At 42.3% G+C, this 279,597-nt stretch overlaps 2 protein-coding genes across 7 annotated transcripts; both read right to left on the minus strand.

Annotated features, from left to right (window-relative positions):
• Positions 1–8,723: 8,723 nt before the first annotated feature.
• Positions 8,724–135,871, minus strand: LOC137335241 (uridine-cytidine kinase-like 1). 4 transcript variants are annotated; one of them, XM_068000497.1, is made up of 15 exons: positions 135,797–135,871; positions 73,608–73,801; positions 70,468–70,574; positions 68,724–68,894; positions 65,787–65,858; positions 60,958–61,147; positions 55,532–55,593; positions 35,227–35,246; positions 29,920–30,018; positions 26,557–26,650; positions 22,960–23,022; positions 17,067–17,189; positions 16,784–16,891; positions 14,955–15,111; positions 8,724–11,539 (listed from the first exon to the last, which is right to left on the minus strand). In XM_068000497.1, the coding sequence occupies exons 1-15, from the start codon at positions 135,868–135,870 to the stop codon at positions 11,463–11,465; spliced, it is 1,611 nt and encodes a 536-aa protein (XP_067856598.1). In that variant the 5' UTR covers position 135,871; the 3' UTR covers positions 8,724–11,462. The 4 variants fall into 4 exon arrangements, with proteins under 4 accessions (XP_067856598.1, XP_067856599.1, XP_067856600.1 ...); XM_068000498.1 differs by lacking the exon at positions 35,227–35,246 and adding an exon at positions 36,157–36,173; XM_068000499.1 differs by lacking the exon at positions 135,797–135,871 and adding an exon at positions 87,414–87,717.
• Positions 135,872–148,096: 12,225 nt separating this feature from the next.
• znf512b (zinc finger protein 512B) lies at positions 148,097–234,964 on the minus strand. Of its 3 annotated transcripts, XM_068000503.1 has the most exons (18): positions 234,496–234,583; positions 229,452–229,577; positions 191,435–191,514; positions 187,339–187,467; positions 184,189–184,361; positions 183,273–183,487; positions 177,450–177,521; positions 176,538–176,666; positions 173,567–173,691; positions 171,773–171,865; positions 171,408–171,506; positions 169,946–170,113; positions 168,101–168,295; positions 166,633–166,734; positions 163,764–163,826; positions 157,458–157,556; positions 155,987–156,291; positions 148,097–150,295 (listed from the first exon to the last, which is right to left on the minus strand). In XM_068000503.1, exons 1-17 carry the CDS (start codon positions 234,509–234,511, stop codon positions 156,001–156,003), a joined length of 2,175 nt encoding a protein of 724 aa, XP_067856604.1. In that variant the 5' UTR covers positions 234,512–234,583; the 3' UTR covers positions 148,097–150,295; positions 155,987–156,000. The 3 variants fall into 3 exon arrangements, with proteins under 3 accessions (XP_067856604.1, XP_067856605.1, XP_067856603.1); XM_068000504.1 differs by lacking the exons at positions 148,097–150,295; positions 234,496–234,583 and adding an exon at positions 234,814–234,964 and having other exon boundaries at positions 155,603–156,291; XM_068000502.1 differs by lacking the exon at positions 148,097–150,295 and having other exon boundaries at positions 155,603–156,291.
• Between the last annotated feature and the right edge of the window lie 44,633 nt (positions 234,965–279,597).

The raw sequence follows: 279,597 nt of genomic DNA on the forward strand, positions 1-279,597 counted from the left end.
GGCAGTAGAGCCAAGTGACAGCTAATCTCCCTGAAATGCATTCTTTCATATTGTACTACTTCAAGTATTAAATACTGTGATTAGGCTGCTTTAAAAACACCCATCAATAATTTTACATCAAATTACCAATCAGCAGAGGACTCATGGTTTGCAGTTAGCTGCCCTGTCACTGCTCGAGCTGGAGTAAAAATTTATTTTTTAAGAGCCCCTTTTCGGATCCCTTCCTTGTTAACAATCTTCCTGTTCTGCCAGATTTTTGGAAAGTAATTGAAGTATTTGCAATGACTTTGAAAAGAAAATTTGGTTGCTTTTATAGTAAGATAAATATTTTCTTACTTGTCTTTTCATAAAAAAGACACAAAGGGGGTTAACAATTAAAAAATTGCAAACTTGACTCCAGCCCACCTCCAATACACCAACTTCCAGTTTTATCAGAAATGGGTTGGGTGGTGGGCAACTGATGTGCTCTCTGGACACAGGTCCGTCCTTAAAATATTTTAATGAGGCTACTTGCCTCAAATTTAAACTCTGTTTCACATTTAACTGCTGGGGGCCGAGTTTTCCAGGCCTCGGGAAACCAGGTACCTAAAGGTTTAAGCCCCCAAAAAACCCTCAAAAAATCTCTGCTCTTTTAAGAGCTTCTTTAGTTTGCTTTCTACCCACGTCATGTGAGCAGCCAAGAGTACTACCCGATCCCATCATGAGAGATGGTATTGTGTGCAATTTAAATAAAATTGAATATATTAATGAAGCTCTCTCATTTTAAGAATGGAAAATAGTGTTTTGCATTAGTCTAAGAGTCCAAATTTGCACCATTTCTTGGCCTCCACCATGCCTGAAACATGTCACTGGGAACAATCTAAACTTGCATCTCCCAAGTGAGGAGTAACAATGTTAGCAATTAATGAGGAGGATAGTTGATATCTAGAAAAAAATGAAACTTACTCATTTTGACCCAAAAAAATGAAATTTACAAATTACCTGCCAGTCTCGTAACTTTGTTCAAGGTAAGTTGGATGATGCACTGTTTTATAACAACTGGAGTGTTACATGCAATGCACAATGTATTATTCTACTGCTGAGATGCAGTTGTGTTTAACTAGATCTGTTCCATTAAGGCCACAATGTCTAATTGCTATAAACGGAGTATCCTAAGATACATTACAGGTTAATTGCTGTTGTTGTAAATTTCCAGCAAATGGAAAATGGTAGAATCCATTGTTAAGGAAGTAGTAGCAGGATATTTGGAGACTCATAACACAATCAAGGAGAGTCAACATGGTTTTATGAAGAGGAAATCATGTATGACAAATTTATTAGAGTTCTTTGAGGAAGTAACGGGCAGGGTGGATAAAGGGGAACCAATGGATGCAGTATATTTGGATTTCCAAAAGGCATTCAATAAGATGCCACATAAAAGATTACTGCACAAGATAAGAGCTCATGGTGTTGGGGGTAATATACTGGCATGGATAGAGGATTGACTGAGTAACAGAAAGCAAAGAGTCAGAATAAAAGGGTCATTTTTAAATGGCAATCTGTAACTAGTGGGGTGCCGCAGGGATCAGTGCTGGGGCCTCAACTATTTACAATATATATCAATGACTTGGATGAAGGAACTTGGATGAGTGTCTTGTGGCCAAATTTGCTGATGATACAAGGATAGGTGGAAAAGCAAGTTGCGATGAGGACACAAAGGGCTCGATTTTCGCACCCAAGTGGGTGCATTCGTGGCGGGGGGGATCCGAAAATCGGGGATTCCTGGGGCGGGTCCGGAGCCCGGCTCCAACCTGCCCACTTCTGGGTTCCCCAGTAACGTGCTTAGATGCACGCGCAGCCCCCACATGTGGGACTCTCGCCAGCAATTAAAGCCGGCGGGATGCCACTTAAAGTAATTCAGTAGTTACTTCAGGTCATTTACAGACCTGATTGACCTGATATTTTAGGAGGGGTGGGATTTTCAAGTCAACTGGGACCGTTTCCCGTACTGGGGGAAACACTCCCAGTTGAAATGGACGTGTTGCAGCCATCAGCCTGTGGCAGCTGCAAAGGTCCATTTGACAGGTGGGGAGGGGGGAGACCCTCACTCATTGCAGAAGGCCACTCTGTTACTTTGGACAAAGTTTGGCCTCCACCACCCTCCTCCTAACAATAAAATTCACCAACTTGTACACTTACCCCAGTGTCCAGACACATTTACCTACCTTGCGGACCCCCTCAAACGTACATCTTCCGGATGGGGGCCGCCGTAGCTGCAGTCATGACCTCCTTGGAGGACGAACAGCATCACCAGCCTCGCAGGCCACGCCATCCACCTCTGACACGTGGAGCTCCACAACGCAGTGCTGTGACACATCCACCTGCACAGCAGGAGGGAGGGCAACCGCAGAGAGAGATGCGTCGCAGAAGGCACTACCCTTGCCACAGGGTCTACAGGCCGAGGCTCAGCTTCCTGGACCGCTCTGAGCAGCAGTGCACATGGAGGCTCAGAGTCACTCGACATGTAGTCGTGGACATCTGCAGCCTCCTTCATGCCGAGCTGCTCCCGGCTGGCCTGAGCACCATCTTCTTACCTGTCGCTGTCAAAGTCATACTGCCCTCAACAACTTCTCCTCCGCATCCTTCCAGGGTGCCACCGGGGACATCGCCGACGTCTCTCAGTCGTCTGCACAAAAGTGCCCTGTAAATACACCTACACCCACTCTGCAGTGACACAATGGGTGGCATCAATTGTGGGTCTTCATAGTGATCCTCAGGAAAGGGCATTATTGCACACACTAGACAAGATTCGCAAAGATGTGGCAGTATTAGTGCCAATATAATATGTAATGTGAGTTGATCAGAAATCAAATATAAGTACAAACCCTCAAACACCCTTGTGCATCCCCTTCATGCTCACGACATGTTTGCCTTACGCATCCTACTGCACATATGTGATGCATGCCCTGTGGCTGCAGCACAGGTAGTGGCAGGTTGAATGAGGCTGACCGTGAAAGAGATGCATGAGAGGCTGAGTATGAGATCGAGCCATGAGATTGTATGAGGATTGGGTTGAGTTGTAGTGGCGGGATGAGTACTGGCGAGGTGAGTAAGTGAAGGTAAGATGAGGATGAGGTTTGAGTGGGTGTGAAGAGTGATGTGATAGAGTAGTATTGGCAGTGCAGAAGGAGATGTGGGGTGGGGGCGGTGATGTGGCAGATGGAGTGAAGGGGAATGAGTAAGTGTACTCACTTCGGCTGACCTACTTAAGTCATTGTAGCACCTCCTGCACTGTATACAGGTGCGCGATATGTTGGTGGTGCTGGTGACCTCCTCTGCCACCTCGAGCCAAGCCTTCTTGGTGGCAGAGGCAGGCCACTTCCTCCCGCCCGCCAGGGAGAAGATCTCTGTCCTCCCCCTCCTCCTCACCCCATCCAATGATACCTGGAGTGAGGCATCATTAAACCTGGGAGCAGCCTTCCCCTTGGGCTGCTCCATGCTGTAATTTTTCCTATTTTCTGCAGCATCAGTCAGTGGAGGACTGCCCCTTTAAATAGGGCTCCTCCAGCTAACAGCCTATGCTGCGCATGCGCTGTCCGCCCGCTGCGCAGCTTTCCAGCACGAAACCCGGAAGCACAGGTAAGTACCTTCAATTAAGCTGCGATTGCGTGCGGAGCACCCTGATTTCACTGGGCACGTTACCCATGCACCCAGTTGACCCCCTGCTGCCAACCCGCCGCCCTCCTAATATCGGGCCCAAATTGTCTGCAAAGGGATATTGACAGGTTAAGCGAATGGGCAAAAATTTGACAGATGGAATATAATGTGGGAAAATGTGAAGTCATCCACTTTGGAAGGAAAAATAAAAAAGCAAAATATTATTTGAATGGAGAAGTACTACAAAATGCTGCAGTACAGAGGGATCTGGGTGTCCTCATACATGAAACACAAAAAGTCAACAGACAGGTGCAGCAGGTAATCCGGAAGGCAAATGGAATATTGGCCTCTATTTCTAGGGGGATGGAGTATAAAAGCAGGGAAGTCATGCTACAACTGTACAGGGTGCTGGTGAGACCACACCTGGAGTACTGTTCTGGTGCCCTTATTTAAGGAAGGACATACTTGCATTGGAGGCAGTTCAGAGAAGCTTCACTAGGTTCATTCCGGGTATGGAAGGGTTGTCTTATGAGGAAAGATTGAACAGGTTGGGTCTATACTCATTGGAGTTTAGAAGAATGAGAGGAGATCTTATTGAAACATATAAGATTCTGAGGGAACTCGATAGGGTAGATGCTGAGAGGATGTTATCCCTCATGGGGGAATCTAAAACTCGGGGGGATAGTCTCAGAATAAGGGGTCACCCGTTTAAGACGGAAATGAGGAGGAATTTCTTCTGCCAGAGGGTCGTGAATCTTTGGAATTCTTTACCCCAAAAAGCTGTGGAGGCTGAGTCATTGAATACATTCAAGGCTGAGTTAGACAAATTTTTGATCAGCAAGGGAGTCAAAGGATATGGGGAAAGGGCGGGAAAGTGGATTTGAGGTAAAAATCAGATCAGCCATGATCTCATTAAATGGCGGAGCAGGCTCGAGGGGCTGAATGGCCTACTCCTGCTCCTATCACTTATGGTCTTATAATGCAGCAATTTAGGGATGAACTGTTTCTAAAGGGCAGGAACATTATACCATCTAAAACATAGGGTGTGAATTTCCTGGGAATTCTTCAGCTTATCCACTATAACAATAGCAGTAGAGCAATGGAAATCCTGGAAAAATGGCGTAAATGTATAAATTCACCCCAATATTGTATCATTCATCTGATCAAAGGTGAGTACAGCTCTGCATTCTCTATTTCTCCCAGTAACAATTGCCAGCAGTCCTTCCCAACCCCTCCCCCTACACACTGATCTGTTTCCTCACCTCCATCACTTCCCTCACCACCCAGCACAAGGGTACACTGTATCACCTTTCATTCTCATTCCAAATACACACTCAGTTCTTCCTTGCTCCCTTCACAAAAAACACTAGCAGCATTCTTTTCTCACTTGGTAAACTTTGCAGAATAAGCAATTTCTCTCAGAACTCCTGCCTCACTTCACATTCCAGACACATGCTTGCCATTTAACACCTCAACATCCTGCTTGCAACTTGCTTCTTCTCCCTCTGGGTATCTGCATTGCAAGCAGAAGCCCCATACATCTCACACTCACTTACTCTCACCCTCTATCTCTGCAGGATAAGACAGCACACACCACCAGGGAGAGGAGCAAGACCAGGGGAGGAACAGCCAAACTCATGGTGTTGTCAAAGCTGGAGCAACAAACTCTAGAATGTAGTGGTCCAACTACAGTTGTGCGCATCAGCCATTTCAAGCCTGGAGGCTTCTCTGAAGAGGGACTCTGACTATGACAAGTACCCCTTCATGACAGACAATCGCACAATGAGTCAGTTTGACTACATCAATTTGTATTACAATGCACTTCTTTTGCAACTGTGCAGTCTCTCAGTTCCATTCTAACTATTGTCCCTTTTCTCTGTCCTCTAGGTCCTTCTCAACAGTTGGAGCTTTCCCAAGAAGAAACTACCTCGGAGGTGGACAATCCTCAAGACCAGGCATTGAACCGGAGACAATACTTGGTCTATATGTCTCAGTACCACAGTACACAGTGTCAACTGAGCCACTGAGCTTGTCCAACTCATCAGCTTTGCATTACAACTTTTAATTGTTTGAACACTTGTGATTTGAGTTTAGTGTCAATCAAAAATATTCTAAAATTCTCAAATTGTATTTTATAATATTCAGCAGTTGTCATTAATACCGTATGACAAAAATGTTCATATTTTGAAAGTTTCAAAACACATTTAGTGGTCACAAGGGTTAAATAGGTCAGTCAGTATGACAGTATGACAGTGAGCATACACCTGGTTTTTAGTTTCGATCTCAATAATCTTATATGAAATACACACACACACAACTACAGCAAAAACACTTACTGAAAACTTAGCTTCATTATAAATGATTCATCTTGAAGTTAAATTTTGTAAATACATTTTCACTCATGTAGACTAAAATGAATGAAGAACAATGTTTTAATAACTCTATTCTGTCTTTATATTATATTGTTGGGCTGAAATGTTAACACCACTGGCTAAGAAATAATCATATATCAGAAAACAGTTTTCATTTTTCAATAACTGGATGCTTTTCAGTGAGTGATATCAGCAGGCAACTCAACAGGGAGTGCTGTCCATTGGTGTCAAAAGCTTCATGAGCCTTTCACTGAGTTGAAGGTGTGTGGGGGGGGGGGGGGGGGGGTCTACACAGCCAGCCTAAAGTCATATGCTTAGAACAATGCAAGCCAGAGAAAGTGCTTCAATAACTATAGGTGCAGAAAACAACTGTAAGTCCTTTGTTTATATGGATAAACATAAAGAAGAACCAATCCTATCCTGATTACCTGCAACTGTTGTCGATGAATTACAACTCAAACGCATAATTTAATTCCATCTCTGAAGTTAAGATCAATAACTTTGAGATATGATGTCCAATAAATGAAGATTTAAATTAATGAGTTGCAAATAATTGTACATTTAAAAGATGGACTGTGGTTGATAATTTTCTCGGAACTGTGATTGTTTAAAAAAAAGATATCCAAAAGATTGTTGGAAAACTCAATTTATTTAATTTTTCTTAAATAAATTGAACTTCAGAGGTATAAATGGTTCCTATTTTAAGGTTATAAAGGAAGCTATTGTCCATTGAGTTACAAAAGTGACCTTGCCTTGGTTGTTACAGCACTCAGGGACCATTTTATTAAAGTCAATGCGTGTGGAAGGAGTTCTTTTTAAGTGTATTGGCCATTATACAGAGTAAATTGGTTTAGCAGCTTATTCCTGTATTCAGTGCTGTAAGGGCACTGACTTATTACATCTATTTTTCCTCAACTTTTTTCCTGTGTTTTTCCACCAAAGAAACAGAGGAAGACTTAGATATAAAATAAAATGTACAGAAGCCTTTTCATCCACGATAGAGGACAGAAATAAGGAAAAATAACAACTTAGCACATCATTCCATCCAGCATACCCTCTTTTTATTGGATATATGGGAAATAATTGATAGCCGGGGGGGGTGGGGGTATTATTAAACAGTGATTGCATTGTGTAATTTCTGACAGGATAAACTGTCTGAGAAATGCCTTGGTATTCTATAAGATTGCTGCTTGATGTCATTTCCACAAGCCTCTTTTTAGAACTAATGGGTGCAGTTTTATTTCATTTTATATTTTCTTTTTGTCAGTGGTGGGTGTCATGATAACATTGTTCCATTCGGTCAGGTCAGTCCATGCAGTTGATGCCTTAATGACTTCAAAACAATTGAGTGCAACATAATCCACTGCAGAATTATCAAATCATAGGAAATAACAGCCAATATATGACAGAATGGGGTGCAGGTCATAACAATATTATATATCCTAATGTCAACACTGCTTTAAAGATTTAATAGATTATGGTGTATATTAAATTAATTTGTCTTGCACACAGAGCTATTTCAACAGAGTTTGTATACGCTGATGGACAGAAACTGCTGTTTGAAAGCAATAATAATCTAAACAAAACAACCATATGGTAATAGGCAATGTTCGAAATGCACCAATTAAAAGTACTAAAAGGAGAATTATTTTTGGTTTCCAGCTTGCTATTAACTCTTGAACATTTCTAGAGATAAAATTGTAACTATGTTGTACCAATCAGGATTTAACTTACATAACAGATTAAGAAGTTAACTAACAAACTAATCTTTCAAGCAGTTTGTTTTTCACCAATTATTTGTGATGGGGAATTGCATTTATAAAAAAACAGTTGTGTTGTTGAGAAACAGCAGTCAACTAGCAATTTCTTCTGATCACTGTCTCGAAGGTAACAGCCCTTACAGAAATGACTTATTTATAGCAAAACATAACAACAAACAGCCTACACAGCCATTAACTTACTGACAAGGGAGTAGTACTTCAACATATGTAAGATTTTCTATATTCTTTGCTTTTCTCATTAAAATCTTTTCTATGTCAATCACATATCTGAAGCTGTAAAACCAGTGGCAGACATACATACCCACCATCACCTTTTGAATTCCCAATCAGCTGGAGTTTAACATAGGAATTTGTGCTTTGGAAAACAGAAATTCCTGACTGATGTCTCAGACTATTCCAAAGCACAAATTTTACAGCCATCATATGTGGAATCCAAATTAAAGATAAACGTTAGTGAGTCAGATTATAGAAACAGTTCAAGCTCACATGTCAATAGATATTAAAATATATTCTATGAGAGCAATGCAATTAGATCCTGGTTTATACATAATAGATTGCAATCAGGTTCTGAATTTACTGATATATGGTATATAACCAACAATACAATCTCATAACTTACAAAAATACCTACATTCAATTACTGTTATTTATCAGTTAAACACTCATTAAACATTCTAGAAGTTAAACTGCAGACACAATGCTAATGGTGTTTCTGCATATAAAAATATCGATGAACTTCCACTACTGAACTGGATAGTTCTTTTGTAGTATAGTAGCCTGAGACTATGATTAAAACACACAATATATTTTAAACTTATCTTTGCTATTTGAGGTATGTCTAATAAGGAAATTGCTGTGCTAAATATATGCTTATACTCCAGAGATTTATTAGGGTATCTATTACCCGAAAAAAGTAGGATTCTTCTGTACGGAATGACAATCTATATCCTTTAATAACTGTTTACCATTAGATACAATGTGCTGCACTCAGTAATTATACAATAATTTAACACAATTTATTTTCGATTACAATATGCTTTTTCAGTGCAAACATTGTTTCACTATAAGCTGCAGAAGAATAGCAGATTGTAGCATATAATAATTTAACTACATTAGTTTGACAACTAATTGAGGTAGTTTAAAGCTTTGCTAAATAAATAAAAGATTGATCTAAAGCAGGGACTGAACATAGACTAATGGATAGATATTGCTAAATTAGGATGAAATTACAGCCAGTTATTTGACTAAGTTGTTGGCTTTAAAATGTGAGTTGGTGACATGCAAAACACTCAACCAGTCTCGACACCAGATCCAACTAATGTCTCAAACAGTCCTCCTCAATAACATCTGAAGCAGAGTGAACAGAAAATAGCCATCATCTTGCAGAAGAGTAAGTATGTGTCACTCATGGGGATGAAATTGGTCTTTGGCTGTTACTGTAATGTAAAACGGGCAATAGCGAATCGGTAGCCTGTTTTACAACCCGCACAATTTTCTTTTCCAGTGAAGTTAATTTCACCCCCATGGTCTTTTTTCATGGACTGTTACAGTGGGAGTGTTCAAGATGATTATCAGCTAATAATTTTAACCTTTTAAAAAATATTAGGTTAGTGTTTGACACCACAGTAGTAGTTGCATCGTATGCTTCCTAAGACCATATGCTCATTTTTGCAGTTACGATGAATGTACACATAGTCCCGAGATATGCCCAGATCATGACTGACAAAAGCTGTACATAGTGCGTTCTATATGTGACAGGAATGGCTATATCACTATAGACTTAATTCAGGAGCAAACTGAGAATCGATTACATCAAAATGTTGTTTTAGAAGAATTGTGCAAAAGTGGTTTTGATTTGAGGACATCAAATAAACCATAAAATGAGTGATGCTGTACCCCCTGATGATACTGTACTGTAGCTGTGCTCTCCAGCCGCACATTATATACAGCCCTGAATGCGTGAATCAGATAATCCAGCCTGGCACCCAAATGCCTGTGGTGTTTTATCACTTTTTAAGTCAATCCATCTAGGAAACAAGTAATGGCTGTCAAAGTGACCCTCCCACTGGCTGATAAACTGAGCAAGTGTTGACAGAGCAGGGGAACAGCTTATAGTTCCGCTCTATCTGTTCGTCTGAGGTGTACAGCAGCAGAGAAGACACAGCAATTTAATTTAAGGAGCACTTCTTCTTTTACAATCTCCCCTGTCTCAATTTCAAAAATAATTTGTTCTACACTGAGCTGCTTTTACACACACTTTTCTCCATTCCAGTGGTTGACGTACACCCAATTCCTAGTTTTTAAGCAGGCAGTTGCGATTTATGGGAGTGTTTAGCCCTTCAATTTCCATTCCTCACTGTGGAAAAGTGACTTACTGGCCTGGATTTTTGACTTCAATGCCAATAGAGCACGGCAGGAAGGCAAATTGGGGAACTGCCGTGATTTTCCAACCAGTAATTTTAATGCTTAGAAGATTAAGATGTGCAATTTGCTAATTGTGTGCACCCAACATGCGCCAGAAGTACTGAAGTGGAAAATTTTGGCCAGTCTCCCCAATAGCCGCACTCTGATCAGAGATTCAGGATGTGAGGAATTAATCATTTTGTCTTTTTTTTAAAAATGATTTTGATGTAAAGAGATCAAAATATAAAGCTTTTTATTTTAAAATACATCAGATTTTCATATCTTAATGGCAGGATTCCTTGACTTCAGATTACAAGTATTATAACTAACATCTAGCAATGCTAAAATGTTCAGTGATCTCCCATTGCATTCTGAGGTTATTCACAGTGTTCCTATCACCCAAAAAAGGCTAGGATCATGGTGGAGATATTCCTTTATAGTGAATATTTTCTCAGGTACTAATTGTTTTACAATGCGTTTAAACTTACACTAATTTGCTTTATAGGAATGATAAATTGCACAATTTAACTTCTTCTAAAGTGCTCATGAACAATCTCCAAGTTTAATGCAATAATCATGGTATTGTTAATATTACAAAAAAAAACCCACAGGACGCATTAAAAGCACTCGGTAGTGATGTCACAACATAAAACTGAGTGCAACAAGGATACCTAACTCTCAGAGGCATTTCCTATGTTGTGATACTGGGTAAAGTTTTTAAACAATTATAAAGTACTGCAGAGAGTGCTTAAATATTTGTACACAACCTTACATTCATTTATCTTAAATTAAAAATCTTTAACATTGTCAAAAAAGTAACAATAAAAATATGAATTTTCCACAGTTTTGAAAAAATGTTATAACTGTTTCTAATATTGGAAGAAAATGTAATCTTTTCCCTTAAAAAACGATTCTGTTATTTTGTATATAAATTATTAGTTTGTTGCAGGATGCTGTTAGCTACACAGTAGGTACTACACCCATCAATATGTTGTACTTTTGATGGGACATAAGCCAGTGGGTTCCTCTAAAGAAAGGAGATGTCGGGGTGAATTTTAGAGTTAGCGCTTCCAGTGTAAAGCAGAGGTTAGTGTGTCCAATGGGCGACCTATATGATTTTCTGTTCGTTAAGATTAAAGGATGCAGGCCGCATATTGGACAAGCTGACCACTGTATCTGAATTCCTGACACATTTGGTGAAGCTCATGAGATTTAACCAGTGATCTATGAAGGACTGTAATGCCTGGTAGTGCTGAAATAAAAATATGTATCACAAAGCTGCACAGTCATCATCTTCATTCCAGTTGGCGGGGGCATCAGTTCCAAAGTAACGATCTCCAAAGTTGCCTAAAATTAGAAAGATACTACATTACATCATCTCAAATTGAGACACCTTGTATTACACTGAATATCAACTGAAAGGTACACGAAATAGCATATCAAAGAAGGAGTCTCACCACCATGATAACCTACAGACTCTCAATGCTAAAATAGCTGTCACCATTGTTAACATTTTTTTTTGAGCATTCTCTCTTGAATGGTGACTGGTGATATCATCAGGACAAGGAATGGATACTCCACTATAGGAAGGATATAAAATCAATGGAAAAGGTGCAGCATAGATTCACTAGGATGTTACTAGGAAAGACTTCAGAAATTGGGGCTATTTTCACTGGAGCTGGTAAGGCTAAGGGGGTATCCTGACAGAGGTATTCAAGATCATGAAGGGTTATGATGAGGTAAATATAGTGATAATTTTTTTCCACTGGTTGGTGAGTTGGTAATGAGAGGGTTCATATTTAAGATAATCACAAAAAGGATCAAAGGGGACATTAGAAAATTGTCTGTCTCACACAAAGTAGGAATTTTCTCCAATTTTAAAGCAACCCGTTCTTTATTTTGTTTCTCAAAATTAGTTGAAATACAGTCTTGGCAGGCAAAGTTCACCTTTACATTGGCATCAAATTGTGCAGCCACAAGGATAAAGTTTTCAACTGTGTCCTCCCAGCATGGAGACTTGCCTCCAGCAATACACATTAGGAAAGCTGGAATACATCTTTTCCAGCTAATTAATATTATTTTAACCCAGAATAAAGTATAGCTCGAGTTACATGAACATGTTAGGGGAATTTAATAAACGCAACTGGAACAGAAAAAGAATGCAAAGGTAAAGAAACCATCAGGAAACAAAGAGGAATACCTGACAACAAAGTGTTACATGCATTTGTAAAAAAGGAGCAGTTGGGTAATACAGACTCCTTGCACACCAGCATCAGTGGGGCCTGAGGTGGTACAGCTTGAGTTGAAAGTGTAGAGAATTTGATTATGGGGGAGAAGGAGGCTGGAAATTTCATGCTAACCCATTCTTTGGGCTCAATTTTAGGAGGGCGGCGGGTTGGCAGCGGGGGGTCGACTGGGCGCGTGGGTAACGCGCCCAGTGAATTCGGGGTGCTCCGCACGCGATCGCAGCCTAATTGAAGGCATTTACCTTTGCTTCCGGGTTTTGCGCTGGAAAGCTGCGCAGTGGGCGGACTGCGCAGCCGCATCATAGGCTGTCAGCTGGAGGAGCCCTATTAAAGGGGCAGTCCTCCACTGACTGATGCTGCAGAAAGGAGCCAAAATTACAGCATTAAGGAGCCCAGGGGAATGGCTGCTCCCAGGTTTAATGATGCCTCACTCCAGGTCTTAATAGATGGGGTGAGGAGGAGGGGAAGGACAGAGATCTTCCCCCGGCGGGCGGGAGGAAGTGGCCTGCCTCTGCCACCAAGGAGACCTGGCTCGAGGTGGCAGAGGAGGTCACCTGCACCACCAACGTATCGCGCACCTGTATACAGTGAAGGAGGCGCTTTAATGACTTAAGTAGGTCAGCCGAAGTGAGTACACTTACTCATTCCCCTACACTCCGTCTGCCACATCACCACCCCCACCGCACATCTCCTTCTGTACTGCCAACACTACTCTATCACGTCACTCTTCACACCCACTCCAAGCTCATCCTCATCTTACCTGCACTTACTCACCTCGCCAGTACTCATCCCACCACTACCACTCAACCCAATCCTCATACAATCTCATGGCTCAATCTCATACTCACCCTCTCATGTATCTCTTTCACGGTCAGCCTCACCCAACCTGCCGCTACCTGTGCTGCAGCCACAGGGCATGCATCACATATGTGCAGTAGGAAGCGTAAGGCAAACGTGTCGTGAGCATGAAAGGGATGCACAAGGGTGTTTGAGGGTTTGTCATGGTTTTTACTTATATTTGATTTCTGATCAACTCACATTACATATTATATTGGCACCACTACTGCCACGTCTTTGCAAATCTTGTCTGGTTTGTGCAATAATGCCCTTTCCCGAGGATCACTATGAAGACCCACAACTGATGCCACCCATTGTGTCACTGCAGAGTGGGCTTAGGTGTATTTGCAGGGCTCTTTTGTGCAGACGACTGAGAGACATCGGCAATGTCCCCGGCGGCACCCTGGAAGGATGCGAAGGAGAAGTTGTTGAGGGCAGTGTGACTTTGACAGCGACAGGTAAGTTGATGGTGCTCGGGCCAGCCGGGAGCAGCTCGGCATGAAGGAGGCTGCAGATGTCCACGACTACATGTCGAATGACTCTGAGCCTCTGCATGCACTGCTGCTCAGAGAGGTCCTGGAAGCTGAGCCTCGGTCTCTGGACCCTGTGGCGAGGGTAGTGCCCTCTGCGACGCATCTCTCTCTGTGGTTGGCCTCCCTCCTGCTGTGCAGGTGGATGTGTCACTGCATTTTGTTGTGGAGCTCCATGTGTCAGAGGTGGACGGCGTGGCCAGCGAGGCTGGTGATGCTGTTCGTCCTCCAAGGAGGTCATGACTGCAGCTATGGCGGCCCCCATCCAGAAGATGTATGTTTGAGGGGGTCCGCAAGGTAGGTAAATGTGTCTGCACACCGGGGTTGAGGTTGCAAGTTGGTAAATTTGATTGTTAGGAGGAGGGTGGTGGAGGCCAAACTTTGTCCAAAGTGACAGAGTGGCCTCCTACAATGAGTGAGGGTCTCTCCCCCCACCACCTGTCAAATGGACCTTTGCAGCTGCCACAGGCTGATGGCTGCAACACGTCCATTTCAACTGGGAGTGTTTCCCCCAGTACGGGAAACAGTCTGAGTTGAGTTGAAAATCCCACCCCTCCTAAAATATCATGTCAATCAGGTCTGCAAACGACCTGAACTATCTAATTAATTGGTTTAAGTGGGATCCCGCTGGCTTTAATTGCCAGCGGGAGTCCCGCATGTGGGGGCTGCGCGAGCATCTAAGTGCATCACTAGGGAACCCGGAAGTGGGTGGGTTGGAGCCGGGCTCCGGACCCACCCCGGGAATCCCCGATTTTCGGAGCCCCCCCGCCACGAACCCACCATCTCGGATGTCCAAAAATCGAGCTCTTTGTCTTTCCCACCTGCTACATTTAATGCGTCACAGGCATTTTAATGCATGAAACTGGACAATCTAGTTTAGCTTCATAGAAGATTCAGCACAAAAGGAGGCCATTTTACCTGCGGGGTACATTTTCTGATTGGCGAAGTTCAGGTATGAATGCTTAGTGCGCTCACACATTAATGCTCTGTGTACTATTTTTTTAGCAGATGTTAACCTATTTATTGTAAATAGGTTTCCCGATCAGAAAATATATCCCACTATGCCTGGAATTACTGATTGGAAACCCATCTCCCTGTTTCTTTTAATATTTATAGAATCATAGAAATAGTTTTTGTTTCAATACTTGCCTATGCCAGGGATGATGTGGAACAAATCATTAACTTTTTTGTCTACGGCTGTGGTGATAATTTTCACTTGTGGGAAGGCGTATGCCACTGAGTGCACCCCCATCTCAGCCATCAGCAGGGAGACCAGGAAGATTTTATCCTCTTGTACATCGTGATCCTGCAGATGAGCGACAAGAATCAGGTGCACATCAATTAGACAATGTAAATCTATTCCATAGAATTCTTCTTCCTCATTTTAAAACTACAATCCTCAAAATTGTTTAAAACATATAGATAAAGTTTTTAAAAATTCAGACTATTAAAACATTTCTTCCAAGCCCCATCCATTAAAAATATATTTGTGTTTTTGCAGTGCAGGTCAATTTCAAAATCTCAGGTACTTAGAGCTTCAGCTCTGTCCAATCACAAACCTGCAACCCAGAGCAAAGGTGAGCAGTGTAACTACACAAACCATGAATTCCCCAAGTTCAAATCATGCACATCTTCAATCGATGGTACAAAGGAGTAAATATTTCAACCATTACTTTATACCAAAACACATAACAATTCCAAGTAGCAATTGGTCAGCTTGTACCTAGAGCAGAACAGAAAGGGATAGCTGTCATAAAAAGAAAAAAAACTGCAAATGCCAAAAATCTAAAATCAAACAGAAAGTGCTGGAAATATTCAGCAGGTCCATCAGCATCCGTAAAGAGAAAAAAGACAGGATAATGTTTCAGATAAAGGCCCTTTGTCACAACCGAGTCCTGGTCAAGGGGCTCTACTCAAAACATTAACTTGTCTTTTATGTGTTCAGATGTTGGCACACCTGCATTTTATATTTTTATTTCAGAAGAATAGCTGTGTTCAATTCAGTCACAGTTTTGATTTTCGATTGGAAGTGAATGTATAAGTTTGACGTTGTTTGGATGACTGGGGTCAATTAATTTAATCCACTAGATAGTCTGCGTGTGGAGACACCTTAGTCCCCAATTTAAATAAATGTCACATTAAAGTACCATGGGTAAAGAAGTGAATCACACTGTTCCAAGGTTAGGTTACCTAAACAAAATGGCTTTAACTCATAAGGAACTAAGAGAATTTCTAATCCAAAAAATCGAGACAACACGATTAAAAGTGTTTGTCATCTCTTTCATAATTTTCATCATTAACATTCCAAACAGTCACCTGTTGATACGTTTCAGTGACCAGCACCGCCAACCTGTTTCATAGTACAAAGGAAGTTACTGACATCTCTGAGTGTGTTAAAGCTAGTCATTGTTGAGTTAGTGGCTATCAAAAACTAATTACTTTTCAGTCTTTGAAAACTTTCTGCAAGATAAAACAGAGCTAAGTTTGAGTGCACAAACATCTCCTCATCACCATGTTTCCCACAATAGTACATGAATCAGATTGTATCAAAGAGATGAAACTGTTACTCTCTCTCATTTTTATCTATAAAAATTACAAAACAGATCATATGAGGAGATTTTAGGAGTAATTTTCTGGGATGTGCCAATGAGCAAGGTTCCCCTGCTGCTAGCGCTTACCTGGAAAACTGTCCCCTTAATCATATTTTTTCCATAATTGAAGGGCCTTTTAAGTCAGATTCCATGAGCCGACTCCTAGCGTTCACGGTGCTAAATTAGTTTCTGTAAACTGGCAACAGACTTGTTAGATCCAGGTAAAACCAGGAATACAGGTCTGCTCTTGAACTATGGAATCAAATTTAGCAGCATATCGGTAGGAGCCAGCTCACAGACACCGAGCTAGTAGAATCTGAATTAAAAGACGAATATTAAAGTGACTTACAAAAAGGGATCTAACACAATTTTGAAGCTGAATCTTACCAGTAACACTCTGATTGCCATCAAAGCTGCAGCTCCTGTGGACACTGTACAGTCCATTAAAATGACATGATCCTCACCGATGTCCTTCGGCAGTCTCAGGTAATGAAGCTGTAAATTGGGAGCAAACAGTTTTATGAGGGCCTAGAAAAACAGCTTACAGTAAATCAAAACACAGAGAAGTTTAGTAGCATAAATTTATTCAATTCTATGGTAATTTTGCTATGGTAATCTAAATTCCATATAGTCAAAGCACAAATAAGCAGTAGAAGTGCTGCTTTTTCACCTCAGGTTCTCCTGTAATGTGGTTAGTCTGGATTAGGATTTTACCAACTCTCACATCTTTACACACTGCTCGTAAGGCCGGCTCCATGGTCTCCCCCGCTCTTAGAATGGATACTCCTGTTATCTTCAAGGATAATAAAAAATGCAATTACAACATATAGAAAGAAGCTGCTCATAACTCTCACCATTTTTTTTTTACAAATTAACAGAGAGCAATCTTGTAGGATTATATGCTCCATGAACAGCTTTCTATACAACATAAGGAAATTCTGCGGCGTTGCTTGTGAGTAGTCCAGGACCTGGGGGATGGTTCCTGATGTTCATGGTCTTGCCTCAGTCTAAATGTGACACTGGCTCACATATTGGTGTAATACAGCAAATGTACTGAAGCTATACATCATATAATTAACATCAGGTAAAAATATTATACACCTTACAGATACTGAGAAGATGCAAGGCTCATGTTGGTAAAACTATTTACCTACCATTGTACTTCTTAAAATCCAAATATTTTTGTTCATTCATCTCTCCGAAAACCTCTCATTTCCAGTTATTTACATTATAAAATATATTTTTTGCTTTAGCTCGAACGGTGGATTTGCAGTATTTACTTAAGATGCAAGGACTTTATCTATTTATCTACGTGCATCTCCAGCAATGGTGCCTTTTCCCATCCTCACACAGTCACCTCAAGATCCCATCCTCAACCCTTCCTTTTTCTGATTTAAATGCTGCACCTTGATAACATCATTCATAGGCATGGGATCCAGCTGTACTTCTCTACCATTTCCCTCAACTCTACAACTACCTCTATGCTGTAAGACTGCCGTTTGGACATCAATTCACGGGTAAGGCTCAATTTTCTCCAATTAAACAATTACATGACCGAAACAATCATATTGAACCCCACCAAAAATTCCATACTCTTACCCCCAACACCATTTCTCCCCTAATTGCTTTATGGGAATGGAGAATCTAAACAAAAGTTTTCTTTCTATTCATGTGAAAAAGATGATAATTATAGTGGTCACTAAGAAAAAAATCAATACTGCCTTGGAAACATACTAACTACAGTACACTTGTTAGGCTACACTTCTGGAAGTCATGTTGCATTCTATCGTGATAAAATCTCCCTGAAATATGTGTGGTGCTCCTTCAATATAATGTTATTCTTAGCGACATGGTAAAATAGCATTTTGAGCAGAGCACTGTATGTGGCATGGGTCATTCTCCATATGACACCAATGGAGACTCAAGTCTCCAGCTGTATTTGTACTCAGAACACTGTACATGGAGGGAGAAACGGATGATTCCAGTTTCTCTTGGAAATAGCTTGAATGAACCACTCAATAAACTGAGCAAAAACAGTACTGTATCCACAAGTGTGTTGTAAATAGGGACAACTGTATATTGTTCCTACAAAAGAATTCAGAATTAAAAACAAAATGCTGGAAATACTCAGCAGCTCCCTCAGCATCTGAAAAATGAAAAGGAAGTTTAATGTTTCCAATGTGAACCCTTTGTCAGACCCTAAATGGACTAATAAGATTCTACAAAGAGAAACAAGTAAGAAAAACAAATAATCCAGAGCCTGTGGAGAGAAAGAGGAGGTAATCAACTAGGAAAAACCTCCAAAAAATATAAAACAGTCAGAGGGGGAAAGAAGGAGGAGTGTGAAATATTGAATGGGATAAACATAGTGAGAGAGGAAGTATTAAGGGGATTAGCATCTTTGAAAGTAGATAAATCGCCGGGCCCGCATGAAATGTATCCCAGGCTGTTAAGAGAAGCAAGGGAGGAAATAGCGGAGGCCGAGTTTGCCCCTGCACAGGTGTGGGTGGAGCAGTCTTTGGGGCCCTCACGGGCTTCAAAACCCACAGGGTATTGGCCGAAAGCATCTCAGCAGTCATGGCATGAACATGAGCAACTTGCCACTACCTCTGCTGCAGCCACAGGGGAAGCACCACGTAGAAGTAGTAGGAAGAGAAAGGCTAAGGTTTTGTGATCACAAAGGGTATGCACAAGGGTGACTGACAGACTGTCATGTTTTTCATTTATATTTGTTTTTTGTTAAAATCACATTAAATGTTATCATTCTCACCACTACTGCCATGTCTTGCCCATTCTTGACTGCCTTTTGTGATAGCACCCTTTCATGTGCTTCATCATTGCTAACAGCACTGTGGGAGAACCTTCACCAGACAGACTGCAGCAGTTCAAGAAGGCAGCTCACCACCACCTTCTCAAGGGCAATTAGGGATGGGCAATAAATGCTGGCCTCGCCAGCGATGCCCACATCCCATGAACGAATAAAAAATAAATAAATCATGAATGGCGAGACTTGATGCCACCCAGTGGGTAAATTTACAGTGGATGTATGTGTAGTTGCAGGACTGTTTTGTGCAGGGGGAAGAGGGGGGGTTGGTGTTGGCACTGCTCTTTCCAGGTGCTCTGAGGACTGGACTATTCTCACTTTGTGATCTCCTTATGAGAAGCGTTCAAATATTAGTGTCTCCCTGGCCTCACAAGCAGCCAGGTGAGCCGCTGCTCCGCCGATGGGTTCCTCCTCCTCAATATTCATGGCAGATGTGGGTGTTGGATGAGGGCATGGGGCCTCATCAATCTGTACCCCTCTCCATTGTGCTGTGTTGTGAAGGACACGATACACTACTATAATTTGACCCACTCTCAATGGTGCGTATTGAAGCGCTCCCCCAGACCGATCCAGGCACTGAAATTACATCTTCAGCAGTCCTATCGCATGTTCAATTATAGACCTGATAGCGATGTGGCTGTCGTTTTATCGACGCTGTTCCTCGCTGATGGGGTTCCTCAGAGGTGTCATAAGCCACGTGTGCAGGGGGTATCCCTTTCTTCGAGGAGCCAGCCCTTAAGGCTGTTTGGTGCGTGGAAGAGGGCCGGGATGTTGGATTCCGTCAGAATGAATGAATCATGGCAGCTGCCAGGGAATCTCGCAGACACGTGAAGAAATCTTTTGCGGTGGTCACAAACGAGCTGCGTATTGATGAAGTAATATCCCTTTCTGTCGATGAACAGTCCTGGCTCATGTGGAGGTGCTCGGATTGCTATATGCATGCAATCAATTGCAACCTGTACCCACGGGAAGCCAGCCACAGAGTGGAAACCCACTGCCCTCTCCGTCTGACTGAGGTCGTCCATGGGGAAGTTCACGTATTGCAACACCCTGCGAAACAAACCGTCGGTGAACTGTCTTATGCACTTGTGGGCAGACGACTGAGAGACTCTGGCGATGTCACCGGTGGCACCCAGGAATGATCCGGAGGTGAAGAAGTTGAGGGCATTGGTCACTTTAACTGCGATGGGCAATGAGATGCCGCCAGGTCCACCCGGGTGCAGCTCGACATGAAGGAGGCTGCAGATGTCTGCGACCACCAGGCGACTCACTCTCAGCCTCCGTAGGCACTGCTCCTCAGAGAGGTCCAGGAAGGTCACGAGGGTAGTGCCTCCTGCAACGTCACTCCCTCTGTTGTTTCCCTCTCTGCTCTTGTGTAGGTGCCTGTGGTGTACCACTATGTTCTGGAGCTACAAGTGGCGGAAGTGCATGCCGTGCCTGGCGATGATGGTGATGTTCCTCCTCCTCGGATGTACTCGTGAATGCAGCCATTCCGCCCCCCATCCTGATGATGTCAGTTTGAGGGGGCCCGAAAAGTTGGTAAATATGTGTAAACAGAACAATTCTGAATGTGAACCAAGAATTTTCAGTCTAAACGCAAAGATCTCCCAGCCAAAAGTTTGTCTGAGAGAACTGAGTGCCCTGCTGCAATAACTCACCTTTTATCCCCATCTGTTAAACAGGGATTTAAATGTCCAAATGGCTGCCAGCTGAAACCCAACTACTTTCCCATGGCGTGCTTCACACAACATGGGAATCACATTGAGGCAGCGTGAAATCTCTTGCCATCATTCTTAATTGCATTTATGTACATTTCAAGCACTCAGATAACTCTGGGTCGTGCGCGTTTTTCGGCGGGTTGGAGCCGGGATTCCTTCCCGCTCCAGAAAATCCTGATTTTCTTTGCCCCCCCCGCCCCTGCACTTTCCTTTTAAAATCGTGCCCATTGTGTCCAATTCTGGGTACCACACTTCAGGAAGGATGTCAAGATCTTAGAAAGGGTGCAGTGGAGATTTACTAGAATGGCACCAGGGATGAAAGACTTCAGTTACGTGGAGAGATTAGAGAAACTGGGGATGTTATTCTTAGGGCAGAAAAAGTTAAGAGGAGATTTGATTGAGGTGTTCAAAATCATGAAGGGTTTTGATAGAGTCAATAAGGAGAAACTGTTTCCAGTGGCAGAAGGGTTGGTAACCAGAGGACACAGATTTAAGTTAAAACGTTAATTGGCAAAAGAACCAGAGGCAACATGAGGAAACATTTTTTTACGTCCTGAGTTGTTACCATCTGGAAAGCACTGCCTGAAAGGGCAGAGGAAGCAAATTCAATAATAACTTTCAAAAGGCTATTGGATAAATACTTGACGTGGAAAAATTTGCAGGGCTATGGAAAAAGAGCAGGGGAGTGGGACTGATTGGGCAAATCTTTCAAAGAGCCGGCACAGGCACGATGGGCTGAATGGCCTCCTTCTGTGCTGTATCATTCTTTGAGTCTATGATTCTAAATGGTCTGCCAAGGTAAGATGGTGGAAGCAAAACACTCTGGAATCATTCAAGAGGCAGCTGGATGATGCAATTGGGGGGAATTGTGAGTTTTTATGGAAGGATGAGCTGGATGGGCTGAATGGCATTCCTCATCTTTATCTATCTTTGTGCCACCAAGTGTAGTTTCCATATGTAAAAAATGTATTAAAAAAAGGGAAAGCTGCAAATGTTGGAACTCTGAAATCAAAACTGAAACTCCACAGCAGGTCAGTCAGTATCTGTTAATACAGAAGACGGTCATGACATTTCAGATGTGTGCTTGTCATCAGATGCCTGATGAAGTCTGATCAAGGGCACACACCAGAAATGTCACAATCTGATCAATGTCACAATTTTCTCTTTACAGATGCTGACTGACCTGCTGTGGATTTCCAGCATTTTCTGTTTTATTTTAAAAATATATTCGACTTGGAGGGATTGCTGCCAACATGTATACTTGTCATCTTCTGCAGTCAAATAATTCCCCATGAGTAAACTCATCCATAACAAATAGTTAAATTCACTATTAAAATCAACTTTTCTGTTGCGGTTACTTAGATCTTAGCAGGGATTAAAAATGATAACCTCTTGGTGATATGCCAACTAACTCACATGAATGGATCATTAAACTCCAATCACTGAGCACACAATTAATAAGCGGGAGATATTCATATTTACACAACTGTTACTGAAAGACAAGGTAATTAGCATCTTCCACTCATAGTCAATTTGCCAGAATGACTTTCAGTCTCTGATAAACCCTTTAGCCTCCCAGAACTGTCTGCTGCTGTAATAACTTTCTTCTCTTCTATTTATCCAATTAAAAATAGAACAGCTATTCATTTCCTATTTAATTTGAAAACTACATTTCCATCGATTTGCTGATAGGCTCATGCACAGATATAGTTACAGTGCACACAAACTGCATCAAAGTGATGCCACCAGAATGTCATTTATTGAACAGAAGATTTCACACCAGTCAATGATCAACCATTCTCACACATCTGTCTACTCTAACACTTTATCTTTTACAAGGTGATATTATTAGGATAATTAAGGCACAGACAATGTTTACCCTGAATTCCACACAGTAAAATTTCAATTATTAAGACTTCATTGGAACTGTTTCCAGTTGGTTGCTAACATCATGCCAATGTTAAAATTGTACTGTGTGCCAAATGTTATTTCACAACAATAGCCTGTTATATCATACTTACTCTCTTGCCATCAAATCTTCTCCCTTCATAGTCCTCCTCCTGTAGTGTCTGGACTGTACATATCTGCCACAAAACACCAGGCAACAGTATTTTCATTAGGCAGGACATGTACACGGATTATATCAGCCTGCTTTCATAACACTAACACACAATTATTCAAAAGTAATGAAAACTATACACACCTCTTGAAATTTTTAACTCCCCCTTCCCAAAAGAAATCAATGTTTCTGGGAAGGCAGAGGGGGTGAGGGGGGGGGGGGAACAAGGCAGTTGATCAGAGTTGAACAATGACAGTGGTTGCATATTCCAAAGTTTTGCTTGATTACTTTTGGGGATAAGGAAGTATTTATACTAATCTTTCACTTAGGTGATTATGTAGGTGGAGCAGGATCAGTATCATGGTTGGAATTCTGTGGCCATTTTTTCCATGAATAGGACCCATACAAGCTGTTTTAATATGTGCTTTGGGCAGGAGCTTTTTCTTTTATTCGTTCATGGGATGTGGGCGTCGCTGGCAAGGCCAGCATTTATTGCCCATCCCTAATTGCCCTTGAGAAGGTGGTGGTGAGCTGCCTTCTTGAACTGCTGTAGTCCATGTGGTGAAGGTTCTCCCACAGTGCTGTTAGGGAGTTCCAGGATTTTGACCCAGTGATGATGAAGGAACAGCGATATATTTCCAAGCTGGGATGGTGTGTGACTTGGAGGGGAACGTGTAGGTGGTGTTGTTCCCATGTGCCTGCTGCCCTTGTCCTTCTAGGTGGGAGAGGTCACGGGTTTGGGAGGTGCTGTCGAAGAAGCCTTGGCGAGTTGCTGCAGTGCATCCTGTAGATGGTACCCACTGCAGTCACGGTGCGCTGGTGGTGAAGGGAGTGAATGTTTAGGGTAGTAGATTGGGTGTAAATCAAGCGGGCTGCTTTGTTCTGGATGGTGTCGAGCTTCTTGAGTGTTATTGGAGCAGCACTCATCCAGGCAAGTGGAGAGTATTCCATCACACTCCTACCTGAATGGCAGTAGTCTCCCCAGATAGCCCCATGCTGGGTTGGCTATGCATCGGCAGAAGAAAAGGTGCATCAAGTACACCTTGTTGTTTTGCACAGATCCCAAACAATATTCCATTCATTAGCAATGTCTGGTCATTCAGGAGACATCTAGTGCTTTGGTGTTTACAAATTTTTTTGATCTCTGCCAGTCTTTGAAGGGAGGTCTTTTAAGAATCAACACAGAAACCAGATGGCTGATTTTAACTGTAGAAACCTGACGTAAACAGGTGGCCTGAAAATGGCATTGGGCTACTTGCTGCCCTGTTTACGCTGGTGCTGGGGCTGCCATCACCTTGGTAGGGGCCTTTTTTTATAATTGGTCTGACCTAGCATTGACATTGTGTTAATTCTTGTATAACATTTGGAGCTGAGATGAGCTGAAGAACTTTCAATCAGTCTATTTACCCATGTGCATATAATGCTTCATGGGTGACTAAATTTGTAAGTAGTTTTTCAGTGTGTGTTGCTGGGTAAGACATCCTGCTTTCCTGTGAAACTCAATGCCAATTCTCCAATATGCTGCACCATCATGCCACCCCTTACATTTGGACCTTAATGTTTATTTAAAATATTTTTTTTTTAAATCAACAATTACCAAGCTATTGCACACTGATCTGTATAAAAACATGGTTAATGATCTCACAAGGATTGATAAAACTACATTTATTTCATAATAAAAGATGCAACATACAAAAATAAATGAGTCATCTCATCAAGTTGTGACTGCATTGTAAGTTAATCTTATCATGTTTGTGCTGTGCTGTCTCCACATTCCTTAAACTGGTAACTGAAGAAATGATTAAGAACATTCAAAGATTTTTTTTAAAAATCAGCCCTCATTTCATAAATGGCGATGGTAATTCTAATCAGGGCAATTAGGGATGGGCAATAAATGCCAGCCTCGCCAGTGACGCCGACATCCCATGAACGAATTTTAAAAAAGCATTAGTTATAGAAAGTGCAAAATATTTAAAGTCAGCAGAAAGGGGAACAAGAACTCAATGTTGTAACTTGCAGGTGCCTATGGAGCACAGAACACTGAAGCTTTTGGGCTTTGGTCTCGTAGTTCCCAGCCATTTCAATATGCTAAATGAGTTAACTTCAACGTTTTCATCCCCATTTTGAAACTCATTCGTAGCCTCACACCACCCTGTCTTAGTGATTTCCTACTGTCTTATGTTGCCACAAGCACCCTCCACTCCTCAAACACCAGGGCTCAATTTTAACATTGAAAAATGGGAGAGTTGGGGCAGAGGGGTATTGAAAATTGCCAACATTTCAGACCCTCCCCCCAACCCGCCCATTTCCAGTTTTCACTGGGGCAGGAAGAGGGGCGGGTAACCAACCCACTCCCAGGAGGTGGGTCGGGCCTTAAAACCTTTCAAGGAGGCTTCAGTCCTCCATTTTTCTGGACTTCCTGATTTCAACCCCTGGGGGCGCCGGGATTCCCGGGCCTGCTGTTTTACACCTCGTGAAAGGAGGTGGGAAGGCCCGAGACTAACAGTTGGGTGCCTAGAAAGGCACAGCTTGTGGGCCCGGAGGAGCAGCAGTGCTTGCCCCAGGCCCAACAACCCTACCTGCATCGACTCCCCAGTGATCGTAGACTCCTGACTCCCGATCGTGGACATCCCCTCCACCGATCGCGGACCCCTGAACCCTGATCGCGGACCCCCTGCCGATTGCGGACCCCCAGACCCCTGATCGCAGACCCTCCCCTCGATCCCAGACCCCCGACCTCAATCCTCCCCCCACTCCGGTCCTCTGACTCCCGACCTTCCCTCTCAACGATCGTGGACCCCCGAGATGACCCCCAATCCCGACACCGCCCCCCCACCCCCGTGACTGACCCCCGATTCCATTCCACATGACTCACGACACCTGTATCAACGTATGTCCACCCATGCCAACCTATGCCCACCCGTGTCAACTTATGCCCATTCATGCCCTTGTACCTACCCATGCACCCCCTCCCCATCCATACAAACAAAGACTTACCTGCAGACCTACCTGAAGAAGTCCTCTCTCTGGCTGGTCTCCCATCCGTCTGAGACCAGCCTGTCAATCAAAAAAAATAAAAGATATCCTTACGTCAAAATCGTAAGGACGTCCGGGAAACCTGTACTAATGGGTTTCCCGACCTCAATTTGACCACCCCGACCCCTTCCTGGCTCGGTTTTAAAATTGAGTCCCAGGTTTCTCTTTGTCCCCTGTACCCCGCTATGAATCTTTGGCCACTACACTCCTGCCCTTTGGAATTTTCTGCCAGTTTCCCCCCTCCATGTTTTTCAAAACCTGTTCCATGTTTTGTTTCCCCTTAATGTAGTGCACTTGGACACATCATGTGAAGAGTGCCATTGAAATTCATGTTGTTATTATTGAAAACATAATCATCTTAAATGCATAGGCAATTAGATGCTTGAAAAAGAAGGTTATGGGGAGCAAGCGTGGGATTAGACTAGGCTCATGTGGAGGAAAAAATCTGACACTGGAAAAAAAACGGCCTGTTTCTGTGCAGTAACATTCTATGAAAAGCGCACGAGGTTATTTCCATACATACCCGGAAAGGCAACAATGAAAGTGCATGCTCTATCAACAGTCTCATCAACCTCTTTGAATAGAATATAAATTCATCTCGACTTGTGTCTTTATTTCTGAAAAGGAAAAGACATAGTCACTCTCTGGTACTGCATTTGAAAACGCACACAGCTGTTCCAAAAATAAGTTGCTTCTCATTAATAAAGTTAAGTATAAAAGGAGACAATTTCACATAACACTGGCAGACCTGGGCATTTTAACAGTGATTTACTGTTAAAAAGTCATCAAAATTCCATAACAACTGGCTGGTGAGAGATAGAAACCAGGGAATTATAGACCAGGCATCCTAACATCTGTTGTCGGGAAATTATTAGAACCTATAATTAAGGAGGGAGACGGGAAGAAACAACAGATACATCAATCATAAAGAGGAAGTTGATAGGTTGAATGACATGCAAATTGTTTAATAGAAAAGCAGGAAACGGTTAGATGATATAAGAGATCATCTCACTGAGGCAATGGAAAGATCTTAAAAGAGAAGAAGAACATGCAAGTAGTTAATACGGTGAAAAGGCATGGGAAAGGCCAATACCAGCTATAAAGCAAGAAAATAGGGGAATTGGAAAAAAAAACCTGGTTTGCATTGAGAACAGTAAATGCTGGAAACACACTATAGGCCCACTAGTCCTGAAAAGAAAAAAAACTACACATGCAAAATGTTAACCTGTCTTTTTACAGATCCTGACAGACCTTCTATACATTTCCAGCATTTTCTGTTTTTGCTTTAGATTTCCCACATTTGCAATTTTGAAAAAAATTGGACTTGTAATTTTATCATATTAAAGGATGCAGGCGTTACTGAGATATGTTAAACAACACCCCCTCACTCACAGCAGCAGGATTATACTGGCTTGTAGCCGATGGTATTCTGGTTTCTTTCAGAGATCAGAACACCACTCTACAACCACAGGTGCGTGGGTACTCATGATGCGTTGCTTTGTGCATTTGTATCTGTTCATTGCAGTGGTGCTCTGAGTTTCAGAGGACACTGAATCACCAAGTGCATACTGTTTGTTGCATCAATTGCATACAATTAAATCCAATCCTTGTCATAAGTGTGCTGAGTTGAGGTATCAAACACCAGGCAACAGACTGGTTTCACAGTGCATGTCGTGACATGATTTATGTTGGTTTCTGTAGCTCTGAACCAGTTGCTATTGTTTTGCTAAAAGCTCACGACTATCTACTTGAGGTGGTCTTACTGGAGACAGAGTAGCAAATCAGATTGTGACTCAACTGCTCTATAGCAGACTTTTCACTCCAAATTCACATCATTATCAACATAAATCCCAGCATGCTTGGGAAAAAAATTGGGAGGCACTGACAATCATTACAAAGGAATCAATGGAAACTGGAATGGTATCAGTAGATTGGAAACAGGCGAATGAGGTTTCCATATTCAAAAAGGGTGACAAAACAGGCACATGCAACTATTAGCCTTACTTCAATAATGCATAAAATAATGAAATCAATTATCAAGACTAAAGGATTATCTGTAATACAACAACTTAATAATCAGTAAACAACATAGCTTTCAAAGGGAAAGATTCTGCCTGTCCAACGTCCTTGATTTCTTTGAGAAAATGGATTGTGATAAATTCCATTGTGTACTTAGACTTTCAAAAGGCATTTGATAAAGTTCTGCATGACATGCTATTAGTTAAGCTCAAAGGAGACAGCCCAGAAATTACAGAATGAGTTAAACAAAATACGTGAGTAAGTGAAACAATGGCAGATAAAATTTCATGCAGACAGATGTAAAGTACTGAAATATAGGAAAGAAAAATGGATAACATACTTCCTCCATGAAATGTGTTGAAATAGCTACAGATTAAGTTGAGAGATAAAGGGGATGATCAACATATCCAACCAATGCAGTGCAATAACCAACAAGGCCAACTGAATGTTGAACTACATAGCTAAAACAGTAGAATACAAGTCATAATCAAACTGTATAGTGCTCTGGTCAGACAGCACATTGAGTCCTGTGTCCAGTTCTGGTCACCAAGAAACAAAGGAGGCATTTAGCTGCTGGAGGGAGTACAGAGAAGAGCCACAAGGCTGATCCCTAGAGTTTAGAGGAGAGACTGGAGAGACTTGGGCTTTTCTGTCTGGAAAGGAGGCATCAATAGTAAACGGTATGGAAAAGATTAATGTGAAATATTACTTTAAATTAAACTGTGGGAGAAGGGACACAGTTTCAAACTAGTAATAGGTAATTTTAGGTCTGATATCAGGAAGTTCACTTTAAATGGGCTTTCAGCCAGAGTGGTAGTGATGAAAACCCTGGAATCATTTAAGAAACAATTAGATGTAGCAATGAGGGGAAGGTATAGAGTCATTGTGGATGGACGAATTACGATGGGTCAAATGGCCTTTCTGATTCGTAAGTAAGTATCTTGTAATTTGTAATAGCGCATGTACTTTGTATCAAACCATTTTCAACTGTTAAAATAATGTATTTCTTTAGAAAGATACAGACAAAACAATTAAGTAATTCTGAAGATGTTTTAACAGAAAATGTCCAGCATAATTAAAGTATACCACAGTCCAGCTAAAGGCACAATGAAAAATATTTTGTTTGCAATTTTTCAGCATCAGTAACTATCCCTTTATTCAAGTTTTCAAGGTCAGCAATAGCACCTTATTCAAGTTTTCAGCATCAGTAGCTCACTCCTTATTTGAGGTGAACATTAAGCCAAGTTGATAGTTAATTTGTACAGTTTAGGTGGTTTAAAAGGTATGTCAATGAGTGGATGTGTTTACAAAGTAATACATTGAGGTATAGATTAATCTCTAAAACCAATTCTTTTCCAGATCAGTGGATTGTCCTCATTGACCTTGTACAATACAGAGCTCTAGCTTTATTTTTCCATCTCATTTAAAATTCAGAAAACTTTATAAAATAAGGGACTTTATTTTCTTGTAATATTACATCATAGCTCTTAAAAGGGGAGTGAAAAAATAAAAAAAAGGTTACAGGGAAAGAGCAAGGTAATGGAAATAACAGGGTAGCTCTTTCAGCGAGCCAGCACAGGTATGATGAACTGAATGGCCTCCTATGTATGGAAAATATTATACTACTACAACTACAACTGGAATTTGCATTTGTATAACAACTTTAGCATAGAAATACTTCCCAAAGTATTGACAGAGGAACAGCAGAATGGGTGCTGACCCTTTGTGATGGAATTAAGAGAGGTGACCAAAGGCTTGAGTGATAATATGGGTTTTCAGGAGATTCTAAAGTTGGAGAGAGAAGTAGAGAGACAGGAGTTTAGGGAATTCTAGAGAATGCACCATGATGGCTGAATGGATACAGTACCTAATGAACGTGTGCAACCCTTGTACCTGCGGAGTACTCTTCAGCACACTCAGGGTCTCTGGCAATGGTTGTGCTTGGTGGGCGGATGCCAAGGTTGCCCTGAAGTAATACAGCAGAGAAAAATATGTTATGAACGTCATCTCTAGACAAACACCAAAGCTGTCAGATATTATACAATTAAGTTTGCTTTTCAGAATATGCGAATAGCCAGAAAGCAGCAGGAATATTTTCTTAGATTTATTTGTTACTTTGAGTGAAAGAAACGTTACAGCTTTATTTAAAGAAAATACAATTGGTCCAAATTTGAATAAAGAACATCCAAAGATATTTGCATAATAACTAAAAAGTAAACAGAATTGCCCAATCAGATATTGTATACTTTAGCTCAATCACTAAAAGCTTAGCAGCAACATTTAAACGTGATGGTGGGGAGGGAGGGGGGATAATTTTAACTTTTGGCGATAAGTGTAAAACCAACAATGTCAGATCGGTCGCCTGTTTTACACCTCTCCCGATTTCATTGCGGAAACGAATATTGGGAGAGGTGTATAACAAGCGACCAATCTGATATCGCCCATTTTATGCCATTGCCCAAAATTAAAATTTCCCCCCATGCCTTTAACAGCTTTTTTGCCATTTACTAAGGAGATTTAGGCAGTATCACTCCTCAGACAAGTTTTAAAGGCACAAAAAGTTAATGGGTGAGAAGGAGGGATTAAAAATGTGTGTTTTAGTCATCTTCTGTGAGAGTAGAAGCTAAGTGCCCCAATGTTACTGGTCCTCTTGGCTTCAAGTAAAACTAATAGTAAATGATCGAAAGTGATGACTGTCATCGTCATCAAGTAAACCTCTGCAAAATACCTCAGCAGGAGTCCTTAATGTGTTGGTCTAGTCATTTAGGTGCCAATGTTACTGGCAAACATTAAGACCCCAGGGCCTTTGAGGAACAGTATTCTGAGAAACTGGCCTTTGAGTGTTTTTTTTCCTGCCTTTGAGGAAGTAACAAATGCAGCAGTTTGCACAGTCTAATATCACAATGTGTGATAACTGCTTCCTTTATTTTAGCCTTTTTAGCGGTGATTGGGTGGGGGTGGGGGGGTAGGCATTTTATATTTCCTTTCCTTTCTTTATGTCTCTGTCCACCATATACCAACCCCAGTAAAAAGTACTGCCTGATCCTATAGCATTGCACTACCAGCCTCAGAGATGCACGAGAATGGGCCAGCATAATTCACTATTCTATTTTTCTATCATCATTGTGGTCGAATCTCAAGCCTCTTCTTCTTCGCTTGCACTAGTGGCACTTTTAAATATTATTTATCTTTTTATTTTGTGTGGAATCAAAGTAATAACAGTCAGGGGAAAAAAACTAAATTGAGGAAACATTTATGTAAGAGCAGAGTTGTGCTTTTCATGTTTTTTAACAGCTCCATTGGCAGTAATTGACACCGAAAAAATCTTTGGCTCAGAGTTATATTAAATAGCTGCAGCTGCCTTAACGTCTAAAAATAACAGATGATAAGTTTATCACAAAAGTTTGCAGACTCACAGCTAAGGTTAAAAGCTCAAATTCTTAATACCTAGATTGCAGTCTTAGGGATACTTTACTGTAAGTGGCTTCTTTATGTGCTTAGTATGATAAAATGACAGATGCATAACTCAAAATATTATAGCCTGGAAATTATTGTAAATTATGTTGTAATATGAACTCTAATTACATCAAATTCTTCTTCACCACTATTTTAGTGGAGTATTTGAACCCATTTATTTTAAATGGGTTAGCACCTTTTTTAAAATAATGGAGAGAGGAATTTGATACAAGCATTTTACATGTTTGTAATTTCTCACGATCATTTTCAGGCTATTATTCATTACTTTCAGGAGATCTGCATATCTATTTTTACACTAGAAGAAATTAAACATTTAAACAATACTTTTTTTGCCACCAATTTGTAAATATGGGCACAATTAAAACATTAGAAATGCTAGCTGACTACTTGTAGCCTCAAAATCACTCTAAACTGATAGAAAATGGTCAAAGTAACCAAACTGCAGATTATATTAAACCTGAGCATGTCTTAATTGAATTGTGGAATCCCTGACAGGAATATCAGCCTTAATTCAGTTAGATATTGGCAGTTGCTGGGCAACAGTTTCAGAGTTCAGCAATGACGTATGTATTTTCAGTAGGTGAAACCCAGTGCAACTAAGCTGCAGTCACTTGTTCACTCAGAGTGTACATCAATTATGCTTTGTCAGTGGATTTCCATTAAACCATTATAGAAAATTATATTCACATAATAAGAAATCGCACAAACATTTTAGTGTGCTTCTCAAATGAAAATCTCAGGGATACTTTCATATCCTGTTTATGCTTAAATGCCTTGACTCCGATCACATTGTGCAGGTGGGATGTAATGTACCTCACTAGGGACATCTGATATAGCTCCCCTTTACCCTAGGCTTTACACTGAGTCCTGTTCTATATCATGATCCAAATTTCAATTTGTTCTCAATTGGCATGAAACAGAAGTTATTGAGCAACCATTACGAAGAGACCAAGGGCAGGGATGTAGGTAATTAGGACTGAACTAGCCCACAATGGATGTGAGTAAATGCACCATAGTATCCTATTGAGCCCCGGTCTGTGCTGAATTAGTTGATCTAAGCTGGGGTGGTAGAGTATAGCTGTAGTTGGCTTCAGCATACCCATGCTAGGGAGGTAGGGGGAAAATAAATCGGAAAGAGTTCTCGCTCTTAATAGTTATCTTTCTCCCCACCACCACCAGAAAGTATACCGTTAGATAATAGGCGTAAACATGGTTAGCCTCAGCTATGAAAGCCTCGTCACATTTTTTTTATGGTCGAGTAGTCATGGCTCACATATAAACTATGGCCAACTAGAGCAGCTACCAGAGATCAGCCATAACGTAAAGTAAATCAAATTCCAACATAAGTGAACACCTTCCGGAAAGATGAAATAGGGAAAAAAAATTGGGGTTAAAAACCAACACCATGGGGCTGATAATGTAGTGCTGGTGCAGCGCTCTTTTTTACCCGCAACCAGATGATCTGGCCTCACCCATGATGCAAAGTTGGCTCATTAACATCATTTGATGGTGTATAATGAATAAGGTGCAGGGAGTGCATCAAGGTCAGGGCAGGATTTCTGTATCAGCAGCATGTACACGGCTGCTGGAACCTATAATTTAGAAGGACCTTTTGAGGTAGTTGGGAAAGGAAGGAGGAGGCTGGTGTCCAAAATTGTCCTTTTTAGGTACAATGATAAAGATAGGCTAGGTGGCTATAGTGCAAGGTCAGGGTTACCGAGGGGCACTTTTAAAAAAAAACATTGGAATGCCCTTTTAAATTCTTAGCCTTGATTGACTGCATCGCTGCTTAGTTGCTTCAGTTGCATTATGGGATTAGGACCTCATTAAGTACTTTGCAGGCCCTTAATGAGACTTGTGCACAGTTTGCTTGTTACTTATGTTAATCGAAACCTGACAAGTTGAAATTTAAGCGGTTCACAATGACAATCTCTTTTTGAAAACTCAAGGGCAAGTTAAGACGAAGCTTTTTTTTAGGATGGTATGTTTTGCCCTTGTGGCTACGTTCTAGCCCGCCTACACAGAATGAATGCATTTTAAAATCTACAGAGACTCTGCTTTTACACTTGTTAAAGTGGGGGGAAGGGGAAGGGAGAGTGATGCATAATTTTAAAACAGTAGGAACAAAACAATAGTTGTATTATAATTTTGATTTTGATTAGTTTTATTGAGAACTAGTTTTGTTATCTTTGCTAGCTCTGAGGTGGATTTTGCTAAGGAAAGTCTGCAAATAATAATATGCAGCTACAGCCTCCAGCAGAATTGCTTTTTACCTAGGTCAACAGTCTGAACATTAAGAGAAATATTACTGCATTAGAGCAGCTCACTCTAGTCTAAACTCTAAAATTAGGGATCTCTCATTTTCAAATATGGGATTAATTAAACAAAAATTAAAGTGGAGGAAAGGCCACTCACTATGACAGGCAGCTTCTGTAAGCATTCTGTTTCCACCAACAAAATCTACATTAAATCCATCATTCATATTTAGAATATACACAGCTAGCTATGCTGTGGTGATATATTTTCAGTTAGTCACGTTAACACGTGCAGGGCAGATGGCCTTGACATTTCACTTGCAAGACAAGGCTGAAATATGCTAATGTAAATACTGGAGCAGAAAAGGTGAAGGCTTCAGAAGGTAAGCAGTGAAAGATTGTGCCGTTTGATGAATTGCTAACAAGGGGCATTGCTTGAGGGTTATCACAGGAAGAAGAAAGGGGGAAGTTAGAAGAAATGTTTTCATTTAGTTATTAGGGAATGGAATGCTTCCCACATGTGGAATTGAGGCAGAGACTAGAACATCATTTAAAATGGAACTGGATAAGTATTTGAAAAGGGAGAATATAAAATATAAAAGTGATACACGGAAGGGGCAGGAAAGTTGGATTAGAGTAGACCACTCCAATTGAGAAGCTAGCATGATGGGCTGAATGGCCTTCTTCTGTGCTGTTTTTTCTGTGATTTATAAAAAAAGCTTCTCAATATATTTGGCCTTTATTCTCTTCTCACTGGGATGATAAATGGAAATGTCACATTGGAATAGAAGATGCTCCTCTGGGATTGATGATAAGGCATGGGTTTTCCCAGTTGCTGGCCTCAGTAAACCCCCCAAAAAGTTTGCTTTTGGGTCCATGTCATAAGCATAGATCTTACTGTAATATAAAAGCAGTTTTAGTGTAGTCGCTTCAGTTACTTTTTGAACGTGCAGCAGAAATAAACAGACAGAGCCACTATTAAAACTCAGATTTAGTTGTGCATTTAGTCATGATACGGGCTGATAAATGCATGACACAGGAATGTTCCACACGTGGTCAAATCTCAAGCCAAGTCCAAGTCAGTTATTAGTTGCAGCTGTTAGAACCAGTTCATGTCAAGCAAAGAGCAGTTCAAGCAGTAAACAATTGCCAAAACAATTAACCCTTTCTCTATAAATGAGCTCTGATAGCCACAAAATTCCCAATAAAAGAAAGGAAATTATTGAAATTTTCAGAAAGTAAGGATTAAGTTAAATTAATTAAATTAAGCTTCACTTCAAAACATTCTAATTGTTGGGTGACTGCATTAACAGCAAATCATAGAAAACCATTTGTAAGCAGTTGTAAGCAATTGTTAGTTTTTGCTTTCTAAAATAGCCATGCACAGGCTTGAAATGCAAAAACATCTAGGAAAATGAATGAAGTATGCAAATTCTCCTCACATATCCCAGCGCAGTTTCCTCTGTTCAGTTGGGGATTATATTCGGAACAGGACAATGAAGGAAATACAGATGGGTAGGAAAGAAGAGATTTCAATTTATTAATGCCTAGCAACAGAAACAAATCACAACTGTCTACAGAGTGTGGCAGCAGGACATTATTATACCATGTAGTGCATGACAACAACGTTTAAAATTTTTTGATGCAAATTAATTTTGTTGACTCATTCTAAAGTTAAGACCCCGAAAATAAGTGGAGTTTATACTTCACAGCAAGCCAAAAATAGCTGCTTTTTTCAAATTTTCTTCTATTTTTTACTGACAGAAACCATACAGTGTAAACATTTTCTAAAGAATTGCACAGCTAGCATGGTAGATGTCACACACTGTAGCTATCAAACATAACATTAAATTCTGAACCCTCTAAGCTTCCTGTGACTAAGGTAGATAGTTAACTTCCTGTTGCATTTCCATTGTGGCTGACCATTGATGGAAAATTGATTTGAATAAGAACATTGTTGAATAATCTATAATCTTGGAAACTACCTTATCTGATCAAGAGTGCCAGCATAAATTTTCTCCGATTTTTAACTTTGCTGATTCAAACAGACCAGGAAGGTTAGAGAGTTATATATGGGCAACAGTTGCCAATAGTGGTGATCGTCATGGAGACACTTTGAGTACTCGCCTTGCTCCGTCACTTAAATATTTTTTTTAAAATTGGATGTGTACTGGTTGAAAAAAATAATTAAAATCCAACAAAAATTAATAGGTGTTAATACGTATCTTCATGAAACAACTTAATTCAGAAACGTGGGGACAGGATGCTAAAAGTTTTATGCAGGACTCCTTGTGACGAAGCATGGATCAGTATTCACAGTGCCTCTCACCATTCACAATATATGGTGCACTCCTACCGTTGTTTGTCCATACCTCACACTGAGTTCACGCTGAGGTGATAACAGTAACAATTCGTTCAAGCATTTTTAATACCACATACAAGAGAAAAAAAACGTTAAATAAAAAATGCATTCGCATTTTGCAGTATTTTCCAACACTCAGCCGTAGGTACCTTTTCTCAAAGCTTTGCTCTGTGGAAACTTCACCCTTCATTACTTGGGCAACGGATGGGGGTTTTATTTGAGGGGAGAAAATATTTATCTGACAAAAATCTGAAAGCCTTCTCCTTCCCAGAAATAGGATGAAAGGTAACGTGAGAATATGGTTAGTGGGCTGAAAGCAGAACCCTTCTCTTTATGGCAAATATACAGATTTCGAAATAATGCAGAACAATGCCTTAACCCTTCGCATACTGAAAATGCTTCAACATTCTTGTTTTCGATAATACAATATCTATTGAGAATATTTTCTAAAGTTCAAATACAGAAATTACAGAACTGCATGAAACACAGGCCATTTAACCCTTATAACTGTTGGCAGCTCCAGAAAAGTTCCGATTACCCTGGGCTTTCCATTTACCCCTCCCAAGTTTTCAGTTCACAGACTGGGAAGCTGTCTTCCATATTAGAGTAAAAAAAAACTCAATAGGTTAAGCCCACACAGCTAAAATAAGCAATTAAATACAAAGTTAAATACAATAGACATGTTTAAATGGTTTACTTATTTTTCTTCTCCCATTCTCTCTTCTACTTTTTATTTTTTTGACTTTTACATAATTTTTTTAAACGGTTTTTCTCCGCCAATGTTCTGCTGTCCTCTGGTCTCCTGGAGGCACTGACTATTTACTGGAGTTCCATCCCTTGGATACTGGTGACCTTCTGATAACTTGCCCAAGTTATACAAAACAATGAACATTGCAGGCTATTTTTCTAGGATTGAACCTGATGACAGCTACTCACTGGATCAACTTGCTGAGTGAACCAACCTTTACATAATTTCTAATTAGAAATATAGAAATACCTACTTTATTCTATATCTTGCCGTTTTTTTAAAAATTGAAAATCTTTTACTTTCCTGGTTTTCTTTGAACCCTATGCCTCACTATCCATTTTGGAGGTGGAACCCACTATGACAATTTTTGAGGCTTCTGCATTATATTTTGATGAGTTTCATATACAGGGTGATTGTGTTTTAGAAATATCTAGAGATAAGATGAAAGCAGTTTTTCTGTACTAAACTTCACAAGGGAGCCAAATTGTCTGCAAGACTTCTGTGTCTAATTCTACTTAAAATTAAACTAGTAATTTTAGCCTTAATGCAACAGTCTAAAAGTGTAGTATTTATCACCTTCAGAATAGGCAGGTGTGGTGGACATCCCAAGTATGACATACCGTCGTGAAGGGGTAACTTTGTAGACCTGTAACATACTATCCCTTTCACAGCTCACATAAAAGGTGCAGGTTTCAGTCTATAGGAGAGTTGGGCCCTGAAATATTTCTTCATCATCAGCAATTTGCATTGATATAGCACCTTTAAAGGTTGAAAAACTTCCGAAAGCTCTTCAGAGCTGCAATCAAAATATAGATGCCGAGCCATAGAAGGAGGTATTAGGAGGGGTGACCAAAACGTTGGTCAAAGAAATGGGTTTTAAGGAAGGGCTTAAAGAAGGAGGGAAATAGAGTAACAGAGGGAGTTAGGGAGGAAATCCCAGAACATGGTTTCTAGGCAGCTGAAGGCATGGCGAAGGGAGGGGGATGCACAAGAGGCCAGAGTCAGAGGAATAAGGAGTTCATGAAGTGGGGGGGGGGGAAGGGGGTATCATGGGGCTAGAGGAGATTACATAGATAGGGCCAGCCAGGCCATGAAGGGATTCTCCTGCTCTCCTGCTGTAATTTTAACAAGATCACAAGATAATAATAGATGAAGAAGGCCATTTGGCCCATCTCTGTCCATCCAGAGAGATCCTAACATTCCCCCACTGTAGCATCCATTTGTTTTTTAAATGATTCCAGGGCTCTTGCATCCAGTACTCTATTTGAAAGTTTATTCCACACTCTTTGTGTGAAGAAGCATTTCCTGATATCAGTCCTAGAATTACCTTTTACTAATTTGAGCCTGTGTCCCTTAATTCTACTCACAGTTTAAAGTAATATTCCAGGTTAACTTTTTCTATACTCTTAACAATCTTATATACCTCTACAAGATCACCCCTCAGATGTCTTCTTCTGAAAAGCCCGGTCTGCCCAATTTTTCCTCATAACTCAGACCCCTTACACTGGGGATCAACCTGCTCTTCTCTGCACTGTCTCCAGTGCTAGAATGTCTCTCTTGTTGACCAGAGTTGGACACAGTATTCAAGGTGTTGTCTGACCAGAGCATTGCACAGTTTGATCATTACCTGCTGTGACTTATATTCTACTGTTTTGGCCCAGTAATTCAACATCCTATCAGCTTTGTTGCTTGTGGCTCTGCATTGATTGGACATATTTAATGTTGAGTGTACTAAGACTCCCAGGTCTCTTTCAACCTCATTCTAAGCTATTTCAACATCATTTATGAAGTACGTGCATTGTCTATTTTTCCTTCCTACGTGTAGCACTTCACACTTGTCTGCATTAAATTTAAACTGCCATTGTTCTGCCCACCTGCATGTTTGTGCAACTCATTTTTTTATTTCTGATTTTTATTTTTGCCACTGCCGATTCCATAGCCCTTCCTAATTTGGTATTATCTGCAAATATGATCATTTTGCATTGAGTTTCTTAATCTAGGTCATTTATATATCTCAGCACGAGCCCTGAGGTACCCCACTCAGTTCTTCATTCCAACATAACTCCTCTAACGAGTACTTGTTGTTTCCTACCCTTCATCCAGTTTCTTATCCATTCCCAGGGTTTAACCTGAACACTCACAGCTTTAAGTTTAATTAATAGACTTTTGTATGAAACTTTATCAAAGGCTTTTGGAAGCAAAGGTACAGCATGTCATAAAGCTTCCCACAGTCCACTTGCATTGTCAATCCTCAAAGAGGTCTTTGGTGGAAGATTGGCAGAAACCCTGGAGAAATGGCTGCTTGTAGCTGTTTACACCATTGCTCCGGGGGTATCGCCATTATCCTGCAAGAGAACCCCTGTGGAAACTCCAGGCATTGGCCTACTTATGGAAACTGTCTCTGCTATGAACACAAGGTAGAAGTGCTGGGAGAAAGCCTGAATTATAACACCCACATTGGATAAGTTGATCTGCAATTGGATGAAAATTAACAAAAAAGGTTCTGTGTTCTGTGTGTTGTGTGGCAGAACCCTAAATATTGACATGAAATGACGTGGTTAACTTTTGATGCATTTTTACAGATCAAACTGGTCAAGGCTGGTGGAGTATAAGTCACTTAGTCCACAATGTCAGCAACATGATTGCACCTCAATTCATCTGCGGCACAGTAATGACTGAAATTTCGGAGTATTCAGAGAAAAACGATCATTTGGAATGATGTTTGGCATTTTTATTTTGATTCAAAAATACTGCTACAGTCCTCAAATGGTTAAAGTGTCTGCCTTCTAGAATATTCTGGCAGGAATTTGATTGGGTGTTTTTCCTACAAACACATTAGTAGCAGGAGGTTTGATCCCCTGCTATTCAGTATACTGCTCTGCTCTTTCTCTCAATGTCTATCTCCCCTCCTCTTGTTGATGTTGTTAACCAGAAAACTGTAGGTTTGTGAGAAATGTGTTTTACAAATAAGCAGAGTTTAGCTACTCTCTGACAAAATACTTTGGCACAGATGTGCTTGGCTGCAATATCACTTCTTATTTCAGTCCAAACATTAACTCTGCACAGATACCAGTCACACATTACTGTTGATGGAATCTGACCCTTGAAATGAGCATTTGTCTACTTCTCCTAAATGAGTTGAACGCCTAACATTTCTGCACCTTAAATATTTTAAGATTGATAATACAAGAAACTAATGTACGCATTTATTTTGTAGACTTAATCTTAACGGAAACTCCTTTGTTAACATCATTCTTCAGGCCACATACTCATTTTTCAGTGAGGTAAACTTTTTAATCTCTTGTTAATTTTAAAACTACTTCTGTGCGAAGAGTCTGTTTAATTACATCTACATAATCTATAACTCTAAGCATTTTAAACACCAAGTTTAAAGGCCTCCTCAACCCTCTTTTTTCTTATGAAAATAAGGTCATCTATGCAAGTCTCTCATAATATGGAATCTCAAATCCTGGAATCATCCTTATTGCTCTTTTCTGAACCCTCTCTAATACATCAATATCCTCTTGAAGCTAGGGTGTTCAAAAATGTACATTAAATATTCCAAATGTCCAATCCTTACTATTGATCTGTACAAGGTTAGAATAACTTTCATCAACTTACAATCAAATGCTCTTGAGCTGGATATTGTTGTCAGCTCAGCTCAGTTGGTAGCACTTTGAGTTAGAAGGTTGTGGATTCAAGTCCCATTCCTGAACTTGAGTGCAAAATCCAAGCTGACACTTCAGTGCAGTACTGAGGGAGTGCTGCAATTATTCGAGATGCTGTCTTCTGGATGAGATGTTAAACCAAGACATCATCTGTCATTTAGACGGATGTAAAAGATTCCATGACACTATCCAAAGAAGCACAGGGAGCTCTCATCTGGTGCCCTGGCCAACATTTCTCCCTCAACCACCACCACCGAAAAAAGATTAACTGGTCAGTCATTTCATTTGCCGTTTATGGGACCTTGCTGTTTGCAAATTAGGTACCATGTTTGTCTATATTTCAAGAATAATTCATTGGGTATGAAGTACTTTGGAATGTCTTGAGGATGCAAAAGGTGCTATATAAATCCAAGGTTGTTCTCTAGTATTTGATTGGATTTATTGATAACAGTTTCACATACACTGGAAATTTTCAGTGACTGATCAATTATCATACCAAAATAAGAATGTAAGAACATAAGAAGTAGGAGCAGGAGTAGGCCATAGGGCCCTTTGAGCCTGCTCCGCCATTCAATAAGATCACGGCTGATCTTTGACCTCAACTAGAACTAGCTGCGCCTCTAGCCAAGCTGTTCCAGTACAGCTACAACACTGGCATCTACCCGACAATGTGGAAAATTGCCCAGGTATGTCCTGTCCACAAAAAGCAGGACAAATCCAATCCGGCCAATTACCGCCCCATCAGTCGACTCTCAATCATCAGCAAAGTGATGGAAGGTGTCGTCGACAGTGCTATCAAGCGGCACTTACTCACCAATAACCTGCTCACCGATGCTCAGTTTGGGTTCCGCCAGAACCACTCGGCTCCAGACCTCATTACAGCCTTGGTCCAAACATGGACATAAGAGCTGAATTCCAGAGGTGAGGTGAGAGTGACTGCCCTTGACATCAAGGCAGCATTTGACCAAGTGTGGCACCAAGGAGCCCTAGTAAAATTGAAGTCAATGGGAATCAGGGGGAAAACTCTCCAGTGGCTGGAGTCATACTTAGCACAAAGGAAGATGGTAGTGGTTGTTGGAGGCCAATCATCTCAGCCCCAGGACATTGCTGCAGGAGTTCCTCAGGGCAGTGTCCTAGGCCCAACCATCTTCAGCTGCTTCATCAATGACCTTCCCTCCATCATAAGGTCAGAAATGGGGATGTTCGCTGATGACTGCACAGTGTTCAGTTCCATTCGCAACCCCTCAAATAATGAAGCAGTCCGAGCCCGCATGCAGCAAGACCTGGACAACATCCAGGCTTGGGCCCATAAGTGGCAAGTAACATTCGCGCCAGATAAGTGCCAGGCAATGACCATCTCCAACAAGAGAGAGTCTAACCACCTCCCCTTGACATTCAACGGCATTACCATCGCCGAATCCCCCACCATCAACATCCTGGGAGTCACCATTGACCAGAAACTTAACTGGACCAGCCATATAAATACTGTGGCTACGAGAGAAGGTCAGAGGCTGGGTATTCTGCGGCGAGTGACTCACCTCCTGACTCCCCAAAGCCTTTCCACCATCTACAAGGCACAAGTCAGGAGTGAGATGGAATACTCTCCACTTGCTTGGATGAGTGCAGCTCCAACAACACTCAAGAAGCTTGACACCATCTAAGATAAAGCAGCCCGCTTGATTGGCACCCCATCCACCACCCTAAACATTCACTCCCTTCACCACCGGCGCACTGTGGCTGCAGTGTGTACCATCCACAGGATGCACTGCAGCAACTCGCCAAGGCTTCTTCGACAGCACCTCCCAAACCCGCGACCTCTACCATCTAGAAGGACAAGAGCAGCAGGCACATGGGAACAACACCACCTGCATGTTCCCCTCCAAGTCACACACCATCCCGACTTGGAAATATATTGCCGTTCCTTCATTGTCGCTGGGTCAAAATCCTGGAACTCCCTTCCTAACAGCACTGTGGGAGGACCGTCACCACACAGACTGCAGCGGTTCAAGAAGGCGGCTCACCACCACCTTCTCAAGGGCAATTAGGGATGGGCAATAAATGCTGGCCTCGCCAGCGACGCCCACATCCCGTGAACGAATAAAAAAAAACTCCACTTTCCCACCCGATCCTCATATCCCTTCATTCCCTTAGAGTCCAAAAATCTATCAATATCAGTCCTGAATATACTCAACGATTGAGCATCCACAGCCCTTTGGGGTAGAGAATTCCAAAGATTCACAACCCTCTGAGTGAAGAAATTTCTCCTCATCTCAGTCTTAAATGGCCGACCCCTTATTCTGAGACTACATCCCCCAGTTGTACACTCTCCAGCCAGGGGAAATAGCCTCTCAGCATCTACCCTGTCAAGCTCTCTCAGAATCTTGTATGTTTCAATAAGGTCACTTCTCATTCTTCTAAACTCCAGGGAGTATAGGCCCATTCTACTCAATCTCTCCTCATAGGTCAACCCTCTCATCCCAGGATCAATCTAGAGAACCTTAGTTGCACTGCCTCTAAGGCAAGAATATCCTTCTGTAGGTAAGGAGACCAAAACTGTACACAGTACTCCAGGTGTGGTCTCACCAAAGCCCTGTACAATTGCAGCAAGACTTCCTTACTCTTGTACTCCAAACCCCCTTGCAATAAAGGCCAAAATACCATTTGCCTTCCTAATTGCTTGCTGTACCTGCATGCTAACTTTCTGTGTTTTGTGTACAGGGGCACCCAAATCTCTCTGAACACCAACATTTAATAGTTTCTCACCATTTAAAAAATATTCTGTTTTTCTATTCTTCCTACCAGTGTGAATAACCACATATTTCCCCACATTATACTCCATCTGCCACCCTCTTGGCCACTCACTTAACCTGTCTATGTCCCTTTGCAGACTCTTTAGGCAGGATTTAAACTGGGAAAAACGGGTGGGTTGGGGGCGGGGGGCCATTGAAAATTGCAACAATTTCAGACCCACCTCCAACCCGCCCATTTCCGGTTTTCACCGGGGCGGGACGAGGGGTGGGCAACCAACCTGCTCTCAGGAGGGGGAATGGTCACCAAAACCGTTCAAGGAGGCTGTCGGCCTCCATTTTGAAAAGTTTTGCGATTTCAACCCAAGGGTTGGGATTCCCGAGCATTCTCCTTCATGCTACGTGGGCCCAAAGGAGCAGGAGTGCTTGTGGGCCCAAAGGAGCAGGAGTGCTTGTGGGCCCAAAGGAGCAGAAGTGCTTCCCCCAGGCCCAACAAGCTTACCTTCAGCGATCCCCCCTCCAACGATCGCAGACGACCCCACTCCCCCCAACCATCGCGGACCCCCGCAATGACCCCTGATCCTGACCCCCCCCCTCACTCACTGACAACTGATGGTCCCCCCCCATGACCTCTGATATTCTACCCCCCCCATGACTGACCCCCCGGTGACTGACCTTCGATGACTGATCCTCCCACCCCCCCAATGACTGACTCCCCACCCGTTGACCCCCATGCCCCGCAGTGCCCCTGTGCCCACTGATGCCACTGTGCTGCCTGTGCTGCCAGCCTGTCAATCAGGCCGGACTGTCAGACAGGAAACTGACAATCCGTACTTCCGGGTTTCCCATCCGTGATTTGACCCCCCTGCCCCCTTTCCGGCTCCGGGTCAAAATCCTGGCCTTTGTGTCTACCTCACAGCTTACTTTCCCACCTAGCTTTGTATCGTCAGCAAACTTGGATACATTACATTCGGTCCCTTCATCTAAGTCATTAATATAGATTGTAAATAGCTGAGGCCCAAGCACTGATCCTTGCGGCACCCCATTAGCTACAGCCTGCCAACCTGAAAATGACCCGTTTATTCCTACTCTCTGTTTTCTGTCCGTTAATCAATTCTTTATCCATGCTAATATATTACCCGCAACCCCATGAGCCCTTATCTTGTGCAACAATCTTTTGTGTGGCACCTTATCGAATGCCCTTTGAAAATCCAAATAAACTGCATCCACTGGTTCCCCTTTATCTATCCTGCTAGTTACATTCTCAAAAAACTCTAATAGATTTGTCAAACACTATTTCCCTTTCATAAAACCATGATGACTCTGCCTAATCATATTATGATTTTCCAAGTGCCCTGTTACCACGTCTTTAATAATGGATTCCAACATTTTCCCGACGACTGATGTCAGGCTAAATGGCCTGTAGTTCCCTGTTTTCTCTCTCCCTCTTTTCTTGAATAGCAATGTTATATTTGCTACCTTCCAATCCACTAGGACCATTCTAGAATCTACAGAATTTTGGAAGATCACAACCAATGCATCCACAGTCTCTGCAGCCACCTCTTTTAGAACCCTCGGATGTAGGCCGTCAGGTCCAGGGGATTTTCTCGGCTTTTAGTCCCATTAATTTCTCCAGTACTTTTTCTTTACTAATATTAATTATTTTAAGTTCTTCACCCTCATTAGACCCTTGATTCCCCACTATTTCTGGTATGTTTTTTGTGTCTTCTGCTGTGAAGACAGATACAAAATATTTGTTTAACATCACTGCCATTTCCTTATTCCCCATTATAATTTCTCCTGTCTCAGCCTCTTAGGGACCCCCGTTTACTTTCGCTTATCTCTTCCTTTTTATATACTTGTAAGAGCTCTTACAACCTGTTTTATATTGCTTGCTAGTTTAATCTTATATTCTATTTTCTCCCTCTTTATCAATTTTTTGGTCATCCTTTGCTGGTTTCTAAAACTCTCCCAATCCTCAGGCTTACTATTCTTTGTGGCAACATTATAAGCCTCTTTTAATCTAAATCTATCCTTAACTTCTTTAGTTAGCCTCTTTTCCTGTGGAGTTTTTATTTCTCAATGGAATGTATATTCGTATATTTGTTGAGAATTATGAAATATTTCTTTAAATGTTCACCATTGCTTATCTGCCATCATAACTTTTAATCCAATTTCCCACCTACCTTAGCCAACTCGCCCCTCATACCTATGTAATTGGCTTTGTTTAAGTTTAAGACTCTAGTTTCAGACTTAAATACATCACTCTCGAACTCAATGTTAAATTCTATCATATTATGATCACTCTTCCCCAGATGATCCCTTACTATCAGATTACTAATTAACCCTGTCTCATTACATAAGACAAGATCTAAAATAGCCTGTTCCCTGGTTGGTTCTATGATGTGTTGCTCTAGGAAACTGTCTCGAATCTTTTTTCTTTTTCACCTTTACTAATTATTTGAACATTTGCTGTTTCTTGTTCCAGTGTGCATTAGCTTACATTTATCTATATCAAGATCTGTAGCCCAGGGGTGTCCGAACTTTTTGACTTTTGGGCTGCTTATGTATGTACCACCAGGGGCCAATACAGAGCTAGATTTCACACCGGCTCTGTGCCAAATTTTTGGCAGTTAAGCGGCAAAACCAGAAAATTGCTTGGGGACATGCTCCGCTGCACCCTACCTCCTTCTGCACCTCCATTTCCCACTCCCAGCCCAGCAGAAGATTAACCTGACTAATTAAATGCAAATCAGAGAAATATAGTCTCCAATGTTTTTACCACAATCTGCCAATATTTTCCTGGTGGAAATGGGATCCCATTATAAGATCTCAGCTATAAAGTTTAAATTCATGTTCCCATTAACTTGCATGTATCTCAATGTGTTGATACTAACAGATAATGGTATTCCAATTTAGGATTTATCCAACAGTAAGGCAACAGTGTCAAAAATAGTCCTGCTCTAACCCGAAGCTTAAAAAATCCAAAAGGGGACAAACCAGCAAAAAATAAATAAGCACAAATAGAACTGTTTTTCCTGGCTTTGATGGTCAGATTGCCAGGGCTCAGGTGCCACATGTAGCCAACAGCGTACGGTTTGAACACACCTAGGTTAATCCGGCTGCTTAATAGGTAAAGATCTCTTTGAATGTTATAATGTCACCTGTCTATATTGCTTGATATTGTCAGCACATGTTATATAACATTATATACAAACTCTGTTCCAAGTTACATGGGAATACATAACAATGAACCCAGAATTTCATTAATCAGTTCCCTCTCCCCTCAATAGCAAACTTTTTTCACCATATATCATCAACTTTTGCTTCTTATTGCCAGTCTAGTTATAAATCTAGCTAATTAGCTAGTAAGTCCATGAGCTTGAACCTTCTTTGACAATGTTACATGTGGAACCTTATCAAATACCTTATGATCATCTAAGAAAATGATTTTTTCATCATAACCCTTAACCACTAATTTAGTTACATCCTCAAAAAATTCCTGTAGGTTGGTGAGGCATGACATATTGCTTCTAAATCCACATTGAATACATCTTCTGACCTCTGCACTGCTAGAATCGTGGATAATGCTGTCAAGCATTTTCCTCACTACAGATGCTAGGTCAATAATTTCCAGATTCAGCAAGGAGGTAATGTACAAATTTAACATCACAAGACCATAGCTAGGCTGCAGTTTGAGTACTGTGTGCTGTTTTGGATGGGAAGGATATAAAAGCAATGGAAAAGGTGCAGCTTAGATTCACTGTGATGTTATAAAAGGATGAGGGATTACAGTTATGAAGAGAGATTTGAGAAGCTTTATTCACTAGTGCTGTGAGGATTAAAGGGTGACCCAACAGAGGTCTTCGGGATTATGAAGGGTTATAATAAGTTAAATGGTGATAGATTGTTTGTACTCGTCAGTGAGATGGAAACGAAGGGGCATAAAATCAGGAGTCACAAAAAGAATTTAAGGGGAGGGGTAGAAAAAAATATTTTCACAGCAAGTGTAAACAACAGCTTATGGCAGAGAGTTCCAGAATGTGACTTCTTTACTATAAACTGTTGTTGAAGCAGAATCTATAAATTCTTCTAAAAGCTAGTTAGATAGTTGCTTGAAAAGAGAAATACTGAAGGGCTTGGAAAGCGAGCAGAAGAGTGTGATTAGAATATGTGGCTCAAATTAAGAAAAACAACGGTGCAGACTTAATGGGCTGACTGGCCCATTTTTCTTCTGCAACACTCTGTGATTCTATAACTTTATAACCCAATTCTTTTTAGAATATGAGGATAACATATACTATCCTCCGGTCCTCAGGTACCGTTCTAAGTAATACTCACTTGTGAGTTCCCCATCTCATTTTAAATGACATTGCTTCCTCCCTTTCACACTATTTATCTCATTGAGCGATGCTATAAGTTCAACAGGTAATGTGAAGAGCACAACAGAGTCACCAGGGTCGATTTTAACTGGGGGCGTTTCTGGGGCAGGCAAGGGTGCGAGGGAAAAGTGAAACCCCCACAGCGAACTCAGCGTGAGGCTCGGGCTGTTTCAATACCCCATTTTAAGGCCCCATTTAAGTATTCCAGCATAGCCTCCCCCCGAAAACTGCGGAAGTAACGTCAGGACGGGCGGGCGCAAAAATCGGGTTATGAACCCAAGGGAACGGTCCCCAGCATAAAGTTAGCGCTGGGCAGGAACTTTGACAACCGATGCTGGTGCAGGGAGGGAGAGGCAAGGCCAGTGCTGGGGAGGTCTAAGAACTCTCTGTGGGGCCCAGGGAGAACTCCTGTTCCTCCTGACCCACAAGGATTCCATAGAGAAATAGTATTTTAAAATTTACCATGGCCATTCCGCGACGCCCATCACGATTTGACTGTCTGGGTTGGCCCCCCCGTATCTGGAAGTTAATATGCCATCGCGATGTCAATGACATCATTGGGCCGTGACTTTTCAATGTACAGTGGGTCATCGCCTGCTGGGGGTGGTTGGCCCTTCCATGCCTGAATTAAGGTAAGTAAAGATGGTAGGAAGCGGGAACACAGCACGTGCCCCCAGCCATCTTAACCTCCCACGCCCCCTCTCAACGCCACCATACTTTTGACCCATGCTACAGCATCTAACATCACTTCCTCCTTCCTGTCCTGATGATGCCAGCTTGTGTGAGAATGCATAATGGTAACAAAAGTAGATAATAACCACAGGAAATAAGCTAAGTGAAAGGAGTGAAGCACAGGAAAATCCTGCTGTTCATGCCTGACGCTAGATGGTGCTGCACTGTAAAGAACCCAAAGTCATATTCAATATATGAACCCATTCATAGTTCTCCGACCCACAAAACAAGCTTTCTTGCTGTTATGATTTTTAATTAGGAAACAAACTTTAAAGTCAATAATTAATGCAAAATAATTACATTTACAAACACGTACAATTATTTTCATCCTAGTTATGACAATAGACAATTAAAAGTTCAATACATGGGAGTTTCTGAAACCAATTAAAGCAGTCTCGTTATGGCTGCTTAATGTGAAACTCAGACAGGTTCAGTTAAGTCTCTCACTTGGGGATATAGGACTTGAAGATTAAGCTACTTCATGACATGAAACAAGATTTTAGCACCACTTCCTTTGTTAGGCAACAATTAAAAATACTAAAACTTTAGAAGAGGAAGAAGTGAATTGAATCATTACAGATCAGTAAAAGTAAAAGCGATAGTCAATTAAACTAATCTGGTCAAAAAGATGTTATGGTATTTAATAATTTACCGCTTAAAACAAGCAATACTGGGAACTGCACTTTTCAAATCATGGTGATAAAAGCAGAAGTATTAATTTAGCTATTCCTCCTTTTAATTGATTACGTAGTGATAGACACGAGGCTGCATCTGTGTCAGCTTTCATTAATGTTTCAAATGATCATTTTTATGGGCCATGAAAATCCGCAGGGGAACGCATCATGGCCTAAGTGCCAAAGTGTGCCTGCCACAGATCCTTCCAAAGTTCACAAGGTCAAGGGAAGTGCCTTCATTTCCAGAACACGGGCTGGTGCCTGTGTCACTTGGGATGAATCTGGGGCACCTACCATTCCCGCATGGCCATAAAGTCTGGTGGAAGTATGCCAGGCCAAGGCTAGGGAGGGGATGCTTGGGATCCCCTGCAGAATTATGATTTTGCTGCCCCTTGCTTGGGAGGGGGGTTGCATTAAAAATATTTTTGAAAAAAGAAAATTTGATTCTTCTTTGGAGGTCAAGTCCCCAATCCTACCCCCATAAGGCAATGATTATTTGGCGCTAGATTGGGAACCTACATATCCAGGTCCTGACCTAATTTTTGTCTGTTCTGATCTACTCCATCTGATGTTATGTCGGGAGTATGCTGGAATGACTGTGAATTTTTGGTCCAAGTTCTTTTGCCTTTTCAAGGTTTTTGGAAAACTCTTGTTTAGTTGAACGAGTACCATATTTTTCTGTAAATCAGCACATTTACACTATGCATGGTATATGGACTTGAATTAAGCTGATAGTTAGAAAAGGCCAATACTGAAAGCAGGTCTATGTGGTACAGCAAATAATGTAGTAGTAACACAGTAAAAGTGGCAGCAAAATGTTTATTCCACATTGTCTGAACATAGTAAAACATTGCCAGAATATGCGCTCATGAAGTACTTACCTACAAAGGAATGTGGGAAATTTTAGGAACAGGAAGAGGTCTTTTATCCAACAAGCCTGTCCTTTTTTTGATTCATTCCAACCCCACCCACAACCATCTCATTATGTCCGTCTATACCCCTTTCTTTAAAAACACATCCAGCTGTCTATTGAACCCATTCATATTTTCTTTGATGGCCTTCCCAAGTAATTTATCCACACATCTATTATCCTTTGTGTGAAATAGTTGCAGCTAAATTCCCTGCTTATTCATATTTTAAAATAATACCCCTTAGTTTTTGAACCCCCTGTCAACGTGAACAATTGGTCTGTATCAAACTTATCAATTACCTTCATCATTTTGAGAATTTCCATTAGGTCAATGTCTCCTCTCTTCCAGTGAGAACAACCACAACTTCCTTAACCTATCTTCATAATTTGGTTTATTAAAAGCAGATTATCATCTTGGCTGCAGCCTCTTAAGGTCACTATACCTTTTGCATGTTAACACACTGATAGTTAAATCTCAACAAGTAAAATAATAAATTATGTACCAAGAAAGCAGTGATAACCAAAGTAAAACCTGTTGCTAAGCCAGCAATATCATAACAGGTAGCTCCTTGTTGTTAAGCTAATTTTGTAGCAAATGCAATTCTGTTTACTGTGATGTACGGGTAGTATAATAGTGTTAAATATAAATTATTTAAAAACTCTACATTTTATTTTAAGTATTCCCATTTAAAAAATTCTTAATTTAAAAAAGTTTCATCTATCTTTTACTCACCAAATTTTATATATAGTCTTGGTAAACTTCTGATCTCTGGTAATCTCTGGTTTTCATTATGCATATAGGGCAGGTAGATAAGTGCATTTTATGAGAGAAATTTTATTCACCAAAAAGGTAAGTACAGATGAAGGAGGTCATATAATCCATCTGGCTCCTCCTTGCATTGAAACCTACATTCCACGTGCCCCCATTATAGCAACAACTGCCTCTTAAATGAGTGTTTAGCTTCACCCCTACCAGATTCTTAACCCTAATGATTCTTTGTTTGAATCAGTCCTGGACTTGCCTTTTACCAGTTTGTACCCTTTGTCCTGCAGTCCTAGAAGGACAAGGGCAGCAGGCACATGGGAACACCACCACCTGCACGTTCCCCTCCAAGCCACACACCATCCAGACTTGGAAATATATTGCCGTTCCTTCATCATCGCTGGGTCAAAATCCTGGAACTCCCTACGTAACAGCACTGTGGGAGAACCTTTACCACATGGACTGCAGCGGTTCAAGAAGGCGGCTCACCATCACCTTCTCAAGGGCAATTAGGGATGGGCAATAAATGCTGGCCTTGCCAGCGACGCCCACATCCCATGAACAAATTTTTAAAAAGTTGCGTCTTAGCTTTAAATAGTATTCAGAATCAACCTTTTCTATTTCACTTAGTACCTTATATACCTCAACAACAACTTGCATTTATATAGCACCTTTAATGTAGTAAAATGTCCCAAGGCGCTTCACAGGAGCATTATCAAATAAAATTTGACACCGAGCCACCTAAGGTGATATTAGGTCAGGTGGCCAAAAGCTTGGCCAAAGAGGTAGGTTTTAAGGAGCATCTTAAAGGAGGAGAGAGAAGTAGAGAGACGGAGAGGTTTAGGCACCTCTAATTTGCCTTCTTTTAAGAATGAAGCGTCCAAGTTTGCTGAACATTTCCTCATAACTCAGTCCTCTGATACCGAAAATGTAATTTCACAAAATTAAATGAAAGAAGTAATGCAAATGAAATCAAAAATGACATGCTCTCTCAATATTTGCATTGGTGTAATTTGGGGGAATATTTAAATGGTGCATTTTTTCAACTTTGCAATTTATGGCAATGCTCTGCATTAATACGGAACAGGTAGGATTTTAGTCAATTATTGATTCACAAAGGTGCTGTGCATTCTGCGGTTTATCAATAACTGTTTAGAATTCAACAAAACTATGGACTGTAGCTGGTGAAGTGAACATGTGGTGAAAAAGAAATTTCTACACTGTAAGCTGTAATGGAAATTCAGTAGTCGAAAGGTCAAACAAGGCATCGCTACAATGCAATGGAAACTTAATGCAAGACCTGCAATTTCTGAAATATGTTCGACATACAACGAGTTTGTACTAACATCATCGGCACAACCTAAACCAGCTCAAAGATTTTGTTAATTTCTTTCATCCACCTGTATTTTTGTTCAAAAGATGAAATGAACATTGGGAGCTTTGATGTGTTTTGGAAAATAAAATGAAAAAAAAGTGAATGAAGGTGACAATGTTGCCACACAGCAAAGCTGTTGCTTTAAGGTACGTGCACAGATATGCACAAAGGTCAGTATATATTGAATGAAAGGTTACTACTACAAACCACATTTTATTCCACTTACCCACCAACTGTTAATTTAGGCAACATGCAGATACCAGAGTCAGGCTATGCTTAGAATAACACACATTCTACTTTTGAAGTCAATTACTTTACAGGTCAAATATTATTTAAAAGGATGAATCAGACCGGGATGTTAATTTATAGAGATACGTATCACTGAGATAAGTAATGGAGATACATGCAGTTCCAAATTAGTTTGGGTTTGGGACAAGTGGTCAAAATATGAACTCCAGCATCAAAAAGAGATCCCAGTTACTCTCTGTTCATTCCAACTGGTGTTAGATCATATAAAAGCAGGACTTTGCTATTTTTTAAAACTCGTATACATATATTTGTTTTAAAAAATAAATCACAGTAGGATGAGTTAACACTACAAGTATAGTGCATAGAATAACAAAAGCATGAAACCAGAAATCTAGCATCACAGTGGCTCAAATATATCAGTGCAGTCAAATTACAAGAAAATAATCTATACATTTTGATGTATGAATGTGCAGGTTACAAGGGTGTCATTTTCAGAAGACAGAGGGCAATAAAATATTAACTTGTGAATTTTCTAAGGGTACCTGCAGTTCCCCCAGATGGCCTATGTGTATGAGCAGTACAACCAAGATCCAAAACTCAACGTCTAATTGCAGACCTGAGTCATTCATTCTGAAGCTGCTTCAGTTGTATACAACAACATGCTTCCCTACACTATGTCACAACAAATGAATCAATGACTGTAATTAAGAACATCTAATTAAAATCAATGGATGGATAACATCATAGGAGACAATTAACAGTTTTATTCAAGTGTATGAAATTAGCAAGAATTTCCCCTCCCCAGAATTACTCAGGTGTATGCTGTATATATTGTAAAGTGACAAGTAAGAAATTAATTTTTGAAGAAAGATCTTGACACAAACGTGGGTTATATGGAATCCCTTCCCTGTACACTGACAGCACTGACAATACTGAAATTCATGATATGGGAGGGAGCTTAACTCACAGCAACTAGAGGTGTTGAACTTCTAGGCATTTTAACAGTAAATGAGCTGTCATCTGAACTGAACCAGAAGATGTAAACGTGATATGGCTCCCCATAGGGAAACCACACGGTCCAGTTTCTAGAAGTCAAGTGCTCTTTAGCAACTGGATGATGCACGATCCTACCAGGGATGCGACCCACAGTTGATAACAGCCTCGTATGCTTTGGCTTCACAAATAACCTTTACAGAATACGTCAGCTTCTCATTTTTTGTTCCTTTCAGTTGGGCTTTCTTTCTTTTTGTAGAATGCTACTTAGTTACTAAATGTTCAGTAAAGTCTCTTTATTGTAGCATCTTTTATCAGAAAAGGTTCAAAGACTCTGTCACACCTTGTGGGCCCTTTCACAATATGCTGTTGGAGAGAGATCAACTTGCTAACAGATAGGTTGTTGCTTAGTTATCTTGGACTGGTGTGTGAATCTTTAAATAGTATGATGCAATGACACAAGGAGAATTACTTTTTGAAAGGGCACTGTTTGCACAAAGAATTTTTTGGACAGCTTTTTTTAGCTTGTTTGTAACTCATACAAGTAAATTGTGTCAAAATGCAACATTATGTCTCCAACATCTGACATTAATGGGTCAAAGCTGATGTGCAAGGCTTCTGGCTCTTCTCCATCCCCAAACAAAACAGGACTCGTCAAACAGTTTCCATGAAGACAGTGTCCCTTTAATGAGATGTCAGTCTTCGTAAATTATCTAACACAATGTCAGTAGCTGGTAGTTATTGCAAAATAGAAATAGGGACAAAAATCTGTGGGTCGCAATCCAAGTGGTTATGTTGGGATCACGCTCGCTGATGCCCTCCAGCACTGAGCCCACTGGAGTTTTCGGGGCAGCAGAAGGGCATCAGAAAGGTATATGCAAATGCCACTATGGGTACATCTCTGGTATCAACTTGCACATGGCAGCTGGAAACTTCAGCGCCTGCATTCAGGTCTTTACTGTTTTCTGTTCTGGGGGTGTTCTGCAAGTCTCCCACCAGAGCTACAATAGAAGGCCAGCAGAACCCCAAAGGAATTTCAGCCCACAAGGTCTAGTGATGGTGGAATGCATTCATCTCAAGTACTGCAATCAGAGGTCATGTATTTGATGTCTTGAGTCTGTTTGTCTTGTTTTTGAAGTTCTCTGCACCAGTCAAGAACAGCCTGTTATTTCTTCACAAGAATATCCACGAGCAACAAATGTCCAGTGGAAGGGATATAATTAAAGTCTGGGTTTTTGGGGAATTGTCTAGTAATGCCAATTGTAGCCTCAGGAGTTGGCAGTATAATTATTGCCTGCTGCAGGCCAAAGTTAGATGTTTAGATGTTTAGATTTCTAGCTTCATGTATTGTATACAAGGAATAAAAGTTATCTTGGAAATAAATGACATTTTAAGATCAGTCAACAGACTGTGATAATGCAGACTAATTATAAAAATCAATTAAAAAATCAATCACAAAATGAAGCTATAAATGGGACAGTACAGTGAATAATTAAAATTAGTCATAAAACACTTCCACCACACAAGTTAGGCAATGCTGTTACCTCATTAAACAGAGCCAGCATATATGCTAGACCTAGGTCCTTTTTACAGGAGAACACTACTCAAAACATTCATCTAAACAAAATGTTTTGTAGATGGTGTAAAGTATACCTCAGGTTGTAGCTGCTCCAGCTTAAATTTACATGAGGAAAAGGAAATCGATGTGTCAAGATGTGAATAAGGGCAGTCAGCACAGAAATACATTCAATAAAAGCAGAAATCCCTTCTTTTGCTCAAACAGAGCATGACAGCGAAGGTTTGAGGATTTAGGTACACTCAAAGGAAATGCTTCAGTAAGCAAATTCTCTGCTTCACACTGTTATTTTAGTTGCTGATTACATTGTCAAAGTTCCTCTTGCTACAACCCTTAAGAAAAATCAGAAATCTTATTCATATGTGAAAAGATTCCGTGCAATGATTTCCAGTAAAAAAAGGACCTAAGGTCGCACTGTGGCCAGTTGTATTATCTATAAACAGATTTTACAGCTGTCACCACATCTACAGTAAACCTGCTAAACAATTTCATGTACAGTTTTAAGAGATAACGTGTAGTGTGTTTCCTCTGACCTTTAGGAGTGATCACATTAAAGAGCTTTGCTTACCTCCTCCAGCTGACTATGGACATGTTGGACTATTAGATCAATGGCAACCATATTCCCTCCTCCTTAAAACAAAGACAATAGACAATAAAACATTGAATGCAATGGCATGGACAGCAAAGATTACCCTTTGCAACTTACCCCAGTTTGTCTTTCAATAGAAATTACATCCTTCTGTGCAGCAACAGTTTGGGGTGTTCAAAGCCACAAATTGGCATCTAGTTAACCAGCAAGCAGCATGTATTTACTTTAGGTGTTGGCACATCTGGTAAAATATTCATATGAAAGATAAAGTGGTGCTAAAGTGAATCTAACGGTGTAAATCACACTGCGATATTAGTGAACCAACCCTCAATGTGTTTGTATGAAATTACTCTGCTCACCATTTTAACAGAGGTGTTAACATGTTTAAAATAATGCCTTAAAATATCGAAGGAGTTTCACAGAAATGTCTTTAAAGTTTGTATGCTAACAGTACACAATGTGACTTCATCCCACATGTGAGCTAAATACTGACTAACACAATTTTAAATGTATTATTGCTATATTATATTAATGTATTATTTTTATTATACTTAGAAATAAAATGTATTTTTATGACTCAATTTCATAACAGCAGCCCCAACAACATGTATTATGTGGGTGTTGATGGAGAGAAGGTGAACAATAGGAATTTAAAATGGTCATTTTTTGGTATCAGGTGGGATAGGGAAGGTTATAGCTGTAATCCCAGGCTACTAGCCTGCTTAATTTACATTGAATAATGTGTTGACATACAGCATTTAATGGTAATTAGTTTCCTAATCATTTCAATGAAAATATTTTTAGACAATTTTTAACAATGCTTTTAGAAGTTTATGCAACAAATAAGACAATATAAAGTATTTAAATGCATGTAAAAGAATAAAATTAGTTTACAAAGAGTCCTACCTGATGGGACATATTTCCAACTTAAGGTTAATTATCTAATTTCTTGGAGACCAGTCATTTTGGGCCTCTAGACAAGGGGCTGGGATCAGCTGCAAGACCTGTCAGCAAAGAGCTTCACAGGCAGCAATGTAGGCCAGGTTCGTTTCTGATTTTGGATGCCAATCAGTTGCATCCTAACATGGAACTTCATTACTGTTGATTCTGAAGTCTTCCAGATTGGATTCTGGCTTCCAGCACTGGAATGGGTAGCAATCTGTACTCTCCCCTGCAAAAATGCTCACTAATAAAACCCATAACTTGCATCAGCTGAGTGCTTGCTGCAGTATTTGGAGACACAAAATGATCGATTTCCGTGAAGCCAGAGAAACAATTGAAAATCTGCCAGGTGTAAACCTTTATTATTGATTTTTTAAACCCTTATCCAGATGGATGGAATAATTTATATTTATACTTATACAACCCCCTCCTCCTCCCCAGCACTTACTTTCCCATTTGATGATAATACAGCTATCAATTTTTGTTCGTATAAGGAAAAAAGGCTCCATAATATTACAAAAATAGAAAATGGTGCTGGAGAAAGCCTGAACTGTAACATATACCTAAGTTAAGTACACAGTAGCCTCTGTAATATATTTAAGGGTCAAAGGCACAAATCAAAACACATAAAAGATTAAATTCAGCAATCCTGCACTTCCAGTGTACAGCCTCACTCAACAGGAGTTGAACATAGGCCTTTAACATTGTAATGTTGAATCTCCAGCCAGCAATTCCATTGAGCAATGCTCCCCATTGGCAGCCCAGGCTTGCTGAATTTAATTATATTGTGGAAACATGTCTCAAGACAGTAGAACACTAATAATTAGCAACATTGTTAACAGTCACATTAAAACAATGCAACACATTCTCAATTTCAATCTGTCTAACCTTTTTTGAGACTGCACTGTTTGGAAAATGTCTGCATTTACATTCTGTTATATAGAACTATGCAAATAAATATATAGAATTTAGTTCAGGTTGAAATGAAGACCAATCTTATTAACTTATCTGCTCACGTTCCAAACTGATACCTCACTATCTTTAATCTTTTTCATTGCTTCTACTTCTATAGAAGGTCAAGAGTTCTGCTCCACTTTGTCCCTTTAGATCTCAGGCTAGCAAACTCTTCCAATGGAAAGTTCAACAACTACAAAACCAACTTATACAACTGTCCATTGAAGTGTGCTATACAATGAAGGAATTAAGAGATACTCATCCGAACTTAAGCCTCATTACACGCTCCAACATAACACTTACTCTAAATATGTAAATACTGAAAAGGCAATCCCAACAGTGGCAAATGGCTGGGGCTCACATAGTATTGGTATTATCTATTAGGTATAACTCAAATTGTATTGAACAAAACAGATGCAGAATACTTGTAAGAATATTGGGAATAGGGACAAATTGACATAATTTTCTTAATGCTATTAACCAGAATGCTCTGCAAGATGTGCTGCCTATTTTGTTGAGTGAGCTGCTTATTTTGCTGAATTGTAAAATACTGACCATTGATGTCTGAACCTTGTCACCCACCTTGTGAGGCAATACAGCTATGTGATTAAAAGAGGAACAATGACCCAAAAAAGCAGAACAATAATCCAAAGATAGCAATAAGAACGGGACAATGGTGAGTCAGTTAGATGAGTAAGGTTAAACAAACTGGACATCTTGAGTTCTGTGAAAAACAACCCTGTAAATCTATAAGGGTCTTGTGAATAACAACTCCATATATGGTGTGACGTTCCGGCCAGGGGGCCATAAAAACCCAGAGGATCCAGAGAAATCCACCTAGCTGCCAGAAGAACACCTAGCTGCCAGAAGTTGACCCAGTTGTCAGAAGATACTTAGCTGTCAGAACACTATCCAGCTGTCAGAAAACTCAAAACAACTATGCCAACACAGCAGAGATCAAACAGGGTAATATTGTTTTGATCTCTGTATTATTACTGTCTTTTAATATTGGGTACTTTTACATGTTTGATTTGATTATTAATAAATGAGACATTAATTATGATTTGGCGTCACGTCCGAATCTGTTACACTTGCCAAAACAATACTGACTAAATACCATTGTTGGAGGCCAAAGATACATCAATTATATCAATGGCTTTATTTATTCTGACCAATTTCCCCAGGTTTTACCAAATTCAATCAATTTAATAGTTGTGTGAGCTAATGTGAATTCAATCTGAGTATTTCACATTCTCTGTGTCTTCACTGTCCTGTATTTAAAGTAGAAACAATAACACAGCAGTAGTGAGAGCAATAATTGAAGTTCTTTACTTGATATAACAAGATCTCAGATCTATAATGAATCTTTTGCTCTAAAATATCAGATGAAATACCCCCTCTAACACATTCTTGACTAGAAAATTCTGATGGCACAGGTTGTTGACAGCTTTCCTATTAATCAAAATTACATATAAAGTGGATGAAACTTAAAGACAGTGTTATACAGTACATACTGAAAATAAACTGAAATTTGGTGGTTTCCATAATAAAAAAGGTATATTATGGTAAATTCAACAATTCAGGGATACTCAGGACATGACAGGAAAGCAGGTCGGAGGATTGTCTCTACAACATTTAGCCCTATATCCGACCTGCGCTCCCATGTAGCAAGACTCCCCACTGGGAGCACAGGATTGCTGAAGTTGCCCTATAATCCAGCTGGTGTGGCATTCAAAAAAACAATTAAAAATAACTACACCAAATGCCGAAAGAGTCAATTTGAGATCAGCTGAAGTTAGGTTCAGCATTTACAATTTGACACTGAACTGGTTACTTTTGATTTTGAGGGGCTTTCAGACAAAGGAGTAAGAGTATTCCTCAAATATAGCTTTTCTCAGGTTATTTCCAAGTTTGGGACTCACATGCTCTCAAGTTAAGTTGGTTTAAGAAGAGAGTACACTCTTCTTTTTGGGTCTAGCCCAAAAGATTTAAATTCAAAAGTCCAGAATAAATAAAACTATTCTACATAGTTTTAATTTGTTAAGATTTTAAGAAAATATTTCCTATTTTTTTAAAACTTTGTTTCCAAGGTATTCACCCTTTACCAGAAGGACATTTATTTAAATGAAGAGTTAGTAATGACAACAAAGGGGATTAAACATTACTGTTGATACTTGCAATGCACAATTGCTGAATAGTTATGGGGACTTGCTTATGCAGTATTATTTGCTCACTATAGTAATATTCCTGTCCCCGTAAATGTTCCATTAAGATCTACTGGTTTGTTACATTCTAGATAGTTAACTTTAATGTTCTTGTCTTCACCTTCAAATCCCTCTATGGTCTCATCTCTTTCCACACCCTTGATCTCTTCCATCCTTATGCCCCTGTGTGCACCCTCAGCTCCTCCAACACCAGCCTCTTCTTCTTCCCCACTCCCTCTGCTCCACCATCAGTGGCCACTTCTTCAGCTATTATGCTCCTCCCTCAGCATCTCTGCCTTGTCACCCCCTCCCTGCCTTCAAAGCTTCCTAAATACCCTGATTTTGGCCCCTTCTAGCCTCTTTTTCCTTCCTGCTCAGTGTCCACCACCATGTAAAGCGCTTTGAGACATCTCTCTGTGTATGGCAGCATTATAGAAATGTAACTTGTTGTTCCTTGTGTCTCTTGGATAGACAACAATGATAAATTCCAACAGTGCGCTGGGGTGGGAGTGTTATCAAAATGTTATATTATTCCAAGAATTTCTTTGATATTGAAGTTGAACCTGTCTTGGCATCAGCAATCAGGAGGGCTGTTCACGGCCCCTAACCCCAGTGAACGGTCAGTGACCTCATTTTCATGAAATGGACAATTGCTCTCAACAGAAAAGAGACTAATTGTTTTTCTTCATAACTTATGAGCTGGTGTCAATACATATGGTATCAATAAATCATGGAAATTAAACTAATTGTTAGGTTCTGTTTGTGGCAGGCAACGGGTAAACATGGTTTCTGCTGCATTTCTGGCAAGGTGGGAGCAGCTCCATGGAAATTCCCAGCCATAATGTTTTCTGGCTTTGCACAGACAACAGATAACTCAGGAATCCCAAATTGAAATTCTGAGATCCTTCCACCAGTGGTGACATCTCTTTGGACTGTGGGGTAGACTTCCCACCCACTACCTATCAAGCCTAGATTTTCCAATCACAGTTATTTTAACACCAGCATTAACCCATTTATTTTAAGTCAGTTAACACTGGTGTAATATAATGCTGATAGTAAAATCTAGGCCTGAATGGGCTAGAGAGCATCAAACATTTCACTTTTAATGGCGGAGCTTAATATGGTCAATAAACAAGTCAGCATTGTTAACTTCATTCAAATAAGGCCGATGGAACTTTTCAATGTTTTTAACCAAAAAATATTTAATTAATTTATATCTTTTGAAAAACATTATCATGGCAGTTTTCATTAACATAATAGAACTTCATTTAATAAATTAAAAATTGTTTATCAGTTCAGTTTTACCTCGTGGAACCACTATATCAGCCAGGCGCATGGTTGGCTCAATGTACTGCTCAAAGGATGGCTTGACAAATTTGTTGTACTGCTTGATGACTCCTTCAATGTCACGCCCCCGCTCTGCAATGTCTCTACGTAGGCGTCGTACTAAACAAATATCAGAATCTGTGTCTACAAAAATCTTCATGTCCAATAGCTGCAAACACAAGGTGACATTTTGAGCAAACTGCCATTCCTCATTTTGTAAGCACAAAAGTGATACTTAGTTTTAAAAAAAAGCTTCTCCTTGAATGCAAAATGAAATGTGACCTTTCAAGACATACAAGCCTGAGGAGTGCGGATAAAACAAATGGAGGTATTCATTTTTTGGAGTTTAAACAGATAAAATTATTATTTCTGTGTGGTTATTTTCCTATCAGCATGAATGATGTCGTCATTTTGTTTATTTAATTGCCATTAGCAGCATCCCATCTGTAACCGCAAGTTGTTTTTTGGTTAGTTCTAGATTCCAGCGAGATTGCAAAACATTTCCAAACACCTTATATGCTTTCAACAGAAAAGTGGGGTGGAACAAGTATGAAGGTATTCAGTTATATCAGCACCTTACACAGCACAAAACCTGAATACTCAATTTAATAAATAATGTTTTCCCATGAATACCAATTGGATCACAGTTGCATTCGTAGTAAACAACAGTTTTGGAAATGTATGAATAGAACACAGATTCTAAAGTCAGCGGAAACTCTCATCACATGATGTTTGAACTTGGATCAGTTACAGTTCTTGGTTCTAGCAAAGTTTTCTTCCTTTAAATATGACACATTTCAGGTTTCATATCACCTTCTTAATAAAGGGTTTGCAGCAAGTGAACTGGTGGGTTGTGTCAGGAGCCATAGTCTCGGTTTGGTGCTGCAAATGCACTTTTGTGATTGAGTATCAGTGTAAAATCATCCCATCAGATGTATTTTATATGAAATAAGGCAGGTTACAGCAGTTCTACTTTAACATTTATGACTTTACAGCAATTTTCTTTTGCTTTGCCCATTACATGTATCTTTTTTTATAAAACTATTGAATTCACAAAAAAGTACATACATCGATAGCAATTTTCAGTCATTATGTAATTTTTTCAAAGAATGATCATCTTTTCCTTGCTGCCTTTGGAGGGCTCGATGAATGGTGGGTTATCACACTGGCTTTTCACCTCCAGGCCACAGGCTCCAATCTAGCCCAAACTAGCTGGTATGAAAGTCTCCTCCCTCTATTGGCTGTAATGATTCGACATGAAATGAGTTTGGGCTGTGCGAACCCAGCGCATAAGGGGCATCAGCTTAAAGCATAAAATTGCCCACAGAAAACTGTCGACAGCATGGTAGTGAATTTGCAATTTCATTCACTGAGGCTTTAAAATGGCTGATGTTGAAAGTGGAGAAAAAACCACTGTGGTTTTCTTCAAATGTTGGGCAAAATAAAAAGTGAGCTGTGTTATATTCAACTGGGAATGCATTTGTGGCACCAACCTTAACCCATGGCTCCTGATGCAGCCATTTGATGCTGACAATGGGCAGTCAGAATTTTAAAAAGTCCTCCATTCCCTCACATTGTCATCCTTTGATTTGAAGGGTATGAAAAAAATCATCAATAAAAAAACTGACCTAAGAAAGATATCCAAATTGTTAACTAGAATGGCCTGGTCGCCAAAAACAAAATGCTCATTTGTCTGGTCCTCTTGCACTTATCAACTAGTTTATCAACTAAACTAAATGTGTTAATAAATATTAACTAATCTGGAGTTAATGCCTAAATCAAGTTATCATTATTGTTTACAACTATGTGGACTAAAGATACAATTTTAGCAACTAGTTATCAAATGTACACACCTGTGCCATCACATTGCAAGATCAGGCCATTTGGACATTAAAACAGTCAAACTTCTAAGTGTGCATAATGAATATTCTGCTCTAGCCTTAGCTAGCATGCATGGACAACAAGCTAAATAAAATTAAGTTAGAATTCACAGATTCCCAAGAGCATGAAGGTAAAAATACTTTTTCTTCTGGACTGTACTAACCATTTAGTGGGTTACATTCAAATATTAGCAGAGTTGCAATTTTAGCTACGGATATCCCAGTAGAACATGTCAAATTATCCGGATTAAGGACATGCATAATCAGAGTTTTCCCCTCCAGACCAAGGTATTGAGATCAATTACAGCACCCAGCACTGTGATCAGCTTATTTGGCACAGACCACATATTGAATCTGGGTCTCGCCGATCTGTGAGCATCAGAATCACAAATGCAGGCCATTTACCCATGAACTATTAGTAACTGATAAGATTTTGAATGAGAAAACTAAATTCAGATGGAAAGATGTTAAATTACAACTTTTAAGAGGTTATCAGCTAAAGTTCCAAGTTGTTGGGTAATTCATTATTCAGGCAATCAAATAAGAAAATGTGTATCGAATCAAATATTTTAAATTATTATGTTAGATGCAAAGAAACTGGTTCCTGATTTAGAATGTACGTTTATGGTGTTTCAAACCAAGTGTTCTCTCTACATTTATTCAATAGCGCACAACATCCTGCCACCTCCAAAGCAACAATGCTTTAAAAAGCTCCCCGAGGCATTCTAAGTTCTATGCTATGATGCCACAACCTTAAACTGTTGCATGCAAGAGAGCAACACTTTGTTTTTTCAAGAAGTCCAGCACCAGTATAATAAACACCATACTCACTAAGGTATTTCTCACTTCAGAAGAGGTTAGGACATGGAATACTTTACCATAAATGGCTACTGAGGCAGAGACTATAACATCATTTGAAAGGGAACTGGTTAAGTATTTGAAAAGGGTACAGGGCAAGGACAGAGAAATAAGATTACAGTAGATAGCTTCAGTTGAAGAGCTAGAACCAATACAGATGTGAAAGGCCAAATGGTTTGCTTCCGTGCTGTAATTTCTATGATCCTATTATCTGTTTGATTCACACTGGAGTTAGGAGCAGAAGGCAGAGATCTTAGCACAACAGGCATAATACTATTTAAATATTATGACCACGCACCATTTTATATATAAAACCTCTATTATATATTAAGCCGGTAGATGGGTCAACACATTCAATCTCGAAAACCCTAATGTCAACTGATCCTTGTGGGATTTCCCATTTTAACAGTGTTCACATTTATTTGCCATACCTATTATGCCTGTAAGGTGGTGCTGTGATTGGCATTTACAATGTTAGAAATCAAAACATTTGATCCCAAAATAGCACCTGTTGTTGAATACTGACTGACCTTGTGATTTAGCATATATTTCCACACAGAGGCCACTGGGTGGCTCTGTTGCACACAATTCGTAATTCATTTGTAATATGCATTAATGTTGCATTCTGAAGTAAGTCATTGCTGACTCTGAAATCCCCTCACCTCCCAACCGCTGAGAATCTTTGGCTCAACTAGTTGCAAAGGTAATTGAGGGCAGTACTGGTAATTGGTAAATACAAGTAGACAATGGAAGGTGGACGTTGGCATTCTTTGCCCCTCACTACATTTATGTCCCATCCATTCCCTTGCTGAAGTAGTTTCCCTGCCTTTGCTCCCCTATTTCTGTTCTGCTCACCCCTCTCCCCGATCCTCCTCCTCACCCCGTTCTCCCCCATGCTCCATCTTCACCCTATCTCTCTCCTCTTCCTCCTCTCCCCTCCCCGTCCCTCTTTCCATCCCCATTCTTCCCATGCTCCTTCCCCCCATCTCCCTCCTCTTCCCCCTCTCCCCTTCCCATCCCTCTCTCCATCCCCATTCTTCTTCTCCCCATCTCCATCCTCTTCCCCCTCTCCCATCCAGTACCATACATACAGAAATGGAACGTCGTAATGCCCATTTTTGGGCATTAAATCACCGTTGAGAGGAGAAAAGTCCAATTGCCAGATCTCCCCTGGAAGTACGCAGCTGCCAAATTGGAAACCACCAACTTCCATGTGTGCAGGGTGCCTGAAGCAAGTTGTAGGACCCTGACCGAAACTGATCATCAAATGGGCAGAGCTAGCTCCCTGCAGATCCACCCAGTTGTTAAGGGTCTTCAGTGGCCTAACCAGCGGTCTTTAAAGGGACAGCTGGAGGCCGCTCCAAAAAGGTAAGGAACATTTTTAAAACAAAATTTGACACCAAGCCACATAAAGAAATATTAGGACAGGTGGCCAAAAGCTTGGTCAAAGTGATAGGTTTTAAGGAATAACTTAAAGGAGGAGAGGTGGAGATGTGGAGAGGTTTAGGGAGGGAATTCCAGAGCTTAGGGCCTAGGCAGTTGAAGGCATGGCTGCCAATGGTGAAGCAATGAAAATCGGTGATGCGCAAGAGGCCAGAATTGGAGGAGCGCAGACATCTCGGAAGGTTGTAGGGCTGGAGGAGGTTACAGAGATAGGGAGAGGCTAGGCCATGGAGGGATTTGAACACAAGGATAAGAATTTTAAATTAAAATTTCTGTGACGTACTCCTCCTGGCTCCACAAAAATACCGCGAGTCAGTTGGCCCATGCCCGCCTCCTCCCCTCTCCACTTCACCTCCCCCTCCCTCCCACAACGTATCTGCAGGTTGGCTCGGCATCGGAATTGGCTCGAAATTCCTAAGGCTCCAATTAGCAAGCTGTATTGGGACGCCAGATTGACATCCGCAGCTCTCTATCTTCATGCAAACGAAGCCAAAGGCCCGATTTCGCATGGGCCTCAGGCCAATGTCTTCGGGCGAGTGTTGGGATCACACTGCCCATTTCACACCGGAAACTAGGATGAGTTGCATTTCCCCCCAAAAACTCAAAGTCTCATATAGTGACACTTACCTTCAACAATTCTTTATCAGCAAAAGCCAAGATGCCTTCAAAAATGATCACACTGGCTCCATATAATGTTTTCTGAGGCACAAAATGCAGATTATGAATCAGTTTGTAGCAACAAAGAAATCAGTCATTTTTTAATAAAGTTAATTGCATAGTAGATGTTGGAGATACAGCACCTGCTCAGTATCACTTAAAGATCGGCCCTAAATGGTCTGCTTTAGTTAGAACAATTAAATCTTTCACCCTGACCTAATAAAGTTATCTATAAACATAAAATTCCACTTGAATATTACTCTCTCCTCTTTCCTCAGGCCTGTCCTCCATGCCCAGATTATACATCATTCTCTGGATACCAGGGTAACTGCCAATGATTCTGTCTACCCACTGATGAGAGGCTGAGCACTTGATTCACCCTACCTCACCGTGGGAAAAACAACTACCACTATTCAGGTTACCCTTCATCAATTCCACAATTGAGAAATTGAGCTTCTGAGTGGGTGTCACAAAACTACGGTTCTTGGAATTGCACTGGGGATGCTAATGTGTGAATGCATAACGTTTTTGTCTGAAATTACTCTCTGTTATTTTAGCAGCGGTTTTACCCCTTTTAATTTAAATGGGATAACAATTCCACTAAAATAGTAGAGACAGGAATTTTAGATAAACGCATTAAGCATGCCTACGCTAGCATCTCATTGCAGAATTTCAGAGCCGATATCCTTCACCAAGTTGGTATGTCAGAGCCATCCACTGGATATTATTTTAGCTAGTCACATTGGCCTGGATTTTTACTCTGAGCCGTGGAGAGCGGTGGGGGGGGGGGGTTGGCGGGGGGACGAGCATTTCGTAAGGGAAGTCCGGAAGCATGGGTTTCCCGGACGTCCTGATGATTTTGGCCTTGGAACGTCTTTTAAATTTTTCCAGCTGGTTTCCTGCCTGACAAGCAGCCAGCCAGGACGGAAAGCAGCCGGGATGCGTATGCCAGGTAAGTCTGATATCGGGGGACTTGGGGCCAGTCATCGGCGGGGGGGGGGGGGGGGGGGAGGAGCGGTTAACGGAGGGGGGGAGGGCAGAGACATCAGGGGGTCGGACATCAGTGGGGGGAGGTCGGAGACATGGGGGGGGGTCCAGAGATATTGGGAGGAGTGGAACATCGGGGGGAGGGAGTCGGAGACGTCGAGGGTGGGGGCGGCCATGGATAGATCAGGGGGGTCGGACAAGGGGGGTGTCGGTTGATCGGATGTGTCAGATCAGGGCAGGTAAGCTTGTTGGGCCTGGAGGAAACATTCCTGCTCCTCCTGGACCACAAACAGTGCAATAAGGGCACTTACCTGTTGCTCCAGCCCTTCTCGCCTCCGCTTATGTGGCGTGAGTCAGAATGCCCTGGAATCCCGGCCCCCAGGAGTTAAAAATAAAGCAGATATTAAAATTGAGGCACGCAGCCTCCTTAAAATATTTTACTGAACGACCCGCCTCCGTTAAAACCGGAAGTGGGCATGTTGGAGGTTGGGGTCAGGTTTTACATTTTTACAACTTTTACCTTCCCAACCGCCCCCAACCCACCCGTTCTTGGGGGTTAAAATTACCCCCATTGTAATATTCTGATCTTAAGTCACATTTTGAAGCTAATTTTCAAAATGTTTCTTCATAAAGAATACTGCAGAATGTGTTGATTCTTCATGTACACTATTCATTATTTTTACAGTATAGTGCAGAGGAAAGCAAACAAATTCACTTAGACCATAAAAGCATAAGAGATAGGAGCAGGAGTAGGCCATTCGGCCCCTCGAGCCTGCTCCGCCATTTAATGAGATCATGGCTGATCTGATTTTTACCTCAATTCCACTTTCCCGCCCTTTCCTCCCACTTTGTACACTTGTGTAAAGGAGGACAATAATGAAGGGTCAAAAACTAAGAAAATGGCTTCTGCAATGTTATACAAAACAGAACCAGCCATCTGGGAAAGTTAATGATAATGAAGCATATCCCAGGAATTCAAATTGCAAAATATAACCAAGAAAATTATTTTTTGCTTTTTTTTTTCACAAGGTAATATTATTGTGCATTCTAAATAGATTACATTAAACATAGATTAAAATCAGAAAACAAAACCATAGAATCATAGAAATTACAGTACAGAAGGAGGCCATTCATCCCATCATGCCTGTGCTGGAGCTAGCTCTTCAACTGGAGCTATCTAGTCTAATCCATTTCCCCTTTATTCTTTTATATTCTCTTTTCAAATATTTATCCAACTGCCTTTTAATTGTCTTTGCCTCAATAGCCACTTATGGCAAAGAATTCAATGTTCTAACAATCCTCTATGTAAAAAAAAAATCTAATTTCCTCCATCATTCTTCCATTGATAATCCTGAGCCTATGAGCCTTAGTGCTGATTAGCCAATAGATGGAAAAATAATTTCACTATTTATCTTCTCAAAACCCTTCATAATTTTGAAAACTTCTATTAGACTCCTCCTTTAACCATTTTTGTTGCAGTGAAAAAAGTCTGTATTTTTGCACAAATCAATCACATTTTATCTACATATAGAAGAAAGAGTATATAGTGTGAAGAATAAAAGAAGTGCTCAGAGCTCTGACATTTCTTAAAGTCCAAGAAAATTAAAAGTATCCTGTTTGTGTAACTATAGGGTCTCATTCCTGGTTACATTCTAGTGAATCTTTGCTATATCCTTTCCATGGCTCTGCTATTTTCCTTTAATAGGACGCCGAGAACAGCATGAAAACTTCAACTATGGCTTAGCTAATGTCTTGTATAAATTTAATACCATTTTCTTCCCATTGTATTCAAATATATATGTGTCTAAATGTAAATACTTCTTAATTAATATGAGAAAAGCTTTGCTTTCAATTAATTCTTAATTTTCCTTATCCATTACTTTATAGCAACCCCCCTCTTTCATTGTGCATTGAGCTTACCCATTCCTTTTTCCTGCAGTGTGATGTAAAATCATACACAGGGATTTTTACACTTTTTCCTTGTTTTAGTTTCCTGAGAGTGGACACAATGAGATCAAAGTCAAACGCATCCGGATGGTCAAAATTATAGTCATTGCTGGCAGCTAGCTCTTGCTGCTCTTTAGTGAGTACCTACGGGCAAAAAAAGATGTTGAACATTACACACCTGACAGCAATAGTTGTAGGAATAGATATGATGATGTAGCATACACAGTGCGCAGCCAGGAGTGCCATTTGGAATATTGTCGAGAAGGTAAGCAGCCAGCTTCACAGTCTACTTAGAATTACATAGAATTAACAGCACAGAAACAGGCCATTCGGCCCAACTGGTCTATGCCGGTGTTTATGCTCCACACGAGCCTCCTCCCACTCTACTTCATCTAATCCCATTTTACCCCAATTTTCTACATAAGCCGTGCTGTTTACCTGCACAGTTAACGGTTTGATATCCTGGAAGCACACAAGCGAGACACTTCTGGGACCTCCCTCTCCCACCAACCCTACCCTGTTCGGTCAGTCTTATGCAGGAATTTTTTTGATTTAACCTTCTCGCATGATATTGGCCCAGAATTTGCTGTAATCGGTCAATGAACGACGCTTGCCGTTAGTTAAACTTGCCCTTGCCCGTTTAATCTCCATGATATTTTGCGCCACAAGTTGCTAGAAGTGGGAGATGGAAACTGGGCGCCCCCTACAGGGCATCTGGGATTGGAGTGAACAGAGCAAGCAACTGTGTATCTCCTTAACCAATCAGATTGAAGGATTGTGAAATTAACAATGCAAGTACTGAGAAGTAAGTGTAAGTTAGTGTGGGTGAATTCAATGTCAAATCAGGTACAGAAAGAGAAATAAAGAGAGGGAAAGAAAGATTGGGTTAAGAGAGAGAGAAAAAGAGACAGAAAGAAAAAGTAAAAAAAAACTATTTTAATTTTAATTTTTAAAAAAATCTCCAACAACAATTAAAACCTGAAGGAATGAGACTCCACACTAGTAATAGTTAATTTTCAGTGCCAGAGAGGTTGACCGGCAGTAATTAACACTTATCTTATCATTAAAAGGGTACTTAGACTTGAAATGACTTGACTTAACTTTCTGTGGCAAGTTTACTTCGTATCTGCCACGCAAATACAGCAACTTCATGGCATTCGATGCATTTCAATGGTGAGGCAGATGGTGAGATGCCGTTTTCGCGAAGCTAACGGTGGAGCGGCGCATCTCCGACAGCAACTTTTTGATTTCCACATTTAACCGCGCATCTGCCCTCTCCTGAAGTTGTTTACACATAAATAACAGAGAGCGCCATTAGCCTCGCCGTTATTTCGACAGCAAATTTTGGGCCATTATGATTTGGGCTCCTGGTGCATGAAGCTCAGTACTGGGTGCACGACATAGTGCAATCTGCCCTTCAGTGATCATTACTGCACTGTTAATTGGTTCACTGTGATTTACAGTAGAACAGAATACAGCATAGAAGGCATTTGCAGAAAAAAACTACTTTGCAATATTTAATTCATATATAAATAATAAGGATTTTGAAGAGGACTGCATTACTGGATCTGGGAAGGTTTCTCTCTTCTCAGAGTTCTATTACAATCCTACGGATTCCCCAATCAAAGGGTTCCTTCCCTGCACGTGTTTTTTTTGTTTGTATCTGCAACAGCAACAGATTAAATAACTAGAATTTATATGTCAAAAACAAACGCACCTTGTAGAAGGAGTCCACAGCTAGAAGCACGACCCAGGGAACATCCAAAGCTTCTATTATCTTCCTGGCCACTGTAGTTTTCCCTGAAGCACTACCACCACACAACCCTAAAAAGTAACACAATATGTAGCTGCCAATTTTCTGAAACAGGAAAGAAAGACTTATTCCCTTGTAAAAATGTTTGCATTTCTAACCTTCCCTTCTCCTGCAAGAGATTTGTATGCTGTAAATAGCTTCTAATGCTGAGGGAAGAACTGGTGACTTACTCCCAGGTCTCTGCAAATCCCATGCTAAATCCCTTGGTAAGAGGTTAGTGAAAGTATCACTGCCATTGGGTTCTTCCCTTGTCCATTTCAGGGTATGCATGGCTTCCATTTGCCACCTTTTCTAACACCATCGCTGAGGTCGGGATTTGCCATCTAGAAAAATGCAATTTTAAGCCCACTTCTACCACTCTATGGGACAGCACATAGCATGACCAATGTCAGATGGGGCTTTTTCCATATATTTGATTTATGCGACATGACTGAAAGGCTTGAATTGCCAACAGTAAAATAGAAATATTTGTTTCATTTTAATTTGGAAGAGCAAAGTAATTAAGGTGAAGCATTTACTACTAGCTATATAGAATAACAATACAACTATATACTGCAGAGCATATGTAAAGTGTATTGCACTAATGTCAGCTTGGCTTCGCTGGTAACATTCTTACCTCATAGTCAGAACTTTGTGAGTTCAAACCTCATCACAGAATTGAGCACATACTTTAGATTGACACTCTAGTGTAGTGCTAAGGGGGTGCTGCACTGTCAGAGGTGCTGTCCTTCCACATATTATACCGAGATCAAGTCTACTTGTATACTCTGGCTAAAGATCCCATGGCAATACCCAAAGAAGTGCAGGGAGTTCTCCTGGTGTCCTGGCAAACATTCCTCTCTCAATCAACACCACTAAAAACATTCCTCTCAATCAAAGCCACCAGTTTGTGGGATTTTGCCAAGCACAAAATGGCTTCCACGTTCACTTACATAACAACAATGACTGCATTTCAAAGTCATTCAATGCTGATGAAGGACTTCGGGATGTTTTTAAGAGCCATGATAAGGCACTATATAAATGCAATATTTCTTTTCTTTCTCATGTTTTTCCCCAAAATAGCTGCAGGGGAGTGAAATTTCTCCTGAAAATGGGAGAATGCTCATTTGTCTTCTCAGATGTCATGCATATCAAAAGCACGGATTCCCACAATTTTGTTTATAGAAAAATAGGCTTACTCCTGCTTTTCATCAAAAGAAAAAAATCACCCTAGATATGTTGTTAGTGGCCACCTCCACTAACTGAATCGCTAACAAATGACATGTGCATGTTTGTCACCTTGATCATTTCCAGCTACGATAGACAGAAAACGAAGACTGAAGTCTAAATGTAGCAATTAAGAAAGCTGTCTATAATTTTTTTTCTAGTTGAACAAATAAGGGAAGAGGAGATTTATTTTAAAATTCTTGAAGTGCAATTCACTACCTTCATTCAGTGAATTAGTTTAAATGATGTTTGAAATCTTCGAATACATATACCCAAGACATCTCTGCAAATACGCTACGGTGTTCAACAATTCTTTTTCGAAGAATCTATCACTTGGCTCTGTCCAACAAAAAGGAAGGTCTGAGGGATTAGGCCTAATGTTGTAAACAAGTTTGACTATCTTCCACCATTTTTTAGAACCAGTCTGTAAATCACATAGTTTGAAACTCAACCTTGAATGCCAACTCTGGGAAACTTTTACTACTGGGACTTGGCTTGGAGTTCGCCTTACCCATTCTTTTGATTGCCAGATCTTCCCTAACTACAAAAGCATTTTTGCTTTTTGGCTAGTGCGGCAGCAGATATTTAATTAAGCAAGGTCTATGGAATTGATGCCAGTGCTCAGCTAATTGGTCAGAACAGGTCACTCTGTAGCCCTGAACACAATCTACTTGATCTGAGTCCAATTTAAGTATAGATCTCTCTCTGGTTGCTGACTTAGGATAGCAACTTTCTACTTGAAAGTATTATAATTTTCCATTTTCAAAATCAAGCATGGGTCTGATCAGAGGGAATAAATAATCAAATTTGAAGTTTGGTGACTATCCAATAGAAAGTGTTTGTTATTGAAATAACTTATTTGTCTTTGGAGACACATTAATGGGACACAAGATTTATTCCCAGCATTCCCTTTTTGGAAAGGGACTCACAGCTTCACCATAATGTTATAAATGAAATTTAATACACAAAATCCCCTCGTCATTCCCCTCCACTCCTCCCCGCCCTGGACAATTTAACTGATATTACAAATTACAAATACAGACGGCATTGCTGAAACTTAAGCATTGTGCTTTCTGGTTTTTATTACATTTATATTTTCTGAATTCATGTCAAAACAATCAGGTGAAATCAGCTGCAGACAGGTGCTTTTTCTGGTCAAAAGCAATCAAAAAACTTTGGAATGAATCAGCAAAACAATTTTGGAAGAAATTAAAAAAAATTGTGTAAATAAGTGTTTACAAAATAAAATGCCAAAGGAGTTGCTGACAGATCATTAACTTGATCCTAAGCACCTCCTTCCCCAGAAGCTGTTTGTACACGATGCAAGTGAGTGGAGTTCTCTACACCAATGTTGCCTGTCATTACAAAGAGAAGCTAAAAGGAACACTTTTCCGAATGCACGCTCTTGGTGTGGGGCCTTATACGCTGGGTGTGCCTATCAGGAAACTGTGGGTACATTACTGATTTTCCAGTCAAAATGATGAAAAGAAATCGCCTCTACAATTTTCCAATATATGCTCCCAGTTGGCAAGACTCCACACCAAAAGCACCTTCTGAAATTACTTCTGAAGTGCTCTCTGCATCAAATGGAAGAGGCTGTATCCATTGGGCCAGGCCTGCAGTGCACTGATATTATTTCCAGCTTTTCTCAGGTTTGGAAATTAATTTTTTCTGCAGTAGTTATCAGATTCAAATCTAAAATCAGTCGGCTTATATATAGTATATATAGAAGGGGCTCAACAGGATAAATAACATTTGCAAAATTTTTTCAAACGTAAACATTATCAGATTGAACGTCCAATTCTGTAAAGTCTCAAACACATATATGTATTCCTTACCAATAACAAATGCTTCTTTAGACTGCGTTCCATGCTCGTTGTACCATGGAGGCCGTCCTGCAGTGTAAATTGTTCGTTTGCTTGTTCTTAAAAGTGGTGGCTCAGATTTGCACTGGCTTGTAGTTCGCTTTCGTGGTGACAAAGTATTAGTCACAGGGGGTAATAATCTATCTAATGCCTCTTCACTGCTGCCACTGCAAAAAGAACAGAGTTATGTTAGTTATTCCCATAGTTAATATCCATGGTTTTTCAGTCAGGAACAACAAAAGGCTATTTGGAGTATTGAAGCTCATCCCTCTAGTACTCTAACTCTGTCATCATAGCCCAATGCCCAATCACTTCTGCAATTTAAACATCTCCTGTTTTCCACAAGTAATTCTATTTGGTGTGTGTGTGTGTACTAGGGTTGCCAACCCTCCCTGATTGTCTGTGAATCTCCCAGAATGACAGATTAATCTTCCAGGCACTGCTGGGAGCAACCGGGAGAAAATAGGAAAATAGCGTTGATGGGCAGCGCCAGTGCACTAATTAGAGGAGGCAGGGCTTTGACAGGCGGGCATGCAGGCCAATAGGCACAGGATGGGGGTGGGTTTCCATTCGCAGGTTAGACTGTGCTGGAGCCTGTGTGAGCGCCATAGGCAATAAAGTTCCCAAATAACAACTTTTCTTATTTTGGCTGCAGCTGTAGCCGTTTTAGGTAAGTACTTGTGGCAATTCTTCTTTTCCAGTCAGTTCCTTTTTCCATTGGCTCCCCTGTCACTGCATCTTTTCCTAAGTCTGTGACCTATAAGAAAACTATTAGGTCATTTTGGGAAATAAATGGTTGAAAACCACTGCTACACTTTTATTCGCCTCTGAATACATTTTTTCCCCTGTCATTTTTCGTTGAAGTGGAGTGTGAAATAGTGTTTAAATTCCACCCTTCAACTCCCAGTGCCTGTGTGTGCGGCAAGTTTGCCAACCCTCCTGAATTGTCCAAGAGTCTCTAGGAATGGAGGATTGACCTCTTGGGCACTGCTGCCAGCAACCTAGGAAAAAGTACTTTGAATTTGCGATTTGCGCCTGAATACACTCACTTCTTGCGAGCCAGAGTCGGGCCTGAACTGCAGTCAGAGAACTCACAGTAATAATGGATCCAATTTATTGATTGTGATGTTATATGTGGGTTTCTGGTACCCTGCGTACCCCTCGCGGTGCCAGGACCCCAGGCTCTGAGATCTCTGTTTATTTCATTTATTATGGGACCCGCCTCGCACTTCCTACTCCAAATGCTATATTAAAGCAAGTAGTTATAGAATCTTATAGCACAGAAGGAGGCCATTTGGCCCATCATGCCTGTGCCGGCTCTTTGAAAGAGCTGTCCAATTTAGTCCCACACCTCAGCTTTTTCTCCATAACTCTGCAAATAAGTCCTCTTCAAGTAGATGTCCAATTACCTTTTGAAAGTTCCTATGGAATCTGCTACCATCATCCTTTCAGGTAGTGTGTTCCGGATCTTAACATCCCTCTGTGTGAAAACATTTCTCCTCAATTCCCCTCTAGTTCCTTTGCCATTTATTTTAAATCTATAAACTCTGGTTATCAACCCACTTGCCAGAGGAAACAGTTTCTCCCTACTTGCTCTATTAAAACCCCTCATAATTTTGAATACCTCTACTAGGTCTCCCCTTAACCTTCTCTGCTCTAAGCAGAACAATCCCAGCTTCTCCAATCTCTCCACATAGCTGAAGTCCCTCATTCCTGGTATCATCCTTGTAAACCTCCTCTGTACCCTCTCCAAGGCTTTGGCATCCTTCCTAAATTTTGGTGCCTAGAATTGTACACAATACTCCAGCTGTGGCCTAACCAGTGATTACAGTAAAAGTCAAATCGGATTCTAGCTTTCATACATTAAGGATACTAAATATAAAAGCAGGGAAGTGATGTGAAATTTACAAAAAATTGATTAAGCCACAGGATTAATGTGTGCAGTTCTGGGCACCAGATTATAGGAAGGATATTAAAACCATGAGAAAGTCAAGGTATATATTCACTTCAACGATATCAGGAATGAGAGACCATTGCTGTGAAGAAAGCTTCAAAACTTAGGGCGTTTTCACTGGAACATAAAAGGTTAAAGGGGGTTCCAATAAAGGTTTTTAAAAATATGAAAAGATTTTGAGAGGATAAAGTGAAAAATAGTTTCAGTAACAAAGGGATCATCAATTTAGATTTATCATCAGAAGAACGAAATGGAAAGTTAGGCAATTTTTTTTTCACACAGAGGGTTATTAGAACATGGAATGCTTTACCTCAAGTAGTTATCGATAGAGAGTCTATAACATCGTTTAATAGAGAATTCAATAAGAATGAAAAAGGATACAGGGAAAGAGCCAAGAAATGGGAGTAGGCACCAGCACAAGTGTAATGGACTGAATGGCCTTCTGTGCTGTTAATTTATTGATAAAGTTGCAGACACTTTGCGATTCCCTCATGGACCCCTAGAATCTAGGGAATCCAGTTTATAAAGTAAATGTATTAAAGCAGAAACTCAATGGCAGTTGCCATGTAGGAGTTACAGTAGAAATGACAACACTCATCTAATCAGAAAAGTAATTCCTATCTCAGCCGTCAGCTGTTCCAACAGCAGCCCAGAGGCCACAGAGAATATGGCTTGACTCTCGATTCCTGTAGATTCAGGCTTGTGCCTTCTGAGCTTATCTACAGAAGACGACCCCTCTCATTCCACAACTCAAAAGCTAGTGCACTTGTCACTACTAGCTGCAAGAAGATCATTCTTGCCCATGTCAAATTGCAAGTAATATATAACTAAACTGTACAGTCATTTCATAAAATGTATGTACAACTTTGTTCACCTTAATTAAAAAAAATTAAAGCACCATCAACAGTTTGTTTAATTTCTCCAGATTGAATTTTCTTTCCATTCATAAAAAGAACAATAACTTGCACTTAGACTCCCTGAGCGTTAAGTAGCATTGAGTCCTTCAGAATGTACTTCATTGGCAGTAAAATGCTTTGGGACGTCCTGAGGTTGTGAAAAGCACTATATTAATGCAAGTCTTTCTTTGTCCTTCTTTTAACAGTGGGGTAATATATTGGCATGGATTGGGGATTGGTTAAAGGACAGAAAATAGAGAGTAGGAATAAACGGGACATTTTCAGGTTTGCAGGTTGTAACTAGTGGGGTGCCGCAAGGATCAGTGCTTGGGCCTCAGCTGTTTACAATATATATCAATGACTTGGATGAGGGGACCGAGTGTAATATATCCTGATGATACAAAGCTAGGTGGGTAAGTAAGCTGTGAGAAAGATGCAAAGAGGCTGCAAAGGGATATAGACAAGTTAAGTGAGTGTGTGAGAAGGTGGCAGATGGAGTATAATGTGGGGAAATGTGAAATTATCCACTTTGGTAGGAAGACCAGAAAAGCAGAATATTTTTTAAAAGGTGAGAGACTAAGAAATGTTGTAAATTACGCATCAGCTTTTGGCTGCAATACTCAGAGTCGCACTCCCTGTTCCAACGTTAACCATGTGTGATAAAATAGATTGCAGAAGTCAGAGTGATAAATATGGTTGGATCAGGAAGTTAAACAGCATTGGAAATTCACACACGATCTGCGTGAACTGAGTGTACTCTACAGCTGTGTTTGCCAATGAAAAGCGGGTACTTTCAGAGTCAAAGCTGCAATGTTGGCTATCTGGCATGCTGCAAACTAGTCAACAATGGGAAACACATCAAAAGTCAACAGCTGAAATCACTGCTCAATTTCTCGAGATTACATTTTCTTTCCATTCAGAAAAAGAACCATAACTTGCACTTAGGCTCCCTGAGCCCTAAGTAGCATTGAGTCCCTCGGACTAACACTTCTGAATAGTTCACTCAGCTGATATTTATAAAGGTCATTACCTGGACAGCGCAATGCCTAGCTAGGAATACTATGAGTGACGAGGGGTAAATGAGTCAACAATGGTATTGGGAAGCCTTACCCACTGGCAGCGCACATCGGAAATTCAGGCACATGGTTTTCCGACCTGTAGAATTATTGGTCAGATTAATGTCAGAACCTCATTACACTTTATTGCTTCATGGAACATCATTTCCATTTTACCAACTGCATCAGTGAATGAATAAACCACATGATTTTGCAGGTGTTTCAAGGGAAGGTAAAGTCAGGCGGGGGTGTTAAACAGGCAGTCGATCTGATTCTGTCAGTTTCCCACCAGACGGGTTAAGTTAAAATTATCTCCGAGGTTTTAAACGGAAAACATTTTTAAATCAAGAAATTATATATTTCACAATAACATGATTATATTTATCAATTGTAGTAAAAACAAACAGAGTGTCAGGAAAACCAAGTACTCTCAAGGAAATGATTAACTCTGAGGAATGTCCTATAGCGTACCTTGTACTATGGACGTGGAGGAATTTTTTAGTAAAACATTTGCTCAATCTCCAATTAATGTCCGTTGAATTCTTTCAATTAAGTTTTCCCACAAAGATAAAACAAAGAATTTAAATGTTTGTTGCAGATCTTGCACTTTTAATTAACTAGCCATTTTCATAAAAGCATTGGAATGTCAGACGGTTTTTTTAAATCATGAGTTTCTGTGAGAAACAGCATGGCTGTGATTTACTCACAAAAATGGTACAATAAACACAATCTTTAAATCAAAAAAGAGCTAATTGAGCTAATGTACTTAGAGAAAATGCAGTTCGTCAGTTTGCACAGTACAGTAAGTTCACCCCTTACCAGGATGCTCTATTTTTAGTGGAAATTTAATTTAATTTCCGTCGGGTTTTTTTGAAAAAAAATTGTGCAGCAGTAATTCAACACTGGTTGTGAACAGATATATTGATTCCTTCAGCATCTCAGTATTACACCAATCCACACACTTCCTAATGGTCAATAAAATCTGCATATTCAGATTCATCTTGATCTTAATTTGTTTCCAGTAAAAGTTCCAACAACCATAACCTGCACTTAGCTTCTAGTGCCCTTACCCCTAGCTCCCCCACCTTGCTATCAAAGCATCTTGTACAAAGCATCAGCGTGTATTAATGGCATGATAAGATGAACTGTAGTTTTGCTTTTTGAATAAATAAATTAATAATCTTTGCTGCAAATTAGTATTTTAGTCACTCATCCAAAGAGTTAGAAGGGAGCACTAAACCTGTGGGCTAGGAACCAGGTTCTGAAACAAGGGTGTCCAAGCTTTTGTCTTTATGGGCCACAAACAAAGTTTAAATCTGTGTTCCCATTAATTTCCATACACCCCACATTGCTGATACAAGCAGATCTTGGTTTCTGATATAGGATTTATCTACCAATGAGGCAACAACATTAAAAACAGTCTTTTTCAACATGCCAGGCCTACAAAATTCAAACAGGACAAACCAGCAAATAAGAAATAAAAATACCAATAGCATTGAACTGCCTGAACTTCGGGGCTAGACTACCATGGTTGAGGGGTTACATGTGGCCCATGGGCTTTAGTTTGGACACCCCTGCAGTAGTAGCAATAAAGAATGCATGATGATGATTTTGTATGACTGAATGTTCCTATGCAACCTAGCTTTTTACAACCAGCAAACATACTGGAGGCTGACTAATAGAACAATTAATTCTGTACAGGAACAGGTTCCCTGAAAATTACAGGCTGATAAATTGGATTTTAATAGCAGGGAAATTGCTTGGGAGCTGACTGTTGATCAATTGTCACGGGTGTAGCAGTTCTCCCTGTGCACTTAATGCCATTGTTGGTTGCTTTCTTCAGAATTTGGCTTAATAGATTTTTGGTAGAGTAATGTACCTAAATCAGAACACCAAGATCTGTTAATAGCAGTAACTTTAGATCTATGCAAATTACTGGACAGATACCCCACTTAGAATGCAAAAAGATGGTTGGATTTTGGGATGCATCTCTTTATTCCTCTAAATACTTACCAAGTAAGTTCCAAATTGGCAGTGACATAAACTATACTTTCATTATAGGAAGATTTTGAGAGAGTCTGATTTATGTATTACCTGTATAAAATTACAGTGAACTGGTGACCCTAATCCCACATACCAGCTAACTAATCCCTCCTCCCCCCATTTGACTCTCTGTACCATCCCTACCAGATCTCCCTGCATACTCAATCAAGCTGTGTCCAAGGATCTTAAAATGCATTTTAAATATTTCTGTGCATGAAATACAAGGTGGCACATTAAAGCCATAAGGAGATAAAATGCAGTGCTGTGACTTCATATATTGTTCCTGAATTCCTCTGAGTTGTGGAGGGACAACTAAGGAAGGATAGGAGAGAGAATGCCACCTGAATACAATCATAGCAGCTTCTGACTCATATATGAAGTGTTGCTGTAGTTCCCACCCCTGTACTCCCACCCCTCTCAAATACTATGGAACTGCCACCTAGTATAACCAGAGCCACTGACCTATTTACAGGATCTGATTGAAACTACATTATGGCACTGGGTCTAAACAAGAAGGCTTTAGCCAGTACAACATGCAGATAGAGGCTATCAGGTTTAGTTTCCACAAGGAAAGAAAGGATTTGCAGAGATCATTGATGTTACTTAACGTTTCTCAATGGACAGGACATGGTCGATGGGCTAAATGGCACTGATGATATCCTTAAATGGCCTGTCTGATGGGCCAAATTCTTTCTCGCTTCATAACTTCTTAGGGAAGAGCTTCCTCTTTACTACATCTGGCATCCTCTGGACACAGTGAAGAGGAAAAGGAAACAGGCGGAGACCACAACACCTACTGCGCTGCCTCAGGATTTCCTGGGACTTTCCCAGTGAGGTAACTGGGTTACATCTGGGTTACAACACCTGTAGTAATATTCTCAGTATAAAATAGCAATTACGCAATACACCAACTTCAAATAAGAAAACTCAAGAATAGAAACTGCAAGTTTGTAAAAAGTTGTAGCTACTTGGTAGTTTATAAAAAGAATCGAAATTGTACAACCTTTTAGCCGATAACATAAATAACGTGCAGTTTCTATTCCTGAATTTTCTTATTTGAAGTTGTATTGTGTAGCTGCTACCTTCATGGTCATACGTTGCTAAAAACGATTCTTCTTAATATAGGCTGAGGTTTTGCATCACATGACAGGAAGAAGGCATTTTACTTGAAAATAAAATGCATGCTCTCACATGACAGTAATTTGACAATTTTACTATTGCTTTATTTTCAGCACGTTAAGGCTTGCTTCAAATTCCCGTATATGCTATTTTAATATAGTCATTAACACCTTTAATATTAAACAGGTAAAAAAACAACACGGACAGGAATGGAACAGAAACGCATTAACCAATGCACTGAAAATATTACGCAGGAGGAAAGTGCATGCCCATTAAGTTTTACCGGGAATTCATGGTCTTGTATATATTAGTAAGTGTCGGCTTGGTTCAGTTATTAGTATTCCTGTTGGAGTCAGAAGATTGTTTATTCAAGCCGTGCTCTGGGACTTGAGCACATAACGATGGTTGACATTCCAATGCAGTACTGAGAGTACTGTATCACTGAATGTGTCATCCTTTGGGGGTGATGTTAAATCAAGACCCAATATGCTTGTTCCAGTGGACATTAAAGACTATGGGCTGAAATTTTCTGAAAAAATAACGGCATGTGAAAGATGTAAATTGGCCAGAAACTCGTGGCAAGGAAGAGATCCCCCATGAATTGCGATTAGATACAAGATGCTGGACAAGTTGCCGCTCCACAGTTAGCCACACGAAAATGGTTGCTCGCCCTTAACTTCTCCATGAGTTTCATGAAGTTGCTACATTTGCGCATTAATTGCCCAGTAAACTTGCCACAGAAAGTTAAATCTAGTAATTAGTAGCATAAGTACCCTTTTAATGACATAATAATTGTTAATGACTGCCAATCAACCACTCTGGCCCAGAAAGTGAACAAGTTAAACTGTGGCGTCTCATTCCTTCAGGTAGTGAATTGTTGTTGGAGCTTTAAAAAACGTCAAATTTTAAATGTTTTTTCTTACTTTTCCTTTTGTCTCCTTTTTCTCTCTCTCTCTTAATCCAATCTTTCTTTCCCTCTCTTTATTTCTCTTTCAGTACCTGATTTGACATTGAATTCACCCACTCTAATTCACCCTCCTTCTCAGTCCTTCCTCTGTTTATTTCTCAATCTGGTGCAAAATGGCTGCCACGTTTGTCTGCAGAACAACAGTCACTGCTCTTCAAAGTAGTTCACTGTAATGGGAAGCGCTTTGAGGTATGGGGCTCAATTTTAGGGGGCAATTGTGGGTGTGTTGGGGGCAGGGGGCTCCATAAATTGCAGAAATCTCGTTCGGGTTCGGAAGCTGGCTCCAACCCGCCGACTTTCGAGTTTCCCAGGGACCCACCTGTGTGTGCGCGCAGGCAACCCGAAAACAGAAGTCCCACCGGCAATTAAAGCCAGCGGGATGACAGTTAAAGAGCCAAATGTACCTCACTGAGGTACTTAAGGCACTTTACCTGTGACAGATGAAGTAATTGTAACGATTTTTAACTTACCTGGGCAGCTTGCCCACTGCTTCTGATTCATGCCTGGTGAAACTAGGTGTGAAGGGCCCGATCAGGGAAAAAGAAACTAAATAAATTACATAAAACACCATAGAAGGAAGTTCAAACACAAAATGAACCTATCTTTGCACCCTCCTCCGATGTCTCCCTCTCCGATCTCCCGCTCTTCACCCCCCCCCCGATGTCCTCCCGATGTCCCCCTCTTCACCCCGATGTCCTCCCGATCTTCCCCTCACCCCCCTGATCTTACCCTCTCCCCCCCGATGACCCCTCGTCACCCCCGATCTTCCCCTCTCCCCCCGATCTTCCCCTCTCCCCCCGATCTTCCCCTCTCCATCCCCGATCTTCCCCTCTCCATCCCCGATCTTCCCCTCTCCATCCCCGATCTTCCCCTCTCCATCCCCGATCTTCCACTCTCCCCCCTCGATCTTCCACTCTCCCCCCTCGATCTTCCACTCTCCCCCCCCGATCTTCCCCTCTCCCCCCGATCTTCCCCTCTCCCCCCGATGACCCCTCGTCACCCCCGATCTTCCCCTCTCCCCCCGATCTTCCCCTCTCCCCCCGATCTTCCCCTCTCCATCCCCGATCTTCCCCTCTCCATCCCCGATCTTCCACTCTCCCCCCTCGATCTTCCACTCTCCCCCCTCGATCTTCCACTCTCCCCCCTCGATCTTCCACTCTCCCCCCTCGATCTTCCACTCTCCCCCCTCGATCTTCCACTCTCCCCCCTCGATCTTCTATTCCAGCGACGGATGATGTCCTGCTCTCTCTCTTTCTCTCCGCCCCCCCCCCCCCACCCCTCGCGTTGCAGCTGTCAATCAGGCTGGCTGCGGGGCGTGAAAGCCGGAGAGCACGTTAATCATCAGCAATCAACATGCGATCGCGTCAGAAACGGTAAGTTTTGTCCATGCGGGTTTGCCATGCACACCTTCACCTCCCCCCCACCCGCCCCCCCCCCCCCCGCTGCCAACCCGCCACCATTGCAAAATCGACCCCATGGTGTTATATAAATGTAAATCTTTCTTCTGAATGAACATTGCTATTACATGAGAACACTTATGCAATTAAACCACTGACAGTACTTCTCTGTTATTCCATCCCCGCGCAGTGCTGCCCTCATTTAGAATGCTAAATTAGTTTGAAGAGATTTCTTATCATATTATTTACAGTTCCACCACCCACACTATCCTTCCTCTGTTAACATATCGTAGATACCAGCATGTCTAACTTGGTGCATTTATCCTTTGTTGTAACACCACATCAATTAATATTGAGCGTGCTGTGCACTAGATTAATGTCTAATGGTGTGCTATATGTTGCCACTGTTACCCCATTAGCAGCAAGTAAAAACTGAGTCTTTGAAGGTATTTGGAATCTCAGCTTTGCTCCTATGAAGAAGGCATGAAATATGTACTGAGAGTGCTGCATACTGTTGTCACTGAGAGTTTGGTTTATTGATTGCATGTCATTTTTTCAGATGCCAAAGCTCTTCAAAAAGTACCTGAAGCATCTGATGGCCATGACAATCCCAAAACGTGGAGCAGTCTTCAGGGGATAAAAACCATAAAAACAGCATGCTAGTAATTACAGTGGGCAAAGTTTAAATGTCATTTTCCATCTTAATACCTGGGAGCTCATAAGCAGAGCAACACGAATACAATTTTTTTTGAGCCTTCTTTGCGACACCTCCTTAGGTTTCAGCCCATGGTCCATTCCCTGGTCCCTGTATAACTTTACTCTTTTGTGAGTTACAAATATCTTTTCCATTTCTATAGCATTCCAGCATCTCAGCACATTAAATGAAATTCACAACATTCTTGTGGTATTAGTGCAGTTTACAAGGAAATTATTTACAGGCAGATTACAGCAAAATTAGTGTAAAAAGTACTCAAATCTCGTGGACTAAGGGACTTATAAGTTAGTTCACCAGTCAAGTGATTCAGTTGATATTATAAATTGCCACAATCCATATTGTGTAATTTATAAAACACAACTGATGCATGAGGTAATGGCCAGTAACTGATCCCTCAGAGTCTATTATTTTACACAGTACAAGCAACAGCCTCATAAAATGCCACTATTTATTAATGACAAACTTATTGGGCCCGATTTTACCAGGGGTGCGGGTTCTGGGCGGGTGGGCCAGCGGGCGCGTTTTCAACGCGCCCGGTGAAATTAGTGGGTTACCCGCGCGATCGTAGCAGGCAACACACTAATTGGAACCACTTACCTGCTCCTCTGGGTTCCCCGATGCTGATCTGCGCGTCGGGCGGGCTGCGCATGCGCAGTAAGATCTGTCAGCTGGAGGCGCTCTATTTAAAGGGGCAGTCCTCCACTGACAGATGCTGCCAAAAACAGCAAAAATTACAGCATGGAGCAGCCCAGGGGGAAGGCTGCTCCCAGTTTAAAGTTGCCTCACCCCAGGTATCATTAGATGGGGTGAGGAGGAGGGGGAGGACAGAGATCTTCCACCCCGCGGGCGGGAGGAAGCGGCCTGCCTCTGCCACCAAGGCCTGGCTCGAGGTGGCAGAGGAGGTCACCTGCGCCACCAACATATCGCCCACCTGCATACAGTGCAGGAGGCGCTCCAATGACCTCAGTAGGTCAGCCACAGTGAGAACACTTACTCATTCCCCTACATTCCGTCTGCCACAACACTGCCCCCACCCCACATCTCCTTCAGCACTGCCAACACTACTCTGTCACATCACCCCTCATACCCACTCAAACCTCATCCTCATCTTACCTGCACCTACTCACCTCGCGAGTACTCACCCCGCCACTACCACGCAACCCAATCCTCATACAATCTCATGGCTCTATCCCATACTCACCCTCTCGTGCATCTCTCTCACGGCCAGCCTCACTCAACCTGCCACCACCTGTGCTGCAGCCACAGGGCATGCATCACATATGTGCAGTAGGCAGCGTAAGACAAACGTGTCGTGAGCATGAAGGGGATGCACAAGGGTGTTTGAGGGTTTGTCATGGTTCTTACATCTATTGACTTAAAGAACAACTCACATCACACATTATATTGGCACCAATACTGCCATGTCTTCGCGAATCCTGACCGGTTTGTGGAATAATGCCCGCTCCTGGGTATCCCTATGAATACCCACCACTGATGCCACCCAGTGTGTCACTGGGTGGGTGTAGGTGTATTTGCAGGGCTCTTCTGCGCAGACGACTGAGGGACATCGGGGATGTCCCCGGATGCAGCCTGGAAGGCTGTGGAGCAGAAGTTCGGGAGGGCAGTGGTGACTTTGACAGCGACAGGTAGGAAGATGGTGCACGGGCCAGCCAGGAGCAGCTCGGCATGAAAGAGGCTGCAGATGTCCACGGCTACATGTCGACTGACTCTGAGCCTCCATGTGCACTGCTGCTCAGAGAGGTCCAGGAGGCTGAGCCTCGGTCTGTGGAACGTGTGGCGAGGGTAGTGCCCTCTGCAACGCATCTCTCTCTGCGGTAGCCCTCCCTCCTGCTGTACAGGTGGATGTGTCACAGCACTCTGTTGTGGAGCTCCACGTGTCAGAGGTGGACGGTGTGGATGGCGAGGCTGGTGAGGCTGGTGATGCTGTTCGTCCTCTGAGGAGGTCATGACTGCAGCTACGGCGGCACCCATCCACAAGATGTACATCTGAGGGGGTCCGCAAGGTAGGTACATGTCTCCGGACCCCGGGGTAAGTGTGCAGGTTGGTGACTTCGACCATCAGGAGGAGGGTGGTGGAGGCCAAACTTTGTCCCAGGTGACAGAGCGGCCTCCTGCAATGGCTGAGGGACTCTCCCCCCCCCACCCCCCGACCTGTCAAATGGACCTTTGCAGCTGCCACAGGCTGACGGCTGCAACACGTCCATTTCAACTGGGACTGTTTCCCCCAGTGTGTGAAACAGTCCCATGTTTATCCAAAATCACACACAGTCCCTTAATCAGGTCAGTTAATGACCTGAACAACCAAAGTAAATACTCTCAAGTGGCATCCCGCTGGCTTTAATTGCCTGCGGGATTCCCACCAGCGGGGGCTGCGCACGCACCCCCGCACGTCAGCGCGGAACCCGGAAGTGGGCGGGATCGAGGCGCGATCCAGTCCCGCTCCTCCATTTCGGGATTTTCGAGGCCCCCCCGCCGAGAACGCACACGAGAGCGGGTGCTAAAATCGGCCCCATTAAGTCCCCCTCCACTCATTGGGGACCAGGAGCCAATGTAGGTCAGCAAGGACAGGGCTGATAGGAGAGCAGGACTTGGTGTAGGATAGAACATGAGCAGCAGAGTTTTGGGTGAGCTGAAGTTTATGGAGAATGGAAGGACGACCAGGAGAGCAGTCGAGTCTGCAGGTGACAAAAGCACTGATGAGGGTTTCAGCAGCAGATTGGCTGAAGCAGAGGCAGAGGCAGGCAATGTTGTGGAGGTGGAAGTAGGCAGTCTTTGTGATGGAGAAGATGTGGGGATCGGAAATTCAGCTCGGGGTCGAATAAGATGGCAAGGTTGCGAACAGTTTGCTTCAACCTGAGATAGTGGCTGGGAAGGGGATGGAATCGGTAATAAGACAACAGAGTTCTTCACGGGAGCTGAAGACGACGGCTTCAGTCTCCCCAATGTTTAACTGGAGGAAACTATAGCTCATCCAAGACTGGATGTCACTGAAAGGAGTATTGGTAGGGAGCAAAAGAAGCAGTAAAAAGAGCAGAAACTGAATCGCAGCAGCTGCTCTTATGTAACACCCTACCACACCAGCTCAAACAGCGTGCATCACATTTTGAAAACAACTTACAGGGATGCCCTGTGCCTTGAACACAGAATATAATTTCTACCACTTTATTATAGTCAAGATGGTGCCCCTCTCATGCCAAATAAAACATTGTTTTATTGTCCTTTTTATTCCCCCCACCGACTCAAGAACACGCTCAGCTGTTGTGTTGTAACAGTATCATAATACTCATCGTGCTTTGGATGGTTTGCTCTCTAGTTAGAATCAATTTACACTGACCACAGGCTGGCAATGTCCCTCCCTACCCCCTCCCCACAACCTCTCACTGGGAATACTTTCAACTATTTTTTTTTAAACTCAGTGAATGTGAAGGCCCCCATAGAAATCCACATAAAAACATATTAATTTAATTACTTGATGTATCACTTTATTTATAATTTTCTATTAAAATGATAAACCGGCAACAAAAAAATCTGGCAGTATAAGTAGAGCTGCAGGGCACAGCTGCACCCTCAAAATACAACGAAATGTACTAAAGAAATGAAAGAAATGCTTACCTCCCATCCGACCTCAGAGACCAGCATCCAGATATCCTGGCACCAGAATAAACAGGGAGCGAGCTCATGCTAATTGCAATGGGGTTGTTTGTAGGAACTGTATTGCAGTGCACTGTACTGCTGTGTACTGAATTCTGGGCTTTTATTTCATTGCTGTAGTCCTGCACTACGGCAGCTTACTGGCTAGGTTTTCCATGGGCTTTATTACAAATGTTGTGTGAAACTGGAAAATGAAACTAAGAAAGAAATTGAAACTCACTGGTTTCCTTTTCTGTTGAAAGGAGTGAAAAGCAATGGCTCTCAATCCAACTGCAGTCAAAACACATAAGAGGATAATGTATCCCAGAGATTAACTTCATTACCTGATATTAATAGCAATCTCTTCGTATAAGACCCTTGACATTCTGCCCATTTTGATGTAAGCAGTCATCTGCATATGACATTTGGCTGCAATGGGTCATTTGAGGAAGATATGGACTAGGGCATTACCAAAATAAATAGTTTTAAGTCACAATCTAATGGCTCAAATTTAAAGAACTTGTACTGTTTAATGCACAATTCACCATCTAGTAATAGGCTTTAATTGTGGTCTCCCAAATAAAATCACTGTGGACTGCCTAGAGTGCGTTTTATAGCATGACATCAGGCAATTCCTTTAGGAGCCCCTAGCATGCATAACTAAATTTATGAAGCTCCACACCGCCCTGTAGCACAGCATGCAATTCAGCAGACATCTGGCTCAGTGACTTCTAACAACAACATACCACACTGAAGGCTTTGCTTTTTAATAAGGGGACCTATCCACAGCAACTGTTATGTTGAAATACAATGTACAACACAAATATATGAAAGTGAAATTGCTCCAATTTCCAAATTCAGTTGTGCCTGATTGTTGAAACATTGGAGAGTAGCATTGACATTCAGTTTATTACACATCTAATGTTATGATGTAATGTCATCATGTGTTCAATAGTAGTTTTTGAAGAATGGAATTAAGCTGGAAATAGAGACCAATGTTTGATGAAAGACAATTGAAAGTTAGAAAATTAAAAGTGTGGCGCAACACAGTATTCTGTGACGTAACAGCAATAAATGCACTTTGTGTGTACAGCCCCCCAAAGAGGGAGTCTGAGAGAGAGTCAACTTTCAATCTTGCTCCTTTATCTGCCTCCTTACAATCATTATACATTGTAATTCCATAATTCTTCACTCAGAGGGTTGTTAATCTTTGGAATTCTCTAACCCAAAGGGCTGTGGATGCTGAATCATTGAGTATATTCAAGGCTGAGATAGATTTTTGGACTCTAGGGGAATCAAGGGTATGGGGATCGGGCGGGAAAGTGGAGTTGAGGTCAAAGACCGGCCATGATCTTATTGAATGGTGGAGCAGGTTCGTATGGCCCACTCCTGCTCCTGTTTCTTATGTTCTTATGTTCTTAAACCATGAGGGGTTCTCTATTGGAGTTATCAAACTTTAGTAACGCTAGAATTCAACACTACTCCCGCGGAAACTCAACTTCAATAGATTGCTATTTCAGCAAAGTATCTCCTCTCCTGAATGCACCAACCCATGCTGGGGTATGATCCATGGGTGCTGGCTGTCCTCTGGTACCTTGCCCCAAGTGGCCCTGAACAGTGAGTGTTTGTGGGCTATTCAGCTGTGGAGTCCAAGCTAAGGGTCAGTGACGCAAAGTATCTCCTCTCCTGAATGCACCAACCCATGCTGGGGTATGATCCATGGGTGCTGGCTGTCCTCTGGTACCTTGCCCCAAGTGGCCCTGAACAGTGAGTGTTTGTGGGCTATTCAGCTGTGGAGTCCAAGCTAAGGGTCAGTGACTTTTAAACAATACAGCATCACAAGATAAACAATTTAAACCAATGACTTTAACGTCCCTCTGTTTATATCAAAAGTACAACTCTAAACCATCTCATGTCTTTTTAGCAGTGGTTAAAATAAAGTCAACCTCTCTTACAAGCAAGTGCAATTTCTAGAGTAACTTGAAAAACCAAAATTGTTCAAAGTACAATCAAAGAAATTGCTTACATGTGCTATTTTAATACAAGGGGGGATCAAATCGGTTAACCCCAATTAGCCAATTAATTGGGGTTAATCAATTTAACATTTGTTAACATTCGTGATGCCTGATGATTTACATGATTGCTACATGCAGCTGCACTACCTGCACTGTTGGATGCACACATCAGCAGGCGACCCCGATATCGGGAGCAGCTAGCACCATTTAAAGGGGAGGTGGACTGCAGGAAGTGCTGGAAGTCCTTTGGGAAGTAAATCTGTGCTGCAATATAGTGAAGAATGGCTGTGCCTGTGAGAGAGCGTGCACCAAGGTTCTCTGATGATGCACCAGACATATGTTCAGGAGGCAGTGGGAGGCAGTAGCTGATGAGGTCAATGACAGGAGCATAGCACCATAAACATGAATGCAGAGCAGGAAGAAGTACAATGATTTGACACGAGTGGTCAAGGTGAGTGAGTTCAACTGTCAAGTGGCATCCCCTACCAACTGCACCACTAGCCTCATCCACTGCTCCACGCATTACACCCCCCTTCACCCACCTAGCAACAAACTCTTTCAATCAGTTCACAACTCATCAAATCAGATGCTTCACCTCACCCTCACAGATTACCACTCTTGCAAGCCGCACACTCACAAGTCACAAACACTGGCAGCTATTCAACCATGACAGCCACATCACCCAAATATCCTGCAGGACACTCACCGACAAACTTGCCGCTTTCTTGCAGGAGAAGGTGGCGCATAACAGGAGGCAGCAAGTGGCAGTGGCTCCATGGAACGTGAATCTGCTGTCCTCTCAGGACAGCATTCCTGTCCCACCCCTGCCACTCCACCAGTGCCCTTGCTGTTTCCTGTCAGCTGGCCAGTCCACTCCCTGTAGAATATTGCAACTTTATTCAAGTATAGGAAACCTCAAAAAACAGGTACAAATGCATCAGCAGCCAGTGCAAATAATCCAGCCACTAACCAGTAACTCCTGCATGATCCCTTTAAATAGCGCTGGTGGGGGGGGCGGGGGGGGGGGTCCTCCATGCCGTTTAAGACCTGTTCAGCTGTGCGAAGTTAAGACAGGGCATTGGCTGGAGTATGGAGTTCCAAAATAGCGGTAGTCCCTTTAAATCAGCGTTGCACATTGATTCACATCATAGTCTCCCTACTCTACATGCTGCCGTTGTTCACTATCTGCGCGTGCGCAAACACCTTTACCAAGATGGTGTCCTGCGCACGTCGTACCGGAAGTGTGCACGCACATCTTGGACGCCATTTTCGGGGCTTACATGTCCATGTAGCACCTACAGAACGATCACTACACGGCCCAATTTCGCTCCCTATACGTTAAAGACAGCATTTCAATGTTCCGATGGTCTGCTTTTCATTTATGACCATTACGAATGGAATCCCCCTATTTTGAAGATGGTTGGATGGAAAGAATTCCTTTTCTTGCTGTGTGGACAGTTCAGAGCTTACATTGAAAAATAAGTACATTTAAAAGCAGCACTAATGTACTGATCGCAGATTCTGCTTCCCACTGATCATAGGATAACAGATCCTGCTGCCTACAGTTTTTGCCTTCTCCTAAGCTTATTCTTCTTTCAAATTTCCTGCACTGTTCTATACTGTTGATGCAGAGAGATCCCACCATCAATTGAGGAATGGCTGATCATGGCTGCTTTTTATTTGTAGTTGAGTTCATTTGTGTAAACATCTATCCAAGTTCTGCTTTCTTCTTACGCTTGTCAGAACAACCTTCTGCACCAGGTATCCTTTCAGTTTTCACTGATAACACTGACAAAATATTCAGTGTAGAAATACAAACACTCTCATTGTGCTTGCAGCTGCAGAATCATATCACTGATATTTAGTTTTTACAGCATCTATGTTGTGCTTAATTTTAATACGAAAACAATTTTGCCAGCTACAAATTACCAAATATATATATGAGATTAACAGACAAACCTGTTAGAACACTTTATAATGAAACAAGATACATCTGGTTTCAAGTTATAAGAATTTCTATATTCACCATTTTTCTATGAACATATAGTGAGGCAAAGTCACTGCACTGCAATTTTTAAAATGTGAGAGAAGTGTGAAGTGATTCATTTTGGCAGGAAAAATGAGAAGAAGCAATATAAACTAAATGGTACAATTTTAAAGGGGGTGCAGGAACAGAGAGACCTGGGGATGTACATACACAAGTCTTTGAAGGTGGCAAGATAAGTTGAGAAGACTGTTAAAATGGCATACAGGATCCTTGGCTTCATAAACAGAGACATAGGGCTCGATTTTCGCACCCGCGATCGGGTGCGTTCCTGGCGACAAAAATCGCGGATTCCCGGGGCGGGTCTGGAGCCCGGCTCCAACACGCCCCATTTCCGGGTTCCCCACTGATGCGCTGACATGCGCGCGCAGCCCCCGCATGTGGGACTCCCACCGGCAATAAAAGCTGGCGGGGTGCCACTTAAGGTATTTATTTTGGTATTTCAGGTCGTTTACAGACCTGATTAACGTGATATTTTAGGAGGGTTGGGATTTTACAAACAACTGGGACTGTTTCCCGTACTGGGGGAAACACTCCCAGTTGAAATGGACGTATTGCAGCCATCAGCCTGTGGCAGCTGCAAAGGTCCATTTGGCAGGTGGGGTGGAGGAGACCCTCACTCATTGTAGGAGGCCACTCTGTCACTTTGGACAAAGTTTGGCCTCCACCACCCTCCTCCTAACAACAAAATTCACCAACTTGCACAATTACCCCGGTGTCCAGACACATGTACCTACCTTGCGGACCCCCTCAGATGTACATCTTCCAGATGGGGGCCGCCGTAGCTGCAGTCATGACCTCCTCGGAGGGCGAACAGCATCACCAGCCTCGCCGGCCACGCTGTCCACCACTGACACGTGGAGCTCCACAACACAGTGCTGTGACGAATCCAACTGCACAGCAGGAGGGAGGGCAACCGCAGAGAGAGATGCGTCGCAGAGGGCACTACCCTCGCCACAGGGTCCACAGACCGAGGCTCAGCTTTCTGGACCTCTCTGAGCAGCAGTGCACACGGAGGCTCAGAGTCACTCGACATGTAGTCGTGGACATCTGCAGCCTCCTTCATGCTGAGCTGCTCCCGGCTGGCCCGAGCACCATCTTCTTACCTGTCGCTGTCAAAGTCACCACTGCCCTCAACAACTTCTCCTCCGCATCCTTCCAGGGTGCCACCAAGGACATCGCAGATGTCTCTCAGTCGTCTGCACAAAAGAGCCCTGCAAATACACCTACACCCACCCTGCAGTGACACAATGGGTGGCATCAGTTGTGGGTCTTCATTGTGATCCTCAGGAAAGGGCATTATTACACAAACCAGACAAGATTCGCAAAGACATGGCAGTAGTGGTGCCAATATAATATGTAACGTGAGTTGATCGGAAATTCAATATAAGTAGAAACCATGACAAACCCTCAAACACCCTTGTGCATCCCCTTCATGGTCACGACACGTTTGCCTTACGCTGCCTACTGCACATATGTGATGCATGCTCTGAGGCTGCAGCACAGGAAGTGGCAGGTTGAGTGAGGCTGACCATGAAAGAGATGCATGAGAGGGTGAGTATGAGATAGAGCCATGAGATTGTATGAGGATTGGGTTGAGTGGTAGTGGCGGGATGAGTACTGGCGAGGTGAGTAAGTGCAGGTAAGATGAGGATGAGGTTTGAGTGGGTGTGAGGAGTGATGTGACAGAGTAGTGTTGGCAGTGCAGAAGGAGATGTGGGGTGGGGGCGGTGATGTGGCAGACGGAATGTAGGGGAATGAGTAAGTGTACACACTTTGGCTGACCTACTTAGGTCATTGCAGCGCCTCCTGCACTGTACGCAGGTGCGCGATATGTTGGTGGTGCAGGTGACCTCCTCTGCCACCTCGAGCCAGGCCTTCTTCCCGCCCGCCGGGGGGAAGATCTCTGTCCTCCCCCTCCTCCTCACCCCATCCAATAAGAGCTGGAGTGAGGTATCATTAAACCTGGGAGCAGCCTTCCCCCTGGGCTGCTCCATGCTGTAATTTTTCCTATTTCTTGCAGCACAGTCAGTTGAGGACTGCCCCATTAAATAGGGCTCCTCCAGCTGACAGACCTTACTGCACATGCGCAGTCCGCCTGCCGTGCAGCTCAGCAGCGGGGAACTCGGTACAACAGGTAAGTGGATCCAATCAGCCTGCGATTGCGCGCGAGGCAGACTGATTTCACCGGGCGCGTGGCCGCCATGGTAATATCGGGCCCATAGAATACAAAAGAAAGGAAGTTATGCTAAACTTTTATAAAATGGTGGTTACGCCCCTGCTGGAGTGTTGTGTCCAATCCTGGGCACCAAACTTTAGGAAGGATGTCAAGGCCTTAGAGAGAGTGCAGAGGAAATTTACTAGAATGGTACCAGGGATGAAAGACTTCAGTTACGTGGAGAGACCAGGGAAATTGGGATTGTTCTCCTTAGAGCAGAGGAGGTTAAGGGGAGATTTGATAGAGGTGTTCAAAATCATGAAGGGTTTTGATAGAGTAATAAGGAGAAACTGTTTCCAGTGGCAGACGGGTTGGTAACCAGAGGTCACAGATTTAAGGTAATTGGCAAAAGAACCAGAGGTGACATGAGGAAAAACATTTTTACACAGCAAGTTGTTATGATCTGGAATGCACTACCTGAAAGGGTGGTGGAAGCAGATTCAATAATAACTTTGAAAAGGGAAATCGGATAAATATTTGAAGTGGAAAAATTTGTCGGGCTATGGGGAAAGAGCAGGGGAGTGGGACTAATTGGTTAGCTCTTTCAAAGAACCGGCACAAGCACAATGGTCTGAATGGCCTCCTCCTGTGCTGTATCATTCTATGATTCTATGATGACATTTTTACTCTAAAACTTTTTTTTGTCTTATCAGCCTTTAAGTAAAGCAAACACATTGCCCTGGCTGGAATCCAAATCTAATTAAGTCAAATTCTGTTTACCAAGACTTATTTTGCTTCAGTTGTTTACATCGTTGAGTAAAAGAGACATATAAATAGGCCAGTGCCACATGTCCTTCAGTTTTCCTATTTCACTGTTTCACTATAAGGACTAAGGAATAGGGGCTTCATGAGGATTCAGTTCTCATGGAAAGCTTTGCATCACAAACTTATTTCAAAAGTTACTGAAGAGATTGACTAAGAATTGTTATTGTTTTGAAACAAGTACAATGTACTGCTGAAAGTCAAGTATTGTATCACAATTTTACTCATTTAACTTGCTTCTGTGTTGTTTTTTTCTTACAGTAGAAAATCTGTTGTTTAGCCTGAAATATTTGGCTTGTCAGCACAGTGCTGTTCCACTATTGAAGAAATCAAGATTTACGGGACATCCCATACTACGTGCATGAGCTAGATGTATAAAGGCATGGTATTCCTTATACTTTACAATTTAAGGTGAGGTTTTAATTCAAAGGAAGCACAAGCTTGCCTGCAGAAGCTGACTTCCAGAGGAGCATAGTTGGATTATTAGGAAGGTATCTTGAATTGTCACAAACGTCTCTTCACAACCTATTACTAGAATCATTTCCATTATTTCCCATTACTGACAGGTTAAGAAAGATGCCAAACACATAGCACATAGTAACAAAGTACAAATCAAACATGGAAACCTTGACAATGCCAAACCAAACGTTACAGTAAAAAGAACTGCCCTTCCTAAGGTGGTTAGAACAATGTGTTATGTTGGTACTGTAATGCACAGGGAATGCGCCTGTGATTTCCCTCACATAACCCTGCCCCACCCAACATAAACCAGGAAGATAGGTGGTTAAAATAGTGGTAGCATTCCCGACACCTGCCCGTCTGCCATTTTATCCGCACACTTTTCGGAGGCATCCATCGCAGACAGGTGTGAGCCTCACGAATATATTTAAATCAGGGTCCCTTGGTGCATTTTGGGCCCCGACGCCATTTTAACGTTAAATCTCCCAAGCCTCAAGCTGCAGAGGGCTGGATGGTTTTCTGCCCGCCTCGGCGTCTGCCTGCGTGACTCCCGCCAGGAGTTAAAATCGGGGCTATAGAGTTTGCATCTGATCTGTGTCATTATTGGAAACCAGGTGCTTTTCAAGAGGGAGGGAGGAAAAAACACAGGAAGGGTCACCCTGTTTCCTTCACTTCTCAGGACTCTATTATGGAGTGCCTTTAGCTAAAAACCTGTTTGCCATCAGTAAGGGCAAACTCCTAGGTGAAAGGAGATGGTATAGTGAAAAATATTAAAAAATCAAAGAGCTGCTCTTCTTTCTCGTAATTCAATTTCCTAGATTATGGGAGTAAATTTTAATCCCACGAATGAGTGGGTTGGGGGCGGGTAAAAATCGTAAAAAAACTAAAACCCGACCCCAACTCGCCTCCAACCCGCCCACTTCTGGTTTTAATGGAAGTAGGTCGAGGGGCGGGCGACCAACCCGCTCTCAGGAGGCGGGTCAGTCAGTCAAATCTTTTAAGGAGGCTGCGGGTCTCCATTTTGACAGGTTTTTTATTTTTAACTTCTGGGGGCTGGGATTCCTGGGCCTTCTGATTCCTACCAGGTAAGAGGAGGCGAGAAGGCCTGGGTCAATAGGTAAGTGCCTTTATTGCACTGACTGTGTCCAACCCCCCATAACTGAGCCCTTGATGACCCCCCGATGATCAATCCCACTGACCCCAACCCCCCGATGACCTCCGATGACCTACCCCCCCTCCAATGACCCGACTCCCGACCCTGATGACTCCCCACGATGATCGACCCCCCGATAACCCCAACCCCTCCGATGACCACCCCACCGATGATCCCAACCCCCCCGATGACTAACCCCAACCCCCCCGATGACCGACCCCCACGAATGATCCCCGAGCCCCCTGATGACTGCCTTCCATGACACCCAAACCCCTGATGACTGACCCCCCCCGATGACCCCGACCCCCCGATCCCGATGACCCTCGATGACCGACCTCCCCTCCAATGACCCCCAATCCCCCCGATGACCCCCAACCCTGATGATTCCCCATGATGACCGACCCCCGACCCCCCGATGACCAACCCCGATCCCCCGATGACCGACCCCTGGCTGCTGACTGACCCCCACCCCGATGATCGAATCCCCATGCCGCCTGACCCCGCCCCACCCCGGCCGATGACTGACCCCTCCCAATGACCCCTGACCCCCCGATGACCCCCGACCCCGACCCCAAACCCCACCCCCCCCCACAACCTAACACACCACTCCCTGTCTGCTCTCCCGTCCAACTGACTGCCAGCCTGTCAAATCTGGCTGGCCTGTCAGGCGGGAAACCTACAAAAAATAAATAAAAGATGTCCTTACGTCAAAATCGTAAGGACGTCCGGGAAACCCGTACTTGTGAGTTTCCCGCCAGGAATTGCCCCGCTCGGCTCGGGGTTAAAATTTATCCCCATTTTTCAACTGGTCTCAAAGTTATGTGGAAAAATTAACGGATTCATTGCATTCTCTAATAAACACTGTACAGTATTACCAATGAATGTGAAACCATTTCATTTAAATTTGCACACATCTTCAGTTGTTACTCAGAGCATCAACATCAATCAAGAAGGAAATATTTAGGCTGGAAATCTGGCAATTTTTTCTCATTTCTACACATAAATTTACTCAGTTCACTAACAGGATAAGCAGCGATGGTTGAGGCCCCAGTTAGAATTTACTGTAATGCATGAGGTAAATGGCACAATTATTCAAAGAGAAAGTAAAGATACTGTCATAATGATTTACATTTTAAGTCATTACAGGCAATAGATTTACAGTACTGCAGTATGCACTGAAATATTTAATAGATCCTTGCTTCAATAAAGGTGAAGTTATTCTCCTTTCTAAGCACATTTTCAGTATGGAAAGATAAACAGAAATACACAGCCAGATAAAAGACAAGTTTTGCAGAACCCTTCCTTCTGGCAAAGGGCCTACACCTGAAACGTGAACCTATCTTTTTTTCTTTTCAGCTGCAGTTGGATCTGATTCTGCTTCCAACATTTTATGTGTTTTTTTTTCATTTGTACCAGTTTCCAGTGTACCCAGAGATGCCGTGAAAAGCAAATTGCTACAGGGCAACGATTCTGAGCGAGAGGAGAGGGGAAACAGGACAGGGGGGATATACTTCTGAAATAAAAAGGATCCAGGTATTGCACACACACTACCAGTCAAAAAGAGACGTTTGCTATTGGATCAAATGCTGTTGCATTCCATGCTGGGCTACTCCAAATGGTTACTACACCTCGTACTTGTTCTTTCCACTGTGCTGTTTATGATAAGACAGAAAACTAGCCTTTTATCAAATATTTTTGTTTTAAAATTAAAAGTATGTTATCGAGAATACCCTATAGAAGACATACACCATACTAGATAGATCTTCAGCCATATCAAAGGCATTTTACAGGAATTGATGAAATGCCTACAGAGGTACAATGTCCTGTTTAATCACATATAGACAGACAAAACATATGCATGCAAGTTTGCCAGGACAGCAATTGTACAGAGTGTGGCGCTCACTGGATAGCATCCAGTTTGCAACTCCAAACATACCAGTTTGATCAAAGAATGTAATCCATGGTCACCAGCAAAGCTTGTAGGAAAGGGACCAAAGTCTTTTGCTAAGTCTCAAAATCTGCTCTCAAACCAATTGTCTTTTCTGCAGTACTCAATTCTAACATATAAATAATGTTATTTACCTGGATTTCCAATTTGTTGGTTTTACTTTGTTTTGCGGAGGAAGGTGGGGTGGGGGATGAATACTATCAGATCTCCCGTGGCAGAGAAGACAGAGGATGCACTGTTTTATAGGGACAGCAAAGTTATACCATGTAGCATACAATATATTGAGGGCTACTGATTTACAGTTACTGAATAAGTCAAATTGTGCATTTATTACGTAGCATCACAGGACTGTTAGTGATATTTTCAGTATCAAATTCCATGATTATGTGCATATTGGAGTGGAAACTGTAAATCCCAGTCCTTGAAGCTCATTTAACTATGTAGTTAATTTTAGGGTTGATTATACTGGGCCCTCTCTGCCCAGGCAGCAAACAGGAGCAATGCAGCAATGGTGCGCTGCATCTGTCCAGCCCTGAGATAGTCTTTGCTTCCTGTCCTGGGTTATTTAAATGGGCTGGGGACAGCCCCAGCACAGGCCCACCCCCTTTCAAGGCCTCTCAGACCTTTAGCTGCTTCCCTGTCCTCGATGATTGGGACCTTCTGACTACCAATGGACATCAGCATCCAGAAGCTGCCCATTGAAGTGCAAACTTCTTAGGTGGGAATAAATAAAATTGAGACCTACCTATCTTGATATTTTTTCTGCTTTATCTGTGCACCCGTGCACTTGGGCACCCAGCAAGCATTGCAAACAAAAACAGAGGCAGAAGACTGGGAACATCCCTTTTCACCTCATTTACATCACTCCATTTAGCCTGCTCCTTCTGCAGACTTAGGCCAGGCTCCACCCCCACAGGAAATCCCCAAGAATCCCAGGGCAGCATGAAAGGAGCATAGACCCTGCAAACTGTTCCTGAACACCAGGGCCGAGAAAATTGTTCCTTTTTTTTAAAAGCCCAAGATAGAGGAAAATCTTAAAGAAGATGTTCCAGTGTAGGTAGAATGTAAAAATAGCATGTAGTAATACTGAGGAGGAGGACATATAGGTTGATAAGTTTGTGAGGATGGTTATGGGGTCTGGGAGCATTGGGGAGGAAGTCCTGGTGTGTCAGAACATGGGGAGAGGAGGGCAGAAAGAATCTGGAAAGACCTGAAAGGATTTGCAGGAAATGGAAGCACTGGGAGCAACAGTTGTGATGTTTGGGAGGACTAGAAAAGTATAAAGGGGGCTTAATGAGGATATAGGGTAACAAAGGTGTATGATGTACTTAATGTTTAAGTAAGTTAAAGCTGGTGCGTTAATGTACCGAGTGCACAACCTAACTGACTGTGCTGCTTATTCTGCGGAAATGCAAAATGTACTAACTTGTGACTGCTTGCTGGACCTTGTTACCGCATTGTGAAACGAGAAAACCTTGTGATGAAACAATGGGCCTAAGATAGTGATAGAAGCGGAACAATGGTGAGACAGCTATATGATTAACTATATGATTAACATCAACAAGTTGGCCATTTGGAGTTCTGTGAAGAACTACCTCATTTCTGGAGGTCTTGTGAACAACAGCTCCTATCAAGCTATAATAAATCAACCAGGGTTGTTTACTAAGACGGAAACGGTGTATAAAGGAGGGACACTGTGCAGTAACAAGTGGTAGAGTGATCAGACTGTGAAGTATGAAGACTGCCTAGACCACGCACTTTTACCCAGAGGAGGAACGAGGTAATATCGTTTTGCTTCTCTGTAAATTACTGTTTAAATATTGAAATGTATTAAAACTCTCTTGTGTTTAAAATAAAGAACCACTGTACCAATTTTGGTGTCACTTCTGAATTCTTACAAAAGGAATACCTCAACCTATTAGGAGTGGGAGAGTGTGTCAGGATATGGAAGCAGTGAGGGTATCCTGAGGCACTGAAGGAGTGGCAGCACTGGGAAGGGTTGTTGGCTGTGGCAGTGGCGAGAGGGTGTACTTGGGTGTAGCATTAATGCTTGGGTGCAGGAGCATTGGGAGTGGAGTTACAGGTTTTGCTGACAAAAGCACAGCAATAGATGTTTTCACAGGGGTGGGCTGGAGTATGGGGGGGTGGTGAAAAGAGACATATACAGCCTCAATATTTACGGAGTTGCGGGGAGGATGCGGAGCAGGCCGAAAACATTCGAAGAACCCGGCAAGGCCAAGGACATGAATGCCCTCATTATCATTTTTTGGATCCGTTTCCCGCCCAGCAGCCGACTAAATGGACAGCCCGGCCTGTGGCCGGGAGGGAAAAGCAGTGGAAGGGGCTCCAGCCGGGGACCCATGGGAACGGTCCCCGGCAATCGGGAGGGGGGAAGGTCGCCCATCGCAGCAGGGGGGGGAAGGTCTGCGATCGCAGCTTGGGAGTAGAGATCAAAGCTGAAGGGAGAGGCCACGATCGGCAGGGGGGAGGCCAAAGGCCTGCCTGAGGGGCCGGGGAAAGCACTCCTGCTCCTCCTGGCCCACAATGAGCCAGCAGCTCCCGCCTCCCTTTCACTGCCGGGTTTCCCGATCCCTGGGAAACCCACACAGCATGAGTTAATTTTAAATCGGGTTCCCAATTGCACTATGGGAGCCTGATTAAAATATGTTAATGAAGTGTCCCGCCTCCCCACAGCGGGACATAGGAACATGAGTGGGCCATTCAGCCCCTCAAACCTGTTCCGCTATTCAATTTGATCATGGCTGATCTCTACCTTAACTCCATCTATCTGCCATGATTCCCTAACCCTTAATACCCTTGCCTAACAAAAAACTCGGACACCTCAATATCTGCTGCTGTAAAGAAGGCGGTGGGCACATGCGCGGCGTGTTGGGGACGCATTCCCCATATCTAAGTTTTTAACCCCCCTGACCGACCCTCTCCTGCCCGTTGTGGGGGGGTTAATATTGAGGTCATTATTTCTCGGCATGGTAGTTGGGAATAGCAAAGGGCAATAGGAGAGATTAGGGAGTATGGATGCTTAGTGTGGGAGTGGAAAAGGGGAAGTAGGATGAAGGAGTTTTAACTGCTTTTCATTCCCCAGAAATAAAATTGTTGGACTATAACCTGGTGTTGTAAGATTCTTTACAATTGTCAACCCCAGTCCATCACCGGCATCTCCACATCATGCCCAGTGCTGAGCATTTGGTTTAAATAATAGTTGTTTCTCCATCACTGCTGGAGTATGCGTTTTAAGAAACCTCCCGCCCTTCTTTTGTTATAACCCTCCCCACCTCGAGCAGACTGTCCCCCGCCTCGAGCAGACTGTCCCCCGCCTCGAGCAGACTGCCCCCCACCTGGAACAGACTGCCCCCCACCTGGAACAGACTGCCCCCCACCTGGAACAGACTGCCCCCCACCTGGAACAGACTGCCCCCCACCTGGAACAGACTGTCCCCCACCTGGAACAGACTGTCCCCCACCTCGAGCTGACTGTCCCCAACCTCGAGCTGACTGTCCCCAACCTCGGGCAGACTGTCCCCCACCTCGGGCAGACTGTCCCCCACCTCGGGCAGACTGTCCCCCACCTCGGGCAGACTGTCCCCCACCTCGGGCAGACTGTCCCCCACCTCGGGCAGACTGTCCCCCACCTCGGGCAGACTGTCCCCCACCTCGGGCAGACTGTCCCCCACCTCGGGCAGACTGTCCCCCACCTCGGGCAGACTGTCCCCCACCTCGGGCAGACTGTCCCCCACCTCGGGCAGACTGTCCCCCACCTCGGGCAGACTGTCCCCCACCTCGGGCAGACTGTCCCCCACCTCGGGCAGACTGTCCCCCACCTCGGGCAGACTGTCCCCCACCTCGGGCAGACTGTCCCCCACCTCGAGCAGACTGTCCATCAACCCCCCCCTCACCCCACCTCCCTGCCGCAATCCCCAAGGACCTCAGCTTGTTGCCAGGTCCCAGCTTAAAGTTTACTTAAGTGCTGATGGCATGGGGTTAGGTCATAGACCTGAGAAGGACGGAGTTGCTCAAAATGGTTTCCCAGCAATGACCTAGATTTGTGAAAGCATTTGAAGACTTTTAAGCTTTTTTTTTTGCAATGGCCAGGAATGTATCTTTTGGCACTGTATGTTGGGGGAGGGGGGTTCGATGCCCTTGGGTCTCAAGTGCAAGCTTGGGGGCCAGTTGTTTGGAGAGGAGAATTGCAGTGGTAAGATGTGACAGTGGGGGAAGGGACAGCAGCAAGGAGGGACCGGAAACATTAAACCACAGGCCAGATTTTACCTGCTCCAAGACGGGCAGCATGGTGAACAACAGCACCACAGCACCACCTATCTTGGAGATAGAGTTAGGAAGTCTCATAAATACGTGTAACTGCACCACCTATCTTAAAAGGCCAAGCTTGAAGGACTCAACAGGTAAATGAAATGAATATGTATGTTTAATTGCGACAGATAGGCATGATGGAAAGAGCATGAAGGGAATAGGAGTGACAGGAAGTGTTGCTTTGAGTGTAACACTTTGAGGAACTGTGTGCAATATTCAAGTTTTTTTATATAGGTAGATTGGAGCTCTGATAAAAACAGTCTGGTTTTCTGGCTAAAGACTAGTAGGAACAGGGAAAGAAAGGCTCACAACCCTCTGAAAAAAAGAGATGAAAATGTCTCTCCATCATATGGCCAGTTTGAAAGCATGTGAAGGAGAGTTTCTTCATCCTCCACTATCATCATTTATTAACCTTGCTTGCTACTTAACGTCTTACATAGCTTAACACTGGAAAAGCTTTTCCAGCTTATAAATTAATAACGTACATTGACTTCTTGGTAATCAATTGTTGGCTATTACTTGATGAACTTGCAGCTGATACAGTACAGTCATTAATCCTTTAGTGTCAATGTCGTCAAGTATAAACAATGGAAAATGCAGCCTCCCTCGTGGCTGCTGCTACTGGGAAAACAACCCAAAATAGAATGAGGGCAACACGTGACATTCACAGATTATACAACAAAAACAGTAAATACCGTAGGATTATTATGATGATATAATCTCCTCTCAGGATGATGTGATAGTAGAAAACAGTTTGATTTCACATTTTATGCCATTATTTGAGCCATTCAAATGAGATTGCTGTCTTGTAATCACACTCAGAAATCCATGTTTTTATTTAGGCACAATCTGGTATTGATTGCCACAAGGAATATACTGCAACATAGGTGCTACCATCTGTCATGGGAGGTACCTGAGTTTAAATGTCATCCTCACACCATAGAAGGAATATATACAGAGATTAAAAACTATCAATAAAAGGGTGGAAGTAAATTCTGTTTTCTTCATCATGAGCAACTAACCAACATTTGAATCATTGGCAAACTGAAAACCACATTGGGAACTTATACGAGATAGGTATGAATGGGGTTTGGCCAAACTGAATCACTTCCCCCTACCCTCTCTGAGATTTAGCCAGAACTGAAGCACAAAAAGATTGACAAATGCAGACACCCTACACTGAGGATGATGACAATCTCTACTTATTCAATGGAGTATAACCTGCTGACATGTGAGTGCCTTACTGGCAGCTTTCCAAACTGAAATACTCAACATCCATGAAGCAAAGAGATGTGAATTGAAATTAATAATTCTCCTGCCTAGCATGTGGAATAAGCAAAAGGAGGGATCACTTTATATCAAAAGTACTGCTTCTTGCCCTCAGCCCCACAACGTTCTCCTTTAAGGTACCATCAGTTAATACTCAAAACTCTGGCAATTTGTTCAAAGGTTACTATTACAAGGGCATGATCAATGTGTACGACATCAGCAATATTAATATTCAAGATGACAGAAAAATCTCATCTCTGCCCATCCTTCCTACTCGGCATATATGTTAAACTTGACATGGAACAACCTGCCCATATCCCTCCTTCTAAGCACAAAAAAATGAATGTTTTCCCTGCTCCCAATCTTTTTCAGATGCTGCCAAATAGTTCCTGGCCCAGCGATTCTGAGTGCTTGATGTGTACATCTCCAACTTCCTACAGGTAGGCAAGAAACCATGAATATCCCTCAAATGCCTCCAGCTCCCCAAACATGAAACTTTCCCAAACTCAGGCACATCTCCACGGAGTTATGGCTTGGAATCCAGTCACCCCACACAAACAGTGGCTGATCATGGAGACCAAAGCCTCCAAACCTACATAGCCTGTTCTTAATAATCCCCCAGAGAATGCCAACGGAAGCTTGGAAAGCCCCTTACTAGCCAGAGCATTATTAGGCAGGGAATGAAATTTGTGTCTTTCTGAAGATCCCAAAGAGCCTACTGGCCCTTTCCCCAGTCTGGTGTAAAGGACATTCCAAGACCCATTCACCACAGGTGGAATCCAGGCCTGACGCAACGAAAGCATCACTAGGCTATGCCATATCCTTGACAGGGGTTAGATCCCTTTCCAATGGCTGGCAGACAAATTCCAGCTCCCTAAAAATACCAGCACTGCCGTCTACAAATTAAACATTTCCCCCAAACCCATTCATACCAAGACTTCAGTGAGACCGACCCCTTGGAACTGCAGCAGATCTCCCCAAACACACCTCTACCCTTTGCTCATGTTGAAAAGAAGACATAAAAAACCTGACAGAGACCTGGAAACTAGGTTTAGTCCATGAGATAGCAGAGGGGGAGTGGAGATAAATATAGAAACAAAACCTCACAACCATTACGTACAGCAGAATGTGAGATGGTCAGCTTAAGATGAGACATCAAGTGTACCACACTCCATAGATGATGCACAAATTCTACCTCTTGCTGGGAATTACTGCTGGAGGGGCTGTGATCAGAAACGCACACTGCTACACATATTCTGGTCATGCCCCCACATATTGCCGTTCTGGTCAGCAGAGACCACAGGAAATATGAATTGACTCACAATTGCTGTTGACCCAGGCCTAAGCCTACCCAATGGAGAAAGAGTACTTCTGGCAACTTGTAACCTAATGCACCTGTCCCAACTAGCTGCAAGAGGCATTTCCCTCCACCCCTCATAGTGAAGTGCAACCCTCCCCACAACAAACAGATGGGTGAAACACTTGTGAGACACACAGCAGTCAGAACTGGTAATGCAAGGACTCCACCTGGAGCTCTGGAAGCACCAGGCAATCTGAAGCCCTTTCACGGACTCCTACTCCACCCTATATCCCACCTACACACCCAGGTTGCCTCAAATGACAGTAAGAATGGGTTAACTGGTAACGCAATTGCAAGCTATCAAGGATTTTCTTCCATTTGACTGGGCCATAAAAGCTCACACAAGGCAATGACCCAGTTCTGTGAGACTCTGGAAATCTCTCCAAATTGGCTGAACCTCAGGGATGCCATGAAATTACCCTTATCCCCAGAGCATGTAGTACCCATCTTACTCTCAACTGTACCAACAAACTCAAACTCAGAAAGTCATTGTATTCTCCTTAAAGTACCTTGTTAGATGATTTACTTTAGTGCCAGGTACCATTCTTTCAGGTCCCCAGCGGCGGGCTCCTGTCACCCGAAATCCCGTCCCCGCCCTCCAGCCTCCTCCTCCATACTGGCTGGGTTCAGGCTGGAACCCCGTCTTGGAATACAGAGATGAAGCCTGGGGGTTAAAATGGACCGGGCCTCTCAAGAGGTACCAACGTGCCAGCTTGACGCTAGTCAGGCTCCCTACCCTGCATTTGCGCCCTGAGCTAAAATTGGGAGTTTAATGAGGTAAAAAAGAAAAGGTCATCTAGAACACATTGTGTTGCGACACTCAGAGTAACCTCTTTATAATTCTGATCTATTTCTTAAGAATTCTGATTTGCAGCATTCATCTGATCTTTCTAGCTTTTCAAGGTGACTAGCTCATTCTACTATATGGAATTGTGGCACAACAGTCACTATATGCTGGTTGACTGTTACAATGATAACCATCTTAGCAAACTGGGTATCAAGGGCTGCTGACTAATCACTGAATTTCCTTTTGAATCAGTTGGAAATCCCTAGTCTATGTCTTGCCGGGCTAATGGACATATTTTGCTACTAAAAGTATCAATCAACTTTAGTACAATGCCAAGTCATTGCAATAACTTCTAATCTGTACATATCAATAAAAGAATTACAAAATGGGTGTTCATTTGAGGGGATAAGAACAAAGATCGGTCAATAAATTAACCCTTGCATTGTATCACATTAATTTTGTACATTCAAAATATCTAAACAAGCTGTGTGTGTAGCTGAACACCACTAGAGGAGCTGTATGAGATCACGGAATAATGTTGGTAAGGTCCTGATTTCTGTGAGGAAGAAAGCATTGAACAGAGAACTAATTCCACACCTTTCAGCAGCCAGCTCAACAGCAGCAACGGAAGAAGCCAATGAGCAGACCACCTTGTAGCATAAGGTTTTAAAGATTTTTTTAAATTTGAAATATACTGTACATGAAGTCAAACAGAACTATAGACAATTGTAAACAATTTTACAACACCAAGTTATAGTCCAGCAATTTTATTTTAAATTCACAAGCTTTCGGAGGCTTCCTCCTTCCTCAGGTGAATTTTTCCACAACATTCACCTGAGGAAGGAGGAAGCCTCCGAAAGCTTGTGAATTTAAAATAAAATTGCTGGACTATAACTTGGTGTTGTAAAATTGTTTACAATTGTCAACCCCAGTCCATCACCGGCATCTCCACATCAGAACTATAGACAGAAGACAATCTACAATACTTTTCCCTACATTACAACATTTCAAATGTACTTAATTGGCTGTAAAGCACTTTGGGATGTCCAGAGGTCACAAAAGGTGCTATATAAATGCTAAGTTCTTTCTTCTTTGTTTCTTGTACCTTTGCTGCAAATTTTAACTTATTGTTCTGCAGGTACAGGTATCAAAAAAAAATCTGCAACTATTAAACAATTAACACACGCCTAGTGCTTACTAGTGCTGACTTGGACTTGGGTATACAGGGCACAATTTCAAAATTTACAGATAACACAAAACTTGGAAATGTAATAAACAGTAAGGAGGATACTAATAGACTTCAAGAAGGCATAGACAGGTTGGTGGAATGGGCAGACACATGGCAGATGAAATTTAACACAGAGAAGCGCGAAGTGATACATTTTGGCAGGAAGAATGAGGAGAGGCAATATAAACTAAATGGTACAATTCTAAAGGAAGTGCAAGAACAGAGAGACCTGGGGGTATATGTGCACAAATCTTTGAAGGTGGCAGGACAGGTTCAGAAAGTGGTTAAAAAAGCATATGGGATCCTGGGCTTTATAAATAGAAGCATTGAGTACAAAAGCAAGGAAGTTATGTTGAACCTTTATAAAACACTGGTTCGGCCACAACTGGAGTATTGTGTCCAATTCTGGTCACCACACTTTAGGTAGGATGTGAAGGCCTTAGAGAGGGTACAGAAAAGATTTACTAGAATGTTCCAGTGACGAGGGACTTCAGTTACATGGATAGACTGAAGAAGCCGGAGCTGTTCTACTTAGAGCAGAAAAGGTTAAGAGGAGATTTGATAGAAGTGTTCAAAATCATGAAGGGTTTAGATAAATTAAATAAAGAGAAACTGTTCCCATTGGCGGAAGGGTTGAGAACCAAAAGACGCAGATTTAAGGTGATTGGTAAAAAGAACCAAAGGCGACATAAGGAAAAACTTTTTTACGCATCGAGTAGTTATGATCTGGAATGGGCTGCGGAAGCATATACAATCGTGGCTTTCAAAAAGGAATTGGATAAGTACTTGAAAAGAAAAAAATTGCAGGGCTACAAGGAAAGAGCGGGGGAATGGGACTAACTGGATTGCTCTTACAAAGAGCCGGCACAGGCTGGATGGCTGAACGGCTTCCTTCTGTGCTTTAACCATTCTACGATTCTGTGATTCTACTCTGTCCTCTGGATCATTCCACTTCAGAAATCTTTTCCACTATAGAGTAAATATACTAATCCCATGCTCCTGAGGAGCCATGCTCAAGGGGGAATGTGAGTTAGAGAATCACTACAACAACGTTGTAGCTCTATCTACGACCTGTGGTCTCTTCAAGCCTGGCTTCCTGTGGGGATTGCGGAATCACTGAATAATGTCTCATTAATAAATTTACAGAATCAATTCATTGCTTGGTTTCAATGTGAATATGCACAATTTAATTTGTGCACATTCACAGTAAATATTCTTACTGCAGTCTGATTTTACTAATCCTTAAAAAGCAGCAAATATGTTTGGATATTTTACACTATTCACCACAACTGCTTTGATTTGAAAATATAAAATGAAATAATAGATTTGAAGCCAAAAATGTTTCAGTTTTAATGTTACTGGATGTCCTACCAGAGTTGATTTTTATACCTAGCACCCTCTGGTGGTTCCATTTTCACACAGTGCAAAATCTATGCAATTCCTACATGGTTTCAATCTATTGTGATGTGGAGATGCCGGTGATGGACTGGGGTTGACAATTGTAAACAATTTTACAACACCAAGTTATAGTCCAGCAATTTTATTTTAAATTCACAAGCTTTCGGAGGCTTCCTCCTTCCTCAGGTGAACGAAATGAAATCCTCGAAATGAAATCGCATTTATAATTCACAGAACAATGCTTGGTGAGTACAGACAGTTTTTTCAACTGCCCGTTGCCAAGGCAATCAGTGTGCAGACAGACAGGTGTTACCTGCAAGGTCTCAGAATATACAAATCACCAAAAAAAAAACAACAAACAAAAAAAAAACAGAGATAGAGAGGTAGAAACATAGAAAAGACAGCAACTGACCCGTTATATTAAAAACAAATAACAAATAAAATTTTGGGTAATTGAGAGGAGCTCACATTGGTCCTGTGAAACAGTGGAAGCATGTCTGGACTTTAGCATTTGGTAGAAGAAATTGTCCCAGAGAAATAGTCTGTCTTCAGCAAGCCATCACTTCTCAAACTACACATGTTGCAATAAAGAAACATCAGATAACACCTTGAGCTTGGTGTGACAGTATTTAAGTAAGTGAAAACCAACCATATAGATGAATGATAGAAATGTCACAAGATACGTATGGATGAGGAAAGCCATTGACCTCATCTTAATTCATCCATCCAGAATAACCTTACACTCTCCCCACTGCTGCATATAATTGTTTCTTAAGTAATTCCTGGGTTTTCACCTCCACCCAGAAGTCCATTCTAAGTGTTGATCACTTTCTGGGTGAAGAACAGCTTCCTGAAGTCAATCTTAAAATTACTTTTCGCTTGTTTGAAGCTGTGTCCTCTTGTTCTACTCTCATAGTTTAATTTAAAGTAATATTCTGGATTAATTCATTCCATTCCATTTTTTATGTTATACCCTCTACAAAATCAACTCTCAAATGTCTCCTTTCCAGGCTGTAAGCCCAAGTCTCTCCAATCTTTCCTCATAACTCAGAGCCCTGACATTGGGGATCTGTCATGTGGCTCTTCTCTGCACTGCCTCCAATACTTGCATGTCTCCCTTGTTTCTCAGTGACCAGAACTGAACACAGTACTCAAGGTTAGTACATTTATTTAGGTTATTGAATCATCTAAATGTACCACAATTATTCTAGTTGTACAATGGCTGTTTCTGTAATCTATCATCCCATATGTTTGCTCTTTGTTTTAAAAAAAACAGCTTTATCAACTTGTGTCCTCCCACATTGCCTTCTTATATTTCTCTAATTCCTCTTCGGTGTTAACATCTCATTTCTTTTCCCTCTTCTCTTTCTTTTATTGATCTCTTTTCCCATTTTTGCTATTTAATTCTCCTCCAACATATTTTTACATTCCTCACTTATTCCTTCCATTCCTTTCTATTTTATCATCCCCTTGAGTTCCTGCTTCCATTTCAGAGATGTGCAGGTCTCAGGTCAATTCCATAGCTCAGCTGCTGACAATGTCATAGCATCTGGTTCTGCTTCTCAATACCCATACAACTGCCCTAGATCAAGCTGAACACCCTAAAATCAGTAATAAGAGAGAGATCAATACTGAACCTGTCCCTTACCAATTTGCACCTATGCTTGCTCCATTTGCACGAAGCTGAGAATTTACTAGTTAGAATTTACAAGTGAGGGATTCACTAGAAGATTTTTTTGCCCAGATTCTTATGATTTGTCAGTTAAATACAGCACTGAGGAGGGTTGTGACAAAATCATACACTTCCTACTCATAAGAAGTAGGAAAAGCACAGTATCAATACTGTAACATGCTTAGAAAAAATATTGAAACAAATCAGACCATAATGCAGTCAAGAAAACAAGACAACCTCAACCTTCATCCTGTTGGGTTACACAGCTCACCATCTGACAAACCACATGGGTTTCATTATTTCTGTAGAATTCTCAGAGGTAAATGAGCTTTCATTTGAGGCAATTTTTCAGTATGATACTGAGTATTACTTTTGCATTTACTGGATTTCCAGCTGTCAGTCATTTTAACTACTTTTCTGAGAATTAAAGATGAGCAGCCAGATGATTCCCAGTACTGAAGACAATTTACTACCTGACCCCATTGGTGCCTACAGCTATACCATTCTCAGAATCATTATAAACCAAGGCATATGAGCAAAGAATGATACTGAAGTCCGCTCATGGATCCAAATTGGGGGCATGAAAAACAGTGAGAAAGGACACAAAAGATTGCAAGTTGACAAAAACAAGTCAGTGGAGTGGGCAAATAGGTGACAGCTGCAGTTCAATGCAAAGAAATGTGAAGTAGCACATTTTAGGAAAAAGGACGGTGAAAGGATGTGTGATCTAAACTAGTGTTGTCCAACCTTTGAAACAGAGAATGGATCCATGTTCCACAACAATTGAGTGGGCCACATGTAATTTAAATATTTTGCATGATTCATGAACAAATGTTAATGTGCTGACTAGAGCAATTTAGGACAATCACTGGGATCAGGTTAAATCTGTATGTCATGCACTGTGAAAAACACAAATCTATTTTCATCATCTTCCGCAGCATCTAGTGTCCAGGCATAAGTACGCTATTTACTTATTTGCCCAAAGTAAATAGTGTACATCAACCAAAAGGCCAGCCATATGGGCAACCTGCTCACAAGCTTCTAGGAACTCAATACCTGAACATTATGGGGTTTGTGAGAGTAACCAGCATTAATCATAATGCAGTTTTTAATCTCCCTGTGGAGCAGTGCCTGGCCTTTGCTTTGTACTTCCTTCTCATAGATAAGATCATTGCCTCACTATGTGGGTAATAGTGGCCATCCGGCCGCACCATCTTCCTTAAACATTTACTTAACCAAATTTAACATATTAAAAAATTAGATTTTATTCATTTAACAACTAAAGCATTTCCTACTTTCAAAATAATTACAATATAAGCTTGTTTGGTTTTTTTGAAATTTGATTATTATGAAATATGAACTTTTCAGCATTTTTAGAGACAAAATAGAATAAATATTTGTTAAAAGAAGCTCGTAATAAGGAACAACACAAAGTACAATGTTTAAACTGAAAATATGATGTCTTGTGTTTTCTACACCACATCCATTCAGATACTAAACTGTAAAGAGGGCTGCATGTATTCACCAAGTAGATGCTTTAAAATGAATCATAAAAGCATTAGAACATTAATATAATTAAGTGTAGAAATATCAATACCTTTGGTTAGCATGTGTTTAAATCTTTTATATGTATCAAATAAGACTAAAATTCTCTTGTCAACAACAGAGTAATTAATTACTAATAAATAAATAAATATTAGCGATGGCAGCACAGGCAGTGTGTCAGGACTGCAATATGTGGGAGTTTGTGGACAGAGAGACTGTCCTAGATTGCCATATCTGCAGGAAATGTCTCTGCTTTGAGACACTCCGGCTCAGAGTCATTGAGCTGGAGTGCGAGTTAGAGACGCTCTTACACAATAAGGAGAGGGAGGAATTTCTGGGTCGTTTTCTCCAGAGTATAGTCACACCTCAGAGGAAAGCACAGGTGCAAGAAGGGAAGAGTGTGATTGTCAGTCAGCAGGGTACAGGGAATCAAGAGGAGATAGAGAAGGAGGTCCTACAGACACTGGTCCTATCCAACAGATACAATGTACTTGCTAGCTGTGAGGATAAGGGTGAAGACTGAAGGAGGATAGCTAGAATGCTAACCATGGCACTGTGGAGCGGGAGACGGTTAAAGGGGGAAAGGAGCAGAATAGAAAGGTTGTAGTCATAGAAGATTCGATAATTAGGGGGATAGACAGAGTCCTCTGCAGTCCCGGCTGACAGTCCAGGAGGGTGTGTTACCTACTTGGTGCAAGGTTAAAGGATATCTTGGAGCAACTGGAGAGGAACTTGGAAAGGGAGGGGGAAGATCCAGTTGTTGTTGTCCATGTTGGGACCAATGACATAGGGAAGAAAAGGGAGGAAGTCCTGCTAAGGGAATATCAGAAGTTAGGAACTAAATTAAAAGCAGGACCTCACGGGTGGTAATCTCCTACCCGAGCCACGTGCTACTTAGCACAGGAATAAACAGATCAGGAAGGTGAATGCGTGACTGAAAGACTGGTGTGGGAAGGAGGGGTTCTACTTCATGAGAAACTGACACCAGTACTGGGATATGAAGGAGCTGTACCACTGGGACAGGCTCCACCTGAACTGGAATGCGACCAGTGTCCCAGAGGAAAGGATAAATAGGGCTGTGGATAGGGCTTTAAACTAGTAAGACAGAGGGAGGGATCTGGTGAAAATGACATAAGCCTGAAGATAAAAGAAATAGGAGATGAGAGTAAAGGTCAGACCAAGGTAAAGAATAAGGGCAACAGGGAATAGATATAGTTATAGAACATAAGTATAAAATGACTGTTAAAAATAAAGTGAGTGGAACAATTAATAAAAACAAATTAAATTAAAGTGTACAGCACCCAAAACAAAACAGGCAAATTGGAGGCAATAATTCATAGCGAGGAGCCAGGTGTAGTAGGGATAATTCAAAATGGTTAAAAAAGAGCAGGTCAGGCAGTTAAATATTGAAGGATATAACATGTTCAAAAAGGATAAGGAAGGAAGGGGGTGGGATAGCTGTACTAATCAGAGATAACATGATGGCAGTAGGAAGAAGGGACATAAGTAATATTAAGGTAGAAACAGAATCCATATGGATTGAGACAAAGGATAAGAAGAGTTCGATCACATTAATAGGGGTATACTACAGACCATCTAATAATGGAAGGAAAGTGGAGGAAGAAATATGTAGATAAATCTATGAAATGAGTAAAATATACAGAATAATAATCATGGGAGATTTCAACTACCCCCAAATAATCTGGCAAGAAGAGGTAGGGAAAGGAGAGAAGGGAATGGAGTTTTTACAGTGTGTTCAGACTCCTTTCTTACCCAGTACATAAGAAGCCCAACAAGAGAGGAATCACTGCTGGATCTAGTAATGGGAAATGAACCAGAGCAGATAAGAGAAGCATAGGAGAACATCTAGGCAATAGCAATCATAACATAATAAGTTTTAAAATAATGATTGAGAAAGACATACGTAAGACAAAGACCAAAATAATAGATTGGAAAAATGCTAATTTTGAGGGGATGAGAATGGAACTAGGGAAGATAAACTATAAAAAATATTATGACAGACAAAGAGATAGAACAGCAGTGGAAATATTTAAAACGGTGATCAAAAGAGTTCAGGAGAAATATATTCCGCTAAAAAACAAGGACAAACTAGCCAATAATGAAACTCCATGGATGACTAAAGCGATAAGGGTACAACTGAAACTAGAAAAAAAGGCATACACTAAGTACATAGACAATAAAGGAGATGACAAAAGGGTATAAGAAGAGGTTAGGAAAGAAATCAAAAAAACAATTAGGAAAGCAAAGAGGAACTATGAAATTAAATTATCAAAGAAATAGAGAAGTATTCTACAGACACATAAATAACAAAAGAAAAATCAGGATAGGGATACACAAGATAAACTCACAGGTAATGACAGCGAAATGGCAGAAATATTGAATAGTTACTATGCCTCCATATTTACCAGGGAGACTAACAAGGTGGGTATGACATTAGAAGAAGAAATCAAAAAAGATATGAAGACATTCAAATAGCAAGGGGAGAGATAATTGATAAACTAATCAAACTAAGAGAGGATAAAGCCCCTGGTCTGGATGGATTGCATCCACGCATATTAAAAGAAGTTAGGGAAGAGATAACAAAGGTTCTATTGCATATATATATAGACCATTTAGCTTAACTTTGGTGGTAGGAAAAATAATGGAGTCCTTACTCAAAGATATAATAGAAAAACATCTAGAAACCGAAGAAAGTATAATAAAGAATAGTCAGCAAGTATTTCAAAAGGGAAGGTCATGCTTGACCAACCTTATTGAATTCTTTGAAGAAGTAACAGAAAGAGTAGACAAGGGTAATGTAGATGTAATATATTTGGATTTTCAAAAGGCTTTTGATAAGATACCGCATAGTAGACTCATGACTTAGGTCAGAGCATGTGGAGTCAGGGGACAGGTAGCAGAATGGATACCAAGCTGGCTACAAAACAGAAAACAGAGAGTAGGGGTTAAGGGTAGCTGCTCAGGCTGGCAAAAGGTGGGACGTAATGTTCCACAGGGATCAATGCTGGGAGCACTGTTCACAATTTACATTAATGATTTGGACTCAGGAATCGGAAGTACAATTTCAAAATTTGCAGACGACACCAAATTGGGAGGTGTAGTTAATACTGTTGGCCAGGGACTGCAGAAACTACTGAGTTTATTCCGAACTGCTGACACACAGACAAAAGCAACTTTTGAACTGAAATAACCTGAGTTCAGTCGCTGGCCTGAGCTGGCTGGAACCGGTTTGAATTAGCTAAGTTTTGTGAAAGACAAAGGAGATGTGATAAGACACAAGTCCTTATTTAGAAAAGGAGTAATGAGGTAATGCTACCTAAGTCCTTGGGACAGAGCCAATGCGGAGAAGACACGGACTAGGCGAGCAAGCCTAAACCAACGGGAGAGAGAGACATGTATATGATCTAATGACGTGAATAAAGCGAATTGAGAGTTAAGAGAGAATTGACACTTCTCCTCTTTGTACTAAGCCAATAACCGTAACTGGTGACACAATAGAAAGGAAGAATGCAACAAATTACAGGAGTTCATTAATAAACTTGCAGAACGGGCATGTAATTGGCAAATGAATTTCAATGTAAATAAGTGTGAGGTGGTGCATTTTGGTCAGAAGAATGAGGAGGCCATATACTGCTTGGATAGTAAGATCTAAATGGGGTAGAGGAGCAAAGGGATCTCGGGGTACAGATACACAAATCACTAAAAGTAGCGACACAGGTTAATAAGGCCATAAAAAAAGAAAACCAAGTACTGGGGTTCATTTCTAGAGGGATAGAATTGAAAAGCAGAGATGTTATGTTAAACTTGTATTGAACCTTGGTTAGACCACACTTGGAGTAAAGTGCACAGTTCTGGTCTCCATATCATAAAAAGGATATAGAGGCATTGAAGAAGGTGCAAAAAATATTCACAAGGATGATACCAGAATTGAGAGGATATACTTGTCAGGAAAGGCTGAACAGAGGGGCTCTTTTCTCTAGAAAGGAGAAGGCTGAGGGGTGGCCCGATAGAGGTCTTTAAGATAATGAAAGGGTTTGATAGGGTAGTCGTAGAGAAAATGTTTACACTTGTGGGGGTATCCAAAACTAGAGGTCATGAATTTAAGATAGTCACTAATAAATCCAATAGGGAATTCAAGAAAATCTTCTTTACCCAAAGAGTGGTAAGAATGTGGAACATGCTACCACATGGAGTAGTTGAGGCAAATAGCAGAGATGCATTTAAGGGGAAGCTAGATGAGCACATGAGGGAGAAAGGAATAGAAGAATATACTAATAGGGTTAGATGAAGAGGGGTGGGAGGAGGCTCATGTGGAGCATAAATGCCAGCATGGACAAGTTGGGCCGAATGTCCTGTTTCTGTGCTGTAGACTCATAGGGCTCGATTTTCCTGAGAAATTGCGGGTGCGTTGGGCGCAGGGGGGTTCCGAAAATTGCGGAAATCTCGTTCAGGTACGGAGCCCGGCTCCAACCCGCTGACATCCGAGTTCCCCATGGACGCATCTGTGTATGCGTGGGCATCCCGAATCTGGAAGTCTCACCGGCTTTGTTAAAGAGCCAAATGTACCTCATTGGGGTACTTAAGGCACTTTACTTGTGATAGATTATGTACTTAAAATGATTTTTAACTTATCTGGGCGGCTTTCCCATGGCTTCTGATTCACACCTGGTGAAACCAAGCGTGAAGGGCCGGATCAGGCAAAAAGAAACAAAATAAATTACGTAAAAAAACCATTGCACGAAGTTAAAACACAAAATCAATCTACCTTTCCACCCTGCTCCAATGTCCGATGTCTCCCTCTCTGATCTCCCCCTCTTCACCCCCCCAATCTCCCCCTTTTCACCCCCCCCGCGTCCCCCTGATCTCTCCTTCTTCACCCCCCCCGATGTCCCCCCAATCTCTCCTTCTTCACACCCCCCCGATGTTCCCCCGATCTCCCCTTCTTCAACCCCCCGATGTCCCCCCAAACTTCCCCTCTCCCCCCTCCGATCTTCCCCTCGCCCCCCCCCCCCCCCGATCTTCCACTCTCTGCCCCCCTGATCTTCTGTTCCCATGCTGGATGACGTCTCGCTCTCTTTCCACCGCCCCCCCCCCGCCTCACGTTGCAGCTCCTGACAAATCCCAGAGAGCACGTTAATCACCATCAATTACGATGCGATCGCGTCAGAAACAGTAAGGTTTGTTTATTCGGGTTTGCCACGCGCACCTTCCCCCCCGCCCCCCAACCAACCCACCACCACTTCAAAATTGAGCCCTATTTAACAATTTAGATAAACATCTAACGAAAAAATAATTCAAGAAGCTCCTAAAGGATTAATTTCAGATAATCATTATCTGGTATTGCGATCCTTGGCTTTCCTCACAATCTTCAATTGTCTAAGTGTGAATCAGCAACAAGAGCTAGCACAGTTGCTGTGGGATACTCCTCCACTTCATTCAAACTAATAGTTGTCATTTCTGGAGGGTTGCTGACTCAATGCCCTGACATATTCCTTTAGATAGTATCACAGCCATTTTTACAAGATTTAAATTAGCCCACTGCCCAGCCTATCCAACACATTGACTCACTGCTTCTTTCAAACGTTCTTCACAGACAGTAACATATGTTTTTGGATCATTATACTGACTAACTGCAGGAAGGATCATGTGTCTCTGGTTGACATGTCTATCTTTAATATAGTACCAACAATGAAATGACTATCAATGGATCATAGCACACCCCAGTGAAAAAAGGCCAAATCCTCTTCGGATTAACTGGACCACATGATACTCTACCCAGTTCTATGGACTTTTGCATGTTCCTTCTCAAAAACATGTTTCTTGTGATTCTTGCACTAATGTGTACAAAATCATTAAAAATCTTTTCTATAGCCTTTGCCTCATTGATTGGGCACTGATATTGGATATATTACGTTCCCACAATTTAACCGAGCATGACAGACTTTAATCGTCCTATTCAGTTGAGTCTCAGAAGTCCTCTGGGTTGTCCTAAGTAACACACAGAACGTTTTTCAATTATATATTAACTAATCTCCCATGGCACTGCTTGTGGTGAGTCAGAGGATACACTCTTTTATACTCTGTAAAGTGCAATATATTAACAGGTAACTGAATAAGTCAAATTGTGTTTTTATTATATAGTTTTGTAGGATTATTAATTGATATTTATAGCTCAAATCCCATGATTATGTACATATTTGTGTAGAAAAATGGATCAGTGTCATGATTACTATTAATTGTTCGCTAAACATGTTTTCAAATCCCTCCATGACTTTGCCCCTCCCTATCTCTGTAACCTCCTCCAGCCCTACAACCCTTCGAGATCTCTGCGCTCCTCTAATTCTTGCCTCTTGAGCATCCCTGATTTTAATCGCTCCACCACTGGCGGCCGTGCCTTCAGCTGCCTAGGCCGTAAGCTCTAGAAATCCCCCCCTAAACCTTTCCGCCTCTCTATCTCTCTCTCCTCCCTTGAGACACTCCTTGAAACCTATCTCTTTGACCAAGCTTTTGGTCACCTATCCTAATATCTCCTTATGTGGCTCGGTGTCAAATTTTGTTTGATAATGCTCCTGTGAAGCGCCTTGGGGTGTTTTACTACATTAAAGGCGTTATATAAATGCAAGTTGTTGTTGTGACTATGTAATTATCTGTTTTTTTAAATCCCAGCATACAGATGAAGATGTTGGGAGTAATGGTCTAGGTTACAGGTAGGGACGGGGTCGACCTTGGGGTTTGAAAGCATTGAGAGTGGGGATCATAAGGTGTAAGAACAATGGAGGATCTGGGAATCATAAAGGTTTCTTCGGCACTGAGGTAGGCAAGTCTCTATTATTTAAATTACATACTGAACACTATTTCATGTAGCACAGGTTTCCCCAGGTTAATAGTGAGGTTACCCTTTTGGGAAGCCTCCATCGCTCCTACAGCAAGAAAAGCCATGTACAGAACCATTTCTAGAAATCAGCTTAAAATCATGAGCATTTTAAAAACATTGAAAGCATTAATGAACTTTAAGATTGATCTGGGATCAACCAGGAGTACAGCTTTTGTCAATGCCGGGTTGGGTTCTTGGGACTTGAGGTTGGGTTAGGGCTCAGGGCCGTGTTAGGTTGCATAGTTATACAGTATACCTGTGGTACTGTCGCTTAAAGTAGCAATGTTAAAAATTGGGAAAACTTTTGTGCTTCCACTAACAATGTTTGAATATTGGCTCTATATATTTAAAAAAATCAAAGATAAGTAGCCTGGACGCCTTTAGGTTGAAATTTATTTGATAGAATTCACATACATTTGATTTTGCAAATCATATCTATGACTTTAATTGTACCATGTTCTTTGTGCAAGTTTATTTTACATTAAATTGATAGTAGCAGATTTTACAAATTATACCACCGCAAAATGCGCAAAGGGTAAAGGGTAAAAAAAAGTAGAGAGAGTTTGGGGAATCCAAAGTTACAGTTACAGGATGGTTGATGTCTTGTTTTAAATCAATTTGGACTTTTCAAATCACTGGTTCTTTAAATTTATTTGTCTATAGCAAGCCTGAAACTGCTGTTGCGGTGGCTAACTCCATCTCCAAGTTTTTTCAAAGTCTGCACAGCCAAGTCAGTAATTAACACCTTACTTCTATTCTCCCAAGTTGTGAAGAATTTAAGATCTGCTTGAATATTTACTAATCAAAATTTTGCTAAGTTGTAGTGCTGAATGTAAAGACATCATGCTTTATTAGAGTTTTATTACGTTTCAGGACTCAAGTTGGGTACCTCAAATTTTGTTTTAGGCTGACAATTTGCTTGTTTGTACAGACATCAGAAGAATATCATCAAATGTTACAGTACGGTAACAAGGCAGAGTAAAGCTTAGCCTCTCAAAGGCACAGTTTAACCCATTCAGAGTCCTTTCTCAGCTTCCAACACAAATTGCTCAAAGGGAGAAACCATGCCACGGCAGCTAGGTTCAAAGACAACTTTTTTTTTGGACCCATGCCCCCCCACCAGCGCATTCAGAAGGACTAAGCAGCTAGAATGGCCTTCACAATGGGCATACCCCAATTCTGCATAATAATGGAAGAGGATCCACAGAGGCAAGAGGCTCTGAGAGTGAGGTGCCATGGCAGAAGACAGCAGCTCACTCGCTATTACCCCTATTGGTGGCATTGCATTGGCACTTGTTTTACAGCAATTTTTACATTCCAGCACAGGCAAATGAGCTTTGCAGGAAATTTCTCGTTGGCAAGATCGGCACAGAAACTGGCATAAATTTTTGTGGAATTTCTGCATAAGAGCGATCCAGGAAATTCGGGGCCAGTGTATCATCTGACTTGCTTTGAATAGCGCCAAGGGAGATTTCCTAGTGTTAGTTAAAATGGAACTGCAGATCATGCTTGGAGCCAATTCTATATTGAAGCATCTTCAATTTCCAGCAGGGTTTCAGGAATATCACATACACATGCAACTTTGTTAAAAACACCTTAAATACCAATATGGTTACAGCAAATGGCAGAGCTGAACTATGAATGAAATTAGCTCACACTGGCCTAAGAGGTTGGGAAATTAGCCAATATGAATGACAATGTTGTGTAATTTGAATTTCTAAACACTCTGTTCTGCATAATATACCTTACTATTTCCCAGTAATTAAATGTTGTTTTGCCTTTGATAAAGTAGCATTAATTCTATCCTTCAGTGTGAACATCAACATGCACCAACAAGAATGGTACTGCTTGTCAAATTAGTAGCTGCAGGTGAACCAATGGTGCAATAAACTGTCTCATGTGAGCCAGTGGCATTTTACTTTCAAGCAGAATGACAACATTTATTTGAACTGAGGGCAATGGGCTCCCAGATTCCTATTACTTTCAAGTCCAACGGGAGAATATTTTTCAAAATTAGCTACAGATGCTACAATTCTGCAAGATGTAGATATAACCCCAGTAATTCAGAAAGTAGCATTACTCTACAGGATTAAAATAAACCTTCACAAGTCACCATCATCTGAATAGCAAAGACATTATAAACCATGAAAGGGATTTGAGAAGGATCTCAGCTTATTCCCTCCGAACACATAAACAAAACTGTTTAAAAAATGATAAACAAATCCGTACAACACTGAACAACATTATTGAGAACACTGGGGGCTAAATTGGACTGCATAGCACCCATTGTGCAGGCGCTACGTGGTCACTTAAGCCCCAAAAATGGCGTCCAAGATGCACGTGCACACTTCCGGTGTGACATGCGCAGGACGCCATCTTGGTAAAGGTGTTGCACCTAACGAATGCCGGAAACATGTAGAGTAGGGGGATTATGATGTAAATCAGTGTGCAACGCTGATTTGAAGCAGCCGGTGGCATTTTCAAACTCCCCGCTCCAGCCAACACACTGTCTTAACCATGCACAGCTGAACAGGAGTTAAAGGTCATGATGGACCACCCCTCCCCCACCAGCGCTATTTAAAGGGAGCATGCAGGAGTTCCAGGTTAGATGCGGGATTAGTTATTCTGGCTGCAGGTACAATTGTGGGTGTTTGTGGAAGTTTCCTATAATTGGAGAAAGTTGCAATATTATATAGAGAGTGGTCTGGCTGGTCTTGCAGTACTGTTAGTGGCATTTAAAATAGTGTGCTGAACAAAGCTGCTTCTAGACATGGGTGGCCTGCGAGGACTTACTCTGGGAATTGAACATGACTGGGAGCATGCAAAGAGGCCACGCAGAGCAGGACATGCTGCAGGAAGAGGGAGGAGGAGGAGGAGGCAGAGGAGGAAGAGGCTGAAGAGGAAGTGACGGTGGTGGAGGAAGTGGAGGTTGAGGCAGGGAGGCAACAAGGTAGACAGGCCCTGTCTGACAGGGCTCTGCGTGATCAGATGATTAATAAGCAATACCAGTAACCTTAACGACACCTCCCCATTCACTAATTGTCCTACCCTCCTTACCTTTCCTCTACCACATGATCATCAAATCGTCCTCCTTATGATTACACATTGCTTCCTCCCTCAGCTCATTGTAGAAATGAAAACCAACACCAAATACAAATACATAACCACATTTATAGATTTACCCATGAAATAATTCAAACAAACTGATACTACTCACCCTTGTGCATTCCCTTAGTGCCTGTTGTTCGTGTGCCTTTACCTATCCTAGTGCCCCTACGAGGTGCATCCCCCGTGGCTGGAGCATTGGTGGTGGAAGGCTGCTGACTTTCAATTGAGGAGCGTGCAGATGGCTGTGAAGGACGACCTCGAGCAGCTCTGGGCTGGGAGAGCCCGGCTTCAGACTGCACTATCTCGGCCTGGGCTGCAGCAGTCTGGCCAGGCTGGCTGACAGGCAACAGCAAGGGCACTGGCGGAGTAAACAGGATAGGAGCAGGAATGCTGTCACCCTGAGAGAGGACAGAGGTTCGTCTCCCATGACGCCACTGCCACTCTCCCGGGGCGGCGCCTCAGCACTCTTGGTGATTGCTGGAGAACAGATTGCCGGACTGCCACGACGCCCTGGATGCCCAGTTCCACAGTGGAACCCAGAGCCACAATAGCAGCAGTCTGAGCTCCAAATGCAGCAGTCAGACCTTGGATGGCAGATGTTTGTGCTGCAATGGAAGCTGTGACATCGTTCATCAGACGTTGCATGATGGTGCGTTCCACAGGTATGCTGATGGAGGGAACCTCCCGTTCCATGTGGGCAAGGATGGGCTCCAAGCCCTGCGCAAAGCCCTGTGCCAAGTTGGAGCTGGACTCCTCCATGCCCCTTGACATTGTGTGCAGGCTTCTTGGCAGGCTTTCCAGTGCACCAAGCATTTGGTGGTGTATGCCCTTCAGCCTTCTTCTGTAGCCTGGCCCATCAAAGTCAACATCTGACTCCTCTGCAGCAGCACTAGTATGTGACCTCGCCCTCCGACAAGCTTGTACCTGTGGTATCCGTTTCCCCCAGTCCTAGCTCCTGTGCACTTGTGCCTGGTGTCTCACCACGTGCAGATCCCTCCTCTATCTTAGCCTCCAAACTAAGCGCGGTGTCAGTATCTGACCTGGTGGCTGTGAGTGTAAGATCGAGTGACGGTGCGGCTTCATCATCACTGTCATCTTCCTCTGCTTCTGCTGCCGTGCCTATTCTGGTTCTTGGGTATCTGAAATGACAAAGGGAGACGGATTGAGTTGCGGTGAGGGGAGAGGAGAAAGTAAGACGTGCGTGCTGACACCATCTGCAGCACGTGAGTCAGAAAAGACTGTGGGCTGAGGGAGAAGTGGGAAGCGAAAAGGAGGATTAGGATGCAGAGACCCTCATCATCAATACCTCCAGCACCGCCAGTGGCTACGGCCTCAGCCACAGTCCGTCCAATAATGGACAGCGCCGTCTCCTCCGTGGGGATGAGGACGTATAGGTGTACCTGTCTTCCATCCATTCTTTCCTGCTGTCTAGTGTTGTGCGCCATCTTCTCCTACAAGAAAGAGGGAAGTGTGTATGTGAGTGCAAGATGTTTGGGTGGTGTGGCTGTCATGGTTGAATAGCTGCCAATGTGTGTGACCTGTGAGTTGTGGGTTTGCTGCTTGCCAGAGTGGTACTGTGTGAGGGTGAGATGCAGCATGTGATTTGAAGGGTTCAGTGGTGATTGAAAGAGTTTGTTGGTAGGTGGGTGATGGGTGGTGTAGAGCGTGGAGCAGTGGATGACGCTAATGGTGCAATTGGTAGGATATGCCATTTGAAACTTGAACTCACTCACCTTGACCACTCGTGTCAAATCATTGAACTTCTTCCTGCATTGCATCCATCTGTGTGGTGTGACGCTCCCGGTACTTATCTCGTCCACCACAATCTCCCACTGCCTCTTCAGCATATGTCTTGAGGGCCTCCTGCCCCCCCGCAGATATAGGATGGCCCTCCGTCTGTCCATCCCTTCCACCAAGGCCTCTAGTGCACCGTCCGAGAACCTTGATGCACGCTCTCTCATTGGCGCAGTCATTCTTCAGTATATTCCACCGCAGATTCAGTTCCTAAAGCACTTCCAGCACTTCCTGCAGCCACAGTGCACCTCCCCTTTAAGAGGTGCAGGCTGCCTTTAAGTAGTGCTAGCCACTCCCGATATCAGCTGGTGTATGCAGCCAATCAACAGCGCAGGTAGCGCTGGCTGCACGCAGCAATCATTGAAATCATCAGGCAGCACGAATGTTATGTGCTGCCTGCATCACAATCAACAAGGGCAGGTTAATTGCACACCGCGATCCCAACGCCCACTTTCAGGGGTTAACCAATTTAACCCCCACTATATCTGGAATTCCTTCACAAGGGAGAAACAAAACAAAATAGTTCCTCGTTCCCTTGGTATAAAATGAAGTCAGAGAAGTCTGAGCTGGGGAGAACACTTAAGCAGTGTCTTGCTAAGATATTTTACATGAAGAAATAAACTAAGCAAAAATTACTTTGCTTCACAAATCATTCAATTCTTAGCAACTGAAAATCACAAACTATCTATTTTACCCCTGTGAGAATAAAGTTTTGCAACAGGAAAAATAAGACATACCATATGATTTATGAAGTATACGTTTGTTATGGAAAAAATGTTTATCCTGCTCTGATGTTTCACTGATTACACTGAACATTCCTTTTTTAATGCCCTAAGTGAAGGAGTTGTGCCAGGTCAAAACATTTTTAAAAAATGTTTCTCACTTTATGTGACTATCACATAATTTGTTTCACATTCTCCAATTCGTTGTCTTTCTTTTTCCTGTTTCTTTTCATTCTTTCAGTGTCCTTTATTTCTCTCTTAGTATGCCTCTCACATACTTTCTTTTGTTGTCACCTTTACACGTCTCTGCTCATCCCAGGCTTTTTCCTCACTCTCTCTGCCTCTTTCTGTGCATTCCTGTGTCTCCTTGACAAAGTCTGGGAGGGAAGGAATGGGGCTAGTTGAAACACTGAGAGACGGTATAAAAGGGAGGCTGGAAAGTTGTCAATATAGAAAAATTTAACAGATAGACATAATGGCCCAGAATTTGGTGAAAAAATAACGGCGTGTGAATGACACATGCTGTTATTAATGTGCAAATTGGCCAGCAACTTATGGCGAGGAAGAGATACCCCATGAACTGTGAATTGCCACAAGTTGCTGACCAATTTGCACCGCTCCGCCGTTAGCTTCTCGAAAATAGCATCTCACCCTTAACCTCCCTGTGATTTGTACATTAATTGCCCATCAAACTCGCCACAGAAAGTTAAGTCTAGTAATTAACAGCGTAAGTACCCTTTTAACAATGTGATAATTGTTAACGACTGCCAATCAACCTCTCTTGCCCAGAAAGTGAAATGTCAAATTTTAAAAAATAATTTCTCTTACTTTTCCTTTCTGACTCGTTTTTCTTTCTCTTAATCCAATCTTTCTTTCCCTCTTTTTTTTCTCTTTCTGTACCTGATTTGGCATTGAATTCACCCACTTTAATTCACCCTCCTTCTCAGTCCTTCCTTTGTTCGTTTCTAAATCCTTTAATCTCATTGGTTAAGGAGATACACTGTTTGTCTCGTTGTTCACCAAGGAGGGCAGATGCCCTGTTTCCCTCGCCCGCCGTTATCAGCTCGCACTTCCAGCAACTTTGTGGACAAAAAATATTAAAACCTAAACATGCACAAACAAGTCTAACTAACAGGGCATGCCGCGAGATGGCCCGCTCCAGCAAAATCTATGCCATTAATTTAAGTTATAGCATATAATAAGAACATTACACAAACAGATTTGCCATTTCTGCGACAGTTATTGGTCCATATATAATTATTACATTGCATGCAATATAAATATTCAATTTAAAGGATATAGCATTAAAAAATATATTGCATAAGATATGTCATTTTGTTTATGCATTTCAGCTGCAATTACTGCGCTATTATAATTTTAAATATATGTATGTTCCAGATGTGAGGAGCTGTATGGAAGGAGATGCTTATGATATTCTACAGAAGTGGATGACTTCTCAGTTCCCAGACCTGAGTGGTACAGCTGGAGGTCAGATTTTTGTCAGGTTGGGAACGCAGCCTCTGGTCATCAGTTCCCCCCCACCCCCACCCCCACCCCCCCTCCCCCCACCCCTCCTCCCCCCTCCCCCCCTCCCCACCCACACCAACTCATCCACCACAATTTCCTGGGCGGCTTGCATTCAGGTTGTTAATGAAAAGGACCTTTACCCAAGAACTAGCAGTAGCAGGATCCTTACAGAGGGAGAACATCTCACATATTGAATTGTCATCTTCCTGTGCTTTGAACTCTGAACTTGAACAACTTAATGGGAAGGGAAGGAGGGTGTAAAGAAAGGTAAGTCAGGGCAATGGATGGATGGGTGGCACGGGAGCAAGCAAGAAGGGTAGAGCTGGGGCAGTGAGGGAATTGCAAAGTGAGCTTGGTTTTGTGTTGAGCCTCAGAATATCATAGCAGTGTAAGCCAAGTGAAGTTTTGGGACGGGTGTACCAAAGTTCAGAGATGTTCATGAGATCTGGGAAGGAGTCTGTCAAGCCAGGAAGACAGGCTATGTAAGTTTATAATTTTGTGAATTGTTCAACTTTTAATGTTTACTATGTTGTCAATGCTATTTTTATGATGGGAAAGTCCTGCTGCTATTGCTCAGTCACGTCTCACGATGCACAAGTCAGCTGATTGTCCTTTACATCTCTCACAGCTGCTGAATGCTTAGAGAAAGATGCATCTGACAAGCAGCCTGCGACCTCCGAAGGATCCTTCCTGCACCTGATGCACCCATTTTGTCACGGCATTTTGTTTACTCAAGCAACAGCCCAGGTAGACCTATTTAAGGCAGCGGTATTACTGACACAGAGTGGATATGACTGGGTGCATCTCTCCCCAGAGATGACATAATCAATAGGCTTAAGCTGAGGATTTCAAGATCTCAGGGTCCTAATCTGTTAAAGATCAATGATTCATGAGCATTGGTCTCACTTGCAGGCAGTTGAGACAGTCTCTTCTCATACAGTGCTGATGTTGGAACCATTGGAGGAGTCGAGAACCCACAGTTGCAATTCAATGTGGGAGGTATGGCATGACGTGTCCAAGAGATCAATGCAGCTTCCAGACATCAAGAGGAGGGCATAAGAACTGTAGCCACTTCTGTAGTGGCAACGGCAACTGCTTCCATAAACGGAAGTCTCACAAAGTAGCCTTGACTGCTCAGAAACTGCAGTTTCAAAATAGCGGACAAGGCTCCCAGTTAAAACCATATTGCAGAATCACACTCCTGTATGTTTGCATTTAACCAGCCCCACGCTCAGCCATTTGATTATGGTGGGTGAGCTGCTAGCAGAATGTTTAGAGCCATATTGGGGTCAGGGGAGGAAAATCATGGCAGAAAACAAGGTGGCCAATTTTGGAGCGGAGTTTCAACTGAGGGGCCCTGCCACATTTCACTTGCCAAACCACCTCTACACCACCCAGAAAAGGTCAGGTTTCATATGGAAAGTCTGGGCTCTTATGTCAGAGGAAGTTGTGATCAAACAGTCTGCTGCTCGGACCACATCTTGACAACCTTGTACAGTTCTGGACACCGAGGCAGGAGAAAGATACTGATGTGGTGGGGCCATTATAGAGAAGAACCATAAGGCGGATCCCTAGTGTAGGATATAGATTCAAATTTCGGACTGATTATCAAGAAATTAGTCTTCACACAAAGAGGGATCAACACCTGATTCAAGGCGGGCCAAATGGCCTTGCTCATCCATAGTCATTTTGTGATTTTTTTTTAAGTGAGGAAGAGAAGGAGCAATGAAAGGAGGACGGGCAGCATTTATAAATGCACATAATCCAACCGGCTAAGCCGCTCTACGAGCGAAGAGGTAGCACTGTGCAGTGTGTGTTGCCTGTGATTCACAAGAGCTATCACCTGTATTGCGAAAAGACATTGTGCATTTTCTGCAGTTGTGGAGTAGAAGACAATGCTGCTGTCCATTGACCCCATGCCTGTCTGCCATGTTAAGGCTCTCTGAAAAATCATGCCTGGAGTGCACGAGATGGCAGATCAATGTTCAGTGCACCTTGCAACAAATTTCAAGTCTGCCTTAGATATTCTCTCAAAGCAGAAATGTGCCCATACTGACTAGTGACAGTTGGGGCAAATCTAAAACACTTCAGCATAAACTTACTCAGCTACCTCCTCATAAAAAAGAGAAATAAGAATCCACAATGCCCTGATCCAGTCAGAAGACTAGATACATACTTTCTGTGACCATCTGTGTGTTAGCATTAGCACAATGTTGATTCCTCTATTGTTAGCACCACATGTTACCACCTCCAATATTACAACTTGGAGGCTGTTAGCCCTGTGCATTGTCTGAAGTCGGGAGTGTTAGCGCTGTGCATTGTCTGCACTCTGAGGGGTTATGCCTGCAGCACTACTATATATTGGTAACTATATCTGTGTGGTCCAGCAGAGATTGGTAGTGTTAGCGCTGCGCGTTGCCTGAACTCGGGAGTGTTAGCGTTGTGCATTAGTTGAAATCGGGAGTGTTAGCGCTGTGCATTGGCTGAACTTTGGGATGTGTTAGCGCTGTGCGTTGCCTGAACTCAGGAGTAATGTAAGGAATCTTACAATACCAGGTTATAGTCCAACAGTTTTATTTGAAAATCACAAGCTTTCGGAGCTTACCTCTTTCGTCAGGTGAGTGAAGGGTTCTAAAAACGCATAGCATACATTAGGCTGGGAGACGATCACAGCAATCAAAGGTGTCGTTGGTGTTCAGACAGGTTAGCCATGGAAAACATTACATCCCAGTATACTGAATACACAATGGGTCAGATTACAAAGACAGAGAGAGAAAGAGATCCAAAAGGCAGAGAGAGAAAGAGAATGTCCAGTTGTATTAAAAACAGATAACTTTTTTTTCCGCTGGTGGGGTTACGTGTAGCGTGACATGAACCCAAGATCCCGGTTGAGGCCGTCCGCACCCATAAAACTGTTGGACTATAACCTGGTTTTGTAAGATTCCTTACATTTGTCCACCCCAGTCCATCACCGGCATCTCCACATCATGAACTCAGGAGTGTTAGTGCTGTGCACTGTCTGAAATGTAGGGAGTGTTAGCGCTGTGCATTGTCTGAACTTTGGGGCGTGTTAGCGCTGTGCATTGCCTGAACTCAGGAGTGTTAGTGTTGTGCATTGTCTGAACTTAGGGGTTATACCTGCAGTGCCACTATATATTGGTAATTATCTCTGCATTGTCAAGCACAGCTTAAGGACTGCACTGCCTGCCACTGACTGGATCAAATTACACACTTCAGGCAAATTACACGTTGCAAGGTGACTGGTGGCCAATTACATCTCCCACTTCCCTGTATTGTCTGTATACCTGTACACTAAAGGACACATAGACACAATAATGGGTGTTACCCATAGGCGCATCCTTCTACTTTCTGACTTTCTGCTTATTTCTCTTCAGCCAGTTACTTATCCATATCCTTGCTTTACTCTTGATACCCACTGACCTTAGTTTCTCATGCAGCACCATATCAAAAGCTTTCTGGAAGTCAGGGGCAGCCTAGATGCCCATCAGTATGGAACAAGAAACACCACTGATACGATGCCTACAACGTGAGTTAGATTAAGGCTGGTATTTCTGCTTCAGCACTTGCCAGCTCTCATCTATTTTCTATCTATTAAAGTGAATGAGTGGAATTCATGGGCTCGAGAGTGTAGAAGCAGAAAATCCCAGCTGATATGTCAAATAGAATGGACATTAAAAGGACAAGGCACAATTATAGCCATAGAAAAGATGTACATTTTTGAACCAGGTTAATTAGCCAGTTTTATTTAACTGAAAGGAGTACCCAATAATAAATGTCATCAACCATATTTACTTATTAATATCTGCAAATTTCCCATGGTGTTGCTCACAGTGAGTCAGAGGATATGCTGTTTTGTAAGGGCAGGAACATTATACCATGTAATACTCATAATTTGAAGCAGTGTCCTTTATGGCCACAAGGTTTGATTTCTGTTAATAGGCACATCCTGAGGTCAATTAAAGACTAATTATTGTAAATGTACAGGTGGGGGTCAATTAGAAGATAATTTCAGTTGCTGGGGAAGTTTATCTGTAGATTTGCAACTGTTTGCAAATCCCCATCTCCCCCCTAAGGTCAGAAACCAGCAGGATATGACTGGCTTTTTTCTTTACAATCTTTCCCTCCCCATCCGTGACACCGAAATTGGCATATGTAACAAAGTGTATCAGACATGGCCTAGACACATGACATAAAAATCTTAAAACTCACAGAAAAATAGAAGTGAAGATCATTTTGTCATTTGCCTTTTCATACCCGATGCAAAGGAAACTGATGCAGGTTTGTTTGAAAATAAAAACATTTTTTTAGGTTAACATTTTTAACCCAAAATCTATAAAGATGAGCTTTGATAGGCCAAATGGTCCTTTCTCATAACTGACTTTTCATATGTTTTTATTTATACTATTTCCATGCATATTATTCCCTCAATCCAGTATTTAACCATGATTTTGTGCAAACCCTGGTTTGAAACAGTTTAAACAATAAAAGGCGGGATAAAAGGCGGGATTTCAGAGCGCTGAGAGGAGCCGAGCGGAGCGGAGGGAGCGTCCGATAAAAGGCCGGATTTCAGAGCGCTGAGAACAGCTGAGAGGAGCCGAGCGGAGCGGAGGGAGGGTCCGATAAAAGGCCGGATTTCAGAGCGCTGAGAACAGCTGAGAGGAGCGGAGCGGAGCGGAGGGAGCGTCCGATAAAAAGCGGGATTTCAGAGCGCTGAGAACAGCTGAGAGGAGCCGAGCCGAGCGGAGGGAGCGTCCGATAAAAGGCGGGATTTCAGAGTGCTGAGAACAGCTGAGAGGAGCCAAGCCGAGCGGAGGGAGCGTCCGATAAAAGGCGGGATTTCAGAGCGCTGAGAACAGCTGAGAGGAGCCGAGCCGAGCGGAGGGAGGGTCCGATAAAAAGCGGGATTTCAGAGCGCTGAGAACAGCTGAGAGGAGCCGAGCCGAGCGGAGGGAGCGTCCGATAAAAGGCGGGATTTCAGAGCGCTGAGAACAGCTGAGAGGAGCCGAGCGGAGGGAGGGTCCGATAAAAGGCGGGATTTCAGAGCGCTGAGAACAGCTGAGAGGAGCCGAGCGGAGGGAGGGTCCGATAAAAGGCGGGATTTCAGAGCGCTGAGAACAGCTGAGAGGAGCCGAGCGGAGCGGAGGGAGCGTCCGATAAAAGGCGGGATTTCAGAGCGCTGAGAGGAGCCGAGCCGAGCCGAGCGGAGCTGCGACGGAGTTCGAAGTGACGTCAGGAATCAGATCGGGACGCGACACAGGGGAGGCACCTGATTGGGGAGTAGGTTCAGGTGAGTATTTCTACTTATCGACAGTAACTGAAGTAAAAGGAAAGGGAAGGTCTGCAGGTCTTATAGGAAGTAGCGTTTATTTTTTAGTGAATCAAGGTCCCTAGTGTAGTTAACATTCTCTAAATTGAGAACGATTTAAAGGAGTAAACTCCTTAAAGGGAGTGGTAAGTCGTTTTTCTTTCCTTTTTTTTCTCTTGACATTGCAGTTGTTGTTAAGCTAACTTAAGGGTTAAGTCATGGCAGGAGATCCCAGAGCCGTGTCATGTTCCTCTTGTGAGATGTGGGAATTCAGGGCTCCTTCCTGTATCCCTGATTCCTTCACCTGCGGGAAGTGTGTCCAGCTGCAGCTATTGTTTGACCGCTTGACGGCTCTGGAGCTGCGAATGGACTCACTTTGGAGCATCCGCGATGCTGAGAAAGTCGTGGATAGCACGTTCAGTGAGTTGGTCACACCACAGATAAAAATTACTGAGGGAGATAGTGAATGGGTGACCAACAGACAGAGGAAGAGTAGGAAGGCAGTGCAGGGGTCCCCTGCGGTCATCTCCCTCCAAAACAGGTATACCGTTTTGGATACTGTTGGGGGAGATGGCTCACCAGGGGAAGGTGGCAGTGGCCAGGTTCATGGCACCGTGGCTGGCTCTGCTGCACAGGAGGGCAGGAAAAAGAGTGGCAGAGCTATAGTGATAGGGGACTCGATTGTAAGGGGAATAGACAGGCGTTTCTGCGGACGCAACCGAGACTCCAGGATGGTATGTTGCCTCCCTGGTGCAAGGGTCAAGGATGTCTCGGAGCGGCTGCAGGACATTCTGGAGGGGGAGGGTGAACAGCCAGTTGTCGTGGTGCATATAGGCACCAACGATATAGGTAAAAAACAGGATGAGGTCCTACAAGCTGAATTTAGGGAGTTAGGAGTTAAACTAAAGAGTAGGACCTCAAAGGTAGTAATCTCAGGATTGCTACCAGTGCCACGGGCAAGTCAGAGTAGGAATGACAGGATAGCTAAGATGAATACGTGGCTTGAGAGATGGTGCAAGAGGGAGGGATTCAAATTCCTGGGCCATTGGAACCGGTTCTGGGGGAGGTGGGACCAGTACAAATTGGACGGTCTGCATCTGGGCAGGACTGGAACCAATGTCCTAGGGGGAGTGTTTGCCAGTGCTGTTGGGGAGGGTTTAAACTAATGTGGCAGGGGGATGGGAACCAATGCAGGAAGTCAGTGGGAAATAAAATGGTGACAGAAACAAAAGGCAGTAAGGGAGAGTGTACAGAACATGACCGGACAGATGGTCTGAGAAAGCAGGGCAAAGACCAAGGGAAGTCTAGATTAAACTGCATTTATTTCAATGCAAGAAGTCTGATGGGCAAGGCAGATGAACTCAGGGCATGGATGGGTACATGGGACTGGGATGTTATAGCTATTACTGAAACATGGATAAGGGAGGGGCAGGACTGGCAGCTCAATGTTCCAGGGTACAGATGCTATAGGAAAGATAGAGCAGGAGGTAAGAGAGGAGGGGGAGTTGCGTTCTTGATTAGGGAGAACATCACGGCAGTAGTGAGAGGGGATATATCCGAGGGTTCGCCCACTGAGTCTATATGGGTAGAACTGAAAAATAAGAAGGGAGAGATCACTTTGATAGGATTGTACTACAGACCCCCAAATAGTCAACGGGAAATTGAGGAGCAAATATGTAAGGAGATTACAGACAGGTGCAAGAAAAATAGGGTGGTAATAGTAGGGGACTTTAACTTTCCCAACATTGACTGGGACAGCCATAGCATTAGGGGCTTGGATGGAGAGAAATTTGTTGAGTGTATTCAGGAGGAATTTCTCATTCAGTATGTGGATGGCCTGACTAGAGAGGGGGCAAAACTTGACCTCCTCTTGGGAAATAAGGAAGGGCAGGTGACAGAAGTGTTAGTGAGGGATCACTTTGGGACAAGTGATCATAATTCCATTAGTTTTAAGATAGCTATGGAGAAGGATAGGTCTGGCCCAAAAGTTAAAATTCTAAATTGGGGAAAGGCCAATTTTGATGGTATTAGACAGGAACTTTCAGAAGTTGATTGGGAGAGTCTGTTGGCAGGCAAAGGGACGTCTGGTAAGTGGGAGGCTTTCAAAAGTGTGTTAACCATGGTTCAGGGTAAGCACATTCCTTATAAAGTGAAGGGCAAGGCTGGTAGAAGTAGGGAACCTTGGATGACTCGGGAGATTGAGGCACTAGTCAAAAAGAAGAAGGAGGCATATGACATGCATAGGCAGCTGGGATCAAGTGGATCCCTTGAAGAGTATAGAGATTGCCGGAGTAGAGTTAAGAGAGAAATCAGGAGGGCAAAAAGGGGATATGAGATTGCTTTGGCAGATCAGGCAAAGGTGAATCCAAAGAGCTTCTACAAATACATAAAGGGCAAAAGGGTAACTAGGGAGAGAGTAGGGCCTCTTAAGGATCAACAAGGTCATCTATGTGCGGAACCACAAGAAATGGGTGAGATCCTGAATGAATATTTCACATCGGTATTTACGGTTGAGAAAGGCATAGATGTTAGGGAACTTGGGGAAATAAATAGTGATGTCTTGAGGAGTGTACATATTACAGAGAGGGAGGTGCTGGAAGTCTTAACGCGCATCAAGGTAGATAAATCTCCGGGACCTGATGAAATGTATCCCAGGACGTTATGGGAGGTTAGGGAGGAAATTGCGGGTCCCCGAGCAGAGATATTTGAATCATCCACCGCTACAGGTAAGGTGCCTGAAGATTGGAGGGTAGCAAATGTTGTGCCTTTGTTTAAGAAGGGCGGCAGGGAAAAGCCTGGGAACTACAGACCAGTGAGCCTGACATCTGTAGTGGGTAAGTTGTTAGAGGGTATTCTGAGGGACAGGATCTACAGGCATTTGGAGAGGCAGGGACTAATTAGGAACAGTCAGCATGGTTTTGTGAGAGGAAAATCATGTCTCACGAATTTGATTGAGTTTTTTGAAGGGGTAACCAAGAAGATAGATGAGGGCTGTGCAGTAGACGTGGTCTACATGGACTTCAGCAAAGCATTTGACAAGGTACCGCATGGTAGGTTGTTACATAAGGTTAAATCTCATGGGATCCAAGGTGAGGTAGCCAATTGGATACAAAATTGGCTTGACGACAGAAGACAGAGGGTGGTTGTAGAGGGTTGTTTTTCAAACTGGATGCCTGTGTCCAGCGGTGTGCCTCAGGGATCGGTGCTGGGTCCGCTGTTATTTGTTATTTATATTAATGATTTGGATGAGAATTTAGGAGGCATGGTTAGTAAGTTTGCAGATGACACCAAGATTGGTGGCATTGTGGACAGTGAAGAAGGTTATCTAGGATTGCAACGGGATCTTGATCAATTGGGCCAGTGGGCCGATGAATGGCAGATGGAGTTTAATTTAGATAAATGTGAGGTGATGCATTTTGGTAGATCGAATCGGGCCAGGACCTACTCCGTTAATGGTAGGGCGTTGGGGAGAGTTATAGAACAAAGAGATCTAGGAGTACAGATTCATAGCTCCTTGAAAGTGGAGTCACAGGTGGATAGGGTGGTGAAGAAGGCATTCGGCATGCTTGGTTTCATTGGTCAGAACATTGAATGCAGGAGTTGGGATGTCTTGTTGAAGTTGTACAGGGCATTGGTGAGGCCACACTTGGAGTACTGTGTACAGTTCTGGTCACCCTATTATAGAAAGGATATTATTAAACTAGAAAGAGTGCAGAAAAGATTTACTAGGATGCTACCGGGACTTGATGGTTTGACTTACAGGGAGAGGTTAGACAGACTGGGACTTTTTTCCCTGGAGAGTAGGAGGTTAAGGGGTGATCTTATAGAAGTCTATAAAATAATGAGGGGCATAGAAAAGGTCGATAGTCAAAATCTTTTCCCAAAGGTAGGGGAGTCTATAACGAGGGGGCATAGATTTAAGGTGAGAGGGGAGAGATACAAAAGGGTCCAGAGGGGCAATTTTTTCACTCAAAGGGTGGTGAGTGTCTGGAACGAGCTGCCAGAGGCAGTAGTAGAGGCGGGTACAATTTTGTCTTTTAAAAAGCATTTGGACAGTTACATGGGTAAGATGGGTATCGAGGGATATGGGCCAAGTGCAGGCAATTGGGACTAGCTTAGTGGTATAAACTGGGCGACATGGACATGTTGGGCTGAAGGGCCTGTTTCCATGTTGTAACTTCTATGATTCTATGAATGCTGCTTTGAGCACTCTGCACTGCTTGCTTCTCTAATCTTCGAACCTGCTGTACAACTGAAGATACAAGAACATTCAATATATGTAGCACCAGAGAGCAAACTAAATATAGCTCTCATACACACTGTACAATTCTCCAACACTTCGAATATCTGACAACCTCTCCTTCCCTGTTAATTTGTTTTCTGGAGCAAATCACCTGTCAGAAAGATTTAATCAGCTAACAGAAAGGTAAAAAGACCACTTTCCTTCCCCATCCCTAAAATGGTAATAGGAAATTGTCTCCTAGGGGGCGAAGTGCGCGGAACGTGGTTATAGTAGCTATCATATCAAAAACAGAAACTCCTAATAACTTTTATCCACTTATTTGAAATGTTGCAACTGCAATAACTAACACCGTGCGAAAAAATCATGTCACATTTTGCGAAGTATCTCAGTGAATTACAGTATCAATGTCGCAAACATTCTTTAAAAAATCTTAGGACTGCAGGGACATGCTCTGTCCTAAGCTTCCGGAGGTTTCACAGCTGTCATGAAAGTGAAAGATCCCCGATCACATAGTGCTGCATGAAGATGGACTGTGCCGAACACCTCCCTCACTGAATGTTTACCTGTCCGACCTGGCGGCTACGATCTCGGCACTCTGGGTATCCTTGGCAGCACTCCCCACCTCATTCTCAGCCATTGTTCTTCGCTGTACCGGGGTAGCCGGGCGCGCTGGGTTCTGTAGTTCAGCGGGCAGGCGGCGCCTATTCGCGCGGCCCCAGACCAGCGCCAGAGAAGACTACAACTACCCGAAGGCCCCGCGCCAGCTGTACCCTTGGTTGAAATAGCAACGCTAAGTAAACATAAAACCCCAGAACTGTGTGAAACTCCACCCCCCCCCCGTCACCCTTGTGAATGTTAAACAAATGCACCCATTGCACCGATAGATCACAACCTGCTTTTCAAAGTGTAGAACAGAAAAAATCTGTAAAAGCTAGTCTATCTTTGGGAAATGATTAGACTACTTCCTTATTGTGAGCCACCAGTTGTCATTGTGTGAAACAGGTTATTTTTAGTAACATCTGCAAGCTGACCTCACTACAATAATGGGGCTGACTTTCCTCTAGTGTAGTCTAGTATTGACAAATCTATTAGAGTTTTTGGAAGATGTAACTAGCAGGGTATATAAAGGGGAACCAGTGGATGTAGTATATTTGGATTTTCAAAAGGCATTTTATAAGGTGCCACACAAGAGAAGGGCTCACGGGGCTGGGGGTAATATATTAACATGGTTAGAGGACAGTAAACAGAGAACAGGAATGAACGGGTCATTTTCAGGTTGGCAGGCTGTAACTAGTGGGGTGCCGCAAGGTTTGGTGCTTGGACCCCAGCTATTTATATTAATGACTTAGATGAAGGGACCGAGTGTAATGTATCCAAGTTTGCTGATGATACAAAGCTAAGTGGGAAAGTAAGCTGTGAGGAGGACACAAAGAGTCCACAAAGGGATATAGACAGGTTAAGTGAGTGGGCAAGAAGGTGGCAGATGGAGTATAATGTGGGGAAATGTAAGGTTATTTACTTTGGTAGGAAGAATAGAAAAACATTTTTTTTTAAATGGTGAGAAACTATTAAACGTTGGTGTTCAGAGAGATTTGGGTGTCCTTGTACATGAAACACAGAAAGTTAACATGCAGGTACAGCAAACAATTAGGAAGGCAAATGGCATGTTGGCCTTTATTGCAAGGGGTTCGGAATAGAAGAGTAAGGAAGTCTTGCTGCAATTGTAAAGGGCTTTGGTAAGACCACACCTGGAGTACTGTGTACAGTTTTGGTCTCCTTACCTAAGGAGAGATATACTTGCCCTAGAGGCAGTGCAATGAGGGTTCATTAGATTATTTCTGGGATCGGAGGGTTGACCTATGAGGAGAGATTGAATAGAATGAACCTATACTCCCTGGAGTTTAGCAGAATGAGAAGTGATCTTATTGAAACATATAAGATTCTGAGAGGGCTTGATAGGGTAGATGGTAAGAGGCTGTTTCCCCTGGCTGGACGGTCTGGAACTAGGGGGCATAGTCTCAGGATAAAGGGTCGGCCATTTAGGACTAAGATGAGGATAAATTTCTTCACTCAGAGGGTTGTGAATCTTTGAAATTCTCTACCCCAGAGGGCTGCGAATGCTCAATCAATGAGACTGATAGATTTTTGGACTCTAAGGGAATGAAGGGAAAAGGGGATCGGGTGGGAAAGCGGAGTTGAGGTCGAAGCTCAGCCATGATCCTATTGAATGACGGAGCAGACTCGAGGGGCTCTATGGCCTACTCCTGCTCCTATTTCTTATGTTCTTAAGTCAATTCTAAATGTTTAAGAACTGGTGCTAATCTCACTAGAAAAGAAATGTGCTAATAACACTCGAATTTGGTGGGTCAGCTCCTTTGTATAATTATTCTCGGATCTAGATGCAGATTTGGGTGGGTACATTGTGGAAAATTGTATACAAGTGAAATTTGAAGGGATGATGCCAGGGATAAGAAACTTCAATTATGAGAAAAGACTTGAGATACCGAGACTATTTCCATTGGAGCAGCAATGGCTAAGAGGTGATGGAGCGATTGATAGAGGTTTTTTAAATTATATAGAATTTTGATGGCGTGAACAAGGAAACCTATAAACTTTGGCTGAGGAATTAGTGAAGAGGAGTCATCATTTTAAAACCATCCCACAGAAAGTAAGGAGAAAGATTAGGAGAAATTTCTTTACTCAGAGGGTTGTTGGAGCATGGAATGTTTTGCCACACAGATTGCAGCAGGCGATGCCAATAGTTTGGGCTCCACAGCAAGTAGAAAGGGAATCCTTTGCCAACACGGAATTGAAAAACATTCAGCAATGCATCCAATCTGGACATTACCCACAGTATGTTCTCATGAAAGAGGAACTGTGAGTACTTGGTCAGTTGGTCATAAGAGGGGACCGAACTGTCATCTCAAGGGCTTTGTGGAATCAAGTTCTTGATGTTGACGCATGAAGCACATATAGGGTTGCCATCTCTGGTTGGACAAATTCCTGGAGGGTTGATCACCTGACATTTGATCACGTGATATTTGCCCGCAGTTTGAAAGTGTTATTGCACTGAACAGCCTGTCTGTTACTGCCCAATCCAACCTGCTCACTGAGCAGATGTGGACAGCTTTACTGAACATCATTCCTGCTCCAGGGTTCTGGGACTGTTGACATGGTTCACAAACCTTTCAGAACACGTGCAAACTAATATGAATGCACAGGAGGCTCCAGCCTGACCCCCTGACAATGGCTTAGCTTTAGCTGTGGAGGAGAAAAATGTCAAACTGGTGAAGTGAGAAGTCCTGCAAGCACAAAAAGCCCTTTAAGCATCAGCACCTTCACTTGAAACTCTATAGCAAATACTGAGGCAGCAGTTTATTTTTGGAGGAATATGGAATGGACCATCGAACAATGACTCCATATTGATCACAAGCTAATGGTGAAGTGGAATGGCAAAACAGGACATGATTGACGGTGTCACAAGTGGCACAAGCGGAAAGGAAAAACTGGAAGCAAGAAATGCTAACATTCCTTATGGCATAGCGAAACACCCTGCAGGCAATGGCGTGTGCGACTCCAGCTTGTTTAATGTTTGGATAAGAGCTGCACACAAAGTTGCCAGAACTACAGCGCGATGCCAATGTTATGGACGAGGGCCATTGTAATTAGGGCTGGAAGCATAATATTGAGAGGAAGACATACATGGATGGATACTGCCATGCAACCCTGACTGAGATTAAGGTTGGCAATTAGGTTTCGATGAAGGCACTGAAAAAGGGTAAACTTACGGCGAATTTCAAAACCGAACCCTACATTGTGGTGAGGAGAAAAGTCACCATACATTCATCAGCCAGGATGATGTTCAAGCGGAACAAGTCACATGTAAAGAAGCTGGTGGGAGAGATGAGGTACTTGCAGGGTGGTAAGCCTGGTGAAATGGATGTTTCTAGTTTATGAGCCATACACATGAAGATTCTGATCCGCATATCTGTGGTGGCAACCAGTTTGTTTCTTATAGGGACTGGTAGTTTATTTCCTGTTAGTCAAGGTGCTAAACAATGATAATCAGAGCTCTGCACTAATTGGTTTGCTAAATTTCACAATCAGACAGTATTGTGCATAGAGGAAAGTGCAGCACCCCCTGTGTGCTCATCATTTTTTTGCCTTACACAATCAATTCCTCCATAAAAGTCATAAATGGTTGACACTGGAAAATCGACTAGTGTGCTGACAAACCCCACCATGATGTATAGGCCCCTATTGCTCACTAGATGAAAGACTCTATCATATTTCCTATCTCCACTTAACCACAGGATCTTATCATGGCCCCATCTTCTCTTTTTAACCTCTGGCTCTTTCCAGGCTGGAAATGGGGCATCAGCAAAATCACTCAGTCTGTAATCCACAAATGAATGAAGAAGATGCTTGATGCATTGTTTGCAAGAGCAAGCAATCACATCATTTTCCCCATGGGCAAGAGACAACAACAGGAGAGAACTGTGAGTTTTTTCCACTTGGTTGGATTCCCCACGGTCCAGGTTGTAAATGAGCACACATGTAACCTTTTGTGCTCCTGCACACAACAGTGGGCCATTTGTGAATTTCAAAGGCCACCATTTAATTAACAGCCAGCTTGTCCGTGACCATCTACACAGGATAATGCTTGTGAAATTCATGTAGCACTGGAAACCGGCACGAAATAGGCATCACGTCCGGAACGCTCACCCGAAGATGTCGACCGGGGCTTGCTACGAATTGGGCCTCAGGCCTCATCTCCATAAAACCAGTGAGCTGCAGATGCCAATAGGACATCCCGATGCAGCCTGCCAGTTGGGGCCTCAGGAAAATCGTCTGGCTCGCAGATAGATCCTGGGGGTGGGAGGCGAACAGGAGGGGAAGAGTCTGGGCTGGCAGTGGCCCGCAGTACTCCTGGGAGTCGGGAGGATGTGTGTTCAAGTCCCACTCCAGAGACTTGTGCACAAAATCTAGGCTGACACTCCAGTGCAGTACTGAGGGTGTGCTGCACTGTTGAAGGTGCCTTCTTTTGGATGAGATGTTAAACCGAGGCCCTGTCTGCCCTCTCAGGTGGATGTAAAAGATCCTATGGCCCTATTTCGAAGAAGAGCGGGGCAGTTCTCCCCCGGTGCCCTGGCCAATATTTATCCCTCAACAAACATCACTAAAACAGATAATCTGGTTATTATCACATTGCTGTTTGTGGGACCTCGCTATGCACAAATTATCTGCCGCGTTTTCTACATTATAACAGTGACTACTCTTCAAAAGTACTTCAATGGCTGTAAGGCACTTTGGGAGGTCGTGAAAGGCACTATATAAATGCAAGTCTTTCTTTTCTTCTTGCCTTCTCCTGGCTCCACATAAACATACATAAAAAAGTTACTTACCTTTTTGCCGGCAGCCTTCAGCGGTAATTTTAAGGACCCCTGTGATGCCACTGTAGACCCTGAAAAAGTGAGTGGAGCACGCTCCATCAGTTTATGCTGATTCTGGGAGCAATGTCCTAAAGCAGACATTAGGCATATCCAAGGAGCCTAATGTCGGTTTCAGGTGGGCACTGGACACTTGGAGTCGCCGGCTTCCAATTTTGCAGCTTGTGCACTTCCAGGCCCCCCAAATGGTAATTTTTCACCCAAATAATTGTGTGCGGTGGGGATGAATTTCTCCCCCTTAGACTCCAAACTAGCCACATGCTTTTGAGAAAATGAAGATGAGCAAGAACTTCCTTTCCACAATTTCACCATAGTTCAAAACAAAGTAACTGTAAATGTACAAAAGTACAGGCTGTGCACATTTTTTAGTTCTCATAATTACTGAACTAGCAACCAAAAAAAACCCGCAATAGTAAATGACTTGTAGCTTGCCCACAATTATAAGTGAGGTTCTGATGCTCTAGTCATTAGTGTCTTTTAAGGTATCTGAAAATAACAATGCTTGAAGTTATATACACATATATATTTTTTCCAATTGTAAATGACCCAAAAAAGAAAACATTGAGATAAAATTGGTCTTTGGTAAAAACGCAAAACAAGCGATAGTGAATCAGCAGCCTGTTTTACATCACACCTGAATATTCCAATACCCAGCAGTGGAATTAGTACCTTAACAGCTCTGTTAAAAGAGTGAATGGGGGAATGTCATACAAATGCACTAAATATTCATCCACTATTATTGCTGACAATAATTTCTAGTATTATTTATGTTTATGCTAACCGGAAATGGTTGCTCTGTGATTTATGTTGGCTTTGTATAGTTTAAATGTCACAGGGATGTTCCTTGCCCATGTGGATAATGCTGTAAGAACACAAGGATCAGTCAAATCCTTAACCTCTTTACCTTAACTCTTTGCCAAGGAACCATCTGGGGTTTACCACCCAGTCTGTGGCTAGGAGTTAATGATGCCTAAGTGTGGCTCACCGAATTGTGTTACATCAACCACTTATATTAACCATTACAGTCCCAACCTCCAATCAGGATCTGCACAAGCTATTGAGTGGATTAATTAATCCTTTCTTGACAATTATCAAAAAAGAAGTCAGATATCAAAATCATGAACTAACAATTGATTTCTATCTTAGAATCATAGTTGGCAGCACGTAAACGTGGACATTGACCATGCAAATAATTAGTTGAGTTAATTGATAAAATAAATAAGAGGTTCAATAGTAACTTTCAAATAGGAATTGGGTATATACTTGAAAAGGAAAAATTTGCAGAGCTATGGGGAAACAGCCCGAGAGTAGGACTAATTGGGTAGCTCATTCAAAGAGCTGGCACAGGCACGAGGGGCCGAATGTGGTGTGCTATGATTCTATGAAATAGTCAAATTTAAATCAATTTTCTTTTCAATAGAATGACAGAATTCAGCTTATACTGAAACCAATATTTTTTATTGATCTTTACTGTATATAGCAGTGCTTAAGTGCCTGTGGCCCCTAAGTGCATATGCATTACCTGCTCAATGTTTTTTCCTAATATGCTTACCAGCATCTGTAAACTATTAACTTCTAATATATATATGGTACACCTGTGGCCTGTATCAACATGCCATCCTTGCTGAGGGATCAGGAATTGGTCCCTATTGTTGTTCTTGGGATTCATTGGGCCTGATATTAGCAGGGCGGCGGGTTCCCAGCGGGGGGGGGGGGGTCGACTGGGCGCGTGGGTAACGCGCCCAGTGAAATCAGGGTGCTCCGCACGCAATCGCAGGCTAATTGGAGCCACTTACCTGTGATTCCGGGTTTCCTGCTGGTAAGCTGCGCAGCATAGGCTGTTAGCTGGAGGAGCCCTATTTAAAGGGGAAGTCCTCCACTGACTGATGCTGCAGAAAATAGGAAAAATTACAGCATGGAGCAGCCCTGGAGGAAGGCTGCTCCCAGGTTTAATGATGCCTCACTCTAGGTCTTATTGGATGGGGTGAGGAGGAGGGGGAGGACAGAGATCTTACCCCCGGTGGGTGGGAGGAAGCGGCCTGCCTCTGCCACCAAGAAGGCCTGGCTCGAGTGGCAGAGGAGGTCACCTGCACCACCATCATATCGCGCACCTGCATACAGTGCAGGAGGCGCTTCAATGACCTAAGTAGGTCAGCCGAAGTGAGTACACTTACTCATTCCCCTACACTCCGTCTGCCATATCACCGCCCCCACCCCACATCTCCTTCTGCACTGCCAACACTACTCTATCACATCACTCCTCACACCCACTCAAAGCTCATCCTCATCTTACCTGCACTTACTCACCTCGCCAGTACTCATCCCACCACTACCACTCAACCCAATCCTCATACAATCTCATGGCTCTATCTCATACTCACCCTCTCATGTATCTCTTTCACGGTCAGCCTCACTCAACCTGCCACTACCTGTGCTGCAGCCACAGGGCATGCATCACATATGTGCAGTAGGAATCGTAAGGCAAATGTGTTGTGAGCATGAAGGGGATGCACAAGGGGGTTTGAGGGTTTGTCATGGTTTTTACCGATATTTAATTTCTGATCAACTCACGTTACATATTATATTGTCACCACTACTGCCAAGTCTTTGCGAATCTTGTCTGGTTTGTGCAATAATGCCCTTTCCTGAGGATCACAATGAAGACCCACAACTGATGCCACCCATTGTGTCACTGCAGAGTGGGTGTAGGTGTATTTGCAGGGCTCTTTTGTGCAGACAACTGAGACACGTTGGCTATGTCCCCGGTGGCACCCTGGAAGGATGCGGAGAAGTTGTTGGGCAGTGGTGACTTTGACAGCAAGAAGATGGTGCTCAGGCCAGCTGGGAGCAGCTCAGCATGAAGGAGACTGCAGATGTCCACGACTACATGTCGAGTGACTCTGAGCCTCCATGTGCACTGCTGCTCAGAGAGGTCCAGGAAGCTGAGCCTCAGTCTGTGGACCCTGTGGCGAGGGTAATGCCCTCTGCAACGCATCTCTCTCTGCCGTTGCCCTCCCTCCTGCTGTGCAGGTGGATGTGTCACAGCACTGTGTTGTGGGGCCCCATGTGTCAGAGGTGGACGGTGTGGCCGGTGAGGCTGGTGATGCTGTTCGTCCTCCGAGGAGGTCATGACTGCAGCTATGGCGGCCCCCATCTGGAAGATGTACATTTGAGGGGGTCCGCCCAGTAGGTACATGTGTCTGGACACCGGGGTAAGTGTGCAAGTTTGTGAATTTTATTGTCAGGAGGAGGGTGGTGGAGGCCAAACTTTGTCCAAAGTGACAGAGTGGCCTCCTGCAATGAGTGAGGGATTCCCCCCACCACCTGTCAAATGGACCTTTGCAGCTGCCACAGGCTGATGGCTGCCACACGTCCATTTGAACTGGGAGTGTTTCCCCTGCTATGGGAAACAGTCCCAGTTGTTTGCAAAATCCCACCCCTCCTAAAATATCATGTTAATCAGGTCTCCAAATGACCTGAAATACCTAAATAAATACTTTAAATGGCACCCCGCCGGCTTTAATTGCCGGTGGGAGTCCCACATGCGGGGGCTGCGCGCGCATGTCAGCGCGTCACTGGGGAACCCAGAAGTGGGCGGGTTGGAGCCGGGCTCCAGACCTACCTCGGGAATCCCCGATTTTCGCAGACTCCCCGCCACGAACGCACCCGCTCAGGGGTGCGAAAATTGAGCCCATTGTGTCCTCTGGCTAGAGTCATGACTACCCCTTCAATGTTGCTGGAATGTCCCTGCTATTGGAGCTGCCTTTAGAAGTTACTTGTGCAGGGATTAGTGCTGACATAGAGCTTATACTGACATCGCTGTAACTCAGCTTCTCTCGTGCCATTGTGCACATGCTGATACTGGAAGGCTTCTCCTTGGGTTGCCTAATCATCTGCCAGGGATTAGAAGAATATGCATTTCAGAGGATCAACAATCTCTCCCTGATACGGCAGCCTGGTGACCCTGAGAAGGGGCAGCCAACACAACAGGCCTCTGCCCGGATCTGATGGTCCTTCATTAGTCTCCACCTCTTCTCCCCCTACTTTGTACATATCAGCTGGTATGCACTTCCTCTCATCTCCTGAGGAGAATGCTTTCCACTGTCTCCATGTTGAAGGACAACATTCTTTTGTGCGCGGGGGCTGTTCAACACACAGATATCGGGTGTACCTTTTTGTGTAAAGGTAGCCATTAGGCAGGGTCAGTTCAACAAGGCTAATAATGCTGCATTGACTTTTCTGTACTGTTATGGCATATATGAAACACTTTTTAAAAACCTTCATCTTCATTAAGACATTTTTGTGGATTTAAATCTATGTTAGGACAATGGCTTTTGATACATAAGTTTGTAATATCTGCGCAGTCACATTGAAATATGTGCTTATAGTCCATATTAAATCTTGCAGCATTTGCAGTTCAATTTCGTATTATTTTGATGGCTTTCTTCAAGTCATGGTATTTGTTCCTAACCTCTTTCCAGGATCGTTTGGGATTCTGAGTCATCATTGACATGTTCAGCAAGTTGTACCAAGACAACCCGACACCAAATTTGATTAGTGGGCCACTGGTTGGACCCTACAAGTTTATATATACCTTTCATTCAGCTCAGCAAAAGGGACAGTCAGGACTTAATCAGAAAACCAGGGTTTGGAACATTGTAAACAGCTACTTCTAACACATTCTAATTTCATTACTGTGTTTATAGCTCATTCATGTGAAATGATGTTGAAGTAGCTTATCAGCTGCATCAGAAGTGTAAAAATGACCATCAGTGCAGGTACATACAAATGGACAGTTTCTGTCAGGCAAAATTACTGCATTAGTGAGGCACAAGAACGAATGAAGAAAACCCAAGTCCATCTGCCAAGAAAAATGCTATCCTACGAAATGTTGGGTGTTGCATAGAAAAAAAGCCAGTCTATGTCTATACACATTTCATTGCAACCACTATATACTGTAGGGTAGGTCTCCTGTGGTTGCTCCACTCGGCGCATCTCCAGCATGACAGGACTTATGTCCACCTCAAACACTCACCACTGATCTCAGCCGATCTTCCACCCTCAGGGTTATTTCCATATTGTAGCTGGGTTCCCTGGTGTCCACTGGGAGTTCTGTTGGAATTGTTCCCTACCTCAGTGAGCGACTGCACAGGCTTTTGCACCAGAAAAAAATGACAGGCTCTCTCTTCACTGCCATAGCAATGTTGAATGCCAGGGACTAACATGAGTCCTTTGCATCCAGCATTGCAAAGATGCAAATGATGGGAATTGTTAGAAGATGGATTTCCCTCATTTTCATCATCTTGCTTTACGCTTACCCACAAAGAGGTAGGCATATTGTACATCACCAGGCCTGCAAAATGGGGAGGCTGCAAAACAAAAACGTGGCAAAGTGTGCTCCTCAAGCAATTTTCTGCCTCCACCCACTCCAGTTCGACTGATAATTCAGTGGATGGCAGGCAGGAAAACTGTCCCAGCGTGTCATGGCTGCTGTTGTGTATCATGTGAACTGTAATGTACCCTAGAGAGTAGGAATGGCATACTTATTTATAGCATGATATAAACACTCCAGATGGTGTAGCTACATCATATATAACACAATATAGCTACAACATCTGGAGTTAGATACAGAGTACTTTTTGAAGGCCTTGCTGGGCTTTTTGCTAAGTTTAGAGACAGCTGTTACATTGCAGCAGTTGCTTTTGCAGTGTCAACCAGCGATATAAGATTTATTTGTCCATCACCAAGAGCCGATCATCATACACAAGTTGCTTTATCTCTAACTCCTTTACAAAAAACAGGACCTTGTGAACATATTTTGTTTCATAAAAGTAAAGGTCACTTCAGTATAAACTTTATTGTCAATGCACTATTAACAAATGTGTGAGACTGGCAGCAACGGTTACTTCAAACTTTGATGTGATGCAGAACACCCTACATAATTATTCACCTCAATGCTGCCTCATCATATAATCCTCTCAGCAATCCCACCCTGCTATGGGAGTTATATATCATTTTTATTATAACGATTGTATTGTTTTATGTCTCAGAGCGTTAACATTTTCCTATATTACTAATCTTCAGTTACATCGGAAGGCCTTGTTGTAATTGTGGTATCACTCTTATGTTCAGATAATTACAATGGCATTTGTGGACAATGATGGACTCCATGGCTGTGATGAACTTTACAGTGCCATAATTAATTATAACTATAAAATACAACTGCTTCAATTAACAATTAAACTATAATAAAGATGAAGTTCAGAAATGAAATGAATGTAAACCATAAGCATACTAAAGTTATCTGATGATCTCAATTTTACTGCAGCCTTGTAACTACAGGGGTGTGCCGTGGTGCTGCTTCACATCTTTACCCCCTCAGGTCTATGTTTCAAAATGAACAGGAAAATGGGTTAAATCTGTGTGGACATGCCTTCCTGTGACACTGGTTCCGTACAATAGTATTTGGAAAATTAGTGATATTTGATATGTAATTTCTGTGTTTAACCTTCCATCTGCATCAGTCCTTTACTCTGAATTACATCAGGGAACACAGTGACTCAGAAATGTGATGGTTTTAGTGGCAAGACATCCTTCCACAAAATAGGTTTTTTGAGCACGTTGATGGAACAAATACATCGCATTACAACAGCCATTACTCAAGTCACAAAGCAACTTGCATGTTTTCCAATTTTCCTGTGTTAGAAAAGAGAAACGGCTTGCACCTGCATTGCATCTTTCACGTCCTCAGGGCACCCTGAACCACATCACAGCTAATGAATTACTTTTGAAGTGTAGTCACTGTTGTTTAGTAGCACACAACAGGGTCCTACAAACAGCAGTGAGAAAAATAACCAGCTAATCTGCTTTTGATGGTGTTGATTAACACTGGGAGAACCTTCCCTGTTCTTCTCTTCTCAAGCAGATGGGGTCACGGTTAAATGTCTCATCCGTAAGATGACAATTTTGCCAGTGCAGCAATCCTCCAATAGTACACTGAAATAACAGCCTAGATTATGTGTTCAAGTCCTTAGGGTGGGACCTGGAACCCACAACCTTCAAACTCAATGATGGGAGTGCTACCACTGAGCCTAACTGACACTAGTAGCTACCTCCCACTATCATATGATTATTTTCCATATCCACCTTCTATCTAAAATTCACCTTCACTAGTCTTCCAACCTCACACAGAACATTCTTCCAACTTGTCTAAGCTTCCTTCCCTCTTCAATGCTGATTTTGCTGCTGGCATTTCTTTTTGAATATGATTCTATAGGAAAGTAAGCAAAGCAGAAAGAATTAAAGGTGGCTGTGGAGAATAGCTCACCAAATGGCACTTTTTAATGTATTCATATCAGTTTTTCACAGAAGCTTATAGCAATATCAAGATAGAAACACCCAAATGGAACTTTGTACAATCTTGAATGCAAGGGACAGGGAGGTTAGGAGTATTTTCAAAACAGATGTGATAAGTGACCATTCAGTGCAATATGAAAGTGAAGAAACTTTCCCATCATTTAACATCACTTTATTAAGGAGATGGGGTTTCATAAGCAGTTAATACAACAGAAGTCTATTTTATGATATTTGAACAGTTTTGAAACTACGACTTAAAAGTATTTAAAAGAAAATGAACAGTATGTTGGTCACAATTTGTATGTCACTCTGTAACCTAGCACTAACACATTTAGCTTTCATTTTTCTAGCTATGCTTTCGAAACATACATGACACAATAACTTCAATATAAATTGCTATGAAGTAAAATCTCTTGTGTGTATTTGTATTGCTGCATATAAATAAACATACATTATTAACATGATACAAAATTGTGGTTAAAAAGCGATGCAGACTATGCAACTATGGAAACACAGAGCCCACTCAAATGAAATACTGTCTAGTGGCGCTAACATAGCACAGACACTGTTAATGATTTTAGCCAGTTAAACTGGTCTGAACTGGTGCTGTCAATATCCTTTGACATTCTGTGACATTAATGATAAACAACTATTTCATTTAACAGCAAAGAATCTTTTAAACTCCAAACCCTTTTCTTCAGACTTTTAAGATTTTGATCTGTGTCCTCTTGGTGAAGCTCTGTCTTCCCTATATATTTGTGTATTACAACAGCAAGTTTAGGTGTATGTACACTATGGTACTTGCTCTTATAGATTTAGATGCAAAAAAGGTTTCCTTAGTCTTATAAAATTTCATTTAAAAACAGCGTTAGACATGTACAGCATTATATTACATTCAGCAGTACTATAAACCAAATTATAGGTAGGAGAGGACCCAGTACTCTTTTCACAGTTGGAATTATACAGGTGGAACAGATCTATAACTCAGAAACTACAACGTTAAAAGTGACTTGTGAGCTAGGGCTGTTTTAATCCAACTGGCAGAGCACACACATTCACAATACAAAATATACATCTCAGTTCGGCAATAATTGAGTAAACAGATTCAGACAAGGTCAAGGACGGTGCAGTGGGAGTTGATGACAGAGGTAACAAAATCTGATGCTCTAAAAGGTTCTCTTAAGTTTGAGGAGCATTATAGCAATATTGGGGACCTTTTACCTTACATAGGTCATAACTAGCCTAGGAATGTTTGATGGCATCACTTGAAGCATGATGTAGAACAATGATGCCCAACCTGTGGCCCTGCCACCAGAATTCGATCTGCCTGCCAATTTCAACAGGACCACTGAGCAGCTACTTATTTAAGTGAAGTAAACACTATTAAATGGAAGGCACTCAGCCTTGAAAAATCCATCATCAGAAACAACTGGTCTGCTGGTGAAGAATAAAATAATCAATCAATCCATCAGACAGCACTGCAGCCTCTCCCAGCAAGAAGGCACCAGGCTGGTAGACCCTCCTATTCCCAGGAGTACTCCTCTTCTCCTCCATTCGGGACTTGCATTAGGAATTCACAATACTGCCTGTCACAACTGGAGGGGGAGAGCAGCATTGCTTGGAGAGGGAAGTGGATGTTTCAACGAGGTGCAATCAAGGGGTTCTGAGGATGCCGTAAGGTTTATGAAATAATTTGTACCCCAAATTTTTGCTACTGACTTGCAATCACTAATCTGTCCAATAGTGTTTCTTAAATGAATTTTTAAAACTGATTGGCTCCCATCTTTTTTCATTAAGATTGTTACCTGTGGGTGGACTAGTAGTTCTAGTGGTGGAATGTTGTGTAGATCAATGTGTGTGATGGGCACAGGGAACAGCAGCAAGAGTGAGTTCACAATAGGATAGTGGAGTATGGAACACTCAGCCCAAACTGAATACGTGGCAGAAACTCAGGTTCATCAGCCCTTGTTAGGTGATCGGGTTGGTTCCTTAGTATTGCACAGAGGCAGAATGTTTCACTTTGGTTGGGGTAGAGGGACCTGAGAGATTCCCAGCTGGGCTATGAGAACTAGAGGATATTGTCTCGAAGAGGCTCTACAGGAACAGCTGGTCTTCTGGTGGTTAATCAATCAGACAATGCTGCCAGCTGACTCAATGGGAGCACTCCATCCCAACAACCACCTTTTGCCTCCATCCTCTCCAGATATCTCGGAAATCCATTATCTTGCAGGTCCAAAGTGGATGGGAAGAGTAGCACTGCGGAAATCAAGAGGCAGGTGTCAGCCCTGTTTGCTCCCACTGAGCGTGCAGGCAATGCTGTCTGACTGCCTTATTATCCACTGGGTTCTTCTGGAGTTGAGTTTTTTTCATCAACAGTGCTCAGCTTGCTCAGCCGTGGCTTTCTTCTGGGAGCAGGAAGGAAAGTTTCTGTGGGGACTTGGAGCAGCTCACTTAGAAAACAGCCCACAAAAAGGCTCACATATAGTTGCTGAGCTTGAGCATGGCTGTACTTTTAGACCCCCACCAATAGACTGGACCCTCATAGAAGGCCATCAACCATGAGATTCTCAGACCATCGCCATATGGCAGTGGTTTCAGCATCCCTTCACATCAAGCCAGAGAAGCAATAGCCACCAATGATAGTCTCTAACTCGCCTACCTGAGTCCTAATGCCACTGCCTCTAACTCACCTGAGTTCCAGTGCTGCTGCTTCTCCCTGCTTGCAGTTGCAGAGACAAATGGAGATAGATAAAATGGAAGAGTAAGAAAGGGGATGAGGAAAAAGGAAATAAATAGGAGAGAAAAGACATAAAGTAGCAGGGAAAGAGAGAAAGAAAGAAATGGAGGAAAGAAAAAAGCAGAAACCAAAGGGCCAACGGGACAGAAATCCAATGTGGGAGTTAAAAGTATTTAAACTTTCTCAACTTAAGCTATTTTGCTGTTGAAAATTGCTAGGCAGAGTCCAAATATTTCAATACTGGGTGGGATCGAAAATGAGAGAGAACCAACAGTACAGGCCTTCTCATCCACTTCCCAGTTTTAAAACCACAGTGGCAATTACAAAGGACTTAAAAATAGATAGCCTGCCATTACAAATGCAAGATATGCATGGCCTGGGGAGATCAGAGTGGGGAGAAAAGGAAAATGAGAGGGCAACGTACACTTAAAAATAAAAAGATTTTCTGGATCCAAACACTCAGTTAGACCCTGGATGTAACAGAAGCTTGCAAATGCCAAGAGGATCAATAAGAGATGTCAATGGCACATCCATTATCCATGGCTGTTGACAGATTGAAGGAACTGGTACATATAATTAGAATGAAGAAAAGACAATTTAAATTTTCTTTACAAAGATTCTCCATTCCCATCATCAAACCATTTACATTTTTTTTTTGCAATTTTTTTTTTAGGAGCTCCTTTTGCTATGACTCTTGGCCAGATCTGCTATTTTGTAACTTTCAAGATGAATGAGAGAGCCGATGTGATGACGCTGAACAAAATCCCTTGTCTAATATAAAAACAGAAGATGCTGGAAAAGCTCAGCAAGTCAGGCAGCATCTGTGAAGAAAGAAACAGAGTTAACATTTCAGGTTGAAGACCTTTCATCAGAACTGGAAAGAACTGGACAGTTCTGATGAAAGGTCTTCGACCTGAAACGTTAACTCTGTTTCTCCACAGACGCTGCCTGACTTGCTGAGCTTTTCCAGCATTTTCTGTTTTTATTTAAGATTTTCAGCATCCATAGTATTTTGCTTTTGAAAATCCCTTGTCATTTTGTTTGAGTACTGAATTTGTAGTTATTCAGCTGGAGCATGATTTCTGGGTTCTGAACACTGTACTCACAAAAAAACAAAACAAATACAACTAAAAAATTATCCCTTCTCAAGTACCTATAATACAATATAAGAAATTTTCAGTTTCTGTTTTTAAGCTTTCAAAAAAAATATTTATTTAACTGTTAAGCATTGCCTTACACTTCAGTGCTGTAAAATTTGTAAACTCTGAACACAGGCAATTTTGCAGAGAAGTAAATTGTAAGTGTTTTATCATAGGTAAATTGGCAGATTATTTTTCTGATCGAAATCAGTTTTCAGAAACTGCTGATTTTACTCAGTGATGAAGGTAATCCTTGAGTTTTCACTTTCCCCTTGCGAGGAAAGTCCTGAATTCCACTCAGCCCCATGTTGTTCCCTTGGCACTGCTGAGTTTAGGAGTTCACCACTTTGGCAGTCACAAGAACAATTCCAACTATCAATCTTTGGAGACCAATGCACTGCACTAGCACCTCATCCTTAATTCAATATTATTTTAAAATCAAAGAAGTACCATATCTTAATTAATAGAAAGTGCATTAGTTGAAACTTGTAGGTGAGATTTCAATTTTATTTTACACTAAAGCCTGTTAGGCCACAATTAGGCAGGATAATTTCTATAACAAACAAAAGCTTTATTTCAATACTTGGCTATTTATTTAGAATGTTAATAAGTTTAGGCGTTACAGTAGACACAGATGGAAACCTATTGATTTGGCAGCAGTGTGCATTTCTATCTAGCAATAAATCTAATCAGAAAAATGTAGCTTAAAGTGCATATGCTATGTACCCATTTAGACTGGGATGTGTATGACCTCAAACTTAATATATACATTCGTAATTCAGCTTCACACCATATATAAAACCACATTTGTCATTCTAAATTGACCCTTTCAAGGCTGGTTCCAACTTCGGAGTAGTTATCAATACAACACTAAGTTACAAGTTCTGTAAGGTCGGACTTGAAGGTGCTGCTGTCTATTACTTTACTTGTAAAATTGTTTTCCTAAAATTCTTAATCAATTGCATAATAGTATGTACAATTCAATTGCTGAATTATATGAGGACTTCACAAAACATAAAGATATCCAAAGAAATATCGATTAATATGTGCCAAGATGCGTTGTTTTGAAACGTTATGCTAATTTTGTGCCAGCGAAGGAGTATGGGGAATCAAGTGTATTGGAAAACAAAGCATTTTCTCTTGCTATTTAACTGCATTAAATATGTTGTTCTATAAATTTTGTTTCAATGTAGCGCAATTTCTTAAATCAGTTCTTGGAATTCCTTTACTCCTTAAAGCAGTAATTTAAAATTGCATATACATGTACACTGAGCTCCTGCCTTATTCCTATTTTCAGTGCTTGTAGAAGTTCTTCCATATGTTCCAAATCACTGGGTGTCTTCCTCAGCTGCTGACTTGTTTCAACGGTACTGACCAATACAGTGTCTACATCAGGGGTGTCCACGCTTTTAGTCTTCATAAACTGCGTAGATGACTACCATAGAACCTTGGGCGTCACATATAGGCCTGGATTTTCCTCCTTGGACGCAATCTGGAAGTTGCACCCGAAATTGCGCCCATTTTGCTGATGTCAAGTTACACCCAAGTATTTTCCCAATCTCATAAGAATACGCCCAAACTTAAAATGGGCGTAAATGGGCATAAATCAGCGTAAACAATCAGGGCCCAAGGAAACGTCGAACCCATACCAGTATATTTCTTCTTTGAGTCTTAAAATTTAAGTTTCAACTCATTCAACCATTATTCATGCACATCAGATACAGCATATTTAAGAACCTGCAATCGGGGAAGCTTTTCAACTTTTAATGTGACTTACTCTTATGCCACAAAAATGCATTAAAAGAAATAGAAAATACAGAGCAGGTGTCAGTGAGGATGAATTTTTACAAAATGCTCAAAAAATTGCAATTAGAGACCAGAAAAATAACTTTGTTTCCCGCTGCGACTGAAACTCTGGTCGCAATGTTGAGAGACCCCCCCTCCACCCCCCGAACAAACACAATTAGAAGATACTCACATTTGAGAGTCAGGGTCCTGACCAGTTTTGTGGACGGAGATTAGTTTGGATGGAGGGTCTGATGGATGGACGTAAAAGATCGAGGAAACTTGGGCTGTAATGCTTGGAATGTATTGTAGTTACATGCATAACTCACTTACACCCAAAGTTCTGCAATCTTTTAAGGCACGTAACTTGTTTGTGCCCAGCTTATGGGTGTATCTGAGTGCAAATGCAGAGGAAACTCCAGGCCATAAAGTTTTAATCCAAGTTCCCATTATTTTGCATATATCTCAAGTTACTGATACTAACAGATCTTGGTTTTATGATCTAGAATTAATCAAGCAATGAGACAACAGCATTAAAAATAGCTCTTTGCAAACCTCCATGCCTACAAAATTCAAACAGGACAAACCAGTGAATAAGAAATGTAAACCCAACTAGGACTGTGTTGCCTGGGCTTCAATGGCCGGTTTGCCTGGGCTCAGACACCCCATGTGGCCCACTGACTGCACACTTCTAAACAACTCTGGCCTATTTTGATAGATTCATACCCTATATTAGCATTTATGTCTGACGAGGCGTTCCTTTCTGATTCATAACATTAACACATAGTTTCATTGTAGAAGTGCTGCAAATTACTAATTATTCTTCTCCTAATGGAGTAATCCAGTGACCCACAGGAATTTACAATGATGTCAGATATCAAGATTACACACAAGAAATGTAACACATATTTCTCGTGTCTAATCTCTTGCTTAAAGTAGAACTGAACCAATCAATACTAATAAAACTAGGTCCAAAGCTGATTAACAGCTGAGACCAAAGCCTAGATTTTCTGATCTGCAGCACTTTGCACATATCCACCTTCCTGTGCTTTGACCCCAGTGGACCTTCCAGGTTCAGGCTCATTTAAATGTTTGTGGTGGCCACCCAGCAGTTTTTCTGATCACGTGCCTTGGGATGAAGGTAGGGGGGAGGAAAATCACTGTAGGTAGTGTGGCCGGCGGTGGTGGCTGAAAAAAAGATTCCCCCACCCCCCGCCATTTTTTAAAAAATCTCCTGCATTGCCCTGTTCACTTGACTGTTCTGCAACACACCCAGGGTTAATGAAAGGAAATAAGTCAAATGTCGCATTTCTATTATTAACCTATCATTTGGATATGTCTGTCCAAATGCTGAGATATCAGTGGAGACTGGGGTCTTGCAGACTGGCTTCCTGCCACATTTCCCATTCCTGCCTGCCCAGAACCCCTTGAAAATGGGCAGTAAATCATTAGAAAAATTTAAGTCTATGAGTCAAACATTCTGTAAGAATTTCAATGCACTGAAGAAAGAAATAAGGAGTAAACCACATTCACCACATATAAGAGTAATTTTACGAGTCCATGTTGCCATCAAGAACTTTTGGGCGTGTGCTGCCCACAATTATTGGTACGAAAATTGTGCACCAGACCAATAAAATTACCCCTATAATCTTCAGCACCAAGATTTTTTATATATATATATCGATTGTAATAGTTATTTCAGCAATATATACATAGCCTAGACTCTATATTATATATAAACATTAGTTTATATTGATAAATAATTATAAATATAAACTAATAGATATGGATTGCAGTTTATTTATTAAATTTGTTTATTAAATAACAAAGGAATTTTAACAATATAAATAAATAACCAATTTGATTAATCAAGGTGCAATCCAATACAACCTATAAACCAACATTTTTAATGTAGTTAAAAAGCATAACTTTTTATTTGACATCAAGCACCCCATAAAAGAATCTACTTTATAAAAAAAACATAAACTGTTAAGTCACATAGAGCAGTATATAGTAACAAAGGGGTGTTAAATAGCCATATAATCCCTTGTGCTAAATGATTGTGTCCTGCTTTTGTTCAATTTTAACCCAGTTGCAAGGATTGGCTTTTATCTACACATAGGCAGCTTTATTTTCTGGGTCAGTTTTTTGGACCCATATACAGGTAGGTAATATAACAAACCTAAGAGCTACTTGTAGGTAGTGTTATCTTATGTTAATCCATCATTCCTCACTTATGGTACTCGAAGGCAAATGTAATGTTTCTCCAGAGTATAGAAGCTTTACCTTTACATTGGCTTTCATTTTACAGCTCCTGGTATCTTGCCTGATCCTCCTTTTTTGCTGCTTGGTAATATATTCTTCCCTTTCATTTTGCTATTGATCTTCAAATCTGCAGGATATTGTGTGGTTATTTGATCTGCAGTCTTTGCTGGTGCCATCTCCTTATCTTTTCTAGAAAGCTCTGAAGTTCTTTCCTTGGGTTTTCTTCCTCTTTTCTTCCCAGTTGTGCTTTTCTTCCTGTCTGATTTTGTAACCTTCAGTTCTCTTTTGCTCCTTGCTGGTATTTCTGCAGAGGCCCTAAACCAGTTCTGTCAAAGGACATTTTAACCTTTAAGTGTTGATTGCGTTTTGAAGTTTGGGAAAACTGCATAGCATAATTGTCACTCCAACTATTTTCAGGATAAAATATGAAGTATTAGCGTAGGGTGTGCATTTTTAATGAATGTTTTTGGTTTTTTTATGCAAATTTGTGGGCGTTCAAATTCCTCTATTTTCTTCCCTATATCCTGTGACTCACATCGCCTACAGCTAGGTGCAGGTGGGCAGACAATCTGTTCTCAGACATGCACCAAATTTCTCTGAGCTTGCTAAAAGGAAACATGTGACATTTGCCTAGGGGCAACTTTCTCCCCAGTTTTCCTTCCCTTTTGATAGGATGTGCTTGGCCTCCACTCAGCACCTCTCCACAGCTGCACGATTCAGGTTGACACCTCAGCATCATGGGGTCACACACGCTGGTGTTTCAACGCACAGTGCTGCCGGTATTACAGGGTCTAGTTTAATAATGGGGCATTTACCAGCAAGAGTGGTGCAAAGCAGACAATACCCAAACAGCTCAGAGACTGTTTATGGCAAACTGAACTTTAACACATGGGAAAGATTAAAGTAATATTTGCTCTTTTCAAAGTATTCAACTGTCATTAGAAAATTAACAGGAATCCCATCATCCAGAGTGTGACATTCCAACCCTACAATTGTGGCATGTGAACTAGTTAGGTGTACTGCCAGTCTAAACTTATATTGGATGATAAAATAAATGATGTAGCAGTACACCAGTCATATTTGACATTCATTTTCCTAGTATTGTGCGTACACTAGTCTGTGACCACCTGTAAAGTCAACTTCAAGTCCACATTATCAGAATAGGTGAATTAAGCTGAATTAGGCTGGTCTAGTTAACCTACACTACAAAGGCAGCTTTTTTCCTTTCTCTCTCATGCATGGTGGATGTGACTAATAGTACACCAAGACAGTGTCAAATGTGTTGTGATTTAACAGCAAGTGTACTGTAGTTTTCATTACCAGTAATAAATGTAGTCCTTAAATTCAAACCCCTTTTCCTGTGATGATAGCTTCAATATGTTGAAAAGGATACAACAAAAGCAGGGACAATTGTTACATTAATACTGAAAGTAGTAATTCTTTTTGCTGATTTTCTTGTTTTGAGATTATTTATGAAATGATGTTAGCTTACCTCAGAATGAGAGTTGTTGATGTGGTATTTAACTCCACTTTCCGAGCTAAACTCCTTCTGACAAATCAAACATCTGTATTTCCCAACTAGATGCTCACCCTGTCATAAAACAGCATGTCATTAAATCTTAAAAGGTGAATATTAAAAAGAAAACTGCAAGTCTTCACTTCTCAGGAGAGGTCTGCAATTAAGGAGTAATTTCCTAACTTTGCATTGCTAGTAGGGATTGGGCATTTGAATTTCCAATATGCTCTCTCTGTTGGCAAGGCTCAACACTAGCAGCGTGGCCAGAAATTTACCCCTTCAGTGTAATACAAATATAAAACTGCCCTGTAATTTATGGTGCATTTTTGAGCAGTACCAACAACAAACTGCATTTATATAGCAGTATTTACACAGGAAATGTCCCATAGTGTTTCACAGAGGGAAAAACAGATCCATAACAATGAGGAGCAGAGAGCTCAGCAGTACAATGGGATAGAGGGACATGGAATTCGGTCCCCAAGCCAGTAAGTTTTTGTTCTCAGCTGCACTGCTACAGAAAACTGCCAAATACAGTCCAGGCATCTCCCAACAGGAGTTGGGGAGAGTTGCATCTCCAGACCATTGTTACATTCCTCCTCGTGGTTGGTGGAAGTGGCACTTCTTAGTAATTTCTTTACGCAGAGGATAATTAGAATGTGGAATTCTCTGCTATTAACTGTGTTGAAGCAAAGTCCATGCATTCTTTTAAAAGAGAATTAGATAGTTACTTGATAAAGAGGAATATTAAGAAATATGGGGCATGAGCTAGTCCTTGTGTGGCTCATGTGGAGAAAACTACGGATACAGATTTCTTGGGCCAAATGACCTGTTTCTGTACTGTGACATTTTATGATTCTGTGGTGGTGGCCTGGGTGTTTAAGGGATACCAGCCCACCTTAAAATTAAAAGGCTAACAAATTGTAAGTACTACCAGTGTGTTTGTCAATTGTCTGCACACTCTATATCACAGGAATGCTCCTCCATATGTAAATGCTGGGAAGGCATTTGGAAAACAGGTCCAACAATTACTGTAGTTAATTTCTAAGAGAATCCAATGCTTGCCATTTTAAGGGATCCATTCAAATTAAACAGAAATGCTGGGAATTTCCTCAAGGCATTCCCCGCTCTACCGTCATAACTACTGGCAGAAACCCCATTTACCCCATATACAAATTTCCGCCAAAGTTATAGCGGCAGAGCAGGAGAATCCCAGAAGAAATTCCCAGTGAAAGCGTTTCTAATGGTGCATTTATACTACAATTTGAGATCAATAGCTGCAGTATCAGTTCCGTCGATTTATACTGTATGCCCCCAATGGGAATTCATCCACCTGGGAGAGAACTCCACACAAATGTGCTCATAGACATTCGCAGAGTTACTCTACTAATGGTTTAAAGTTAAATGTTTCAAAATGCCTGCACTCTCTAAACATTTAAGTTAATTCTGGGTAAGTTTAATAAGTGCTCACAAGGTCCAAGAGACTTGATTTGCACTTTTAAACCATACCTGATACTGCACTGGTGTGAGACTGCCTCCTCCAGGGGTCTCAAACCACTTCTCTCTGGAGGCCGGATTCCTGGTCATAATCTGATTCTGGTGTTATGGTGCAACTCTAACATTGCTATAAAGCAGAAACCACTTTGCAGAAACACTAAAATTGCAGTATAAACGTGCATTAAGGTATTTATATTAAGCGCTCAATGGGAAGACATTGCAATGTAGAACAAAGCAGAACCTCTACCTCATCGCCATTGGGGGTGATAAAGTCTGTCAGTTGACATACATGCAACTAAACAGCATCAGCCCCACAGACTGTTGTGGTGTTATTTAATGATGCATCAGTTAAAAACAATCTGCTTAGAAAAAAACAAAGTCAGCTGGTCGGTAGGCTAAGACATAAATGGAACTTAATGCTCACATTATTTGTGAGGGAACAAAATTGAAGAAGATTCTACTCAGGTTGCACTTCAGTGCCACCTACTGGCTGTCCACAGAGTGACACTGGTGGATTCCATGGAAGTGCCAGTGGTCATCCACCTGCAGCTTCAGCTGGAGTCCAGCATGTGAAGACAGGAAGAGCATGATAGAGAGAAACAGGGAAAATAATGGGTAAAAGTTTAAAAAAGAAAAAAAAATGACAATATCTATGTCCTCCCTAAACAATGTTAATTTGCTTTGTATCCATTTGTTTTAGAATTAGCCATTACATTCATACAACACTTCCTTCACAACACTACAACTATGAGGTTGAATGCCCGTAAGGGCCAGATTATCCTGCAGATATGTATCGGGGAAACAGAGGCGAATTAGTCTGTATGAGGGAAATACTTGACAAAATCTTACAGAATACTACCAATACTCATCTGAAGAAGGTAAAGGCTATAAACAGCAGTCAACAATAGGTCATGCTGTACAGTAATAGTGGGATTCTTTGAATGAATAACTAAATTTATGGAAAGAAATACTTGGTGCGTGAAGTTTATTTTGATTTTCAGAAGGGATTTGATGATGTTCATCATGTGAGATTTTTGAAGAAGATAGAATTAATGGGAAATTTAGCGAGCTGCATTAAAAATTCTTTTGACAATATGAATCAGAGATAATAAACGGAGAAAGCTCTGACTGGGGGCAGTGATTGATAGTGTTCTAGAGAACTCTGTTCTGAGTATCCTACAGTTTACAATATTCATAAATGATATGGAGGATGTTAATATTAATATGAAATTTGTTCAAAGGGATCTGAACAAATTAAACAGATGAGGTAAAGGCCAAACAGATTTTAATAAATAATGAAATAGAGCATTTTAATCCTGTATAACTCATTGATAAGGCCCTATTACATGCAGTTTTAGACACTCTAGCCTCAAAAGGACAATTGATACATTGGATAGATTTAAATTTAAATTGATGAGAAACATGGATAACATGGATGTCCGTAAAGTGCTTAACTGATTACACAGCAAGAGGACATGAAGACATCATTAACAAGCCTCAAATTAAACCAGGGAGCAGAAAAATATTTTTTTCATACAGATTTAGTGGATGTGAAATGGGCTCCCAGTTAATTCCTTTAAAATGTCTGGTTAAGAATGGAATAGATAATATAAAGGATACTTATATATATGCGATGGAACAACAATTTACACTTATATAGTGCCCTTAACATAGCAAAACATCCCAACATGCTTCATAAGGGGCAGAATGGATGTAAACAGGAATGGGTGAAAGTTAAGGAAGGTGACTGAAGGCAAAGCTGAAGAGGTAGATTTCTGAAGAGGCGTTTGAAGGTGGAGCAAGATGGACCAAGGTGAACAGTTGAAGAGAATTGCAGAGTGCAGAGCTATGGTGGCTGACGGCTTTACCAGCAATGGTGGAGCAAAAAGAGAGCCCTGAAAAGCAGAGTGTGCTTGTTGGAATAATAGGGCTGGAGGAGGTTGCAGACAGAGGTGGATAATATCATGAAGGATTTTGCATTTAGGACAAGTGGAGGTTGGTGAAGGCTGGGTGAGGATATAGGCAGCAGAGTTCTGGATGGGTTGGAGTTTGTGTAGGGTAGAACTCAGGAGGCTGCCCAGGAGTGTATTAGAAAAGGCGAGCCTGGAGGTGACAAAGATGCGGATGCGAGTTTCAATGGTGGGAGTGAGGCAAGGATAGAAGAAGCTGCTGTTTCTGAGTTGGAAATAGGCTGTCTTAATGATAAACTGGAACACTGTGGTCGCTCTGCTGTTGGAAATCGTCACCAATGGAAAGCAACTGGAGATTGTTAAGTACTTTAGCTTGTTTGATTAGTTGGTGAGGTCAGGCAGAAATTTCACAGAACTTCCCTCACAAGATTAAGTGGGTGGATTAAGTAAGTGGATTCCATGTTAACACAAACTGTGCCCAAATCTGTCATGAGGGGGAGGGGTGGACACATTTCAATTGGCAAATGGCCTTTAATGTTCTTTGTTTTTTTAAGTTCTTGTGATTCTGTTGAAATTTTCATCTGGTTTCAGTCTGAGAAGTCAAAAGGTGAAAATTTATAAATTAGTAAGGTTCAGTCAGGGAATTCCTTCACTTACAACCACCTGAACACTTTCCAATTGCAAAATCTAGAGTTTCAAAGTGCAATGGAGAAACTAACATTAGCTTGCAGTTCACACAGCAGGGGATATTGAAGCAAGTGTCAAGACATTTTGTTTGTAAAAGGTCCTTCAATTCAGGACAATCTTGGCAAGAACTACAGGATTCGAAAGAACTTGCATTTATATATGCCTTATCACATTCCTCAAGATTCCAAAAGCACTTTAGATACATGCAGTCCCTATAGTTAAATGCAGCATCTAATTAGCGCACAGCAAAATCACACAAAGAGCAAATGAGAAGGAGGACCAGTTAATTATTTTTGGTACTGTTAAACATTGGAAGATTCCCTGCTCTTCTTCAAATAATGCCACAGGATTTTTATGTCCATCAGAACCAACAGAACAAGAACAGGTAGATCACCATTTAACATCTCATCCAAAGAACGGTAGTCCAACAATTCAGCTTTCCCTCGGTACTGCACTAAAGTGCCAACCAGATTACGTTCTCAATTCCTGGAGTTGGGCTTGAACCAACAATCTCTTGATTCAGAGGCAAAAGTGCTACCAACTGACAGTCAGTGTTTTAGGGAATCTATTAGCAGCTGAACCAAGGTAGGAACAGGATTGAGGTGAAGGAGGAATGGATTGCAACAAGAGACAGAAATGGATGGCATTGAAGGGGAGAAGAGGGGGCACTGGATAGCATTGAAGGAAACCGTATTGGAAAATGAAGGGGAAAGATACGGGAAATGGGTGGCAATGAAGGGAAAAATAGAAAGGAAAGTAGTCGGTAATGAGCATAAACAGGAAAGGAATGGGCCAATGAAGGAAAGAGGCAAATGGATGGCAATGAATAGGAAAGGGAAATAAATGGGAATGAAGGGGAAAGGGAAGAAAGAAATAGAAAGCAATGAAGAGGAGAGGGAAAGAATAAAATGGATGGCAATGAAGCAGAGAGGAAAGGGGGATCAGATGGCATTGAAGGGAGAGAATGAAGAGGTGATGCAAGGGGGCAGAAGCTGTGAGCAGTGCTTTGAGCTGTGGGAGGAAGGAAAATGCTAGTATTAAATGACAGGCAGCAAGAAAGGAAAATGTCAGCATTAACTGAAGGAGAGAAGAAAGAGTACTATCATGAACTGAGGGAGGGAAGAAAAGAGTGAGCTTGGACAGAAAAGGAGAGAGTGTGAGCTTGAATTAGAGATGATTATTAGTATGAACTGTATGCGGGTAAGCGTTCTCCAAGGCGGCCTTCGAGACACACGACAATGCAAAATCGTCGAGCAGAAGTTGATAGCCAAGTTCCGCACCCATGAGGACGGCCTCAACCGGGATCTTGGGTTCATGTCACGCTACACGTAACCCCACCAGCAAAAAAGGGGAAAAAAAATTTATGTTTTTAATATTCTCTCTCTCTCTGCCATTTGGGTTTCTTTCTGTGTGTCTGTGTAATTGACACAATGTATATCGAGTGTACTGGGACGTGCTGATCTCCGTGACTAGCCTGTTTGAATAACAACGACACCTTTTGATTGGTGTGATGCTGTCCCAGCCTAGTATAAGATATGCGATTTGAGAACCTTTTCACTCATTCACCTGACGAAGGGGATAATCTCCGAAAGCTTGTGATTTTAAAATAAATTTGTTGGACTATAACCTGGTGTTGTAAGATTCCTTATATTAGTATGAACTGAGAGTGTTGGAGGAGGAAAGAAAGTATTTTTGAAAGGGTGGGGAGTTGGATGGGGATTGGGTCTGGAGAGTGTTGAGTGCCTCTGAACTGGGGTAGTGGTGGTGGGATTGGATCAAATTAACCAGAATGCCTAATTTGTAATCTAAAAATTCAAAATTTTACAAGGAATTTGAAAACAAGTATTTACATGGTTCCCCACCTCCACCCCAAGAAAAGTGTCGTTAACATACAGATTGCCTCTTCAGGCTTTCATGTACTTATATTTTTTCCTCCAATGTAAGTGAAGGAATGTTGTGTATACCTACAACTCAAATTGCAAATTCCACATAACAACTTGGTTTCACACGTCTTAGGTTTATAATCAGGCTGTCTTGAGTCGTCAGCCTTTTGGGAGCAGTGTCAGTTATTTTTGACATTGTTAGTCAGCTTTTACTGGTTTTCTAGTTTGGAATGTATGCAACTGAGCCAAGTGAACACTTTCAAACAGCTTGATCGCACATTAGCCATTTGAGTATCTTTCCAACTGACCTTGGTACATGTTGCTAGATGAGCTTTCAGTCCAGAAAAACTCGAGTATGTTGCTTCACAACGCTGTAAAAAAGAATATGCAAGTGAAAAACCCATTCCTTCATAGCAACTAAAATAAGTGGAGGAAAAATTGTGTGGCTGAGTGAGCAGTAAGTAAGTGAGGCTGTGGGTGGGAGAGGCAATAAACATTTTTTCCATTTTGTCTGGCTCTAAAGCCAGCCCCAATAATAAATGGAGCAGCATTCCAACAGCTAATGGTACCAGACTATGGACTCAGATGCACGTGCCAACAAATGCCTGTAAACATACTCACTGGACTATCAGTTGTGTTAGTTAGGAATTATAAATCACCAAACAATTCCAAAGTTGTTGTACAATTCAAGATTCTGGAATATGAGCACACCTTTCAAAAGTGTGTCTTTACTTTGTGTAACAAAAGTAGAGTTGCAATAATAATATTATAATGTGGCTGCTGCCTAAGCTGTGATTTCTGATGGGTGATTCTTCATGCATATTTGTCACCTCCATTGTTTACATTAAAATAAAACAGTTCATTACTGGAATACTTTCCAACACAGCCTGAATATTTGCGTGCTATGTTTTTTTGACTATAAGGCAAAACCGTGATCTTACAACAAAATGATACTTTTTGACAGAATTTAAATTTGTTGTACATAAACTAACAGAACAGATATTATTCAAATAAATGTAACAGCTGCATCCACTGTAAATTACCATAGTGAGATAACCAGGAATGAGAGGTTATAGTTATGAAGGAAGGCATGAAAAATTGGGACATTTTCCCTGTGACAGAGAAGTGAAAGGAAAGTATAGAGGTTTTCAAAATTATGAAGGATTTTGAGAAGGTAAATAGTAAAAGATTGTTTCCACTGGTTAGCAAATCAGTAACAAGGAGTATAGACTCAAGATTGTCAAGAGAAGAATTAAAGGGGAAGTTAGAAGAATATTTTTCACACAGATTATTAGAAAATTCAATGCTTTACCACAAGTAGCTATTGAGGCAGAGACTATGGGGGAATTTTAACCCCCCGCCTGGTGGGAATGGAGCGGGTGGGGGTTAAAATGGTGGTTGAGAGGTTCGCGCCGAATTCCCAATGGGTTCTCGTTCCCTCACCAATTTAACGAGCCTGAAATGAGGTAGGGGAAGGCCACCCGCCCCAGAGGAGCAGGGGCCTAATTTAAATGGCAAAGTCACGTCCCAATTATGTCATCAGGACGCGCATGCCATTTTAACCACAGCCCTAACTAAGAGCCGTACAGTCTCAAAACACACCTGAAGGGTTGCTGAAGGCATAGCTGCCAATGGGAGCGCAAAGGGAACGGGGATGAAAAGAGGTCAGTCACAGGAACAAAGTGTTCGGCTGCATGGTTGTAGCACTAGAGGAGGTTACAGAGATAGGGAGGGACAAGGCCATGAAAGCATTTAAACACAAGGATGATCATTTTAAATTTGAGGCGATGGCGGACCAAAAGCCAATGTATGTCAGCAAGAACAGGGATGATGGGCAAGAAAAAGTTGGTGCAGGATAGGATACAGACAGCAGAGGTTTGGATGAGGGTGAAAGATGGAAGGCCAGCCAAGAGAACATGCAAATAGTTGTAGGTGACAAAGGCATGGCTGAGTGTTTTAGTGGCAGATTGGCTGAGACAGGGTGGAGGCAGATGTTACGGAGGTGGAAGTAGATGGTCTTTATGATGGAGAAGATATGGGGTTGGAAGTTCGGCTCAGGATCGAATATGATGCCAAGGCTGCACACAGTCTGTTAAAGTCTGATACAGCGGCCAGGGAGGGAAATGGAGTTGGTGACGAGTACACGGAGTTTGTGGCAGGAGCCAAAGACAATAACTTCAGCCTTCCCAATGTTTAGCTGTAGGAAATTGCAGCTTATCCAAGACTGGATGTTAGAGAAGTTGTCTGACAGGACAGAGTCAATGGAGGGGTCAAGAGAGGTAATGGAGAGGTAGAGCTGATGTCATTGTAATACGTGATGTAATTAGAACCATTTATTCAAATGGAGGGTAAACACTGACGTGGATCGGCAGGGCCGAATGGCCTGTTTCCATGTTGTAATTTCTATGTATTATGGGTGGATGCTGACCCCATGTTGACAGATGATGTAACCAAATAGCAATATGCAGATAAGGAAGAGGATTCTTAGTGGACTCTTGAGATGATGATCCGGGGATGAGTAGTGAAACATTTGGGAGAGGTGCTCTGATTATGAATGGATAGATATGAGTGAAACTAAGCGAGGGCAATCCCACCAAGTTGGTTAACATAGGAGAGGTATTGGAAGAAGATGGTGTAGTCAAGTAAGTTAAGAGATCGAGTGTGATGAGGAAGGATAATGCACCACAGTCACAGAGAATATCATTTGTGACTTTGCTTAGGATTATTTTAGTGCCGCGAGATAAATGGAAATCTGATTGGAGAGATTCAAACAGGGAGTTTCGAGAGATCTGGGAGGTGATAGCGCATTCAAGGACTTGGGAAAGGAAAGGAAGGTTGGAGGTCAGACAGTGGTTTACAAGGATGGAGCAGTTGAGCGTGTGTTTTTTGAGGAGGGGGTTCATGACAGCAGTTTTGAAAGGGAGGAGGACAGTGCCTGAGGAAAGGAAACCATTTACAATGTCAGCTAGCATGAGGGTCAGGGCGGGAAGTTGGGCAGTCAGCAGTTTAGTGGGAATGGGGTCAAGAGAGTAGGACGTGGGTCGCATGGACAAGATGAGCTTGGAAACAGCATGGGGAGAGATGGGAGAGAAACTTAAGACTTGACAAGTCATACAAAGCAAGACTAGTGCTGTAGGGAAAAAATCTAAAATAAAATTTATGGCTGCCTTTACTTACATTATTAGGGCAGCAGATCTGACCATTTTCTTTGACCTCATTTTTCCAGCTTTCTAGCTGCTTGGGGTTGAATGATGGGAGCCCAGGACGAGTATATTTAAGCTACATCAAAAGAGAAAGACCTGGGTAAGAACAGCCTACATAACTGGGTTCTCAGGCAAACAATGTCTAGTCTATTCATTCTGCAGTAAATTGTGATGCTATGTGATCAGGAATGTCCTAATTCTATTGAAGTTAATAATACAGAAGAGTTTGCCAGGGACAGAATGTAATGTAATGCCAAGCCATTTGTTACAATCACTTCTGTTCCCCTTCTTGGGAAGCTTGACAACAATTCCTTTTGTCCAAACATTTGATGTTACTTATTTTCGAAATAGGGAAACCAAAACTGTACGCAGTATTCCAGATTATGGTCTTACCAGGGCCAAATACAGTTTTAGAATGACTTCTCTGGATTTATATGTTATACTCCTTGCTATACATCCCAACTTTCTGTTTGCTTTTTTTAACAGCCTGGGAACATTGTGCTGATGGTTTTGGTGACCTGTTTACTGAAATCCCAAGAGCTTTCTCCTGCTCCAATACCTCGAGTACACATTCCCAATGAAGTCAATGGCCCTGAAATTATGCGGGGAATTTGCCAGTCTCCTGCCATAACTCCAGCAAGCGGAACTTGCGGAAAATGTCTGTTTCTAGAATTTACTCAATGCCTTGTAAGAGAAGGAACTTCCATCTGTCCCTCCACAAGGACCTATATAGGTCCCCCCAAGTGACTTCTGGGCCAATCAAGTGGACCCCAAAGGCCATCTAAATTCTTCTGGAGATTGGCTCTCTGTTCAGGGGGCAAAAAAGCGATAATGACCAGGGTTGGGGAGCTTGGGCAATCCCACTAGCTGGGCAGGTACCTTAGTTTCCAGCTGAAATGGGAAGGCAAGAAGCGAAGATATACCTGAACTGGTGTTTTCGCCAGCCTACCGCATGCAAATGAGGTGCCCTCCCACTGACCCCACAAACGCCGGCAGTGTTACTGGAGGACTCGCTGTGATTACAATCAGAGGAATTTCACGACAATGTGTTGCGGGGTGGGGAGCTAGCAGAGGTCAGTAAAGACAGGAGTGATAGGTGTTTCAGTATTAAAATGGGTTAGGATATGGACGGCAGAGTTCTGGGTAAGTTGCTGTTTGTGAAATAAAGCATTTCGTATTATGTAGGGCTTTATTCTGATTTTGATCACTGATCCCCTCTGATCCCCAAGAACTATCGCTTCTTTCCATGTTTTTATTGCATGACAACTTTCATACAGGATTAATGATTTCTGTAGGAAATAACAAGAACTAATCTGTAACAACTGAGAAACCCTGCACCCCATATCACACGGTAAATTAGGAAAAAATTCTCAACACAATTTCAGTAAAAGGTTTTCAATATTCTTCACAAGTCACTTTCATTGGAAGAAATATTCCCGTACCCTCTTAATATCTGGAACTAAGTCATCTTTATTTCTTCTTCTGGTCCAAAGTTTTGATAGTTCATCCTCTGCAATTTCCTGCAGATGGAAAACAGCTACTTGTGCAGATTTTCGGCGGATGCGGCCACTCGGTGTTTTCTCAAACAAATTCTCTAACTCTTCCTCAACTGATTTCTGATCAGAATCTTCAGTTGCCTAAACAATATTTTATTGGGAATTGTTATTATCAACACAATTTTTTAAAAAACACAAATTGTCCCTTTTTCTCTTTTTGCCATGAATCATCACAACAAATGTTATTAATTACAAAGGAGAAAGAATGTAACTTCTAGAGACACGATCCTTCCCTGAGTCAGGCAGTTGAGAACTAAAGAAAGATGAGAAGATTAATGACATTAGAAAACTTTCTGCTCTTTTAAACATCCACTTATGTGTGTTATCAAGGACTGAGGTGGGAAAGAATTTATAAAGTATATATAGGAAGGAGGTGGAATCAACTATGCAGGTAATCATGCAAATTGTACTTGATAAATCGATTCTGTTGATTTTATTAATGGGTTGAAGTAGTAGCTTGTTATAAATTAAGATCTCTTATCCCTACTTCTTTAGATTTTTTGGAGAAAATGTTTATTTGATAAGAAATATTCACAGGTACACTAGTTATTAAGAAATAAATCCTCCTGTCAAGAAATTTCAGTTATAAATTATTGTAAAGTTAGATGTTCAAATTCATTATCTCAGTCAACACTGAAGTGTTAACCTAAATTATGAGCTCAAGTACTGGAGTAGGGCTTAAACCCACTCAGAAACAAGCATACTATCAATTGAGCCAAGAGTGATGTAAACACTTTGATTCTGTTGTAAGGATAAGGTTTTAGCAATGTAAACACAGTACTGCCAAATGTAAAAGCTCCTTAATATTTTCCAAGGTGTCAGCCTCGATTCAGTGATACCACCGTTGTCCCTGATTAAAGAGGTTGTGGGTTCAAGACCCACTCCAGAGACTTAAGCACATAATCTACGCTGACTTTCTATTGCAGTACTGAGGGAGTGCTGCACTGTTGAAGGTGCCATCTTTCAGGATGAGATGTTAAACCTAGGTACCGGGCGCCTTTAAGAGAACAGCAGGGGAGTTCTCCCAGCGCCCAGATTATCCAGTCATTTATTTCATTGCTGTTTGTGGTCCATGCTGTGCGCAAATTGGCTAGCACATTTCCCTACATTATACTTCAAAAACACTTCATTGGTTATGAAGCACTTTAGGATGTCCTGAGGATGTGAAAGTCGCTATATAAATGCAAGTTCTTTCTGTTTTTTAAATGTGATGAGCACCTAATAACAGCCTTAATCATCACCAAATACACCCACAAAAAAAACAGCACCAATCACTTTAAATTAAGTTGCTTTTATGCTAGGTTTGGGGGGGGGGGGCACTAGAGCCGCTGGACATTTGGATCTCAGGCAGTTGATGGGAACCCCAATGGAAACTTGCTGAATTCACTAAGGCCATCTACTGGAAAGATACACTTTTACTGGGTCTTCCAGGCAGCTGCCCTTAGCGAACCCAGATAATTTTCTATGGCGTTGCCATTGCTGCACAAGTCCCATACACCGGGAGCTGGCAACCCCAACACCCCATTTCAAGATCAGTGATCACAGGGCGGTTTTGGAAATTGTAAATTATATAGTGATATAAATGATACACACTTAGGTATACTGAGGATATATTTAAAGAAATGTGTGCACTCCACAAAATAAGGAGTCTTGAACATTGCCCATAAAAAAAGCATGAGAGAAATTAAAAGTTTTTAGATCACACCCTATTTAAAAATCAAGAAATCTTACCACTGTATGTTCAGATTTTACATGATAGTCATGACCGGCCTTTGATTTATATTCCTTTCCACAATGTTCACAAATGAAAACAGCTTTTTCGATATCCGCAGGCTCCTTCCCACATCTTTTTAGATGGTACTGGTAGCCCATAAGGCTGGCAAATGTAGCTGTGCAACCCTAGGAAGGCAATAATTACAAATACAATGCACCAAATCAAGAGACAGGGACATATCCAATTTCTCCAATTACTCTAAATTGCAGCTCTTACATATATTTTCATAATTGTTTCCAACTAGAAACTACCAAATGATGATATTGTATACAAAGCCAAGGGGTAAACTTTACCAACTTATGTTTCTAGCACAGAACCTCTCCCACTGGGCGCAGATGTCGGAAAATCATGGGTGCGTTCTCGCGATTTCCCGATACGTGCTGCCAACAAGCCAGGGCAGAATTTTGACTTTGAGTCCGTTAGGGAGTGGGGGAAAGATTTTCGGGTGAGAAACACAGAGGTAAGTTGGCGGGTCACAAGCGATGAGGTCAATAAATTTTACTTCTGGGCTTCGTGCCTGGCAGCCAGCCTGATTGACAAACTGGCTGGCTGTCGGGCAGGAAGACCTGGCAGCAGGCCGCAGCTGGGGATCAGAATGAGGGAGGGATCATAGGCCAGGGAAGATATTGGAGGGCTAGGGAGGAGATCGGATGGGCCGGGGAGAAGATTGGATGGGCCAGGGAGAAGATCAGATGGCCAGGAAGAAAATCGGAGGGGCAGGCTGGTAATCAGATGGGCCAGGGAGGTGATCGGATGGGCTGGAGAGAAGATTGGAGGGCCAGGGTGGACATTGGAGAGCCAGGACTTGGAGATCGGAGGTCGCTAGGGGTCGGGTAAAGAATCGGAGGTAGGTGGGGGTCCACCATGGGGGAAGGGGGGGCGGCCAGGTGAGCTTGTTGGGCCTGGATGAAGCACTCCTACTCCTCCGGGCCCACAAGTACGAGGCACTCACCTCATGGATCCAGCCTTCCCCGCCTGCTTTCACCTGACGTGAATCGGAAGCAATGGGAAACCAGAACAGGTACGGTTAAATTCATTTTATTTTTCCATTACACAAAACATTAAGTACCTCAAGTATTTCAGTGAGGTACATTGCCCTTCTAAGTGTTGGCCTGTTAGCTTTAAGTGGAGGCGGGACTGCCTGGTGTCTGCTGTGCACACGCATACAAACCTGCCTGGGTTAAACCCAGAAGTGGGCAAGTTGGAGCTGGGATGTGGTCCTGCTCCAAAAAGCTATTGTTTCGATCTCCCACCCGCCCCCAACCCATCCCTTCTCAGGGGTTAAAATCACCCCCCAAGTCTCTGTACCAGGAATGCATAGTTGTAAAATTGACCCTTACAACTTTTCAAAATAAAAACATTTAGAGTACAAAAATTTAGCTTTAACCTTCCAATATTAATATTTAGAATATATTTAACCTCATTAGGACACTTCAGTTTTCCCATTTGTTTAAGAACTCTCCTGAGTCTTTCACGTTCCTGTTGTTCATCCAGTAGCTTCTCTGCATTCATCACAGGCTATAAGATATGAAATGAGAAAATGCTGTTTCATTCGAAGTTCAAAACACCATAAGGTAAATTTTATCAATGCATGGTCCCAGCGAGGAGCCTCACCTACTAGAAGCGCATATTGGGAAATTGCACACACCCACGATTTTCTAATATGCACTCCCACCAGGCGATGCTCCTCACTGGGAGCCAACATTTGTAAAGTTTACCCTCAGCTGTCAAACTGAGATGGGGGCTTTAATTAGTGTAATGAAATATTGAGGTTGTTTACTCACCTTATTGTTGTGCTCTGCCATTGTGTGATACTTCAGCCCAGCTTTAGATTTAAACTGCTTAGCACAATGTTGACACTTCAAAGCATCCTGCAGCTGCAAACATTAGAGTACAGTCAATCTTTCTGAATTGATAATACTGTCTAATACCACACAATCTTATCAAGTCATCTCAAAGGATTAGCTTTTATGTAAATAAAATTGTAGAGAAAAGAAGTTGCTTAAAATAACTAACTTCTCAAACACTAGTTAATTTGAAAATGTAATTTTTAAAATATTGATATGTATACACATATTAAAAAAGGTTTGTGAAAGTCTGGTGGAAGAACACCATGTAAGCTTCCCAATGAGTCAATGGGATTACACCAGTAAGTAACTGAGCTGTACAGGTAGGAAAACCTCCCTCAGTGCCACTGGATTCGAAATGGGGAAAATCAGCCATATCAGTCACCTTGGAGGACCACTTGGAGAAGACAGAAACTGGCTTTCCAGAGATTTGGGGCCCTATCGCTCAAAGGTCTGTGGGATCTAACTGATGCCATCATTTCTGGCCTCCCACTAGTCAGTGGGCATTGAGAGCCAAGATCCAGCACAAGTGGCATGGCTAAAATGTGCCTTCATGATGTTATCCGCTCTCCTGATGACAGCTCACATAACTTTTTGATTTAGGACAGCCTGCTTACATTGGTGTCAGGATACAGGACCAAGCTGCCCACACACCTTCAGTGGCATCGCAGTCTGCTTGAAGAGTCCTCCAAGGATGCAGAAGCCGAGACGAGGGTCACCTTAGTCCCAAGAGGTTTGTGATACCATTGCGCAGGCAAGCGTCACTGACATCCTTGGCCTTCTGGTAGCACCTCAGTGCAACACCAGGATAGGTTTAAAAATGGCTCAAAAGAAGCATCAGGGTTGGGTGGTGGTAGAAAGAAGAACTTATTGTAAATATATATGAGTACAGTAAAATCACTTTGTGATATGTTATCCAGTGATCTGAGGCATGTCTGTTCTTTGCTTTTTGTGTTTGAGAGAATGATTGTAGGTCAGTTTGCAATGAGACTCACAGTTCCTTCTATGCCTATTCAAAGAACTTTTGCCTCCTTAAGCAGATCTCTTCAAGGGAGCAACATGATCTGTAAACTCTGATGGAAAAGAACCTCCGAGTTGGACTTCTTCCCTTTCCCTTATCCTCTGTGCCTCTCTCATTTCCTCCTTCTCTTGTTCTGCCTTCATCATAAAGATATTTATGTGAATGCCCATAATAAACCTCATGAGGGTTCCCATAACAGAAGGATGGAAACCAAAAGATTTCCCTGTTGAAACTGCATTAAGGCAGCTTGCAAGATCACTTCTTAGTTGCACAACTGAGAAAAGATGTTTTGTAATCGTTCCAGTCAAAGCTGATGTTTCAGAACAAAGTTTATGAACAATCAAAGCCTGTGAACTCAACTACTTCCTGGTTTCACAAGACACGCAGGTAACTTACCCCTCTTCTACAGGCTTAATTTAAGTCAGGTACAAATCCGGCATAATTGGGAGAATTTCTGAGCCAGCAGGTTTTGCCCTCGTTAAGTTGTCATTTGCAGACATGCACCATGGGGACAGGCACATCTTTTGCCGGCACTAAGTTCCACTGGACTGTAACATGTATCTTAGAAGTGGTGTTTCTCTGGTGTGTTTGACCTACACCTCAAATGACAGAACTACTCAATTCCTCCCCCCCACCCCCCACAAAAAGTAGCAGAATTTGGGGTCCCAGTATTTTCTAACATAAGTAGAATGAAATCTTGCCTTACATACCTCTTTACAGATTTCCAGGTGCTTCTTCAAACCTGCGACAGTCTTTCTGTGCACAGTCATACAGTTTGGGCAGACAACTTCCCCTTTCTCTGCAATCTCCTGATGCCACTTCTCTTCCTGGCTCCCTGTTATCAGCAGTATGAGTATAACATTAAAAACAATAGTGAAAGATGTGCTTCCAGAATATTAACTGTTTATTACACATTTAATGTCATTTAAATAACATTGTGCTGAGACAGCAGCCAAAAATGCTTGCACTGTTAGAATAAATTCAACTAACAATTCAGTATTCCAGCAAAGGAAACCTTGTGCTGATGAAAACAGTAGGCATTTTGAATCTTATTCTAGCACAAGATACACAGCTTTCACCACAACCACTGTTTTCAGTGTCTGTTGCCACTGTTTAAAGCTGCTTTTTTTACTGGCCTTTATGAGTGTTAGTACTGCAAGTTGCCAGTAAAAACACGGCTCTTCCCAGCAGCCAGATTAGGAAATTTACAATGATACTGCCGCAGGTTGCTCGAGATCAGAACATTGGGAACCAGTGGCACTAAAGCCAATACAAAAGCAGCTTAACGGCCTGAAAATACAATCTATTTCCAGACTATTAAATCCATTAGCTGCCGTTCTGTAATAGCAGTTAGTATATCTGATTCTTGAGAGATGATTTTAACTTTACCTGCTCGGTGGAATCTTGGTGGGCGGGCAGTTAAAATGGCCGCTGTGATTTACCCCCTCTGATCACGCTGCCTTCCTGCGCGGTGCAATTTTAACCCGCTCTTTTGAGCAGGTAAATGGGACACCTGCCAGAAGGCAGAGGGGTTCTTCTTTAAATATGCCGATCGGACTCCGATTATGTCATCAGAGCCTGACTGCAATTTTAACCTGATGCCTGTGCGGGGAAGCCATCGTGGCTTTTCTGCCAGAATCAACCAGGTGGCAAGCAGATCCGGGGCCAGAAGAGGCCCAGAAAGATGTTATTTTTAATTTTTTTTTTGTTTCCTGCTATTGGCTGGGAAGAGAACTTCCCTCCTCACCCTGACCTCCTCCAGCAGGACCTCCAGAGGGGACTCAGAGAACCCAAGGGCATGCCTGTGACTCACGCTGTCTTTGTTTCTTGCTGCATCACTCCAACAGCAAAAACTTGCAGAAAGAGACTGTATTCCCGCTTCAAATAGGTCTCTGGCTGACCCGCTGGAAATTGCGCTCCAGAAGTGGGCAGGTTTCCTGGTGGGTCAGCAAATTAGGTGAAGATACTCCAAGATTGTTTTTGGCTGCAGCAGGTGCGTTTTGAACTGACACCAAAACTCACCTGCCGAAAAGTTTCCTGGATTTAAAATCGGGGCCAATTATTAAATGTGTATACTTTTGTAGACAAAAGTTTAATAATTACAGTAATAAAGCTGCTCTTGAATTTCAGTGGCTTTGTTACTAGTGTTTCAGTGTGCGAGCTGAAAACTTATAAATCCATCCAGTCCTTTTTCTGGTCCTCCCTGCAACCTAAGGGACAATATTTACAGTAAACAAAAATAAAAACAGACTGGTTCCTCTGTAATGATCTGGGGATTTTCAATAGTCTCTTATGAAGTTGCTGAAACTTCTTTCACTTGTAAAATGTAAAAATATGTTGATGTCTTTTGACCCAGTGGGTTATTTTGTTAAAGTATCTCGATCTTTTTCTTCTCCCTAGCTCATAGCACCTGTCCTTTCTTACTTTCTTCCCTGTTATAACATTATAAACAATTTTACAACACCAAGTTATAGTCCAGCAATTTTATTTTAAATTCACAAGTTTTCGGAGGCTTCCTCCTTCGTCAGGTAAATGTGACGAAGGAGGAAGCCTCCGAAAGCTTGTGAATTTAAAATAAAATTGCTGGACTATAACTTGGTGTTGTAAAATTGTTTACAATTGTCAACCCCAGTCCATCACCGGCATCTCCACATCATAACATTATAGGCTGGATTATCCAAAATAGGGTGGAATAGTGGCAAAAAAGGAGATGAAATTGGATGGTGAGGCTTCATCACCCTAACCTGAATTTTCCTCCTCCACTTCTGTCAGCCAGAAATACCCTACTTTTGCCCTGAGAAGTTGCAGAATTTGAGAACCTTTGGGGGTAATTTTGACTGTGCGATAGTGTAAAACGGGTGATAGCGAATTGGCAGCCTGTTTTACATCTTTCCCATTTTTTATTTTCATTGAAACCTTAAAACTGTCACAGGCAAGATTGTCCTTTAAAGAAAGAATGCTGTAGAAAAGGGTCAGCTCAACTGCACTACAATATTGTGTGAATATTTAATTAGAAGATTATTAACCATTACCAAATATGGCAATCATGCGATTATTTTTGTCACAGGGTCAAAATCCTGGAACTCCCTTCCTAACAACATTGTGGGAGCACCTTCACCACACAGACTGCAGTGGTTCAAGCCAAAGGCCCACCACCACCACCTTCTCAAGGGCAACTAGGGATGGGCAATAAATGCTGGCCTTGCCAGAGACGCCCTCATCCCAAATGAACAATAATTTTTTTAAAATCTATAAACTTTGAATTACTGAAACTTAGATGACTATTTTAATACTATGAAAATATAAACCTTCCTGGCATAACTATTATGAAGGTATATATTTTTTTACAACATTATTTTACCTGTAAGTGGGTTATGATTTATTTTATATTATAAATGATCATCTTGCTGTGATGGCTGGCTGCAGTGAAACTACCTGTAAAGAATATGCAATGGCTATAATCTCTCTGTAGACTTTAAGGGAATTCATCATGCCTAATCATTTGGGAAAATGGGATTGTGTTAAGGGTGTTAGAATATTAAAAAAATACTTCTCATTGGATACAATGAATGGGTACTGCAAAGTAGTATAAATAATATTAATACTTTATTTTCACAATGTGACTCAATTTTTTTGGAATGGATTACAGATGAAACTTTGAAATGTTTACCCTGATCTTACCTGGTAAATATGTGACAGCTTCTTTTTTTATGTGAACTCCCAAAGGTTTCCTTTGCAGCCCTTCGGTGCATGTGCTGTTATTTTTCTTCTTGCCTCTACCCCTTCGCTTGTCATCTGGTTTTGACAGGCCTTTAATTAACAAAGTAATTAATTCAGAGAGTTTAGAGGAAACCACCACAGAAAAATCACTGTCCTTCATCCAACAAAATGATATTTAATTAGTCCCTTTGCTATTTTTCAGGGTTTTTTCTCTACAATGACTATATATAGTTTTGAGCAGAAATGTTTTATTAATCTGTTTACAATGCATCTTGCTGAGTCATGTAATGATATAACACTCAAACTGTTCATTTAGTAGCACTTCACTTTCAGGCTTCAGTTCAAGGTTGATTGTCTACCCACCAACCCGTGAAGGGAAAAAAAGCTGTACTAAACTCTCCTTGCTATATGTCAGTGCACCTGACAAGTCACAAAGCAACACACAAATCAAGGAGTCACAAAGGAATTCTATCTCGATGATGAAAGTGAGAAAAAAGCTTCACTTTTTTAAATTAAGGAAAACAGAAAAATAAAAAAACACCTTCCCGAGAAACTGTTAACCCAAAGTATTTTAAGTGGGGAATAGTGTGCTATTCTATAGTTTCTACACTAAACCAAGACTCTGTAATGTTTTGTTCTGTTAGATGTTAAAAATCCCCAACATACAAAATAAGGAAACCCTGATCCCTAGAAATAAAACCTTTAATTCAGGATATTATGACAGTGTTATTTTTGTCAGTCCATACCATCTGTCTGTGTCTTTAATTGTACATGTTATTAATGTCTATCCTTCATAATGCTTCTCAAAACTCAATACTGTTCAACTAGATTACCTAAACTGCTTTTTAATTAACTGATTGTTGTGTTGCTTACCTTTTAATCCAAAGGTTCCTGATATAGATGGCTGCTCCCCTGTAAACTTCTTAGGTGTCTTCTGTTTCCTTCCTAGCTCAAACAAATTATTGCAAAATATCAGTCTGAATTATTTCATTTTTAAAAGTAATCTGTATTTGACCTAAGGAGTATTCAAGCATGATTTGGGACATAATGGCCAAAACGTATTAACTTAGAAATTATAGTTTGCGATATTCGCTTCCGGCGCAGACACGATGGGCCGCATGGCCTCCATCTGTGCCATAAATTTTCTAAGATTCCATATTAGCAGACAAAAACTTAACACATCGGTATGACTTTCCTTTGTCTACTTTATTAGACCTGTTCAGCTATTTAAAATAAACTGTGTTAAAATAACAGACAATGGAAAGTCAAATGAATGCATTAAGCATTTGTCCACTAATATCACCAATGGTAATGTATAGTCTTTCATCTTTGGAATCAGTTTTGTGGAATAGAACTCCTTACATAACACTTCAGCTTCAGACAATTGAAGTTGTTTAGATTTCCTGTGAAACATCCAGTCTCATTATGTCAGGATGGTCCTATTGATTTGAGTACAGTAGAATATCGTTTCCAGGGATTCCCAATCGGGTAATAGTAGCCAGTTTAATTGGCAGCCCTGGCCAACTCCCAGACACAGAACACTGGGAGTGGATCAGACGTTAAGCTGCTGACCTCCTGTCAACTTGGGGAACAAAAGGGGACAGGGGAAAACATGGGCAAAGGCAGTTGTGTAAGATCTGGTAAGGGAGACGGAGGGAGTCAATAGATTATCCTTTAAGACAAAGTTGATCAGCATGAGCAGAACCACTGACCAGAAAAGTGATATTTAGCCCACTAACAGGGACATTGCGGCATATTTATTATTTTCTTTATTACAAGGAGTGCTACTGGATTAAGTCAAAGTGCAGTGAGATTTAATATAAATCTTACTCTGTTCACTTAACAACTGAAAAACAAACCAGTTTACTGATTTACATTTAGCCTCGTCTTACTAAAGTGTTAATCAGTCCACCATTTGGGAGACTGGAAAATCGCATGAGGAGGCACTTGTGAGATTACAGTTGCCAGTTCATGATAAAAAAAAGAAAGACTTGGGTTTATATAGCGCCTTTCACAATACCAAAGCGCTTTACAGCCAATGAAATACTTTTGAAGTGTAGTCATTGTTGGGATGTAGGAAACGCGGCAGCCAATTTGTGCACAGAAAGGTCCCACAAACAGCAATGAGATAATGACCAGATCATCTGTTTTAGTGATGTTGATTGAACGATAAATATTGTCCAGAACACCGGGGAGAAGTCTCCTGCTCGTCTTCGAATAGTGCCATGGGATCTTTTACATCTACCTGAGAGGGCATTTTCCTTGTGATGGCCCCAAGCCATGCTCTCATAGGACAATATTGGGCAGTAAAGGTAAACTCCTGATCATAAGGGACATATGATCTGCTTACAACAGACACCAGTCACACCGAGAGCATATTTTTAACAATATATATTTTGTAAAGCCACTGTACAGCTTTGTCACAATATTTATGTATTCTCCTTTCTGAAAGAAAATAGAAAATAAACAAAAGCAGAGCTATTAATTCTGGCCCCAAGGTACATTTACTGAAGTATGCAGTGTTTTGGTTTGTCTAGAGAATACCATAAATTTTGTTACTGTTTTGTATGTTTACTTAATTCCTATATAATATTCAAGCTCACATGTAGAGGCTAATTTTCCTTTGGTTTGCACCTGAGGAATGCTTATGTCTCAGGTATATAGCACTGGAAATAGCATTGGGGACCCATTATGCCAAGTCTTTGCACCCTTTATATTGACCCAGGATTTTCGGGGCTTCCCTCAAGGGAAGGGTGGATTACATGTGCCTACAACAGGAGCAGGCACAGGCAAAGACTGGGCATTAAATAAGGTGCGAGAGAGCATTCCTTACCCTCCTGCCTCATTTTTGTCAAGGTTCGCCAGGAAGGCACCAGACAGAAGATCTGAGGGGAGCAGGCAGCAAGGTATGGGATGCCTGGAAAGTTAAGTCATGCCTTGGATTTTTGGGCCTGTGAGGTCTTGTTTCTAGGCACAAAGCTCTACAAGGCCAGAGGGCTAACATGAACTTGGAATATGATCAGGTCATTTAAATGACTTGACCCACCAAATTTCAGCTTGGTCAGGCCAGGACAGGCATAATATACTTCAGGCGTACTGTGCCTTTCCAGCGTCAGAGGAAAGGGAATGGGGGAAGGAAAATCGGGGCTGAGCTTTGTTTAATTTGAGGCAACACTTATTTTCCCCCTCCCGTTTTTGCCCCAGATCTGGCTAATTGGACAATAAAGAAGGTGACTTCCTCTCAGGCTATCGCTGATTCTGGTCAAAACAAGCTGCCAGGTAGCCCAGTAAAGTGGTGGATTAAGCTTGAGTCCCACCATTATGTGGTACACTCTCTGGTACTCCAACAAAAAGTATCACCTTACCACAAAACCCTGTGCATATTGAGGCGGATACAAAGAATTCAGTACTCAAACATCTCGCAGTAGATTTAAATATTTGTTATCCCCTTTTCACGTTTGAAACTGTTAATTTTTTGAAGCTTTAAATTTATTTAACTTTTCAATTTCAAGCCCATTCATTTTCACATTTCCTCCTTCAGTTAGAGGCTTGTGGAGACATGGCTGTGGACTTTTCTTCAAACTCCATTGTCAATACCACTCTGCGTTTAGTCAACAGCAGGCACGTTTCCGTTATGCCAAAATCAGTTTTTTACCCCAGAGCAAAATGGCTTTATTGCCATGAATTACTTGTTTAACAGTCTGGCCAAAAGCTGATGAAACTCATTATGAATGAGCCTGGTTGACTTGTCAGCAGTAGTGAGACTTGAACCCATGTCTGGACTTGAGTAAAATTTGAACAGATTCTTAGCCAGTTGTCATACAATATGGTACAGATACAAGTAAGTGACACATTTTTAAGTTTCTGGAAGTTACCAGGGATTGGGTATCCCAAAGCAGCTCTCATTTTGGTGCATTTATACTGCAGATATTAATCTCGGTTGGCCGTATCGGTCTGGCCTGACTACAAATGCAATTCTGCTGCCTAAGCAAGAGATCTGTAAGCACACATGTACAGAGCTCATGTCAGTGGTTAAAATTTAAATGTTTCGACACAAAGGGTGGGTGCATTTATACTCTCTAAACATTTAAATTAATTCCAGGTAAGTTTAAAAATGTGCTAGGAACCCTGAGCACTTTTTAAGCCAGGTTTGACATTGTACTCAAGTCATACTACATAAAATGTCAAGCTCAAGTTATGTGAGACTATCTCCTCCAGGGGGTTTCATACCACTCAGCTCTGGAGTCTGGTCTTGCTCCAACTGCAACTAGTAGTTTTAGTGTCAACTTGACTGAATTGATAGCACTTTTTCCTTTGGTCAGAGGTTTGTGGGCTCAAGCCCCACAATAACTTGGGCACAGAATCTAGGCTGACACTTCAATGTGGTACCAAGGGAGCACTGCATTGTTAGATGTGCTGTCTTTTGGATGAGATATTAAATCAAGGCCCCATCTGTCTGCTCAGGTCAATGTGAAAGGCCTCATGCCATTAGTCAAAGATGAGAAGGGTGTTCTCCCAATGTCCTGACCAACGTTCATTCTTCAACCAACTCCACCAAAGAAATACAGATCATCTGATCATTCATTCATTCATTTGCTGTTCATGGGACTTTGCTGTGCACAAACTACCATGTTTGCCTACATAACAACAGTGATTACACTTCAAAATTGTGATCCACTGATTTTGAAGCACTTTGGGACAACCTAAGGACAGGAGAGGCATTATATAAATGCAAGTTTATTCTTTAGTTTTGTTATGAAGTGCAAACCACTTTGCAGCAATGATAAAGTTGCAGTGTAAAGGTACCCTTTAATAGTAAAAACTATCTTACCATCAACATTCTTTTCTCCTAATGCTTGACTTTACTTCACAGTTCAGTGCTGGTGCATTCTTAGTTTGCCAAATACAAGTTACAAGTTTACTCAGATTCATTGAATTTAATTTATGTGACTGTATGTCACATGGCACGAGAATGCCTACAAGTAAGATTGTGACAATCTGATGAATCCAAGCAACTGCTGGAAATGTTAAGACACTTTTTCAGGAGTTATTGATGTTAGCAAGGTTCACAGACACTGACAAATTTGTCTACAATTTGAACCAGATCCCATAAAAATTGATGACTCACAGGACTAATTTCCCAAATGAGGAATAAATTTAGTTCAAGAAAATCCTACCTCAGTTCAGACAATAACAACAGAAACAATCTCATTCATAAAAGTCCAAAAGGCTGACTTCATGGAAATACATGCCATCGGATAACCCAAAACTTCACAACTAGGGGGCACTGCTGCACAAGCATATGTGACCTTGAAATTTCCTTAGAATATTACGAAAGTTTGAGGGAGGAGAAATAGACAGTGAAATAAGACAGATGTGACCAGTTCAGAATCCATTGTAGAACAAACACTCCTTCAAATGGGTTGACCCCATCTTACTCCTCTTAGATTCCTGAAATTATAAGCAGTGTGCCAGGCTATAGAGATATCTAGGCCTCCTAGCACTACAATCAGCAGAGGCCCCTTTCCTTTAAGATACCTTGCTGCAGGAATACAAGACAGGGAGAAACATTGCATTAAAACATTAGAGGCTGTATCCAAGCTTGTAGAGAAACGCTGAATACTAGTAACTAATTTGGCCTCAGGTTTTGTTTCGAGCGAATGGCAGATCAGCAGTCTCCATTTCCTGGTACCCAGCATGAAATACAACTTAAATGTTTGCAGTTTTCTGATCTTAAAATATGATGTTACATTTAGCAGAATAAGCTGGGTTTGCCTACTATTTGAAGAGTAGAATAGCCCAAGCAATCAAACTTTAGAGATTGAACTGTATTTAAAAATTGACATTTTTGTTTCTATATTCTTGGAATGTACAAAAACCTCTACTGTGTAACAGATGCATCAGTTATAGGTTTTACATGTAATTAACCTTACTGAAGAATCAATCCAATTCTGGAACAATAGAAAGGTCATTTTGTCCTTCAAAAATGTTATGCCAGAAGAATTGGGGCCCACTTTGAAATAGCATGAATCAGTCATTGATATACATTGGTCTGTTATTGCCATGCAAAACCACAAACAAGAAAGTATTGGCATACACTGGTAACTTCCTTGTTCATAGCAACAATTAAAGCACTCATTTGTGTTTCAAAACATGGGCTGCTATGAAGCAATTGCAAAAGCTGGACAGAAGCATTCTTAGCTGACCATTCTACAGTCATAAGGCCTTCTACAATGTTAATTTACACAAGCACACTGAAACTACAGGAACACTCTAAAGTTTGCCCACTTGTTTAGTTCAATGCATCCCAGGGGAGCTTAAGAAAAGAAGTGAGATGGTAAAATCCATTTCTGCTGTGGCCATCCCCAAACAGCAACAAGGGAAACAGAAATATTCACCATCATCAGGTAATTTGACAAATTTCTTATCCTCCCAGAGCAATCAGAGGCCACAGTCCCAAAGTCAGAGGCAGTGTCAACAACAATAATCCTGGCAACAACTTAATAATCGCTGAGTTGAATGTGATGGTACCTTTATTCCACAGAAAGTGTAGTAAGAAGCCACTTAGTGTTATTTCCCCTTTGTTTGCTTGCAAGTGGGGCATTAAATGGATCCTAATTTTTAAAATATCTTTTCCCAGACAACAGTAGTGAAATCTTAATGCCAGACCACAATCATGAATTGCTGTAGGCTTACTGTGTTTTGTTCGCTCAGGGTCTTCCTCAGGAAATGATATCTGTTTCTTGCCTTTGCTCAGTTCATTAGATGTCAGAGTTTCTTGAGCTTCTGTAGTGTTCGCTAATTTGTTGTCTCTGTTCTGTGTTGCACATTCCCCATTCTCAGAATGCCTACTTAATTCTCTCTTCTGCTGCTTACACTTTTTCGGTGAAGATTCTGTACTTTCAGTAACTCTGAAACGTAAGTAAAAACGTTACCTATGGGTCACTTAGTGTGCAACTAGCAGAAAGCTCAATGACATTATCATCGCTCAGATGCTTATGAGGTGTAATTTTTTTAATTAAAAAAAAATTAATTGATCTTCTGTAGTGTTGCACAGGGTGTGTCAAGACCAAGTGAAGTATTCAGAGGGTAGGAGATAACTGGACCTAGATAGGGGAGAAGGAGGAGGCTCTATAACTGGTATTGAAATTAACTGTTTATAGTTTTATTACGGGTTTTGCCATAGTCAGAATTTTCAATGTATTTTGAAATGGAATGTTGCATTCCAACTTAGCAATTTTAATACATAATAGATATACTGTACAATCTAAGTAACAAGTCAAGTGCACGTTTGTGAAATGCATTAAGCAGCAACAGCACCATTGGAATATTAATTTCAAATAGAGAATTTAATTTAAATAGAGGTTCAGGACAAAAGTTGTAATTATGAACATACACACATTTTTAATCATTTTATATTAAACGGCTTTGACAATGTGTGACGTCCCTTAAATATATTTTAAACATAATGGGACACTAGGCTGTAATTATGTTATGCATGAAAATCTTAAAAAAGATAAATATTAAACCCATTAAAAAATATTTCCAACCCACTATAAACCTTGTGGAAGATAATTAGTATATTACTAGATTCTCTCCAAAACTGACATACCTTTTTCTGCCTCTACCTCGACCAACTGTTTTTGTAACTTTTTCATCCACTTCTGTTGCCTGTTTTCTTTTTTCTTCATGTTTCCATTGTTTATGCTTTTCCAGTTGGGATTTAGATACAAATGAGGCTTCACATTGAAGGCACTGGTGATTATACTTCTCTGAATCAATGCCCTACAGTAAAACAGTCTGGTTATAACAAGCTCTGCGGGTATTATAAATTGTTCAATGAACAGATCACAGTTTTCTACCAAGGTAGCTTTTTAATGGTGTCATTGGGGACTATTCTCAAACAGAGCAGTTGCACTATTATAGGTGCACATGATACTGAATATGGACAAAAAATACTGACTGTATCTGAAAATAGCAGTATGTTAACTCCGTGCTTTTAGATTCCCCCAATCATTTCACCAATGTGAAAATCTGTAATAGCCACGTGAATTTACTTACATGATGTAAAGTTATGTTAAATAACCGAAAAAGCTCCATTCCTGGAGCCTGCATCAACCTAAGCCATGCCACTGCCAGTGAAAATGACAGTGGCACTCAATTTCTTTTCCACAGGATCATTTTAGACAACATTGGGGCTTTGTGCCACATTAGTTGATCAGCAGCCCACTGCTGCATAAAGCAGGTGATGGATGCGCGGTTTTGGGACAGGTGCATGGTTCATTTCCTTTCCAATGAACGTGACCCGTCTGCAAGAAAGGATGTTACAACTTTACAGAGTGGCAGGATTCCTCAGGTGCAGGCGGTTGTTGACAGGGCACATGTCGCCACACATGCACCCTTGCAGAATCCAATAAACTATGTGAATAGAAAAAGGTTTCACCCTTAAATGCAGCTTAGATGCAATGCCAGGCACAACATCATGCCTGTGAATGCCTGCTTCCAATGGAGCTGTCACGATTCATTCATCTTAAAACAATCAAGAATCTTAACACTGTGCCAAGCCCCGTCTAGGTGTCTAATTGACTGTTCGGGGACAAGGGCGCTCTCTTACAGCAGTAGTTCTTGATCCCATTGCAAAATCCCAGAACTCCTGAACAGGCACAAGTTTTGGGTTTGCCTAAATATTCTGGTCATTCCCTTAAGCAGGTTGAATATGCCTGTACTGCCCAATATCTAACTATATGACACCGTAACACAAGGATGTGACAATGGAGACCTCGTGATCTGAACTGGATACTGCAGCCTAAATTTTAACCCCACAAACGGGTGGGTTGGGGGCGGGTGGGAAGGTAAAAATTGTAAAAAAACCTAAAACCCGATCCCAACTCGCCTCCAATCCGCCCACTTCTGGTTTTAATGGAGGCGGGATAAGGGACAGGCGACCAACCTGCTATTAGGAGACGGGTCGGTCAGTGAACTCTTTCAAGGTGGCTGCGGATCTCCATTTTTACAGTTTTTTTATTTTTAACTCCTGGGGGCTGGGACTCCCAGGCCTTCTGCTTCATGCCACGTGAGAGGAGGCGAGAAGGCCTGAAACAGCAGGCAAGTGGGGTGGGGGGCAAAAATCTGCCAGCAGTCTGACCTTTTCAGAAGCAAATCCAAGTCTGTGTTGACAGAATGGAGGGGCTGGGGGTTGGAGGGGTGGGGATTTTGCAGAAATCGCTAATGGAACTCTTCAGGCTCAGAAACTCTCACTTCTGTTGGTCTTTGCTGATCCTGGCAGCATCTGTACTGTATAATTTTCAGTCTAAATTAAGCTGAATGCATTGCGAGTGTAAAAACAAAAAACACAGAGCTGCAATGCCACTGGCCCTCATTATAATATAAATAAATGAGGGGACTCAGGACTCGGTGGGTGGGTCATAGGAAGGACCAAAAAGCACAAATTAACTTGGGGGCGTGATTTTATGGCAGAAAACCAGCAGTAACGGCTTCTTGCCGATTTTCCTACCGCAAAGATTTACTTGCCCCAATCATACGCCGGAAATACTCTGAACATGGCAAGGAAATTCACCCTTAGAGAGTTAGCAAACGACTACATCTCGCTTTACTCCTCCAAGTGCAAGGCCACGCCACAAAAACAATGCACAATACTTATACAATCTCCTGCCCCCCCAACTCTCTCAGAAAAACACACACACTGCTTTGAATTCAGCCAGTGAGCTCCAGCTGGCAGTAAAAAGCCTTCAATCAGAAAAAGCTTCATGGCCAGACGGCTATCCTTCTTAGTTCTACAAGGCCCTACTCTTGTCCTACTGAAACTTCTGCATTATGTGCTGGAGACCTTCCCAGATACTATCAGGGCAGCCACAATGACACTGATACACAAGAAAGGTAAGGACCACTCTCAGAACTCATACAGACCTATATCCCTTCTCAATGTTAACTATAAATTGCTGGCTAAAATTTTAACCTCCAGACTAGATGCAGTATTCCCTGGGATGGTTCACACTGACTAAGCAGGCTTTGTATGAGGCTGTCTTGAGAGACAACACGAGGTAGGTGTTCATGTAGCACCAACACAACTGAACTAATACTCATGCTGGATGCAGAAAAGCCATTTGAACAAGTTGAGTGAAAATTCCTCCTTGCAATAATCAAGAGAATAGGTTTTGGCAACACACTAAAATGGTGAATTATAATCCTGTATACACATTCCGCATCTAAAGTGTGCACCAATGGCCTTAGCTCCCCAGCATTCCCACTACACTGGGGAACCAGACAAGGATACCCCTTATTCCCCCCTCTAGTTTGCCCTGACCATAGACTCTCTAGTAATATGCACCAGAGTGAACCTTGGCATCCACAAAGTACAGGCAGGGGGAATGAAAACAAAATATGCTAATGACATACTGTAACCAACGTATGACAATGCTCAGTCGGGTATTTTATGGAGGCGTTACCCCATTTAAAATAAATTGACTAATGCCTGCCTCAAAATATAATTCAAAGGAATGTAACATGAATGCATTAAGTATTTGACTGCTAATATCGGCAACAGTAATTTCTAGGCTCACATGTACACTGTTTTGCTGAACTGAAGATTCAAAGATTACTGGACCTACCTTGTCCTTAGATCTTCATCTTCTGCAATCCAGCCTATATTCAATTCAAGGCAGCACATTACAGGTTCATTATTGTTTAAATACTAAGTTAATTAATTTATACAAATTCTCTACCACAAAAAAATAGTTCTCACCCTCTGACAACGCTGATAATGATACTTTAATCCATAAATACTAGGGAACTCCAGCCAGCAGCCAGAGCTAGGACATTTAACTCGAGAGTGCATCTTGAACTCTTCCTTCCATTTCGCCATCACACTTGCCTAGAAGCAGAAACATTCAATTAGTAAATGTTAGCTTTGTGCGCAATATCAGATAAAATGGAGTCCAACTGAATGAAAGTGTTTGAAACTTGATAAGGATGCGGTGAACAATGGCAAAACACTGGATGCTTCACTATTATCTTTTAACAGAACAGTTCATGCCCATTGTGTAACTTCAGGTACATTGGCCCTGGAATTCAACAATTTTTGGCAGGTCTACAAAGTTAAATCAGGGCAAGTACTTTTTCCAGACAGCAAATTGGGGCAAAGGTCATTTCCACTGGTTTTCCAACCCAAAATTAATCCCCGCAAATTTCTTAGTGCAATTTGGACCTTGCCATGATCTACCTGCCAAGTTCCCATACCACCTAATTACCATATATTATAATGAGGGCCAGTGGCGCTGCAGCCTTGAATTTTCCATTTTATGCTCACAATGCATAAGGGGGAAGTTAGAATGAAAAATGTTCAGACACTATTGCCGTGATCAGCTGAGACTAAAGAAAGTCAGAAGTTTGAACCCGAAGACTGCTAAAAAGACTGTGTTATGATTGCTGCAGCTGGGAACAACATTTTAGAGTGATTTTTTTTTACATTGGACTTGCTTCTGACTTCCTGTGGAGTGCGAGAAGACCAGGAGGTTTTGACCCGCCCTCCCCCTCCCCACTTTCCCATGCACAATAAAGGGCTTCTCAGGAACAGGCATTCCCGACTGGCATACTTTTGTATGCCATTATCATGGAGGAGAAGGAGCAGGAGAAGAATAGAGGAAAGGAGAGTGAGGCAGTATTAAAGGAAGATGCACCAGATATTATCTTCCCCCTAAAAGAATATACACAGATCCTAAGAAAATTTTGTCGAGGAGATATGTATTGGAAGAGTGCACTTCACCAAAGGTGCAATAGAGAGCTCTGCCAGCTACTGCATGGAGACCCGCAGCCATGGTCATCTGCCCACACTGCTCTTTCTGTGGCTATAAAGATGAGCACTGCTCTCAACTTTTATGGCACCAGCTTATTTCAGGCAGCATAGGGTATCTCTGTATTATCAGCCAGGGTGCAGTTCAGGCATGTATTTAACAAGTGACTGATGCATTTTTCAGGACAGCTGTGAATTCATCATCTTTGGCTTCACAGAAAGGCAGCAGCAAGATAGGGCCATCCAGTTTTACTGGATTGCTGGCTTTCACAAGGTCCAGGGTGAAATAGAAGGTATCCACGTTGATTTTTGAGCAACAGTTAACCCCCTTAACTTTCTCAACAGAAAGAGCTTCCACTTCCTGAATGTACAGATTGTGTATGACAACACGCAGACGATCTTGCACATCAATGAGAGATTTTCTGGGAGTTGTCATGATGCATTTATCCTTCAGAATTCAGCCCTCCCTGAGCTCTTCAAGGAAGAAGATCATGCCAATGGATAGCTTATGGATAACAAGGCATACCTCCTGCTCCTATGGATAATATCCCCACAAAGAGTTGCTCAAACAGCAGCAGAGGAGTGCTACAATGAGGCACATGCCTCTAGCACAGTTGTCATTGAGAAGACCATCAGGGTGTTTAAGGGGTGCTTCCACTGCCTTGACTGGTCAGGAGGAGTGCTGCAGTATGCTTAAGCTCATGTATCCCGCATAGATGTAGCCTATTATGTCCGACACAACGTTACCCCTCAAAAAAGCCTGGATGTGGACATTCCTGGGAAGTGGCCCTTGCTGCTTTGGAGATAGAAGTATATGGAAGAGAGCATCATGATCACAGTCACTCAGAGGACTCCTCTTTGACTGCTGCAAGGGGCAACACAGCACAACTAATCACTGAAGTCTTCTCCTCTGTTTAACACAATATATCTTTGTTACCACTGCCTTTGCTCCTTCTTCCCCACCCTCACATATAGGAACAATCCTTCAATTCACTACCCATCCTAGAACATCAAAACACATCAGACCACTTTGTCCCTTTGTGAACATGCCAACTATAATTACCTAATTGAATAAGTCAGCACAAAATAAATGTATTCTTTCCTTTATGGCTGTAATCTCCATGAATAACAAAGCACAACATTAGTACATATTCTCTTTAAATACAATGAACTTCAAAGGGAACACAAACTAACCCACTTTTTCACGACACTGTGCTTCCCCCGGGTGTCTTTTCCCATTCTAGTGCTTCTCCTAGGTGCAATCTGAGGTCCAGTATTACAAGAGCTGGTTAGCTACTTCTGTGCTACAAAAGGCTCCAGGGACTGAGATGGCCCTCCTCTCATGATAGCTTGCTTCTGGGTGGAACACACTGCTAGCTGCATCTCTGAAGCTTGTGCCTGGGCAGCCTGGTGGCATTTCTTATCTGCCAGTGGTGTGATGCTCTAAGGGGCAAGACCATATGCCTGAAATATGCTGCTGTCTTGAGAAACAGGAGTATCAGGCAAATCTATCCCAGCCATTGCCACTGTTCTACTGTTTGTTTACTAGCAAATTTTGGGGACTCTTGATTATCTACAAATTTCCATGATCCACCCTCCATTGAAAAGATAGTGGAGGTTCCACTGTAATATGAACATTTTGCTAATCAAACATTCAATTCTGTTGATTTCAATTTATATAGTTAAGTAGATTATGTTACAACTTCATTATTCTAATAGTCCTCACTGTTATTTACTGCTTAAAATAGGATCGATTCATAACAATTTATCTCTTTTTGATATCATTTGCATCTTATTATGTTCAAGTAAACTATCTAAAATTTAAGTAAAATGCTGTTGTCCTATTTTTCTGGCCATTATCATTGTTGAGTAATATTTGTTTTTGTGTATTGCTTGTTAACATAGCAAGTTACATTGTGGATTGTCAAATGCTGTATTATCTGAAGGACAAGCTAAGAAAACTGATATCTGGGACCAGCTCTAAAGCCATTTCAGATTCCAAACTAATCAAAATCTGCTGAAATCATCATATTTGCTCTGATTTATCTCAGTTGGTTCTATTTGGCTCAGGTCAGGCACACTAGTCCAGAAAAAGACAGCTTCAGTATTGTAGCTTAAATAAATCTTGACTTGGACTAGAGAAAGGATTATAATTGTGAAGGAATGGAGATCATATCCAAATTCAAATTTACCTGGCAATTATCATCATTTACCAGACGTGTACATCTTGTGTGTGCTCCTTGCTTATGAAAGTTATTGATCAGCACTGTTAGACTGAGTATTGCTTAATGATGAGGTATTGTATTATGCCACTTCACTTTCTAGCTGGTTTTTGATAATTATATTTTATAATTTGTTATGGAAATTATTAGCCAAAATTTTGAGTGAAATCATACTCTCTATTGATCCTTCTCTTTCATTCCAAATAGGAGTAAATTCTAATACTTTATAGATATAAAGATGCACTAACAGCTCAATCATGTATAGGAAAAAAACCACGGTGGATGGTAAACCGTGGCACAATTCACATCTGGACTGTGACTTCAACTGAAATGTCCCTTTAAAAATTACAACTCTATTTATATTTGTATTCTGGCTTTTAAAAGATCAATCTTACCACACTAAAAGGTAGAACTTCTGATTAACAAAATTTATGTACAAACATTTTGACTCGCTCGTACAACATGCCTGCATGTGCTATTTTTATGCTGGTGTTAATGCATTTATTTTAAATGCCCGTTTATTTTAAATAGGTTAACACCTGCGTTAAAATAGCGCACACAGAAATGCAGTACAAGCTCGTTAAATGTTCTCCCGTATCTTTGCTGATTTAAAGTTCTATCCTTAAATTATTATTCAGCAAAACATGTAACATTAAGAATGATGTAATGCTCATACAAACTGTTAACAATGCTAATTATCCTAAGTAATACAATTTCATGCATCTGTATCAATATTTACATTAAATTGATAACATATCAATCTCAAAGTGCAAAATATCCATGTGCAGGTTTAAGTTTGCAATACAAGTATAGCTCAAACTACCTACTGGGATTTCCTTAAGAACTTGGCTCTCTGCTTTGTGCCTTCCCTTCCGTCTGCTTTCTACTTTATCACTTTCAGCACGTCCTAGACAATAAAAAACAATGTTCAGACAATAGTTATTTTTATTAACTTCAAACATTACACAACAAACATTTATTGGCATCCCAGGAGACATTTACTGACAGACTCAGTCTGCTGATTCAGTGATTAAGCCACCGACCCTTTCAGATTATCGGACCTTAAGACTTTTGCTCATTTCATGACTCAAATAGAATGAAAATATGACAAGCTGGTTCTACAGTTTTAACAGTACTAAAATATGCCAGAAAAGGTCACACCTGCAAAGGTAGCAGTAAGCTTATAATTAAAGAATTGTATGCCACTCTGACGGAATAAGGAAGCATGGTTCTAAGAACTTTTACATAATTGCTCTTTACTAACTGTTTCTGAAACTTCACATAACAATAGAATAACAATGCAATTGGCAAATGCACTGCCTTGTGTGGAACAGACCCACACAAAGCAGGAAGATCCCAGGTTTGATCCCTGGCCTGCGTTGAGTTCATTGATCTCAGCCGAGGTAGTAGTACGAATGGGGCAACTGACCCTGGTGCATCTAGGTGAGGGAGGGGGAGAAAAAAACAGTGATTACTGTCTAGTGACTCATACAGGAAGGTGCATGTGTGTGTATGTTGGATGAAAACACGATGCAACTCCACTGCAGTGCCTCGTGATAGAATAGCCTGCTGACACTTAGCATCCAAGAATGTTAGGGTGCAGAAACAGGTTTTTTTGGCCCAACAAAATATTTTGATTCAAAAAGTGATTTAAAAAGTGGAAATATTTATATCCAGGTTGTGTCAATTACAACTTAAAACAAAGTGGCAACTCTGCCGGGATTCTTGAGACATATCTGTAGTAAAATGGATCTGAGTGCAAGTGTCATAACCCTCAAATTTGAATAGTCTAACACCACACATTAACGCTACCATTAATAACAACCATCTGTCTACGAATTGCAATTCTGAATGTCTGGCTGGTAGAGGAAGACCACATATAACATCAGGTGCAATCCAACTCAAGTTAGTGAGTCACGTAACATTAAGCTCACAGTTTTTTATATATAATAGATGCATATAAACACAACATTGAAACTGAAGTACTCGAGATTATTTCAGCATCACTACTGAAACTAATTCAGTTCCCTCATACTAATGGGGTCCATAACTCCTCACAGGTATTTCCCTCAATGTCATCAGCACTTGAGTTAATCATTATTTCATGTACCTATTTAATTCTTTAAAAAGAGGATTGACTATTAATGCTAACTCTCCTTTCAATGAAATTTTCTGCTTTTGAAGGTGAGCACTGTCAATACTGAGGAAATTAACATTACTCCACTTCTGACACTCTGGGGGTAATTTTCATTTTGGGCGTGGGCGGAAAACCAGCAGTTGCTGATTGGCTGCCTGTTATACCCCTTGCCTGATTTACCTTTCCATTGACTAATCCACAACCACTAGTTTTCCACCCATGCTTAAATTGAGAATTAGCCCCACTGTGTAATTCCCCAGTAAGGCACAACACGCATCCTCTGTCCCAAAAATGCATCTTAACCTTTCACTCGGTTCAAAAAAAATTGCAGAGGTATATCGAATCAATCATATTATACAGCCCCTGGAGACTTGAGCCAAGCAGTGGAATGTGAATCAATGTTCAAAATTCAAATTGAGATTTCTCAGTGTAGTTTCCAGTTTCATACATGGGTTCACCCAATATCTGTCTCACCTCACTCAAAGGTGGTCTTTGAAATTCACTATGATTCAGGTTGGCTCAGTTCAGATGAGATTTCATTTGTTAAACATGGATGAGGAAACCACTATTCTCTACCACTCAGACCTACAGCACACTAAGTTGGCAAGTAATATTACAATTCCCTTAATACATGAAGTCATAAAAGGCTCCAAAATTGAAGAAACCACAAAAATAGCAGGAAAACACTTAGTAATGCCAAATACAATATTTTTATTAGAAAATAATGAAATGTATATTTGTTACCTTTGCATCTTCAATCTACATTTGAGCCCATGATCATCCATAAGCAAATTAACTACTTCTGCTAGAATATCTGTCTAGTGCAAAGTGTTAAAACACACCAATGAGTCCTTCAAGATCATTAGAAAAAGTCAATCGTGTAATGGTTTTTTAATTAAGTCTGACAATTAAAAATGCTAAACTTGCTCAGATTAAGTGAGAGGAGACAGTGACTTATAATACTGTACATTCTATATTCCTGGTTGTTGGGAGAGAATTCCCCTAGAGGGACAAGTATTTAAGAATATGATTAAATTACTGCTAAGTTCATTTCATGCCTAGCTATAATTAATCAGTTCTGATCAGTCGCAAGTAATATACCTATCTTATCTGCAAAATAGAGAAGTCTCAAGTGGGCAATTGCTATCTGTGCAAACAGAGGGAGTATTGCTGACAACAAGGATTAGACCAGGACTCCAATCTATTCACTTGCATGACTGGGATTTCTAAATGAATATTTGGTCCAATTTCATATTTTGCATGGTTGGATCTCTGCATCAACTGCACTTGATTGGAAAAATAGAAGCAAGGGCTTTGTAGCATTGGTCTAATATTAATATTAGCGGGACTTTCCCTACACTCTGACCAAAGCCAACATTTTCACTACAATTTCGGAAAGAACACTTTTAATGTTTTAATTTTATTTATTTTCTTTTAAATTCTGCACCAATAAATATAATTTAACTCCATTGTTGAATATTTTTGTCTTAAAATTACATTGTGAAACATTAGTAATAACCATAATTGTATGAAATTCCTCTTAAACAAAAGTATTTTTAGTTACTTAGTTCCTTTATGAAAATAGTAAGGAACGGAATTTTATGTGAATGCATTTCTTACTAATATCGCATAGGGTAATGTTAAAGTATCGCCTGTTTTCTAAAGAAATCTGGTGATCTAGTGCCAAAATTGGGTGAAGATGTAATTCTACCTTTCAGAATATACTAGCATGGAATTAGTCATGGTAGAAATGACTAGCGCTGCTAGGCCGGCGCAAAATGGGCAGGGGGATGATCCTTGCACCTGAACAGGTAGGCCCAAGGCCCGATTGAAATTTGACCTTGGGTCTCACCTGAACAATTGGGGTGAGCTGCCAGTGCTTGTTGCATCTCCAGAGGAGAGGTCCAACAGTTGCCTGAGGCCACAGCTCCTTGACAGCAGCACAATGATGAGCACTTCAGCTGAACAATCCCTGCTCCTCTGCACTAACAGTCACATCCAACATCTCTCCAGTCCTTCCACCCTCAAGTAAACTGCACCTGCCCAAAGACAAAGATTGATATTCATGTCAACTAACATTATAGGGTCACCAGCTACTACACGAATACTCTCTGCATACAGCATACAAAGATTTCAAAGAGGTTTTTCATATTACTGGATTATAGAATGCCTACACACTAATTATCACCCTGATGTGAGCCCTATTGCTCTTTTACCTAATCTATTGCTCCCTCGGTGGCTGCAGCATGGGAGGTGGAAGGCTGCTGTGGCTCAAGGACTTATGAAATGCTCATGGTTGGTGACCTCTAATGCCTTACCAGAAACAATGGTAGAAGCAGAATACATAAGAGCTTTTAAAAGGGAAGTGGATAAAGATTTCAAAAAGAAAAAATTAAAGAGGAATGGAAAAAGGATAGCAGAATGGGACTAAGTGGATAGCTCCTTCAGAAAACCAACACAGCAGTATGAACAAAATGGCCGTCTTCTATTCCGTAAAACTCTTTGGGGGCGATTTTCATCTGCCTACCGCCTGTTCATGCTGAAAATTATTTTTATAAACCTACCGCCCATTAGCCCAAGGCCCACCCAACTCGATTTTTGAGTGGGCTTCGAAGTGGGCGGCCAGTGCTCACAATCGAAACAGGCGGAATCCTTATTAAAATATTTTAATCGGCGTCCTACGCTGGTTGTAGGATACCAAAGCAATTTTCAAGCACTAATGGACAGAGCCTACATCATGCGTGCTCTGCCAATTGGTATTGGACATAGAGCGGCCTAACCAGCGTTTAATAAAGGAAGCCGCTCTCTAACGCCAATAAACAAACCATGAATGCTTCTCCTGGCAGTAAAAAAATCTTCCCACCTGCTACCAGCCATTCAGTGCCCCCTTGTTCTGGACTCTCGAACCAGAGGAAATAGTTTCTCTCCATCTACCCTATCAAATCCTTTGTGGGGTATGGTAGCATAGTGGTTATGTTACTGGACTAATAATCCAGAGTCACGAGTTCAAATTCAATTAATTAAATAAAATCTGGAATTAAAATACCAGTATAAGTAATGGTGGCCATGAAACTACCAGATTGTCGTAAAAACCCATCTGGTTCACTAATGCCCTTTAGGGAAGGAAACCTGTCGTCCTTACCCGGTCTGGCATATATGTGACTGCAGACCCACAGCAATGTGGTTGATTCTCACATGGCCGAGCAAGCCACTAAAATCTCGCTAAAAAAGTCAGAATAAGAATAAAACCGGACGGACCACTAGGCACCGGACACGACAAAGGCAAACCAAGCCCAGTCAACCCTGCAAAGTCCTCCTCACTAACATCTGGGGACTTGTGCCAAAATTGGGAGAGATGTCCCACAGACTAGTCAAGCAACAGCCTGACATAGCCATAATCACAGAATCATACCTTTCAGCCTACATCCCAGACTCTTCCATCACCATCCCTGAGTATGTCCTGTCCCACCGGCAGGACAGACCGACCAGAGGTGGCAGTACAGTGATATATAGTCAGGAGGGAGTGGCCCTGGGAGTCCTCAACATTGACGCTGGACCTCATAGCATCAGGTCAAACATGGGCAAGGAAACCTCCTGCTGATTACCACCTACCGCCCTCCCTCAGCTGATGAATCAATCTTCCTCCATGTTGAACACCACTTGGAGAAAGCACTGAGGGTAGCAAGGGCACAGAATGTACTCTGGGTGGGGGACTTCAATGTCCATCACCAAGAGTGGCTCGGTAGCACCACTATTGGCTGAGTCCTGAAGGACATAGCTGCCAGACTGGGCCTGCGGCAGGCGGTGAGCGAACCAAAACTGAAGGAAAAACTTACTTGACCTCGTCCTCACCAATCTACCTGTCGCAAATGCATCTGTCCATGACAGTATTGGTAGGAGTGCCCACCGCACAGTCCTCATGGAGACGAAGTCCCGTCATCCAACTGAGGCTACCATCCAACGTGTTGTATGGCACTACTACTGTGCTAAATGGGATAGATCCAGCAGCTCAAAACTGGGCCTCCATGAGGTGCTGTGGGGCAGCAGCAGAATTGTATTCCAGCACAATCTGTAACCTCATGGCCCAGCATATTCCTCACTCCACCATTACCAACAAGCCAGGGGACCAACCCTGGTTCAACGAGCAGTGTAGAAGAACATGCCAGGAGCAGCACCAGGCGTACCTAAAAATGAGGTGCCAACCTGGTGAAGCTACAACTCAGGACTACATGCATGCTAAACAGCGGAAGCAACATGCTATAGACAGAGCTAAGCGATTCCACAACCAACAGATCAGATCAAAGCTCTGCAGTCCTGCCACATCCAGTCATGAATGGTGGTGGACAATTAAACATCTAACAGGAGATGGAGGCTCTGTAAACATCCCCATCCTCGATGATGGCGAAGTCCATCACGTGAGTGCAAAAGACAAGGCTGAAGCGTTTGCAATTGTCTTCAGCCAGAAGTGCCGAGTGGATGATCTATTTCGGCCTCCTCCTGATATCCCCACCATCACAGAAGCCGGTCTTCAGCCAATTCGATTCACTCCACATGATATCAAGAAATGGCTGAGTGCACTGGATACAGCTAAGGCTATGGGCCCCGACAACATCCCGGCTGTAGTGCTGTAGTGCAGCTAGTTCTGGAGCTCCAGAACTAGCTGCGCCTCTAGCCAAGCTGTTCCAGTACAGCTACAACACTGGCACCTACCCGACAATGTGGAAAATTGCCCAAGTATGTCCTGTCCACAAAAAGCAGGACAAATCCAATCCGGCCAATTACCACCCCATCAGCCTACTCTCAATCATCAGCAAAGAGACGGAAGGTGTCGTCGACAGTGCTATCAAGCGGCACTTACTCACCAATAACCTGCTCACTGATGCTCAGTTTGGGTTCCGCCAGGACCACTCGGCTCCAGACCTCATTACAGCCTTGGTCCAAACATGGACAAAAGAGCTGAATTCCAGAGGTGAGGTGAGAGTGACTGCCCTTGACATCAAGGCAGCATTTGACCGAGTTGTGGCACCAAGGAGCCTTAGTAAAATTGAAGTCAATGGGAATCAGGGGGAAAACTCTCCAGTGGCTGGAGTCATACCTAGCACAAAGGAAGATGGTAGTGGTTGTTGGAGGCCAATCATTTCAGCCCCAGGACATTGCTGCAGGTGTTCCTCAGGGCAGTGTCCCAGGTCCAACCATCTTCAGCTGCTTCATCAATGATCTTCCCTCCATCATAAGGTCAGAAATGGGGATGTTCGCTGATGATTGCACAGTGCTCAGTTCCATTCGCAACCCCTCAAATAATGAAGCAGTCCGAGCCCGCACAAGGTGGGTGTGATGGAATACTCTCCACTTGCCTGGATGAGTGCAGCTCCAACAACACTCAAGAAGCTCGACACCATCCAGGACAAAGCAGTCCGCTTGATTGGCACCCCATCCACCACCTTAAACATTCACTCCCTTCACCACCGGCGCACTGTGGCTGCAGTGTGTACCATCCACAGGATGCACTGCAGCAATGTGCCTAGGCTTCTTCTTCGACCTCCCAAACCCGCGACCTCTACCGCCTAGAAGGACAAGAGGAGCAGGCACATGGGAACAACACCACCTGCACGTTCTCCTCCAAGTCACACACCATCCCAACTTGGAAATATATCGCCGTTCCTTCATTGTCGCCGGGTCAAAGTCCTGGAACTCCCTTCCTAACAGCATTGTGGGAGAACCTTCACCACACGGACTGCAGCGGTTCAAGAAGGCGGCTCACCACCACCTTCTCAAGGGCAATTAGGGATGGGCAATAAACGCCGGCCTCGACCAGCGACACCCACATCCCATGAACGAATAAAAAAAATAATCTTAAGCACTTCAACTAGATCACCCCTTAATCTTGCAAACCCAAGGGAATACAAGTTTAGTCTATGCCACCCGTCCTCATAATTTAATCCTTTTAGCTCCGGAATCATTCTGGTGAATCTGCCCTGCACCCCTTCCAAGGCCAATATATCGTTCCTGAGGTGCGGTTCCCAGAACTGAATGCAATACTCCAGGTGGAGTCTAACCAGAGCTCTGTACAGTTGCAACATAACTTCCACCCCTTTGTATTCCTGCCCTCGAGATAACAGCCATCATTCCATTAGCCTTTTCAATTATTTTCTGTACCCATCCACTAGCTTTTAGTTCCATTAAACATTCACACATATGTTGAAATGGCTTCATTCAGGTGAGCCCAGAAGGGGGTCAGCTGCCAAGAGCCCACACCTAGGACAGGTTTTATTGGCAACTCGACTGGCCAATCCCTGGGAATGGAGATCTGAGGAAGTCAGAGCTTAAGTGCTCGGCTCCCTTTCTAGTTTGGACATAGTTCAGTCTAAAGAAAAGAAAGACTTGCATTTATATAGCGCCTTTCACGACCTCAGGATGTCTCAAAGCGCTTTACAGCCAATGAAGTACTTTTGAAGTGTAGTCACTGTTGTAATGTAGGAATCTGCAGTCATCTGATGTGGAAGCCAGACACATGAGAGAACTCTCAACTTTAGTGCTGATTCGTCAGTAAAGGAATTCAGCCTGTTAACAAGTGTAGAGTGGTGTGTTTTATTACTTTCTATATTATGAGGACTGTTGTGAAATAGATTGAAATTCACAGTAAATGTCATTCTTTCATTTATATATTTTGTGTAAAAAATCAGTTTGTTAGTTTACAATTTGCCTTATCTCACTTGAGTGTTCACCACTCTGCCTTGTGGAAGATAGGAGAAACGCACATGAGGGCTAGTGCAAGATTACAATATCCAGTTCACATGAAAAGGGGCTGCTTTGTTACTAACTCCAGATCACACTGTTGTATAAACAGATACTGGGCAATAAAAGTAAACTCCTTATCATAGGGGATGTGAGATTCACTTACAGGAGATACCTAAGAAGCTTAACATAAGAGAATATCTAGTGCAGAAATTTGGAACACCTTTATTCAATGCCTCCAGTTGCTAAGACTCAATGTTAGTGTGCCAGTGGGACTGTCATGTACTGCATATTTGAAGACTGAAATTAAATAGTGCATTGTTCTGTACATTTATGTCTGTACATTGGCTAAAATAATGAGATTTTGATCCATGATGCAAAGCACATATTGTACTGCCAAATAAGTCTTCAAAGTATTATTTAGATTTTGGCAGGTTCTGCATTGGGCTGGTGGAATTCTGACTCACCATTAGTGAGGAAGATTTTTGCACATTGCAGTTAAAGGGGGAAGATATAAAAAAAGCAAGAAATTAAAATATGCCCAAAAATATAACTGGAAATCATGTTAGTGGCCATTTTTAATTACAAATAAAATGTTACATAATTTATAACAATGTGTTATTTGTATGGTGCCAATTTAATGTTATCCCATCCCTTCCTTGCGAGCTGCTGCAAATAGCATGTGCTGCTCCTAAAGGGGAGACACGCATACATCATTTGTATGCTATGTAACTGCACTTGTACAAGTATGATGCTGCACAGGAACAGAACCTTTCCTTTGTATTATGAAAGTACCAATATATATCTGGTTTCTGTAAAGTGAATGTTTTTTCTCTGGATAAGCAAAGCTTTCTAACTTAATTTGCTAAGTCATGAGCTTCACCAAATTGCTGCTAATTAAAGACATATTCACAAATAACACAAAATCATTTGAGTTTCTAATAAGCCTGACCTAATAGTGGCTGCAGGGAAAAAAGTAGCTGCACTGGGGCAATGCTGAATGAAAGTGAATGTGTCAATGATTCAATGTGTTGGAAATTACTACAATCCAGGCTGATTAAAATCAGCCGCTTAGCAGCTATAAGTATAGTGTGCTGAACAAAAGCAATAGTGAGTTTCATTTGTATGTAGTTACCAGAACCATCTCTATTAAATTTAAAATGTTCATGCTTTAGAGGGTATTTTTTTAAAATCATTTATTTCAGTTTTTTGTAAAAAGCCACTTTTAAATTTGCTTGGGATGGCTTTTAGCATCTGCAGTCTTCCATGGTCAGGTGTGGTGAGAGAAGCAATAGTGACTGTATTATGCTATCCATATACCATGCTTATTGAGCAATTGGAGTCAAGCTGCAGATACTGGAGGGGGAGGGGTGCAAACACACTGTTAAACTTCCCTTGCTGGTGTGAATCCAAAATAGGATCGAGCAGAGTAGCAGGTGCTGTTCATCATTTTGTTTTTTTTTCATTGATGCTAGAAGACTTCCTGTGAGGTAGCCCTGGGTCTGGAATACAGTTGTTAATCTGGCTCAGCCTTTAAAGCTGCTGTTCTAAACAGGCAAATCCAGGTAATTGTAGCTACTTGTAATGTCCTAGGGTGAATTGGAAGTCAGCAAATTCTTGTACATTTCAGGTTCCAAGTCAATAACTGGGCTTTCTTTTTTTTGAATAAGTTTTCCATCTTTAATAAGATGTAACACCTGAAGTGTGAGGTGAAAGCACCAGACATAAAACTTTTACAAACATTGGCAGATCTCGTGGCTTGGCTCACAGTGAGTCAGAGATTATGCTGTTATAAGAACATAAGAAAAAGGAGCAGGAGTAGGCCATGTGGCCCCTCGAGCCTGCTCCGCCATTCAATGAGATCATGACTGATCTTTGGCCTCAACTCCACTTTCCTGCCTGATCCCCATATCCCTTGATTCCCTCGGAGTCCAAAAATCTATCTATCTCAGTCTTGAATATACCCAATGACTCAGCATCCACAGCCCTCTGGGGTAGAGAATTCCAAAGAATCACAACCTTCCGAGTGAAGAAATTCCTCCTCATCTCAGTCTTAAATGGCCGACCCCTTATCCTGAGACTATGCCCCCTACTTCTAGACTCGCCAGCCAGGGGAAACAACCTCTCGGTATCTATCCTGTCAAGCCCCCTCAGAATCTTATATGTTTCAATGAAATCACCTCTCATTCTTCTAAACTCCAGGGAGTATAGGGTCATTCTACTTAATCTCTCCTCATAGGTCAACCCTCTCATCGCAGGAATGAATCTAGTGAATCTTCGTTGCACCGCCTCTAAGGCAAGTATATCCATCCTTAGATAAGGAGACCAAAACTGTACACAGTACTCCAGGTGTGGTCTCACCAAAGCCCTGTACAATTGTAGCAAGACTTCCTTACTCTTGAACTTCAACCCCCTTGCAATAAAGGTCAACACGCCATTTGCCTTCCTAATTGCTTGTTGTACCTGCATGCTAACTTTCTGTGTTTCTTGTACGAGGACCCCCCGGTCTCTCTGAACACCAACATTTAATAGTTTCTCACCGTTTCAAAAATATTCTGCTTTTCTATTCTTCCTACCAAAGTGAATAACCTCACATTTTCCCACAACTTCTTGCCCACTCACTTAACCTGTCTAGATCCCTTTGCAGACTCTTTTTGTCCTCCTCACAGCTCACTTTCCCACCTACCTTTATATTGTCAGCAAACTTGGATACATTACACTCGGTGCCTTCATCGAATTCATTAATATAGATTGTAAATAGCTGAGGCCCAAGCACTGATCCTTGCAGCACCCCACTAGTTACAGCCTGCCAACCTGAAAATGACCCGTTTATTGCTACTCTCCGTTTTCTATCCATTAACCAATCCTCAATCCATGCTAACATATTACCCCCAACCCCATGAGCCCTTATCTTGTGCAGCAACCTCTTATGTGGCACCTTATCAAATGCATACATACATACGAATTAAGAGCAGGACATTCGGCCACTCGAGCCTGCACTACCATTTGATAAGATCATGGCTGATCTGATTGTGACCTCAACCCACTATAACCTTTGACTCCCTTGTTAATCAGGAATCTATCAAACTCAGCCTTAAAAATATTCAATGAACCTGCCTCCACCACTCTCTAGGGAAGGGAGTTCCACAGACTCACGACCCTCTGAGAGAAAAAAATTCTCCTCATCTCCGTCTTAAATGGGAGACCCCTTATTTTTAAACTGTGGCCCCTAGTTCTCATCTCTCCCACAAGGGAAAACATCCCCTCAGCATCTACCCCTTCTAGTCCCCTCAGGATCTTATATGTTTCAATAAGATCACCTCTCATTCTTCTAAACTCCATTGTATACAGGTCCAACTTGTCCAACCTTTCCTCACAAGATAACCCCCTCATCCCAGGAATCAGTCGAGTGAACCTTCTCTGAACCGCCTCTAAAGCAATTATGTCCTTTCTTAAATAAGGAGATCAAAACTGCACACAGTATTCTAGATGAGGTCTCACAATACCCTGTACAACTGTAGCAAAATATCTCTACGTTTATATTCCATTCCCCATGCAATAAATGACAACATTCCATTTGCCTTTCTAATCACTTGGTGTACCTGCCTACTAACTTTTTGTGATACATGTACTAGGACACCCAGATCCCTCTGTACCTCAGAGTCTGCAATCTCTCTCCATTTAAATAATATACTGCTTTTCTATTCCTCCTGCCAAAGTGGACAAGTTCACATTTTCCCACATTATACTCCATTTGCCAAATTTTTGCCCACTCACTTAACCTATCTATATCCCTTTGCAGACTCCTTATGTCCTCTTCACAACTTACTTTCCTACCTACCTTTGTGTCATCAGCAAATTTAGCAACCATACATTCAATCCCTTCATCCAAGTCATTGATACAGATTGTAAATAGTTGAGGCCCAAGCACTGATCCCTGTGGCACTCCACTCGTTACATCTTGCCAACCTGAAAATGACCCATTTATGCCTACTCTCTGTTTTCTGTTAGCTAACCAATCCCTTATCCGTGCTAATATGTTACCGCCTACACCATGAGCTCTTATTTTGTGTAGTAGCCTTTGATGTGGCACCTTGTCAAAAGCCTTCTGGAAATTCAAGTATACCACATCCACAGGATCCCCTTTGTCCACGTTGCTTGTTACTTCCTCAAAGAACTCTAATAAATTAGTCAAACACAATTTCCCTTTCACAAAGCTGTATTGACTCTGCCTGGTTGCATTGAGATTTTTTAAGTGCCCTGCTATAACCTCCATAATAATAGATTCTAGCATTTTCCCTATGACAGATGTTAAGCTAACTGGCTTGTAGTTTCCTGCTTTCTGTCTCCCTCCTTTCTTGAATGGAGAAGTTACATTCGCTATTTTCCAATCTGATGGGACCCTTCCAGAATCTAGGAAATTTTGGAAAATTAATACCAATCTACTACCCCTGCAGCCACTTCTAAGACCCTAGGATGAAGTCTGTCAGGACTTGGGGACTTGTCAGCTTTTAGTTCTAATAATTTTTTCAAAACCCTTTCCCTGGCGATTGTAAATGTTTTAAGTTCCTCCCTCCCTTTCATCTCGATTCACAATTATTTCTGGCATGTTATTTGTATCCTCTACAGTGAAGACTCACGCAAAGTATCTGTTCAATTCATCCACCATTTCCTTATTCTCCATTATTAATTCCCCAGACTCATTCTCTAGAGGACCAACGCTCACTTTACTTATTCTTTTCCTTTTTAAATACCTGTTGAAACTCTTACTATCTGTTTTTATATTTCTAGCAAACTTTCTCTCGTACTCTAATTTCTCCCTCCTTATTATTCTTTTAGTTATTCTTTGCTGTTTTTTATATTCTGACCAATCTTCTGACCTGCCACTAACCTTTGTGGAATTGTATGCTTTTTCTTTCAATTTGATACTATCTTTAACTTCCTTAGTTAGCCACGGATGGTATGTCCTTCCCCTAGAGTCTTTCTTTCTCACTGGAATGTATCTTTGCTGAGTGTTATGAAATATCTCATTAAATGTCTGCCACTGAACCTCTACTGACATATCCCTTAACCTAAGTTCCCAGTTCACTTTAGCCAGCTCTGTCTTCATGCCCTCATAATTGCCCTTATTTAAGTTTAAAACACTAGTCTTAGACTTACTCTTCTCTCCCTCAAACTGAATGTGAAATTCAATCATATTGTGATCACTGCTACCTACAGGCTCCTTTACAATGAGGTCATTAATTAATCCTGTCTCATTACACATTACCAGATCTGGAATAGCTTGCTCTCTGGTTGGCTCTAGAACGTGCTGCTCTAAGAAACTGTCCCGAAAGCACTGTATGAACTCATCTTCCAGGCTACCTTTGCCAATCAGATTCTTCCAATCTATATGTAGATTAAAATCACCCATGATTATCGCTGTTCCTTTCTCACAAGCCCCCATTATTTCTTTATGCCTTTTGGAAATCCAAATATATTCCCCTTTATTTACCCTAGTAGTTACATCCTCAAAGAACTCTAGTAAATTTGTTAAGCACGATTTCCCTTTCATAAAGCCATGTTGACTCTGCCTACTCATATTATGATTTTCTATATGCCCTGTTACCACTACCTTAATGATGAATTCCAGCATTTTCCCGACGACTGATGTCAGGCTACCTGGCCTGTAGTTCCCTGTTTTCTCTCTCCCTCCTTTCTTGAATAGTGGTATTACATTTGCAACTTCCAATTTGCTGGGACCGTTCTAGAATCTAGGGAATTTTGGAAGATCACAACCAATACATCCACTACCTAAGAGATGGAGTGCAGGGGTGTGAGAGGGTGCACCTCCACTGACAGAATTTGGAAAGGAATTTGTAAATTTGGAAAGAAATCTGTATGAGATCTCATCAGCGATAGTAAATTAAGTGCTTTTGATTGGGTCCTGGAAAATAAATAGTATTTTCCATACCCACCACAGATAGATAAATAAGTTTGCTTCCTTCATATATCATACAATATGGGTAAGCTTTATCTTTACTGTTGATCTGTTTAAGAAATGGGTTTTGACATGCAAGGTCAAAAAATATATAGATGGCGCTAAATTGGGCCATGTAGCACCCGTTGTTTCGACGCTACTGGGCCTCTCGAACATCCAAGATGGCATCTTGGCTGCGCACGCACGTTTCCAGCGTGACGTGCGCTGGTCACCGTCTTGGTATAGGAATTAGCGCATGCGCAAATACCATACACTGGAAGCATGTAAAGTAAGGAGAAAATGGATACAATCAGTGTGCAAGGCTGATTTAAAGTGATAGACACAATTTTGGGACATAACGCTCAACTCAACGCACAGTCTTAACCACGACCTCTGAACATGTCTTAGAGTGCCTGGAGGACCTCCCACCAGCACTATTTAAAGGGACCATGCAGGAATTACAGGTTAGTGGCTGGATTATTGCTTCTAGCTGCCGATACATTTGTAACTGTTTTTGGAGTTTTCCTACACTTGAATACTAGGACGTGGGGACATAGCCTAACATTTAGAGCCAGGACGTGCAGGAGTGAAGTTCGGAAACACTTCTACATGCAAAAGTTGGGAGAAGTTTGGAACGCTCTTCTGCAAACAGCAATTGATGCTAGCTCAATTGTGAATTCTAAATCTGAGATTGATAGATTTCTGTGAACCATGGGTATTAAGTGGTATGGGGCTAAAGCGGGTATATGGAGTTAGGTCTCAGGTCCAGCATGATCTCACTGAATGGCTGAACAGGTTCGAGGGGCTAAATGCCACTGCCACTTGCTGCCTCCTGATATGTGTCACATTCTTCTGCAAGAAAGCGGGACATGTGCCTGGGTGATGTGCCTATCATGGTTGAATAGTTGCCAGAGTGTGGCCTGTGAGTTGTGGGTGGGCGGCTTGCAACAGTGGTAATGTGTAAGGATGAGAGGAAGCATCTGATTGGAAGAATTGAGTACTGGTGGAAAGAGTTTGTTGGTATGTGGGTGATGGGGGTGCAGTGTGTGGATCAGTGGATGCGGCTAGTGGTGCAGTTGGTAGGAGACACCACTTGGCAGTTGTCCTCACTCACCTTGACCACTCGTGTCAAAGCATTGAATTTCTTCCTGCACGCATCCATGTTCGTGATGCTGTGCGCCTGGCATTGACTTCGTCTCCCGCTGCCTCCCACTGCCTTTGGCCATATGTCTGGAATGCTCTTGCTCCCCTCACCCCCTCCCACCCCCAACTGCGGATATAGAATGTTCCTCCTTCTGTCCACCTCTTGCACCAAGGCCTGTACTGCATCAGCAGAGAACCTTGGTGCACGCACTCTCGCAGGCCTGGTACAAACTCAGATTAGCAGATTGGTGAGGGCTGGCATGCAGATTGAAGGATGTGGGATTTAATAGTGCACAGCCTTTATTCAATATTTTAACATAACTCATCAGTGTGTAAATATTGAGACGGGACCTACATTTGTGTTTTACGTGTGTGATGTCTGATCTCCATTCAGACTCCGTGCAGTCAGCAGACTGTTATTTTTAGCAAACAACAGGTGCTGGCTACCTTTAAGAGATTTTAAGAGATAGCCTCCCTTTAAGAGATCGGGGCTCCTCCCGCTGGTGGAAAGTGCAAATTGCATTGAATTGAAGTGCAAGGCCTGGATTTCAACACAGATTGACGGTGAGTACTGAGGCAGGATGAAGTTGTCGTCCTGCCTGCGCAGGGGCCATTGGGCGTGGGTTAATAGAGGATCACGCTACCTACGCCCAATAATAGGCCCTATTGAATTTTTCCCCAAAAAAGTTTAAACTAACTTGCATCTCTTCTTCTTTACCAAATTTCTCTGCATTAGTGTTTTGTGCTACCAAAAGATTATGTTTAAATAAACATGTTTAAATCAGGATATTTATTCATAACCTCCCACTAAATTTGAATAATGGTTTATTATTTCCAGATAGTGCTACTCTGAACAATGATTATTTATGATTTGAATGTAACATAAATAAAAGAAATGCAGCTTGTGTATTTTTCTTGAATAGATTACAAAATACAAAGACCCACTTGTATTGTTCTCAACAAAGTCTTTCCCCATTGGCAGTTTTGCCCTCATTTGTGTCTGTTCAGCTCTTACTATACTTGTTGACTGTCACTGTAGGAGATCAGAATGTATGTTCTTGTTTTCCAAGTTACCTCAGAAAACGTTGATTCTAATTTACCTATGTTTTATACAAAATAACCCAAATTGCAATTACTTTCATGGAGATTTTTATCCCAGTAATTTTCCATTGGAGGGGCTAGGCTTACAAACGGCAATTACTGTCATGCTCTGATTGGCCAGTTCTGCTTTCAATCATACAAATTACCAGTTGTAGGCACTGCTACATACTGGAAGTTTTAGCCTACCCTGTTGAGTCTCCTCATCTGACAGTGAAGTATCTGTTAATCCGCATGGATCTGAGGCTCAGGGTTCTCACATTGACATAAGTTTCCAATAGGAAATATTGTTACAGGTAACAGAATTACAGAAAGTGATATTGTATATGTGAGTTTAAGCATTTTCGTGTAAACGTTGTATTTTTTTATGTCTTTATTATATTATAAATCTTATTTGCAGGTGTAAGTGTTCAGCTTAGTGAAGTGATCAAGATGGTGAGTCAAAAGATTTTCAATTAATATTTGGATCGATTTGATTTGTTTTCTTTCCCCTTTGTTTTACTGATTGCTTATGCTTGATTCTTAGTAGTTCCTCATTGGAGCTTTATCTATCTGCTTTCCTCGTGTTTGATTCATGCATTCCCTACCTCTTCAGCAATGGTTTGATGTTGTTTCATAAATATGTAATTTGGGTTGATCAGATACAAGTGTAATGCATGTTTTTCATATCAAGTGTGGCACAGGAAATGTGATGGCTGAAGCATGAGGGACAAAACACACACCTGACTTATACAAACCAGTGGTGTTCTCTTGGCATTGCTCAGCGTAAGCTGGATGATACGTTGCTTTGTAAGGACTGGAGCGATATGCTATGTAATATAAAATGTATTATTCCACTCAGGTAAAGCTATGTTCCTTTTAGGTTGCAAAGTCAAATTGTTGTTAAGTAAACACATCATTCATAGTTTAATTGTTGTTTGGTTAGTGAACAATGGAGATTAGAAAATGCTCATTAATTTCACGGCCCAGGGCAGAAGCATCTATAATGTTTGGCGTCACAACAAAATGTGGCGTCTAGATTGTGATGACTTTTTTTAGAGTGATGCCTGGAGTATGATAGACAAAACACACACTATTATCTTTATATGTATAACAGCAGATCTCCTGTAACATTGTTCATTGTGAAGCAGAGGTTGCATTGTTACAAGCGGTGGTGGGGGTTGGGGGGCGGGGTTGCTGGGTTATGCAACTGGGGAAGAAGTCCACATCCCAGTGAAGGAATCTAGAAGGAAATTTTTACACATTTCCCCACATACATTGAAGCAAGTTTTTTTTATTGGTCTGGAAATTAGCATTTTTCTCACACAATGCAGCAGCAGCCTTAGCAAAATCTACAACAACGACAGTGTGCATTTATAGAGCACATTTAATGAAAAATAATAAGCAACAAAGTGCTACTTCAATTACACAGAGCACAGTCACACCTCATTTGGAATACTCTTTTCAGTTTTGGATATTCACCTTTGGATCTTGAGGCCTGGGAAGTATAGCATTAATTCACCAGGATGATACCCAGGAGGATAGGATGTGACTATGATCACAGACTAGATAAAATTGGGTTATATTTCCTGGGGATTAGTTGGTTAAAGGGTGATCTGATCAAGGTACTTAAAATAATGGAGAATGGACAGGGTAGACAGGGAATAATGCTTCCCCTTAGTAGGGGAATCCAACAACAGCTTGCATTTATATGGGGAGGGGGGGAGGGTGCTGTATGCCAAGCCATGGCGAATGACAGCTTGGTAGGGGTGGCCAAAAGCTTGGTTGAAAAGATGAGTTTTGAAAGGAGGAGAGAGAAATGTAGAGGTTTAGGCAGGGAGTTCCAGAGAGTTGAGCCAATGCTGGTTCAAAACGAGGTGGGGATGCACAAAAGGCCAGAGTCAGAGGACGAAGGAGGAGGGGATACAAGGCTGGAGGAGGTTGCAGAGATATGGCACAGTGATGCTCTAGAAGGATTTGAAGACAGGTATGGGGATTTTAAGGTTCACTGGGGACAGGGTGCCAAGGTAGGTTAACCAGGTGTTTAAAATGATAAAGGGATTTGATAGAGGGTAGATACAGAGAAACTATTTCCTCTTGTGGGGGATTCCAGAACAGGGGGCATAATCCAAACATTAGAGCAAAGCCAGTTAGGAGTGAAATCAGGAAGCATTTTTTTTTATTTGTTCATGGGATGTGGGCATCACTGGCAAGGCCAGCATTTACTGCCCATCAATAATTGCCCTTGAGAAGGTGGTGGTGAGCCGCCTTCTTGAACGCTGCTGTCCGTGTGGTGAAGGTTCTCCCACAGTGCTGTTAGGATGGGAGTTCCAGGATTTTGACCCAGCGACGATGAAGGAACGACGATATCTTTCCAAATCTGGATGGTGTGTGACTTGGAGGGGAAAGTGCAGGTCATGTTGTTCCCTTGTGCCTGCTGCTTTTGTCCTTCTAGGTGGTAGAGGTCATGGGTTTGGGAGGTGCTGTTGAAGAAGCCTTGGCGAGTTGCTGCAGTGCATCCTGTGGATGGTACATACTGCAGCCACTGTGTGCTGGTGGTGGAGGGAGTGAATGTTTAGGGTGGTGGATGGGGTGCCAATCAAGCGGGCTGCTTTGTCCTGGATGATGTTGAGCTTTTTGAGTGTTGTTGGAGCTACATTCATCCAGGCAAGTGGAGAGTATTCCATCACACTCCTGACTTGTGCCTTGTAGATGGTGGAAAGGCTTTGGGGAGTCAGGAGGCAAGTCACTCGCCGCAGAATACCCAGCCTCTGACCTGCTCTTGTAGTCACAGTATTTATGTGGCTGGTCCAGTTAAGTTTCTGGTCAATGGTGACCACCAGGATGTTGATGGTGGGGGATTTGGTGATGGTAATGCCGTTGAACATCAAGGGGAGGTGGTTAGACTCTCTCTTTTTGGAGATGGTCATTGCCTGGCACTTGTTTGGCGCGAATGTTACTTGCCACTTATGGATGTTGTCCAGGTCTTGCTGCATGCGGGCAAGGACTGCTTCATTATCTGAGATTGTATTTCACACAAAGGGTAATGAAAATCTGGTACTCTCTTTCCCCCAAAAGGCTGTGGATGCTGAATCAATTGAAATTTTCAAGACTGAGATCAATTGAGTTTTGTTAGGTAAGGGATATGGAGAAAAGGCAGGTGAATGGTGTTGCGGTATAGATCAGCCATGATCTAATAGAATGGCCTGAGGGGCTGAATGGCCTACTCCTCTTCCCATGTCCCTATGAGGCTGATGGGCGAGTGGGGTACTATTCAGGAGGCTGAACTTTAGATAAATTGAAGTTTACGCAGGATGAAAGATGGGAGACCAGAAAGGAGGGCAGTACTATAGTCGAGTCTAGAGGTGACAAAAACATGGCTAAGGGTTTCAGTGGTGGAGGGGGTGAGATAGAGGTAGAAAACAATGTTGCGCAAATGGAAATGCGTGATCTTGGTGCTAGATTTGAAGCTCAGAACAAAGGGACATAGAATTTGAGCTAATATGATTAAAAGTGAATGCAGGAGAAACTTATTCACACAAAGGATTGTGAGAAAGTGGAACAAACTGCCACAAATGGCTAAATTTTAAAGGATGATAGCTACTTATTTGGCAAGTAAGGGTATTAAGAGATATGAGAAAATGACAGACAATTGGGATTAAGAAAGAGCTGCCATGATGAAAATAAATTTGCAGGGCAATCTTAATGGACTGAATGGCCTGCTCTTATAGCTAACAGTGATGGGTTTAGGAGCCCGCATGAATTTATGGCTGACTTCTCGCATAGCACAGGCATCTAGGAATACAGGAACACAGCAACAGGAGTAGGCCATTCAGCCCCTCTAGCTTGTTCTACCATTATAACAGATCTAAGTGACCTGTAGCTGATAGTTCTAATTGATCCGTACCTCAACTCCCTTCACCCACCTTTGTTTTGTATTGCTCGATAGCCTTATCTAACAAAAATCTATTGCCAGAAAACATTGTTACAGGCGTGTCAAAAAATTAAATACTATTGTATATGTAACTTTAATCATTTTTTTGTAAATTGTTTGTGTCTATTATTTTACAAACCTTGGGCACGAAAACCCATGGGCTATCAATCCTGGTGAAGTGCCTAGGTCCACCTGCTGGCGATCACTGGTGCTGGCCCTGCCAAAGTTTACGGGATCAGGGGGAGTTCACCTCATCTAAATAATCCAAATGGGCACTTGTGACACTGGGGCCACATATTGAGCACCCACCTACCAGAGCAGGCCATAAATTGTGGCCTAGGATGCCCGAGCCCCTGGAAACATTATTTAAATGGCCCATAAGGGAGTCCAAAAAAAACTGTTAAAAATGTTTAAATCTTTGAGGGTCCAGACTACGCCACGGGCCTGTATCCCCAGGTGGGCCCCACTTCCACTGTACAGCAGGATGGTACACCTGCTCTCAAAGAAGGCCCCGCAGAAACCGCCGAGGCCTAGTGTACCTGGTTACAGCCTAATTTGTGGTCCTACCGCCACACTCCTGCCAGACTTACGTGGGAGTGTGCCAAAAGGGCCGCGTATTTTTAGCCCCCTTATTTCCAGTCATATGTGCTTAGCATAATGAAAAAGAAAAATGGTGACCAAAAGGATTTTCAAAAAATATTTGGAATAATTTTATTAGTTCAGCTTTTTTTAAACCAGTAGATTTTGCTGACTTCTTATGCTTTATTTGCTGTTTTTAAATTCCTTTGCAGTTCCTCGATGGAGATTTATGCATCCACTTTTCTTACACTTGATTCATACATTCCATACTTGTTCAATTACTCTTTGTTACTGTCTTACGAATACAAAATTTGAGCCAATCATGTGCAAATGTGACACACACATCTGCCTAAAGAACAGTGACACTGAGATGACTTCCAAATGTTACACAGCACACATAGAAATTTGATAAATGATTTCTAATTTTAGATTCATTGTATAACTTTACAGTTCCTGTGAAGTGACAAAACTGTATGGAGAGCTGTTGAAACAGTAGTGAAGAAAACTAGTTAAAAAACCAGAACAAAATGTGGGGAAATGGCTCAAAATATTACTTCGGCACAGGGAAAAGTTATGAAAGCTCAGAAATTGACAATATCAAAGGTTGAATGCTTAATGCATCAGTATACCATTCCTTTGTTGCTATTTCAACAGTGGTGTTAGCTCATTCATACGACCACATGTGTTAGAACAATGGACAATATAAACATTCAGCCACTGATATTGCTAAAACAAAATTGTGGGATCAAACTTTTAAAAATGAAAACAACAATTTAAAGAAAAATAACAGAAACTACAAATGAGTGCCTAAATGGGAGTACTTTAAATCCTCCAGGTTCAACTACAGGCAAGTCCTGACAAGGTTACCGGAATGGAGAAGCAAGCTGATGCTCTGAAAACAACACAAATAAAATGGTGCTACTGATCCCAAAATGCATATCCTGAATGTACAAGTCAAAAATATATCAGGAACATGGCATAGAAAACTAAGAAAGGAAATGTGATCAATGAGGGAAGTGAATGCAGTGGTACTGAGATAGACACGAAGTTTAGGAAATACTATGAAAGAATACAGGGAGAAATTCACTTAACTGCTACAGATGGATCATGAAATTACTGCTAAAATATACAAACTCGATAACAGAGGTGGTAAATAGAAGAATCTTTGGAAACTAATCTACAAACTTTCCACAGAAAGCATTAAAACAATTGCTGGATCTGCTCTCAACAGTTCCAAAAGCATAAGCAGCAAGGCAAAAATGAAAGATCAGGCACAGGGATTAACCAAGTTCAGTATACACAGAACTGCTAAATAGTTTAAAGCAGGAATCAAGTATGTGCACCAAAAATGTGGTGCAAAGAAAAGCACCAGGGAGTCTAATAAAAGTATACTCAGACATTCTTTGAATACAGCTGAGCTGGGATTCCAGGTTCTACAAACCTCATTAGGTTCAAATTTTGTACAAGGTGGTGAAACAACTATTATACAAAATAATTCATATAAAATGTACAGCACAGAAACAAGCCAATAGGCCCAAATGGTCTGTACCAGTGTTTATGCTCCACACGAGCCTTCTCCCACTCTATTTCATCTAACCCTATCTGCATATCCTTCTATTCCTTTCTCTTTCATGTACTTATCTAGTTTCCCCTTAAAGGCATTTACTATGTTAGTTTACCAATTACTATAGCAGCTTAGCATAATCAGAGGAAAGTGACAAAGCTGTAATGTGTATTGACCTGCAAGGAAAAGATCAAACACAAAAATCAATCTCAGTAGTGATGAGAACAGAGAGAAAGATGATATCCCATCCAAGGAACAGTGGAAGAAGAATAAAACTGTACTAGGGCTGGTACAATGGAAAATAAATTGATGTGACAGGGAAAAGGGTGATATTATGGTTACAAGATTGTTAAAGTTCTTAGATGAAGGACTTAATTAAATACTTCATTAACACTATTCCAAAGATAGATACAAAAGTGACGTAGCTTTTGGGATTGATCTCAACTAAAACAAAAAGAGAAACAAAATTAACAGAAGAACCAATGTCAAATGTACAATAGTTGGGGCATAAGATCGATCCTCTGACAAAACCAAAACACTGGAAAAATTCTGGTTATGCTTGCAGATTATAGTGCTTTAACTCTCCTTAAGGAGCAAGGCCCCCATTAGAATTTAAATGATAATAGAAAAAGTGGTCAATAATAAACCAGTGAATTTAATTACCATGTAGTATTCTGGAGTAAGAGGGGGCTAACTACTCTCAGCAAGAGAAAGAAAGGTTGGTCACAAGTAAATTCCTCCAGTGAGTTTCTGCTTTGGCACAGGAAATTTGAGAGGGAGGGATAATCTTCACACACCTAATAACTATGCAGGATAGGAATTTATAGTGAGCAATGGAACAGCTAGCTTAATAAAAATGAGGGAATCTCTTTATGTAAAAAAGAATGCATTGAAGAAAACATAGTTAACTATTTGGTCTTATAGGAGACCCAAACAACCAAGTCAAAAAAGAAAGAACTTCATTTATATAGCATCTTTCATGTCCTTAGATTGTCCCATAGTGCTTCACAGCCAATTAAGTATTTTAAAGTGTAGAAACTGTTGTTATGTAGGCAAATGTGGCAATCAATTTTCACATAGCAAGGTCGCACAAATAGCAATGATAGATGACCAGATAATCTGTTTAAGTGGTGTTGGTTGAGGGATAAATTTTGCCCAGGAAAACGGATAAACTACCCTGCACTTCTTTAAATATTGCCATGGGATTTTGTATGTACACCTGAGAGGCAGATGGGTCCTCAGTTTAATGTTTCATCTGAAAGACAGCACTTCTGACAGTACAGCGCTCCCCTAGTACATTAAGTACACAACCCATTGTACTATAAATCGGGGGACAGTTGTATAATTGCTAAGCAGACAATGCCTGCTGGAATGCGACTAATAATCTAATTTCAGATGATATATTAGCCTGAACTTCTGAGGCTTTGGAAAGTGTTTTTTTTAAATCAAGGGACAATAGACAAACTGAGAAAGGAATCTTGGCAATATACAACTCAGTATTCAACAGGACTCAAATGGATTGTCAAAGTCAAACAAAACTGAGATAGAAAATAGACACTTATCATAACATTCTGTGGAAATACAGGTTTATGTAAATTTACCAACTGCCTCACACAAGACACAAATGTATTTTGAATGTAACAAGTGGTCATGGAAGACCTAGGCAGTGCAATGTATGAAAGGTATAAAGGGACGTTTGCACGGACAAAACAAAAATGCAACATAAAATAAAGGTACTGGACAAGGAAAGATGTTTCATGAAAAAATTGCAAGAAGGATTTACTACAAAAAATTTGCAAGAGATAACCAAGATTAGATATGATTTGATTTAAGTGATCAAAGGGGCCCACCTGAAATGTGTTTTTTTTGTTTCATATGCTGACTAACCTTCTGTGTATTGCCAGCATTTTGTGTTTTTATTTCTGATTTAGGTACTCTCAATATGGACTATGTAGAGTACACTCCAAACCAGGGTTAAATGTTATGATAATAGAGATAAGGCAGACTCCTGGTGTGGCAGTTTAAAAACACCTGTGAAGTAGAGTAGCTGCAAAAATATAAATAAATATTTTAGGACTTTCTACACCAAACTACACAAACCAGATGTAACAGTCATATACTATGTCCCAATAGACTCAAATGTAACAAATCAGTTATCATTAGCAACGTATCCACTAAAAACTAGGATTGCCCCTCTTTGCTAAAGTATTTCAATTATAATATGCATTGAACTGGACAGAAAATGAATACAATCCAATATGTGTGATTATGGAGGAGGAAATGGTAAAAAAGTTAAACAATATCCCATGCAGGAGAATTTCCCATCTAAAAAAGAAAATAAAGTCCTAAACCACATAAGGGCAATCACCCAACATGATATAACAAAATCACTAATTTCCTGGGGATATATGCAGCTATAAGCACAATTAGAGATCTCAAGATCTTGGACACGAGAGTCTACCAACACTTGAGCAAGTTTGGAGTACCAACTCTTATTCCTCTATACAAATCAACAACATCCAGGCTTGGGTTCATAAGTGGCAAGTAACATTCACGCCAGACAAGTGCCACGCAATGACCATCTCCAACAACAGGGAGTCTAACCACCTCCCCTTGACATTCAACGCCATTGCGATCGCCTAATCCCCCACCATCAACATCCTGAGGGTCACCATTGACCAGAAACTTAACTGGACCAGCCATATAAATACTGTGGCTACAAGAGCAGGTCAGAAGCTGGGTATTCTGCAGCGAGTGACTCACCTCCTGACTCCCCAAAGCCTTTCCACCATCTACAAGGCACAAGTCAGGAGTGTGATGGAATACTCTCCACTTGCCTGGATGAGTGCAGCTCCAACAATACTCAAGAAGCTCGACACCATCCAGGACAAAGCAGTCTGCTTGATTGGCACTCCATCCACCACCCTAAACACTCACTCTCTTCACCACCGGCGCACAGTGGCTGCAGTGTGTACCATCCACAGGATGCACTGCAGCAACTCGCCAAGGCTTCTTCGACAGCACCTCCCAAACCCGCGACCTCCACCACCTAGAAGGACAAGAGCAGCAGGTACATGGGGACAACACCACCTGCACTTTCCCCTCCAAGTCACACACCGTCCAGACTTGGAAAGATATCGCCGTTCCTTCATCGTTGCTGGGTCAAAATCCTGGAACTTCCTTCCTAACAGCACTGTGGGAGAACCTTCACCACACGGACTGCAGCGGTTCAAGAAGGCGACTCACCACCACCTTCTCAAGGGCAATTAGGGATGGACAATAAATGCCGGCCTCACCAGCGATGCCCACATCCCACGAACGAATAAAAAAAAACATATCAATCCACAATAAAAGAGCTGCAAACTGAAAAACCTGAATCACTCAAACTGAGAGACAACTTAAGAAGCTACATATAGTTTCAATATAATAGATAGCCTATACTCTGATATATTCTTCAACATTACAAAACATAGTGGCAGTAATACAATCCTACTTAATTAGGAATGAGAAAAAGCTGGAGACTTTGATCAATGATGCAAATTGGAAGTACAGTCTAGCACATGTGTAACACATACAAATATCAAGCTCAAGCACATCCAGGTTAGAAATCTTCCACTGAATTTACCTAAGTCCTTTACAATGGCTTAAGGCAAAAAAAATGGAAGAAATGAAACTCGGAGAAGTTTTCACATTTTATAGGAACGCCCAGCCATATTTACATTATGGTTATGTATAAATGTTCAATTAGGTGATGGAGTTGCTTAATAATCAAGTACTTCAATAGTCTAGTCTGCCCTTGCTGAGTCTATTGACCAAGAAATGATGAAGTTGAAATTGATTAATTGCCAGTAATATTTCAGTACATTACAGCACATTAACCTGAATCCTGCTAATCTGCATGGATCAGCAATCAAGGAAAAGTGTGCTGACCAGTTCAAATTAGCGACTTTCTACTGTACTGTAAAAACCATACCCCTCTGTGAAATCAATGAATCAGTTATCAAACATGAAAAAGTGGAATACATTGCAGTTGATCTTGAATGGCATTACTCATGGGCATTTTTTTAAAATTAAAATTGAGTAGGCCTTAGCAACTAACACCTCTGACAAGGGTTTCTCAGACTTCCAGGCTTGACTAAGCCCAGTCCTTCAACTTAGTTAAAGTTTCGGTTATTTCAACTTATTTACTTATGTCTACAATTGGTTTGGAAATGATTTGTTGGATTTTTTTTGTTCTGCATTTGGTGTTAGTGTTAATATTTATATTTATAGTGAAGTGAGGGTAAGACCCATAAGGCTGGACTGAAGGAAGGCAATTGGATGGTGATAGTACAGATGGTGGGACCACCTGAACAGCCGCATGCAGCACGCACCTGTCTGTGGGTGCGATTTAGCTAGTGGACTTTCGATGGCGGAAATGTCGCTCTTTCCCACTCCGATATAAAGGAGGTAACTCGCAAAGACCCAACCATATCACAGACCAAGATTTGCATGGGTCTTGCAATCTGCAATCAGTTTAGGTGCCTCCTGCTATGTCCAGCTAATTGTGGAGTCGGTTATGCTCATCTGTGAGCTTATGTCATGACTCAAGCATGAGTATATGCTGAACCTGTTTAATGTCAATTCACCCATACTGACTACTCTCTTACATTGGTTTTATGAGGTCACATGAAATTAAACTGAATTGTCAACGAGCGTAATTACACACAGAACAGCTTAATCCATACCAGTGTACTAAAGCTGGTTTATTTCTCCGATGCAATGTATTTTTTGAATTATCGGATATTTTCTGCATGCATCATGATTGTAATAATTCCTGGAGCTACCTTGAACATTTTACATACAAAAGACTGTAGTAAATTATAAAATAAACCAGTGACAGCACAGGCCTTGTGAGTCTTTATCTAAGAACCGTTCACCCAGAATCCGAACAAATAAGGTAAAAGTGCCTTATAATATTTACTTTAAAAGGACGTTGGTGCCAAGCTAGATCAGTACTCATACTTTTAATAATTTTTACTTAACAAAGACAAATTGATAAGGATAGTGAGGGTAAATTTTAATTGCTAACTGCCCGTTTCTTGCCTGAAAACAGGCAGCCAGCAGTTGAAAGTGGGGTGCAGGGGGGCACCTCAGCTGTTCCATTGAGCCTAAGGCCCACCCAATGCAATTTTCAGGTGGGCATAATAAATAAAGAAAATTTTCCGATGATGACACTCAATATTAAACAGGCCCTTGAAATGTGGCTGCCTACTTCTTATAATACCTGCTTGCCTCATAACCTTGATGGATCCAGACGAATTGCTGTCATTGTGCAATGCTTCCCAACATATAGCTCCGAGTTCGTTTGGAAATATCCCAAAACCAAAGGGACATTAAAAACAGTATCACCCCAACTAGATTATGTGGTCAGCCATTTAGAGGATTCAAAATAGCACTTTCCCATTTGAAAACAGCTGCCAAACATCTGCTGTAAACAGCCCCATAGGATGCTTATATTTGAGATGATCTGTCCCAATCACTTTAAAATGGCCTGTTAGATAGGTCCCCCATCCAAGAACAAAAGCAGTAATCAAGCTACACGTAGCCTGATCTATGCCGTGGCTCTGCCTTGTCTTGAGGTGCATATATATATATCAGGGTCAGTCTGGGATGCGTATTTTGCCTGCCAGCAGCAGTAGTAACTGATTTTAATCCTATGTGTGCTGTGACCAACAAGAAAGGAACCAATAAAATAATTCACCATGGACAAAAATGTTTCATTTTGTCACACCCAGCCACATTACTCTTGTTGAGTGACCTAATCTCATTTCTTCCTCACAGTACAAGGTAATGACTCACCTGTTCCAAGAGGTGGTGATAATTTCCATCATATGGACAGCAAGGAGTATTCTTGTAAACAACAATGCCAACACAGGCTGCAATTTTATTTACACAGACCAGCAGCACTGCCAGTATAGGGCCTTGTGCATGCATCAACATTCTCACACTTTCAGTTGAGCCATTAGACACAAAAATTGTTCACTGTACAGCTACATTAACATTGTTTTGGAGATTTCAACTCGTTAAGTGCCTCGTTAACTGCTCAACAAGTGGGTTAGCATCATTATTGCTGATGTATTCGGATTAGATGAACTGTTATTCGCGATTTCTAAAGAAATCTATCTTGCAAGAATTGTTATTCAAAATACTGCATTCCTGCATGCTTATTAGAAGGGTATGAATATTACAAGTATACATAATGATATAGTTGGATTACTTTCAATAATTCATCGAAACAGCTGCAAGTATATGTAGAGCATATAATACCTTCACATGGTGAATTCGTGGCAATCTAAAGCAAAATACAGTGGAGTAGATTTTCTCCCCCTCCCAAGTGGGCTTGGTCCACGGGGAAGGGGCCTCTGATCTCAGAAGGCGAGGGAGCTGGAGCTGCAGCGCCCCAGGCTGGTTATGTGGAGCCTGGAGGAACTATTGACGTCACAGGACCCCGATTTGATGATATAAATTAGTTGTGCGCGCTCTTCAGGCAGCTGCCCAGGTCACCTATTCGGAGGACCCTGGTAAAATGAAGACAGCCGAAGCCACAGCAACAGCGAAAACAGGCCAGTAAGTTCTTCCACACCATTTTCAGGGTGTTACAGCCCCATTTCTGCTGAGCGAGAGGCCTCAAAATCTCCAATTTCAGGAATCATGGTACCATTATGTTCCAGTAACAATGATGCAATAAGTGAAGGGGGTGAAGGTGCGAATGGCAAACCCGAATAAACAAACCTTACCATTTCCGACGCGATCGCATCATAATTGATGGTGATTAACATGCTCTCCGGGTTTCGCGCCCGGCAGCCAGCCTGATTTACAGGCTGGCTGCCGTCAGGAGCTGCAACGCCGGGGGCGGTAGGGGGAGAGAAAGAGAGAGAGTGAGACGTCATCCGGCACTGGAACGGAAGATCAGGGTGGGAGAGCGGAAGATCGGGGTGGGGAGGGGGGGAGAGCGGAAGATTGAGGTGGGGAGAGCGGAAGATCGAGGTGGGGAGGGGGAGAGGGAAGATCGGGGTGGGGAGAGGGGAAGATCGGGGTGGGGAGGGGGGGGAAGAGCGGAAGATCGGGGTGGGGAGGGGGGGAGAGGGGAAGATCGGGGTGGGGAGGGGGGGGAGAGGGGAAGATCGGGGTGGGGAGGGGGGGGAGAGGGGAAGATCGGGGTGGGGAGGGGGGGGAGAGGGGAAGATCGGGGTGGGGAGGGGGGGGAGAGGGGAAGATCGGGGTGGGGAGGGGGGGGAGAGGGGAAGATCAGGAAGATCGGGGGGCGGAGAGGGAAAGATCAAGGGGGGTGAAGAAGGGGAAGATCGGAGGGGGTGGGGGTGAAGAAGGGGAGATCAGAGAGGGAGACATTGGACATCAGAGCAGGGTGGAAAGGTAGGTTCATTTTGTGTTTTAACCTCGTGCAATGGTTTTTTATGTAATTTATTTTGTTTCTTTTTGCCTGATCCGGCCCTTTACACATGGTTTCACCAGGCGTGAATCAGAAGCCGTGGGAAAGCCGTCCAGGTAAGTTAAAAATCGTTCTAACCATTTCGCTCTTTAACTATCATCCCGCCGGCATTAATTGCTGGCGGGACTTCCGGATTCGGGATGTCCGCGCGCACACAGGTGCGTCCATGGGGAACTCTGATGTCGGCAGGTTGGAGCCAGGCTCCGAACCCGAACGGGATTTCCTTGATTTTCAGAGCCCCCCCCCCCCCCCCCCCCCACGCCCCCAATGCATCAGCAATTTCCCGGGAAAATCGAGCCCATGGTTAAAAATGTTAAACCCAACACGACCCACCGCGAACGCGCCTACTTCCGGTTTTACCGCTGCGGTTTGGCCGTGTAACCCGCTCTGGAGAGGCAGATGAGTGATTTTAATATTTAAATGAGGCAGCGTTCCTCAGGTTTTGGCAGCCATTTGAATTTAACGGTTGCGGGCCGGGTTTCCTAGGGCTCAGGAAACCCGGCAGCTGTAGGGAGCCGGGAGCTGCGGGCTCCAGCATGTAAGTACTTTTCCAGCACTGCTTGTGGGCCAGGAGGAGCAGGAGTGCTTCTGCCCGGCCCCCAAAGCAAAGCTTCTGCCGCCATCTCACCCTCCCCAATCTCTCGACCCCTCCCCGCCCACCACGATCCCTCGACCCCTCCCCGCCCGCCGCGATCCCTCGACCCCTCCCCGCCCGCCGCGATCCCTCGACCCCTCCCCGCCGGCCGCGATCCCTCGACCCCTCCCCGCCGGCCGCGATCCCTCGACCCCTCCCCGCCGGCCGCGATCCCTCGACCCCTCCCCGCCCGCCGCGATCCCTCGACCCCTCCCCGCCCGCCGCGATCCCTCGACCCCTCCCCGCCCGCCGCGATCCCTCGACCCCTCCCCGCCCGCCGCGATCCCTCGACCCCTCCCCGCCCGCCGCGATCCTCGACCCTCCCCGCCCGCCGCGATCCCTCGACCCCTCCCCGCCCGCCGCGATCCCTCGACCCCTCCCCGCCCGCCGCGATCCCTCGACCCCTCCCCGCCCGCCGCGATCCATCGACCCCTCCCCGCCCGCGGCGATCCCTCTCTCCCCCTTTCCCCGCGATCTCACTCTCTCCCCCTTTCCCCGCGATCTCACTCTCTTCCCTCTCCCCCGCGATCTCACTCTCTCCCCCTCTCCCCGCGATCTCACTCTCTCCCCCTCTCCCCGCGATCTCACTCTCTTCCCTCTCCCCGCGATCTCACTCTCTTCCCCCTCTCCCGCGATCTCACTCTCTCCCCCTCTCCCGCGATCTCACTCTCTCCCCCCTCTCCCGCGATCTCACTCTCTCCCCCTCTCCCGCGATCTCACTCTCTCCCCCTCTCCCGCGATCTCACTCTCTCCCCCTCTCCCGCGATCTCACTCTCTCGCCCTCTCCCGCGATCTCACTCTCTCCCCCTCTCCCGCGATCTCACTCTCTCCCCCTCTCCCGCGATCTCACTCTCTCCCCCTCTCCCGCGATCTCACTCTCTCCCCCTCTCCCTCTCCCGCGATCTCACTCTCACCCCCCTCTCCCGCGATCTCACTCTCTCCCGCGATCTCACTCTCTCCCCCTCCCGCGATCTCACTCTCTCCCCGCGATCTCACCCTCTCCCTCTCTCCCCCTCTCCCCGCGATCTCACTCTCTCCGCTCCCCCCGCGATCTCACTCTCTCCCCCTCCCCCCGCGATCTCACTCTCTCCCCCTCCCCCCCCCGATCTCACTCTCTCCCCCTCCCCCCGCGATCTCACTCTCTTCCCCTCCCCCCGCGATCTCACTCTCTCCCCCTCCCCCCGCGATCTCACTCTCTCCCCCTCCCCCGGCGACCTCACTCTCTCCCTCTCTCTCCCCCCGCGACCTCACTCTCTCCCTCTCTCTCCCCCCGCGACCTCACTCTCTCCCTCTCTCCGTCTCTCTCTATGCCCGCGACCTCACTCTCTCCCTCTCTCTCCCCCCGTGACCTCACTCTCTCCCTCTCTCTCCCCCGCGACCTCACTCTCTCCCTCTCTCTCCCCCGGCGACCTCACTCTCTCCCTCTCTCTCCCCCGCGACCTCACTCTCTCCCTCTCTCTCCCCCCGCGACCTCACTCTCTCCCTCTCTCTCCCCCCGCGACCTCACTCTCTCCCTCTCTCTCCCCCCGCGACCTCACTCTCTCCCTCTCTCTCCCCCCGCGACCTCACTCTCTCCCTCTCTCTCCCCCCGCGACCTCACTCTCTCCCTCTCTCTCCCCCCGCGACCTCACTCTCTCCCTCTCTCTCCCCCCGCGACCTCACTCTCTCCCTCTCTCTCCCCCGCGACCTCACTCTCTCCCTCTCTCTCCCCCCGCGACCTCACTCTCTCCCCCGCGACCTCACTCTCTCCCTCTCTCTCCCCGCGACCTCACTCTCTCCCTCTCTCTCCCCCCGCGACCTCACTCTCTCCCTCTCTCTCCCCCCGCGACCTCACTCTCTCCCTCTCTCTCCCCCCGCGACCTCACTCTCTCCCTCTCTCTCCCCCCGCGACCTCACTCTCTCCCTCTCTCTCCCCCCGCGACCTCACTCTCTCCCTCTCTCTCCCCCCGCGACCTCACTCTCTCCCTCTCTCTCCCCCCGCGACCTCACTCTCTCCCTCTCTCTCCCCCCGCGACCTCACTCTCTCCCTCTCTCTCCCCCCGCGACCTCACTCTCTCCCTCTCTCTCCCCCCGCGACCTCACTCTCTCCCTCTCTCTCCCCCCGCGACCTCACTCTCTCCCCCCGCGACCCCTCTCTCTCCCCCGCGACCTCACTCTCTCCCTCTCTCTCCCCCCGCGACCTCACTCTCTCCCTCTCTCTCCCCCCGCGACCTCACTCTCTCCCTCTCTCTCCCCCCGCGACCTCACTCTCTCCCTCTCTCTCCCCCCGCGACCTCACTCTCTCCCTCTCTCTCCCCCGCGACCTCACTCTCTCCCTCTCTCTCCCCCCGCGACCTCACTCTCTCCCTCTCTCTCCCCCCGCGACCTCACTCTCTCCCTCTCTCTCCCCCCGCGACCTCACTCTCTCCCTCTCTCTCCCCCCGCGACCTCACTCTCTCCCTCTCTCTCCCCCCGCGACCTCACTCTCTCCCTCTCTCTCCCCCCGCGACCTCACTCTCTCCTCTCTCTCCCCCGCGACCTCACTCTCTCCCTCTCTCTCCCCCCGCGACCTCACTCTCTCCCTCTCTCTCCCCCCGCGACCTCACTCTCTCCCTCTCTCTCCCCCCGCGACCTCACTCTCTCCCTCTCTCTCCCCCCGCGACCTCACTCTCTCCCTCTCTCTCCCCCCGCGACCTCACTCTCTCCCTCTCTCTCCCCCCGCGACCTCACTCTCTCCCTCTCTCTCCCCCCGCGACCTCACTCTCTCCCTCTCTCTCCCCCCGCGACCTCACTCTCTCCCTCTCTCTCCCCCCGCGACCTCACTCTCTCCCTCTCTCTCCCCCCGCGACCTCACTCTCTCGATCTCGCTCTCTCTCCCTCCCCCGCGATCTCGCTCTGTCTCTTACCCACGCAATCTCTCTCTCTCTCTCTTTCTCACCCCCGTGATCTCTCTCTCCCTCTCTCTCTTACCCCCGCAATCTCTCACTCTCTCACCCCCCAGTGATCTCTCTCTCTTCCCCCCCCCCCCCGATCTCGCTATCTCTCTCTCTCCCCCACCCTGCAATCTCTCTCTCTCTTAGTGCCTCCTCATTCAAGATCCTCATCCTCATTTACAAACCCTTGAGAGCTTTGTCTTACACTCCCTGTGCAACCTCCTCCAACACTATGGGGTCGATTTTAACCACCCCTCCCACCCCCACCGGGAACGGTACATGGGGGGATTTAAAATCACCTAAGTTCGCTCACTGATCTGAGGGCGTACCTTTCCCACCCGGCAAGGGTCCTGCTGAAAGTTGCAACCTGATGACGTCATCGGCACCGCAACAGCATTTTAACTTCCACATTCAGGAGACCTGCATGGGACCAACACAGACACCTCAACCATGCCGCGAGTCCATGGAGTAGCCAGAAGATGCCAAAGTAAGTAACATTTTTATTCTTCGGGAGGATTCCTTGGGGGCTAGGAGGAGCATAAGTGCTCCTCCAAGCCCCTAAAGGAATCCTTGAGCCTCCTTTACCCCGGCCCTACCTACACCGGCATCTTTTTGGAAACCCCCCAAGCACTTACCTTAAGCAGAGGACTCTTTCCTTAGGTCCCTGGAGGCCACCTCCTGTCCCAATTTCCACTCCCACTCGCCGGCTTTGACGTCATTTTGGGCAGGAGACCAATTCAGATATTAAAATGAGGCCTGTCAGTTAAAATCTGTCAGATCTCATGGGGTTTCAGACTTCCGGGTGCGCCGCCCGTTTTGGGGCCCCCACGCACCAATCGTGCCTGGAGTTAAAATCAACCCCTATATCCCAGCTTGGGCCTTCTGCTCTGTGCATTCCCCCTCCATCCACCCTAGCAGTGGTGCTACAACCTTCTCAATGCTACACTCCAGAACACCCTCCCTAAACCCCTCCACCTTGTTACTTCTCTCCCCACTTCAAAACCTATCTTCAATTGTGTCTTAATGTTCCCTCTGCCACTGTTCAATGTTCTTTTCTACTCTTCACCCTTTCTTCTCTGTGGAGCACCTTGGAAAATTGACTATTCTAACGGTGTTATAAAAACGCAAACTATCATTGTTATTGGCTTTCCTGATGTCTACACATCAATTCTGGAAGTTGTAGTTCAATGGATCGCACCTTAATTTTGCATTGTGCATGAAAACCACTATAGCACCAACTCATTTTGTATTATATCTTTTGATTTTCACAGAAAGCCTCTTTAAAATTGTTCTTATGCTCACCAAGATGAGGAGTGTCAGTGCTTGGATATACAAATTTTTCAATTTCAGCATCCGGTGTCAGCGTCAAGCACGCTCAGGTCAAGCATACCACGGTTAGATGCAGAGTTAACTCTTTCTACACTGCACCAACAATGTGGCTCCATCAAATGAGAATGTCCTTAATGCATTGGTGTGACATTTTCCATTAAAAGTCATCTTGTGACCTATCTGAGCGAAATTGCTAAGTGGTGCCAAATTAGGAGCGGTTTTGTGCAGTACTGATAAATGAATGCTTCTAAAGTAAATTAAACCTCAGTCACTTAATTCCAAATGCTCTATCATGGTGCGTCAGATATTAGATTATTGTATTATTTAATTCAAGAGATGTGAGTAACATGCAGTATGCTAACCCATGCTGTTAATGACATTTGTCAAATATTAATGGTATGCAGTTACTCAGAAATTTTCCATTTATTAAGTACTCACATTATATGAGCATGTGGACAGAAGAGGGCATCATGAAATTAATCCATGTTTAATGACCCAAATGTGACACTCTCCTCCAATTTTTCCTGTTTTCTGTTGGGAGATACTACTGCTACAACACGAGGGGAAATTGGTAACAAAAAATAAGAACCCACTATTTCTATGCTGGACTCCATGACTTTCACCAAACAATAAATGGACAGCTATACTAGCACCAGCTGAGAGCTGATGGTAGGACAGCACAATATGATTTAAATTGTAAACTAAAAATGCATGGCCTCTTGTTCCTGGCTTGGCAACAGTTACAGAACAACCCTTTTATATTTAAAGAAGCCTTTTCTCTTTGCCTAATGTCCTGTTTTCAACTAATAGTGGCCTCAACGCCAACTGGGGCAATGCTAAGGCTCTGCTTCTTTACAGCATTTTGTTGCTCTTAATTCCAATACTGCCCTTATGTAACATTTGCAATTCTCCAGTCCTCTGGGACCACCCCCATATCTAAGGAGGATTGGAAGATTATGGCCAGTACCTCAGCAATTTCCACCTTTACTTCCCTCAGCGAGGTGAGATACATCCCATCCAGACCGGGTGACTTATCTACTTTAAGTACAGCCAACCTTTCTAGTACCTCCTCTTTATCAATTTTTAGCCCATCCAGTATCTCAACTACCTCCTCTTTTTCTGTGACTTTGGCAGCATCTTCTTCCTTGGTAAAGACAGGGCAAAGTACTCATTTATTACCTCAGCCATGCCCTCTGCCTTCATGCATAGATCTCCTTTTCGGTCCCAGCTCTCCTCTTACTACCCTTTTACTATTTATATGCCTGTAGGAGACTTTTGGATTCCCTTTTATGTTAGCCGCCTTTGAAGATGGCAGGGCAGGTTGAGAAAGGGGTCAAAAAAGCAGATGGTATCCAGGTCTTTAAAAAAAGCATAAGAGTATCAAAGCAAGGAAGTTATGTTGAACCTTTATAAAACACTGGTTTGGCCACACCTTGAGCATTGTGTCCAATTCTGGGCACCACATTTTAGGAAGGATGTGAAGGCCTTAGAGAGGGTGCAGAAAAGATTTACTAGAATGGTTCCAGGGATAAGGGACTTCAGTTACTTGGATAGACTGGAGAAACTGAGGTTGTTCTCCTTAGAGCAGAGAAGGTTAAGAGGAGATTTGGTGGAAGTGTTCAAAATCAATAAGGGTTTAGATAAAGTAAATAAAGAGAAACTGTTCCCATTGGCAGAAGAGTCGAAAACCAGAGGACACAGATTTAAGATGATTAGCAAAAGAACCAAAGACGACATGAGGAAAAACTTTTTTACGCAGTGAATATTATGATCTGGAATGCGCTGCCTGAAAGGGTGGTGGAAGCAGATTCAATCGTGGCTTTCAAAAAGGAATTGGATAAATACTTTAAGTGAAAAAAACTGCAGTGCTACAGGGAAAAAGCAGGGGAATGGGACTAACTGGATTGCTCTTACAAAGAGCCGGCACGGGCTCGATGGGCTGAATGGCCTCTTCTGTGCTGTAACCATTCCATGATTCTATGTTTCCTTATGGATACTTTCTGATCTACCACAACCTAAATTACAACATCTCAGCCCCAGGACATTGCTGCAGGAGTTCCTCAGGGCAGTATCCTAGGCCCAACCATCTTCAGCTGCTTCATCAATGACCTTCCATCCATCGTAAGGTCAGAAATGAGGATGTTCGCTGATGATTGCACAGTGTTCAGTTCCATTCGCAACCCCTCAGATAATGAAGCAGTCCGAGCCCGCATGCAGTACGACCTGGACAACATCCAGGCTTGGGCTAATATATGGCAAGTAACATTCGCGCCAGACAAGTGCCAGGCAATGACCATCTCCAACAAGAGAGAGTCTAACCACCTCCCCTTGACATTCGACGGCATTACCTTCGCCGAATCCCCCACCATCAACATCCTGGGGGTCACCATTGACCAGAAACTTAACTGGACCAGCCATATAAATACTGTGGCGACAAGAGCAGGTCAGAGGCTGGATATTCTGTGGCGAGTGACTCACCTCCTGACTCCCCAAAGCCTTTCCACCATCTACAAGGCACAAGTCAGGAGTGTGATGGGATATTCTCCACTTGCCTGGATGAGTGCAGCTCCAACAACACTCAAGAAGCTCAACACCATCCAGGACACAAAGCAGCCCGCTTGATTGGCACCCCATCCACCACCCTAAACATTCACTCCCTTCACCACCAGCGCACTGTGGCTGCAATGTGTACCATCCACAGGATGCACTGCAGCAACTCACCAAGGCTTCTTCAACAGCACTCCCAAACCCGCGACCTCTACCACCTAGAAAGACAAGGGCAGCAGGCACATGGGAACAACACCACCTGCACGTTCCCCTCCAAGTCACACACCATCCTGACTTGGAAATATATCGCCGTTCCTTCATCGTCGCTGGGTCAAAATCCTGGAACTCCCTTCCTAACAGCACTGTGGGAGAACCGTCACCACATGGACTGCAGTAGTTCAAGAAGGCGGCTCAACACCACCTTCTCAAGGGCAATTAGGGATGGGCAATAAATGATGGCCTCGCCAGCGACGCCCACATCCCATGAATGAATAAAAAAAAATTGTTTATAGCTTGATTGTTGATAGAAAAAGTTAAAAATAATCTTTCTATAACACATCCTTTACTATTGCACTACTTTTATAGCCACTTCTCACAATAGTCTTTAAGAATATCTACTGTATCCCTAAACAGCATAGGGAAATGTACTGCACAATTGTAACATAGAAACCACATTTTATTCATTTAATCTTTAATATACACCGTGATATGCTGTGGGGAGGGGGGAATAGGAGATCCAGAAAGTGGATACTCTACCTGAATACCAAAAAGAAAAAAAATCAAAATAAGACATTGTTCATACCATATGTAATGGTGTCAGCAGATGTTTTAATCTTAGTCGTTGTTGCATTACTCTGATCACCAAGTCTCTTTGCATTGCGTCTTTTATTTCCACGAACCTTTCCAGCAGCACTGGAATCTGCCATTTCTGTAAGATAACAACAATCTGTAAGACTTTACCACTCTATGAAGTTGTGATAGAGCTCAGATATCGTCAATATAAGCACATGTTCACCTTGGGAACATAGAAATGTACAGGACCAGAAAAAACCATTGTTGTCCATCTAGACAGTGCCAGTGTCTTGGAAATATGATATTCCATGATACCTCTCATAGACCTCTATCAAGTTTTTCACCAAGTACTTTTCCAACTCTTTCTTGAATTTGCTTTTATTTTCAATACATTGATGTCTCAATTGGCTCTGTTGATAGCACCTTTCCTCCTGAGTCAGAAGCTGCGGGTTCAAGCCCCACTACAGTACATAATCTGGGTTAACATTCCAATGCATTACTTAGAAAGTGAGATAATTTTGAAGGTGCCATCCTTTGGATGAGACATTAAACCGAGGTCTCGTTTTCTGTTTCAGTGGGACATTAAAGATCTCATGGCACTATTTGAAAAGCTGAAGTTCTCCCCAAGTCCTGGCCAACATTATACCCTCAGCCAACACCACTAAAAACAGATTAACTGGTCATTTATGTAATTGCTATTGCTATTTGTGGGATCTTGCGGAGTGAAACATGGTTTCCACACTTGCCTACATAACAATAATTACTGTACAATGTGCTTTGAGATATTTCTGGGAGGAGGGGAAAAGTGCTGTATTAATGCAAGTCCTCTTTTCAATATTTTCATCCTTAGCTTCATTTAGTTCTTTTAATAACTTGGTTTGCTCTTTAATGTGATTCTTTTGATCTAGCAGTGCTTTAAAAAAAAATCTATGATTGCCTGTGGCATTGCAAACGTTAAGTCAGAGAATATAGTCATTGTCTTAACAGTCTCTGTTGTCTCCAGGTTGCTGTTTCTGTCTCCCTGTCCCTTCTTCTGTCAGTCTCTCCTCCTTTCCATCTCTCTTCCTTTAAGTCTTTTTGTTCCCTTCATTGTCCTCTTCTGCTCCTCTCCATCTTTTCCTTTCCTTTTGGATGTGAAGTAGTGGGCCATATGGCTTGGAGTGGCTGGAAAGGAGGCACCAAAAGCTACGCTACATTGGGGTGTGGTTGCAGGAAAAATGTGGTTCTCAGTGGCTTCCCTCGCATCTCAACAACAACAACTTGGATTTATAAAGCACCTTTAACAATATAAAACGTCCCAAGGCGCTTCTCAGGAGTATTATCCCTCCCCCAATCACTCTTGCTTCCACAACGCCCTCATTCCCATTGCCTCTCCAAACCTTAACGTTTCTACTACCCCTTCATTATCACTACCCTCACCATTTCTCCTTTGAACTACTCACTCAATCCTGTATCCTGACCTCCCCTTATTTTGCTGTCACTCACTTCAGCCTTAATCCTCCATCCCACTTTCTCCATTCCTACTTGCTCTACCTAAGGTTGGATGCCAAAATGTCAGATGCCACATCACCGTCAAACCATTTTGCTCTTTCCCTCCCTCCCTCCCTCTCTCAAAGAAGCTTTCTTTGCTTTCAAAATTCAACTTGTTTCTTTTAAAAAAGGAAATTGAATTAGAATGAGGAAGAAACTGCCTGTGCCATTCTCTCCACTTTGTCTTTCTCTCAAAATTCCCAGCTCTCTCTCTGTCTCCACCTCTTTCTCAAGTTCGTAGAAGACAAAACAAAGGCTACAAAGGGTGAGTAATTAGTACAGTCAGTTCTTTTCTCTCTCTCTCTCTCTCTCTCATACACACACTCATTTTAAAAAAAAATATTCAATATAAATTTGACCTCAACAAAGCTTTTGAAATTTGACCCCTGTTTCTCAAAATTATTTCAAGAAAAGCTATTGAGCACTAATTGCTAGAAACTTAAGAAAAATATTCCATCAGTATAATTGACTGAATCATGCTGATGGTTCCTGAGAAATTAGGAGCATTGTCCATGCTTAGACTGCACATCTAAATTCAACTCTGAGTGACAGCTCTGGGTAAAAATATCAAGTCCAACCCCAAGCTTTTGGAAGAGGCTGAGGCCTTCAAGTAAAATCTTTAACGAACACATTAAAAGACACATAAGACAAATCAATAAATATATTTATTTTTGTTATTGTGAATATGTACTTTTATGAATTTTTCTTTTGTTTAAACTCTCATTTTGGACATTAGAAATTTCAGTTATTGAGAAAAAAATTGGTGGATGTTAAGATTTTCAGAAAGCGTTTTGAGTGATTGTGGGAACCAAGTAATCAAATTGCATAATCCGAATAGCAAGTTTACACAGGCAAAACACATTATAAATAGGTAGGAATTTATAATGGGCAAAAGTAGTCAGAAAAATATGACAATAGGAAGTGCCACAGATGTGTTTGGGTATATATCCCAAGGCATTGCACATATGGAATCAAGACCAAGTGCAGTTTTCAAGAAGTTACCTTCCTTAACCCAATGCTTGCTGACATCAACCTACCCCTATTCTTCACTATGATCCCTCGATCCTTCAAAATTGCTGTCATCAACCCTTCAAAAAACTTGTCGACTCTCCATTCTCCCCAACCATCACCACTCTTCCCTTTCTCTAAAGGCATGGAACATGTCGATCCTTGCAATTATACTCCTATTTCTCTCCGTTTGATGTACTCTATTTCAGCTTTCACTCCACCCACGGTAAGGAGACCACACTGGAGAATGTCACAAACAGCATCTTGTGTGACTGTGGATCTCTGTCCGTCCTTGTCCTCCTAGACTTCTCCGTTCCTTTCAACACTGTCGATCACATCACCTTCCTCAAACATTTCTTCCTCCGCAGTCCATCACTGGCAATGCTCTCTCATGGTTTCTCTCCTACTTGTCATTATCATAGGTACTACATCACCTTCAGTAGCATCTCCTCCCTTGCCCACAGTCACCTCTTCTGTACCTCAGGGTTCCACCCTCTTCATTATTTAAAAGCTACCTCCTTGGCAGCATCATCCATAAGCATTGGGCAAGCTTCCACATGTATGCGCTTAGTCAGAAGGTTGTGGGTTCAAGCACCATTGCAGAATTTGATTACATAATCTAAGCTGACACTACAATACAGTAAGGACAGAATGCTGTATTGTTGGACATGCTGTCCTTCATTTGAAATGTTACAGTGCAAGTTAAAAATTCCATGGCACTATTTGATGAAAAGCAGAATTCAACATTCTTCTCTCAATCAGCATCACCAAAAATAAATTAAATTGTCATTCATCTCATTGCTGGTTATGAGACCTTGCTATAGGCCAAATAGCTGCTGTACTTGCCTACATAACTGTGACTGTATATGACATGCTTTGGGACATCCTGAGTGATATGCAAGGTACTATATAAATGCAAGTTCTATCTTTTTCATTCCTACTCCAACCACACTCCGTTCTGCCTCCAAGCCTCTTTCATCAACCCAAGGCTGTTGCCACCTTCTCCAACCTCCTGTGTGATGTTGAGCCACAACTTCCTTGACAAAACTGAAGTCGTCCATTTAAGCTTCCACAAACACCTATATATCCAGCTTTGACTTCATCAATCTCACCAGCTGCCACCAAAGCCCTAGAAATATGGAGCCTTGGTGTTTGCTTGACCCTGAGCTCTAGTTCTTCTCCCACATCCGATCTGCCTCCAGAACCATTTTCTTCCATCTCTAAAACATCACCCATCTCTCCCTTTTTTGCTGCAAAATCACTATCCACGCCTGTATTACTTTAATAAGGCTTGATTTAGTTAATATTCTCTTTGCTGTCTTCTCTCCTCCACCCATTACAACTCAAGCAAAGTGCCATAGACTGCATCCTCCCCGCACTAAGGACCACACCCCATCACCTCTGTCCTCACCAAATTCCACTGGTCCTGTGTGCCCCAGCAAATTGGCTTTAAGATCCTCAACTTCATCTTTAAATTGCTCCAAGGCCTCACTCTTATCTCTGCGATCATCTCCAGTCCAACATCCCTCAACACATTCTATGTTCTCTCAACACTGGCCTCCTCCTTGTTCCTCACCCCCTCTGCTCCATCCTTAGCTACTCCTTTAGCCACTATACTCATCCTTCTTGAACTCTTCACCAGCACCTCCACCTTGTCATCTACCTTCCTGCAACAGGAATGTGTTTTTCCCTCTCCCACCCCCTTTGCAATTTTCCCTTATGCTCTTCTTTTTATCCACCCTTTAACATGCTGAGATGTTTCTTGATACAGAAAGGGTACTGCAAGAATTCAAGTTGTTGTGGTAGTCATGCCTTGAAGGCTTTTCTATCTTACATAACAGCTGGGGATTTACAAGCAGCTGCCATTCTACAAAGATCCAATTAGCCTCTGCATGACCTCAGAATGTGCCCAATTACAGCAATCCACTTTAGCACCAGAATAATACATTGGCATTACATTGTATAAAGCTCCTGTCCTTCTAAAATAGCCTATCCTCTGACTTACTGTGAGCACCACCATGGCAAATCCACTGGTGTAACTGAAAAATGTGAGTGACCAGATTCCCTTTTTACTGCTGGTGTTGCCCAGATTCCCTTTTTACTGTCCTTGCGATACATGTGGTTTCTGGCACACTGAAATCCACACTGTGCCATTCATAATTGTCTGACCAGACCCAAAAAAAAACCCCACGAAAACTTAAAAGTGGTTTCCCCAAAGAAAACTCATGCAAGTAACGGCAAATGAGATTAGGAAAATTTGATCCAATTCTTCACCTACCGCTCCCATGACTCACATTGAATAGATGCCCACTCACGCCCACCCTATACAGCGGTCAGGGAAATGCGCAGGGGAAAGGCGCGCACACGCACCCAAATCGCGGGCGCGCGGAAGCTGGCACGCGCCGACACTCAACATGGAATCCGGGCGGGCGGGCACGCGCGGCGACAAGCGCGCTCACAGTAAAAGAGAAAGCCCAAGAAGTTCCGACATTCTCCCCCGGGCTCGAACCTCTCACCTTCCTTCATTAACATACAAAGCGGGAACTTCCTCCTTCAACTCCCCGACATACAGAATGTAACAATTTCACTATTGATACATTGTTTCTCCAGCTCTGTAGAAAAATGAGCTTGCACAGCGCTGAGGCAAAATGGCGACATTTTAAAGAAGCAGGCGAACTAAAGCTTGCAGCGAAAAAGAGACAGAAAAACATTTTGCACCGCCTAAAGTTGCCCCTATCGATTGACAATCGCAAGAGTAAAAGCAAAGAAAATGATGGAAAATACCAGGCGGCGCCCAAATGGAAGGGAGACGACCACAGTGTCGGGCGTCTTACCTTAAATTTCTGTTTAGATTATTATCTTCAGGGCCTTACAGTAGACTCTATTCCTGGGTCATGCGCGATTCCACTTGTCCTTTGACAGTTGTACAGTGAGGAGGTAAGTTTCAACTCTCGCGTTACTATTTAATGCTGCACGAATTTCGAGTTCCAGCACAAGCAGCAAATCTGCAATTCAACGCTGCAAATGTCTGCTTCTTTCTTGCCATCTATCCAAAATAGACGGCAGATTATATATTTCCATCTCTCAATATTATTGCATAAACAGGATCCGCAGCTGAAGTAGTGCAGAAGAACAGCCTCCACCCCCTTCCAAAATGTAACTTCATTTTTATGCAATTCTGCACTTACATTTACAGCTGTTTTTATATTTTACTAACTCGGTTTAAACTATTTTTTCAAAAAATAAGATTGCTTGCAGAACATGACCCCAAATTTTACTTTCTCTTATAAAAAAAAAGGCTGAGATTTGCCAAAGCCTATTATTGCTACATCAACTTATTTTGTGTACAGAATAAAAGGTAGGGAAAAATCGGTTCAGGGTATAAAGTTCTATGCAGATTCATGTTTGCTAATTTCATGCAGCAGATCTAAGAGCGGCGACTTTAAAAACATAAGCTGCTTTGTTCTGAACAAATGCTGGTGTCACACGAGAAAAATAATGAAAGAACTTGAAAGTCTTGTCAGTAATTTTAAATTTAATGTGACAATAATACAATTGTATTATATTCTACACGATGCAAACAACGGCCTGAAGACGGTACAATTGACTTTTCACTTGTTAAATATTAGCATTCTATTTAGGATATATAACACGTGTGTTATGATACTCCTGGAAGAAATTACTCTGTTATAACTAATTTGTGGCTTATTTTTGTGAGCTACCTAAAGAAAGAACATTCTACAAGAAAATGCCACCAGGTGTAGTATTGCTTTTGAGGTTGTGATTTAACCACACTGTCAGTGAAATATGTGAGGATTCTGCAGTGTGCTTGGCCTGTATTGTATCTAATATAACACCTGAATGCAAAGTGAAAACACATTTAATTACCTTGCTTGTCATTCATCACCTCAATGAAAATCAACACAGAAATTGAAATAATGAAAATAAGGGAATGAAGAAAAAATAAAAGTAAATATACATTCTGTTTTTTTGACTAGTATAATACAAATATACTAGTCAAATTCCTGTACCATTGTACACGGAGTAAAGACCAAGTGTAGCCTTCAGGTGAAGTGAGGTTAGAAGCTGGGGGATATTTGGACGAGGGCACACAGATGTACTTCAGTTCCCATTTTAAAGTCATACATCCTGTCTTTATTTTAGCATTTCCATGATAAATTCTTAGGTCCAATTTATAATGGGAACTGCCTATGTAAACTTATCATGGCATAATTGCACCCTCCTGCCAGTTGGTGGTTTTGCAGCTTCTCCACTGGAAGACAGATGCAATTGCAGCACGAGACGTTTACGTGTGGATCCTATTATAAAGGTGGACATAGGACTTTAAAGGAAAAAGTTGACATGAAGTGCATATAGATTTAATCTTTTTAATATATTAAATACAGATGAGAATAATGTTACACACAAGTGCCATCTTGCATGCAAAATTGGGGGAGCATGACTGAGTCACAGTATGCATACACTGTCAAAGCCTGTCTCCACCAATCATTATCACTCCATTTTATCTATTAGTCACAAGCATGAGTCATCTGCATGTTAATGCATGACAGAATTATTTATTCTCATCTTAAGGTGAGGACTACTGTTCTCAAATTGGTTTCTTTATGGAGTCTACTTTAGGCTCACTTCCCTGCCATAGTGAACCCCATGCAAGAGCATACTGACTCCTCCTGTCAGGCAGTGCATTTTGTTTTATTTTTTGTTATCAAGTGTAGATCCATGTGACTGGCAGTGAGAGGCCAAGCAGTACACAAAGAGCTCAAAGCCAGAAAACATAGCAGCTGCTCTCCAACTCGCCTTATCTCCTCTCCACTTGTGTGACCTGCCAGTCAGTCCAGTTAGCATGGACAGCCACAGCTACCAGTTGGTGACCAAATCTGACTTCTAGCCCAGTAAAGTCCAAACAACCAAATAAAAAGTCAATCAAAACCCTCCCTGACACATCAGGTGTCTGACTCCAATCTGCAGCTGGCAACAAGCCAGGTGCAAATATCAGGTGACTGGTCTGCAAATTGATTATGATAAATCTCAGATTGAGCTATATTGCAGCTGTTTGTTGGCTTCCACTAAGTCAGCGCTTATGATTTTACAGCAAATGGAATCAGCATTAATGATTTAAAATCAGTATAAGGTATTCCATTTAAGAGCAATGTAGGACAATTTAATTTCTGTCAACTAAGTTTGGCTTGAGTACAGATTCTTGTTAATACTGCTGTATGCCCAATCTGTTTTCAAATCTCTCTCCAACCAGTCCCTTAAATCCATTCTAGTTTCATGTGTCCTGTTTAAAGTGTAAATGTAGGTATCAGGGTGGAGTAGTGGACTTGATAATAGCCTTTCACCTCTGGAGTTAAAATCCAGGCTTGACAGATGGAATGAAAGTCTTTTCTGTCTGCTGGCCAGTGGATGAAATTAATTTGGGTAGACTCAATCCAGTTCTTATTGGCACTGGCCCACAATTTGGCACTAGATTAACAATCTTATAGAGTCCACAGGGTTGCGTGTGTGGAACATGGAAAAATGTCACATTGTTCCAATGCTGGATGTTCAACCCAGGTTGGGGCTGTGGCACATTTTTGTGGCAGAATATAGGGAACTTTGTTCTACGTCTAACTTTCCAAAAGTGCTTGATGCTAAAGGCACCCAAAATAGATAGTCTTCCATTGCCCAGCAATAATATCCTTCACCTTGATGAGCACAAAAAATTCTAAACAATCAGTTAAACAATGATTTTTAACATTTTTTTTAGTTTTTTGAAGAATATATATTTTTGATTACACAGCGAATGTTGTTGACATTGGGGCAATTTGGCTCAGAGAAGGTACTGTACTGACCATTGAGAGGTGAGTTCACATCAGTCAAGACATTGGCTGTGTTTTTTTCAGGGGCATGCCATTTGAATAGTTCATATTATTTCAGGTATCCTTCATTGTTCAACTCTGTAGCTCATCTGATTTACCCCAGCAATGTTATTAGCTGCTTGTCAACATTTCTTTGTAACTAACCGCTGGGTGGTGTGCTAAAGTGACTCTGATGACTAGATCTCCGATTTTCTCTCCCACCTTGTGGACAACACCTATCTTGCACTCTGCATCTCTGCCTTTACAAGATTCTGAAATAATGAATTGAAGTGCAAACTCACAGCCTACAACCCCACCGCACACAAAGCCCTGTGCTGCTATGCAAAAAGTATCTTAATTTTTGTTTATAATCTTCAGTAAGTTTTGTCTGCTTTACATATAATTCTGAGACAACACTGCATTTTAAAGCAGCTTTTGGCAGACTTTCAATTTTTCACTGAATTACATGATTGTATTCTATTTATGCCAGCCATAATATTTTCCAGTAATTGACTGTTAACTAACACTTGATAAACTTACCAGTGGTTGCAATACAATCATAAATCATTCAATGTGAACATTGGCATGTGTCAGCAACATGGACAGCACTACCTTTCGAAAAAGGATAACCCTTGTCAGCAATTCCCTCTTCTACCCAAAACACAATGGGCAGGATTTTAAAAGGGAATAACGGGTGGGTTAGGGGCAGGAGGGGAAGGGCCGGATCAATTAAATAAATTAAATAAAATTACATTTTCCATTGTAAAAAAAGTTAATAAAAATACCTAAAAAACTATGTCGCCTGGACCTGTGCTGCAGCCATGTACAGCATCCAAGGAGCAACATTTCCGATGTCTCTGCCTGACTCCATAATACCAAATACACAAGACAAAATGAGAAACAACCATTTAGTCAATCAAACTAATTCCTTTACAAGATCATGCACAGTCTGTTCGAGCAGCAATTCTACCTAACCCATCTAATTTCTTGTAAAGGGACTCCCCATAATTTCTCCCAGAGTTAAATCAAGTCGAACTGCAGAATAACTATTTAATTTTACATCTTTCACTATAATTCTTGACTGGTTGTCTTCATTGGTTCAACATTTCCATGGTCCCAGCAGCATAGTAGTCAACATGACTGCTGGATTCAGTAATCACTTATTGATACTACACAAGTGGTTGTGAAAGCCAGAAGGTAGGCATAAACACGCTCCCTCCTTCACAGGGTCGATCTGTGTTGGTTTTGACCCCAACACACTGAGGCTGGTACATAACAAGTAATTGCAGAAAAAAAGTTCACCATTGTGTACATGGAAGCACTTTACATGAATGCAACCAAGTAGATTACCTGTGCAGTGACTTTTTTTAAAAATCTAAATTTTAGCTTTCCTCAGCCATCTCCTGAGCATTGGCCATGGTAAGGCAATAGAAAAAAACACTGTACAGAGGTCTGAATTGGCTACGGGGATGGGTGGGGGGGGGGGGGAGCAGAGACATAGAGATATAATGGCTGTGTTTTTTGTTATGCTATATTTGGCTATGAGCTCAACAAGCCCATTTAATAGGCAGTGCACTCCCAAACTCAAAACATGGTTTAGCAGTGGGATCTACCTTTGGCTATCACTTTCAAAACATTTTTTTATAAATCAATTTAAAGGATATGTGCAAATCCAAGATGTTTATCATCACTGTGGCCCTGTATGGACAGGCTGAGTAACTCAACCCACCAGCGGTCAGTAAAAATGGTGGCCATTGCTGCAAGTCCAATTCTGTAGATAGAAGCCCATGGAATCGAGGGAAAAGTATGGACTTCGTTAGGAAGTTGGCTGAGTGAAAGGCGACAGAGAGTAGGGATAATGGGAAGGTACTCACATTGGCAGGATGTGAGTCGTGGAGTCCCGCAGGGATCTGTCTTGGGGCCTCAATTATTCACAATATTCATCAACAAACTAGGATATATGGTTCTCTATTCTTTCATCTAAGTCAGCTATAAATATAGTGAAAAGCTGAGGCCTCTGTACAGATCCCTGGGGGAACACCACGAGTCACATTCTGCCAATTTGAGTATATACTCATTATCCCTACTTTCTGTCTCCTTCCTCCAACAATCACTCCCCCCAGCTAGCAATCCCCCCAGTCGTCCCCCTTCCTCACTTACCTGAGGGTTGCTGCTAGCATTGCAGCGGACCGATCTACACCAACACTTCACCGGGCAAACTGCCTTTTACTTACCGCAGCTTGCCCGCTTCATGGAAATGAGGCCCGAAGCCTAATATCTGGGGTGCCTCGGGTCTTACCATTCAGGCGCAGGGAATTGTACACTGTGTCTTTTTTTTAAAAATGTTTGAATTTATTTTCTTTCTCCTAACAGTATGCTTATATGGAACCTAAACTAGCTGAATATTGTCTGCTAATCCACCAAAAAGTTGTAATCGAAGTATTTAAAATTTCTCAAAAGAATAGGAAGAGCTGAAAAAAGTGCATTAAAAAACTCTTACGATACAAACTTTCAAGGTAGCTCTGGGAGCTACAAGGCATCAAAATGAAGAATCCCTGGTGGCTGACAAGTCATGTTCAAATTAGTGATAACTTTAGTTTTAAGGCGCTCCAGTCACAGTATTTTGAAGTTGAAGTAGTACAAGATGAAAAAAGGCATGCCAGGGAAACAAGCAGGCACCTGTCCTTACACTACCACTGTAACTGTAGACCCCGGCACACCTGCCTGAAAATGAATGAGCACAACTGCCTACCCAGACGTTGGGTCAGCACAGAACCAGTTGCAGATCTGTGCCGTCTGCTGCAAAAACATCTGCAGACAACCTGCATCATAGCAATAGTACTGTCACTACCAGTCAAGGTCACCTCCGCCTTCAAGCAGTACTGAAAAAATTGATGAAACTCAAAAGTGGAAAAGGCACAGGGTGCTAAGACATGCATCCTCGCCTGCTGAGGGAAAGAGAATAAATAACAGAGCCTCTGACCACCATTTTTCAAACATCCTCGCATATGGAAACTGTGCCAAGGACTAGACGCTTGCCAATGTAACACCTCTGTTCAAAAAAGAACGGGATAAATCAGGTAACTATATACCAGTCAGCCTAACATTACAACAACAACTTGCATTTATATGGCGTCTTTAATGTAATAAAATGTCCCAAGGCACTTCACAGGTGCGTAATCAAACAAAATTTGACACCGAGCCACATAAGGAGATATTAGGACAGGTGACCAAAAGCTTGGTCAAAGAGGTAAGTTTTAAGGAGTGTCTTAAAGGAGGAGAGAGAGGTAGAGAGGCTGAAAGGTTTAAGGAGAGAATTCCAGAATTTAGGGCCTAGGCAGCTGAAGGCAATGGTGGAGCGATTAAAATCAGGGATGAGCAAGAGGCCAGAATTGGAGGAGTGCAGGGATCTTGGAGGGTTGTAGGGCTGAAGGAGGTTACAGAGATAGGGAGGGGCAAGGCCATGGAGGGATTTGAAAGCAAGGATGACAATTTTAAAATCCAGCCGTTGCCAGACCAGGAGCCAATGGAGGTCAGGGAGCACAGGGGCGATAGATGAATGGGTTTTGATGCGAGTTAGGACACTGGCAGCAGAGTTTAGGATGAGTTCAAGTTTACGGAGGGTGCAAGGTGGGAAGCTGGCCGGGATAGCATTGGAATAGTCAAGTCTAGAGGTAACAAAAGCATGGATGAAGGTTTCAGTGGCAGATGGGCTGAGGCAGGGGTGGAGATGGACGATGTTACGGAGGTGGTCTTGGTGATGGAGAGCATATGGGGTCGGAAACTCAGCTCAGGGTCAACTAGAACGCCAAGGTTGTGAATGGTATTGTTCAGCCTCAGGCAGTAGCCAGGGAGAGGCTGGAGTCAGTGGTTAGGGAACGGAGCTTGTGGAGGGGACCGTAGACAATGACTTCGGTCTTCCCAATATTTAGTTGGAGGAAATTTCTGCTCATCCAGCACTGGATGTCAGACAAGCAGCATGACAAATCAGAGGCAGTGGAGGGGTCAAGAGAGGTGGTGGTGAGATAGAGCTGGGTGTCATCAGCGTACATGTGGAACCTGTGTTTTTACACATGTGTTTTCAGATGATGTCACTGAGGGGCAACATGTAGATGAGAAATAGGCAGGGGTCAAGGATAGATCCTTGGGGGACTCCAGAGGTAATGGTGTGGGAGAGGGAAGAGAAGCCATTGCAGGTTATTCGCTGGCTGCAACTGAAAAGATAGGAATGGAAGTAAGCGAGGGCAGTCCCACCCAGCTGGACGACGGAGGAGAGGCGTTGGTGGACGGCGTGGTCAACTGTGTTAGAGGCTGCAGACAGTTTGAGAAGAATGAGGAGGGATAGTTTACTATGGTCCCGGTCACATAGGAATAATTTGTGACTTTGATAAGGGCCTTTTCAGTGTAAGCTTCCAGAGGTCATCATTTGGGATAAATTTAATACCTAGAAAGCTATGGGCTAATCAATTTTTAAGCTAATTAAGGGTTAATTTAATGCGAAGAATATGAGATGATACATTTTGGAAGGCTGAATAAAGAAAGGACATATACACTAAATGGTAAAACTTTAAAAGGAGTAGAGGAGCACACAGACTTTGGGGGTTCAGATACACAAAATGGGAGGATCAGTTGATTAAGTTTTAAAATGAGCAAATGGGGTCCTAGGCTTTATTAAGAGGACACAAAGTACAACTGCAAAGAAGCAATGCAAAACTTATACATATCGTTGGCTAGGCTGCAGTCAGAATATTGTGTCCAGTTTGGATGCTTTGCATTAGGGAGCATGCCGAGGCCACGGAAAGGATGCAGAAGAGGTACACTAAGATGGTATTAGAGATAATAGGCTTTAGTTATGAGGAAAGACTGGAAAAAATGGGGCTCTTTCCATGGGAAGAAAGGTTAACAGAAGTTCTGATAAAGGGAACATTAAAACAAGAACATAAGAAATAGGAGCAGGAGTAGGCCATACAGCCCCTCGAGCCTGCCCTGCCATTCAACAAGATCAAGGCAGATCTTCGACCTCAACTCCACTTTCCCGCCCGATCGCCATATCCCTTGATTCCCCTACGGCCCAAAAATGTATCTATCACAGCCTTGAACATCTTCAATGACTCAGCATCCACAGCCCTCTGGGGTAGAGAATTCCAAAGATTCACAATCCTTTGAGTGAAGAAATTCCTCCTCATCTCAGTCTTAAATGGCCGACCCCATATCCTGAGACTATGCTCTCTCGTTCTAGACTCTCCAGCCAGAGGAAACAACCTCTCAGCATCTACCCTGTCAAGCCCCCTCAAAATCTTATATGTTTCAATGAGATCACCTCTCATTCTTCTAAACTCCAGAGAGTATAGGCCCATTCTACTCAACCTCTCCTCAAAGGACAATCCTCTCATCCCAGAAATCAATCTAGTGAACCTTCGTTGCACCGCCTCTAAGGCAAGTATATCCTTCCTTAGATAAGGAGACCAAAACTGTACACAGTACTCCAGGTGAGGTCTCACCAAAGCCCTGTACAATTATAGCAATACTTCCTTACTCTTGTACTCCAACCCCCTTGCAATAAAGGCCAACATGCCATTTGCCTTCCTAATTGCTTGCTTTACCTGCATGCTAACTTTTTGTGTTTCTTGTACAAAGACACCCAAATCTCTCTGAACACCAACATTTATTAGTTTCTCATCATTTAAGAAATATTCTGCTTTTCTATTCTTCCTACCAAAGTGAATAATCTCACATTTCCCACATTATACTCCATCTACCACCTCCTTGCCCACTCACTTAACCTGTCTATATCCCTTTACAGACTCTTTTTATCCTCCTCACAGCTTACTTTCACACCTACCTTTGTATCATCAGCAAACTTGGATACATTACACTCGGTCCCTTCATCTAAGTTATTAACATAGATCGTAAATAGCTGAGGCCCAAGCACTGGTCCTTGTGGCACCCCACTAGTTACAGCCTGCCAACCTGAAAATGACCTGAAAAACTATTTCCATGGTCATTGAGTTGATAACTAGAGGACTTGAATTTAAGATAAATCACCAAAAGAGTAGGAGAATGGGTTAAGAGATTCTTTTTTAAAAAATGCAGAAGGTTGTTAGAACATGGAATGCACTACCAGAAACAATGGTGGAAGCAGAATGCATAATAGCTTTCAAAAGAGAAGTGGATAAATATTTGAAAAGTAAACATTTAAAAGGGTAGTGGGAAAGGGCAAGGAAATTGGACTAAGTGGATAGCTCTTTCAGAGACCCGACGTAGGCATGATGGCCAAATGGCCTCCTCCTTGCTGTTGCTCCTGCCAGGCCTGCTGCACTACTGTCCTCTGGAAAGGGTGCCAAATGGAGCAACTTTCCTTGCATCTACCTCATGCAGCAGCACTTCCACTTCACTGATCACCAAAAAGAGAGTATGGGTGCTGCCCCACTTCATCACTTGCACATATACAATCCCCAATGCTTGCACTCCATTTCCTGCCAATTTATTTTGCCAACAAACAAATTTAGGAACATAGGAACAGGGGTAGTCCATCCAGCCCTTCACGCCTATACCGCCATTCATTAGATCATGGCTATTCCGTACCTCAACTCAATTTACATGCCTTTGATCTAGATCCCTTTACATCCTTACCTAATTAAAATATATCGATCTCACTGTTGAAACTTTCAATTGACCCATTATCCATTGCCTTTTGGGGGAGAGAATTCAAGTTTTCCACTATCCTTTGTGTGAAAAAGTGCTTCCTGATTTCACTCCTGAATGGCCTAGCTCTAATTTTAAAATTGTGCCTCCTTGTTCTGGATTCCCGCACCAGAGAAAATAGTTCTCCAGGCTGTGGCTGTATGAGTTAAGATGGGCCAAATGGCCTCCCTCATTGTGTCTAGTTTGTGATCTTGTAACACCACACAGTTTCTCAAGTTTTAAGAAAGGGTTATTTTATTTTTTAAGTAACATTGAGTGATGAACGTATCAGATAAAAGAAATTGCTGTAGAATTTTAAATGGGAAAAAGATATGCTCCCTTCTGCTTGATGTTTCTACGGTAGTTTCATGCCTTGAGTTTCCATTGTGTTCACTTAATTAGCTGCTTCAATTCTGTTCTTAGAGGCAATTAATTTTTGTGATGTTAATGATGTTTCTAATTAAAATTCTTTCAATGCTGCTTTAATTTATATTTGCTTAGATAGAACTGCTTAAAGTCACCTTTTGTCTTTCATCCTATGCAGGAGCAACACTTACTCTAAATTTTTGGTATACTTCCTCGAAAAACTGTTCTTTTACTGAACAGTTTGTTTGTGCATTGGTTTGAATGTGTTTTTCCAACTGCTTGCTGTGTCAGTAACGCTGCCTTTTGTGTTGCACAAGGATGGCAGATTTGCACATTAATTTGTTGAATTTGATAGTCCTTTAAAATCTAAACAATTTAATGTATAGACAGTCATAGGGTGGTACAGTAAACAAGACACTGTTGCTGCCACTAGAAAATTAATGCATCACTAAGAAAAGGTGGTTTCTGTGGGTGTCAATAGAGGGACCATCACCCCAACAACATGAACATAGGATAGGAACATATGAACAGGAGTCGGCCATTCAACCCCTCGTGCCTGTTCCGCCATTTGATAAGATCATGGCTGATCTGTGATCTAACTCCATATACCTGCCTTTGGCCCATATCCCTGAATACCTTTGGTTGTCAAAAAGCTATCTATCTCAGATTTAAATTTAGCAATTGAGCTAGTATCAATTGCCGTTAGTGGAAGAGAGTTCCAAACTTCTACCATCCTTTGTGTGTAGAAATGTTTTCTAATCTCACTCCTGAAAGGTCTGGCTCTAATTTTTAGACTGTGCCCCCTACTCCTAGAATCCCCAACCAGCGGAAATAGTTTCTCTCTATCCACCCTATCCGTTCCCCTTAGTATCTTATAAACTTCGATCAGATCACCCCTTAACCTTCGAAACTCCAGAGAATACAACCCCAATTTGTTTAATCTCTCCTCGTAACTTAACCCTTGAAGTCCGGATATCATTCTAGTAAACCTACGCTGCACTCCCTCCCAGGCCAATATGTCCTTCCGAAGGTGCGATGCCCAGAACTGCTCACAGTACTCCAGGTGCAGTCTAACCAGGGTTTTGTATAGCTGCAGCATAATTTCTGCCCCCTTGTACTCCAGTCCTCTAGATATAAAGGCCAGCATTCGATTAGCCTTATTGATTATTTTCTGCACCTGTTCATGACACTTCAATGATCTATGTACCTTTACCCCTAAGTCCCTTTGGACATCCACTGTTTTTAACTTTTTGCTATTTAGAAAGTACCCTGTTCTATGCTTTTTTGATCCAAAGTGGATGACCTCACATTTGTCTACATTGAATTCCATTTGCCACAGTTTTGCCCATTCACCTAATCTATCAATATCGCTTTGTAATTTTATGTTTTCATCTACACTGCTTACAATGCCATCAATCTTTGTGTCATCGGCAAACTTAGATATGATACTTTCTATGCCTTCATCTAAGTCATTAATAAATATTGTGAATAATTGAGGCCCCAAGACAGATCCCTGCGGGACTCCACTAGTCACATCCTGCCAATGTGAGTACCTTCCCATTATCCCTACTCTCTGTCGCCTTTCGCTCAGCCAACTTCCTAACCAAGTCCGTACTTTTCCCTCGATTCCATGGGCTTCTATCTTAGCTAACAGTCTCTTATGTGGGACCTTATCAAATGCCTTCTGGAAGTCCATATAAATAACATCCATTGACATTCCCCTGTCCACTACTTTAGTCACCTCTTCAAAAAATTCAACCAGGTTTGTCAGGCACAACCTACCTTTCACAAATCCATGCTGGCTCTCTCTGATTAACTGAAAATTCTCGAGGTGTTCAGTCACCCTATCCTTAATTATAGACTCCAGCATTTTCCCCACAACAGATGTTAGGCTAACTGGTCTATAATTCCCTGGTTCCCCCTCTCTCTTAAAAAGCGGAGTGACATGTGCAATTTTCCAATCCAGAGGGACAGTTCCTGAATCTAGAGAACTTTGAAAGATTATAGTTAGGGCATCTGCAATGTGCTCACCTACTTCCTTTAAAACCCTGGGATGGAAACCATCTGGTCCTGGGGATTTGTCACTCTTTAGTGCTATTATTTTCTTCATTACTGTTGCTTTACCTATGTTAATTTTATCGAGTCCCTGTCCCCGATTCAATATTAGTTTTCTTGGGATTTCCGGCATGCTGTCCTCTTTTTCTACTGTAAATACTGATATAAAGTGATCGTTCAACATGTCCGCCATTTCCCCATTGTCAATGACAATATCCCCACTTTTAGTTTTTAAGGGGCCAACACTGCTCCTGACCACCCTCTTTTTCCGAATGTAACTATAAAAGTTCTTCGTATTGGTTTTGATATCCCTTGCAAGTTTCTTTTCATACTCTCTTTTTGTAACTCTTACTATCTGTTTTGTGACCCTTTGTTGATCTTTGTATCTTTCCCATTCGCCAGGATCTGTGCCATTTTTTGCCTTTTTGTATGCCCTTTCCTTATGTCTTATAGGGCTTCATTTTAGCACCCGCTATTGGGTGTGTTCCTGGCGGGGGGGCTCCGAAAATTGGGGAATCCCGGAGCGGGTCCGGAGCCCAGCTCCAACCCGCCCACTTCCGGGTTCCCCACTGACGCGCCGGCGTGCGCGCGCAGCCCCCGCAGGTGGTAATCCCGCAGGCAATTAAAGCCAGCGGGATGCCACTTGAAAGTATTTATGTTGCTTGTTCAGGTCGTTTACAGACCTGATTGAGCTCTTTTACTAGGAGGGGTGGGATTTTACACTGAACATACTGGGGGAAACACTCCCAGTTTAAACGGAGGTGTTGCAGCCAGCAGCCTGTGGCAGCTGCAAAGGTCCATTCGACAGGTGGGGGGGAGGGGAGACCCTTCACCATCGCAGGAGGCCACTCCGTCACATTGGACAAAGGTTGGCCTCCACCACCCTCCTCCTAACAAGAAAATTCACCGACCTGGAACCGCAACCCCGGTGTGAGGACACACTTACCCACCTTGCGGAACCCCTCAGACCTACACCTTCCAGATGGGGGCCACCATAGTTGCAGTCATGACCTCCTCGGTGGGCGAACAGCATCACCAGCCTCGCCGGCCATGCCATCCACCTCTGACATGTGGAGCTCCACAACAGAGTGCTGTGACACATCCACCTGCACAGCAGGAGGGAGGGCAACCGCAGAGAGAGATGCGTCGCAGAGGGCACTACCCTCGCCACAGGGTCTACAGACCGAGGCTCAGCTTCCTGGACCTCTCTGAGCAGCAGTGCACACGGAGGCTCAGAGTCACTCGACATGTAGTTGTGGACATCTGCAGCCTCCTTCATGCCGAGCTGCTCCCAGTTGGCCCGAGCACCATCTTCTTACCTGTCGCTGTCAAAGTCACCACTGCCCTCAACAACTTCTCCTCCGCATCCTTCCAGGGTGCCACCAGGGACATCGCCGACGTCTCCACAAAAGAGCCCTGCAAATATACCTACACCACTCCGCAGTGACACAATGGGTGTCATCAGTTGTGGGTCTTCATTGTGATCCTCAGGAAAGGGCATTATTGCACAAACCAGACAAGATTCGCAAAGATGTGGCAGTAGTGGTGCCAATATAATATGTAATGTGAGTTGGTCAGAAATCCAATATAAGTAAAAACCATGACAAACCCTCAAACACCCTTGTGCATCCCCTTCATGTTCATGACACGTTTGCCTTACGCTGCCTACTGCACATATGTGATGCATGCCCTGTGGCTGCAGCACAGGTGGTGGCAGGTTGAGTGAGGCTGACTGTGAAAGAGATGCACGAGAGGGTGAGTATGAGATAGAGCCAGGAGATTGTATGAGGATTGGGTTGAGTGGTAGTGGCGGGATGAGTACTGGCGAGGTGAGTAAGTGCAGGTAAGATGAGGATGAGGTTTGAGTGGGTGTGAGGGGTGATGTGACAGAGTAGTCTTGGCAGTGCAGAATGAGATGTATGGTGGGGGCGGTGATGTGGCAGATGGAGTGTAGGGGAATGAGTAAGTGTACTCACTTTGGCTGACCTACTGAGGTCATTGGAGCGCCTCTTGCACTGTATGCAGGTGCGCGATATGTTGGTGGTGCTGGTGACCTCCTCTGCCACCTCGAGCCAGGCCTTCCTGGTGGCAGAGGCAGGCCGCTTCCTCCCGCCCGCCGGGGGGAAGATCTCTGTCCTCCCCCTCCTTCTCACCCCATCTAATGATACCTGGAGTGAGGCATCATTAAACTGGGAGCAGCCTTCCCCCTGGGCTGCTCCATGCTGTAATTTTTCCTATTTGTTGCAGCATCTGTCAGTGGAGGACTGCCCCTTTAAATAGAGCTCCTCCAGCTGACAGAGCTTACTGCGCATGCGCAGTCCACCCGACGCGCAGATCAGCAGTGGGGAACCCGGAAGACCAGGTAAGTGGATCCAATTAGGCTGCGATTGCGCGGGGGGCAGACTAATTTCGCCGGGCGCGTTACCCACGCGCCCAATAGCCCCCCCGCTGCGAACCCGCAGCCCTGCTAACATCGAGCCCATACTGTCCCTTACCTCTTTAGTTGTCCATGGCTATGTTTTTTGGCAAGTAGAGTTCTTGCCCTTCGGGGGTATAAACCGATTCTGTATTGCGTTAAATGTTTCTTTGAACATTTCCCACTGATCTTCAGTCGTTTTACCCATTAACAGATTTGCCCAGTTTACTGTGGACAGTCTCTGTCTCATCCCATTGAAGTCGGCCTTACCCAAGTCTAGAATCTTAGCAGCTGACTCACTTTTTTTCCCTCTCAAACACTACATTGAACTTGATCATGTTATGATCGCTATTGGATAGATGTTCACGTACAGTTAAGCCGTTAACTAAATCTGGTTCATTACTCATTACTAAATCGAGTATGGCTTGCCCCCTTGTTGCCTCTTGGACATACTGCTGTAGAAAACTATCCTGAACACACTCAAGAAATTCACTACCTTTCTGACAGTTGCTAGTCTGCTTTTCCCAATCTATGTGAAGGTTAAAGTCCCCCATTCAGACCACTATGCCTTTCTTACACGCTTGTCTAATCTCTGCATTTATACAATCTAGCACTTCAGAGCTGCTGTCAGGGGTCCTATACACAACTCCCACGATAGTCTTAGATCCTTTCCTATTTCTCAATTCAACCCGTAAGGTCTCTGTTGGCTGCTTACCTCCTTTATCATTGAAGTGATTTCATCTCTAATCATTAAGGCTACTCCTCCCCCTCTTCCATTTTCTCTATCTCTCCTGTAGACCTTATAACCTGATATATTTAGTTCCCAATCCTGACCATCCTGCAGCCATGACTCAGTAATAGCTATCATGTCATACCCTCCAATTTGAATTTGAACCTGTAGTTCATTTAATTTATTCCTTATACTCCGTGCATTTGTATATAGAACTCTTAGTTGGGCCACACGCCCGAGCCGGACCTTCAGCTTTGATGCTGGGTTAATCGTCTTACACCTTCTAGTTTTCACTTTATCTGTAGAGTCTAAAGTACACTTTCTTTCTGCTGCTCTACGCTTTTCCCTTTCACTTGTTCTTGAACAACTGTTTGTACTATTTGTATTGTAAATTTCCCCTGGGTCTTCCTCTCTCTTGCTGCTCTCAACTTTACTCCCTTCTGACTCCCCGCTCAGGTTCCCATCCCTCTGCCTCTCTAGTTTAAACCTTCCCCAACAGCACTAGCAAACACCCCCGCGAGGACATTGGTCCCGGTCCTGCTCAGGTGTAACCCGTCCCGCTTGTACAGGTCCCACCTTCCCCAGAACCAGTCCCAATGTCCCAGGAATCTAAATCCCTCCCTCCTACACCATCCCTGCAGCCACGCATTCAACCGGTCTATTTTCCTGTTCCTATGCTCACTAGCACGTGGCACTGGTAGTAATCCTGAGATTCACCAGGATGATACCTGGGATTTAAGGATTAAATTATGAGGACAGGTTGCATAGGCTGGGCTTGTATTCCCTTGAGTATAGAAGATTAAGGGGTGATCTAATTGAGGTGTTTAAGAAGATTAAAGGAGTTGATAGGGTAGATACTAAAAAGTTATTTCCTCTGGTGGGGGAGTCAAGAACAAGTGGCATAACCTTAAAATTAGAGCTAGACTGTTCAGGGGTGATGTCAGGAAGCACTTCGTCACACAAAAGGTAGTGGAAATTTGGAACTCTCCAAAAAGCTGTTGAGGCTAGGTCAATTGACAATTTCAAAACTGAGATTGATAGATTTTTGTTAGGCAAGAGTATTAAAGGTTAAGAACCAAGGCGGGTAAATGGAGTTAAGAAAAGATCAGCCATGATCTAATTGAATGGCGGAACAGGCTCAAGAGGCTGAATGGCCTACTCCTGTTCCTATATTCCATAGATAAGAAGGAAACAACTGGACAATATGAAAGCATCAAAATAGGTTCCCCCTACTCCATCTTAACAATGTTCCTGACCCCAACCTCAGGAAAGCTGCTACTGTACCTGCTTGCCATTTTAGTTTTCTACACCAGCCATCCTTGTGACCTTTCTGAATGAAACCGCCAATTATTGATGAATTACTGACAGTTATAGATTCACAGCCTTTAGATTGTCCAAACTCATTTCACTTATGGTCCTTGCAGCCAGCAGAGACTGAGATAAAAGGAGACTTTTATTTCATCAGTTGGAGCTAGATTAAAATCCAAGTTCCAGAGGTGAAAGGACAGTCTTCTAATCCGATGCATCAATCATTCCTCCATCTGTTCTGCGAATGATAAGTGTTTGCAGAGAATAGAATTTTTTTCAAGATTCAAAAAAGGTTTGCAGTATTCTGTAAATTCTAAACATATTAAGAGCTGATTGGCGTTACACATGACTGGAAACAATTAATGTCACTGGCACACATTAGCAGCAAAAGGATCTGTAATAGATGCAATGTATAGAGTGTCCGTGGTCTAATAGACTTCAGAATCCTGTTGACTGAGTGAAAGCAGACAAAGGTTCTACACAAGCACAGACACGTATTTTAGATTGGTTTTTAGAGCCCATAAGTAAGCTCCAACTTCCTGTTGTTTTTAAAATCTGTAGTGCAGAGAGGTATTTATAAATTAAATCTCATGTGTCATGCTGCCTTTGAATATCATATGGAAAGAATATTATAAAGAGGGAGCTATTTATAATGTCCCCTGTCATGGGGGTAGGAAGAGAAACAGGGGGGTGGTTAGCAGTTTAGTGGAAAGTGGGTTGAGGGAGCAGGAAGTTGGTCTCATGGATGAGATGAGCTTGGAGAGAGCATGACAGTGATGGTAAAGAAACTCGAGAGATAGGGCTTCACGGGTGGGGGTGGTGGCTGGAGGGAGGTTTGGCTTTGTCTAACTGCTGTATAGTTACCTGGTTTATCCTTCTCTCCCTTCTTGAACAAAGGTGTTACACTGGCTAGTCTCCAGTACTGTGGCACAATTTACATATTTAAGGAGGATTGAAAATTGTGGCCAGAGTCTCTGTTATCTCCTCTCTGACTTCTTTATCCAGCCTAGAGTGCATACCATCAGGGCCTGGTGACTTATCCACCTTGAGTTATTCCAAAACTTTTATTGAACTCATTCATTTTGTACAGTTATCTCTAGCAATTGTTTCATATCCTCCTCTAGTACACCTACATTCTCATTTCCACCTTCATTTGTAAAACTAATGCAAAATATTTATTTACCATTTTGCCATTCCTTTATTCTCTACAATTACACTCCTTCCTTCATTCCTGAGTGGTCCTACGCTTTCTTTAATTGTTCATTTACTTATAAAAGTGTCCATTATTTCCTTTTATACTATTTGCTAGGCTTTTTTCATATTTTATTTTAACCTTCTAATCTTGTCTTTTTCACCTCCTCACTACACTTTCTATATTCCTCCGGATTAGCTGTAATATTGTAATTTTATCATATACCTCCCTTTTCATTTCAGTTTAGTTTTAACTTCTCTATCCAGGGAACTCTATTCTATGTTGCATCCACTTTTCATCTTATTGGAATATATTTATTTTGTACTCAACCCTTCTCACATTTCAAGATTTTCCACTGCTGATCCATCAATCTGTTTACTAACTTATCTGCCCAGTTCATTTTGGTCAGGTCCTTTTTTATCTCAACAACATAAGCAACAACAACTTGCATTTATAAAGCTCCTTTAATGTAGAAAAACATCCCAAGGTGCTGCAGAACTGTAATCAAACAAAAATTGACACTGAGATAAAGAAGGAGATAAAGAAGGGGTGACCAAACCTTGGTCAGAGGTGTGTTTTAAACAGGGCTTTAAAGGAAGAGAAAGAGCTGGAGAGGCTTATGACCTCCAGAATGACCTCCACCACCTAGAAGTACAAAGGCATTAGGTGTATGGGAACACCATCACCTCCAAGTTCCTCTCCAAGTCACACACTATTCTCACTTGGATATTAATAGCCGTTCTTTTATCATTATTTGGTCAAAATCCTGCAACTCCCTATCTATCAGCACTGTGGAAGTACCTTCACCACATGGACTTCAGCGTTTCAAGAAGAAGGCTTTCCACCACCTTCTCAAGGGCAACCAGGGATGGGCAATAAATGCTGGCCTTGCTATCGATGCCCACATCCCATGAATGAATAAAAAATATATGTTAATCGGGGTATGTCCATAGGACACCAATGGTATTTTAACGCCCTACTGAGCGGGTCACTCGCCACGGGTGGCCTGCTCAGTAAAGCCTGGCGGGAAAGTGGACGATACCTTCCAAGGTAAATCAAAAACTTCCCTTAGTGGGTGCAGGAGGAATAGGAAAATCAAGGCCTCTGCTACCCAGGGATCCCACTCCCTACCCATGAAATGGCCCAATCCCCCTGTGACTTACCTTCATGCTGGTGAGCGGCCTCCAGGCCCTGTGATTTTGATCTACCCAAAGCCACCCAGCTGCATCTTCTCACCTCTTTCAGGCGCGCAGCTGGGCAGTGGGATGTAAATTAGGCCCTGTGTTAAAATCAGTCATGGCCTCCTACAGAGACTCCCGGGCGGGAAGGCTGTTGGCTATCCCTGGCTTTCTGCCCGGAGTTGAAATCCACTCCTTCAGTTCTGTGGATTTCACCCATGTCACCTAGAACACTGCCCTCTCATGTAATCTAGCCATGATAACCGGCTTAGTAGCTTAAGTTTAGAATTGTGATCGACCTGCTTTAAACATTGCATTGCAAATCTGATCTGCTCACGATCCCAGGTGATGCTAAAGACACCAACCTCCTGAATCCACAGCACTAAGACATACTTTGTATTTTCATTAATGTGAATGTCGCATAACCATTCTTTCAGGAAAATGAGTAGCAAGGGGCTCTTAATAGAATTTCAAACAGTCCTGCCATTGACTTTCTGATCCTTAGTACACTGTTTCTCATTACAACCTTGCTAGAAACTTTTGAATGGAAGATTGAATTGGAACTTGTGTAAGCTCCTTGGATTGCATTAGAATTTGATAACTTTTTTGGTACCAAAGATAACTTTTTTCTTCAAGACTGCTTCCTAAACGAACAAGTATCTTCTTGCTGATTGAAGTTTTTCCCCTGGTTCTTTTCTTTTGTTTACTTTTTTTGTTTACTTTTGCTTGGCTCGGTGGTAGTACTTTCACCTCGAAGTCAGAAGTTCCTGGGTTAAGCCCACTCCAGACATAATCAGACTGACTGTTCAGTGCAGCACTGAGGAAGGGCTACATTGTTGGAGGTGCTGAATTTCAGATGAGATGTTAAACCAAGGTCCCATCTGCATGTTCAGATGGATGTGAAACATTCTTTAACACTATTTAGAAGAAGAACAGGGAGTTCGCCCGGTGTCCTGCCCAACATTTATCCATCTATCAGCAATAGCAAAAAAACAGACTAACTGGTCATTTTCTCATTGCTATTTGTTGGACCTTGCTGTGTGCAAATTGGCCACCCCATTTGCCCACATAACAGCAATGACCATCTTTCAAAAGTAATTAATTAACTATACATGGATTTCAGTAAGGCCTTCGATAAAGTCCCCCACAGGAGACTGGTCAAGAAGGTACGAGCCCATGGAATCCAGGGTGCCTTGGCACTTTGGATACAAAACTGGCTTAGTGGCAGAAGGCAGAGGGTGATGGTCGAAGGTTGTTTTTGTGACTGGAAGCCTGTGGCCAGTGGGGTACCACAGGGATCGGTGCTGGGTCCCTTGCTGTTTGTGGTCTACATTAATGACTTGGATATGAATGTAAAAAGTATGATCAGTAAGTTCGCTGATGATACAAAAATTGGTAGGGTGGTAAATAGCGAGGAGGATAGCCTCAGTCTGCAGGACGATATAGATGGGTTGGTCAGATGGGCGGAACAGTGGCAAATGGAATTTAACCCGGAAAAGTGCGAGGTGATGCACTTTGGAGGGACTAACAAGGCAAGGGAATACACAATGAATGGGAGGACCCTAGGCAAGACAGAGGGTCAGAGGGATCTTGGTGTGCAAGTTCACAGATCCCTGAAGGCGGCGGAACAGGTAGATAAGGTGGTAAAGAAGGCATATGGGATACTTGCCTTTATTAGCCGAGGCATAGAATATAAGAGCAAGGAGGTTATGATGGAGCTGTATAAAACACTGTTTAGACCACAGCTGGAGTACTGTGTGCAGTTCTGGTCGCCACACTACAGGAAGGATGTGATCGCTTTGGAGAGGGTGCAGAGGAGATTCACCAGGATGTTACCAGGGCTGGAGCGCTTCTGCTATGAAGAGAGACTGGGAAGATTGGGTTTGTTTTCCTTGGAGCAGAGGAGGCTGAGGGGGACATGATTGAGGTGTACAAAATTATGAGGGGCACAGATAGGATAGATACTAAGGAGCTTTTTCCCTTCGTTGAGGGTTCTATAACAAGGGGACATAGATTCAAGGTAAAAGGCGGGAGGTTTAGAGGGGATTTGAGAAATAACTTTTTCACCCAGAGGGTGGTTGGAGTCTGGAACTCACTGCCTGAAAGGGTTGTGGAGGCAGGAACCCTCACAACATTCAAGAAGCATTTGGATGAGCACTTGAAATGCCATAGCATACAAGGCTACGGACCAAATGCTGGAATATGGGATTAGAGTAGACAGGGCTGATGGCCGGCGTGGACACGATGGGCCAAAGGGCCTCTATCCGTGCTGTATAACTCTATGACTCTATGAAACACCTGGGACATCCTGAGGACAGGACAGGCTCTATGTAAATGCAAGTTCTTCCTTTCTAATCATTTCCAGCCTCCTGCACATGTACTTCCCTATGACAATGAACATATGAAAAGAAGGGCAGGAAAAGACCATCTGGTCCATCAAGCCCACCCCATCTAGACATGGTGCAGCCTTGTACATCATCGACCTGTTCCCTAGCCACATAGTCGCCTGGAAGAGATTAAAAAACAGAAAAATCCTGAGGCCAATTTAGAAAAAAACTGTGGGAAATTCTTCTCTAATCTTCTAAGGCAAGCAAGCTCCAGGGAAGCATGACAACTCATGCATTTCAATATTCCCAGCTACCTCACAAATTACCTCCTATAACTTGAAATTCTCAGAAACTTGTCCAGCTCTCTTTTGAAGGACTACAGGGTTAACTTCCCCTTTTATGATGCATTGCAGCCCATTAAGATCTGTTCCGACACTAGATTTTGTGTTCCCCAGCCAAGTCTGCCACAGACCAAGCTTTCTGGGCAAGCTTTTCCTTTTCCTGGAGGCTGTTCAAAATAGGGGACTCATTACAAATTTGGCATGTCTTGCCATTGCAGTTGGGCACAGGTGTATCTGCATTATGGGATGCACACATTCAAAATGTTCAATACTATAAAACTGGGGCATCGATCACCAACTAAGTCTATTAACAACATAAATATCTGTGAAAAGGAGCACCAAGTTTTTGCAGAAATGCCCAGAACAGTACAGAACTAAGAAAAAAAATATTTCTTTCTACTATGTCTCCTATTCTCTAATTCTTTCATTTCTCTTCGTCATTCTGTCACCAGCTCTCTTCCTCTTTCTTTCAGTATGGCTATCACACACATTCCATCTGTCGTTTCCACATCTCTGACTTTTTTTCTCTCTCTTTTTCTGTAAATTTCTCCTAATCTCTGTATCCTCTCTTTTGTAAATATCTCACTTTCTCCATATGCCTCTCACACACCTTCTACTTCTGCATGCCACCTACATAGTTTCCCTCTCTCTCTCTCTCTCTCTGTTTCTCCCTCTGTTTCTATCTCTCTCCCATTGTGTTTCTCCCTTGCTGTATACTTCTCCCTCTCTTGTTCAGTCCTGAAGGAATTTATCTGGGCCCCGATATTACCAGGGAGGTGGGTTGGCAGCAGGGGGTCGACTGGGTGCGTGGGTAACCGGCCCAGTAAAATCGTTGGGTTCCCCACGCGATCGTGTGTAAATTGAAGCCACTTACCTTGGCTTCCGGGAAACCTACGCAGTGGGCAGACTGCGCACCCGCATCACAGGCTGTCAGCTGGTGGAGCCCTATTTAAAGGGGCAGTCCTCCAATGCTGCTCCTGCAGCAAACAGACAAAATTACAGCATGGAGCAGCCCAGGGGAAAGGCTGCTTCTAGGTTTAATGATGCCTCACTCCAGGTCTTACTGGATGGGGTGAGGAGGAGAGAGATCATCTACCCGGCGGACGGGAGGAAGTGGCCTGCGTCTTCCACCAAGAAGGCCTGGCTCGAGGTGGCAGAGGAGTTCAGCAGCACCAGCAACATATCCGGCACCTGGATACAGTGCAGGAAGCGCTTCAATGACCTAACTAGGTCAGCCAAAGTGAGCACTTGCTTATTCTCCTATACTCCGTCTTCCACATCATCACCCCCACCCCACAACTCCTTCTGCACTGCCAACACAACTCTATCACATCACTCCTCACACCCACTCAAACCTCATCCTCAACTTACCTGCACTTTCTCACCTCCCCAGTACTCATCCCACCACTATCACTCAACCCAATCCTCATACAATCTCATGACTCTGTCTCATACTCACCCTCTGATGCATCTCTTTCACGGTCGCCCTCACCCAACCTGCCACTACCTCTGCTGCAGCCACAGGGGATGCATCACGTATGAGTAGCAGGAAGCCTAAGGCAAAGGTTTCGTGAGCACAAAGGGGATGCACAAGGGTGTCTGATGGTTTGTCATGTTTTTTATTTATATTTGATTTTGGTTCAACTCACATTAAATATTATATTGTCACCACAACTGCCATGTCTTGGCCACTCTTGACTGGCTTGTGTAATAAGTCCCTTTCATGAGGTTCTCCATGAACACCCACACTTGATGCCACCCATTGGGTCACCTTACAGTGGGTGTGTGTGTAGTTGCACGGCTATTTTGTGCAGGTGCCTGTGGAGCAGCACTGTGTTGTGGAGCTCCATGTGGCGGAGGTGGATGGCGTGCCTGGCGAGGCTGGTGATGTTGCTTGTCCTTGGATGAAGTGATGAATGCAGCCATGGCGCCCCCCATCCTGACGGTGTGAGTTTGAGGGGGTCTGCAAAGTAGGTAAATGTGTTTGCACAGCAGAGTGTAGGGTATAAATTAATAATTTTGAGTGGAAAGACAAGGGTGTTGCAGCCAAAACTTTGTCTGAAGTGACAGAGTGCCCTGCTGCAATAAATGCGGTATTCCCCTCAACTGTGAAAAAATCCTTTGCATCTCCCACTGGCTGCTGACTGAAACATGTCTGCTCCAACAGGGAGTGTTTCCCACAGCACGGGAAACACGCTGAGGATCCATGAAAATTGCACCCCTGACAAAATCTCCTGTCAATGAGATCTGTCAAGTACCTCAACTAGGTAAGTAAGTATTTAAATTGTCATCCCGCCAGCTTTAATTTCCAGTGGGAGTCCCGCATGCGGGAGCTGCGCACGCACCCGATCGCGTCACTGGGGAACCCGGAAGTGAGCGGGTTGGAGCCGGGCTCCAGACCCGCTCCGGGATTCCCGGATTTTACGAGCCCCCAACGTACCCGCTCGGCCATCCTAAAATCGACCCCCTGGTCTCACTCAATTTGTGTCTTTTTACAACTAACGACATGACACCAAAATTTTAATTCTCAAAAATTAACATGCTTTCTGATCAAATAAATCCCAGTGGCGGCCCGTGCACATACACACGCTTTATTATAAAGCAAGAATATTAACATTTTAAAAACTTTCAAAGGGATTGGATGTTTTATGGAGGTTTTGTTTACAATTGTGAAAGAATCCGAAATGTAATGCAATGAAACTAATTTGTTCACAATTAATTTATCAACAAGTACTGTTGAATTTAATATTCATTACTTTTTTAGTGGGGAGCAGAATGCAGCTTTCGCCGCTTAAAGTCAAACTGTTTTCTCCATTCATTCACTAAAATTAGCTGAGACTAAGGTTAAATCAAAACCTTTCTTTGAAATTATTTGTTCATTAATATTAATTTTGTCCTCTTTTTCTCTTCAAGATCTCTCTTTCTATTTGTCTCTCTATGTTGATGATATTTTTCTTTGTTTTCCCTCTCTCTCACTCTGCATTATGCCTGAGAGTTGGTTGTGTTCTAGCAGATGGGAAATTTCTTGCCTCTGGCCCTCTTGAATTAATCAGTTCCTTTTTACAGCCCAAGGCTCTTCTTCTTGCTCCCAGCCATAAGGAACCACTAGACTCCAACTTCTCTCCTGTTGAGGTAATAGTAACCAATATCAATGGGGCAGAACTTGCTCCCGAAATATTGAGAGCCCAACAGCGCTCTCCGTTTTTAGTGGTGAATTGAAGGAGCAAGTTCCCGTGTTTGCACATGCGCACTAAAAAGCGGAAATCGTGAACTTGCTTCTATTGGTTTGCCGGCGATTTGACAGCTTTGAATTAAAGGGCCATCACACGCTGCAATCATTAAAATCATTGAAAAATCGCAAACTTGCTCATCCACCCAGCTGGAAAGTAACTAATTATGCCACCAAACAGGTACGCTTAAAAATACCAAGTCTGAACTATGTTTTAAAAGCATGGTTAGTCTTAATGCCTGTCAAACAACTAAAAATTATTTTTTTTAAATGTGGAGTCTCATATTACTTCTTATTTTAATAGTTTTTGATCATTAAAAAAAATTAAATTTTACTTTTCCTATCTGACTCTTTAATTTATTTCAATTATTTATTTTGCTTTTTATTAAAAAGTTAAATTTTTTTATTTATAATGACTTCCAGAATATTAACTTTAAATGAATGAAGTCTGCTTGCCTGCTTGTGGGCGTGACTTCTCTTCCTAACAGATATTATGGGCATGTCTTCTATTCTCTCAGACTGTTCCATGTGCATCAACTTACGCTGCTCGGAGGCTGGGTTGATAGCACACAATTTTTTTAAAGTTCAACATCAAGCAAGTCGATGCCGCAGAGCCCATAGTAAGTACATTCGTTAATTTAATTTGCAGGAGCTGTGGCGAGTGTTGCCACGCCGATCTATACAAGTTCTGGCCCAATAACTTTACTCATTGTTGAATGCATATAGGCAACTGTTTTACCTTCCCCAATATTTGTGATCAGACATTGTCCCTAAGAAAAGTGACTTCTGTAAAAACAACTGGCTCTCGCCATCATCAAAGAGTGAGGCTGTGGCTTGAATTTGCACATTTACATGGAAATTGGAGCATTTCACCAAATCATTCAATTCCAATAATACCCAGATTTTATAAATAAATACTGATACATATCTATATCAGGTCTGGGCCCCACCACTAGTCCTTCTGTTACCCTAAAAAAAACTTAGGCGCTCACATCATGCCTGACCTCCCTTTAGCTGATCATCTATCCCCAATTGTTAAGATTGTATCACATTTCCCATGTCGTTGATCAACAGCCCTGACAATGAAGTATGTCAGACAAACAAGATTGAAGAAAGTTGAAACAGACCATTGGTACAACCACTAGGAGAGGATGAGGAAGATTTTTTTGGCATGACTTATCTCCTACTCTTTACCACAACTCAAAATCCCAGAATTTCTCCTGATGATCCCTCCAACTTTTTATAAATGGCCATGCCTCTGGGACAAACAAGCCAATTATAATCACATAAACAAATGTGGACCAACCATAGATTTTGCATGGGATTGCTTATGAAGAAACGGTAAGAGAGATTGAGGCCAGGTACAGCAGAGAGCGTAAGGAGTTTGAGATTTCGATGTACAGAAGGGAAAAAGCATTTTGAAAAATAACAAATTGTAAAAATTTAGAAAATGGAATGGAGATCTGACTGGTGTGTGGTTATTTGGCTGAATGAGTAATGTTAGAGGCTTGGTAAAGTATTAATGGCATGGTGAGAAATAATATTGGAGAAGAGAGAGAACATATTTGATATAGGTTTGTTTTAGATCCGCTGCTTTAGCATGAAAGAGAAAAGCTGTGTAATAATGTTTTGAGAGTAATCAATCAAAGAAAATGAAGCTGATTTTGTGATTTAATGGATGGAAAATCATGGGCAGCTCTGTGATTTCCTAATACCTGTGGCTGGTGGGTAAGGCTTTCTGCTGGTAGCACGCATTTGTGAAATCGGCCCCATAAAATGGAAGCATTAAGCAATGGGCCAGAGATTGCTGGAAAAATAATGGTGAATTAACAGCGCTCACCTTTATTAATTTGTAAAAAATCCAGTAATTTGCGGCAAAGAAGAGATACATCATGAGTTCCAATTCTCCACAAATTGCTGGACGATTTGCGCCACTCCACCTTTGGCCTCGACAAAACTGAAAAAATTACAACCTCGCTGTGAGCCTCCCCATTGTGTGTCATGAAATTGCTGGATTTACACCGTTAATGCAAATTAATCTCGCTGCAGCTATTTAGGTCATTCCCGTCGTAAGGACCCAGTTAATGATGTGATTTATGGTCCCAACATGACACTCAACGTTGGAGGCCCAGAAAGGGAACATTGAAGCTGTATGAACAATAAAGACCTCTATTAATTTTTCCCTATGTGAAAATCAGTGTTGCAGTTACTGTATGATTGAGAACACTAGGAGGCAATACAACCCTTGTTACATCACTTACAGCTCAGGAGGAAAAGGCGTCCATCTGATCAGGATGTCTACAGCACTGACAGAAGCTGTACATATGCTTACTCTTTGATCAGGTGCTTTATGTGCATCTTAACTGTGAAGCATTACATAATTATAATTTGCAATGATTATAGCACTGACTCTAAAAATGGAAAATATCATGTAGATTCCAGAAAATTAATGAGTTAATTAATTAGTTAGTAAAACAAGGTATCAAGTCTTAATTGCTATTCCAGTTTTAAGAATTTTCTCATGATATGCAAGAATGAAACTGGTATCCTGGTATTACAGTTAACTGTGGTTTCTGTTTTACTACAACATATTGAAGTCTATTGTACATCTGCATTATAATAGGTTTATGATCATAAACATTCAGTAATTAAAAAGTTTCCTAAACAAGTAGAGGCTGCTTTTAGATTGTTTTTGTGCTGTGCCACTAGCCCCATACATCTCCCTCTATTTTCATTATTATTGATCCTTTTTTACTGGTTCCAATGCATATTGTGTTTTTAGAAAGCTCACTTTATGTCATTGCCCACTAGTACATGACAAGTTAGCTCCACTGATGTACTCTCTCTCTTCCCCAATACACTTCAACCATTTGTAACTAGGGCAAACAGTCTTTAAATTTATATTTCCTTTATTACTTGCCTAAGGGAACGTCAATCATGAATACCAAACTTGTTGTTTCCTTGACACACCAAATTTGTTGTGTATATTAGGATTTATTGTTATAATAATTAAGAATCTTATTCATATATATAGGAACCACTAGTGTGATAGACAAGATACTTGCTTCAGATGGCAGTGGTCGATGGTTTGAGTTCTGGTGCTGCTGGGCACCGGATGCACCAGTCACCCTAATGATGAGTTTTGTCACTTTGCCAGGTTGTGGATAATGAACATCCTTGTAGCAACATGTGTCTTACCTCGGGACTCTGCTTGATTCCAACTGAAGGGATGAAACAGGATTGATATCACAGACTACGTTTACGTTGCGGATACAGATTTACATTTTTTAATGAATTTGGAGCTATTCACAGTTTTATTAATGACACAGGCCATGAAATTATGCCATGGAATAATCGCATATGAATACTTAATCCATTTGTCTGAAATTATTCTGTCTGCTATTTTCATGGAAGTGTTAACCTATTTATTTTAAACAGATTAGTGACTCCACTAAAATAGCACAAAGAGGAATTTCAGACAGATGCATTAAGCTTTCGGATGTGAGTACCCAGCGGTGTCATTTCAGGGCCACGGTCAATTAAGAAGTAGGAAATTTACACCAGTGATTAATAATAATATTACTTGATACACCAACCAATTGACGGCAGAGGACAGTAGCAAGATTGTGAAAGTTGATGCAAATTGGATCAAGAAGTTCTTTTTTTCTTGCTGTGCAGAAGTCTGCAGCCTGGTCCACATCCCAGCCTACTGAAAAAAGCTGCATGTAGGTGACAATCCTTAGAAACATCAGATTATGTTTAGAATTACAGCCAATCAACATTTGCCACAAAGATCATGGAGGAAGAACTTAATTTTGGTAAATTCGGTAAAGAAAGAAGAAAGAGCTTGCTTTTCATGATCTCACACCAACGTGCTTCCAGCCAATTAAGTACTTTTGAAGTATAGTCCCTGTTGTAATGTATGGAAATGTGGCAGCCAATTTGCAGACAGCAAGGTCCCACAAACAGCAAGAAATAAATGACTAAATAATCTGTTTTTTGCTGATGTTGGTTGAGGGATAAATGTTGAACACCAGGAGAATTCCCCTGCTCTTGTAAATTGCAATTCACTGTTTAACTGACATTGCATTGTTTACCTGAGCAAATATAGGTGTGAATTAGAAAGTAACCTGCTGCTCCATAAATGAGAGGCCCATTTAAAACCCTCCAGCCGACTGGTGGAAAATTACCCGGAGGCCGCCCGCTGAGACCAGGTAAGTGGCAGGATCGACTGCCGGGGCTGTCCCGCATAGGGTCTTGCGATCTGGAAGGGGGGCCAGTGTGTGGCAGGGAGGCCTAAGCTTTCCTGGTGGAGCACTCCTGCTCATCCTAACTCCACAAGGAAAGTTTAAAAAAAAATTAAAACTTACCTTTTTGGGCTTCTTCTGGCCTGATCCACTTCCTCACTCGGTTGGCCTGGTGGAAAACACTGCAGCTTCCCACTCAGTCCACCAAGTTAAAATTGCAGTCGGGTAATGATGATATCATATGTAAAAAAAGTATCCTGCCAGCTTTGGGTGGCTGTCCTTGCTGCCTGCTCAGTTGAGCAGGTTAAAAATGCAACCAGTCAACTCCTGCAACTCCAAGACAGCTGAGTAACCTGGGCAACCCGCCAGCTTTTCTCTGGGCAGGTAGGATTAAAATCACCACGATGTTTTTTGCAGAACTGTCTTAGGAACAAGAAATTGAACTATTCAGCGGTGTCTGTCACAAAGTGGTATTATTTTGGCACAGCTCTTATAATATGTGAAGGATCCCAGAATGATGAAGAACGTTAATTATTTATCTTGTAGGGATTTCATCATCCTTCAAATGATACTGGTCCTTCACGCATCATAATCCTATTTAACAGTCCTTTCAGGTCTTACTAGGTTTGTTTTCTTTGGTTCTGTATTTTAAAGCAAAGGCACTAGAGATTAGCTTTAGATCAAAAATAAATTGGTTTCTATGAGGGGAGGAATCATACAAGGTGGAAGGAGGAAATCATATGTTGTCATCCAGCAGAATAGAAATTTTTAGGAGCATGCTTATCACATGGTACCCTCAGAACTAATCATAGCTTAGGTGTTCCTGCAGTGTTACGTGGGGGGTGAGGGAATGTTGGTAGAAGATTCACCTACAGTCAAACGGAGTGGAATCCTGACATAACCAGGTTCTGTCCCAAATCCCAGGGCCTCTACACAGATGTTGGTCTTTCAATCAATCAAAATGAAAATTGGGTGGTTTCTGTAACAGGCGGCCGATTCACAACACCAGTTTTACCTTTGGGCGACACATTAAATATATACCCCAATTTGTGTGAATATGTATTTATTTATATATGTGTGTGATTATTGAAATATATCTTCCCAAAGAGAAGGCAATGAGCTCCCCCTCTATTGGGGTTGAGCACTGAACCAAATTATTATGGAACATTTGAAATTGGCCCAGTTGAGGGTAATTCAAGAGATGATGGGGCTGACTTTCATGCACTGGTATAAGTCCGTTCTAAATGGTTAAGAACTGGCACACCTCTCATCAAAATGATCATATGGCAGTAGCACTCAATTTGCATAATTATTCACTGCTCCAGGTGATTAGGGCAGGTGCAGGGAGCACACTAGTGGTGGAAGCATAGAATTGCATAATAGAATTTGTAGGGATGCAGATGTGCTTGCAGCAGGTGGCACAGCTCCGCATCTGCCTCTGCTGACCTGGAACATGTGAAAACAGTTACCCACATTCATTGCTATGTAGGTGCAACAATGTCTGAGCATATCTTGGTTGATGCAGCCAGTCAGGCTATGCTGACTAATGATCACCAGCATATCTTCTTTCATGCAGTACCACTGAAAGCATTCCATACTGTGATTGGGGTGCTTCCAAAGGGCTATCCAGCATTAGTTAATCAGGCCTTCACATATCATATCTATGCCATCAGCTAGATGTCATAATTTACTTTGAGCCTGCACATGGACTAATCCTGTGCCAAAGCAGGGTAAATGCTCACTGTCCGTAGATGTGTGTGTGAGGGTACTGGCAGGTAGGCACAGAACACCTCTGATACATCCTGACATCCCTCTGCAGGTTTTCATCTTCTTTCTTCTTCAAAAAGCTCACACAAATGGACATTCCTACTGTAAACCTATCCCACAAATGCAGTTATAGGAAAAAAATAGCAGCAGAGCAATTACCACAAAACTCTTAAAAGCCAAAGTGGTAGCAGAAAAAAAAGAAAAAGAAAATCAATGCAGAAATGACCTTAAAACTGTTTCATTTGATCTTCTTACTTTGCCTTTTAAATGGACTTCTGCCTGCAGCTGGTTCCCCAGTAACCCTGGACACCACTATATATAGGTGAGATTAGGAAGTGGCATTGAACTAGCCTTAATGGCCACAAAAAATGTTCGCTCGCATAATGTAACTTATGTATTTTATATTATTATGAAACATCTGCCTGGTTCAGCTCTTTCCTGCTCCCACCCATAGTGCCCTTACCCTCCGTCCTCTAAATTCACTGTGCTTCTCTCCACCCTAGACCTCTCCATTCATATATGCCCTCCTAGGTTGTGGATTCAAGTCCCACTCCGGAGACTTGAGCAAAAAATCTAGACTGACACTCCAATGCTGCACTGTCGGAGAGCTGCACTGTCGGAGTGCTGCACCTTTACTGTCTTCCATCCTGGTTGTTCCTTCTGGTATTGTTCCATCACAATCCTCCAACGTCTTACGCATGAGCCGTTAAACCAAGGCCCCATATGCCCTCTCAGGTGGACGTAAAATATCCCATGGCACTATTTATCACATTGCTGTCTGTGGGATCTTGCTGTGCACAAATTGGCTGCTGCATTTCCTACATTACAACAGTGACTACACTTCAAAAGTACTTAATTGGTTGTAAAGCACTTTGGGACATCCTGAGGTTGTAAAAGGCGTTATATAAATGCAAGTCTTTCTTTCTTTCTTTCCCCATATTCACAACCATCCACTCGACCTTGCCATCTCCCATAATAACATAAGAAATAGGAGCAGGAGGAGGCCATACAGCCCATTGAGCCTCTCTGCCATTCAATAAGATCATGGCCTCTCTACTCTTGCGATCTCGATCACTGACAAGGGCATCTCCGACCACTTCCTGTATCCCTCATGACTCGTATCCTCCTACTCCTTTCCACTCCCAATTTCTTCTGCATTTGCTCCTGGGAAAAAAATCTCCTCCAAGTCACTCACAACTGTATTTCCAAGCTCCCAACTGCCTAGGCTTTGGCCATCCATTCACCAGGGTACTTTTACAATTGTCGATCTGCTTAACTACTGCCTCAGCTATACCTTTGATGCTGTTGTCTCCAGCAAAACCTTTACTGTCTTCCATCCTGGTTGTTCCCCCTGGTATTGCCCCATGATCCTTCAAGTCCAAGGGGCACAGAATTGAGTGTATCTGGTGCACAGCCAGTTTAGCCATCCATCACCAAGTCTGGCTGGACCGCATCAAGCACTATCTAGCCTCGCTCTCCTTTGCCAAAATTGCTCATTACTCCAGGATCATCCTGGAGGGCAAAGATAACTCCCAGCTTCTTTTCTCCACTGCCAGCTATCTCCTTAACCCCCGCACCCCACCTCCCCTGCCCACCCATCCTCAACTCCAACGACAAGTGCAAAGAGGTCATACCTAAGATTGAGACCATCCATTCAGCTGCTTCTGCCACATCCCCTCTCTTCCCCTTGCCCACAGAGCCAATCCTCCTAGTCCTGCATCATTCTCTAGTTTGTCTCTCATCTCCCCTCATTCCCTCTCCAAGCTCATCTTGTCCATGGGAGCCACCTCCTACTCCCATGATCCAATTTCCAATAAATTGCTGACCACCCAACTTCCCTTTCTGGCCTCTATGCTAGCTGACATTGTAAATGGTTCCCTCTCCTCAGGTACTGTCCCCCTTTCTTTCAAAACCACCATCATCACCCCACTCCCCAAAATAACCACTTTTGGCCTCTCTGTGCTTGCAAACTACCAACCCAACCCTCCCTCCCTTTTCTCTTCAAGGTTTTTGAGCATGTCGTCTCCCATCTTTCTCGCTATTCCTTGTTTAAATCTTTCCAATCAGGTTTCCACCTCTGCCATTGCACCAAAATGGCTCTAACCAAAGTCACAAATGACATCCTCTCTGATTGATTGTGACCATCATGCATGGGGGTTTAAAGAGATGGCTGGCAATGGAGAAAAGAAGCCGGGGATTATCTTCGCTCTCCAAGATGATCCTGGAGTAATGAACAATTTTGGCATAGGCTAGATGGTGCTTGCTGCGATCCAACCTCGTTCTCCCCAGCTGTTCTGAAGCATTTGATACAGTTGACCACACCGTCCTCCATCAACGTCTTTTTTCCATTGTCCAGCTCAGTGGGATTGCCCTTGCATGGATCCACTCTTACCTATCTGATCGTAGGCAAAGCAGCTCCGACAATCACTTCTTTTCTTGCACCCACACTGTTACCTCCAGAGTCCGACAAGGATCTATCATTGCCACCTATATGCTGTCCCCTTGGCGATATTATGTGCAGACATGGGGTCATCTTCCACATATATGCTCCACGACGCTGAGCTCTACCTCTCCACTACCTCTCACAACTCCTCCACTTCCTCTGCGTTGTCAGACTGCTTGTCCGACATCCAGTTTTTGGATGAGCCACAATTTCCTCCAGGTTGAAGCCATTGCCTTCAGTTCCCACAAAATGTCCCATACCCTTGTCACCAATTCCATCCCCAGTCCCAGCCACTGTCACTGGATGAACCAGACTATTTGCAACTTTGGTGTCCTATTTGTACCCTGAACTAAGCTTCCGCCCTATATCATCTCCATTACAAAAAACGCCTATTTCCACATCCGTAACATCACCTGCTTCTGTCCCTTTCTCAGCTGATCTGCTGCTGAAATCCTCATCCATGTCTTTATCACTTCCAGACTTAACTATTCCAATTCTGTCCTAGCTGGTATCCCATCCTCCAGCCTCTGTAAGCTTCAGCTCATCCAAAACTCTGCTGCTCGTATCCTATCCTGCACCAAGTCCTGCTCACGCATCAACCCTCTGTTTGCTGACCTACGTTGGCTCCCGGCTCCCCAATGGCTCAAATTTAAAATTTTCATCCCCCTTTTTTTAAATCCCTTCATGACCTTGCCCCTCCCTATCTCTAACTTCTTCCAGTCCTACAACCCCCCCACCGAACTCTCAGCTTCTCTGATTCTGGCCTCTTGTGCATCCCCCCCTCCCTTTGCCCCACCATTGGCTACCATGTCTCCAGCCACCCAGGCCTCAAGCTCTGGAATTCCCTTCCTAAATCCCTCTCCTCCTTTAATCCTGCTTAAAACACACCTCTTTGACTAAGATTTTTGTCACTTTTCCTAATCTTCCCTTCTTTGTCTCAGTGTCCATTTTGTGATTACGCCTCTGTGAAGCACCATGTTATGTTTTTCTATGTTAATGGTGCTATATAAATGCAAATTATTGTTGTCGTTGTTGTTTCCTTCTGGTCCATGGAAACTCACAGTGTCCTGCAGGATCAGCTGCAGCTTTGTAATTACTCACATTTACTAGCTTCAGTGCTTAGGTTGGAAACAACTAACACCCACTTTTATCTCCTAGATCATCCAAACAATGTGCCCCAAACTTGACCTATTTGCCAAGCCTTCCGTACTTGAAGGATAAATTAAATTGCCAAAGCGGTGCATATATGAGGAGAAAATTATACTTTGGATTTGCATCCATTGGTAAATGAGTTTTACAGTTTATTAAAAGTATCTACTTCAAACAAAATGCTTCAAATATGATACATCTCTTTAATTTGAATTTATTCAGCTTCAGTTTTCAAAAAAATGTTTGTAACTGTTGCAGAGGATACACGAGGCAAGATTTTATTACCTCTGAGCATCAAAACCAAGTCTGATGCTTATAAATATTGATGGCATAAGGATGCATTTGTATCATGATACAACAAAGAGGAATGTGTGACAGCATGAATATTTAAATGTGCTTTTTTCACTACCACCAGTAATGTGCTGAATCAAAGGGAGCAATTATGAGAAAAAATCTTGCAAACAGCATAAGTGCCATTCAAGACCCTCAACTTTTGACCCTTACCTTTTCAGACCTGCCAGTATCTTTTTATCTATGGACAGCTAAAAATGATGGTTCAGCAACACTCCTGTGCCTCTTTCAAGATGGCAGACTAGAAAAAAGTATTGCCATCAGTGGCACTTTTGGCATCATGTTAAAGGAGGTTTTCTTACATCCCCAACTAATGACACAATAAAGCACCATCATTAAACAGCAGTCCCACCACAGAAATAAAATTTGCTCTGTGCTTTTCGGAGAAATGCAAAAGGAATTTGGTGTCAATGGGTTAAAGTGAACCTGGGAGGCTTTATAAATCTATAAGTTGTACAATAAAACACAGTGTATTTTTCAAAAGTGTCACATTGATATTAAGGGGTAGATTTTACAAATTAACAGTCCCGGCACAAAGCTTTGCATGACAAGACCACGTATCTGGAATGCAGCATAGCCCACGTGACTTCCCCTCCATTAATTTTACTGCACTATTCAAATTCCTGATATATGTTCCCATTGTGCAAAGCTCTGAGCACTAATTCGTAATATCTACCCGTAAACACATTCTATATTACAGTAACAAACTTACTGCAGACATATTGGTACTGTATATAATTTGACATCACAGTTCTAGTTATAACTAAAGCAGGAGAAACATTTAAAGACCATTTTGTAGTTATCCATTTTTACAATAATGGTTATGTAATTAATGTCAACTATGAGCTATAGATTGCTCTGGAAAAATTAAGAGAAGCCTGTTTTTCATTATTTTGTTTTCTCTAATGAAATCACAGGAAAGCATGATTTTGAAATGTGCACTTTCTGTAGATTCAGGAAGAGAGAACTGGCAACCAATCATGATGCACCCATAACAATGATCATTCAATTATATTGCAGCTAACAACCAGTATAAATGTTAGAAAGTTCCTTAATCCAACTGTAAAGTGCACACTATTGTGATAAATGACTCAACGAAAATAGAGAAATGTGCATTTTAACCAGGAGACCCTGCATTTCCAGGCATACATTTGCTCTTCAGTAAAGAGTCAGCTCTGAATGTTCACAGGTCCCTTATGATGAACAATACACTTTTCATGTAATCCCACACTTATTCACAGAAAAAGAAATACTTTGTACAAACAGTGATTTTGTCAAAAAAAAATAAAGCTTATCTTTAGAGGAAAGCTACATCACATTTGTCAACAAATGAAAGTAAAAGTTTTACAAGTATTATTAGAAATTATTTGATGCAGTGTATTGTAATAGTCCCGTTCTAGATTTTTCATATGAGATCTTGATAAATGACTGTTCTGCACATGCACTTTCATGGGGATGTGCAATGGTTGTCTTATGTTAATAAGCCTTTATGAAATAGTAAACACATTTTTGCTTTTGCTACAAATAGTGCACCGAGGAAATCTTCCCCCTATATCTTTTCCTAAAATAACACTGAATTAATTTTTGCCCATTGACTATAAATGAGCAGTTTAATATCCCAATATTGTCTATTGTGAGAACGTTAAGTACTTTGAATTTTAATAGTTCCAGTTGGTTAGCGATAGTGATGTTGGATACCCTGAAGATTCTGAATACAATATTCATTACAAATTCCAGCTTTATACCTATATATATATCTTACCAAAAAGTTGATATTTATTAATATTAGAAATGCTTATTCAGCTTTGTAGATGATGTGGGAATTCTTACAGTGCTGCAGCAAGAAGACTATGGAAATAATATAGATGCCTGTTTTAAATAATACACCAGTTACTGTTTCAGGCAGCCTCTTTTCTTTATATACTTTTTAAAAACGTTTCCATCCAGGCTTGCTTTTTGTTTCTTGTGTCCATCTTAATTTTTCTTTATATTTGCCATCTGTCTTTTTGTATCTCCTTTTTTATTGGCTTCAAGCAATAAACCCAGCCTACATGTTAGTGCTGTTAAATTTCATGGGGAGGAAAGTTTAGCCCATAGTTTGTTTCCTGCAGTTTCACTGCAAACCTGACTTCATCACACCAAAACCCTAAGGGATGAATTTCCTTAAAATAGCTACAGCCAAATATATCACCTAGCCACTATTAACTCATTTTACCTTGATAAATACATTTTCTCTCCATTTCTTTTCAGTCTTGTATTGTGCTACACTGTTGGCCCTTCACTCAGAATTTATCTTATAAAAAATGAATCCTGTACAGAGTCTTTATCATTCTTTTTTATTACCTTGCTCTTGTAGATCCTTCCTCACTATCCCCCTACAAACCATGCAACATTCTGTCTTAAAGATAGGGCTGTCCACATTGGAAAATCCTAGCGGTGCGATTTATTATCATAATTCAGCCACGTGTGTGCAGTGCTGCCTTGTGCCAATTGTCTGTCCTCTGTTCAGTGATCACAATGGGAATGGTCTGGAATCTAAAAATAAAATTGGCTGCTGGCAATGGTGTTTGGAAATGTTGCACATTTTAAATGCATGAGAAAACATCCAAAGACAGCAGTGTGAAAATGGTAAACATCAATAAAAGCACAGAAGATACCATTAAACATGTGGTAGATGGTTACACGACAATGCTGAATTATCTCCAATTCTTTTTAAAAATTCTTTTATTAAACCAGCGTGATTTGCATCTCCTTGTCTTTTATTTTCTTTAAACACTCTTTTACTTTATTCTCTGCACAACTGTAGATACTCACCCAGCCTAAGAACTGGAGTAATACCATTCAAAGTATTTTCCCATACATATGAGCTCCCCACTGCTGGAATCCTGCACATATGCACAAAATAGTGCAGATTAAAGCTGCTCGGCACTGAATACAGATACTAATTTTAAAAAAAGTTCTGAAGGCCCTGTTCCTTTCTATAGGGAATTCGTTCAAATCAATCAACACTACCTTCCTCACCATCGACCCCCTCCTTTACAAGCTTGTATTGTTCATTTTTGTCACTATTGTGATGATGCATGACTGTGCAGCCATGGAATACAGTATCAGCTCCTTGTTCATGATACTCAGCAGGCCCTTGACAAGCAAAAAATAGCTCTTGCACATTTTCACTAACATTCCTTAATTCATTTTTGGAGGGATACAATTCCCCGGATCAGTACTAAACACTGACAAATAGTCTGTTCACATTTCTACCTTTTACTAACATCTATTTCTTACCTTTTAAATTATTGAATAGGAAAAGGTATAGCCATACAGGGCAAATTTTGTGAGGTCCTACATGACCAGCAGGGCCTTGCACACAGCCAGCATGTTCAAAAATCTTGCCTGTGATTTTTCCAATATCAGTTGGCAGTGTGCTACACCCCTTCTCACACCCCTCCCCCCTCAAGCAGCACTGGCCTCACAAAATTTACCCTTACATCTAGAACAGTAATATGCAGGAACTGCATTCTTCACACATACAACTTAAAATTTTTTTAAAAAGTAATACTGTACATACGGTGGGAATTTTAACCTGTTACTTTGTAGAATACTTTTAGTTGGTTAGATTTATGGCACTACTCAAAAATTCCACCAAGTTGCATCAAAATGTGCAAAATCAGCCATAAAGAACTAGAGACTGCAGAATTATTGTGCTTACACATACTATCTATACCAGCTTCCTTGTATCCTATAAAGATCAGAAATAATACATAATTTAATCTCTCTGTCAGATTAATGAAACACTTTCTCAGTATCTTTTTCACCATCCATTCCCTGCACAAAAAACTATAAACCATACAAGCAAACAATATCCATGAAATAAAGCCTAGATTTTGCAATGTGTTTTTCCTAATTTTGGTGTGGAGATGCCAGCGATGGACTGGGGTGGACAAATGTAAGGAATCTTACAACACCAGGTTATAGTCCAACAATTTTATTTTAAAATCACAAGCTTTCGGAGACTATCTCCTTCGTCAGGTGAGTAGTGAAATTTCACTACTCACCTGACGAAGGAGATAGTCTCCGAAAGCTTGTGATTTTAAAATAAAATTGTTGGACTATAACCTGGTGTTGTAAGATTCCTTACATTTGTCCTAATTTTGGAGTAGTAATTGGGCAAAGTGGAACCAGAAAATGGATCAGTTATGCTGGATTCCTGCCAACTTCAGCATCTGCCAAATTTCCGCTATTTCCAGTGGAATCAATTGTCAGTGTTTAGGCGGGCACATGTAAATGAGGTGGTAAAGACATGCTGACATTAAATGTATCATTTCCTGTGATTCCAGTCTCATTTACATGAGTTTTAATCATGGCAATAGTTACTGTGCACCTATGACCGCAGTATAAAACTGATGTTCACGGTCACTAGGCAGTGCCCCAAAGGTGAAAGTATGTTTAAAGGGACAAGTTTATCCCGTTGCTGTTGCTATTAAAACCTTATTTATTTATTTTTTCTCTTACTATCTACTTTGCCAACTGCCTTTGCACCATTTGCTGAGGGGCTGGCATTTATCCCTTTTCAGACAGGCATAATAAGTTTCAAGCTGAGAATTGCCCTCTATATTTGCTTCTTGCAAGAAGAAGTGGAGAAGCAAAGGAAAGGGGCCAGACTGGTGAGGCTGCACCGCAGACACATGGCACCCATCAGCTGATAAACCAATGCCAGATTGTAGGCACAGAGGCACTTCTTCCTGCATTTGACTGATGAGCAGTGCCTGCAGGGGCCTTGCTCACAAAGCAAGCGGACAGAGTTATGCCACATGCTGCAAGCAGACTTGCAGCTCACCTTCACCATATGCACCACTCTACCAGTAGCTGTTAAAGTCACTACCGCCCTTAACTTCTAAATTACAGGGTCATTCAGGTTGCAACTGGGAATATCTGTAACATAAGCCAAACTGTGGTACACAAATACATCAAGCAAGTCGCACATACCACTGTTGTCTAGAGCTAACAATTTCATCAGATTCTCCATAGACAACCAGTGCCAACATGATAAGAACATTGCACTTTTACCGAATAGTAGGAATTCCCAAGGTCCAAGGTGTTCTAGATGGCACCAATGGGGCCATATGTGCTCCCTTCATCAATGGCTAAATGTACATCAATAAGAAAGAATATCATTCTCTCAATGTGCAGCTGGTTTGCAAGCAGCAGTACACCAGCATTAAATGAATGCTTGTTTCCCTGGCAGTTGCCTTTGTTTCAAGAAACTCTACCATGCCAGTACTTTTTTTAACCCAGAAAAGGAAGGCTCTGGTGGCTCCTTGGTGCTAAATGTTATCCTTTACAGCCTTGACTGATGACACCCATGTACTTTCCCAGGCCCCTAACTGAACAGCATTATAATGAGGTCCATTCATCCACTAGACTATATCATTGAAGAAACACTGGGATGTGGAAGGCACACTTCAGGTACCTGGAGTGTAGTCTGATGAGGATTCCAGGACTGTGCTGGTGCGCTGCATGCTGCACAACTTTGCCTCAGAGGATGAAGGTCCCAATCAGGAGCAAGGGCATCATTCAAGAGGAATAGCAACCTGGAGAAGGAGAGGACAACACATTGCTGGCTGCAAGAGACATTGATACCAATCTGATATGGGAGACCTCTTTTCTACAACATCTACAGGCACTTCTCTCTGCTCAGAATTCACACAGCTCCCATTCATGTTACCTCATCAAAGCTAATTTCAGACTTGGCCAAAAAACAATGTCTGCATGCAAAACTTTGATTACTGCCATAGTTTCATCTAACGAATTATTAATTCAATTCTTGCAATTGCAACAGTGCATGACTACTTCTTCTTAGCACTGTGCTTTTTCTTGGTACCAGTGTATAATGTTTGAACTTATACATAATCTAGTGCTGCTCCTAGGTTCGACCTGATTGGCAGTAGTAAGTCTTTTGTGAATTGTTTGATTAAAAATATTCACATGCTGCAGGAGGTAAAGAAGTGTAACACTTAAATCAGGGTGTCCAAACTGTGGTCCATGGATTACCTGCAGTCAATCCAGCGCTTGAACCTCAGACTATTCCGTTTTATATGTCTTTATATTATTTATTCACTGGTTTATCCTATTTGAATTTTGTAGATTTGGGTGTGATAAAAATGGAATACTTTTGTCTATATTGGATTCTTTATTAATGGTCACCAGCAGACACAGAGTTAAAATGTATTACTGCTAGTTGTTTCTGCAGGATGCAGAGAATACACATCCCAGACAAGCTAATACATACACCTGAGAATAAGGCAGAGATATGTATTATAGTTCAGGAAGGCCTTGATATGCATGGAATGATTGCTGCCATCGTGTTTAAACAGAGATCCACCTAAAACGTCATTCAAAGTGTTTCAAACAAATCAATGTGTCGAGCCATTCAATTCAAATTCAGTCATCCTGTCGGGATGCTTACAGTGTGTGTTTTTTTTGGCAGCTGCATTTGAGTTTTATAACCACCAAATCTAGTTATGAGAGTTACATTTTTTAATGACTTTTTCTTCTGGGATATCTTCAAAGTATTTTGGAGCTACATCTTGGGTGGTAGTGCATGAAGGCAGCAGTCAGTTGGGAACCATCAGTGTTATGACTAGTTAGAGGAATCCATGGAAGCGGATAGCTGCATATGATGTAAGCAACTGCATAACAAGGGTCAGTATCAACAACAACAACCACAACTTGCATTTATATAGCACCTTTAACGTAGTAAAACAGCCCAAGTGCTTCACAGGAGCCATTACCAAACAAAATTTGACACTGAGCCACATAAGGAGATTTTAGGATAGGTCAAGGTGATAGGTTTTAAGAAACATCTTAAAACCTGAGAGGTGGAAAGATTTACGGAGGGAATTCCAGAGCTTAGGGCCTAGGCAGCTGAAGGCACGGCCGCCAATGGTGGAGCGATTAAAATCGGGGAAACCAAGAGGCAAGAAATGGGGGAGCGCAGAGATCTCGGAGGGTCGTAGGGCTGGAGGAGGTTATAGAGATAGGTTGGGGTGAGGCCGTGGAGGGATTTGAAAACAAGGATGAGAATTTTAAAATCAAGGCATTCCTGGACCAGGAGCCAATGTACATCAGCGAGCACAGGGGTGATGAGTGAACGGGACTTGGTGTGAGTTAGGATTCAGGCAGCAGAGTTTTGGATGAGCTCAAGTTTATGGAGGGTGGAAGATGGGAGGCCGTCCAGGAGAGCATTGGAATAGTCAAGCCTAGAGGTAACAAAGGCATGGATGAGGGTTTGAGCAGCAGATAAGCTAAGGCAGGGGCGGAGATGGGCAATGTTATGGAGGTGGAGTAGGTGGTCTTGGTGATGGAGCCGATATGTGGTCGGAAGCTCATCTCAGGGTCAAATAGGATGCCAAGGTTGCAAATGGTCTTGTTCAGCCTCAGACAGTGGCCAGGGAGAGGGATGGAGTTGGTGACTAGGGAATGGACTTCATGGTGGGGACCGAAGACAATGGCTTCAGTCTTCCCAATATTTAGTTGGAGGAAATTTTTGCTCATCCAACAGACAAGCAGCTGACAAATCAGAGACAGTGGAGGGGTCAAGGGAGGTGGTGATGAGATCGAGCTGGTTGTTGTTAGCGTACATGTAGAAACTGACATCGTGTTTTCAGATGATGTCGGTGAGGGGCAGCATGTTAATGAGAAAAAAGGGGAGTCCAAGGATAGATCCTTGGAGGACTCCAGAGGTAATAATTTGGGAACAGGAAGGGAGTTGAGAGTTAGAACAGGAGAAGTATCTTTCTTGTTTATGACATCTCAAGGAGATTAGTAAAGCTTGTAATTATTGTAAATATACTGTTTTCAATGTGTACTGTTCATTTACATTCAGTAAATTTGTCCTGTGGTTTATAGCCTGAGCTGTAGTCTGATAGACTTATACTTATTTGCCTATTGAAGACCAGGAGACTATCCTTATGGCATCTCTACACAAGATTTCCAATCTAAGCACAAATTCAGTGAGGCTGTGCCCTCAGAGTTGGCAGGAGCACAAGTCAGAGAAAGCAGGGCTAGGGTGTTATAGCCATACCTCCAACTCGCACTCCAATCTGGCAAGGCTGTATTCTGAGAGCGCAACCTTACCCCTCAACTGCTAAACTATGGGTAGTTTTGTGCTGTGGACTCAGAGCCATTATGAAATTGGGTTGGAATTGCCAAATTCATTTGATATAGAGCTCTTAACAGAGGAGACTTTTGTCTCATCACTATACATGGGACTTGAGCCTGGCCATAAAGGTAAAAGGACAGTATACTAACCCATGGTCCCCGTGTTTATTTTTTTTAAGGTAAGGGTGCTATCCTCCACTTTTTTTTACCAATCTTAAATCTGTGCAATTGTAATCTTCAATGGTTTTTAATTTGAAACTAGGCTGGGGGCAACAGTCAATCTGTACAAAGTTACTGCATTTGTTAAAAATTGTAGTTTCACAAGTGTGCTAAGAATGTGTTCCCCTTCACACTGGTTTTATTTCTAGATGTGTGCTTGGGTCAGCAGGAAGCAACTGATCTATAGCATGCTATATTAGTATAATGGAATTTAGCATGAAAAGCTCACCATATAGCTGCATAATAACTATCACTTAAACAATACAGAGGGTAAAATACCTGGGGTGTTATTGCCAACAGAATCAGTGCCCCTTGAACTTATAAAGCAATTTTCTGCTGCTGTTCGTACATCAACTGAAACAGAAGAAAATCAGACCACTTCTGTGCAAGTCATGGAAGTAGAGATTCTTCTGACCATTTGCTATACAATGTAGTCACATAAGGGTTAATTCCATGACCTCAGCTGGAAGTGACGCTTGCAGGGAGGGATGTTGGAGACCCATCTTCAACCAACGCTCCCTTTGAATGTGATGGGAGTGCAGGATCATGGAATTACCCCAAGTGCATTTAGAATCAGCTATTCCTATGAATAGTGCCCACTTCAAGCAGTCCCAGCTCCTGCAGCACACAGTGAATGGTATTTGTTTTAACAGTGTTCATTGTTTACTATGACTTTAGTAAAGTAATTTTCAAGATTAACCTTAATTGAGCAATACAAGCTATAGTACAGGTTTAACTACTATACAAGATACATTTTTACAAATAACCTGCAGCAATGGGTAAAAATACAGGACCTTCAAAGCTGTACTGGCAATATCTCAGTCACAAGGACATGCCTACAGCACCACTGTTCAGGGCCATGGTTAGGAATTTTTCTTTTATATATCGAGTGACATAACCATAGATACAGCCAGAGACGGCTGTAAAAATAACAGACATTTCACAAAATGATTCTCGATGGGATTGATGAAAGAGCTGTCCTACAGCTGAGTCTTATACTGAAGTCCCATACAAGCACAAGAAGAATTGAGATGCTCCTCTTTTTTTGTTAATTTTCCCAATGCAAAATCTCTTCCATAAGTACTTGGATGCTCATACCTGTGACTTGTATAATAATTATATACATATATATATACACATAAAGATCATTCTTCCTCCATTTTCACATACAGTGTTAATGTGTAAATAACACACCTGTTGCAAATAAATTACTATTTGCTTTTGGAGAAAATCTGAATGCTATGTCTCCATTATTTAGCTCATTAACCAAACAATGGAAACCAGTTTGTTCAGTCATAGAATGCTTAATTTTCTTTGACTCTTTTAATGTCACTTAATGAAAGCCTTCATTCCTGTTACGCTACAGAATACAACCGGACTGCGCCATTGTCACTTTACTTCTGGACTGGAGCTTCACTTCTTAAGTCCACATCAGGAATAATTGTATTTCAGTTAACCATTTTGTTACAGCTGAACTTGAACTAGTTTTTATTTGGTTTCATCTTAAGGAGCCAATTACTGGCTTAGAGAAATGTGGTAGCAAACAAGCTTTTATTTTAAAATGTTACCAGTGTGTGAGATTTTTCATTAGGGATTCT

Source organism: Heptranchias perlo, chromosome 19 (genome assembly GCF_035084215.1).
Source record: "Heptranchias perlo isolate sHepPer1 chromosome 19, sHepPer1.hap1, whole genome shotgun sequence".
Lineage (NCBI taxonomy): Eukaryota > Metazoa > Chordata > Chondrichthyes > Hexanchiformes > Hexanchidae > Heptranchias > Heptranchias perlo.

What these genes read in the sequence shown, in the direction of transcription:
- LOC137335241 (XM_068000497.1), bottom strand. Translation starts at nt 135,870, where the DNA reads ATGGCTGAGAATGAGGTGGGGAGTGCTGCCAAGGATACCCAGAGTGCC. An exon ending in TAAAGAAGCATTTGTTATTG is followed by an intron (nt 70,575 to 73,607) that starts GTAAGGAATACA and finishes GTTACTTTTTAG; the next exon opens with GGTTGTGTGGTGGTAGTGCT. An exon ending in AGGAAACTGCGCTGGGATAT is followed by an intron (nt 30,019 to 35,226) that starts GTGAGGAGAATT and finishes GTATTACTTCAG; the next exon opens with GGCAACCTTGGCATCCGCCC.
- znf512b (XM_068000503.1), bottom strand. An exon ending in AAGTTCTTAAGGAAATCCCA is followed by an intron (nt 187,468 to 191,434) that starts GTAGGTAGTTTG and finishes TTCTGCTTCTAG; the next exon opens with GCAAGTGTGATGGCGAAATG. An exon ending in CCCTGAGCGAACAAAACACA is followed by an intron (nt 177,522 to 183,272) that starts GTAAGCCTACAG and finishes TGTTTGAGCTAG; the next exon opens with GAAGGAAACAGAAGACACCT.